The 288,358-nt window shown below is 43.7% G+C and overlaps 2 protein-coding genes across 4 annotated transcripts; both read left to right on the top strand.

Moving 5' to 3' along the window:
* Positions 1–59,344: 59,344 nt before the first annotated feature.
* Slc22a15 (solute carrier family 22 member 15) lies at positions 59,345–198,774 on the top strand. Of its 2 annotated transcripts, none has more exons than XM_051198730.1 (13): positions 59,345–59,502; positions 69,824–70,036; positions 79,139–79,271; positions 79,950–80,114; positions 86,245–86,374; positions 90,016–90,231; positions 92,081–92,221; positions 94,506–94,591; positions 104,460–104,580; positions 109,055–109,127; positions 110,990–111,178; positions 111,721–112,055; positions 198,765–198,774. In XM_051198730.1, the coding sequence occupies exons 1-12, from the start codon at positions 59,416–59,418 to the stop codon at positions 111,808–111,810; spliced, it is 1,644 nt and encodes a 547-aa protein (XP_051054687.1). In that variant the 5' UTR covers positions 59,345–59,415; the 3' UTR covers positions 111,811–112,055; positions 198,765–198,774. The 2 variants fall into 2 exon arrangements, with proteins under 2 accessions (XP_051054687.1, XP_051054688.1); XM_051198731.1 differs by lacking the exon at positions 59,345–59,502 and adding an exon at positions 60,101–60,172.
* On the top strand, positions 143,919–165,615 carry Mab21l3 (mab-21 like 3). Of its 2 annotated transcripts, none has more exons than XM_051198734.1 (7): positions 143,919–144,110; positions 144,735–144,983; positions 153,548–153,688; positions 156,635–156,926; positions 160,152–160,330; positions 160,920–161,114; positions 165,036–165,615. In XM_051198734.1, the coding sequence occupies exons 2-7, from the start codon at positions 144,735–144,737 to the stop codon at positions 165,267–165,269; spliced, it is 1,290 nt and encodes a 429-aa protein (XP_051054691.1). In that variant the 5' UTR covers positions 143,919–144,110; the 3' UTR covers positions 165,270–165,615. The 2 variants fall into 2 exon arrangements, with proteins under 2 accessions (XP_051054691.1, XP_051054689.1); XM_051198732.1 differs by lacking the exon at positions 143,919–144,110 and adding an exon at positions 144,446–144,466.
* Positions 198,775–288,358: the final 89,584 nt, after the last annotated feature.

Below are 288,358 nucleotides of genomic sequence, written 5' to 3'. Positions count from 1 at the left end.
TAGCTGGCCTGAAACTTTGTGTAGACTAGATAGAACCTGAGCTAGAAGAGAGCCACTAATCTCTGTCTCCCAAGTTCCTGTGTTACCAGGCTCTGATTTTTAACCTTTATTCTCAGGGATGTATATGTATGAGCTACTCTTTGCTGGAATAACAAAAGCCCTAAGTGGCTGCTTTAGACCACCCACATGCACAGAGGGATGGAAGGAACTCATAAGGACCTAACAAGCAAGTCTCTACCTCCCTGTGATCTGTCCTCTCACTTCCTGTCACCTTACTAGATACCTCTTGTCACAAGAATTTCATATGCTTGTGACAGCCTTTCAATCCAGCGCCCTCATCCCATGGCTGCTGTGTTATTTCCACTGATAGAGAGAATTGCAACAAATAACTGTAAGTTGAATAAATGAATAAATAGGTCCAGCATTGGGGCCGAAGACATATTACATGGCACATCACATGATCTATATACACGGATATTGGTTCATCCATTCCATTTTGATTGGTTAGGACCTCCTTTCCCATCCAAAATCCTCAAATGGTTTCTTTTTTGTTTTGCTTTATTCTTCGTTGTGTGGATAATTGAGATTTGTGGATTTATGGCTTCAAATAAAATGTAGTTTGAAATTATAGCCTTTTTCCCTTTGTAAGGGAAGAAACACTGAATGCCAGCAAGGTGGTCATTTTCATTATCCACCCAATCCCCAAAGCCACCTGAACAGCTCCCATCTCTCACCCAGTGTTGGAGAAAGCTGGCTCTGCCCAGCGTAATGAGACAGCACCAGGCATTGTAAGTAAATATTCTCGGGACAGCACATGACAGTCTCAGGCGGCTGGCACGCTTTGCAAAGAACCCCACACCATCTTAATCATGACTGCCAGAGAAGAAATTCTCTTTTTCCCTTTTTTCTCCCCCCAGGACACATTTTGCTCCATATCATTTAAACATGTTAAATCACTGTTGGTACGCAGAGTGGGCATCATGTTAGCATAAGATCTAATCAGAGCGCATCTGCAGGTCTCCCAAGGCTTTATTCTTTTTGTCTCTTTCCTCTGTCTTCTTGTTAGACTGAAGAGCCTCTTTTGACATCCTCATTTGTTCTGCTGTGTAATAGCACAAGATCTTTCAGAGCTGTCGACATCTGCTCCACTCTGGAGAGCTGCAGAACCAAGCCAGCAGTGCAATCATAATTATGCCCAAACGGACTGAAAGGAAACAAGAGCTGAGAAGGAAAACAAGAGAAAATACGGCATGGTGTGTGTGTGTGTGTGTGTGTGTGTGTGTGTGTGTGTGTGTGTGTGTGGCCATCCTCTGTGAACATGCACACACATTAAGGTCATGACTCAGGGGTCCTTGTGGGCACATCATTTTTTTCCTGAGAGTACTAAGCCAACTACTACCAAATCTCAGAATTTTAGGTTCCTCACTCTGCCTTCCTTGCCCAGGTATATGAAACCATGCAAGCGGTGGTGCATTTCTGTGCACCGTGGAGGAGAGGCCTTTCACCTTCAGTGCCTTACCTTTGTGCACAGCTGGGGAGAAAGCCTGTAGAAGTCTTCTCCCCCAGACCCCTAGACACTGCTTTCTGTGGAGAGAGAACACACTTGTTAGAAAGATGCTATGAATCTTCCTTGATTGTCAAGATAGTTGTTATGAACTAACTGGTCTGACAACTTTCTACCAAGATTAAAAAGAACAGCTGGCATCCACTGGATGCTGAGCGATTGCCAGGCATTCAGCAAGTACTTTAAGCGCATTACCATTTGTCCTTCAAGAGCTCTACAAGGCCGGAGAGATGGCTTGGTGCTTAAGAGGGTACACTGCTCTTGCAGAGGGTTCCAAGTTCAGTCCCCAGCACCAACAGCTCATATCACCTGAAACTTCAGTTTCTGGCAGCCCTCTGCTCCCACAAGGGCACCTGTACTCATGTGCACACTTAAGCACTCTTTAATAGGCCTGAGAATGGAAAACATAGCATCAATAGGTTTTGCCCTTTACCCTTCTCTCTCCCTTGCTAAAAACTGTTAGATTACATTTCTAAAGCTAGCCCCCTAGGTCTATTCCCTTATTTAGCCATTGACTCATTCCTGAGACTGGTCGCCAAGTTCCAACTATCAAAACACTAAGGTCCAGCAATCAAAATTCATTATTTGGCTATACTGGCTAACATATCCAATCAGGACTTTCCAACCCACCTTAGCACAGACTCCTCCTTTGTCGCCTTAAAATCCAGCTCCTGCACAAAACACCTGCTGCTGCTTGCTGCCTGCCTTTGCCCCACCCAGAGGCAGCCCCTCCCACAGTGCTTGCCTCTCCAGGCTAATACATCTCCTTTGTGCTGAGAATTTGGCATCTAGGTGTGCCAACATTTCAGAGCCCAACTCTACAAGCTAGAAGTTTCTATTACCCCTATTTGCAGATAAAATACTTGGTCCTTTTCCCAGGGAGAGAGATCAGTCCATAAAGCCTCACAACCAGGAAGACAGGAGATCCTGCTTTCTGAAGGCCGTGGCTACACATCAACAATGGCCCTGCCATTTCTTTTGTGTCTCCAGCAAGCAGAAGAATTATCAGAGGCACACCACTCCACCCCCAAGAAGCCACCTTTCAGTGAAGAGAACAGAAAAAAGGAAGAGTTACACAGAGGCCAGAATTTTTCATTGGGTTAACAGACAGTTTTGCAGAATCCAAGAATCCTACTGAGGTCTGTTGGAGTCTGGGGCATATTGTGACCCTGTCCGAGTCTTGGGAAGCCTGATTTTCAGCAAAAGGTGAGACTCCACTCAGAGAATACACCCTTCTTGCCTCTGCCTCCCACATCCCTCAACCTGATTCCTGCCCAGAACTTAAAATATAGCCTTGATTTCCATAGTTCAGACCACCCTCACCTCCAAACGACTGGCTTCAGAAAGTCATGACTCACTGCTTTTAAAGGAGCCATTTTTGAACTATTCATTCGAGCTTATGAGGCCAAAGGGACTGCCATTACCAGTGGTAGCATCTCAGGTGTCCCAGAGCTAGTAAGGCAGCTGGGGTTTAAAGGAAAATTTCAGTTGGGGTCTGGTAGTATATACCTTTAATTGCAGCACTAGGGAGGAAGAGGCAGGGAGATCTCTGTGGGTTCAGAGTCAGTCTGGTCTACATGGTGAGTTCCAGGCCAGGCAAAGATACATGGTGAAGCCCTGTCTCAAAACAAGCAAGCAAGCAAACAAACAAACAATAAATAAAAGGGAAGTTTCTGTTAGTCAGCTTTGTATCCTTGTGGATAAAATGTCTTCGGTAAAGCACCGTGAAAGAAGCACTCACCTGGACTTCTTGTTCCAGAAGTTACAGGTCATGATGGCTTAGCTTGTTGCCATGGGCCTGTGGCAGCTTAGATTATCATGGTGGGAACATGTAGCAGAGTGACACTGTGACCTCTGTGGCAATCAAGGAAGCAAAGACAGAGACAAGAAGGGCCCTGTCCCAATACTCCCTTCACAAGCCCACCCTCAATGACCATTACTATTTTCATTCAGGCTCTGCCCCCTAAAGGTTCTATCAGCTGCCAATGGTACCAATAGTCTGGCCACCAAGCCTTCAGCACTTGGGCCTTTGGAAGCATTCAAGATCCACACACTAGCGGTCGCCATGACATTTTGATTATTGCTCTCAGTGGAAGGGAGATGGAGGAGGCCTTTGGAATCTGTGTACATGGCCAAATGAGGCTGGGATCATTAGAAGAGACTTTGCTTGCTAGCCCTGCTCGAGGTTTTAAAGTCAGGCTTTTTATTTTATTTTATTTTATTTTGCATAGGAATGCACTTTGCAAAGTGTTTGCAACAGCCAGTGATGTTTTAGGAAAGAAAGGGAAAATTGTAGGATGAAAGAAGAAGGGGGGAAGGGGACTAAAAAAATAGGCAAACACTCTTGGGAGAGAGAAACAAATCCTAGAGCCAGAGAAGGGGAAACATGCACAGCATTCAGTCAGCAGCTGCGTTACTGAAAGTCGCCCAACGGGGAGAGCAAGCAGCCAGTGAGGTGGAGACTGCCAGGGCAATAAAGCATCAAGACAGAGCCAGGGCCAGTCTGAGCTGAGGATGAAAGTGGAGCACACCTGGGACCAAGAGCCACAGTCCCTCACAGGGGATGAGCATTGATTAACGCTAACTGCTAGGCACCCTTATGCTCACAGGGCTTCAAATCAGCTACCTAGGAGAGACACCCGGCCAGCCGAGCTCAGGCTGAAGCACACCCCCCACTCTTTGTGGGCTTTGATTTCTTCATACAGGGAAGCTGCTCCATCTTTGTAAGAAATGCACCCAGATACGCCACCCAAGAACTCTAATGACAAAGCATTTAGAGAATCTTCGTAAAATTAAAATTCTACAAAACACTGAGGAGTTCTGCATTAGTCACACGGGCCCTCACTCCATCTTTCTAGAAAGTTCAAGTAGTGCACCAGGGATTTCCCCTGGCTCCTTCCCTGAGGTGGTGAGGTCTCTAAGATCTCCCAGGGCGGAACAGACAGACTTCACTGTCAATGCCTGTGAGGCACACAGAGGCACACGGGACCCACTCCTCCTGCTGTCCCTTGCAGCCAAAGGCTCAAGTCCATTCAGATCTCACATTTGCATATGGTAGCCCTGCGGGATGATGCTCTTGATTTAATTAATAGTTTGTTTGTTTGCATAATTTCCCTCAGAAAGGACTATTAGCACATGCAAAGGATGTTAACAGGACCCTCTGTGATGATGAGTAAATACAACTCTAGCTTACCACTTTTACCAGTTTGAAAAGACTCAGACGTGAACTTTCCCTGGGGAGGAAAGTGGAGGCAGGTCCATGCTGTTGCTAGTAGGTTGTGAAAAGAAAAGGCAAAGTAATTTTTAGAATGGATTGCTGGTTTCTTTTCTTTTTCTTTTTGTTTTTAACTCAAAACTACCTGTAGGTCACGGAGGGGCGGGGGTGAGGGAGTAGGGCTTTGCTGATTTTCCTTCCCTCCCTTCTTCCAACTTAAAGATCTTAAAGAAACTTGTTGGGCTGGATGTCTTTCCTTTTGTCTTCATGTGAATAATATTTTTGGAGCTGGAGAGATCACTGGGTTTGCACAGCACTCACAAGTGTCAGGCCCTGGGTTCAATACCAAGGACCAACAACAGGGAAGAATGTTTTCAGAACACTGATTTTCATAATACTGCAGGGAAAGAAAGGACCCTAGGGAGGGTGGGAGGAAGGGCTGGAGGACTGGAGGGAGGGAGGGGAAAGAAAGAAGAGGGGAGGAGGGTTGTTTTACCTAGCCTAAACTCTATTAACACCCTCTCAAGCTGTGGAAAAATTAGTCTCTTTGAGCCCCACATGAGATTCATGAGTCTTTTTTTTTTTTTTTTCCTTTCATTTTTCATTTTGAAACAAGCAGATTTAGGCTGGGCAGTGATAGTTGACACCTTTAATCCCAGCAGAGGCAGGCAGATCTTGGTAAGTTGGAGGTCAGCCTGGTCTACAAAGCTACATAGAGAAATCCTGCCTCAAAAAATATTTCAAGACAGGGTTTCCCTGTGCAGCTTTGGAGCCTGTCCTGGAACTAGCTCTACTTTTAAATAGGAAAAAAGGAGGGCAATATTTAGGTTACAAACCCCTACCCCCCAAACACTTTTTTGTTCTATTTATTTTGTTTTGTTTTGTTTTTATATTCTAATCAAAGTTTTCACTCTCTCCTTTCCTCCCACTTAAAGAACAAAATTCTTAAGTTATTTTTTCTAAGTGGGTCAATGTGTGACAAACATATACTGTGACTAATCTTATCTAATACTTGTTGCCACTGATGGCTGATGAAATTGAAGCAAGCTCAACTCTTCGTCCTGCCTCGAAGGACAGCATAGGTTGTGTTCTTTTGGAAGGCAGAAATTGGTTCTTGCTACTTCAGTACTCAGAAATCTGGGTTCACAAAGCCACTGTGAAGAAAAGAAAAAAAAAAGTTTTATATCTTCTTTCATTCCACCCTTCCTCATCGCCTAACACTACCCTTTCTTGATCTTCTTTCTAAGCTGTAAACCATGCCTGAGGTTCAACTCAAAGAAAATGCCCCCATAGCAAGAAACAGGGTGAACTGGCCAAGCACACCCCCCACCCCCACCCCGGGGGGTGCAGGGTGCTCAAGACTCAGGTAAAACCAAATCTGATCTGGGGCTTTAGCTCAGTATAGACCTGAGCTGAAAGCCTGGAATCCCTCCCCAGAACTAAAAACCCCCAACTCAAGATCCAGAGAGGTGGAACCTCACAGCATTGCATCATGTTGGACTACAGTAGGAGCAGGCTCCTTAAAGTCAGTCCTTCCTGCCTCTTTGAGGACAGGTTGCCAGCTAAAACTTTTTAAATGTAGGTTTTACTCATTTAAGTAGTGTATTCGAACCTTGGTTTCTTTGCCCAGCCCCGTGCATGCATGAACTTGTGTACAGGTATCCATGCATACCTATGTGTGAGCAAGTGAAAGACAACAGATACCCTCCTCTATCCCTCTGCACTTTTTTGTTTGTTTGTTTGTTTGTTTTGATACAGTGCCAAAAGGCTGGCTGGTTGGCAAGTTCTTGAGATCTTCCTGTCTCTACTCACAGTGCTGGGATTGCAGGCAAGTGAGGTCATGTCCTACTTTTGTGTGGGTGCTAGGGATTCAAACTCAAGTCATCTGGCTTTCATGGCAAGAGCTCTTATCCACTGAGCCATCTCCCCAGCCCCCAAGTTTTCTGAGGTAGAAGATCCATCCAAGGCACAATGACAGGTTCTTATGGTCATCAGTTGGTGTAGAGGAGTGCTTATGACCTGGACACTGGCAAAGTAAGTTCAGATATCAAGGAAATGTCACCAAGGTAAATGTACTGTCTCTTTCCTTTCTTCCCATGAGGCCCCTGATTAGTAGTTATTTTGCCTCTCCCAGGAAGCTCCAGGCTCCTCTAGGGAATCTGCCCCCAACCTACTTCCTACCTGACTACCCAGGGGATGGACTGTATTAGTTACCTCAGCTGGCTCAGGCCAGTAAGGATACAGGAAATGTACCCTAACTACCTCTGGAGGAAATGTGCCTCTTCAGACACTGCCAGGAGAAGTCTTTCTGGACAACTGCTGTTTCTGGGTGTGAGGCAGCTGCCCCAAAGCTACTCTGCTCCAAGCTGGGGACGAAGACTCAAGAGGAAGAGGGCAGAAGGAAGGGATGTGCAGGATCATGGGGCCAGGGGTGTGGGCTTCCATCCACTGGAAGCTGGATATACCACTGGATTTCAGTTTGGTGAGCCATTTGCCATCTTAGCTTACAAGCCTGTTTGAGTTTTCTGTTGCTCGCACATAAAACAAACACAAAGAAAATGTTGTTAATAACTGAAAACTTCTAAGTCATATTAATAAGGAAGGCAACAGAAGATTGCCTGCATGAAATGGAGTATAGCACTGAATAATGGGAGAAACGGTGAGGAAAAGATCATTCTGTAGCCTGGAGAATTTCTGCAGTGCAAATATCTAAGTTGTGATTTAGCACTAAATCTAAGACACTGCCGTCATTTCAGGTATTTAGAGAATGATTGAGTAAAATAACCTAAAGTGTCATCATGAACAGCTGTACTCAACCTTGGTACATATGATGCTCTGTTGCCAGCTTGATGGGGTTCAGAACTACTTAGGAGACTTACTTCTGGGCATGTTTGTGAGTGCATTTCCAGGGTGGTCCTACTGAGGAGGGGAGATTCATCTTGAATGCAAGTAGTACCATCCCATGGGCCAGGGCCTTGAAAGAGATAAAAAGGAGGGAAAGAGCCTGGCATCAGCATTCAAGTTTCTCTGCTTTCTCACTTCAGATGCCACGTGACTGACTAGCCACTTCATGGACTTACCCCCATGCCTTCCCATTGTGAGGGACATGTGCTTTTGTCTTGTGTCTTGTCATAGAAATGAGAAAACTAACACAGCACAAGTCTGTTTGCCATGGATAAAGTAGGCACGGCATAGCACGTAGGGTAAGATAATCCTCAATACACCTGGATAATATACCAAAGACTTCTAAAAGTCCTAACAAGAATAGTTTATTTTCAAGGAGAGAAATACAGAGAGGACAGTAGTCAGCCTAAGTTGTTAACATAAATACCAATTTAGTATCTGAATATAAATGGAGGGCCCATTCTCTGTCTGGAATATCTTCCCAGTACCTGGTGTTTGGAAGTAGATCAACAATAGGATTAAGAAGACTGCCTTAGCACAAGGTGAAAGACCAAACATGCAAATTTCCCTTGGAGCATTAACTTGATACTAAAGCGGCATTAGCTTTCTTTCTGTCTCACCAGCACCCCATCATAACCTTCTGTAGCCCTAGTAACTAAAGAGGTGCCTAATCTGTACCATGTGCAAACAGGCATGAATGAAAGAACAAAGGCTAGGTACCTGAGTCCTCCCCATTAGTAAACTCAACAGGAAAGAAGAAAGCATCAAAGGAAAGCAGGAAGGGGCTAGAAATGGAAAGAGTTGGAAAAGGAAATTACCCACCCCACCCCATCTCCAACCCCTATGCCCCTCCCCATGTTTCTTTGTTCAGTTCAGGCCAGACCCTGACTGACTTCTCATAGATGTTACATCTGGAAGCTGGGCAGCTTTGACTTCCTTCCCAGTCATGACAGAGACATGACCGTGTAGAGACATGGAACAGCCACACTGCCCTCTGCCTACCCCGTTTTAGCATGCTTTCTAGCACCAGCCCCTCCTGCCTTCAGAGCTGGAGTTCTTTTTGAAAGGAGATGAATTAGTGTTACGTTCACTATATTTTGTTTTTTCAAAATTTGTCAAAGTTGGCCATTTTGGTGACAGAAGAACACTCTGTAGTCCTTTTCTATTCCAGCTTCTTGTATCAGGTGACATCAGAATGCTGGCAGGCATTTTGAGGGGCTAGCAAGCAGGTGGAAAGGAGATACTTGGAGATAGCTTAGTATGGTAGATGTACTTATGGGATTGCCAGTCACTCCCATGTATAAGGGTTGTGTGTGTGTGTGCATGTGTGCGTGTGTGTGCGTGCACAGATTCGTGTTCCAGTGGGCCAGTGCACTGTTTTGCTGATACATGTGGGTGTGTGTATTCGCATGTAGTAGTTAGAAGACTGACAGTCTTGGGTTTTGTCCTTGTTCCTCACTCACTGTCCACCATGGTTTTGTTTGTTTGCTTTTTAATGACATCTCTCACTGCTCTGGGACTAGCTGAGTAGGCTAGGCTGGCCTGCCAGTGAACCCCAGGAACCCACCTGTCTCTGTCGCCCACCCCCAGCAGTGGCATTACACTAAGAAGCCTGCTTGGCCATTTGTTGTTGTTTGCTTGTTTCTTTGAAATATGGATATTGGGGGTGGAATTCCTGTTCTTGTACTTGCAAGGCAAGCACTTTACCAAATGAGCTATCTCCCAGCCCATGTGTGTAAATATTTCTTTTCCCTGTCATAGGAATGGCACATATAAAGATTCACTTTGGAAACTCACCTGGTATTATATAACACAGACAGGGAGATCTTGAGGTTATACTACAATCAGAATATTTCAAGACTTTGGTAGAAAAGAATCAAGGTTGGAGAAGGAAGGAGCCAGCAGGTAGGCTGTGGAAGATTCTCTCCAATGAGTTACAACCATGGATTTAATTACTTTTTCTTTATTATGTGGTCCTGGGGCTGAACTCCAGGCCTTGTCCTTCTGAGGCACACATTCTACCACCCAGCTTTACCCCAGCTCTAGAGGATTACATTTGATTGATGCATAATCCAAGCAAAGTTTCCCCCCTTTGGGGATACATGTGAAGGTGCACTGGTACACTATTATGTCATTTAATAAAAGTATTTTTCATGGAGTTGTATACAAAGTCAACAGAAATTATTGTAACATTCAGATGTAAACCATAACAAAAAAAAAATAGATTCTTGCAAAAGCTGGAAATCATCAGGAGAGAAAATTAAATTGCTAATAGACATAATAAATATGTTCTTCTTGGGTACTTGTCTTAGGGTTTCTATTGCTATTAAGAAACACCATGACTAAAAGCAACTTGGGGGGAAGAGCTTATTTGGCTTACCTTGCCATAGCACTGTTCATCATCAAAGAAAATCAGTACAGGAACTCAAATAGGGCAGGTGCTGATACAGAGGTCATGGAGGGGTGCTGCTTACTGGCTTGCTCCTTTTTGTTAAAGATCTGCATAAGAGCAGGCACTGATAACTAAGCAACACAGTCAATACTAGGCTGTCTGGGAATCTCCTCTATCAAAGCTGCTAATCCATAATTTTCAATTTATTTCAGGGAGATTTTTAGGATGAGGACAGAAAGCAGCTACATTCTTCACCAAAGTATCACAAGAATAGTCTCTAGGCCACATGCTAATATTCTTCTCCTGTGAAACCTCTTGAACCAGGTCATCATAGTCTACATTGCACCACGTCTTCCATGCTGTTCCTAGTATGGCTCATTAAGCCCCACATAAAATGTTCAACTGCTCTCCTAATCCAAAGTCGTAAAGCATACATTCCTCCAAACAAAAGCACTATGAGGCCTCAATCCCCAGTCCCTGGTACCAAAATTTGTATTAGTCAGGGTTCTCTAGAGTAACAGAAATTGTGGAAATCTCTCTCTCTCTCTCTCTCTCTCTCTCTCTCTCTCTCTCTCTCTCTCTCTCTCTCTCTCTCCCTACCCACTTACCTACCTATCTCCAGCCTGTTGGATTACAACAATGGCTGGCTGTGAACAGAAAGTCTAAGAATCTAGTAGTTGCTCAGTCCACAGGTCTTTAGTGCATGCTAGAATCCCAAAGAAGTAGGCTCTAAGCTCTAATGCCAGTGAAGGAGTGGACTTGCTAGGAAGGCAAAGCGCAAAAGCTTCCTTCTTCTATTTCATTATGCAAACTTCAAGCAGAAAGTGCCTCCCATCTCAAGATCCAGATCAAAGGTATGTGTCCTTCTATCTCAAAAATCTGGACTAGAGGTGGATTCATCCACTTCAAACCAAGCAAAAACACTCAGAGGTGTCCCCTCCATTTCTGGATTGTAGTTCATACCAGATGTAGTCAAGTTGACAACCAAGAATAGCCATCATAGTTATTGAATGATTTAATAAATCAAGAAGAATGAGCTATATGAATGTATTTTAAAATATTTAAATTTGTCATATGGAAATTACATTCATATTGAGGAGCAGTAGAAGGTCTGTGGATATGAAGGCTTAGCTCAATAATACTGAGCATTTAGGGTGCATGGGGACCTGGTTTAGTCACCAGTGCCCATCCCCTAAAACAATTAAAGGGGCTAGGAAGATGGTTCAGTGGGTAAGAGTGCTTGCTGTTCAAACATGAGCACCTGAGCCCAGAAATACCTATTAGGAAGCTGAGCTTGGAGAAGTGGAGGGGGCAGAGACAGGAGTATTGCTAGGGTTTGCTGACTGCCACTCACTGAGAGACTATCTCAAGAGAATTAAGTAGAGTGTAATAGAACAGAACACCTAATGCCCTCTTCTACACACACACACACACACACACACACACACACACACACACACACACAATTTCAATCCATCACTCCAAGGACACTGAAAACAAGGAAACTAACAGTGAATGTCAATAATTAAGAGTCAGGAAGGCCTAAATGATAATAAACCAGAAATACTCTGAAATTTTTAGCTTGTTTATTACAAAAATTCTTTAGAAATTTCTCAAAGCTGATGATCATCTCAATCATGTATGTGATGATACCATCAATGAGTTTTGAAGTTTATAGACACTCTTCTAAACCATTAGTAAAAAAACAGATTTGATCAATCAGTTGTAGGAAAGACTGACTCATTTTTATATGCTCTTAGCAGGATTTATCATAGAATGCTTATCATGTGAAGAGATGGTTTCCCCTTGGCCCAAAAGGAAAAATTACAGGGCTATCAGGGAAGTTAAACAACAACAACAACAACAAAATACTGTTAATTTTTTGTGTTGCTTGGGATTTTGTGATGTTTGTGGTTAAAATATTTTCAAATGCATGCACAATTTTACATAAATAATCTTGTTCCCTTCTCCTCCCCCTCCCCATTTCTCTTCTCTTGGGTGTTTGAGACAGGGTCTTCTATATCCCAAGTAAGCCCTGAATTCCTACCACCTGCCTTCATCCACATGTACCAAATGTACTGGGATTGCAGGCAAGCACAATCACATCAGATTGTGTTTTTATCTTCTTTTATTTAAACCTCTAAAATTATATGTATGTCAGATGCCAAAAGCAATGACTTAAGAGGGAAAGCTCCCAGCTCCACCTCCTTGTTTTCTCATGACAATCTGGATTAAGTAATTTTTCCATTGGGGGTGGGGGAGCCCAACAACCCACATTGAACACACTGAAACACAAAACTAATATTTCTAAAGAAAATGAAGTGAATTGCATGGAATTTTGTTTTGATGACACAGATTGTGACCTCATTCTGGGTCTTGGTGCTGGAACAGTGGGGTATGGGTATGTTGGGGACAGAAGGTGGTTAAGGATAGGGTTCTGGATGAAGAAGCCCTCTTAGGGTTTATAAAGGGGAAATACCGGTGACAACAACCTTGGTCTTAGTGTGTTTGGGCTTTGATAACAAAATACCATTAAGCCAGGTGGATTATAAACAGCAGGAAATTGTGGCTTTCAGTTCTGGGGATTGAGAAGGCCAAGACTAAGTGACCATCATATTCAGTGTCTGAGGAGGATAGGACTCCTTACTGACAGGCACATTTGTTATGGGAGGTTCTTTGTCACAGCTAGGACCCACCACCACTGCAGCCCCAAATGAACACACAGAGACTATATTAAATACAAAGCTTGGGCTTCTTATTGGCTAGCTCTGTTTTAATTATAAACCTATAACTACTAATCTATGTTTTTCCATGTGCTCTTGACTTACTGGAGAATGCTGGACCTGCAACTCGTTTGCCTGCTACATCATGACTGCTCAGTATCTCTGCAGAGAAGAAAAGTGTTTTCCTGTTTGTCCCTGCTTATATCCTGTTACTGTCCAACTGTGTCACTTCCACCTGTCTGTACATACCTCCAGACCTGTATGGTTAGCTAGTGGCAAGCTTCATTTTCTGACCCCCAGACAGGCTTTATTTGTGCAAGAATGATATCACCACACTCTTTATCAGTGGAGGAAGGGAGAGGGAAGTTTTCACAAGGGTGTTAACCCCATCCCATGAGCAGAGATATCGCCTTTCAATGCCTTCCCATCATGCCATCAACTTGAAGGTTTCAACATCCAAATCATGAAAAGGGAAAGTATTAAAACCCTGGCATAGCTGTCTAAAGACCAGAGATAACCTTTACTTTGGATAGGTCCAATTCCAGCCATGGTACTAGAATAGTTTTGTGTTCATGAGTCACAGCTTCTAAAGCTGCAAGAATAGACAGAATATTAGTTGGTTGTTTAAAGTTGTGTGAAGTTGAAATGGAGCTACAACAACTGTGGATGGCTGTTTAAATAGATGTCATGATCATAATATGTATTCATGAATGTTACTTCCTTTGGAAATATATGACACAGGATACCAACTAACACAATGTAAATCTGTTCTGATCATAAATGTCAATGAATCTTTCCTCCTCACAATGCTAGTGAATTTAAATTGATTGTTTGGATTGTGTTTCATCTTCCTGTCTTATCCTTAAGCAATTACTAAGCATGACAATGATGACATGTATGTGCAATTTACAAAATAAATGTTTGGCGACAAGGCAAGACTTGCCCTTCAAACCAGTGTAAACATGCAGATGCCATTTCATCTTGTAGACTAATAATTGGAATGTCCATTTGATGTTGGCAAGAGAGAAAAGGAAGGACACACTCAAAGTATTAGATAGTTGGCGCTAAACAAAGGGCCACTTGTTGATAAGTAGTTGCACTCTTAGCTACATAAGAAAAGGAAAAACCTGTCCAGGCATAGTGATGTACATCTTTACTTTAAAAATTAATAATTGTTTTTATTTTTTGAAATTAAAATTACATCATTTCCTTCTTCCTTTTCCTCCCATCCACCCCTTCCATGTAGGACTCAGCCTTGCTCTCTCTCAAATTCATGGCTTATTTTCTTTTAAAACACAACCTGTTCAGTCCATTTAATGTTACCTACATGTATATTATTTTAGGACTGAACACTTTAATAACCAACTTGGATGGGGGGGGCTCTTTCCTAAGGAAAACTATTTTCCCTAATCTCACATTCCTTAATTGCCTATAGTTCTTGGTCTAGATTTGAAGGCCCTTGAGATGTCCCACCTCCATGTTAGACTGTCGCTTGTCATCCATGCTCTTGGGTCTTGTTTGGGCAGCCACACTGATGAGACTTCATGGCTGGAGTGGGCCAGCATGTCTAGGGGATGCTGTCTACAGCATATTTCAGGTTCCTCTGGCTCTTCCCATCTTTGCCCCCACCCAAGGGGCTTCCTGAGCCTTGGGTGCAGGAGCTGTGCTGTAGGTGTATCTATCCATGGGGCTGGGTACCACATGTTGTCTTGTTCTCTGCATTGTGATCTGTGTGTCTTCCTGTATGGTCTCCATCTCTTGCAGGAAAGTGAGAGTGACACCAATCTGTGAGTATGAGGGTGAATATTCAGAATGAAGTTAGGAATTATACTTTGTTAGTAAAGACGTTAGAGTGACCCCAACATTCAGAAGGCTGCTCTATGTAAATTTGTAGGCCACCTGGTCTACATAGTAAGCTCCAGGCCACCCAGAGCTGCATAGTGGGAAAACAAACACACAAACTCACTCCTCTGGAAGACATAAAAGAATGTTCATGGCAAGTTTATTCATAATGGCCTAAATGTCTACCAAAATAAAATGAACCAATAACTTGTGTTTAAAAAAAATAGGACAAAGAGCTGGGTGTTGGTGGGGTATGCCTTTAATCCCAGCACTCGGGAGACAGAGGCAGGCAGATCTCTGTGAGTTCAAGCCCAGCCTGGTCTACAGAGCTAGTTCCAGGACAGGCTCCAAAGCAATTCAGAGAAACCCTGTCTCAAGGGAAAAAAAAAAAAAAAAGGACAAAGGGCTGTAGAGATAGGTCAGCTATTAAATGCACTGCTGCTCTTCTAGAAGACCTGGGTTTCATTCCTGGCACCCACATGATGGAGGCTCACAACATTCTATAACTCCAGTCCTAGGGAACCTAACCTAGTGTCCTTTTTTGGCCTCTGTGGGCTTTTTTTTTTTTTTTTCTTTTTTTGCTGTACAGAGGTATGTGCAGGAAAACACTCACACAAATAAAATATAATACAAATGTAAACATTTAAAGATCTAAAAGCAGAATGAAAAGAATAAGCCACTGTTGGACAATACAGCTATGTAACTAATGTAACAAACATTGTATTGAGGGAATAAAACCAGGAACAAAATCACATTCTGATTCCATTTATACCAAGTTCAATAACATAGGGTATATTGACTGGAAAGGGCATAAATATCCTAGGGTACTGCATGTTTGCTGCATTGACCTGGGTGGTAGTTATGTAGTTGTGTGTCTCGATGTGTATGCAAGTGTGTGTGTGTGTGTGTGTGTGTGTGTGTGTGATGTGTATAATTATTCCATCTGTCTTGAGATTTATTCACTTTATTGTCTATATTATATCTCAATTAAAGAAATGTCAAGGAAAACAAAACTCTTTGACTTGATAACAGTGCTTTCAGCCCAAGGAAAAAGTGAAAAGACTACAAAGATGTTTACAGTGACCATAAGATCATCACTTCTCCTGTCAATAACAATCTGGATATGAAGACATGAGGATGCCACTTAATAAATTGTGATACATTGAAGAAAATGACAAAGCCTTCAATTAACTTTAACTGTCACATTACTTCAGGATGAGGCTGAGACTCCTCGTTAGCAACACTGACGTAATTAATGGTTCTCATCTTTTCACCTTGGGTTTCTGATGAACTGGCTATCACGTGTCCCTTGAAGGGACTATAACACTGCTGGGTTGGGGTGACAGAACACAACCAGCCTCGGCACACCCATTTTCCTGAAAGGTATCATCTGGTCTGACCAGTGACTCATTCTGAGGGCCATGTCTGTAAACACAATGGATGCATCACCTTCCAGCTGTCACCGAGAGCCACAAGGTCAAGCTTGTGAGGGTCTCTCAGAGAAGCCTGGAGACCCAGGGTCCATGCTGTTCTTTGTCACTATTGAGGCGGACATAGCAGCAGAAAGTCAGGTGATGGCTGATGTTTCCCCCTTAGAGTATTTTCCCTCTGTAGCTTACTCCAGAGCTTTGTTGCACAGTTGGGTTTTAATTTCATCTCCCTGCTTGCATCTCCTCTGCCCTTGCTCCCCTCTCCTGGCTTTCTTTGTGTATCTCCACTCTTCTCCCTTTCTGTCTGCCTCTGTGTCCTTCTCCCTGTGTGAGCCCCTGCTCCCACCCCTCTCCCCCTTCTCTCTCCTTCCTTCCCTTTTCTCTTCCTCTTCGTCTCTCTTGAGACAGGTCTAGTGGCCTGGTTGCCATCTGCTGCCTTTTTTTATGAGGTTGAGATCAGATGGCATCTAATCGATCGTCGCGGTCTCCATGGTTACCAGGGTGACAGAGTACTTGGGAGAGACACATTCTCCAGCCTGGGGCTGTCAGACCATTCCTGAGAGGGGAAAGAAAAGAAAATCTCTCCCGTCATATTTACACATTTATGTCTTCTTCAGAAGCGATAGAACACAGGTCCTGGGTGTGGTTTTACATAGCTACCCAGTGGCTTGAGGCTGGGGGGGGGGCATGTTTAGAGAAGCTTTTTCCTGTTTAAAACACATACACACACACACACACACACACACTCACTCACACACACATGAGACGGGTATTTTTTTTTTTTAAACCACAGAGTCCACCATTCAGATACATAGACAGTCACCTTTCTGTCTCACCTTTTAATGTTTGGGAATTAACTTATTCATTCTAATGAGTTGTAGAGCACAGTGACACTTAACAACCATTTACTTCATGAAAAGGAACAACTATGCAGAAAATTGCCAACACTTTAGTCTTTAATTGAGATCAAAGGTCATGTTAAAGTTAGTTGCTCTTTGGCCAAGAACTGGTTATAATTCAGAAAGTCATATGATGAGATATAACCAAAAGGACCTTTATTCTGGTTTGAAACTTGTTCTCCTGTAGCCTAGGCTGGCCCCAGGCTTCTTTGTTGTTGAGTATGGCCTTGAACTCCTAATTCCCCAGCCTCTAACTCCATGCTGGGGCTTCACGTGTGCACCACCACTGACTCAGAACCATCAGGGTACCTGGGTGTGGTTGTGCTCTGCCAGGCTTTAAGACCCTGGGCTTCCCAATTCACAGAAACACACACAGGCCAGATTATGCCGTGTGGCTCACAGCCCAGATATGATGGACACAGGCCTGAGAAAGGCCTTGGTACTGAGGACAGAAAGCTAAGTGAAACAGGAGTTAGATATTTGAAGTAACACTGAGACAGGAAGCCAGACTGCATTGGAAGTAGTGTCCCTGACTTAGTCCCGTGTTATCAGCAATAGACACAGATGATGGCGGCCACAACCTGCCTTTCTCTCTTTCCTTTCAATTGTTCATGTTTTGGAACACCTATCCAAGATTTGGTTCTTTTCCAGCTTCCTGGAGAAAACCAGGAAAAAATAGAGCTGTATTCCAGAAATGGGCCTCCAATAAGTAACATCTGTCCGTTTAAAGAACAGATATAACATCACACATGGGCAGTGCTTCCCACTTCCTTCCTGTCTCTGATTCCTCCAGGCTTCCTGCCTCTCCTCCTGCACAGTATCTTAGCAAGATTTAGATAGATTCATCTGCAGCGCCTTTGGCTGTTAAGCAAATATCACACTGATATTTGAAATAGAAATGATCCCATCAATTGAAGGAGAGACTTTAATATAAAAGGGAAGTAATTTGTCACGGTCCTGAACCTTCTATTCATTTCTCATCTCTGCATCTTAGTTAGTGCTGGCCTCTCTGCACTTCCTCCTACTGCCCCCACTTGTTGCTGCTCTCCATTGTGGAATGGCCTGGAAAAGCATTTTATTGGAGTCTTGTCATCTTTCCAGTGCATCTTCCCTCTAACCTCCATCCCAGAGAGCTGAACGCCCAGCATTCTGCCTATGCTTATCACTCAGAGCAGCCGTCGCAGGTGTACATCCTTACATGATTGTTAGTATGTATCTTTTGTACACCCTTATGTGATTGTTAGGTGTTCTTCTTCTGTCTCGAAATCATGAGCTCCCAGGGGTGGAGACCATGTCGCTTATTTGTGGGATCTCCCTTTACTTTGTATTGAGATACCACTCACTATAAATTTGCTGAAGACAATAGCAGCTTGTGAAACCTGTAAGGAAACACACACCTGGCTTTCAGAGTTTTTGTTTGTTTGAATGCATTCATTTATGTGTTTTTCATCTTTGTGTGTGTGGGGGGGGGTGAGAGAGAGAGAGAGAGAGAGAGAGAGAGAGAGAGAGAGAGAGAGAAAGAGAGAAAGAGAGAGGTCCACAGAGTGACACTGTCTTCCTCAGTTACTCTCTACCTTATTTTTTGAGACAGGGTCTCTCTCTAAACCAACAGTCCTTCATTCTTTTAGACTGGTTGGCCATCGAGTTCCACAGGCCATCCTGTCTCTGCTTCTCTAGCACCAGAGATTACAGGATTACAGGCACTGAACACCATAGTCAGCTTCTTATGTGCGTGTTGGAGATCTGAACTCGGGTTCTCATGCCTGGGCTACATGTACTCTGTAGACTGAGCCATCTCCCCAACCCCTGTTTTGTTTTGTTGAGACCAGGCACCTCTCTGTGTAATCAAGACTGGCCTCAAACCAATAATCCTCCTGCCTCAGCCTGTTGAGAGGCGTTTCTTTTTAAAACCCTGGCCCACATTCATTTCTGAGCATTCCTTTGGCTTCAGTTCTTGACTCTGTGTCTGCCAAAGCCTTTTTCTCCCCTTCCTGTCCACTTGATGCTCACTCACAAGCATGCTTCTCCGAGAAAGCAGGTTCTACCTTGGGATGAAATGAGTCATTTGCTCCCTCTAGGGCAACTGCCACAGCATGGTGTCAACTCTGGATCACTTCTGAAAATTGAGTTTGTCAGTGCTCAGGTCCACAGCTGAGTGAAACATTGTGTGATGAGGGATGTCTCCTGGGAGAGAGAAACTGGTGTAAACCACATCCTAATGGGATCCAGAAACAAAGAATTGTGAATGAAGTGTTAATTGCGTTTATAAAGACATTAACAAAGGAGTTAAAATGGCAGCTTTTGTCCCCCACTCAGGATTCACAGGGAAGACTTTGCCCAAGTGGATTTTCACAACAACCATCAGGGTTTATTGCTCACCCACTGCAGAGAGGACTCTCAGTGAACATTAACTGTTTAATAATAATTTATTTTTATTTTGTGTGCATTGGTGTTTTGCCTATATGCTTGACTGTGTGATGGTGTCAGATCTTGGAGTTGCAGATGCTTTAATCCATCTCACCTCACTTTTTCCTTGCTTTTGAATGACTTAAGTTTCCAGGGACTCAAGAGGCCTTGCCAGGTCGCTTCACTAACTACGGGGATGGTGGCGAACAATCTAAATCTAATCAACCCTGAAGTTATTATTGGGATAGGATGCTTGTTGTCTGGAAGAGTATTTGAAGTAAAATGACAAGACTAGGGACTTTTCCTAATTCTTCTTGAATATTCTAAAGATAATCTGTAATGAGGGTGACATGGGGCTCCCTGGCCTGCCCAGGCTGGGTCTCCAGATGCTGATAGCAGGGCTAAGTGGGCAAAAGGTCAGAAGGCTGCCCTGACTGACTGAAGGTAGATCAGTAGGTGAACTGCCCTGCTCAGTGAAGTCAAGGGCATGGGCTCGAGGCCTTTTATGGCTCCTCTTGTTGCATTCAATTTCACCTTCACAGATCATGCCATTAATCCCAGACAATCACTTGGTTCTCTATAATGCAATGGTGACCAAGGAATTAGAGTGGCCCATGAATCCCAGCCAGTCCAGTGACTGGAAATCTCTGTGCCTGATGGAATTGTAGCCAAGGGCTATGTTAACAGTGGGTGTGTCCTGTGACCTTCGTGGGCATTCTGAGCTACAAGGAGCAGATGACAGGACATGCTACACCATTAAGGAAAGCCTAAAGTTAGAATTCAAGTACTCTGACAGTTCTCTGCTCATCCTACAGTGTGCAGGAATGTAACTCTCCCAGGATCTCATTTGGTTCAAGAAGAACCCTGTGAAGGAAGACAAGCTGTATAAACAAGCAGGTCAATTTTTCCTGGAGTTGCATCAACTCACCCAGAGGAGAGGTCCTCTCTATTCACTACCAGACTCTGGCTGGCCTGTCTAGCTCCCTAAACCATCACCAAACCAAACCATTGGTTTAAAAGCATCAGTACTCTTGGATGTTGGGTGCCTCTGGATGCTGGGTGTAGGGCAGTCTGTGGGGTGAGGGAACAGAATTGGGGACCTCAGGAGATCCTACTCTGCTACCTTCCACACTGGGAACTCTGCTGAAGACACTGTGGACATTTCCTTCCAGACATGATCTCAGTACTAATTTTGGAGATACCACAAGTCCTAAAATGAAATCTCTGTGTGATTTATGGCTTCGAATTTGTTTTGTTTCATTTTTTACATGTACATATATACATGTGTGTGTATAAATAACCATTGTTGTTTTCTTAGTTGTGCTTCATCATGTCTATAAATAACCATGTGCTCAAGACCAGATTGTTTTCCCATTAGAACATATTGTTTATAGCACTTGAATTCCTAATTTTCAAAAATGGCAAATTTAATCCATTGCAGAACAGGATCTAAAATTATCTAGAGGTCATTCATATTTTTATTTATATTAAGAGTCTCAGGTAGCCCCAGCTGGCATGAACTAGATATACAGCCTAGGATGACTTTGAACCTTGAACTTCTGATCTTCCTGCCAGCACCTCTAGAGGGCTGGGATTCTACTGAGGCAGGGTCTCCCCTACTAAAGCTGGCCTAGTGTAGCTGATGATGGCCCAAAACTCCTGGTCCTCTTGGTCCTCCTCAGTGCCAGGATTACAGGCGTGTGTCACCTGTGTGTCACCATGCCCAACTCTGTAATTTGAAACTTGAGAGTCTTTTGTATTGCTTTTAACATTGAAAACTAGTGAAATAAAAGTTTGGGCATACTTGTCTAAGGCTAAGAATAAGACACATAAGTGTAAATGGGGGAAAAGTCAGATTGAGCAATCGGCAACTTACATACTAAGTCAAGACCCCTGAGTTTCAAGCCTTGCTCTATTGGTAGCAGGATTACTGAATGTTTCCTCTCTTTCCTGGCCTGGTTTTGTCATTCCTCTTTGCCTAAAGTCAGCATACTGATTGGGGACAGGGAGAAATGTGACTGTAATTATCTGCTGATGTTCCAAGAACTTGCTAAAAGCTAGAGTTTTCAACTGCCTTGCTTTCATGTTGATACTAGGATGTTGTAGACATACAGCCTGAGGTGCCACCTAACCCTGGGAATAAAAAATTTCAGACATATATTCATTCTGCCTATGTCAGAATTATGAGAATTAGTTCCTGTTTCTGAGTTATTTTCATATGGTGTTCATGGATGCTTTTCCATTCACAGAAATCCTCATGGGTGGAGGCGGTTTCTATGATAATAGGTGCCAGTTGTATGTGACAGTTTAAGTTAAACTGAACTAAAGTTAAATTTAAAAATAACCAAACAGCCCATTTTAAGTACTTCATAGCCACATCTGGTTAGTAGCTACTGCAGTAAGCAGTGCGGATAGATTTTTCAGGATATTTTTGTCTCAGGCAGAACCTGCTATAGGGCAGAGCCGTTCTTGTACAAAAGAAACACCCATATATGTCACAGAAGTACATCCTACCTAGTGGTTTGTAAAGCAATATGAAAGGTTTCACTGACAATGACTGTGCCAGTCTACTGGGGCCTGGCATAGGGGGGTGGCCTGGAGCCTACTTTGTCAGAGTGTGAACTAGTCCTGTGTGTCATAGCAGAAGAGCCAAAATCTCTGGAGAAAGGGCAGGTGCAGACGAGCCATTTCCATTTTCCACTCCTGCAGCTCCCCGAACCTCCATCCAGACCGCCGCCAAGACATGCTTGTACAGGAGCCCAAAGTGAAGCACATTTTGGATTAATTTTCTGGCCGATGTTTCTTTGCAAAATCCAGCCTGTGCTTCTGATTAAGGGCTTTCTTTCTGTCTGTCATGAATTTCAATGACTCTGGACTTTAACAGCATTTTCTATCAGCCGTGACATTTAGTATCAGAGCTGACCAAAAGAAGTGAGGCTTCAGACAAGGGTATCCAAGACCTGAAGATAAGTGCAGGGCGCTGGAGTGGACATGGCTAGATGAATGCCACTAGTTCACGGTGGCTGGGCTGACAGTCAGCAATCGAAAACATCCTGCAGAGTAAAAGGTCTCTCCGTACAAGGAAAAGATGGGGGTTTACCCGCTTTCAACTTGTAAAAACTATTAATAAAAGCAAATATCAGCAAGCCTACACCCCTCTCCAGTGTACCTCATTTCTGAGAGCATCTTCCCCATAAGGACAATGGACCTGAATGTTTCTACAAGACAGTTCAAAGCCATTTCTAGTGAGCTCAAGAGATATGCAGCTCTCTTGATTCTTACCATTTTATTCTTCAGAGTGGGCTTCCTGGGCCTGTTTTTTTGTTTTGTTTTGTTTTGTTTTGTTTTGTTGTTTGTTTGTTTGTAGATAGTTTGTAAGTCCTTGTGCATTTCACCCCTATTTGACATGGTGGAAGGTGCTGAGGTCTTTGGCTCAACTCCATCAATTAATATTTATTTACTTTCATTTGGTGTGTGTGTGTATGTGTGTGTGTGTGTGTGTGTGTGTGTGTGTGTTTGAGTGAAATTGCCAAGGCAAAAGTATGGAGCTCAGAGGAGAATTTGGGGAACCAGTGGTTCTCTCCATGGGTTCTAGAATAGAATTCAGGTCCTCAAGTTTGCAAAGCAAAGGCCATTAGCTACTGAGCAATCTTGCTGGCCCCTCAATAAATATTTATTAAATAAATGAATGATCAGGAGAACATCACTGGCAAATGTGCGAAGGCAGAACTGTGTCAACTTTCAGCCGATGTCTACAGAAAAGACGAAGGGGGAATGGTATAGTCTGAGGTTTCTTTGTCCCACCCTGTCCCAAGGCCAATTCTGAATAACCATTCAGAGGATTAATGTTAATTATAAAATTCTTGGCTAATGTCAGGCTTATTGCTAGCTAACTCCCACATTTAAATTAATCTATAGTTCTGCGTTTTGCCATGTGGATCACAACTTGTTACCTCATCGTCTACAGGTTTTGCGCTTGTTCTACAGCTGGCTGCTATCTCCCTTGGCTCCTCCCTCCTTCTCCCCATCATTCTCAGTTTGGCTTTTCTGCCTAAACTTATCCTGCCCAGCTAATGGTCAGTCAGCTTCTTTATTAAACCAATGAGAGCATAATTTACACAGAGCACAGGGATATTCCTTCCCAAGCTTCTTTGAACCTTCAGGGGTTAGGATGCTTTAAGAACAGCTGTGTGGGCTGGAGAGATGGCTGGTCAGATAAAAGCATCGACTTCTCTTCCAGAAGACCTGGATTCAATTTCCAGCACTCATGACAGCCTGTAACCCCAATCCCAGGAGATCCAATACCTCTTTCTGGCTTCTAATGGCACCAGACACTCTGATCCCAGTAGGCACACAGGAGGCAAAGGCAGGCAGATCTCTGAGTTTGAATCCAGCCTGTTTAACATAGTATTCCAGGTCAGTTAGGGCAACATAACGAGATCCTGTCACAAAGAAACAAACAAATAAACCAAAATACCAAAAAGTAAGGAAAGGCTGTACTGTGTGGGAGGAAACGAAACAGAACAACTTTGTGTTTCGGTTACTAAATCCAAAGTTCTGAGAAGGCCAAGCCTCTTGTCTCTTCTGGGTGAAGGTCCCCCTGACATTCTTGTAGGATGTAGGCACTCAAGGTGGTGTATTTATTTGTGTTGTTTTGTACTAATGGCCAGCTGGAGTGGTGATGGAGTTGACTGACACTGAGCATGATTGAAATAACTGAATTCAAGCCTGTGCACCTTTCCAGACAGAACGAAAACCAGTCCTGAAGATACACTGGCCACTGAACGGCCTGCTAGTCCATCCTACTCCTAAAAGTCATTCCTGGCAGATCAAGATCCAACCATCTCCATCAAGAAAACATGATGTTAAGGATGCGTAAAAGGCCATAAAGGGGCATTCAAAGCACACTTCACTTGTAACCTCTTTGGGGTCTTAACATGGCAGCCATCATCCTTCCCTGTGAATTTTGTGATGCAACTTTCCAGTTCGTGTGTCTTTAAATCCCTGCAGCTCCTATTTGTCCCCATTCCAATTGTTTTCTGGTGTCTCTCTTGCCGAAATGGTTTCAATTAGAGCCTGGAAAGGGTTGATACAGAACTCTCACACCATGCTTGCCAACATGGGAATTGGTTTTTCAACACTGCTGTTTTTCATCCAAAAAAGAAAAAACTCCCCCTTCCAACCCTTGAGTTAGAAGAGATTATTCTCAGACAAGCATTTAGCTGATTTTTAATGTCAAAGAAACTTAATTTGCAAACTCGTTAGAAACTCTTTAGTAAAAAGCAGCCTAGTAAAACAGATGATTAATATTGGTAAGCTCCTCATTTGCATATTAATTAGTCTCCATACTCAACTAATTAAAACCATGCTTTAAGGACTCTAGATGGCTCCCCTTGTTTCTACATACATTCATGTACTTTAACTCAAATAGGATTTAGTGAGTGAGTCGTGCTTCATACACTAATTTTTCCATCTGTGTCACCTGGGACGTGGCTAGGTGTCTAAGCAGCCATTTCACTGGCCCACATTGCTTTTGTCTCAGGTATCAGATGGATGGGAGGAAAACAGTTGGCTTGTGATTATTAAAATCATTAAATGTGCAAGAAAAGTACCTTTAAGTCTCATTCTGTGAATTCGATTTCTAGCTGCATATATACACATGCATATATTTATATGCTGGGGAGGTGGCCTGGGGATCAGGGCTTCAAGACCAGTGTGTTTTAAAAAAATATTTAAACTAGTGGGGCGGTGGTGGCACACGCCTTTCATCTCAGCACTCCAGAGGCAGAGACAGGTGGGTCTCTGTAAGTTCGAAGCCAGCCTGGTCTACAGAGCTAGTTCCAGGACAGGCTCCAAAGCTACACAGAGAAACCCTGACTTGAAAAACAAACAAACAAGAAACAAAGAAAGAAAAAAGAAAGATTTAAACTTAGCTAATGTAATTACTTACTCCACTTTTTCATCTTTTGAAAAGCACTAGTGTGTTAGGAAATAGACTGACCTGTCCTAGGAAATTAGACCTGCATAAGCCTAGCTGTTCAGGACTGCAAGAATTTAGTTCATAGAGGTTGAAGGATTTAATTAATAGAGGCTCACTTGTTGTAAATACTTGTCTGCAATGTTCAAGAACTTGGGTTCAGTTCCCAGTACCAAACAAACAAAAATGCCTAATAATATAGCTCTTATTGGTGAGAATGCATTTCCCTGTAGGCAAAACAAAATGAAATAAATAAATTAACAAATCTCCAGAATATTTATGGAATCAACTTTTGAATGTACAGTCTTCAACTGAGATTCAGGAGCAATTATGTTAGTGCAGTAACAGAGTGCCTTTATCCAAACTGCTGAATTCCTACAGTAACCAAAACCAAGAATCTGTGCGAGAGTTGTGTAGGGATCAATAAGAGACCAGAAAAGAGGACTGGTCCCAAGTAGGGAATTTTCACAAATGTGGTTCGGAAATCCCAAATGGAAAAACTTCACCTTCAGGCAGTAGTGGAGCAGGGGGCAGGGAGTGCCTCAACTTGTTGAGTCACTCAGAGCTTCAGGTCTGTGCCTGTGACCCGAGACTCTGCTCTGGGAATGAACTCTGATCAACCAGGACTACCCTTATTGGAATCACCCTTCCATGAATGTCAGGGATTGCTTAAGTGGAAATCAAGCACACAGCAGCTCAGGCTAATGTCCCCAAACTACTGACCAATATAGAACACACCTTCACATGATGTGAATTACAAACCAGGCAAGCACATGTGGAAAATAGGTAAAGCCTGCTTTTTTTAATAGCTGCTTACACTATTACTTACATACAGCCTCCAAATTTAGGAAGACCAAAGACAAACATTTAATGGTTCCAGTGACTCTGTGCGGTTTTTGAACAGTTCTGCTGTCTCACCTGGTGTCCTGCTTAGTTTTATTGTCAACTTGACACACCTGGGCAGTGTGGGACATTTGAGTAAAAAATTGCCCTGATGGACCTAGTCTGCCAGATGTGCCCATGGGGTGTTTTCTTGATTGCTAATTGGCACAGGAGGTTGTTGTGAGATATTTGCACACTATGTGCAGATGTATTGCTATGATTGATATAATAAAAAGCTGAATGGCCAATAGCTAGGCAGGAGGTAGAGGCAGGATTTCCAAGCAGGGAGAGAACTCTGGGAAGAAGAAAGGCAGAGTCACCAACCACATACAGAAGAATCAGTGATCAGATAATGAACCACGTGGCAGAACATAGATTGTAAAGTATGGGTTAATTTAAGTTATAACAACTAGTTAGGAACAAGCCTAAGCTAAGGCCGAGCATTCATAATTAACAATAAGCCTCCATGTCATTATTTGTGAGCTGGCGGTCCTGATGAGAAAGTACTACTACAGGAGGTCCCAGTCTAATGTTAGCAGTGCCATCTCTAGGCAGGTAGGACTAGGCTGTCTATGAAAGACAGCTGAGCAAGCCAGAGGAAGAAGCCAATCAGCAGTGTTCTTCAACCATCTCAGAATTAGAATTCCTGTCTCGGTATCCCTTGAGGATAGGCTATAACCTGTAAGCCAAATAAATCCTTTTCCCTACAAGTTGCTTTTGGTCAGAATGTTCTAGAACAGCAACAGGAAAGCAGAGTAGGACACCTGGGCTTGCTCCTTGTTCTATGCTGGCATGGGGCCTTCCAGGGGTCTGAGCAGGGTCAAGACTGCTGAGAATCTGATACTTTCTATTATGTCTTCTACCCTTAAATCAGCTGGGAAGACTTCCTGACATGGACGACACAAAAGCATGACTATGTGGGAGATCCTGAGGACAATGAACTGCATTTCTCAACCTTAAGGAACTTCCTTAAGGAAGTTGTTATTCAAGGCAAACAAGTGAATATACATGCAACCTACAACGGCATAGGACAGCCAGCCCCTGGAAGTGCCAATGTCTACAATCCCAACCATGGGTTAAAATGACCCTTATTTTTCTCCAACAGCCAAAGTTTTCCATTCTAATCTATGCTGAGAAAACTGTTTTAAACAAAATTCAGAATACTATATAGATATAAGTTTCAAGTATATAGGCTTTGTTTGGTTTTATTTAAAAAAAAAAAAAAGACCATAGCCATTTAAAAATCCAAATCAACCTGGTAAGTGAATTAGATGCCAGCTAGGATTCATCAGAAGAAAAGAATCACAAATCTGAGCAATTAATTATTAAGCACCCAACCACCAAATATAGTACCTGTGGGCACAAAGGCCTCTCCTGTGAGATGGTGGAAGCTAATTGCAAAGCTGAGTCTCAGGGAAGTCACACTGGGAAGCATGGGGTGCAAAGAGAGGTCTGTTTGCTTAGCCCCATTAAAAGGAAAAGTGGAAATCTAAGAAGAAAAGTACTTAAGCCCCCATGGGAAATCTATTCACTAGGCAAGCATGAAAAAAAAAAAAAAAAAAAAAAAAAGCCCTAGGTGATAATGAGAGCCAGTGAGAAAGAGGGACAGTGGTGAAGGTGTTTAACTTGGGCCTCAGGAGCTGGGATCCTGAGGACTTCAGATCCTGAGAGAACACAGACTTGACACACAGCAGGTGCTCAAAGTAGGCACACAGTAGATGGACAGATGGGTGGGTGTTCATCCTTAACTTGGGAAAGCAGGATCTTTTGGTATTTATGCATATTATTGAAAATAATACGTAGTATGAACTGAATGTTAGTGATTTCCCCCATCACCCCAAAATTCGGTGGTAGAGATTGTGGCCATTGTGATTACACACTGGAGTGGGGCCCATTGAGGCAATTAGGGTCAGATGAGTTCATGAGGGCCAGGAATTAGTGCCGCTGAAGAGGGAACAGCAGAACATGGTCTGTGTAACTGTCTGAGCACCTAAGCACAAACATGGAGGGAGGCCACATGAGGTCACTTGTCCACAAGCTGGGAACAGAGCCCCTACCTGACTTAACAGTTAGCATCTTGACCATGGATTTCGCAATCTGAGCTGTGTGAAATACATTCCTTTGTATGGCTTAAGCCACCATCTATGGAATTTTGTTATGATACTATGCTATGCTTGCTTAGCCCCATTAAAAGGAAAAGTGGAAACCTAGATGCAATGTTTTTATATAACTAAATTTGGCTCTATTTCATACACACATGATTATATAACAGTACATAGACAACAGAATATATAAATTTATATGTAACTTTTATTCTGACTTTGGGAAACTAAAATGGTAGAACATATACTTACCATGAATGGGATCTTAGATTCAACCCTGAGCACCTAAATAAAATAAAATGACAAAAATGAAGTTATCATTGAAGGTAAAATTATTTCCCACTTGAATAAAAATTGGTATTCATGAGGACTTGGATTCTGATCCCTTGCCAGGACCCAAGTATCAGTGTGGTCATGTTAGACCTAATAGGTAAGGGGTGTGCCAAGGAAGTATTGGGCTTTAGCACAAGTGAGGTATAAGATCTATGCTTTGTTTTCTCTTACTTTTTGTCTTTCTCCCTAGACTAGAGCAGCAATATTCCCTCCAAGAGCACACCTCCAGTGGCCTAACTTCATTAGGCTACATCTCCTAAATAGTTCTAGGGACCAACCTTTGAATACCAGATAGAGCCAACTGAAACAAAAGTAGATCAGTGTGCCCTGGGTTCAAGTGAAACTGTGGCAATATATTAAACATGAAGGCGATGTTCTCTTTAGTTGAGTGGTTCAGTGCTTCTAAAGCATGTATGAGAGCTGGGATTCGATCCTTAGCAACACACACACACACTGAGGGCTAGAATGATGTCACAGAAATCAAAGCTCTGGCTGCTGCTCCAGAGGACCCATGTTTAATTCCCAGCACCTGTGTGGCAACTCAGAAACACCTGTAATTCCAGTTCCATAGTATCTGATGCCCTCTCCTGGCCTCCATGGGCACTGCATGTACATGGGGGCACAGATATACATGCAGACAAAGCACCCATACACATCTTTAAAAAAAAAAAAAATCTCAAAAAATTAAAATGACTTAAATCCTCGAAGTTTAAATCATAGGAATGGGAAGAAAGCCATCTATAGGCTCTTTCTAGCCACCCCTGCCTTCTGCTGCTGGGTTGGGTCTTCCTTCACGGTGCCAAGATGGCTGCCACAAGGTGGAATCCGTGAGCAAGGAAAAGAAGCAAGGACAGACAGTAAGACTCTGTTTGGACTCCAGCAATTTTGAGGGCAGCAGATCCCTGTGGCAGTGCCATGTGCCATGCTGGGCCAGTGCTGGCCAGATATGAGCCTCTGGGATGAGCAGCAATAGCCGTAGCCACTGACATCATCTGGGCTATGGCTCCCACTGTCTGGAAAGTGAGAGAGGACCAGGAGGGTCCCAAGGGTCTTGCTAAAGTTTGAAGAACCCCAGATCTCTACTAGTTCGTTTTAATATCAATCTCTCAGTTCAATTCAGGCCAATAAATCCTATGGTGTGAACAGGGACATCAGCACAGAGACTTCCAAATAACATTTTTGGAGTTGTTTTTTGTGATGGTGATGGTTTTAGTATTTTTGTTGTTGTTGTTGTTGTTGGTGGTGGTGGTGGTGGTGGTGGTGGTGGTGTGTGTGTGTGTGTGTGTGTGAGAGAGAGAGAGAGAGAGAGAGGAAGGGAGAGAGAGAGAGAGAGCATGTGGGTGTTCAGTACACACATATGAAGGCCAGAGCAGGACACCAGCTGTCCTCTGTGACCCTTCACACCTTAGCTCTTGGATTGGCTTTGCACTGTTCCCCAGTGCTGGTGTCACACACACACTTAACCACAACCACCTTTTTATATGGGTGCTGGGGATTCAAACTCAGGTCCCCACACTTGCAGAGCAAGTGCTTTTTCCCACTCAGCCATCTCCCTGGAGATGTATTGAGTTTTTAATGTGAGCCAGGTACTAGAGCAAGTCCTTTAGTGTGACTTGTCTGTGCTTTAAAGGTGAGCATGCCTGTGCCGAGAACACCAGCCTCTTGTAAAGGCCTGGGCTGTTCCAGGAAACCAGCTTAACTTTCCCCCTACTTCTGCTAGCATAAATTAAGGTCATGGATTGTTCTATAAAGTCTGCACACCACTGTTCACTACTGTAGAAGTTGGTATCAAAGTCATTGATCTTGGAGTCTATCCAGAGGATTCTGCTTTGGAAGGGCCATAAAGATAATGATCATTTTTTTTAAATGTACAATAAAGTCACAGGCCAGAGAGCTGAGGTTACCTTTCAAGTATGGCTCCAGGCAACAGACTCATTTTTTAGCCAAGTTGCCCTTGGGTTGCACAGGACTCATTTATTGGGCTCATCTACCTCCAAGCCTCCCTGAAATCAGTGCCCACCTCTATCTAGATCTTATACGTGGGGCATACATGTTTTATACTAATTGCCATAATGGAAATGCAATGGACAACTTGCCTGAGGCCATCAAATTTGAGTGACCCTTGAGTAGCCTCTCTTGGAAAGCTGGGCATAGAGATAGCTCTTACCGACATTGGGAAAGGAGAAACTGAAGATGTTCCCAATGAAGTTGAAGGTAAGGGGATGGCTGCTGTGATATCAAACACTAGAGCATCCCAGAAAAGCTCGTGTGAGCTCTGTAGAATCGAGGCGGGGATACAGATACCCTCTGGACAGACCATCAATGCAGGCACTGAAGAGCAAGTCTGACAATTTCATGTTTAAACCCAGGCTTTTATAACCTCTTTGCTCCCCTCTGTGGAGTAAGACAGAACTGAGAGTCGTTTTCACTCTGTAAATGCCAAAGTAGAAGCAGCCACCTTTTTTTTTTTCTTTTACAATTTTGTTAGTATACTCCAAACATCTTATGTGCTTCCTTGTAGAAAATACATATTTGCCAATCCAAAACCTGATCAACTTAAGTCTAAGGTGTTCCAAATGCACACTGGACCCTTCCTGTAAAATCTCAGTCAAGGTCTCAGGTGAAAAGTAGAGCAGGCAGCCATCTTACTATTACTTAGCTAATTACCACGGTCTTCTGCATGAGAATCTCCCACAAAGGCTAGCCAGCCAAGTGGTGTGGGAACAGGAGGTTTCAGTAAGGATGAAGTGTTCATTAGGGGTGTCTCTCTTTGCCCGATGACAATGACCCTGAGTGGAGGCTCTATAGATGGGTTCAAGTTAAGCTGTTTCATGCCTAGCTGTTCGTAACACAGAGAAAGTTCCCTTTGCTGTCTCTTGCACCCCCATTTCTAAGAGCACTTTACTATGCCTGGCATAACACAGATAGTAGGTTAGTAAAGAAGGAACTGTGGCACAGAGTTTCAGCCCCAGAACGGCAGAGACAAACCTATCAGGTTCGAATCTTGCCTGTGCAGCTCACCAATACCTTGAGTTCTAAGAACTTCATTTTTCTGTCACCTGTAACCCTGGGTGACATTATTCATTTCTACCTGAAAGACAACATGAATGGATTCACTTAGCAAAGTACCATCCGTGAAGCGTCCAGGAAGGTGCTTAGTGCACAATGCCCTATAGAAGGGTGTTCGCTAAGTCAGAAAATCAACTCCCCCCATAGAGACAGCATCTTCCATGAGAGGCAGCCACTGCCCACGGACAGGAATGTGTTTCCCTTGCAGAAAATTTCCATTTTCTAATTAGTCTCTCCCAGGCAACTGAATGGTCTAAAGTAAGAGAGTATTTCAAATTATAGGTAACTTGCTTTGGGGGAGGGATTAAACATGCACCGTTTAAATAGAGGTTAATTAACTGGCAATTTAGAACATGGAAATCAGTGAAAAAGGAAAAGGATGATTTTGAGGTAGTCAAGCTGAAAGACTTGGGGATGAATCCCAGATCTGCAACACTTAACCATTTCATCCCTGGAAGTCTCCACCCTCCTGGAGTTCAGTGTTTGCAAAAGACACACGTGCCTCTCAGAGAAGCCATGCCAGTGAACTAAGATAACCTAGCACACCAAGGTCACAGAGTGTTTGGTAATAACTCTACAGATGTTTGCATTTAAAATTGGAAACAGATCCGCCAAGCCTGTACACAGAGCCCTTCAGTATTTGGCCTAGGACCTGGTGGCTTCTGTTGGTTACAATTCTATCTAGCTGGGTATTTACCTGAATCCCATGGTTGGGGACCTCCTGCCTTCTGTACGATGGTGCCTGCAGCACGCCGGTCCCATGGTGTGTCCATTCTCTCCTTCTCTGACAGTCTAGTGTTGCCGACCTTCTCAGTATCCCACCTCGTCCTTCAGTACACAGGAGCATACTTTCACCCAACACCCGCCTCCTCTGTGCAAGGCTGTTCTCATGGTCTCTGCTGGTGCCAAATGAGCTGGGCCTCTTTCCTAGTCTGCTAACCTCTTTCCTAATCTACCTGTTTTCCCAGGTAGCAGGCTGCTCCAGAGCACCGCATGAGAAAATAAATACATAAGAAGGCTGGATCGTTTCTGATTCTTCTGTTGGAGAAAAGTGCTCTACAGGTGTAAATGGTCTCTGGCAGACTATATCATAGTCTGTTACAATGGTCGACATTTGTGTGATTGTCTTTGAAAGATGCAGATAGGGCAGAATGTAGTTATATGATGTTTTTACTCTTTTGGCTATTTGAGGGACCCTGCTACCCAGTAAATGACATGGAAGCATATTATTTATTACTTACAAATCCCTGACCTTAGCTTGGATTGTTTCTAGCCTGCTTTTCTTTTTTTAAATTATCCCATCTACCTTTTTCCTCTGGACTTTTATTTTTCTTCTGTATATCTTACTTTCCTTCTTACCCTGTGGCTGGCTGAGTGTCTGGGTATCTGTGTGTCTGGGTGTCTGTGTGTCTGGGTGTCTGTGTGTCTGGGTGTCTGTGTGTCTGGGTATCTGGGGTGTCTGTGTGTCTGGGTGTCTGTGTGTCTGGGTGTCTGTCTGGGTGTCTGGGTATCTGGGGTGTCTGTGTGTCTGGGTATCTGTGTATCTGTGTGTCTGGGTGTCTGGGTCGCTGACCCTTGATATCTTCCTCTCCTTGTTCTCTCCTTGCTCCTTCCTCGTTTCTCCTATTTATCCTCTCTGCCTGCCAGCCCTGCCCATCCTTGCTCCTGCCTTACTATGTCTATTCAGCTCTTTATTAGACATCAGGTGTTTTAGACAGGCACAGTCACACAGCTTCATAGAGTTAAACAAATGCAGCATAAACAAAAGTCACACACTTTGAAATAATTCCCCAATAACAGAATGTGTCTGTGGCCCAGAGGAAAGGGTTTTGAGCAGGGCATCATAGCATCACTCCAAAATATTTGAAAATGTGTCTTAAGTGGACTAGGAAAGAGGCTCAGCTCCTCATGGCAGAGACCATGAGAAGAGTATTGCACAGAAGAGGAGGGCGCTGGGTGGAAGTATGCTCCCGTGCATTGGAGGACAAGGTGGGATGCAGACCTCTGAGAGGAGAAGGTCAGCCACACCAGACTGCCAGAGGAGAGAATGGACACACCATAGGACTGGTGTGCTGCAGGCACCATAGTGTGGAAGACAGGTGGTCCCCAACCATGGGGTTCAGTGATTGGCTGCAGCAGCCATATGCCTGGGTTCAAACCCAGCTCTGACTCTCCAGCTTAACCTGTCAGTATCTTCTGGGTGAAATAGATGCCACATCAATCTAAAGATAACTGTATTAACACATAGGAGGTTCTTGACAACTGCTGAGCACACTGTGATACTTTGATGTCTGGCATCATCAAATAGATCCCTTGAAAACAACTTCCTTCCTGCAGTCCTAGTAATGGAGGGCTTAGTCATCCCAACTCTATTCATTACAATCATTGATAGGATCGGTTCCTTTATATTTTCATTAAATATGCATTTACTGGGAGACTGATATGTGATTGGCAGGGCTCCTTTTCAATACTATTCAAGACTTTAACCAGAGACACTTGTAGTAATCTCACCAAACACCAGCACCCTGCTTACGGATTCACTCTGGGCCAATGTTCTTGTGCCCCCACCGTCAATCCTCCACATATTCAGATGTTTTAACTAGCACTAACTAAATGTGTTCTGACCCTGGCCTTGCTTACATTCGTTTCTTATATTTGCTTCCAGCACAGACATACTCTACCTCAAGACTGAGAATCTAATACAGAAAGTGGAGAGATATAACTTGACTGGCAGAAAGTCATTCTAAAGGAACACTTGAGTCTCTCCATCTGACTATCAAACTATTAAAAACAAAGGACCCCCCACACACACACACAAACTGGCATTTCCCCCAGGAATCTCATCCTGGGAGAAAGAAAAGGCACCAGCAATAGGAAACCCAGATACTGGTAGGTCAGTGGTGGGTGGGACCACACCTCCACTGGAACTGCTGAGATGTGTATATCTTTGACCATATTTAAAATTTGACCTCACTTCGGGACCTGCAAGGGGGACTTGGGGTGGTGGGGGTGGGGGGATTGCTGAATCCCTTTGTCCCCTTTCCCATTGTGATGACATTGAATAAATCTCCTTTTTACACTTTCTACTAAAGTGGCGGGGGTGGGGGCTTCACTCAGATGTATTCAGGCTGGGGTTATGCAGTGTGGCAAAAACGGTTATCTAGGCCTATGGGATATTTGCTTCCCCGTACTGGGGAGGGGATGCTATACATTCTGTTTTCATTCTTCTGGTGTGTAGCAGTTGCTTTTCTATTGCTGTGAATAACACCATGACCAAGACAACTTATAAAAGAAAGAATTTTATTGGGCTTACAGTTCCAGAGGGTTAGAGAGTCCACAATGGAGGAGGGAAAGCATGGCAGCAGGAATAGCTGAGATCACATCTCTTAACACATGCAGGCCGCAGAGAGCACTGGGGATGATCAGAGGGTTTTGGAGCTCCAAAGCCTGCCCCTGCCATAGCTATTCCACCAAGGCCACACCTCCTAATCCTCTCAAACAGTTCCATCAACTGGTATTCAAATGTGTGAGCCTACGGGGCCATTCTCATTCAAACCACCCCACTATGGTTTCTCTGAGTCACTAAAATCCTTCTTTATTGTTCCTGTTTTCTGTCTTGACTTTGTCACTGATTATTTTGATGGTTTGGCCAATAGCTCAACCTCTTAGTTACCCCTGGGAGGAACCTGAAGGAATAAATGAGGTTTACTGTCTTATCAGGAATGGGAAACCTTGTCTTTCATGCCTTAGCTATGATCTTCAGGCAGTAAATGCTCTGAGGGAAGTAGCCTTCAGGAGGATCCTGGAGCTTGCTAGACAGCCTAGTCTTCTTGAACAGACAGAGTAGCCTACTTGGTGGACTCTAAGCCAGAGACCTTGTCACCAGGACGAGTGGGTGGCACCTGAAGGACACCTAAAGTTGTCCTCTGGGTTCTGCATACAAGAACAAAGACATGTATACACACCAGCACAAATGTGCACCTACATACACATGAACACACAAGCACATGTACACACATACACATGAGTGTATATACATACACTCATGAGTGTACACACAACACAAAGGAAAGCATCATAAGAGTAGTTAAACGGAGAGAACCGAAGTGTTCTATGAAACAAATAGAAATATTTCATTCTAGAGTACTACCATAAAATGAAACTTTGTCAAAATTTATGATTATAATATCATCAAGTACATTGTAAAAACAAAAGTTTAATCCAGTATCCTTATCACTTACCCCATAATTAGGCATGCATATTTTTTTCATAGTAAATTAAGATAGCTGAGGGGGAACTACATTTCTCTGGGGGCACTGTCAAACATTGTTAACATCTGTAAAAATCACTGTTAGTATGGGCGATAATTTCCTTACATTCTTATTGTAAACACTTTCTGATGTTCCTTTTCCTGTAAATAAGCAGAGATGTTAGGAGACACAGCGATGTGACCCCATAACTGCTGGACTCTTCCCTGGCTGCCTTGAACAAAAGGACTGTGGGCCAAACAATTGGCCAGATTCTTCTTATGCCAGCGCCAGCAGCTTCTAACACTCCCCCAGTGCCTTGAGGAAACCACACAAAGCTCACAGCTGATCTCTCCAGTTATGAAGGCACCACCTCAGCCGGGACTGTTTCAAACTGTTTGTGCCAGACAATTTGATTTCACAAGTCTTGATGAAGTCTAGATGACCCTGCAACCACTTCCATCTGTGCCAGAGGTAGAGTACTTCCCTTCATGACCTAGCAGAGCTAGTGCTAATGAAACAATGCTGTGAACCAACCTGGAATTCCACTGGAGGTTTGCTGTGATCAAGGCAACCCTTATGTCTCTGATTGTGCAAGCAAGCTGTTTGGCTCACATAGCCAGCTGCAACACCCTCCAATGCTGCCTCCCTGATGCGGCAATACTAAACCACACAAAGGGTCAGGTGGTCTTTCTGTCTGTCTGTTTTCGGTAGTGTGGGGTGAGTTGAGACTGTGCAGGAAAAAGAAGCAGACAGCCAGTGTAAGGAGTAGGGTTTTTTTGCCTGCCGCCTGGTCTGGTCCCGCTGCTGCGCCAACCCCAAATAACACACAGAGACTCTGTATTTGATATAATGTTGTTGGCCCATTATTTGTTTCTTATCGGCTAGCTCTGTCTTAAGTATTAACCCATTTCTATGTATTTCCACGTGGTCTCCTTACCGGGGAGTGAGGCAGGCGTCTGGTCTCCCCGGTCTCTCCATGTTGACTCCTCCTCCCTACTTCCTATTTCCTCCTTGTCTCCTAGTCCCTCCTATCTTGCTTTCCTATTGGCCAACAGTGCTTTATTCATTAACCAGTATGAGGAACATATATTGGCATCTCCCATCACAGCCAGAGTGGGAGAGGCAGCAGAGCAGCAGCCATAGCTCAGCAGGTTCCTGTTGAGAGGTAGGAATGGCAGAGGTGGCCAGATGCTCGACAGTTGAAGAGGCTGAGCCACAAAAGGTGCAGAACAGCCAGCCACTGGAAAGACAGCTGCAAGCTTGATGAGCTGAGAGCCACAGAAACTGCAGCAGCAGAGAACGAGTGACATGAACGGCCTCCCAAGGAGATCCTACTGTAACAATGGCTGGAACAAGAGGCAGATGAGCAGGCCTAGACAGTGGTCAGGGCAGGAACCAGGATGGTGAAGCCAAAGAGACAGTGGAGCCAGAGAAGAGAGACCACAGGTCCTGGGAACTGGAAGAGTTGCAGAACTGTCAAGCTTTTAGAGTCAAAGGTCTCAGACAGGCCAGGCCCAGGAGCTGTAACATTGACAGCTGACCAGCGCTAAAGAATCTTGGTACCTGGACTTGCTACAATGCCAGCTACTGCCAAGGGCTAAGGCATCTTGACTCCCTGTCTACAAGAGCCACAGAGCTAAGGGTCCATGTACCTGAGGTCCATATGAAAGCCCTAACTCTAAGTGCCGCTTGCTACTGATCTCACCTATCTGATGCTACTGCTCATTGTTGTGAGTTCCAAAGGATACACCACCAAATACCAGCACTTGAAGAGCTTCTCTTTGCCTACTTACTGCTTCTCTCCAGGTAGAGCAAAGACCCAACCAGTCAGTTGGTGAGAGTACCAGTGTCAAACATGACCATCTCAGGTCTGCATCAAGCATTTTAATGGTTTTTTTTTTTTTTTTTTTTTTTTTTGATGTATTAACTACTTTCTTCTTGCTGTGACAAAATACTTGACAAAAGCAGCATCAGGGAGAAAGGGTTTGTTTTGGGTCAAGGTTTTAGGGAATGGCAAAGAGGTCATGAGGATAGGAGTATGAGGGAGCTGCTAGGTTACATTGTGTCCAGGAAGCGGAGAGAGATGAATGCTCGGCTTGGTTCCCCTCACCCCTTCTCTCTCTCTCTCTCTCTCTCTCTCTCTCTCTCTCTCTCTCTCTCTCTCTCTCTCTCTCTCAGTTTTTTTGAGACAGGGTTTCTCTGTTCTGTGTAGCTCTGGCTATCTTAGAACTAGCTCTGGAGACCAGGCTGGCCTCTAACTTACAGAGATCATTCTGGCTCTGACTCCCAAGTGCTGAGATTAAAGGTGTGCACCACCTTTTTTATAAAAATTTATTCTGGGACCCATCAGGGATGGTTCTTCCAGGATGGTTCTTCCTCTCCTCAGTTATACCTCTCTGGAAATGCCCTCCCAGACACCTTCATGGTGATTCAGAATGTATTCAATTTGACAATGGAGATACCAGACTGAGCCCCAGCACTACTGAAAATTTCACACGGCTCATGCTTCCCTTCTTCTGTTACTCAGTGTTAGCCTCTTCACCTAGCTTTTTTTTTTGTGTGTCCTAGCTGCTGGATGGTGGCTGTTTGAGATTAAAGAGAAGCTGCAGTAAGGGAATGGAGGACTTCACACTAGCGGGTTGTGCTGTGTCACGTTTAATCTCTGGAATGTGCAGAGCTGGGGCCGTGGTGGCATCACATTGAAGAACCTTTCCCAGCCTACCTATCCCTCTACCTCAGTACGGTAGCCTAGAAGGGTTTAAAGGACTTTCACAAATATCTGAGACCTGAAAATAGCTTCTCCCAAAATAACAAAAGTAAAGTATGATTTGGGTATGGAGGAGGAATTTGGAGTGCCAAAGGAAATATGCTTAAAGTCCATGATGGCGAGTGTTGTCAAACGTGACAGAATCCAGAGTCACCTGGGGCATGGGCCTTTGGACATGTCTGTAGGGGACTATTTTGATTGTATTGAGCTGGGAAGGCCCACCTACTGTGGACGGCACCATTCCCTCTCAGAGGATTCTGGATCAGTTGTATGAATGGTGCATTCCTCCCCCCAGGCTTACTGACACTGGATGTGATGTGAGCAGCTGATTCTAGCCCCTGCTGCCTGATGAGCTGGACCTTGAACAAACTGTGAGCCAAAGTAAACCCTGTCTTCCTCAGGTCGATTTGTCAGATATTTTATCACAGGAAAGGGACAACGAGCCTATTGAGTCCTGAGCCAGCCTCCAGGCCCTCTGGGAAAGATCCCCATGTGAGCAGTGACCAACAGAGACTGAAAACGAATTGAGATGTTTAATCTCAAAGCTTAGAAGGGCACTAAGTTTTCACATTTTCCTCAGGTGAGAGGACAGTGACCCCTGGGCTCCTCCGTAACCTGTCCTCCCTGTATGAAGGCAGCTCCTTTTGGTCAGTTAGATATACTTGGATTCTCCGTTAAGAAAGACACCCAGGAGACTGAAGCAGGAGGACTGCTACAAGTTAAAGCCCAGCCCAGCTTATGAAGTAAGTTCCAGGCCCACGTGGGCCACTGAATGAGACCCTGTCATTTCACACAGGTTCAAAGATTGTGACCATTTATCCTAGACTGGAAACTGAGCCAAAATAGCCCTTTTCTATTTATAATACTTCCCATATTATATTACTGAGACAGGAAGCTGACAATATGAAGTGGGGATACCAAAAGTGAGGTTATTGATTGTAGATAGTCTTGATGACAAGGAAGAACCTTTAACATGGGTTTTGAGGAAGATTTTGAAAAAGTGTTGAAGAGCAAGCTAGAGGAAGGCTAAAATGGGATGAACACAACTTAATGAGTAATCCTGGGACTACCTTAGCAAACCAATGTTCTAACAGGAATATGGACTTTCAGAAAAGGCTGATGAAATCTTGAGTGAAGATAATGTCTCTACTGAGAATCAGAGCTGTGGGCATCCTTACACTGCTGGGGGAAAACTATGCAGGGCTGGCAAGATGGCTCAGTGGTTAAGAGTACTTGCTGCTCCTGCAGAGGACCTAGATTTGGTTTCCAGCGCCCACATGGTATTTCACAACCATTTGTAACTCCAGTTCCATGGAATTTGACACCTTCTTCTAGCTTCCAAATAGGCAAAACTCTCATGTACATAAAATAAAAACCATTTTTAAAAAATAGATGTGCATGTTTTCTTCATGCCTTGACTCTTAATGACTTTTTCATTGCTGTTATTAAAAGACTTGCACTGGCTAGTTTGACATCAATTTGACACAAGCTCTAGTCACCTGTGGGGAGGAACCCTCAACTGAGAAAATGCTTCCATAGATCAGGCTGTAGGCAAGCACGTAGGGCATTTTTTAAAATTAGTAGTTGATGTGGGAGGGCCCTGCCCGTGTTGGGTGGAGCCACCCCTGGATTGATGGCCCTGGGTGCTATAAGAAATCAGGCTGAGCAAGCCTTGGGGAGCAAGCCAGTGAGCAGCAGTTCTCTGTGGTGTCTCTATGGTGTCTGGGTCAGTTTCTGTCTCCAGGTGGCTGCCCTGGCTTCCTTCAGTGAAGGACTGTACCCAGGAAGTGTAAGCAGAATAAACCCTGCCTCCCCAACTTGCTTTTGGTCATCATGTTTCATCAGAGCAACGGTAGCCCTAACTAAGAGAACATCACATAGAAACAACCTAGAGGGAGGAAGGTTTGTGTGGCTCATGGTTCAAGTGATTTGCCCCATACTGTTGAGCAGAACATCGCAGCAGTGGGAGCCTGTGTGACAGGGCAGCTTTTAACATCATGAAAGATAGGAAACAGGAAGACGACAGAGTGGTCAGGGATAATGTATCCCTGAGGACTCGTCCCCAGTGAATTATTTTTCTCTAAGTAGACATTTTCCAGAACTTTCCAAAATAGCACTACCAGTGGGGGACCAAGTTTCCAAAATATGAGTCTGTGAGGGGAAACATGGAATTCAAACCACAATACCTTGATACTCTGTTACTCTGTGGGAGACTGAGGCTAAAGGCACCGGCTAGTTTTGCTGATGGAGAAAAATTCAAGATGGCAGTGCATTTGGGCTACAGCAGAGCCATACTGGCTACTTTTCAGCAAATTTCACAGTGAAAATTTGGATCAAAGAAGAGCCAAGAGGAAAGAAATTTTCAAACTTGACATATAAAGATGTGTCCAAGAAGGAGGCAAGTGCTAGAAGAGATAAAAAGCAGGCAAGTGATTGATCCATTGTGGAAACAGCAGGAAAGATGTGGGAAGTCCATCACAAAACTCCCCAAGGCCATCCCACTCAAGCAGACTCAAAGGGACAACAATGCTAATTGGTTTCAAAGCATTCCCTCCTGCCCCCCCCCCCAGAGTCTCACACATGCTGGGACTCATCCCCAGCCCTTGTTTCAAAGACTTGCTAGGACAGAACCTTTCATAAAGGAGCCCCAGGATGCCCTGCATGCCAGCACCACCCCGGGAATCATTTCTCTGGATATTTTATTGTCCAGGCTGATACTCAGAAGCCACTGTAGCAGTGGCTCAGCCAGGCCCCGAAACAGCAGCACCAGTGGCAAACCTTAGCTTCACACACTGGATGCTGGTCTTGTAGGCGTGCAATATGCAACAATTGCCCAGTCCCAGAGGATCTCCAGAGATTTCAAAGGAAAGAGGAGAGACCAGGTAGTATACTGCAGGCTCAGCACCCCTGACACAGACCCTGCCTGAGTGATGCATAGGACCACAGACATGAAGGCAAAGCTCAACAGAGACCCCAGGATGGTGGGAAAGTGTGTTGCTTTCCTTGCACCCTAACAAAATACCAGAGATAATTGCCTTATAAAAGGTTTGTTTGGTTACGGTTTTAGGGACTCATGACCATGATCAAGTAGACTCTGTCTTGGGTTCTCTACTTGGGGTACCAGATGCCATGGTAGAGACACATGGGGAAGTAATGCTATTCACCTCTTAGTCAGAAAGTAAAAGAGAAAGTGGGAGGGTGGGTGTCTCATAATTCCCTTTGAAAGGCATTCCCGCAGCTCTACCTCCTGAATGTTCCACTACCTCCCCATTGCTCCACTGAGCGGATCCAGTCTTTAACACGAATCTCTGGGACACATTCTACATTCCAAGTATAGCATTCTGCCCCTGGTCTCCAGGGCTCCTGTCTAACATCTCACACTGCAAGTCTCCAAGAGTCTCCAAAGTCTTAAACTTTCCAGCATCGCTCACAGGACAAACTGAGCCATGAGTTCCCATGGAAAGTCAACAGGCTAGACGCCTCCAAGATGCAATGGTGGGATGGGCACAGAGTGTGCATTCATATCCACAAAGGAAAGTGGAAGACAGTGAAGAGGGATGAGTCAAAGTAAGACCACACCCCAGCAGGGCAGCAACCATGTCCCTTGTCTGGCACCTGCTGCATAATTTGCAGGTGAGCTCCCAGAGGCCCCAGCAGCCCTACCCTGCATCTTAGCTGGTTGTTGCTGTATGAAGGTTCTTGCAGGCAGAGTTTGCACGTTGCTGGGGCCTTGGTAGCATTTGTATGTTGACTGTCCCCCTCAGGGACTGTGTGTTAAAGGGTAGGTCCCCAGGTGTCAGCAATAAGAAACTGATATGGGGCCCCAGTGACTTGGTTAAATTCACTTTGAAATATAATAGATTTTTTTTTGCCTCAAACATAAAATTTTCTAGGTTTAAAACAGAATATAAAGATGTCCACCTTCTCCAGAGAATGCAGGTGAAAGGGTTAAAATCCTGCTTGGCATTGGCTCCCTCACGTTCTTTTACCTCTTACTCCAATCTCTAACCCTGCCCTCTCTTCTTCCCCTCTCTCAAAGCCTATGCCTTCTGTAGTGAACTCTAACCATGTTCAACTTCAGATTTACTTCTATGATTCATGTGCCAAATCACTATCACACCTAAAACATTCCAGTTTATTTTTCTAGCTATGTTTGGTATAACAAATAATTAGTAAATCGGTCAGCAAATATTAAAAGATTTCAATATTAAAAATTTAAACATTAAAAATTTATCACAAATATTTATTTATTCAGTAAATTCACAATGAGTTCCAAATGTGCCTTAGACACCATGTTACATACGACAGTGAACATAGTAGATTCGGTCCTTGTCTTATTTACTGATTAGTAAAGGGGATAGGTATAAAATGACCAAGTGTGGGAGGTGCCAGGAAAGAGAGAAAGAGGCTCCTTGGAAGAGGCACTTTTATTTCCAGAGCAAGACCAATAAAAAATGGCAAGTTACATGAACACTTAGCAGCAGAAGAAATACAAATAGCCAACATATGAACAAATGCTCAATATATTTAGCCATCATGAAGCTGTTCCCAGCACTCAGAAGACTCAAGTAGGAATATTGCTAGTTCAAGGCTAGCTTGCCTACAGAACAAAATTCTATCTCAAAGAAACATACCCATTGGAATTTCATCTCATCCCAGTTAGAATGACTATTTCAAAAATAAATAAATAAATAAAGGCTTGGAAAAATGTGAAGAAAAAGAAATCTTATACATTGTTGATGGCATCGTATTAGTCTAGCCACTATGGGAATCAGTGTGGAGGTTCTTCAAAACACTGAGAACAGATCTGCCAAATGACACATCCACCCCATTCCTGGCTACAAGAAAGACATGTGCATATCCATGTTTACTGACACTGTTCATAATCAGCCTAGGTGCCAAGCAGTAGATGAGTGGATAAAGATATGCTGTATTAGTTATCATATAAAAAGAGTGTAGTCATCTCTTTACAGGAAAGGAATTCTATTAAGTGATATGAGCTAGATATAGAAAAATCGGACATGCTTTCCCTAGTATGTAGAAATATAAAGAAAACAAAGTGTTGTGGAATATTATTTTAAGATGTGTTACATTTGTTTATGCCTGGAACATTTGTTTTAATGATGCAAAGATATGCTGTATTCTCTTATGCTGCACCTGTTTAACTCTGTGAAGCTGTGCTGCTTTGCCTGTCTAAAACACCTGATTGATCTAATAAAGAGCTGAATGGTCAATAGCGAGGCAGGAGAAAGGATAGGCAGGACTGGCAGACAGAGAGAATAAATAGGAGGAGAAATCTGAGAGGATCAAGGAGCAAGAGGAAGATTGAGGAAAGAAAGGGACAGCCACCAAGCTGCACAGCCAGCCATAGAGTAAGAAGTAAAGAACGGTACACAGATATAGAGAAAGGTAAAAGCCCAGGGATAAAAGATAAATGGGATAAATTAAGAAAAACTGGCTAAGCCAGGTGGTGATGCCGCTCGCCTTTAATCCTAGCACTCGGGAGGCAGAGGCAGGCTGATCTCTGAGTTTGAGGCCAGCCTAGTCTACAGAACTACTTAGAGAAACTCTGTCTAGAAAAACAAACAAAACAACAAGAAAAGTTGGCTAGAAACAAGCCAGGCTAATGTTAGGCATTCATAAGTAAGAACAAGATTCTGTGTATTTATGTGGGATCTGGGTGGTGGCCCCCTCAAAGAGCTAAAGAGAAAAAACAACACAACACAAAACAAAACTGTAACAATGAAGAGACTGGTGAGGGTACCACATGCCTTTAAACTTAGCACTTGCAGACAGACGTATGCAGACCTCTGTGAGTTCCAGGACAGCCAAGTCTACAAACTTAGAACCTGTCAAAACTAACAAACAAACAAACACCAAAACAAACAAACAAAAAAAAAAACCAACCAACCAGGCAACCAACCAACCAAACAAACAAACAGAAAACCAAAACCCTAACCTATCAACCAACCAACCAACAAACAAACAAAACACACACAAAAGGCCTGAAAGTAAAAGAGGGACTGTTAGGGAGCAGAAAGGTGACTAGGAAAAGGAGACAGTGAGAGAGGTGAAAGATGGAAGATGGGAAGATGATGGGATGATTAAGACACAATATATGTGCATGGAAACGCCACAGTTTGAGCAATTAATAATGCACATTAGCTTTAAAAGTTGCATTTGCATTGTAATGTGAGGTGGGAGGAACTCTTCATATATGGGGCAGATAAGAATGAACTACCTATGTTCAAGGAACAGAAACAAAACTATCTGGGTGGAGCGCGGTAGGAGGCATGGGACCACCATAGAATGAGATGAAGTGAGAGGTAGGCAGGGGTAGAACTTGTGACTAAAGAGCAATAGCAGACACCTCTGCTCCCTTTCCCCTATTAAACATCTTGCATACTGAGAGCTAGAGCCCCAGTAACTAAGAAAAACATCAGTAATGGAGGTTTAACCAGCAGAGGCATGAACTTTACATATGAACATTTCATCTGGCTGTCCTCTACCCTTTGCAATGCACTTGAAGCCATCCTCAGTAAAAGCTTTGGTGGGAATGGCTTTCTGGATTCCTTCCATTCACTCGAGTTTATTACATGTCCTCTTGTCACCAGACAGCTTTGTCTGAGGTACTGCATGTGCTCTGAGAGCAGGAGCAGATGCAGGACAGGGGACCAGAGGCACAAGGCCGGTTCTCATGTGTGATATCCAAGAAGAAAGGGAGAGTGAGGAAGTAAGCGGGTAAATGGGTGATTGTGGTGGGAGAGGAGCCTGTGAGAGAAGCCCGAGACTGAAGGGTACATGTGCACTCACAAGACACTGATGACATACATCATTATCCCCACACACAACACACACACATTCACAATACACAGACTCACAATATGCATAGAGTTGTTTGTTTGTTTGTTTCCAGCGGATAGTGAGTGTTGGAAGAAACCACGAACATTAGCTCCATGGGGAAAACAGTCAAACGAGAAGTAGGCTTGAAATGAAATCTCTGAGTAGTATCTAAAGATGGGATGTAAGGATGAAATATGAAATACGAAGAAGGAAAGAGGAAGATAAAGAAAGTGCCACAAATTAACAGCACAGGAAAAGAATGTGAACAACATCAAATGCTACCACTAAGATGTCACATAACACGAAGCCTGCAATAGTTTGGATTGAGTCACTATGATCTCAGAAAATGCAATTCAAAGGAGAGCTGACTGGCCATCTGGGGGCCACATGCATCCCAGGAGCGTATGTGGCCCGGTACATTTGTAGATGACAGTGTCATGTTGCAATGTCCAAAGACTGTACAGCCTGACTGAACACCAGGCTGTTCTCCAGAAATTCCAGTAGAGTTATGCTTTTGTAGGTGGGCAATTAGTAATGGGTTAGATTTCAAAAGTGAGCTTCACAAGGCTCAGGCTCATAGATTAGTAAATTACCTGCCAAATGAACAAAATCTACCCTCCTCCTAAGAAGATGACAAAAAGGAAAATATATTTCACTTTTACAATAAAAAATCATGAAACAAATCCAGAAATAAAAAGATGGTAGAATGAGCAGTGAGCACAATAGCAAAGAAAAACATCAAACCAGTTATGAACAAAGTGTATATTTAAAGGAAAACATAAATATGATAAGAAGAGGTAGGCAAAAAAAGGAAGCTAGAAGCAGTAATTTTGAAGTTCTCTTTCAGTAACACACACACACAGAAAGAGAGAGAGAAAGAGAGAGAGAGAGGGAGAAGAAAGAGGAGAGAGATGCTAGTCCTATACTATTTTCTGTAGGATATTTTACTGCAGGTAATTTTGAGATTGTTTTGATTTATAAATGTCTTTTAAAATTACTGTGAGGGACATATCATATACATGTTTAAAATGACCTGACACATGTGATAGCAGGTGCTAATATGAGAGATGCGTAGATACACTTTCTCAGAGCTTGTAGACTTCTGCACCCCAGGGCCATGGCCTGGGTTATAGGTAGCCTCTTTCCAGTGTTCTCCACAGCAGCAAGGCAATTAAGGCGTACCTGCCTCATTAGTCCATCTTACCTGAGCCACCCACACTAGTGTAGGTTCCGTTGACTGCTCATCACAGCCCCTCCCCCATTTAAGTTGCATGTATTTATATGTTTGTTTGTTGAAGTGGCTGTGTAGAGAAAGCTGTCCTGGAACTCTCAGAGACCTGTCCCTGACTCCTGGGTGCTGAGATTAAAGGTATACACCACCACAATCGGCCCTAGTTTTTATTTTCTTTATCGTGCTCATGCAAGCACCATGGTGCATGTGTGAAGGTCAGAGGGAAATTTTGTGGAGGTGGGTTTCTCCTTTCATCTTTGTGTGGGTTCTGGGGATCAAATTCAGGCTGTCAGGTCTGTGCTGCAAGCACCTTTACCCTCTGAGTCACCTCATCAGCTCCCTTTCCTGTGTTAAATGATCTTCTGGGAGCTTGATGGGTTATAAGAGATGCTTCAAGTAAAAAGAGAAACATCACATACAAAGGCTCATTTGAATTATCTGTGAGCCTATGGCAGCAATGCTGGGTTCAGGTCAAATTAAACACATTAGAGTTCACACAGAAGGGCCAAGTCTTCTCTCAGTTGTGAATGCATTGCATCCCGGTGATGGGAGATGTCATTCTGTAAATATGTTTCTCTTATTGGTTAATGAATGAAGCATTGTTGGCCAATGGGGAAGCCAGGTAGGTGGGACTAGGAGAGGTGGAGGATTCTGGGAAATGTAGGGTGGAGTCACCATGTGATGGGAGATGCCATTCTGTAAATATGTTTCTCTTATTGGTTAATGAATAAAGCGCTGTTGGCCAATAGGAAAGCAAGATAGGCAGGATGAGGAGACTAGGAGAAGAGAGGAAATGGTAGGGAGGAGATTCAAGATGAAGGACCTACAAGGTAGTATGCTGGGCTCTCTCTCCAGTAAGATAAGACCACATGGAAATGGGTTAATATTTAAGACAGAGCCAGCTGATAAGAAACTAGCAACCGGCCTACAGCTTTATATCTAATACAGAGTCTCAGTGTGTTATTTGGGGCTGGTGTGGCTCTGGGTCCAGGCCAGCAGGAAAAACATACTCATAACAACCACGTGATCTTGGGAAGAGAGGACACTGAGTCTGGCATTCTCGGTAAGATAAGACCATGTAAAAATATATATATATTAGTAATTATGGGTTAATAATTTAGACAGAGCTAGCCAATGGCCAACACTTTCATGATTAATACAGTGTCTCTGTGTATTATTTGGGGCTGATGGAGCTGTGGGACCAGGATGGCGGGAAAGTGCTCGTAACATTCCAGAGCACAGGACTCATTTAAAGATACATAAACTCTCACCTTAATCCAAAAATTAAATTTCCAAATTTGAAATCTCCAAGACTGTCAGCTTTCCTTAGTTTGTTCACATGGTGAAAGACTCAGGATCTAAGAGTCACTTTAGTTTACAAGGTGCCACCAGGTGGGACATCTCCAATTGCTCCAGAATCCAGAACTTTCTCAGCATGGATGTAAAATCACTAATAATAATAATAATAATCCTATACTTGACCTTATGAGGCAGGCTGGTCAAAAAAACAATAAACATATTATAAAATAACCACCAGGCTGTGTGTATGGTGTATATGAAATACAAATAAACTTCAGGTTCAGTTTTGGGTCCCATCCCAAAATATTCCCTCATATATGCATATATCCCTGATTCTGAAAAAAACAAACAAACAAACAAAAAACAAACAAACAAAAAACCTCAGAGATCTTGAAATACTTATAGTCCCAAGTATTTCACATTAGGGACTCTCAACCTATTCTATGGTTAAACTTTAAAATTCAAAATTACTGGAATATTCCTATTTAGAACCTCTAACTGGAAACTCATTAGTTCTGTATGTCCTCCGTGCAGTAAGGGGATTGGAGGTCATGTTTTTTAGCTGCTCCCTGGTTGAAGGGAAATGGAAACATGAGTCTCAGTTGAATGCGTCAAGCTGTCATGCTTATATCCAGTGCCAGCTGGGCACCTGTTGGCAGGGCCAGTAGAGAACTCTAGGGATAAATTCATCTTGCCTTTCCACACTTGACAATAAACAGACTGTGTCTTTCAGACTGTGTCCTCCCCCTGTGCAAGCCACTTCATTACATGAAAAACCTCTCTGCTTAAGTGATGCATCTTAATATCTAACCAATTAAAAACAAAATTAACACGGAGCCAATATCTTTCGATTATATGTTGTTTTAAGGCACAACCATCTTGCAACTGACCACATTTTTTGTTTGTTTGTTTTGACCTTAGAAATACAGCTGAAAAGAGCCAAGAGAAAAATAAAGCATAAAAACAAATGACTTACTTCAACTACCTCTAATTATCATTGCTACAATTTTGTTTTATGCCACAATCATTTCATTGCTAAAATATCACCTTCCTTATTGCACCCACCCCCCAGCTTAGTTGTCATTTCATCCTCAACAGACAACATATCCACCATGGGAGGATGATAGAGAGGAAGAGAAATATAGTCACCAGGACACCGACAGTGGAAACACCATATTATTAGTAGCATGTCCTGGAATAGAGATGCTATGAATGCATCATTAACATCCCAGCCCCAAGTTCATCATCCATCTCATCTGATGGTAACATGAGTCTCCTGGAAACACTTAGCCTGCAAAAAGTGCTACACCACAGTAAGCCAAAGGTAGTGAATATCATTTAGTGTGGATTGTAGAGCATTTAGGGAGGTGGGAATTGTAACTAGCCATACATTGGACTTATAAGCAGTCGGTGTAGTACCTTTCTAGGATGGAGGTAAAAGGGCCATTACATAAGGAATAACCTTCCATAGACACTGACAAACACAATTCCATTCTATGGCTTCAAATACAATAGACAAGAACTTTGCCTGTGCTTGTGTCTGTAGTTGCGTTATTGAGTGCCCAGCTAGGGCTTCTGGCTTAGGAGACATGTCAAAGTCCTTATTTTGCCTAAGTCAGAACCCTAAAATCATTGTGGAATTTGGGGCACAAAACATTAACACAAGGACACCAAGCTAACATGTACTAAGAGAAAGTGGTCTACAGATAGCAGAGAATGGTCAGTGGTAGTATGCATGGGCCAGGGACACATACTTTTGAAAAGTTAGTTTCATTCACTGCTCTGTTGTGTGACTTTCTATATGTTCACTAGTCATTCTGAGCATCTTATTTAATCTCAATTGGCCTTACTACTATGTGTATGTATGTTTATACAAAGGTGCTCATGCTGTGTGCCCCTCTTCCCTACAGGTGTTAAACTGTTATACATGGCTTTTGCGTGGGTTCTGAGTATCCAGACTCAGGCCCTTTATGTCTGCAGGGAAGGGATTTTAATGACTAAGCCATCTTCCAGACCCCAGACTTATATTTATACATAATGGGGGCTAGATCAGCAATTGATTAAAAATATACTCATCCAGGCCAATAAGCCTCAGCTGGTAAAGGTGCTTGCCTCCAAGCCTGACCAACTGAGTTTGATCCCAGGAATCCATGTGTGGAAGGAGAGAACTGATGCTTACAAGTTACCTATGACCTCCACACGTGTGCTATGCATGCACATACATGATAAGAAATGCCAAGAGGTTGAAAATGGTATTCAAATTATTTTGGTATGTCCGAGAGCACTCTGTCCTGTGTCCTTGTCTTTTATGAAAAAGCCTACTACTTTCATAGATTTGCAGAATGTCTGGAGGAATAGAGAAAGTCACCTTTCTTCACAGTATCTTGGCCATCTGCTGCTAAAGACAACACATATGTCATCAACTATGAAGAAGTCCAGTTGGTGCCAACTAGAAGCTTCAAGCCTATGGACTAGTATTCATGGTACTAGAAGGTACTATACATGCCATCAAAGGAGAAATAATCAGTATCCCAGCTATAAGCCCTTTGCCCTACAACCATGACTTGCCTACAAGATATATTAGTACAATGGTGGCACAAACGTTATGAGAATGATCAAGCACTTTCTGGTGATCTTAAGGCCCACCCCATGACATGGTAGTCACATCTCACACTGCTAAAGTGGCCACAAACCTGAGACTACATAGGTGGTAGGCGTAGGGGAAAACCCAATACTCTATTCTGTTATAGGAACGTAATAGCGGAATGATTCCTAATGACATGCCCATAGAGCGGTGCCTGGCTCAGACCTTATTAGAGAAGCTTCTTGCAGTACTCACTGAGCTCACAACTGGACAGTGTGTGTGAAGTGAGAGACTGAAACACTCAATCCTAAATGTGATGTCTTCACCAAAGCCCTACCTTCAAGACTCAGGAATCTATGCAGAAGAGGCAGCAGAAAGATTTTAAGAGCCAAAGCTGATAGATGACTCCAAAATAGTGCATTCTTGACATAACACATGAACTCACAGAGACTGGTGATCCCCACAAGGCCTGTTTAGGCTCAAGACAGAAGGGAGGGGTCCCAGCACTGAGAGGGGTGTGGAGTCTCACTGGGTATATTTACCACACTCCAGGGCAGGCCTCATGCCTAGGAGAAGTTGGTCAACCAAAACAAACTCAATGGTATTTTTGTAGGTTTGTTTGTCTCATTTTCCTTTGTTTGAACATTTTTTTTTGTCTTATTGGTCTTTTGCTTGTTTGATTTCTATTTTTGTGGGGTCTGTGTATGATGTGCTTCTTGTTTGTTTGTTTTAAAGAGAGAGGAAAAAAGTTTGTTGGGTAGGAAGGTGGGGAAGATCTGGGAGGAATTTGGGAAAGGGAAAAGCATAATTAAAATATACTGTGTGGAAAAAAAATCAGTAAAAATAATCTTGGCTATGCCAGATTATCTGTAGGACTGGAAAATGACACTGAGAATATTCAAAGTTGTTGGTTGGAAGAGAGAAGTTATAGGATGATATGATTTGCTCCATTTGGCAGAGAGCAAATTTCCCTTCTTATGTAAATGAAGACTGAGAAAGAAGATGAGTTTATATTGTTTCAAATGCAATATGATCTTTTGGCTCAAATAGCTGTTTGGCAGTAAATTAAGAATTAATTTGGTTGTGGAAGTCATGTAAATTCTCTTTGTGAATGTGTGCATTAATGTAACTTTGTAGTCTGACTTTCACCACAGGGAGACCCTTCATTCTTCCTTGGCAGATAACCCTAGGGGAAAAGAGCATTGGACTGAATAGGACTTAACGGGTGTGATCCTCTATAATCTGCTTGGGTCTCTGATTTGATCTGTGGCTAATTTCATGTTCAGATAACAGGGCAAGACTGTAGCCCTCCTCTTCCCCCTCCTTGCTCTTACCCCGCCATCCCATTCAGCAGTGCCAGGAAGAAGAGGTCTTCCTCAGGAGTCTAAGCTCAACAAGGAAAGGACTTTACCTGGTTTGCTGGTGCCAGAGCAGACCAGCTCTTTCCTGAGTGGGCGATCAGCAGTGCTGCAATGATGGGAAAAAGTGGGAGATCTTCAGAATCATGCACCTTGTATTTGAGCCTGAGTAAACCAAGCACGTTAAACTCCATCCTCTGAAATCTAACAGAACACCCTGCTTCCCAAAAGCAATACATATTGCTGTTCTCGACTGAAAAACCAATGTCATTCAGCCCAGCAATATGGGGGTTATTTTCACCCTTGTGCAATACTCCACCAGCTGTGCTGGTTTGGGGCAATCCCAGTAACTCTCCATATTTGAATACCGGGAAACAGTGAAGCATTTGTTTCTATACAGGGCAAATTTTCATCCATCCAATTGAATCATAACTTCAATTTATTGAGCCCATGAGTATAGCAAATTCATCATTTCAGTCTCTTTCCCCTAGTTATAGAACTTTTTGATGCAAGAAACAGCAGCAGCAGCAGAAGCAATAATAGAAACAGCAGCACCACTGACGTTTTCATTAAAGACAGGCACTCAGGGATGAATCTGTTGAATTAAATGAATGCCCTATTATCTAGGCTCCGTGCCTCTTGGACAACATGTAAAATTAGACTCTTAGCAAGCAAAACACTCTACTATCTAAATTTAAGCATAATTAATGGCTAATTTCCCTCATATTTCATCTCTTTCCTTTAACCTCCTGAATCCCAGTATAGTTCTGTTTATACTCTGATTTTACTGCTAAGGCTAGAGACCCAGAGATGGCCAGTTTCTCCATATTACCTGGGAGTCTGTTTTAACATCTTTTCACTCACTTAATAGTGGTTTGTGAATGAAAGTTGAGGTTTCAAGAGCCTAGAAGACAGAGGCATCTATCCCACTGTGAATCCTGTTTCCTTTTTTTTTTTTTTTTTTTTTTTTTTTCTCTTTTTGTCTTTCATCCTAGACATCTATCTGGAAATGCTATTGGCTCCCTTGTGACCTGATCATTCCTATTATTTATGCTATATTTTTTTTCTGTCAATTTACTGTTGACACAGATATGTGTAAACTGGCTGTATATCAAGGTAAGTTGTTATGGCACACTCACAATACAGTGTTATTTCAGTGTGAATAAAGGGTTTTCTGCAGAGGAAAATGTTCTTCAGATGAAAGACAGACAGTTGTACCCCTGGGTATATGTAGCTGGCTTAAAATACTTATCTTAGAATACTCATCTCATGCACCAAATTTTAGTAGTCATCTGGGACACCAAATTACCAAAGAAACAAAAGGCAGGACACAGGTTTACAACTAAGGAAGAAAATGATGGATGGCATTTGCCTCAAAGTTGATCTTTTTTCTCTCACGGACCAAAGGGTATTTGATATATTCCAAACATTGTTCTAATGTTTTAATCGTTAAAAATATGTATTGTTCTTGGTTTATGAACAGCAGATACAGGCACTGTAAAATTATGATAGAAAAGGACTTAAGGAAAAACAAAATGGGGTGGGGGACCGAAGGTCAGATGGGGGAAATTTATGCTCAAAATGGAACTCATTGCTGAGAGCCACAGATGCAATACCTTGAACCTCAGGAGAGCTTTAATTAGCCTGGCTCTTCCTGAGCATGCTCAGAAGCTCTGCTGCTAACAGTAAATTAGGGCATAGAAACCCAGCAGGGGCCTGACTGGGTTAAGGGGGGAGGGCAGGATCTTAAAGGAACAACAGCCATTTAAAAGAGCAATGGCCCCATCATTCCTGACACAGACCTTTTGCCAGGAACCTACTCCCCAGTTTGGGCTCCTGCCTCAGTTGACAGCACCCCTACCTTTGACTCTGGCTTTCAAGAAAGAGTGTGGAGGTGATGCCGGTTGCACCCTGACTGCCTTTGCAAATGCAATCTCTATCAGTTTTGGCTGACTGTAGTTTAGGTTTGACTTTGTTTCTCCGTTGTCATTCTTCAATGTCAAGCTCTCTCAATGGGTCTTGCTTTCATTTCCCCACTAGTCTTACACGTATTGTCCAGCTCACGGCTGCCAAATTTAGACTGTCTAAATCAGATCTCTATGGCAATCCCTTCATCTGTAGGATAGTGCCCAGTTATGACTGTTGGCCCTTCATCAGCCCAGGAAGCCTTGCTTCACACACTCCTCAGGCTACCTTGTCTGGCATGTGTGTCTCAATATATTTGATGAAAAACAGGGACTATACAGAACAGGCTTCCATTAACTTCAAATATTTCAGCTTTTGGGTATAGGATTAAGAACCCATCTTCTATATAGCAATATATTAATTTAACTATATGTCATATATAATGTTTATTTATTTATTAAATGTTTCATGATGTCAAAGAAAAAAAGGTTTAAAGGTAAATGCACATTGCTGGGCTTGGTGGCCCACACCTTCTAGATCTCTGAGTTTGAGGCCAGTCTGGTTTACAGATCAAGTTCCAGGACAGACTACACAGAGAAATCCTGCCTTGAAAATCCCCTTTGCCCCTCCCCCCCCCCCAAAAAAAGGAAAGAAGGAAGAAGAAAGAGGGAAAAAGGATTTAAATACATGTCTCTTTATCCAAAATGGAATGAAGCCTTGCCATGGTTTTGTGCCACTTGAGCACTATGAGAGAGCTGGAGGGAGACAAAGCTGGCCCCACAGCATCTGAGTGAATGGTTGCATGCAAAACCTGTATGTCAGACCGGTACTGCTAGATTAGGCACCAAGTGAATTAATATCCCACAGGGCAACACAATCACAGATCATTTTTCCTGTTAAGTGTAATCATTCTCCTCTTTCCACACACACAAAATCTGTAAGCTGACCCATAGCTTCCCAGTTTGTTATTAAAAGAGTGTGGGCTAGATCTGCCAAATAATACATCATCACTACAGTGAAAAAACACAGTGGTGTTTTTTTTTTTTTTTTGCCTTATTATTTCTATGTTAAAGATTATTAGCAATAAAGAGTTCCTATTTTTCTAATCAAAACCCTCCACATGAACCTTGAGTGACTAGGTTAGAGATTCAGGAAGCAGAGAGACAGAGGCTGGTACCTTACTGCTTTCTCTTTTTCCCTCATCCTGAGATGGCAGCCCACATTAACTAACACATGAGGTTTCACCTCTGTTAAGCCTCCCTAGAAGCATTCTCACAGATATATCCAGAAGGTTATCTCCTAGGTAATTAAAAAACTTGTCAGGTTAACAATCATTTAATAGACATTTCCAGACCCAAAATGTTCTCGGATGCGGTGTTCCTGAAACCTTGTATAGGTTTTTAGGCACCTTGAAAAGAGGATATAGAGATTCTATCTATATAGAATGTATAGATATAAATACTGTGAAAAGTACAGTTATGTAGGTGTTAAAAATGTAATTCAAAACACTAATAATGATGTGATCCATAGTCCCCAGAGTAGCAAAAGGGAGATGGATTACAAAAGTAGATATAATCCCAGCACTTCAGAGGTAGAGGCAGGTACATCTTGAGTTGAAGTCCACCCTGGTTTACAAAGTGAGATTCAGGCCAGCCAGGGCTACATAGTGAGACTTATCTTTTAAAATACATATAATAATCCAAAAGAACACAGAACAGGATGTCAGAAATAATTTTGACTATATAATTCACAATAAATATACAAAGATTTATTCTCCTACTAAAAGGCCTACTGTAGTGGTGTATGTCTTTAATCCCAGCACTCAGGAGGCAGAGGCAGGTAGATCCCTGTGAGTTCAAGGCCAACATGGTCTACTTATAAAGTTTCCGGCCAATAAGAGCTAATTAGAAAATCCTATCTCAAAAACAAACAAACGAAAACCTCAAAACAACACAAAACAAACCAAGCACAAAGAAACCAATAACCAATAAACTATCAAGTTGAATGGAAAGATAGAGACTAGCAAGGTGAATGGAAGAAGGAAGTCCTTGCATAAACATCTGAAAGAAAAAACACTAAACCAGAAGAAGAAAATAAGATGTAAGAACAAGAGACTATAAGGGAAGTATTTAATGCATGGGAATCAATATTCACTGGATTCAGTACAAGTGAAGTGAGGTTTATTTAGGGAGAATTCACTTACACAGGAAACAGATGACAGCCGCGGGTTCCTGCTCCACAGATGCCACCTGGATGGTGTCTGCAACCTGAGCAGGAAGCAAGAGCTAGCTGGGGTCTGGGACCGCAGACCTAGCCTTCCCCATCATGTCCACACCTGTGACTACGCCCAGGGTGTGGTTAATGCAACAGGTGCAGGCTTGGTGAATATCTCACTATAGTTAATAATGACAAACGGGTGACTTGAATTATCCTTTTGTGAACTAATAAAGATTTTAAAAAAGAACCTAAAAATAAAAAATGTTAATTCTGGAAGATGTTGATACATTTAATAAAAACTAATATAAGTCCTTGAAAGATGTTAGTATGACTGCTGGTGATGTTAGTAAGATAACAAGTGTGCTGCACTAACTTAAAGAATGTCTTGAACTCAACAAATGGAAACCATATGTTATTTCCAACACATATGATTCAGTTTTGCTTTTTTATAATGACTACATTCTATGTCACAGGAAAAGTTAAGACAGTTCCAGGATTTAATATTGTCTTTGTCCATGAAACATTCAAATAAATAATAAATAAAAAGTGTTAAAAATAGCACAACTTTTAACTGGAAAGATAAAAAGAATGCTCTAAAACATAACTTACTAGTTAAAAAATAAATTGTAATGTCATGAAATATTTTAAAACAAAACATTGCTTAGAAAAACTTCTAAATAAGGGCAAAATGGTACTTACAGAATTATATGCCCTTTGTTGTAATTACTCTTTACAAAGGAGAACTATTATAGCAAGGTGTAGTACTGGAGTCTTATTGTCTTAACAATCTGGAAGACAGAGGCAGGAAGATCAGGAGTTTAAGGGTAGCCCTGTTACATAACAAATTTGAAGCCAACCGAAGCTACAGGGAGACCTTTTCTCAAATAAAACAAAGATGGGTAGGAAGAAGTTTGAAAGCAAACAAGCGAAATGCTGGTGCTAAGTAGCTAGTAAAAGAATTACAGAGTAACAAAGCTAAACAAAGTACAGGAAGAATTCAAAGTTCACCAACTACATCTTTTTTTTTTGTTTGTTTGTTTCAAAATTTCCATTGTAAGAAAATTACAAAACAAATAATGAATTATTTAAAAGATAACAAATGTAACAAACACTAAATAAATAAGTTGTAATAAAAATAGTAAAAAGTGGAGTATAAATATACAGCCAGATCATGATTTGAGAACAAAATAAACAAGTTTATTCCCTAAACAATTTTTTTAAGGAAAAAAAATACAGTAAATGTGCTTTAAGAGGAAACAAAACTATGCAATCTCCCCTTTCTTTCCCTCTTCCTCTTCCCAGAGAGAACATTGCCCCCCAAGAAAGCTAGATCCAAATGGTTAAAGGAAAGTTTTACCAAGCACTTCCAAGTTGTTTGGTGTACTATGTGTCAACTTGACACAAGCTAGTCAACAGAGGAAGGATCCTTGGTTAAGAATGCCTTATAAGATTGGGTTAAGACATTTTCTCATTTAGTGATCAACAGGGGAGGGCTCAGCCCATGGTGGGTGGTGCCATCCCTGGGTTGTGGTCCTGGGTTCTACAAGAACCATGGGAAGCAAACCAGCAAGCAGCTCCCTTCTATGGTCTCTGCATCAGCTCTTATGTCGGGGATCCTGTCTGTTTGAGTTTCTATCCTGACTTCCTTCAGGGATGAACAGCAATGCAAAAGTGTAAGCCAAATAACCCCGCCCCCTACTTGCTTTTTGGCCATGGTGTTTCATTGCAGCAATAGAAACCCTAATGAAGGCATGTGGCTACTAGACTCACTACCTTCAAACCTCCCATATTCAACTATCTTGAGTATCCCTTTCTAAAAATAATCAGGTAGGTGACCAATAAACAATAGATATCATAATTACTGGGAAATTGTAGAAGCACAGCAAGGATAATGCCAAGAGGAGGGGACCTTCTAGCCATCTGTTATACTCTGCATTATATTTGGGGGTAGTTAGTTTTAATTATCAAAAGCTAGCTTCAACTGGGGAGTCTCAGCGAGTAACAGCCTAAATTAGGTTGGCCTTGGACACTTTTCTAGGGTACTTTTTAAACTGGTTTGGTTGAGTTAGGAAGGTCCTCTCTGAATATGGGTGTGGCCATTTGATGGGTCGGGCTCTGGACTGAAGGAAAGAAAAGGAGAGAGCTATGCGTATATTCATTCATTCATCTCTCTCTGCTCCCAACTGTGGCTATCATGTTACTAGCTGCTAAAGTTCCAGGTGCCCTGACATCCCAGCAATAACGGACTGGAACTGGAACCGTGAGTTAAAACAAAATTTTCTCCCCTAAGTTGCTTCTGTTAATGGTATTTTATCTCCCCAACAGAAAAACAAAGGCAAGCTGCGTGACGGTGGTTTAGATCCGTGGTTGTCACCCTTCCTGATGCTGCCACCCTTTTAATATAGCTCCTCCTGCTGTGGTGACCCACAAGCATATGATTCCTTCATTGCTACTTCACAACTGTATTTTGCTACTGTTATGAACTGTAATGAAAACATCTGGTATGTGACCCTTGTGCACCACGGCCTTTCAATCCTTGAAGGGTCGCGACCCACAGGTTGAGAACGGCTTGTTTAGCTACTTGGAATAGTAAGCAAGTGTTAAAAACAGAATAGGATTAGGAGTAGAGGAGACTAACACTGGTAATCTGTCCCCACACCTCTCCAGCCAAACTCCACTGACAGGCCCTGGCAACCATGAGCCCCTGCCCTGTCTCTTGCTGGGGGGCCTTGAGGGCACTTCTCTAAGGCCCTGCATACATCTGACCTAGTGCCTAAAACACGTCAGCGGGGAGGGGAACGGATGCCTCCCGGCCAGCGCCCCTGCATTCCTCTGCTTCGTGCAAAGGGACGAACCCGGGGGGACGTGGCGTGGAGCTCCCGGCCCCTCCCGTGAATCCCCGTGGCCGCCCGCGCCGCACCCACTTCCTCTTTCCCTTCCGCGCGCCAGCCAACCGCTTGCCAAAAAATTCCTGTCACTTCTGACAGGAAGCGGGGAGGCCGCGCGCCCGAGCGACCAGCCACGCATCTCCGCCGCGCCCGGGACGTGGTGGGCCGCAGGGTCCAGCCCGGGCCTGGGCCTGGGTCTCAGCCCGCCCCGCCGGGTCCTCCATCCCCATCGGTCTGCTCCTCTCCGGGCCCTGTCCCTGTCCCTGTCCTCGGTCCCCTCCCAGCCGACCGGTCCTCCTGCGCGGTGGCGGCCGGGTCCTCAGCCGCGAGTCCGCCATGGAGGTGGAGGAGGCGTTCCAGGCGGTGGGCGAGATGGGCCTCTACCAGATGTACTTGTGCTTCCTGCTGGCCGTGCTGCTGCAGGTGAGTCCCCGGCTCCCCGTGGCCCACGCCCGCGGCGGCGCGCTCGGCTCCGGCCCCTGCTATGGCCTGAGAGCGGGCGGCAGGAGGGGTCAGGCGCCGCGCGGTGGCGGGCCAGCCACTGAGCTCTCCCAGGCTGTCACCCGAGCCTGGCACTGACACTTGCCAGAGCTGGTTAAGAGATGAAAACCATTATCTGGCGTCTGCAAAAAAAAAAAAAAAAAAAAAAAAAAAAAAAAAAAAGAAAGAAAGGGAGTAGGTACACTACTAACCCGTGGCTCTGTCACCTTGCAGTCTAAGATAGAGATATTGCAGGTCCACAAAAGGTTGTATCTCCCAGGCCGTCTCTGAGCTCCAGGGGACTCCCTATGAAGGTGGCTTTCTATGAACGGGATTTTATTTCTCTGTGGTTTAAAGTTCTGCTGGGTTATTCAGCACCGAGGCCAGCTTTATTCTGATGGTATAGGGAAATAATACCACCTACATAGTGTGGTTTATTGTACAGAATTGTCAGACCTCATTTGCACACCCCAACCTAAAACTCTTGATTCTAGGGGGCCTTAGAGGTTCACTCTTGTAATCACAGCACTAAAGAAACAGAGGCAGGAGAGGGATGCCTTTCCTTTCAAGCATATTCAAGGCCAGCCTGAGCTACTTTGTCCCTGGGATGCAGGTCAGTGATAAAGTCCTGATGCATGTAAGGCTCTGGGTTTGATCCCTAGCACCAGGGCTGGAAGGTGAAGCTAGCTCCTTGCCCAGGAGGCTTGCATTCCTGGGATGAAGTGGGGTGTGATGAGGCAGGCTGACAGCTAAACTGGTAGTTAAGGTGTGATGGTGTTATTCCAAGGGAAGTACTGGCTGGATGCGGATATAAACAGAGCATACAAGTTGCTTCAATGTTGCAAAGATGCTGTGGCAGGAAGTGGGGGCAATGATGTAAAAGTTGACTTAATGATTCTCTTTTCCCATTAAAACTTCAAAAATTCAGTTGATTTCACCACCAGCCAGAAAAAGTGGTTCCAGTGATGATATATGGGAAAAAATCTTCTCTTAGCAGGATAAAAATTAGTTAATATAGAGAACTAGAATTGTAACTGTGATGTCTGATCTTTGTATAATAGTTTCTTTGACTATAGTCTGTCTAACAAGGGATTCCAAGTATATACTCCCTCTCCCTGTAATCCTTTCCAGCCACCTCTCTATCCACTCTCTGTTTTCTATGCTAGCATCTTCCTACTTGCTTAGCCAGGTATCCACCAGCTTAGAATGAAATTTTCTTGACTGTGGTACTGAAAAGACAGTGTTCTGGGTCAGGACCTATTAACATTCCTGTAATTTTTACTCCCCCGCTGCCAGCTAGAGATCCAACCCAAGAGCCTTGTGCTTTTTATACAAGAGCTTATGATCCACCTAGTTCATTGTAGTTTGTTGAGGAAGAGTTCCAAGCCCATTATCTTGATTGCTCACTAACCCCTTATTGACATATAGTGTGTATTTGCAAGGTTTTAGAGTGCTATTGGCAGTGGGTGGTTGTGTGTCTTGTAGGTGTGGACTGTCTCTGTCCCCATGTTCCTTCCTCCAGCTGAGATGATGGCTGGTTCCTCTGAAGTCCCTGCTATAAGCAAGTGATGAGGGCCACTGAAGACCTTACCGTATCATACTCTAAGCCCAGCCATCAGCAACACAGGGGTTCAGCCATGAAGAGAATCTGTTCATATCTATATGAGTCAGCCATGAAGAGAACCTATTTGTATCTAGTAATAGCTTTTAAACAGTGACTCCAAAACATAATGGTTTGCCGTCAGGGTTCTCTGAGTTGGAGTAAGTTTTATGCTGCTCCTGGGCTTAGAGTTTGGTTGAACCTTGTATTAGTCTGGGTTCTCTAGAGGAACAAAACTTAAAGGATATATGATCTCTTAGAATGACTAGTCCAACAATGGCTCTCTACAAATGGAAGGTCCAAGAATTTAGTTGTTGATCATCAGAATCTCAAAGAAATAGACTCTAATGCCAGTGAAGGAATGGGCTTGCCAGTAAAAGCAAGAGCAAGCAGGCAAAGAGCAAAAGCTTGCTTCTTCCATGACCTTTATATAGTCTGCCAACAGGAGGTGTGGCCCAGATTAAAGGTGGATCTTCCCACTTCAAAATGTCTGGGTTAAAAGAGGCTCTTCCTACTTCAAATGACTTAATTAAGATAAAAATATCTCACTGGTGTACCCAACCACTTGGGTTTTAGTTAATTCCAGATGTAGTCAAGTTGACAACCAAGGACAACCATCACAGGCCTCCTGAGGCTTATGATGAACTGGGAACTTGTAGCCTATTGCTTTACTAGTTTAAGTGGGTGAGGCCCTGAGCCACACTTGCCTGTTATATTCTCAGGAACAATGGTTGCTTTGGAGTGCACACATGTGCACAGAGATACAGTTGCAAGTCCTTTCTGGTACTTTCCTCCTGGGGAAGCTGTGGAGCTACAAAAGGCTCCAGGCAGTAGAAAGGGCTTCTTAGGGTTTGGGATATTTCAGGAAGTGAAACATCATTTGAAAAGCATCTAGTTTGATGCTTCCACAGCATGTAGATCCTGATGACTGCTCTTTGAAGAGCAGGAGTCACCTTCCAAAGACACACAAAAGAAATCATTACAAATGTGAAAGCAGATGATGTGATTGGAGTAGAAAGAGCTCCAGCACTGACAAACTGCTGCAAAATGGTCAAGTGAGCTTATGCAAATGACCCCGAAGTCCTCACCATGACTTTGGAGGTGACGGGTCATGAAAGTTTGTTTTGCAAATTTAGAGGGTTTTCTTTCTTTTCTTTTCTCTTCTTTTCTTTTCTTTTCTTTTCTTTTCTTTTCTTTCTTCCTTTCTTTCTTTCTTTCTTTTCTAGTCTTTAACATTCAATGCTTTATTTGATCAACATAACTGTGAATCCAGCATAGACTGAATGAATTAGAGAAGTATTTATAGCTACCCTTCTGTTTGAAGGTTTTCTTTAAGTTGCCCCACACCTAGTAATAATAATTAGCATAGTTCTCAGATATGGAGGCTTTGAGAACGTTAGATTGCATCCTCACCACAGTTGGAAGATATTTTATGACCAATAGGTGATCAAACTGAAAGGCACACAGGTTGGTAAAATTCTCTCTGGCTTCCTTGACCAAAGCTTAAACAAACCAATGTCTGCATTGGTCTGAATTATGGGCATGCCATAGAGAGTATTTGATGATTATAAGGGAAAAAAGAGAGCTTGAAGGGGAAAAAAAAGAAGAAAGGAAAACAAAACAGTTCTTCAGAATGTCTACCACGGTCACATTTCAGTGTACATACTTCTAGAATTTTTAAGTAAATATGCACATAGCCCCTGTTTTGCAGAAAATCACCAACTTTTGTCTCTTGGCAATTGTAGATGTTTAGCTAATGTTGAGAGGTAACTCCACCATAGAACACACAGAGACACTCTTAAAGCCCAATAGAAAGCCTGTATTGCCAGCCAGTAGCCATGCTGCACAGGGAACTTGCCCAAATCATGAAGCCTCACTGTCCTTTGACTTTTATGCACAAATATCAATCCTAGTTGACATACTTTGGTTACCAAGAACAGTTAGCAAGACTCAAACTACAGAAGCCAGAAGGCAAGGTTAGTATATTTAGAGACTTTACTGGGTCCAGGAACCATGGAGTATGTCTTTGATGGACTTGGTCTTCAGTCTGATTTTGACAGGTGTTGGGGCCTATTCTATATGCTGGGTCAGACTGGTGCTTTCAACGTGGCATCAGTTGAGCTAAGGTTGGGGAACCTCTTACAACAGTCACAAATCAACAGCTTCACAAGCAGCATAAGATCCTTGATATATGACCATACCTTCTCTTGCTTGTCAGTTCCTCGTTTTCAGTTCAGAACCACACACTTTGTGGTGCTGGGCCCTTTGTTCTGGACTTCACCACTTGCTTGTTGATTGACATTCCCCTTCACAAACAGGGAGAAAACATTATCTAATAACACTCTTTTATTTCACTGTATTTGTTATGCATTCTATTTAAAAATTTTAAAATAATTTAAAGCATTTCAAATAATGTAGAGAATAATTCACAAATGTGCATGTACTTACTTTCAGGTTGAATAATACTAATATTTTTCCTTATTTGTTTAAGATTGTGTTACAGTTTGTCTTGTAAGGCAGGACAAATAACACCTAGGGTGTGAGATTATGTATATACTAATGAAGAGCTGCACTGTTGAGATCTGACCATGCATTGTTACATGAGCCGGTATGTGTGATATTGGAGCTGAAATTTGGCAGGGAAGGAAGGATATGGTCAGAAGCCTATCAGAACAGACTGGAGTCTGTGCCATTCTCACTGCCTGCATCCTCAGTGAAAAAGATGCCTCTGATCATAGACTTTAGCATTGTCTGGACAAGAAATCAGAGCAGGTACAGGCAGATCCAGGTGAAGGAGTGGTTGCAGGTCCAGATGCTGACCATGTGAATTGAACCAGAAAATACACAGCAGTAAATGTGAAGCACAGAAGCACCAACCCCAACATTTTGAGCACAAAACCAAAAACAGCTGCCCTTTGCTTTCACACCTCCTCCCTAGACCTTGCCTGTAGTATATTTCTGGGGTCATCTTAGACAAGAACATCCTAGACAACACTTGACTTTGTAATATCATATGTATCTTTGGTAGTTCCATCTGTCAAATGATAGCTGTATTGATAACAAATTGTACTTTTCTGTTGATTTGCTTGCAAAATAAGTTTTAACTGAGGGCTGGTAAGGTAGCTCAGCCAGATAAGGTGCCCAGTGACAAGCCTGAAGACCTGAGTTTGATTCCTTGGACCCACACAGTAGAAGGAAGTAACTAAGTTGTCCCACAACTTGTCTTCAGACCCCTACACTCCCCATAATAAATATAAATGTAATTAAGGTATTGAATTGATTTAGGAGAAACTCATTAATAAATTACATAGAAAACATACCTAGGGCACTTGCACGGACATCACATGACAAGGTTTGGAAGAAATGGAGTTGGCTCTAGGGTGTTTCCATGCAAACCTAAGAAGTGTGCTGTCTGCTCCCCCTCCTCTGACTGCCTAAACCTTAACTCACCCTGCAGTGCTTACACAGCATGACATAAACTTTGCCCTGAACACCCCCTCTGCGCTCTTATGAAAGAAATAGGTAACTATAATGAGAATTTCCCCCAGAATTTTAGTAAGTAGTAGGAAACAAACAACAAAAACGATGCTAGAACCATTTTTTATTTGCTTGTTTTTGTTGTTTTAACCTATTTGTTTGCTTGTACACTTATTTGTGACTTTTTTTTTTTTTTTTTTTTTTTTTTTTTTTTGGTTTTTCGAGACAGGTTTCTCTGTAGCTTTGGAGCCTGTCCTGGAACTAGCTCTGTTGACCAGGCTGGCCTCAAACTCACAGAGATTCACCTGCCTCTGCCTCCTGAGTGCTGGGATTAAATGCATGCACCACCAACACCCAGCTTGTATACTTATCTTTGAGACAAGGTCTCACTATGTAGCTTTGGCCGACCCCAAACTTGCAGAGATTCTCCTGCCTCTGCCCCACATGTGTTGTGATTAAAGGCATGCACAACCATGCCTGACTCAGAGTCACTGAGTTCAATTAACTTTCTGCCAAACTATTCTGTAAAGAATTAGTTTGAACATCCATACATATGATATGCTGTCATAACAGTGGCACACAGAGGGTTTGGAGGAATACAGATGTGCACAAATATTACTTTCTTTACAGGCCTTTAGGATGTTAGAGTTAACTCTAACTACACACATAGTTACACAGAGCACCATTTCCCTGGTAAGTAATGCACACAGCCATTGGACAGTCAGGGAGGAGACTGGGGTTTACTACATCATTCAGGAGGAAGAAGCTTAGGTGTAGAGAGAAACTTGAAGGTCATTTTAGATGGGAAAACACCATTGCAGAAGTGGATAATACCTCATACCTGTGCTACAGTGTATACTGGAGGGGGTTGGAGAGGTGACTTTTCCAGGGGAAAAGGTATGTATGTCACACTGGAATAAGTTCAGGGAGGCTGCTGGGGAGTTAGTTAAAGCTTAGGGGAAGGGATTCTTGGAAAAAGTAATTGTCCAGTCAGAAGAGGGAGAGCAAATAGGATACTTCTTAGGGTTCCATGAAAATATCCTAGAGCTAACTCAGTTTCTTTCCAACTCCATCATGCAAGTGCTGGACCTGAGTTTGGTTTCCAGCACCCATATCAGGCAGCTTACAACTACCTGTAGCAGCTTCAGGGGATCCCACACCCTTTTCTGGTCACCACTGACAGCTACACACACACACACACACACACACACACACACACACACACACACCATGTGCCATACATTCACAAAGACACATGCACACATACAGTCCATTAAAACAAATAAACAAGTGGCAAATAATCTGTTTGGAGCTGATAAGAAACAGTCTCTTCATCCTGATCCAGGAAAGTTTGGAAAGTCCTGGAGCACAGTGCTCAATAGTACAATACAACTTTTGTGTTCAGTAGAGAAGTATCCCATTGGATGCCCCTAGAGAGCTGAGTTAGATAGGAATGCATAAGCAAAGACATGCCATTAAGATCCAGTTGTACTGCAAGAAGACAGGAGGTTTTGAGAGTGTGACTACAGCTGAGCCTCAGACTCAGGTTAAGACCTCTGTGCTCTCACAGCTGGTGTTGAGTCACACCTGGGAGTGAGTAGGTTAGTGTAGACAGCTTGTGTGGACTAGTTAGCGACTGGGTTATAGGAAAATAATCCTGCACCCATTAACATGATTTGACTGTGTCCCCTTGTTAAAGAGTTTGCTGAGGAGTTTCAGGAAACTGAGCTGGTGATACAGTGTAGATGGATTAGAGAGGAGAGGCACCAGTGATTTAGAATTCATGAATTCCACACTTAAAACCCTCAAATATATCCTCCTGAGCAAGTCACTCAGTCAGCATCAAAGAATGGTCTCTGCTGCAGACACCGGGTCATGTGATCTTGCTTTCATGATTAGGGACTTGTTCACACAGTGTTTCTGGTTGACCAGTTAAACAACTGAGTCCTAAGTGCATAAAAAGCTAGTAGTAGTGATGGCAATGAAATCAACTTTGATTTTTGTCCTTGATGTCCCCTGAAAAAGATCTGTCCCTAAAGTTAGGTGAACACATGCTCATCTGCTCATCTCTGTTTTATGGTTAGAGGAAACCTTGGATGGTTTTTAATTGCCCTGTGTCTTGCTCCGACTCACAAAGAAAACATCAGGCATAACCATGACTTCACGGTGCAGGGTTATGATGGTTTCCTGAGAAGTATTATGAAAGCCCAGAACAGTGTTACTACTAGATTAAAGATGTTCAAAGATGCTTGGACACCACAAGAGCCACCAGATCTCATTACAGATGGTTGTGAGCCACCATGTGGTTGCTGGGAATTGAACTCAGGATATCTGGAAGAGCCGCCAGTGCTCTTAACCTCTGAGCCATCTCTCCAGCCCCATTACTATGGGTTTTGAAACTCATCTCTCTGACCTAATCTTACGGTGCCTTGGTTAAGGACGTTATGTGTGTGTGTGTGTGTGTGTGTGTGTTGTGTGTGAGAATGTGGATTCATGCTTGTTCATAAAGGGGGCCAAGAAGAAATTATGAAGAGGATGAGGATAGAAAATTCTTATTCTGCTTCCAGATAGCTAGGAAATGAAGTGGGCTCTCACTTCTTAAGACATACAATGCTGATTAACTGGTTTCCATTGTTCCCTATGAATCAAGCAATATAATATCACCCCTTCATTTTGAACTGCTTTCCCCAAATTGTAGTATACCCAGAGCAGTGGCCTTCATAATGAGGCACAACTCAGATGAGAGGAGCCTCTTGAACATGTCCTCTTTTATCTAGACTATTGCTTATCCTAGAACAATCAAGATTATGTGCTAATATTTATTCAGCAGAAACCTAGACTAGGAATGGCACATGACTAGCATTATAGAAGCACGTGCTGGTGTCCTTCCTGGTCATTTATACATCCTCCTGTTGAGTGTGGGGACCCTGAGTTATTTACTTTGGAAGCCAAAAGAGGAATCAGACATAACACATACGCAGGAGCATAACTTCTGGGCCATTGGAGAGGAAGCTGCATTGGTGAGGAAACTGGTGATTGAGGCTGGCTTTCAGAGAATGAGACCCATGTTAACCTTGCCGACAGACAGGAGGTGGTCCCTCCAGGGAAAGGAGTGGAGTGCACAGAAGTGGAAGGGGGCTCAGTCAGAGAGGGAGCGTGGCTAGTTTGTTTTGCCTGATGAAAGGCTGTGCTGTGAGTCATCCCCTGCATTCCCTTGGCCCATGTTTTTCATTTCTTTATACCCATCAATTAAATTTCAGCAGATTGTAATCAGAGGGGCAGTTACTAAATGGATGAAAGTGGCTTTGTAATTATAGCTACCGCTAGATGTGTAATCTATTTGTTCTTGTGATTATTAAGGGTTTTATTTTTATAAGCTGATTGCCTCCTCTTCTGAATGTCCTTAATAGTATGCAAATAAGGTCCAGGAAGCATGGAAGCCCAGGACCATATTTTCCTTTGCACCTTATAATAATATCACAGCATACGGGCCCATGGTAGCTCAAGTCTGTCCACTCAAAATAGTTTGGGACTACTTTGTGTCCCCTCAGCCTTACCAAGAGGGGAGAAGTCATAGCCCATGTTTTGCATTAGTTTCTGATAAATGCCTACAATGTCATGACTCCTTTTCTTTCTTTGACCAATTCCATTGTCTGCCATGGATAAGTGACTCAGTGGTTGGTTCTTCTGTTTGTCTACTGGGCCGACCATGACCCTGCAGAATGGTGTGCAAAGAGCCCCTGGCTAGAGTTCTCAGTGAACTGAACAGGACTCCTCTGACAGACTACCTGTCTCTATGTGTCTTAGCGCTTATAGTAAGTGGGCTCATGGCCATATACGATAGGAATCTCACATGCTTAGTATTTTTTAGACACTTTGTTTAGTGGTACTTTAAGAGCAAGTTCAAAGTTAAAAGGGATCATAATTTCTTAAAATAAGATTATCTTAGCTTGTAGACTAATTATGTATTTTCTTAGTGAATTTCAAATCTGAAATAATCATCCAATAGTGAGAGTTAACATAAACAGATATTTGTATCAGTAAAGTCAGAGAGGGTTCAACACCCCAGAAACTCAACTTGGAGAAGTTACCAGATCTAAAGCAATTGGCAGATGACATATGTATTCAGTAAATACTTCTTGAATGAATTGGTGCTGTATTTTATTTCTTTGCTAGTGGACAGTTAGGGTGAGATTAAACCAAGATTAAATAAAGCTACAAGTTGCAATCTGAATATGCCTGAGATTTTGTATCTTTTGAAGTCTTACGAGTTGCATGCCACACTTTAGAACAATGTCCTGCTTAGATTATGAGTACAAACCCAAGAACCTCCTGTCTCCTGGTACCTGATTCCTTGAGCTGAAAATGCTGTGTTGAAAAGAAAAATAACTGGAATATCAGTCTTTTAAACCAGAGCCAGGGATATGGGCTTTTCTGCCAGTGTTATACAGTGTCACATAGAGCCGCAGCATTAGACACATCCCAGAGGTAGAGGGCAACTGTCTAAAGAAGCACAAGGGGACAGCTGATGGCCCTGTCATAGCATAGGACCCTGCTTCTTCATGGTTTCCTTCCTGGCTTCTGATATGGCTCATTTCTAGCTAAACAAAACAAAACACAGAAGAAGGCCTCCTCTTGTTCCTCTTCCTCCTCATCTTCTTCAGTTATTTCTTTTTACTTTATGTTTGTGTATGTTTTGCCTGCATTTATGTTTGTGTACTACATGTGTGCCTGTTGTCTGTGGAAGTCAGAAAAGGGCATAGGATTCCCTGGAACTGGGGTTGTGGATGGTTCTCAGCTGCCATGTGGGTGCTGGGAATGAAATCTGGGTCCTCAGGAAGAGGAACCAGGGCTCCTAAGTGCCGAGCCATCTCTCCAGCCATTTCCCCCTCTTCCTCCATCTTCCTTTACTTTTTGTCTGCCTGAGTTAGGGTATCATGTATTTCAAACTTTCTTAACCTCACTGTGTAACTGAGGATGAACTTAGGCTTAGGATCCTTCTGCTTCCACCCCGCAAGTACTGGAAGTGATGTATTAGGCATGGTTTATGCAGTGATAGACAAGCACTCAGCCAACTGAGCTGCATCTCTGGCCTAATCACTGCATCTTTCAAAGTTTGCAGGCTTCCAAAGTTTTCTACACACATACCCATGTCTGCTGCATGTGATTCTCTGTGTTTCCTTTCAGCTTTATGTGGCCACAGAAGCCATCCTCATTGCACTAATTGGAGCTACACCATCATATCACTGGGACATGGCCGAGCTCCTGCCAAACCAGAGTCACAACAATCAGTCAGATAGCAAAGACCAGGCCTTTGGGGCCTGGCTTCTGACGGCCAATGGCAGTGAGATACATAAGCACGTGCATTTCAGCAACAGCTTCACCTCTATCGCCTCTGAGGTAAGCAGATCACCAACCTAGCCAAGTGACATTGGTATACATTCTAACGGAGCCTATTTTGACTATGGAGTCCTTTTTTTTTGCATATCGATCCCAGTTCCCTCTCCCTCCCTCCCTTCCTCCCTCTTTCCCTCTCTCCCCCCTCACATGCACCCTGACCCCCTCCCACTCCACATGTAGGGTGATGCCATCCATGAGAGGTCATCTAAATCTGTCAAGTCATTTGAAGTAGGGACTAGGACTTCTCTCCTGTCTCTAGGTTAAGGCAGTATCCCCCCATGGGGGATGTGCCCACAAGGTCCTTTTGTGCACCAGGAATACATCCTGGTTCCACTGTCTGAGGTCCCTTAGACTGTTTCGGTCCTTCTAGCTGAGACCCATGTTCAGGGGGTCTGAGTCAGTCCCATGCTGGATTCCCAGCTATCAGTCTGGGGACCGTTAGCTCCTCCTCATTCAGGTCTGCTATCTCTATGTGTTTCTGCAGCATGGTCTTGTCCTCCCTATAGAGTCCTTTTTAAAGGTGAATTAAAACCCACATCTCTCATACTACAAATGTTAGCAAAATAAAGCAAGAGGACTGCGCATGGCCTAGCTGTACCTCCCAGAGCTCTTGTTTCAGTCCCGTGCTGCATGCAGACACAGGAAACCTTGGTGCACAGGTTAAAGTACATGATGCCCCGAGTATATGCAGGGGACCCTGCTCAAGGGGCCACTGCTGATCCAGAGACCAGTGCAGCAGAACCAACCAGGGAGGAAACAGCTGAGAACAGTCTGCTGAGGTAGCATTAGCAAGTCATGTTTTGATCATCTTTGTATCTCCATGGCCCAGTAGCAACAGTGCTAACTCTGCCCCACCACTAGCCTCTTAAAAAGATAAGCAGCATCATTGATTGTTTACTGTAGATCAGGCACTGTGACATTTTATAGGTTTGTCTTATTTACTCGGAATAATTTTATGGTGTAGACTGTCTTCTCCATTTGGCAGATGAAGAAACCAGGAGTGAGGTCAAGCCTGACTCATAAGGACACTACTGGTATTTGATTGTAGATTTGTCTTAACTCAGAAGCCTGTACTCTTCATTCTGTTCCCAAGAAGGAACATACAGTCTGAATCCAGACTGGGGTGTCCATCTCTTAGGTTCTCTTTGACTGCAACAGTAGCCAAGTATTTTTTGTACTTACTTGTGAATGATTTTAGACTGACAGCTGAGAATGTAGCTCAGTAGCAATATGCTTGCCTCTCATATATGAAGCCATGGGTTATATTCTTACAACTCTTCTCTTCTTGGGGAGATTCAGGAAGACATAACAGCCTCATCTGCCTTACATTTTTAACATGGATTTGTCTATTTTCCTCAAAGTCTTACTCTATTGGAAGGGTCAAGCACTGTGTCTACCCTGTGTTCGTTGTCTCTTCTTCCAGAGTGTGTGAGTCACATGTGAGCTCTCCAGCTGCTCCTGCCTGGCACCTTAGAGGTCTGTTGGGGTTGGGACGGGTGGCTCCCAGCCTCCCTGTTCCCCAAACCATCATTCAGCCGAGAACTGGCAGCAGAGCAGATTAACGGCTGGTGAGCAAGGATGGGAGCATGGGTGGGAGCCCCGGCTGATGGTGCGCTGGCCACTCACAGGTCTATGCACCAAGTTGGGTTCCTCTTAATTGCAGTTGAAATGCAGCTCCACCTCTAAGTACTGACTCGATTTCAGTTCCCCCTCCAGTTTCCACAGTCTTCGTGTTGGCAGGATTGACACAGTCTGTGGTATATGCATCGTTCAAGACATGGCTCTTATTGAAATTATTTATTCTAAAAAAAAAATAAAAGTTTAAAAGCAAATTCTTTGGCTAGCATGATAGTGACTCAGAGGGTAAAGGTATTTGTTGTTAAGCCTGATGGCCTGAGTTTGATACCTTCATGGTAGAATGAGAAAACCAACTCCTGCAAATTGTCCCCTGACTTTGACAAATACACTGTGGCATACATGTCCCCCAGCCCACTAAAGAAATGCAAATAAAATAAAATAAGGACTTCCATTTGCCTGTGTAGAGAGACACTACGATAGTGTTTACAGAACTCTACAGTCTAGGATATTGTGTAAAAATCCACAGTTTATAGCTTCTAACAACATCTTATTGTACTTGATCTTGAAGAACTGAGAGCTTGGGAAGGGTGAATAAAGTGTTATGTGATTAACATGGTATTTAATTTTTTAAAAATCCTCTAATCTAGGAGCCTTGACTATTCTCAAATGAGCTAATAGCCATTGGGGTGGATTTATGTAGCAAATTGCTATCTGCTGTATTCAAATTATTCCCTGAGCTCTGACTCCTACAGAAAACGCCAAATATCATGGAGACACACAATTATCATGCTTAATTAATGTTTGCAACCAAAAAGCGCAAGGTTGGAATCTTTAATGTCATTGTGGATATTGAAGAGCTGAAGTTGACTGACTATTATCTTGAGATTAATATATTTTTCCTCAAGCCAGACCCTGGGGTCAAAAGACAGAGTATTAAAACTATTTGAAAAATTCGCTGCAATTAATTGCTGCAGGGGCTTTTTTTTTTTTTTTTTTTTTTTTTTTTTTTTTTAATGTCTTGCTTCCTTACGCCTGTGCTAGTGATTGTTATCGCCTGCACACTTCACCCATTAAGTGGTAATTCAGAGTGACAACTACATGGAAATGAAGCAAGTTAGTTAATCACCATGAAACTGCTCTGGAAATGCCCTGTCCAAGTACTCTCCACTCACGGGAGCCCTCATTACCTGATCTGCTCCCGGAGTGAGGTTGCCTGCACAGAGCCGTTTATAATTTTTATGGAGAAGACAAGGGCAAAAGGGTTGGTGATGATGTTTGTGTGGTGTTGTTATCAGTAACCACTCAAGATCCTGTAGAGCCCTCAGGGTCATTCTTTGGGGTGTTGGAAGGCTGCTGTTTGTTCCAGCATGGCAGTCTTGAAATACCCACAAGCTGGGAGTGTGGGCTGCAGAAGTGGTTGTTATAACTCGATTTCCCCAAAGTGTGACTTCAAGCCGCAGGGAGCTGGATCAGTGGGCACAGACCAGTCTTGTTTGCCCATGTTTAGGTGGCCTGCCATAGCAACAGGGAGCTAGCTATCTTTGTCTTACTTTGCATTTTGACCTGGTGGACTGGACAGCCATGGTTCTATCCCCATTTCTTGGAATACTGAAGTGGTACGTGTGAAGTACACCGGGCCCCAGTAAATCCACCTTTTAGAGAAGACTCAGCATCAGGTGAAGGGTGATGTGGCTCTCTGGCCTGCTGAAGTCACGGCCTGTCTCACAGAGTCATTGATTTAGCACTCACAGCATTGCACTGATGAACATGCTTTCCTGACAGGTTGGCTATTGAAAGGATACCCCCACAAATTCCAAATGTCTACCTTACTTCATTTGACAAGAATGCCACTCAGTGACTCTGAGGTAAAGATGGTCAGTTATGTGGTCTCTGGCTACTCCTAAACTCTAGTGTAAGGCTCAAAGTAATGATACCACAAAGCTGTTGGTGTCAAGCAGGGTAGCACATATTGGCATCCCAGCAAGTCAGAGGGCAGAGGCAGGAGGAGCACCGCTGGTTCAAGGTCAGCCAGAAACAAACAAGAATCCACTGTTTGTGAAGATGCCTATAAGACTATAGCATTCACTCATTACATGCATAATTCAGTGAGTGTTTAATTAGTGTTGGCAGGCACTGTAAGATTCATACATGGGTTACAAATGTGCCCTTAGGAAGCACAGGGCATCATTTGGGAGACACAAGGAAACACATGGCTGACTATGCATCATGCCAAAGAAAATATGGGATGATATAGCAGGGAGATGAGAGGGTCAGCTCCACTGAGGAGTGTCAGACCAAGCTGAGTGTGGGCATGTGTTTCAGAGAATCAACACAAGTTCAGTGGGAGGGGGCTGGCTGGGGAGAGGGAGACAGGGCCCTACCCAAGTAGAAAGAAGATCAGTTCCCAACAGGAGTCAGGCTTCCTGGCAAAAATAAAAAAGTTTGTTTTCCTTTGGATGGCCATGCCCTCACCTGGGCTCCTGCAAGGCAGGTGGTGCATCACTCTGTGAGTGATACAGTCATCACCTGCCCTGGGCTAAAACAAGGAGAGCAAGTGAGAGCCAGACCTCCCTGGAGGAGGGAAATGACCCAATGCTTGTAAAAGCCTGTTGTGCATAGCTTTTAGTTAGTGCATACAGCTGCTTTTGAAAAGAGGGGTCTGTGTTGAGACCATGTTTCTCAATTACTGTTCCCATGAAATGTCACCTTGAAGTAGGAGGAGAAGCATGAGTAGAAGAGAGTAGGTCATTTAGGCCACAAGGGGACATAAAGCAGGCAGGTCTGTGGCATTCCTGAGTGGCTGAGAGTCAGGCTGCAAATATTGCAGTTCTAGAAGCCTGCAGAGAGGTCCTTGTGCTCCTCCAGACCTCTAGTAGTTATGCTCATCTAAGGAGCATGTGCTTCAGTGTCCTGGCTCTGAGGCAGTCAGGGAGGAGGGGGTGGCTCAGCAATATGCAGTGTGGAAGGAAAAGAATGACATCTGGAGCTGATGCCATGTGGGGACCTGAGAATGGCACAGACTGCAAGTCAGTGATGCCAACCCAGTTTAAAACCAGAAACTTTATTGGGCATTTGTATTTAAGACACACACCCCATGGAATGAGGCACACCATGGGGCATGAGTCTAGCCAAATATGAAAGATTACAATAAAACGCCGTGGAAGGTGACTTTAAAACATTGTCATCTTTTCCCTCCCACCAGCCTTCTGTTTTTAAGCACAGAAGTCACAGAGCATCCACTTCCTTTCTCTCTGTCTTACTTTCCAGTAATACTTTACTCTGTTCCTCTAAGTCAGTGGTTTTCAACTTGTAGGTCGTGAAACTGGACCCTTTCACAGGGGTTGCCTAAGACCATCAGAAAACACAGATATTCTTGTTGTGATTGGTAACAGTAGCAAAATTACAGTTATGAAGTAGCAACAAAAATAAGTTTATGGTTGGGGTCACCACAACATGAGGATCTGTATGCAAGGGTCACAGCATTAGGAAGGTTGAGAACTTCTGCTCCAAGTTACAAGATCTACATATTCTTCTTTTCCTTCCTGATAGCTGATTTTCCTGCATGTTTCCTGAATGGAACAAATGCAGAAGGCTAAAAATAGAAAGTCTTTCCCCAGTATATTGTCATTTCTGTACGAAGGGTGGCTGTGGGGACAGGAGGAGAATAATGTGTAAAAGTCGGTTGGTTAATTATCTAGCTGTAAAGTGTGCTGCTTGCCTGTTTGACAGCTCTTTGATGTCTGTATTTTTCATTACTTGGCTGCTAACTTTGCTCTTAGAAATATGCTTTAGCATGGAGTCCATTTTAGGGAAGTACATTTTTTTTTTTCAGATGATCATATTACTGCCATGTCAGAGAAATCATTAATTCAACTTGGCATCTCCATAAAGCTGAAGGTTTGATGAATTCAAGATGTGTTGAAGATACATCTTATGAGTTCCTTTAAAACTCATCTCCGAGCTTTTCTCCGTGTTTGGTTGGTGTAATCCATTCCAGTAGGCATCATTAATTCCTATTTTGAGATGATTCAGCCTCTCTGAACACCAGGTCTCCATGCCTATCTTGAGTCTGTTCTCTTCTAGAGGCCCCCATTCTGCCCAGCCCCAGCCTGGCTCACTGGTGACCTTTGATTAGCCTTCCCACTGTCAGCTTGCCATCTCCATCCCACACTTTGTATTGCAGCCCAGGCTCGTTTGCCTCCATGTACCTATACTTCAGTCCCGTATTCGGACATCCCATTTATTCTCAGCTTTTTAATAAGTAAGGCTGAAGTCTGCACAAAACCCTCACCCAAATATGTCACTGATACCCAGCCAAGAGTCAGTCTGTGTTCATTCTCATCACCTCTGCTCTCTTACCTTCTATCCTCTGAGAGCTGGAAGGCTCTGCTGAGCACCTGCGCTGGGCTCGCACCTGTGCTGGCCGTATTTATATTCCTTTCATCTTTTATGGTAGAGGCACCTGCTCCTGGTTCTGCCCTGCATTGTACCTGATTTCCTCTCAGGCCCATTTAGTGTAGAGGAGTGAATGATGATATCTGTTTTTAACCAGTCCATTTTGAAATAGAATACAATAAATACTCATAGATTTTCTTTAGTGTAGAGAGAACATATGTATAAAATTAATTGTTGGTTGTTTCGCCAAATCAACATGAGAGGCTAAAAATAGTTGTCTTTATAGGAAGTGGGATTTTGTATTTGCAAGTGATTTTTCAATTTGAAATGAATTAGTATAAAAAGAACATTCATTCTAATTGCTTTAGAATTTGGTCTGCAATTAACAAAAACCAACAGAGTCACCATTTTAGTAATTGCTAGCCAATAAGGATTTTAATGACTCCCACAGTTTGATTTTTAAAATGTAAAGATTCATGAAATGTTTCTTGAGACTGTCAGAGTAGTCTTTATATTTTGATTTGTTATAGTTTCATTTCTTATGTCCTGGCAATTTCCTGGTTTGGATTTTACCTTGACACTAAATAACAACCACAGGGTAAGAAAATGAGCTAGAAACTGATCTAGTTTTTCAAGCTACTCCACACCTTTTTTTAAAGATACAGGGATCTGTATTTAAGATACAACTTACTATAACTTAGTTGAGTTTGGATCAATCAAAAACCTCTTGACCACATGGTAGCTAAATAATAAGAATTTAAATGATGCTTTAGAAGAGTTGAGAACAAAAAAATGTAAAAGAGAGTCAGGATAGAGTTGCGGAAATCTTTATGTCAGCTGACTTTGCTAAATACTTTTCACCCATGCCTCAACACTCTCAATTCATGGAGCTCTGCTAAGGGAGAGACTCCAGATTCTAGTTAGCTATTCTCTAATTAGTTTTGCAAAAATCTGCCTTTCAAAATTTTGTCTGTTCTTGAATATATTCCAGGAGAAATGGGAGGGTGCATTATCCTAACCAGCATTGACTTGAAGAAATATTAGTAGAAATTACTTTGACACTTGGAACTGGCAGCCCAAGAATCAGGATTTGGAATTTGCTGGTTAACCATCCCTTGGGCCATTTCTTCCTAAAATCATTGTCCAAGTTGACAGCTAGTCAGATGCTGAGGGATGGCACTGTAACCTTTTTAGTAGATATGATAAATTTGGTAAATACAGCCAACAGACTAGTCATTTCCTCCTGACCAAGCTCACTGCCCACCTGAGTATCTTGACCATATAAACACAGAAATTAAGGCTAAAGTTGCAAGCCAGCCTTTAAGAGCATGTAAACATGAGCATTAAGAACATAATGAATATAACAACTGTTTGAATGAAGATGTTAATTGTAGTTAATAACAATTCCACCTGGCCCTGTTAGGTCTATCACAGGAACAGGGCTGCCCTGTGATGGATGCTGAGCTGGCTCCTCTAGGACCTGACATCTCATTTTTCCATTTCAGAATATGTCACCATAGTCATTCCTCCTGAATTGAACATTATTCTACAGGACTACTAGTGTCTCCAAAACAAATTAGCTTTCACAAAACAAAATTCTTTTTCAAATGCCAAAAGTCTCTTCATCTCTCTTCTATGAAATTCTAACACATATTATAATCCTGTCTGTCATGATCCTTAGAACTGACTTGTCAAGACCTTCTTTAATCCAGGTTTATAGGAGACACAGAGCAATGAGAGAAATTAGATGTGCTTCTGAGCCCCAACGAGTTAAAGCATGGGGAAAGGGTAACACAAAACATAGAGACAGGCAACCCACTGCCTTGAGCGTTCTCAGAAAGAAAGGCTCTTGGTTGTCTCTCCAGGGGACTGGGAAGAGGAGTGATGTGTCTGTGGTCTCTGAGGTTATACCTCTGTGATATTCTTTACTGCTCTTCACCGATAACCATCACTAGATAGGATGTCAGAAGATGATGCTGAACAGAATGAAATTGCCTTCTGTTTACATCCATAATGGTCCTGAAGTAGACCGTATAACTCTAGGAAGTTTTTATCATGCTAAATATGCATGGCACAAAGGTTACCATCTTGGTGCTTAAGTGTATAATTCTGAGGCATTAGTATGTTTATATTCTGCCACCATCACCACAGTCCATCTCCAAAATGTTTTCATCATTCTACAAGGAAATTCTGTTCTCATGAAACATTGACTCCCTTGCCCTTCCTCCCCTCATCCCTGAAATCGCTGTTCTTTCTGTCTGTGAAACTAACTCTTGAAGGTACCTACTATGACGAGAGTGCAATATTTGTTCCTTCTTGCCTGGCTTGTTTCTATAATATCTGAAGTTCATCTGGGATGTAGCATGAATCAAGCTGCATTAGCTTTAAAGGCTGAGTAATATTCCATTGTACATGAGTATGACATTCTACTTCTCTATTGGTGTGTTGATTGACACTGATTACTTTGACTTTGATTATTGGGATTAACCTGGGTGTTGACAGAGAACCTGAATTTGGAATTTGCTGCTCATGGATATATACACCCAGAAGAGAAATTGCAGGATCACATGATATTCTATTTTAATTTTGTATTTTTTTTTTTTTTTTATGTCCTGAGTGTTTTTGCCTGCTTGTATGTCTATGCAATGCCCTCAAAAGCAAAAGACAGCATTGGCTCCCCTGTAACTGGAGCCACCATGTGGTTGCTGGGAATCAAACCTCCATCCTCTGGAAGAGGAACCAAGTGCTCCCCTAACCTCTGAGTCATCTCTCCAGCCCCCCTCCCAACAAGAAAGCCCCCCTCCCAACAAGACTTCTCCTCTCCAGAAACTTCCAAGAACTCAGGATAAGGCCATAGTCAGCAATTGCATATGTAATTAGCACTTGCATGCTGTGTTCAGTTCTGCTAGGAGTATATGAAGAACACTCTGAAAGTATATTGTAGCAGCCGTGATTCCCAGTGTCTCTGAAGCTAGCTGTCTGAAGCTAGCAGATGCTGGCTAATGGCGATTGATGCAGTGAAGTGCCAGTGTCCAAGTCTGTGTTGTACGCTAGGCTTCGTTAAGTTCAGTGTATATAATGCTCTCTGTGACCTAAACTTGTCCCTCTCGTGTTTTTCTTTTCTTCTAGTGGTTTTTAATTGCCAACCGATCTTACAAAGTCAGTGCAGCCAGCTCCTTTTTCTTCAGCGGTGTGTTTGTTGGCGTTATCTCCTTTGGTCAGCTTTCAGATCGCTTCGGGAGGAAAAAGGTCTATCTCACAGGTACTCTGTCACCATGCTCATACACTGAATAAGAGGCTTTATTTCCCCAAGACTCTTAAGGAAATAATAAGGGGGGTATTTCCTTAAAGTTCTCTGAGTCCATAGGTGGACAGAGCATCTGTTTATTACTCTGATAGGAGGCCACACTGAGGCTAGCCCAGACTCTGGCTGGGTGGCTTTCCTGTACGAGCTCACCCTGCTAAGGCTAGCTATTTCTGCTAAAAACGGTTTTGTTTTTTGTTTTTTGTTTTTTCCTGACAGTGCTTTCTACAACCCCCCAAATTGTAATCACTGCCCTGCTTCTAAATAGAAGATTGCCACAGCCTTCCCATCCTTTTCCCTGTATCTCCTGTGTTGATTTATTTCGAATGAGCTCTCTAGGACTTGGCGTAGCTGTCTTGACAGGCCGACTATGAGTGAGGATTTTCAATTTCTAACATTATTATGAATAACTGAAAATGGTATGTGATTGACAGAAATTGTAAAACAAAGAAAGCAAGCCTTGGCTTTTTCTTTTTATAGTTTTCAGGGCAAATTATTAGGGAAAAAAATGAAAACCATAGCTCAGGACATTTAAGTTTACAAAGGTTTATTTCACAAACTGATGAATATAATTTATTATTTTCTTCAAATGCTGTTTTGCTGCTGGGTCATTGAATATTGTTCCTCTCTTCCCAGGTTTTGCTCTTGACATCTTATTTGCTATCGCAAATGGGTTTTCCCCCTCATATGAATTCTTTGCAGTAACTCGATTCTTGGTGGGCGTGATGAATGGAGGAATGTCCCTGGTGGCCTTTGTCCTGCTAAACGAATGCGTGGGCACCGCCTACTGGGCACTTGCAGGTACTGCTTCACTTTGTGCAGCCCTGGATGTGAGTGGAAAGCCTTGCTGGGTCCCAGCTTCAACCCTAGTCTGAAAACACACTGGGACTTGAGGCATGTCATATCTGCAGGCCAAGTATTCCTTACCCTAATGCTGGGGGCCAGGAATGTTCCAGATTCCAAATTTTTATGCATAATGAGATACCTTGGAGATGCCACCCAATTCTAAACACAAACTGCATTTACATTTCATAGCTCCTTTATGCGCATAGCCCGAAGGTGATGTTATGCAGTAGTTTCAGTGCCTCTATTTTGGGTCCAAACCATCACAGCCAAGGTAAAGTATGGGCTTTTCATTTGAGAGATGTGCTGGCTCTCGCAGCGTTTCGGAGTTTGGGACAGTTGGGATTTGGGGTTTTGTATTAGGGGTTTTGTATTAGGGATGCTCAGTCCGCTCAGCCTTGCTTTCTCCAGTGCATTCTTCAGGATGTCAGACATCATGTTGTGCATATTGCCTGGTAGAACTCTTCCCTGGGCCTGCCTCACAGAGAGTGACGTGGCCACCCACCTCACGGCCTGTGTGCAGATGACTGCGGTGAGTGTTCCATTTGCTCAGAACAGCATCCATCTCTTTCTCCCTGATCCTGGGAATAGTGTAAGGCCAGAAACTTAAGGCCTTTCCTGTGTCCTTTTGACTTGTGTTTCAGGGATTTCCTCATTTTTACTGTTCTCTCCAGTCACTAGAGGGCATTGTTGTAGCATTTCTTATTGATGCAATTGAGGCCGCATTCTGTATTATCTCTAATAATTCTAGCATATTCTCAACACCACAGTACAGTAAAAGAATTATTTAAAATTTTTACATTAATTTATTTAGCATGTGTGTGTTCTCTCTCTCTCTCACACACACACACAATACACACACACACACACATGCTCACATGCACAGGGTCAGAGAAAACCTTCAGGAGTGAGTTCTTTCCTTCCACCATGTGGGACCTGAGGATTGAGCAGAAATCACCAGTCTTGACAGCAAGCACCTTTACCCACTGAACCATCTCACGGGCCCAGTGATTATTTTTAAAGTTTGTTTTAGGTAGGGTTTCTATTGCTATGATAAAACACGATGGCCAAAATCAACTTGGGGAGGAAAGGGTTTATTTCTCCTTACTCTTTGTAGTCTATCATCCAGGGAAGTCAGGGCAGGAACTGGTGCATAGAGCTTGGAAGAGTGCTGCTTACTGGCTTGCTTTACATGACTTACTAAATTACTTGTTTACAGGCACCCAAGACCACCAGCCTGGGGAGGGGTGTTACTTACTACAATGAGCTTGGACTCCTCACATCAATCATCAGTCGAGAAAACACACTACAGGCTTGCCCATAGGCCAGTCTTACGGAGATATTTTCTTAGTTGAGCTTCCCTCTTTCAAAATGACTCAAACTTAAGTCAAGTTGATGTAAAACTAGGCAGCATAAAGGTTGGGAACTGGGGAGATGGCTCAGTGAATAACACGTTTGCTGATTTCAGATTTCCCCAGCACTCATATTGGAAGCTAGGCATGACAGTTTGTCTGTCACCTCAGCTGGGGAAGTGGGAACACTTAGATCCCTAAGCCTGCTGACCAGCTGGATTAACTGAAATGCCAAAGTTCTTGTTCAGTAAGAGATCTTGTTTCAAACTGTACTGTGATGAGCAATAGAAGAAGACATATATCAATCTCTGGCCTCCACATGCCCAGGTACATGCATCCCCCCCCACACACACTTATACATACAGGCACACACACACACATGCACGTGCGCGCACACACACGTTATATAACTTCAAATATTGTTTTAGGAGAGTGTTTGTCTGAACCTCTACATTTTAGATTACAGATTTGTACTAATAACTTTTTGAGATTTTTTTTAAAAACTTTCATTAACTTGACAATTATTGGCACAAACAAATATTTTGTACCAATAAGGGAATAAAATTGGCCTTATGATTGATAAAAATGTATCTAAATGACAATATTATGAGAGAATGTCATTGTTACTCTTTAGAACTAATTCACTAATTTAAAAAATTGTATATATTGAATATGTTACCTCCTGCATAGATTTGAAGAATGCTTTCCTCCATGGTTCAGTTTATTAGATGCTGTATTATTCCAGAGAATGAGTTGTGTCTGGTTGTTGCTGTAATAAACTACCACTAACATTAAAAAAAAAAAAATTGAACCAGGTGGTAGTGTAGCATGTCTTAATCGTAGCATTAGGGAAGCAGAGGCAGGCAGATCTCTGAGTTCAAGGCCAGCCTGGTCTACAGAATGAATTCCAGGACAGCCAGAGCAACTACACAGAGAAACCTTGTCTTGAAAAACAGACAAACAAAATTGAGATTATGATTATGCTCCTCCTTCCCTTGCCTCCCTCCAAACCTCTCATGTGCCCCTCCCTACCCTTCTTCAAATTCATGCCCTCTTTTTTATTAATTATTATTATATGCACATATGTATACATATATGCATATATACATATATGTGTTGGATTTTAAATCAAAATGCAGAGGAAGGTCTTGGGCTTATGTTACATAGAGGAAAGACCTCATACAGAAAAGTTGTTCTTATGGATATAGGACAACAGAGAAGAGAGATAAACACTGAGAAGTCTGTCTGTGTGGGCCCAGTGGTTCTGACTAGGTGGGAGCTGTAGGAGAGAAGAAGTTGGAAAATTGAGTTTGAGAGATGGACAGAGGGGCCTAAGGGACACTTCAGACTTGGGTCAGTCTTTACAAAATAAAGTCAGAACTAAACAGTATTTTTTAATCTGCCAACTGAGCAGGGACAGGAGACTTTGATGTGTAAGAAATAGGTGGAAAGCAAGTGTGAATGAAAGCATAAAGACCTTGGGGTAGATAGACATTAAGTAAACCACACATGGTGGTCCAGGACTACAATGATAAAGGGACTTGAAACAAAGTTTTAATGGTTTCATCCAAACATCACAGGAGGCAGGCACATCACATCGTATGTGCAGCTCTTTGCCTAGTGCCTGCTCTCGTTGCCAGCATGGGTGTATGGCTTCTTGCTGGACTTTAGTTGTGACTGTCTATTAGCCCATCGGATTCAACACCACTTTCTATCTACAATTGACATCATCATCTTGACCCCTGCCTTCTATTGTCATCCCATCTTTGAGTCATCCTCCTCTTGTTCACCATGTCCATTTGGTACCGTCTTTTGTTAGCTATGACAGAGCTCAACTCCCAGTAGTGTAGACAAAGAGGGAAATCATTTGCTCAACATCTAGAGGCAGCACAGCTGGGCCTCAGAGATTTCTGAAACCTGGAAAACAGGTGTTTCTCATCTCTGCTCTCCACCCTCTCTGGAAACTTTCTCAGCCAGAGATGAGATGCACCAGCTCCAAAAGCAGGTTTTAGAATTATAAGTTCTGATTGGTCAAGCTAAGGCTACTCTTTCAGCTAAGGGAACTGTGATTGGTTCCCTTCAGCTGCACAACCAGTTCTCCAGGATAGTGTGGTTGAGAGGTTCTTGAAATTAGACAGGAAAGTATGGCAAATATATATATATCCTGAAGTGCATACTCATAACCAGAGGCTTCCAGATGTCCTCTCTGTCCCTCCCTGCCCTGATTAATGGATGAGAGCGTGTAAACCCAAACCCAGATTGTAATAGGATGCTGTGGTAGCTAATTGCAATTGTTAACTTGTGTGTGCTAAGAAATACTTCAGTGAGCACACTTTGGGGCACAGCTGTCATAGAGTTTCCAGAGACTGAGGAGGGAAGATGTACCCTGGGAGGAGGTACCATCCCAGGGGCTGAGGGTGAGGAAAGCGAAAGAGAAATGGGTGCTTCCTGTGCTGTCCAGATGTGAACAAGTAGCATCACACTCCCACTGCCATGCTTCTCCACATAACAGACTCCAACCTTCTCAGAGTTTCAGCCAAAATAAACCCTTCCACCCTTAGCGCTTCCTGTCAGACATTTCACTGCAGTGAGGAGGGCTATACAAATATAACCTTTGTATAGCAAGCATTATTTGGGGGGAAGCATTAATAATGAAAACTACCTTTTGAGACCAGTATTGTTTCTATTTCAATGGTGAGAAGATGGAAGTTCATGAAGACAGTGTCTTGTTCATAATCACACTATAGCATGGTGGTTCTCAGCCTTCCTAATGCTTTGACCTTTTTATACAGTTCGTCATATTGTGGTGACCCCCAATCATAAACTTATTTTCATTGCGCTTCATGACTATAATTTTGCTACTCTTAAGAGTTGTAAATATCTGATAATACAGGATATCTGATATATGGCCCTGTGAAAGGGTCATTTGACCCCAAAGGGGTGGTGACCTATAGGTTGAGAACTACTGTGGTAGTATTTGGTAAAACTCAGTTTAAACTTGATCCTTCTCAAACTAGCCTATCCTGTCCCCTGACTGTGTTCTTTTTGTGTGTCACCATAGGTGAATACTGCATGGCAGGGAAGTCTTATCCTTGGAAGCTAGCCACGTGCTCTTTGATGCAGCATAATGAATCCAAATAGTTATTGATTATCTTACATTTCCAGGGGACTCCATACAGTCTCTATTCCCTTACTTGCTGAATCATGCTCTCAGAATGTGGAACACGCACACACGCACCCATGCGGGCACACACACACACACACACACACACACACACACCTTTGGCTCCTTCTTTCCATAGATAGGGCAAATGTATATTAGTCATCATGTCTTGTCATAAAGTGATAAGCTCTAAACAGTGATCAAAGAAAGCACTTGTTTATAAGATTATAAGATTATCAGAAATATGAAGACTAAGACAAACAAAGCCCATCTAAAAGCTGCCTTTCCATAGAAATGAGAGATGGCAGTGGCTCAGAATGCCAGTGAACTTTGTCCAGGGCCAGGCTTTGCTATATACAGCACACTTCCCCTAACCCTCAAGCTGTTTTATTGCTTCAGTGTGTGGTTAGTAATGGTACCTGTTTCATAAAACAGTGCACACAATATGTTATTCTCTACAGATATCTCAATAACCCGCCCACAGTGATAATAGTTGTTACAAAAAGTGTGTCAGAGGTATAGAGTTTGCAAGAACGTCAGGCAAGCTGGTGTATTTAATCGCCATCTCAACACTTATTTTTTAAACAATAGGTTTCTTTCCAGTTCTATGGTTGATATTTTTCCATCAGTGTTTTGATAAAAATACATGCTTCAAAAGGCTTATGTTCTACTTGGGAGAGTCAGGTGAGAAACAAGAAAATGTAAAGTGTCTTACATCTGATGGAGATAAATTAAGTAGAGAAAGATGATGGGAGGAATTGGGAGTGGCCTAAGATATTATTTTATGTGAGTAGCCTCCAAAATAAAGATTAAGATCCAGGAACTTACAAGATGGCTCAGTGGATTAACACACTTTCTGGAAAGAAAAAAAAATAAGATAAGCAAAACCCATCTAAAACTGCCTTTCCATAGAAAGGGGAAAGGAGATGGGAGTGGCTCAGAATGCCAGTGGACCTTGTACAGGTTGGGCTTGGCCATATCCATTACACTGTTCTAGATATCTTCCCCTAAACTGCAAGCTACTCTATTGCTTGCTCCGATGATCGAGTTTGAGCTGTGGAACTCACATAATGGAAGGAGGGAGCCAGCTACCACAAGTTGTATTCTGACTTTAAGTGCACCATGGCACACACATGGAAACACACACACACACAAAATAAAAGTAGAAGGGAACCTTAAAAAAAAAAAAAAGATTAAGACCAGCATTGCCAGGAATGCATGACTTGAAATTAACATCGCCCACATTGAAAAATATCTTCAGCCTCAGCCACAGATGCAGGCAGAAGTCAGTGCAGCAAGCAGTACAGATGGCATCTGACAGAAGCTCTGAACTTTATCTTGTCCACATGTGCTGCATGATTCCAGCTGCCTTTTTCCAAGCCACAGGTTTCTGGCCCTCCTTGCTGTTATACATTTGAAGCTGGGTGCTTGCATAGTCTTTCCCTGTGTTCTGCCACTCACACTTAGTAGCACAGAGCTGATGTCTCACAAGGAGGACCTGTACACCGATGAGGACTTCAAAGGGTGCTGTGGGTGGTCTTCGGCAACGACAATTCTCTTTCCCCTGCATTAGGATCCATCGGTGGTCTGTTCTTTGCTGTTGGCATCGCGCAATATGCCCTGTTAGGATACTTCATCCGCTCCTGGAGGACCCTAGCTGTTCTGGTCAACCTTCAAGGAACAGTAGTCTTTCTCTTATCTTTGTAAGTAGACTTTTCTCCTTGGAATTTTTGTTCCATAAACAGGAGTATCTTAGAAGAATGTGAGTGAGTGGGTGAGTGAGTGAGTGAGTGAGTGAGTGAGTGAGTGAGTGAGTGAGTGAGTGAGCATTGTCACTCCTTTCAAGGACTTGCTTGCAGTCAGTTCTGGGAAAAGCTAAACTGCAAACACTCAATTCTTGTCAGCTCCTTGGAAGAGAGAGATGTTAGCTGATTAACTCAGAATGAAGGTATCTCATGTTTAGAGTAAATTGCATTTGCAAAGCCTTCAGGTGTTTGGAAACTCCTTCCTTCCTTTCTCCCTTCCTTCCTTCCTTTTCTCCTTCCCTTCATCCCTCCCTCCCATTCTTTTTTGTTTTTTAACCCAGTGCCTTAATCTTAAAGATCTTCAAGCTGGATCTGGCCATGGACTAGGTGTGCAGCTGAGGTCTGATCCTGTGGAGCCAAGTGTAAGTGCTGAACATTAGTGGCAGCTGTTCCCCTTGCATGGGAGTCTCAGTTCAAGTCCTCTAAGCATAAAGTCCATATGAGATATCTTGTCTACAGGAATGCTCACAGTAGTACAAGAATAATTCCCGAGCCAGATGGGCTCCATAAACAATCACCCAAGTTTTCACATCATGGTGGCTAGCCAACAACTTCAGCCCACTTAACCAACTTCAGTGTGGCCAGTGAAAGCTATTTCTTCCCGAAGGTATCAGATGAAAATCTTTGTGTAAACAAGAATTTCATCTGGTGGTACCAGGTTTCCTTTGTGACATACAGTAAGATAGACCCGTGGCAGTGTCTTAATTACAGTTGCTCTTCATTTAGTAGTTCTTTGTTCAGTTTCTAAGTTGAGACTTGGTGGGATCTGAAATGAAATTCGCTTCCACGGTGTCTATGAAAACAAGAGCGTTGTTTAATGCAGAATAGTTAACCTGCATTAAAAAAAAAAAAAAAAAAAAAACTTAAAAGGATTGAGCTGTGTGAAGCATGGTGAGGTAATTTTATTATTATAAAGGGAAATAATATTTTAGTAGCTTGCACATTTTACATTTTTTAAAGTAATAAAATCATGCTTCATGTAGTACATGGAGTTAATAAGCAGTCATGTAAATATTGGTGAATAAATGGGTTTTCTTTTCAAATACTTAACGAAGCTCATATTTCTGTACCCAGTCTGGCTCTCCTTCAGTTCAGGTAAATTCAATGAATGATGTGAGTCATTGCGCCTTTCTTTTTCTGAGTCTTCAGGCTGAGTTAGTTACTATTTAATGCTAAATGATGAAATGTTCTCACTGGGAGATGAATTCAGGACATGAGCAATAGAAAGCAGAGGGGAAAGGACTCCTGGTTTCTACAAGTATTCTCAGTCTCAAATATCCTCTTCAATATGATGGATGAAGTCTTGGGGTTTTATTGTTAATTTACAATCCTGAAAACACAAAGGCCAGGGAGTATACAACCACTGTTAACCATGACAATCATGTCAAGATTTTGATATGCTTCCTGCTGGTTCTTTTTCATTCCTTCTAACTCTACCCTATTTAAATTTATTTTCATATGTTTTCTGTATATAGGCAGGTCAGCTGTCGTCTTCAAATTCTTTTTATTTATATTAAGACTCAATCAAATCATCTCACACAATAGCTTTATATTGTGAACACTAACTCTATATTGTACACAGTAGCTCTGTATTGAACACAGTAGCCCTATGTTGTACACAGTAGTTGTATCTTGTATACTGTAGCTCTGTGTTGTACACAATAGCTTTGTGTTGTACACAGTAGCCCTTGTTGTACACAGTAGCCCTACATTGTACACAGTAGCTCTATATTGTACACATAGCTTTATATTGTAAGATGTATCTTGTACATAGTAGTTCTATGTTGTACACAGTAGCTTCCAACAGAACAATGTTGACTTGGTTGTTTACTGACTAGTCAATAACAATGATTAATGGCAACAAGGAGGTGCCTAGAAGATTTTATAAGACATAGATGACTTTGATTGACAGTCCAATGTTGTGCATGAGTGAGTGTCCTTGTCCCCAGTGGGTAAATTCTGTGGAAGCTCCTTTTTTTTGTCCCAGCTTCTTTCCTCTCAGCACCCATTATACTTCTCTGTGAAAATGGAATGCTCACTGAGTAGTTGTTGACAGAACCACTGTCTACTAAGCTTCTGGAATCTGGAGTGCTTATTGCTTACTATCCTGCCTGCGAAGTATCAGAAGGCCAAGAGTGTCAGATTAGACTTTTAAAAATAAAGTACTTTGATTTTGTGTTTAGTGAAGAAGAAAGACTTCGAGGCTGGAGAGATGGGTCAGTGGATAAGAGTGCTTGCTTTGCAGATTTAAAGATGAGTTCCCATCCTAGTACCCACACAAAAAGCTGAATATGGCTACGTGCCCCAGTACTCCAGCACTGTGGAAAGCAGAGAAAGGAGAAACTGCTCTAGTTCCTGGTTCAACGGGACACTCTGCCTTAAAGAAATAAGGCAAAGAGTGAACAGATTAGAGGGCCTGACATCCTCCTCTGATCTGTAAGAATACAGCATATTAACTTGCACACTTGAGCACACACACACACACACACACACACACACACACACACACACACTGAATTTTTTAAAAAGGCTTCCATTCTCTCATGGTTTTGTCTTTGGGACAAAACCTCTTTAAACGTAGGCAGAATGGTGAAGCAAAAATCTATGTAGTATCTAAGTTTTGAAACTGTAGAGACTCTAGTGGCAGACCACAAAGTAGTTCGACACTTTGTGGCTGTATTAGGAAACACCTGTTGTTCTGTAGCTAGAAGTTTCCCTGCCAATAACTTTATTCTTTACAGTCTTGATGAAACAGGAAGGACCCTCAGGACACTGAAGTTGGCACATTGGATGGCTGGAGTATTGAGAAGCAGAAGCAGTGAACAACAAGGGTCAAAGATGTATTATACTGTTCCATGCTTCTGTGTAGTCTTAAAATAACATCTCCATCCCAAATAACATGTCATTATATTAAAAATACCTTTGAAATGCTTCGTTTGATTAGATATAAAGATTTCTATCTCAATGTGAGACTTTTCCAGAGTTTCAGAACACAGTTGATTAGGCATGGTGTTGCATGTCCGATCCCAGCACTCTGGAATGTTAAGTTCAGGGCTATCCTGGGCTATGTACCAAGTTTAAGGTAAACCTGTTCTACATAGTGAGACTCTGTCTCAGAGAAAGAAAAAGACAAAAATGTAAAGTGAGACTGTGCCCACCGCTATGTTGTCTTCCAACCTCTAGTGGAGATTCAGAACTGTGCCTAACTTGTGCTGTGTGAGCAATATGCTTGCTTCAGTATGGTAGATTTGCCATTCACTTACCGAAACTTCTTTTAAAAGAGATGGAAACTATTTACTTTTATCAAAACAATATTTGAAATGTAGGTTCTCAGTTCCAACTAATAAGGCACCACTTACCACTGCCGCAGTGTAGCCCTCTTTGTCCTTTATCCTGTCTCCTGTGTCACTGGGAAGGTCATACTTAAGGCTTGTGCATGGAGTCATGATGAGGGAAGCCTCCTACAGAGGGGGTGACTGTCTCCTTCCTCTGCACGTGCACCTGTATGAATATCCAGCCTTTAATGACGTCTCTTTCAGATTCATTCCTGAATCACCTCGTTGGTTATACTCCCAGGGTCGACTGAGTGAGGCAGAAGAGGCTCTGTACCTCATTGCCAAGAGGAACCGCAAGCTCAAGTGCACATTCTCACTCACACATCCGGCCAACAGGAGCTGCAGGGAAACGGGAAGCTTCCTGGATCTGTTCCGTTACCGCGTCCTCCTAGGACACACTCTGACCCTGATGTTCATCTGGTAACTCTGAGAGGTGTTGGGGATCTTCAGTTTGAGGGCTAACGGTCTCTTGATAGCTTGCTCCTACTGTGTGGCTACAGAGAGACTGACCTCATGTCAGCTTGAGGTTGTCCTGTTAAAAACAGAATCGCACAAGTCCCCCGCCCTGTCCCTCAGGGATTTCTGTGTATAATCCCATGCTCTCTTGGAAATGTTCTCTCTGGTGCTAATAGGTTCCCAGGAGCTAGAAGGAATGATCAAAATCACACATCAAGTCAGTGAGTGAAGGTTTAGCACTCTGAGCCTGATATTCAGTTACTTAGTGTATTCCAGCCTGCCTCTCAGAATGGTCCTGAGTTATATAAGCTGCATCCAGAGTTCTAGGTGACTCAGTTTGAAGAATGAGGTTTCAGGGAGATGGTTGATGAGGCTCACATCCTAGAGTGTGATAAGTGCATATGAATGTCAAACATGGAGACAAGGAGAACCTCTGAAAACCAAAGCCACAGTGTAGTGCAGATCTGCCTCTTAGAATTTCTTAGTAGTTAGAAGCAAATCCCTAGTGTATAGGAACCCAGAGCTCTAGCCACTTCTGAGTTTTCTCATTACATGGTCTATCAGCTGCTTTGGAGGAAGTAGCTACTTGTAAAGCTACGTTTTGTGGTATAAGGAAGTAAGCCTAAGGCATTATATATCATCAGCCAAATGTTTCTCTGCTTGTCTCTGGGCTGTATCCGAAACCCGCTATAGCCTGTCCTTCACAGCCTAGGACACTTGGCCCACTGCTATGTTTTTTGGTAGAGGGGACCCCAGTGCAGCTATAACATGCCAGGCATTTTCTATGGAAAACAAAATAGAAACAAATGAGGAACCTCTTTAGAAAGCACTAGCCGTAGTCAACAGCAAAAGATGAACTATTGGCATTGGAAAGCCCAGGTAATCTATTGCTTGGGTAGGAACTTGTGGTTTATCAGCTGTCTTCATATACTAGTATAGGCCAGTCTGATGGTTCTTGGAACCATCTGTGCTGTGTCATGATTTTAATGCAGCAGCTTTCCAGACACTAATGTTCCTCTTACCACTTCACTGTGCTTTGGAGCTCCAGGTTGGCACTCAGTTGATCTGAGCTCCTTGGTGCATCATTCCCCACTGCAAGAGACAGGCATGTGTCTGGTCCAATACCAGAGCTGCAGGTACTCCCTAAGTGTGAATTTCAGTGATGCTGTGCAGAAATTAATTAATGTCTCTCAAGAGCCTCCATCCCTGTTGATCTTTCCAGATGTTCCTGCTCTACTGTGACCCTGGCCTTTTCTTCCCTAATCTTGTCTCTGCAGTATGTGTGCCTGCTGAAGACCTGGGACAGGAAGTGACTAGGGTTCTAGGGAGATGGAGAGCCTGGCATTTGTGGCCTGCAGATGACCAACCTGAGGATACAGCCCATTCTCTAGCCATCCCTTATTGGCTTTCCCCATAGGAAGCTTAATCCAGCCCTTCTGATAATATCAAAAAGGCCACAGGCCAGTGTTCCCTAGATTGTGGTACCCAATAAAGTATGAATAGGGCCATTGTTTTCACTTCAGTGCAAAAATGCTTGAGGAGGCAAGAACAATGTCTTTCCTCAAGCAGGACTATCCATTCATTTGCTTTATATAACACATAGACATAAATCACTCCCAAAGCCACATTATGCCTTTGTTTCTTAATAGTATGAAAGTTTAGATTAAGATAGAAAGCTTAGTGGGAGAGTAAAACTCATTACTTGGAGCAAAGGGTTTTATGTTGAACTGCTACTGTTTAATCTGTGCTGGAAATCTGGGCCCTGCCCTATGGACTTTTCTCTTACCTCTCGGGCCTTTGATCCCTGATGCAGGTTTGTGTGCAGCTTGGTGTACTACGGCCTCACCCTGAGTGCGGGTGACCTAGGGGGCAGTATTTATGCCAACCTGGCCTTATCTGGCCTCATAGAGATTCCATCCTACCCTCTCTGCATCTACCTGATTAACCAAAGATGGTGAGTATGGACAACAACGAGGCATACTATAGAGGCCGTGTATTGGAGCACACATACATTCTTCCCATATGCACATACCTAATTGTTAGGCTCTTTGGTCATAGACAGTATATGGTCAGCACTGTCCATCAGAGTTTCTCTCAGGCTAAATGCAGCTAAGTTTACTTTTTATTAACATAGCTCATGAGTTTTGTGTATGTGAATGCTTTTGTAGGTTTTAACTCAGTGTAAAAGGTACTACCTACTGTCTGAGGTCTGTGCAAATTAAGAGGCCTGAACAATGGTTGTTAGCTCCACATAGATAGAATACCATCAACTCAGAGTTCAGAGGTTTTATAAGCAGGAAGACAAAACCAGACAGAACTAGAAAGACTTCCTACTGCCTAAGAACTACTTAGAAGGGGCAGAGTATACCCTGCCTTTGCTGCTTTTGAAAGGAAGTGAAATTTCAAGTGTTATATTCTAGAGATCTGCATCCTGGTCTGATTATCCCTTCTGTTATTTAGTGAGCTAGGAACCAGTTGAATTATGACATTTCTTACTGTCTAGACATTGTCATTTCAACCCAAACTATAACACCGAGCATCCTGATACTGTTAATAAGGAAACCAAGATTCCTTTGGGGTTATTTAGGCTCATTAATAAAAGAATTTAGGGACAGGCTTGGAAGGAAGCTTAAAGATAATTTTATTAGAGTTTGAAAGAAAACAACAGGGCAAGCAGGCTGGAAATCCAGGCAGAGGGGAATGTAGAGAATGTAATAGAAACAATGCTATCCAGAATGCCAAGGAAAATGTGCTTAGTCTTTGGCCAGTGTCTGAAGGAGAGATGAAGAGAAGTATCAAGAAATAAATGCTAAGTGCCAGGCCAACCTGTTCCAGGTTCTTGTTTATTTGTATTAAAAAAAAAAAAAAAAAAAAAAAAGAGGAAAGCATTACTGAGCATAGAAGTGGGCTAGTGACCAGAAGGAAAAAGCCAGAAAAGCATTGAACTGTAATATCCCAACTCTCCTGCCACACCTGCCAGCATGCTTTGGCTGAGAGTCCTGCAGCCCAAATACAGGACTCTGTTCTGTTGGAGGTTTTTCTCCTGGGCAGCTTCGCAGTTGCCTTGTCTGAGTCTTCTATCATTGGCCGTCACTTACTCTCATCATGGTCCCAGCAGCAGGCCAGCCATTACACTCAACATCCCTGGAAGAGTACATCCACTTCTTTGCAGCTACAGGTTCCTGTGTATACTTTTGATGGGCACTTTTAACATCACCAAGAAATTATTCACAGGAGTAGCCTTTGCCTAGGGCCTTCCTATCATGGTCAGTGTCGCCCAAAAGCCATTCCAAGCTAGATGTTAAAAAAAATAACCCAGAAATAGCTGTCAAAAAGACAACAGACCTTTCCTGCTTTCTAGCAGCTACTGCCTCAAGGCTGGGTTAGAATCTGAAGGGAAGAAGGTTGGTGCCTGTTGGGTCAAAGAGACCTGGGTTTCGTTCTAGTCTAAGCCATGTGTTAGCTTTCTGACTTTATTAAGTTCCCCCACTAAGCTTCCATTTGTAATTATTCTATAACCGACAATTATAACATTATCCTGACAATTTAGTTAGTTATCAGAATTACAAGTAAATACTAAAGTTCTTCGTAGAGGACCTGGCCTGTTGCTGTCCCTTAGAGAATGGAGATTAATGTAGCATCTTTCTTCTAAGCCTGGACCACTTATTTGGAAATAAAAGTGTGTAGCACATTTTTGTCAAATAGAAACCACTAATAATTATTTTTTTCTGTTAATATTTCTAAAAGATTGAGACAAAGAAACAAAAAGGCCTACCAAGCCCTGTATTTAATAAAACTTCCAACCCCTTTAAGAGTCAGGCGAACAGAGAATAAAACAACCTAGGGGATTCCATTCTCTCTGCTAGATTTGGTCTCTGAAAGCTGGAGAGTGAAATAGCACATGCTACATGTTTATCATTAGGTGATAAACCGAGTGAGGTAATGGATGGCAAGCATTTAAGAAAGTCCTCCCTCAGTACACATTCTGGGAAATACCTGATTCCCCATCCGTGTACATGATCTGATCCTGCCATCTGGTGGATTCCCTTTTTATGCTTACATATATCCTGACCTGTCTCCTGACCAGCTACATTTTCCACCTACTCAAAAAAAAAAAAAAAAAAAAAAAAAAAAAAAAAAGAGATTAAATCCGGAACACTTAAGTAGGAAAATCAGAGGAAAGGAAAGATGGCTTGCTAAGCTTCTTTAGAGAAACATAATTTCCTTCTGTTGTTTAGGTTTGGTCGGAAGCGAACACTAGCAGCGTTTCTGTGCCTTGGAGGACTGGCCTGTCTTATTGTGATGTTTCTTCCAGAAAAAAAAGGTATGCTTTTTAAATTTCCACGAGGAATCTGAAAAGCACTTTTGTTACAATGAATCCCAATATAGTAAAGGGATTACCATATGCTGTGCTTCATTTCTGTGATTGCATATTATTTAGCAATTGTGTGGACTATAATGGGCCAGATTCTTTGCATTGCCTGTACCATTCTCTGGGTGAATAATGTGCTCGGAGGTGTACTATTAATTCTTTCAGGCTATTAAGCTACCATCTGGGGTGTCTGGGATGCAGTGCTGGTGATGTTAGAGTTGCTTCCTTGATGATGGGGAAGGCCAAGGCCTTTTGTGCCCTGAAAGAAACTCCTTCCCAGCTGCAAATGAAACTGCACACACTAGCCAATCTCGAGACTGGGGATTGGACACTGGTTTGCAAAGGTAGCTTTGGAACCCCTAAATGCCTCCATCTGGTTCCCCAGAGTTAATAATAGTAACAGCAACCCCATAAGCGTAGCATTCATTGTCCATCACAGTGGTCGTGCTCTTGGCCATTTTAAAGTGTGAATAAGGGCTGCTGAGTTGACCTAGCTGGTGAAGACCCTTGCCACAAGCCTTCCTTATGACCACTAGTGCCTATATAATGGAGGTGAGAACAATGCCCACAAGTTTTTCTCTGACTTCTACACATATGCTGTGGCACACACACACACAGAGAAAGAGAGAGAGAGAGAGAGAGAGAGAGAGAGAGAGAGAGATATGGATAGATATAATTTTAAAAATAACATGCACATAAAGTATATTTGTAGGAAGCTTTGGTAGTTTTATAATTCTTTAGCTTTACTACACAACACATCTTCAGAAGATGCTCCTTTGTGTGGTAATGTAGTTTTAGTTGGTAAGGTGCTTGTCTAGACTGCATGAAGCCCTAGGTTCAATCTTCAGGACCATATAAAATTTAGGCATGGTAGCAAATCTGTGATTTTGGAACTCAGGAGATGAAGGCAGGAGGGTCAGAAGTACAAGGCCATCCTTGGCCATATAACAAGTTTGAGGTCAGCCTGAGATACATGAGACCCTATCTAAAAATAAATATCTCTTTGTCATCCAGTTAACACTGTTGCCCCTATATAGGAATTCTGTAAAGCCAGATATGGCAGTGTGCGCTGGCAGTTCCAGCACTCGAGACCAAAGCAGCAGGATCCCAAGTTTAAGGCCAACGTGGGCTATATAGCAAATTAAGGGCAGGCTTGGGATGCATAGCAAGGTATTTTCTCAACAATAAAAAAGAAAGAGTCAGTAGATACATAGGTACTTGCAAGTTTCCAAGCCTCTTTTGCTTCATGTTCCGTTTTTGGTACTTGCACATTGGCAGCATGACAGTTCCTGCACAGGGAGATGTGGTTCGGTGAGGAGGGTCCTAACAGCTTTGCTACAAAGACACATGGGCAAATAACACCCTGCGATTTGTTTTAGAATTTTGATTGCTGTCAAGTGGCTCTTGTGCTCTGGGTGAGAATCATGGAGATAGACATAAAGTTTGGTAACTTCCAGAAAGCATGAACTGTTCATTTCCCATCAGATTAGCCTGCATGTTAATTGCCCCTCAGCAAGTCGCTACTTGTTGAGGTTCAGTTGTTCTAGGCCCTTCTTCCTGATCCTCCAGTGTGCATTTTCCACCATCAGTCGCCACCTGAAGTTCTGTGTTATGCAACACAAACTGCTCTTCAGCTTGATTCAGGCCACCATTGCACCACAGCTGCACAGGCAGCTTTATCAACTCATGGAAACTAGAGAATTCAGAATATTTGCCCATTTCTTATGCTCCATCAGGACCAGAACCCTCATGTTGTTTGTCCAGGGCAAAAAGATAAATTGTGGTAGCCTTATGTTCAGCAGACCTTGCTTGTATAGACAACTTGGGAAACTAGTTTTCTACCAAAACAGTCATAGTCTATAGTCTATGCATCATCTCAGAGAGCAAAGCTTTGGTCTGTTACCACAAACTTTGCTGTGTCTCATTCCACCTCTGGAAGCCAGGCCAGTGACCATCCCCCCTCCCCCGTACTTCTTTGTACATTCAGGTAGCCCACCTCTAGGACTCTGCTCATGACCCTTCCTAACACACTTGAGCATTCTATCCAGATCAGCCATCCCTCTTCATCTCCATCTGTCCTGACTGCTGGACCCCTCTGTGGCTTGTGCCCTTGATGGACACAGCTTTAGACACAGTGAAGCGGTGTTTTCCACAGGCACAGGGAAGATAACATTGCTGTTATGCTTAGAAAAAGTGGACAGCATGTCAATTTTTCAAGACTTCCTCAGAAAGAAATTCTATAATGTCCCTTAGTTAGTGATTTCTGTTTTCAACAGCCATGACTGCTAGAAGGAACCTCTCCCACGATGGCTAAACCCATTTCCTTTCATTTGATTCATCACAAGAAACCGAGAACAGATGGCCAACTTTTGTGTGCATAATCCTTTCTGTTCTTTCTAGAATCCACTTGAACACACACACACACACACACACACACACAAATATTGTTGAAACTATTCACATTTACCCTTTAAAATGTTTTGTTAGGTTTTTAAAATCTGTTTTTCAGAGTTTTACACTATAGGTTATAAAGTTCTGACAAGTATGTATTAAGAGGAGGACCTGGGAGTGTCTGTCTCTTAGCAGCTCGTCTGAGCTTGAAGACCACTCTCTTCCCACTGTGCTCCTGTTCATTCCCTGAGTGTCCCCAATAAGGACTTCACACCTGCATTCTCCCCTTAGTGCCAGCTCTGGCATCCATCACCCACTGGCTTCTTTTTAGCTTCTGCCTATGACTGTGGCTTTTAGTTTCTGGGGCATTTGTGGTTACTGTGATTTCTCTAGGAGACACAGAAAATAAGCTAAAGACCAAATGTTTAGTATCTTGCAGCCCAAGCTTTATAATTATAAGTTGAATACCTCTAATCCAAAAAGCTGAAATCTAAAATGTTTCATAATCCAAAAACTTTCAACACTGAGAATTTTGAGCACTAACGACACAATGTCCCACATGGAAGATTCCATTCCACACTTGACCTCATGCGATGGATGAGTCACGGTACAAGTAAACCAAAAGTATTGTATGAATTTGCCTCCTGGTTATGTGTGTACAGAATTTGTAAATTACTAATAAATCTCCTGCGTATGCTTGGGTCCTCAAGATATTTCACTATGGATTTGCAAATAATCTCAACTCTCCCCAAACCAGAAACACATCTGGACCAAGTGCTTGATCACAAGACCCCTCAGGCTGAGTTCCTATCCAAACAACTGCTATAACTATGTTCCATGTGGTTAAAGTCCAAGCAACTACTAGAACTAAGTTAAGTAGACAAAAGTATACTTGGAATGAGCAGAAAAGTGGGACCATAAAGAAGGCATGCGCAGAAAATCTAAAGAGGAAGTATGCAGTATGCAAAAGACTGGATACCATGGAAGAAGAGATCCATGAATCGCAGACATAGCAAAAGAAATAGCTCACCATGAAATGTAATGCAAATTCAAACAAAGCCAATAAAAGCTAGCACAGCACCAGTACAGTGGCCTGACATGTGACTATGGTCGTGTATTTCACATGTGTGTGTCTTACATAAAACATTCAGAGTACCCAAAGCAAAACTGTGCTGAATTAGACCTAATCCTTTAATAGCTGATGCAGTGGTTGATGGAAAAAGTAGAAAATCGAGACACAACCAGCATGACCCAGCTGATTTGTCCACACCTTACCCTATCACAAGGGAATGTGACTTCTGAGCAAAGAGCCACAGAACATCTATGGTATGATGCTGCAGTATAAGCCATTACACATTAAAAAAAATAGAATTAAAAGGATTGAAGACTCATAAAAGTATTACTTCATCAGAATGTAATTAAATCAAAAAATAACAAAAAGATATCTGGAAAATCCTCAAACATTTGAATACTAAACAATACTCTTTTTAAAACACACAGGTCAAATAAAATAACCAAGGAAGTTTGAAGATATTTTAGTTAAACCATAAATTAAATATGTAACATTAAAACTCATGACATAGAGAAAAAGCAAGGCTTAGGTATCAACATTTGTATAATTATCAATGATCAACAGAACAGGTTAGTAATCTCAACTTCTGTCTCTAGAAGATAAACTTTAAAAAGGAAAGCTAAGTTAATGCAATCAGAAGAAGGAAAATTATAAATATAAGAGAAAAAAAACAAGGAATGAAAGCAGAAAAACATAAAATCAAGGAAATCAAAAGCCTGTTGTTTAGGACCAATTAAAACTAATAAATCTCCCAACTAATGAAAACCAAGAAGACATGAATCACAAATATCAGAAATGAGAATGGGACCATCACTAAAGAAATTTTAGGCATTAATGAGAAAATGTTATGAATATACTTACACTAGTAAATCCAATTTAGGTGCAGTCTTTAGAAAAACAAACTAAGAAATCTTATATGAAAGCAGGCAGATGACCTTTGCATCCCTTTGTCTGCTAGAGAAATTGAATGTGTGGTCAGCAACATTCCCACAGAGAACGGCAAGCCCTGGTGGCTTTGCTCCTGGGTTCTATAAAATGTAAAATATAAGAGTAGAAATTCCAATTTATAGCAATTCAGACTAGGCCAACAATTACCCTGAGGCTTAATCCAAACAAAAAGCAAGCTTTACCCCTCAAATACAAGCACCCCAAACAAAAGACAGAAAGAGAAATACAAGTTGCATGATAATCCAGTATAAGCTAAGCAGAAAGGGCACGTTTAAGAGTTCAGCACCCATCCACTATAAAACATATTAGCAGCTGAAAGCAGAAGGGAATTTCTTTAACTTGGCAAGCAGGATCAAGGGAAAATCTGTAGCCAATGCTTCCTTTGTCACTAAAGAGTGAATAATACTCGCTATGACCAGGGTGCTTATTCTCCACAAATATACCAGTAAGTGCAGTAAGACAATGGGAAGAAAGGAAAGGGACCCAAGCTGAGACAGAGTGAAACAATAGAGAATTCTGAGCAATACACAAAATATCTACTAGAATTAATATATGAGGGCTGGCAAGAAGGCTCAACATGCAAAGGTGCTTGCTGCCAAGCCTGGTGGCTTGAGTTCAATCCCTGGAATCCACATGGTGAAAGGAGAAACCAAATCCGCAGCGATATCCTCTGACTACCACACACATGCCATGTTACACAAACAAGTAAAAAAAAAAAAATTAAATTTTAAAAATAGAATTAATAAATGAGCTTGTTAGAATAATGTGACACAGAGTTTTATTTCTACATATCATTAGCAAATAACCTAACAAATAATTAAATAGTGGTACTGGTAATAAAATCTAAGAATTTTTAGAGATAAAAATTTTATATAGCACATATAACATAGAAACCATGAAAGGTTGTGAGGAGGAACTAAAGAGGACTAAATAGTTGAGTTGGTGGTAGTAATGTTCACAGATAAGGATATCATCATACTCAAAGGTCACCAAACTGATTTATCTTTAGCACAATACCAAATGTCCAGGAAGATTTAAGCAGATACTTATCCATAAAGCTGTTAGAATGGCAAATGAGTATGGAAAAAGATGTTTAAACCATCAAACATTAGGAAAATGACAAATCTGTGCTGAGACACCAATACACACATCAGAAAAGAAAAAGAAAGAAAGAAAGAAAGAAAGAAAGAAAGAAAGAAAGAAAGAAAGACCTGACGCCAGTGACAGATCACGCTGCCTTGGACAGTGCCACAGACACTTGCTTAAAGGGAAGCATGGGAAAATGAAGGCTGCTACAAGTGCTCACAATGAGACTGACACTAGAGCCAAGTAGGAGGGAACCCAAATGCCTGTCAGCTGATGGCCAGATCAACAACTGTAATCCATCCGCACAGCATATTACTCAATGTGACCTGCGACCTACACAGCATGAGTTGCTCTCATTACGCTAAGTGAAAGAAGTTAGACGTGAAAGTTAAAAAATGAATGGGCTTGCTGTGTGACTTTGTAGCAGAGCACATTCCTGAGATCCTGGGTTCACTGTTCAGGACCAGAAAAAGCAAAGGATCTGTGTCTGCCTGCTGTTTTATACTATAGGACATATAGCCATCTTACTGTTTATAAACATGAACAGCCAAAAATCTGCTGGTAGAGAGCTGGGTGTATTGGTGCACACCTGCAATCCCAGGACTCAGGAGGAAGTGGGCAGACCACCAGGAGTTCAAAGTCAACTTTGGCTACACAGCTAGTTCAAGGACAGCCTAGACTACCGGTAGCCACTGCTGTCTTACAACACAGCCAAACAAAACTAATTTGCTTACAGTCTTCCAGTGATAAAGGAGAATGACCCAGCTGATGGTTTGTATTTGGAACCGACAGACTACCACTTGAGCCAGGAGTTCAGGGCCAGCCTGGGCAACTGAGGGAACATGAGTCTAAAACAAAACACACTTAAAGAAAACAAGGAAGCCACACACTAGAAGAAAATATTCATAAAGTATCTGCAAGATGAATACATATATATGATGAAAGATTAAATAAAAAAATAGAGAATGGGATCTTACAACTCAATAATAAATGGACGGAAGAGACATTTATTCTGATGGCACCAAAATGGCTTCTGAAAGTCCTGTAAATGCAGTCCTTCAAAGCTGCATAGCTGTAAATAAGTTATGACCTCGTGGAGTTCAGTACATAGGAAGATACAAGTGTTATGTAAATCCATTTTTAAAATGCTATAATTTCAATTTAATTTTCCCTTTAAATCGCTCAATTTTTTCCACAAACAGCACTTTGACCACTCATTGGAAATGACTGGTAACGTAGGTCAGGAAGGCAGAGGGAACCAGCTCAGTGGCTGCAGAGCCTTCGGGAACAAAGCCAGCAGCCCAGCAGCTGCACAAGCAGGAATCTTAACAAAGAAAGCTGTCTGCTGTTGACACAAACTGTCTTGGGGGAGATGTGAACTTCCCCCCAAGAGGTGACTGCAGGTGTGTTGGCAGGAGCAGAGGAGAGAAGGTTCAAGCAGCAGATGGAGTTGCTTTGGACTGTGGCCAGAGCCAGTCTGTCCAGATGAGCTATGGCTGGAGGTGTCTTCCACCTCACATGGGAATCGCTTGCAGCTTTGGACCCTGTGGGGGTTAGATGACAGCCTCTGTGTCCTCCCTGTGAATTTAAATTTCCAGATGGCAATCTTTGGTCCTGTTAGTAAAGATGTAGGGTGCCTCCATGTGGTTTTGAAAGATGCCACTGTGCATAGGGCAAGGTGTGAGAGAAATCCATCCCTACCAAAAGCCATTTATGGTTAAAAGTCAGCACATTTCAAGCGAAGTAAGAGATACTTTGTTCTTGAGCCAAATATAAATGATCATGGTCCAGGAACCTATATAGGTTCAGGGTGCCCAGGGTAACGCGTTCCATTAAGGAAACGGGTACATAGGCTTTTACCCTATGTACCCTATGAAAGAAGTAATAAATACATTTACCATTTGCATTTGTGGGGACCACAGGGAAATGGGTTATAACAAGGTGATTAAAGCAACAACAACAATTCTGTTACAGGTGTCACATACTCTCTGGTGACATTCTTGTCCTTTGAGTTGGTAGAAGATATTGGTCCACTAGAGTCCATTTCAAAGGCTTTTCTTTATAGTCAAGAGATATTAGATTAAACACGGGTTGGGAATGAGTGACTGGTAAGGGCACCAAAGAAAGCCTGATAATTGGACTGTGTATCTGTACCATTCTAACTCTCCATAATTACAAAGTTCTAGCCTATTGTTCCCAGTGTGAAGAGTGTTCAGCATGGGTCTCTTATTTGTTTGTTTTCTGGGAACTTCAGTTTACACAAACACCTAAACATTGTTTTCATTGGTGCTATCAGTATCTTTTTCTGACTCAGTTTTCTAGAAAATAGTGATGAGGCTCATGTATTCTCATTATTGATTTAAATGGAGACATGAATAATTTCATTAAATTGTTACCAGAAGCGAAATCTAGTAATCTCAGAATACTAGAAACATACCTTGGAGCAAATGCTGGGAGGCATGGCTTATCTTTCTAGAAAGACCTTGTAGCTTAAATATATACTGTCTACACTAGCAAAGATCTCCCCAAATATCATGGCAGCATTGAATGCAGCCCACATGGTTAAGAAGCCTGGCCATGGTCTGATGACATCATCCATGTTAAAGTAGACGAAGCTTGATCCCATGTGGTTTTAGACAAGGTGTGTGATATGTCCTTCTTGCTGCCAGCTGAAGCAGCATGAACACAAACTATTCCCACCATGTTCATGCCAATTGGAGTCTCAGGGCCTTTTAGCTCAACAGATATGTGTTAACCAATCATGTGCGCTATTCTACAGGGAATTCCATGAGAGGTATAAATAAGACAGCAACCTTAGCATGAAATACTGTGAAGTATCTTTTTGGCAAACAAGATGGAAAGTGAGTAACAAGAAAGTGCCTGAAGCATGCCCGTCTATGGTGGAAAGTAGAGGCAGTGGCAGGCCCAGGAGGAGTCGCCATTTCATTTAATGAAGTATGAAGGGAAGAAGGGGCCACGTGAACCATATAGTCCTCAAGAAGGGACAAGGTCTTCTATTTGGCAGAAATGTCAAACAAGAAGAGAGAGGCAATTGCATTGGTGGTTAGGACAATGCTGCTGACGTTCAAGAGTGTGACTTTGGGGAGAGGACAGGAATGTTGGAAGTTAGGAAAGAAGTATAGCAGCAACTTTGACAGTGATGGGAAGAGGCACAAAGAATATGAGAATTGCTTTCTTCTTACAGGGAGGAAATTGCTATTTTGAAGAAGGCAGAGGTGTGTGGGTTTTTGAAGGGGAGACATTCGATATATTTTACAGGCAACAACTATAGAGTCCCAGCTAGTAAAGGACAGAATCACAGGATAATGGATAATATTTTTTAGTAAGGAAGTGAAACTGGAATATTTTTGCTTTTCATGTAAATATATTAAGAAATTCAAATCTAATTACCAATAATAACTCAAGGAGGAAATCAAGGAGATAAAAAGCTTAGAATTTTTTACCAAATTTCTTTCATCCTTTGTTCTCTACAGAACACTACTGTGTCTTCTCTTAAAAATTTAATGATGTTACTCCTCACCTCAATGGAATTCTTCTTTATTTTAGATTTTAAATATCCCACAAAACCCATATGCTTACAGTTTGATCTCTAAGTATAGGGTACTGTTCAGGAGGTGAGGACTGATGGGAGGAAGTGAGGTCCTTGGGAAACGTACCCCTGGAGGGAATATTAAGACCCCACCTCCTTTTCCTCTCTTGCTTCCTGGCCATGATGAGGTGAACAAGTTGTCCCATCATGCATTTTCACTATAATGCTTTCACCTTACCTCAGGGTTAAAGTGACAAGGCCAACCAGCCATGGAGAAAGCCCTAGAATCTTAAGCCCAAATAACTGCTCCCCCAAAGTTGATTATCATGGCTTTTTAGTGCAATGAAAGAAAGCTAGCAAACACAAATAACTAGGTATATGGATAAAGGTTCTCAGTTTTCCCTTCCTGAATAAGAGATCAGGAAGAATAGAGACAATGGCACCTGTGACAAGCATGCTTACTTCCTGTCTGCACAGAAGTATTCATGGCTTCTTGTGAATGAATAAAAGTCATGTACTCCTGAATGACAGGCAGTGTGTCAAATCACTGGGGGAGCCAACATTGAGAAAGCGCTGTGTGTGTGTGTGTGTGTGTGTGTGTGTGTGTGTGTGTGTGTGTGCGCGCGCGCGCGCGCGCGCGTGCATGTGTGCTGGGTGAAATCTGAGTGTGGTGGAGATGAAGATGAATGCTTCTTGCTCCTTCACAGTGGAATGTGTCATTTGAAAGACATGTTATTACTGTCATCCTCATAAGTGTTATCTGTCCTCTTCAGACACAGGTGTGTTTGCAGTGGTCAATAGCCATTCCTTGTCCTTGCTGGGGAAGCTGACAATCAGTGCTGCCTTCAACATTGTTTACATCTACACCTCTGAGCTGTACCCCACTGTCATCAGGTATGGGGCTCATGGTGCTGTGTCCCATTCATGCCATCTGAACTCTGTTGACTGTGCTTCTGTGGGTGGAGATGGCCTTCCCTACCTTTGCATGGTCATATGTCAGTCATAAGAGCATTTAATCACCCATTGTTGTAGTCACTGTTCAGTCACTGTGAGAGACACCATGACCAAGCAACCTTATAAAAGAAAGCATTTATTTGGGGGCTCACTTACAGTCTCAGAGTTTCATTTGTTTTAGATGGGAAGTGCATGCTTATATAGAAAGAATATCTGCTATCCCAATGTCCCAGATTCAAGACGAGGCTGCAGCCTCAGCTCTGCTCCCTGTGCCCTGGACCCAGTCTTCCCTATGCCAGCCCTCTGCCAGTCTCCTAAGTAAGGTTTTCCCCGCCGGTCTGGCCCCACTGCCACGCCAGCCCCAAATAACACTGAGATACTGTATTAGATATAATCCTTTTGGCCTGTTTCTAATGTTTCTTATTAACTAGCTCTGTCTTAAATATTAACCCATTTCTACTAATCTAAGTACTTCCACATGGTCTCATCTTACCGGAGAGAGGGGCTGGCATTCTGCTCTCTCTAGTCTCTCCAGGCTGACTCCTCCCTACTACTTCCTCTCTACACCTTGTCTCCTAGTCCCGCCTATCTTGCTTTCCTATTGGCCAATGGTGCTTTATTCATTAACCAATAAGAGAAACATATTTATAGTATGACATCTCCCATCGTCTCCTCTTTTCTGTCTAAAATATAAAGAAAGGTTTTAACCTTAACATAGCAAAATATATAACAAAACCACTCATAACAAAATGGCGCCGAACACAGACCGAAGAACTTCCACTTAAAACTTAACAAAAGCTTTAAAAATAGGGTTTTAGAAACAAAAGATCAGAGACAAGCAAGGCTTCTTGGTAGCAGCATTTTTCTGTGTTGGACTCTGTTTTGCGAGAGACAAGCAGAGATTTGCGCAACTCCTTTAAGGGAGGCTTTTTGACTGAGCATAAGCCGTAAAAAACCACACAGGCTTTTAAGAAGCGCTGCTAACAACTTATTGGTGTGTACGAGAGCTGGCAATGGCAGTGACCACATCTCTAAGCCAGCAGCATGCTGCTGGATAGCAGCGTAGACCAAGGCGGTGAGCACGGCTCTCAGTTCTGGCGGTAAAGGTACCGGCTGCCACCTTGGATCAACCACGGCAGAAACAACTATGACTTTCATTTTAGCAATGTTGTTGTTTACCAGATAAAAGACTCATGGACAGAAAAAAAATAAAGATTTACAGTAAAGACAGATTCACATTAAGAAAAACCTCTAAAGGTTTACAGTGTGTTTTAAAATATACATAGGCTTGGGAGAAAATATACATAGGCTTGGGAGAGAAAAAGAAACAGGATAAAATGGTTTAAAAAGACAGAGAACAGCTGGGTGTGGTGGCACACGCCTTTAATCCCAGCACTCTGGAGACAGAGACAAGCAGATCTCTGTGATTACAAAGTAAACCTGGTATACAGAGTGAATTCCAGGACAGATGAAAGTTACACAGAGATACCCTGTCTCAAAATATGAAAAAATAGAAGTAAAAGAAATAGAGTAATAAAAAAAGCCACGTAAAGATGGAAAGCACAGAGAAACTTTGGATACTATACGCTAGTCTGTTGTTTGACTGCTGAGGAAATAACAACAACTGTTAAAAGAAATACTTCTGGATTAATTCAATTTATATATTTTAAAAATGCTTTGACTCAAAAATTAAAGTGCGAGGACAGATTACTGGGGAAAAGGATTTCTATTTTTCTTTCCACAGAAAATGAAAAGCTGTGGATTCCTTCCAGACTAACATGGTTTGATCAAGCAAGACCCCCTGAAACAGAGTCCCAGGTGATCCAACATTCAAAACAGTTGGGACAAAGCAGCCTTGCAGAATACAGCCAGGATTTCTGTCTTCTTAGGATCCCCATGACAGCGCCCCCTACCAGCAGGAAGCAGTTTGGAAAGAACAACGCCCAAACTCCCAAATACTGTTTATGTTTGTTTTCATTTAAGTGGGCTTGGTTATAAATGGTTAATGACCACAACCAAACTTTTTAAAGATAAAAAGGGAATTAGATGGTATAGATATGAATACTTTGTTTTGGAATGGATTTTCATTTATTGATACAATTTAATGTCAATTTTGTGATATGTATATGTCTCCTCTTGTTTAGGTATTGTGTTTGCATAGCTCATTTAGAAATGTAATGTATAATTTAGTACAGATTTTAGATAGTTACCTATAACAGTCAAAACTTTAGTTAGGTTTCACCTATAATAATCAAAACTTATAGTTAAGTTACTAAGGATTTCTAGATATACAGAGATGTATGAGATAAATAGGCATTTTTCAAACCTTTCAAAGACCTATAGAATATGGCATTTAAAATGGTTTAGGGTTTTCTTGACAGTGAGACATAACTGCTTCTGGCAACACCACCTGAGTCAAAAAGGAAAATGGACAGCAAAGAAACTCGTTATGGAGTTTGCTTCCAATATGGCAAGACTAGCCATTTGGGCAAGATACTGCTCTTGTCTGGACTGTTTGACTTTATTCTGTATAAACTGGACATGCAGGACCCACAGGAAAGTGACTGCTGATACAAGATGGACGTTGCTACAAGATTCCTGCTTCATGTAAGAGTCTGCCAGACAGTCTGCAGAATGCAGAGAAAAGTGACTGACAAACTGCCAATACAGGTGGACAGTTTAAAGTTTTCTGCTTTACTGAGGAGTCTGCCAGACACACTATGGCCTATGGGATGAAGATGGAACATTACAGAAGAACTTTGGGTGACTGACCAGGCAAAATGTCTGTCATTTCTAGAGTTTATATATTATCCATCTGTGGTCTTTGATGGAGTTGAAGACAAGTGGTTATGGTTATAGTTTTCCTTAGTTAGGATTAAAGATAAGTTACATATAAGACTTTAGACTCACAAAGATAGGATAGATGATAGAATATTTTCTTTAAATCTTGCTAAATGTTAATGGACTGAACATTGTTAATTATGATTCTTATTTGATAACTGTTTTGTTATATATTTTGCTATGTTAAGGTTAAAACATTTCTTTATATTTTAGACAGAAAAGAGGAGATGATGGGAGATGTCATTCTGTAAATATATTTCTCTTATTGATTAATGAATAAAGCACTGTTGGCCAATAGGAAAGCAAGATAGGCGGGACTAGGAGACAAGGTGTAGAGAGGAAGTAGTAGGGAGGAGTCAGCCTGGAGAGACTGGAGAGAGCGGAGTGTGAGCCCCTCTCTCCGGTAAGATGAGACCATGTGGAAATACTTAGATGAATAGAAATGGCTTAATCATTAAGACAGAGCCAGCCAATAAGTGGGGCCAGACCGGCGGGGGGGAAACATACTCTTAACAGTCTCCTAAAAGATCCTTTGAATTATCCCCTTCTGATTGCTCATGTGACAGTTCTAGTTGTGCTTTCCACCTGTTGGCTTGAAGTCTCTTGCCAAAAACAGCTGTGCCTACAATTGTCTGCTCATCCTTTGTTGTTTCTGCAACCTGTTCTGTAACTTGGATGCCATGCCATCCACACAGGGACACTTCATGCTAACAGTAGGGCTGAGAGGGAACTGGATGGGCATTCTGTCTGGAAACAGTTCCAGTCTCTGCTCCCTCTCTACCGTCTCTGTATAGACTGCTCATGGTATTACCTGACAGAGTGCCCAATTTATTACATGTTTACATACCTGGCTTTGAATAGTTAAAAGCTGTGTAACTGGTAGAACTAAAGTCACTAGTTTCCAGGAGACATGCTCAGATGCTCATTCTGTGTCTTCGTCTGTCTAGTATGACTGTCATTACTCTCATGTGACTATTTAAATTCAGTAAAATTGAAGAAATCATAGGCAGCTCTATGTATGGTTAAGAGCACTGGCTGCTCTTGCAGAGGACCCAGGTTCAATCCTCATCACCCACATGGAAGCTCACCACTATCTATAAGTCCAGTTCCAGGGGACCCAACACCTTCTAACTGCCAAGGATATCAGGCATGCACATGGTGCACATATGTACAGTCAAACATTCATGCACACAAACATAAATATAAATCTTTAAAAATCAATTAGTTTCTGCGGACCATGTGGCTCATATCTTGAATTCCAAGAGACAAGAGAATTGCCACAGTTCAAGACCAGCCAGGGTCACCATAACAATAAAAGTTCACTTCCTTCTCCTCATGAATCACATTCCAAGGACTGAGAAGCCTCATATGTCTAGTGACTTCATATATGGTGGTGATTTCAGACCTCTTTGAACTTATAGAAAGGTCTAGTAGGCAGCACTGTACCATCTACTTAGGAACTATTTACCATTTTCAGCTCATTGTATTCTTCCAATCCAGAATATTTAAATTTCTACCTGAAGCTTAAAGATTTTATTTAATTAGTGAACTTGTTTTTCCTTATACCTTCCAGGAATGTTGGCCTTGGAGCATGTTCCATGTTCTCCCGAGTTGGCGGGATCATTGCCCCCTTCATACCCTCACTGGTTGGTTTGTACCTCCTGGTTCTGTTCTTCCTGATTCAGCTTTGGAACTCATGGGTGCTTTTGTGTAGAAAGAGGTAACAAACAGGTTCAACCAAGAGCAGCTGCACAAATGTGAATCTTGGGCCTTTCTGATGAAGAGCCCAGCATTCTGTAAGGTGCATGAACTGGGGATTTTCCCCGGCTTTTTTTTTTTTTTTTTTTTTTCATCATGACTCACTTTAGGGTCTGATGATACTAGCAAGCCCCTTCCAATAGGCATTCAGAAGTCAATTAATTGATATTTATGATCTTCTGTGGTAGGCTTGGTTCTGTGCTAAATACTTTGCATAAGTTACTGCATGTACCCTTCACGGCAGCTGTACAAGGCAGGCATTGTCATCTGCTCTGAAGAGAAGTGCTCTAGGAGCAGGTTGAACATGTGCTCACCACTGGGAAAGGAAATTGGAGGAGAACACACCTACCAGCATGCATGCCCCTGTCTTCTTTGGCATTTTGGGATCAGGAGAACTTTAAAATCCTTGCAGCCTTAAAATGTTCAGGTTCTGTGAAAGACCATGAGGGTCTCTTCTTGATTTTGCTGGGTAGAGGATAGACATGAGCAGTGGAGTTGGAGAAAGGGTTCTACAGATAGCCCAGGCCCTGTTTGTGAAGCCTGACAAGCTATTATAGAAGCCAGCTTTTGTGATAAAATAACCAACTTTCTTAACCCTGGGACAATAAATGTCTTAAATGATAGACAGTCATGAGATCAATCACGGGAAGGAGTCAGACATGTGGTAACTAAGAACACTACAGCTGCATCATGGTATTATGTCTTCTGAGGGTCAGAATGCCCCTTTCTTATTAAATGTCCTTGAGGCTGCTACATTATAACTAAGGGTTCAGGGAATTTTCCCATTTACACTAACAAAGACTCTGAATTCTAAAACCTTTATAAAAGAGACTGAGAGATGGCTCAATGATTTAAAGCATGTCTGCTATTGTACAGAACCCTGGTTTGATCCCTGCATCAGTGTCAGGCAGCTCCCAACCTCCTATAACTTCAGGGAATCCAACACTGCCATGGGTACCAGCACATCCATGAACTCCCCCACATACACATAATTAAAGGCCCTGAAATAGTCTTTGACTATTATATCGCATTATGTTTTTATGTAATAAAATATCATTAGAATATTACACTGGGGTTTTGGCACCACCTTTGAGGGCTTTTCTGGAGGATCTTGAGAAGAAATAGTCTAAAATGTAGAGCCAGCCTATTGTTGGGAGCCTGTGCATTGAAGGAAAACATTGACTTGCCCTAAGAATACTTTTGAATCTCTGAAGCAATTGCTGGTTGCACCGTATTCAACTCAAATAGCTTACAACTCTGTGTATCATAGGACTTTTTCTTTCCATTTCTACTGCTTTAATCTTGGGCCTGTCAGTGGTAATAGTTTAACACATTTGACAACTTCCAAGTTTATTAGCAGCAAACAGTCCAGGGTCTCCTTTCTATAAAGAGAATGTGGAGCTCACTGTGGAACAGACTTGTCCTTCAGGTGGAAGCTGGGCTCGAAGTTTCTGTGAACTCTGCCTGTGTGGGCCTCCCGAGCTCACAGATAGCCATGGCTGGTCCATATTCTCATACAGCCCTTTGAGTCACTTAGATCCGTCTCTTCATGCCTGAGGAAACAGTCTGTGACTTCCCAGGATAATTGTCTTAGAGCAGAAATAAACAAAAACTTGGTGTATGTTGTGGTCCAGTGGGAAGGTGCTGACTAGACTGTAAACATGGCAGTTCTTGGTCACAAGACCGCTGATGTCACCTGCTAGGAAACTGATAGGTTTGTTTGTTTTCATCCCACTCCCTGTGCCCACAGAAGGACGTGCAGTGGTCTTTGCCCTTCATCGTATTTGGAGCCACCGGCCTGGCCTCAGGCCTCCTGAGCCTGCTATTGCCAGAGACTCTGAACAGCCCTTTGCTGGAGACATTTTCTGACCTTCAGATGTACTCCTATCGGAGGTTAGGGGAGGAAGCCTTGTCTCTGCAGACCTTGGATCCTCCACAGGTATAGAGATACTTGCTATGACCATCCAGGTCTTCTCCTTGGGCAAAAAAGAGTTTTTGAAAACAAAACATAATGTTCAGATTGAAAATAGAGTGGAAAACAAAGGTGAATTGAACAGCAGATGGTTTACAGCAAAATAAAGATGGTAATGGATTCATTAGATTTCTTAGAATACTCTATGGACAATTCATTAGGAAAAAAGATGTCATGAAGATACATTTGTTGGGCCTGGGGTATAGTACAGTTTGCAGTTTTTTGTGTTAAATACATGAGGTGCTTTGGGGTTTGATCCTCACAACAACCTAAAACTGGGAGTGATAGTACACCCCTATAAACCCAGCACTTGGGAGGTAGAGCCAAAAAGATCAGGATTTGATCTCAGCTACATAGCAAACTAGAGGCTAACTTGATCTATGTGAGACCCTGTCCCCAAACAACAACAATAACAAAATTGTCATGTGGTAATGGATGGCAATTCTCACTTAGGTAGGCCTGTCATGACATCATTTTGCTGACTCTACAAGTCTCCTTTGCCGTTTCAGTCCCTGGACAAGGCCAGTACCTTGGGGAGCGAGAGTGAGGAGGAGGAGGAATTCTATGATGCAGATGAAGAAACCCAGATGATCAAGTGAAGAGCCACCCATCCCTGCCCAGAAGCACATCATCATTATAATGAGTGCCCCAGGTTCACTTAAACACCAGTGATGGACTCAGCCCGCTGACACTTTCCAGACACAGAGGAGGTTGTGGGAGAGTTTCCAAGAGGGAGAGCCTTGGCACATTGAGGGAATCATTGCTAGTTGGTTCAGAATTGAGGCTGAGTTCAGCACCATGCCTCTGGCCACACAGTTCAGCTCCACTGTCTAGGTGGCTGACTGTGTCTCATGCAGCTATCCCTTCCTTGGAACTGAAGAGCAGATGTGTGAACCTGCTCACAGTTTTACTAGAATTAGCCACACCTTCCCCAGATTTCATCTTTCTAGTAAAGCTGACATCTGCCCCTGCCACTTTCTGCTCCCCACCAGGAATCTTCTGGTGCAGGGTGATGTGTCCAGAGCCCCCAGCTTTCCCTCAGCTGGTTCCCACCCACTGATTGGCAATGCAGCTTGTGCCTTTAGTGTGAGATCATTCACCAGTAAAAGCCAGAATCAACAGAGCCGTTTGCTGTGGCTTGCTAGATCCCTTTGACAATTGTGCTGTGCAGTGTTCCCAGTTCTTACGTGGAAACACTTGGAAAAGTTTTCTTTGTGAGATTCGAGTGTCAGCAATAACTTCAAAATCATGCACAGTCAATAATGAGACTCTATAAACTGGGGAAAGTCAGCAAGTGATGTGCTGGGCACTTTTTAAAATGTGACTTAAATAAGAGTGAGGATTTTCTTTCACAGTGTTTGCTATCTTCAGTGTGCAACGAGGGATTTGGACAGCAGCACATCAGGGCTTGAACTCTGCCCTACATGAGCCTCTACTTGTTTACTCAAAAGGCATGGTGATTTTTAAAGAAAACGTTGAGTTTTTATTAAGTGCTTCCACTGATTTCCAAATAAATCAAAATCACACTAAATATCTGTTTCTCACAAAACTTGAACACTCTCAAAGAGGCATATAAGCCAGCAGTCCACATGTGGGCAATTGATTACTTCCCCAACCAGGGAAATTGCTGTGTGTCTACAATGTCTGCTTATGCTAATCTCTTGAGAACAAAAAACACACAAATATGAAGGAAAGGTGCCCTATGGATGCTTCTGGAAATCACGGGGACCTGCATCCCATTGCCTCCTCCATGTTGTCTGTACCCACCTGTTCCTTTGTTAAAACATTGTTTTCCTGTAAGTCCTTGATGATGAGGGAGCATTTCTGCCACTGTATAGAACGGTGCTGTGATGCAGTGAAGACCTTACAGGCGTGTAGCTGTCAGGAAGCTCATGGAATTCCCTGCAGCATCTATCTGCAGATCTCAGCAAGTGTGCCATACAACCCCAAACTGTGGAGCTCTGCTTCTCTCCTCTCTGGGAAATGGAGGTCAGCTCTACTTAGGAAAGGAAGAACTTCCAGAAACATTTGGTTCTTGTCAAATAAAATGTTTAAAATAAAACAGTAAATTAATATATATAATATTATGGCTTTATCTCTCTTTATAAGAATAATTGATGGGAGATGTCATTCTGTAAAAATGTTTCTCATACTGGTTAATGAATAAAGCACTGTTGGCCAATAGGAAAGCAAGATAGGAGGGAGACAAGGAGGAAAGAGGAAGTAGTAAGGAGGAGTCAACATGGAGAGTCTGGAGAGAACAGAACCCCCATTCCTCCTCTCTCGGTAAGACCACGGTAATACATAGAAATGGGTTAATACTTAAGACAGAGCTAGCTGATAAGAAAAAAGTAACTGGCCAACAGCATTATATCAAATACAGAGTCTCTGTGCGTTATTTGGGGCTGGCGCAGCAGCGGGACAAGACTGGCGGCAGGAGAAAAAAACCTTACTCCTTACAAATAATATAGCCCATTTTAGAAAATTTGATATGAGAAGTTAGAAAATGTATCCATTGTCCAGGCCCCAGAGAAAGTCATGCCTTGCTTTGCTTGCCATTTAGATTTTCCCACTCTCTGTTGCCACTGAGATCCCTGATGCTTCTGGCTAAGTAACTGGAGGTCTGGTAATTCTGATGCTGTGTTTGGTTTAGGAGGTAGAAGGAGAGACCCCAGTTTGAATTAGGTGTTGCATAATAAGGCTGGGTTAGCTGTAGGCTGCTCTTGTTAGATATATTATTCTTTCTTCTCCCTGGATAGTCCTCTAGCATAGTTTACAATTATTTCCCTTGCCTTTATAAAGATGGATTTCATTCCCTATTAGCTGTTAATAAATATTGATGGAACAGAATGTGCACACATACATATGTGTATTGATTAAATTACTGGAAATCTTGCTTGGTAGGTAACATGTTTTTTTTTGTAAAGGTAGTCCATTAAAATCATCTTTAAAATAACAGTGAAGGTGTCTGAAAAAGTCATAAAGAGTCATACTATTAACTACCTACTTAAAATGCCTATAATACATGTACGTTAGTATAAAAATATACACAAATAGTCCTTGTATGTAGTGCAGCTTGGGCCTGAGTATCACCATGGCCCAGGCTGGCAGCACAGGTGAATTTGGCCCCAGTGCAGCATGGCCCTCTGATGCCAACATGATCTCAGGTGACTAACCAGACCCCAGGCATCCACATGGCTCTCAGTGGCAACAGGAGCCACAAACATCAACTCAGACCCTGGCTATTATAGGGCTACGGAGGGGAGGCATTAGTGTCTGCCTCTTGTGAATTTAATAAATGATCATAGAATACAGGCCTTTTGTTCATATAGAGTGTATTAGGAATACAGTAGCAACTTTGACAAACAGAACTTACTAGAAACCATGAGTGCTGTATGAGATGGATTGTAAGAAACAAGTCGGGGACTTAAAAGAGAGCCCCAAGAGAACAGCGTTAAAGAATGCAAAGATGATGCATTGTGGGAAGTCCGTGGGTGTAGTGCATCAAGGGGAAAGACCCGTGACCACTTCCAAATCAGAGCAATTAACAGACTAATAATACAGGAAACACTATCAAGAAGCTAGTGTCTGAGCTTCAGTTCAATGCTTGGGACCCATCTAAAGGAAGCTCAGAACTGATTTGTGCAGGCTGTCTTAGGACATCCACACATGCACAGCGATACACATAGACACACAAAGTAAAAATGCAAGGTTTTAAAAGTACAGAAATCTCCCTTAGCAAAATAAGGGGTATTTTAATAGATATAGTGAATGGCACACAACATCTGCATCTCCTGGGTACCTACCTCAGTATTCAGACTTTCTTGATCCCAAGACACAATAAAAATGTATGGGGCCAACAGGATGGCTCAGTAAGTAAAGGCATTTGCAGTGCAAGTCTAGTGCCTTACTTAGGTCCCCAGAACCCACATAAAAGTGGAAGGAAAGAACTGACTCCACGAAGTCGTCATGTTCCGATCTCCACACAAACATTGTTGTATTTTCTCTCTCTCTCTCTCTCTCTCTCTCTCTCTCTCTCTCTCTCTCTCTCTCTCTCTCTCACCACATACACAATTTAAAAAAAATATGCAGGTGCTTGTGTGTCAAATGTGCACACATTTGTGTGTTTCTTTGTGTGGAGACCAGAGCTTGAGGTTGAGAATCTTCCTCTATCATTCTCCACATAACTTTTTGAGACAAAGTCTCTCACTGAATTTGGAGCTCACCATTCTGGCTAGACTGGCTGGCTGGTGAGGCTCCCGGACCCACCTGTTTCCACCTCTGAGCACTAGGGCTGCAGGTGCACGCTGCTACACTCTGTGGATGCTTGGGATCCAAATTCAGCTCCTCATATTTTTGCATAGTGGGCACTTTACACATTGAGCTATCGGCTCAGACCAAGAAATACTTCCATATATTCTCTCCTCTCTCCTTGAAGATATATAAATGTGCATAAAATAGAAAATAAATGTGTGTATACCTTTTATAAAAGATAATAATTTTGTTTCATTGTTTTGTCATTGGTGACATAAGTCAATTTCCTGATGCATTAATAAGTTGTAACCCTATTTGAAATACACTGTTGTCCTTGTATTGCAGAAGCTGTAATACTAAAAACATACACTGCCTTGGTTCACTTGCAGCCATGCTTCTTGATGCATTTTAGATTTAGCCAATCAAATGCAGAATTTAAAATATGGAAGTGAGGCAAAGATCTGGTTTTTATTTTCTGGGCTTCAGAGGGTGCAACCCCTCTTTCAAGCAGTATTAACAGAGATGTTGATAGTCAGTGGCAATGATAATTAAAATATTTTTATATGGACCTGAAATACTGTCAGAATTCACAATAAAGATAAAAAAAAATCTTTAAAAAAGAAACAGTAAATGGCCAGACTTCCCAGTTGTCAAACTATGAATGGTAATCTTGGTCAAAGAAGGCTAGTAGCAACACACGCGCATACGCGCATGCACACACACACACACACACACACACACACACACACACGATTCCAGAAAAAGTTAGCCAAATATTGAAACTGAAGAAAAACGAATTTACTAACACCATGATACAGCATAAATTTTTTCAACTGGAATTCTAGAAAGTTAGGTTGAAAGTGTGTACACTCTTAATTTCTGGGCAGTGGTGACACACATCTTTAATCCCAGCACTCGGAAGCAGGCAGATTTCTGTGAGTTTGAGGCCAGCCTGATTTACAAAGCGAGTTCCAGGACTGCTAGGGCTGTTACACAGAGAAAAAAAAGTGTGAATATTCTATAATTATGGGACAACTTTTTCCTTCAGCTTCTTAACATAAGTCATTGTAAGAAATATAATTTTTGCACATTGCATGTTTGAGCACACATACAGACATAATTTTATAAAAATAGCTACCCTCCATATCTACACTGTTCTGTACTTTCTGTCTCACCTTAAAGAGAAGAAAACACCGGTGATGAGTCTGAAATGACTGACAATACATGAAGTCAGAGCACACAGCTGTGGATAGTAAGACATGCCGTACTTCTCTGCTGCGGATCAATCTTTGGACACTGTAAATATGCATTGCTCTCATTGTTAATAAAGAACCCGACTGGCCAAGAGCTGAACGGAATAAGGTTAGGCAGGAAAGCCAGATCAGGAGACTGCTGGGAGGAAGAGTCTAGAGTTGCCAGCCAGATGCAGAGGGTGCAGGAGATGAATGTGCCATGTTAATAAGGAGACTGCCATGTGGCAGAGTGTAAATAAGGAATATGGGTTAAGTGAAAATGGAAGAGCTAGTTAGTAATAAGCCCGAGCTATTGGCATGGCATTTGTAATTAATATATGCCTCAGTGTTTATTTGAGAGCAGTTGCAGGACAGGAAAACTCTGCCTACACTTTTCTACTGAAGTTTGTGCCTAGTGCACATACATGCAAGGAGATGCATTTAAAGAAGTCCCATTGTGCTATTATTAGTTGTTGTAAAATAATGAATTTATAAATATATATATATATACATATATGTATATATATATAATCACACACACACACATATATATGTACATGGACTGTTGAGAGAATGCATATACTCAATTTTATATGCACATGATAGAATAATAACAGAAGTTTAAATACTGAGGTGGGAAGATCTTAAGAGTGAGTGACACCGGGGGAGGGAGCATCAGTTTTCTTTAAGGCTGTGGCTCCTGTAAGTCAACCATGTTCCAGTGGATGCCCCCACCCCCAAGTGTATGGATAGCACAAATTTTAGTGAATGGGCTATTAAGTTTTTTTAAAGGGGGGCATGAAGTTGGAGAGCTACAGAGAATCTGGGAGGAGTGGGAGGTAAATATGATCAACACACATTGTATGAAATTCTCAAAGAATGAAGTTATTTCTTTATAGGAGAGTGTGTGACTGGGGTGCTTCATAAAGAAATTCCTTTTTGTGCCATACTTTCCAATCAGGATAATTACTGTCATGTTGCATAAATATAGAAGGCATGCGGTTATTTCCAGTAGATGAAGAGGTATCCCTCTCCATGGAGAAGACTGCCCACATGAAAGCCTAACTTTCTCCTAAGAGGGAGCCTTACATCTGTAAAAACATCTGGACAATTCTAGCACTTATGAGTATTGCTAAAAGAGCTTAGAGAAGCTTATGTATTAGAAATAGGGCAGATTTAGTCAAAGGGTCTCAGTCTGGACCATGTGAAATAATTGGTTTTGAATGAAACTGGTGCTTCAGGAGCGTAAGATGAAGAAATGGAAGTAAATGATTGTGTATGATGTGCAAGCACACATATATGCTCAGCTTAGAGACGAGTTTAATGAAAGAGTTTCCAGTCAAAGAGCAGAGGAGTGGGCAGATACCATGGAGGCCCTATGAGGCTCACCTCAGGGAGCAGCACCCAGACTGACAAGTGCAAAGATACCTCTCCAGACACTCAGAAGTCAGTGAGTTGCTGTCCCCTCAGAAGAGGGGGTATTCAGAAGGGCTGAGGCTGTGCCCGTTATTGGTGATTCTATTCACACCAGATTCCCATTGCTTCTTTGGGCCACTTTCATTGTTACAGTTATATTTTAGAATGGGTGTGGATGCTCACATGCCCCCACTGTGCGGCAGATACGAGTCCCATGTACCTGAATCTACAAATAGAGATGCTCAACACCGCCTACAACTGGTGGGCCATCTGCCAGACAACCTCCCCACCCCTTCCACAACGTCCTAATGTCCTGAGGTTATCATCAAGATCTCATTGCACCACCCTGAGGTTGCTTCTGGAAGGAAAAAACAAAAGACAAAAAAGTTTAAACTTGGTCAGCAAATGCTTTAAACCCTCACATGCCACCCCACTTCCTTGAGAATACAAAATGGCAAGAAAGTGACCTAAAATGGATTGGTATGTCTTCAACATGCTTGTTCTGATGTGGCAGTTAGAACAGGAAATTCACTTCTGGTGTTCCCAGGGAAGAACAGTGGCAGAGCAGCAGCAGCTTGCCTTCAAACGGTCTCATTATTCAGGAAATCAGCACTCCCATTTGAATTTACTGGGGTGGAGATTATGGTCAAGGAGGAGAAAAAGACAATGGTTGGGCAGCGCCCATCAAGCCAACTTCTCCATGAAGATTGCATCCAAAGACCTTACTAGTCTTCAGGAGCGATGTGGAGGTGTGTGTGCAGGGGCCAGGGGGTGGTGTCCATTTCCCATCGCTACTGGAACTAATTACCACATACACACTCTCTCTCTCTCTCTCTCTCTCTCTCTCTCTCTCTCTCTCACACACACACACACACACACACTTACACATGCACTCATACACACACGCTCAAGCACACACTCATACACACACAGATATCACGGTTAAATAAGGATCAGGATAAACAAATAGGCCGAAAAGATGTTTATCCAGGGAGAAATAACTTACAACCTAGACAGATGAACACCAGGAAATTCAACCCCATCATCTCCTGTCCGAGTCACGCCAGCAAGAGAACTTTTCCCGGCTCCCCTCCGACTTCCTTCCACAGGTCACTTCCGCCCATGACTCCACCCCCCAATGGGCGTGGTCAGTGCCACAGAAGGACTATCTCACTACAATTCCCCTTTTAGTCTAAAGAAAAGATTTAGGCTTAATATAAAACTATATACAAAACAGTAAATAACAAGTGTGCTCTAAGAAAAGAAAAATCGAGAACAAAATGACCTACATATCTAGTCCTAGGGTGAAGGCATAATGGAGTTTACAATAGAGTTGTCCTAAACTGGAAAACATAAGTCTAGTAACTAATATATCTAACTAGGAAGAGAGAATAATAGTTGTGATAGTTTAATCTTCAACCTCATCAAGACCTGAGAAGGAAAATAATGATACTAGAGTAGACAGGAAGTGTGGATGGACAACTTCCAAAAGGTGCAGCAAGGACAGAAACAGCAAGCCACCTGAACAGTCACCCTAGGTCTCACAGCAACGTTGGTACACCCAGTTTTGGCTAAGGCCAAGAGAACTTGACAGACCACAACAACAGCAGGGAGGTAGAATGGCTGTCTTACCCTGACTTGGCAAGGTCAAGCAGTCTTCTATATTTGTCTCCTGCAAGCACATAGGACTGCATGTCCAAATCAGTGGTCAAGGTGGGGGCAATTCTATGCCCAACAGGCCATTAGCTGAGGCGAGAATGAACTCCAGCAGGAGCAACAACAGTGTCCAACATATTTTCGGGAAAGTGCACAGTGCTGTCAGGAGCAACAGTGTCTCATGTCAATGGAGTACTAATATTAAAACATTTAAATGCCATGTTCTGCATGTCTATGAAGTGATTGAAGATTAAGCATCTATATCTGACTAATCTCATAGGTACAGGAAACATGAGTGAAGATAATCTGTAATACTCGGGAATTTAGCTAAAAGACTGATTAAAACTTCCCTGAGTAAAGCAGGAACAAATACTTAAACAATATAACTATATACATACATGTAAATCCCTAAAATAGAGGTAGAGTATAAGTGTCAAGACAAGAGGTAGAACTATAAAGGGCAGCAAGATTGTAAGGAGTATGGTTTTTCTGCCCGCCGCCTGGTCTTGTCCTGCCGCCATGCCGCCAGCCCCAAATAATGCACAGGGACTCTGTATTTGATACAATGCTATTGGCCAGGTGCTAGTTTCTAATCAGCTAGCTCTGTCTTAATTATTAACCCATTTCTATGTATTTCCACGTGGTCTTACTGAGAGCTGAGGAATGGCAGTTCTGTTCTTTCCAGGCTCTCCATCCTGACTCCTCCTTACTACTTCCTCTTTCCTCCTTGTCTCCTAGTCCCTCCTATCTTCCTTTCCTATTGGCCAACAGTGCTTTATTTATTAACCAGTATGAGAAACATATACAGAATGACATCTCCCATCATCTCCTCTTTTCTGTCTAAGTAAAAAAGAAGGGTTTTAACCTTAACATAGCAAAATATATCACATAACAGTTATCAAATAAGAATCACAGTTAACACTATTTAGTCCATTAACATTTAGCAAGATTTGAAGAAAATATTCTATCATCTATTTTATCTTTGTGAGTTAAAGTCCTATATGTCTTTAAGCTTAACTAAGGAAAACTATAACCATAACTATCTGTCTTCAACTCCATCAAAGACCACAGAAGGATAATATATAAACTCTACAAATGACAGAGACAACTCACTGCCTGGTCACCCGAAATTCATTTGTAATCTTCCATCTTCAACCCATAGGCCATAGTGTGTTTGGCAGACTCTTCAGCAAAGCAGGAAACTTTAAACTGTCTTCTTTATTAGCAGTTTGTCAGTCACTTTTCTCTGTGTCCTGCAGACTGTCTGGCAGACTCTTCCATGAAGCAGGAACTCTGTAGCAATGTCCATCTTGAATCAGCAGTCACTTTTCTGTGGGTCCTGCATGTCCAGTTTATACAGCATAAAGTCAAACAGTCCAGACAAGAGCAATATCTTGTCCAAATGGCTAGTCTTGCCATATTGAAAGCAAACTTCATAACACGTCTCTTCAATGTCCGTCTTCCTTTCTGACACAGATGTTGTTGCCAGGAGCATTTATGTCTCACTGTCAAGAAAAACCCTAAACCATTTTAAATGCCATATTCTATAGGTCTTTGAAAAGTTTGAAGAATTCCTATCTATCTCAAATACATCTCTATATATCTAGAAAACCTAACTCACATAGCTATAAGTTTTTACTATTATAGGTAACTATCTAAAATCTGTACTAAATTATACATTACATTTTTAAATGAGCTATATAAACACAATACCCAAACAAGAGGAGAAATATACATCTCACAAAATTGACATTAAATTGTATCAATAAATGAAAATCCATTCCAAAACAAAGTATTCATATCTATATCATAATCCCCTTTTTACTTTTAAAAAGAGATTGGTTATGGTCATTAACCATTTATAACCAAGCCCAGTTAAATGAAAACAAACATTTATAAACAATATTTGGGAATTTAGGCGTCGTTCTTTCCAAACTACTTCAAAGCTGCGGTAAGTCCACCTGGTTAAACCCTGCCTATTGGGGAAGGTGGGGGAGGGGAGCAGCGTCTGCTGCCTGGGTGAAACCCAGGTCCCGTGAAAATCCTAATCCCGCTTCTGACACCAGATATTGCGGTTAAATAAGGATCAGGATAAACAAATAGGTCGAATAGATGTTTATTCAGGGAGAAATAACTTACAACCTAGACAGCTGAACACCAGGAAATTCAACCCGATCCTCTCCTGTCCGAGTCACGCCAGCCAGCAAGAGAGCTTATCCCAGCTCTCCCTCCTACTTCCTTCCACAGGTCACTTCCGCCCATGGCTCCACCCCCCAATGGGCGTGGTCAGTGCCACAGAAGGACTATCTCACTAAACACACACACACACACACACACACACACACACACCCTGAGTTTGGACATGATAGTTTTGGAGGTAAAAATACAAAATGAGTCTTAAAACTCCTTTAAAATGAAGGTCTGTCCTCAGGACTTTGTTACATTCTCCAGAGAAAAATTTGTTCCTTCCCTCTGCTCTGACTACTCCCTCAGCCTGATGTCATCACTCCTATTCAATGAAGTGCCCTTTCTCCCTCTGATCTCCTGCCTCCCTCAAAGATGGGCTCCTGCATATCATTATCAGTCCACCAGGAATTCAATCTAATCTGCCCATATGAAGGCCTTAACCCCAATCACACCCCAGGAGTATAAAAGATAGCATTCTGGAGTTCTGGAGACTGGAATGTGAATGACTAAGCCGTTCATCCAGCCTATCAGCTCTTGAGATGTCTTTAAGACATCAAGCAGACAGAATCTGTGGATCAAATAACATTGATCTCGTAGCTCAATATATCGCGAATTCAATGGAATGATTGATTGACCAGGCAAGACATACAAAGACCCTGAATGACAGCCCTAAGTCTGTGTATTGATTTTCTCTACCTCTGTGGCTTAGCCAGGGTCCCCTTTGAGAACTACTGTGGCCATTGTTTGAGAGAATAAGCTGAGTTGTTTATAGAAACCTTTGTAGCTAAAAAGTCTTGACTACTGAGTTTCATTTGCTGTACTTTTTGTTGTGTCGGTGCTGGGACTTGAACCTGATGCCTCCTACATGCCAAGCATACACTCTACCACTGAACAAACAGCCCCTTCCCAGCCCCCGGCTGTGTTGTGTGTCTCTTAATGCCCAGCAGTTGCCTTAACAGGGTCAGTTTTGTTGTTCATTGTGTTTTCTTTTTTATTATTATTATTATTATTATTATTATTATTATTATTATTATTATTATATAATCAAGTCCATTTAAATGAAAACAAACATTTAAAGACAATATTTGGGAATTTGGGTGTCGTTCTTTCCAAACTACTTCCTGCTGGTAAGGGGCGCTATCATGCAGGATTCTAGGAAGATGCAGAAATCCTGGCTGTAGTCTGTAAGGCTGCTTTATCCAGCTGTTTTGAATGTAGGATCACCTGGTACTCTGTTTCAGGCGGTCTGGCTTGATCAAACCACATTAGTCTGGAAGGAATCCACAGCTTTTCATTTTCTGTGGAAACAAAAATAGAAATCCTTTTCCCCAGTAACTTGTCCTTGAATTTAAATTTTGGAGTTAAAGCATTTTTTTATTTAATTTATTATTTTACATGTCAATTTCAGTTCCTTCTCCCTCCCTTCCTCCTTCCCTCCTACATGACCTGTCAGATCTACATGACCCCAACTGGATGGCATTCCCCTACATATGGAATTGGGGTGGGGGAATGGGAGGGGAGGGTGGTTAGGGTTCATTGTGTTTTCTTAAAGCAGCATGCTAGTATTAACTTGGTAATAAAGGATGTGTCTTCATGACTAAGTCACAGACTCTGTGGAGATGGAGTATGTATCTTCCTCTTTCCCACCATAGCCTAGTCCAGAGACCCCGATCCAGTGTTGGACAGATGTGCAAATAGTTTTGAAGGAATGAACCAGTCTCTCACCACTCTTTCCTAAAGTTCTATTGTCACACTGAACTTAAGGGCAGGAACAAACTATTTTAGTCACCTTAGTAACGCTGTAGACATTTACTTGATTTGGGGGTGAATGGCTGTAGAGATACCAGTTGGTTAACTGGTTTATCTAGTCAGTACTCAAGAGTACTCTTCACCCAAATAAATTTGAGAAAATGTCTGTGGATAATTTATCTCTTGAAATGCTACTCATAGGTAACTGCAAACACTCCCATTTCACCTTGACCTTGCCACACAACCCTGGCATTATGTGCAAGGTAGTAGGACTTTGAAAACAGAAGTAAGTAAAAGATTTGCCACTCAATTATTTTGTGTATGTAGTCTCAGACTTATTACCAAGAAACCATGTGGCCTACTGAGTGCAGAATGAATGAATTTGTGGTGGGCGGGGTATGTATGTATGCCTATATGTGATCTATGTGGTGTATTTGTGTTTCTGTATGTGGTGTGTGTGTTATATCTGTGTATTATATGTGTGTCTGTGGTCTGTGGTGAATGTGTGATGTGGGAGTGTGGTATATATGTAAGTATAAGAGTATGGTGTATATGATGTGTGTATGGGGATTTGTATCGTATGTATGTATGTTTGTCTACATATGGTGTCTGTGGATTGTGTGGGACTGTAGTATATGTATGTGTTATATGTGTATGGGGTATGTGTGTAGTGAATATGTCTGTATATGTGTGGCGTGTGTGGGTATAGTATGTGTGTGAATATATATGTGTGTAATATATGTGTATGGGGCTTATGTAGTCTATGTATGATGTTTGGGAAGTGGGAGTATGGTATGTGTGGTTGTGTGTATGGTATATGTGATGTGTGCATGCACATGTGCGCGTGCACCGCAAGTTCATCCTCTATCCTCAGAGGCCATCGCTGCACTATGAAGGTGTTCTTGGGAGGAATTTTGGGTCTCAGTGTCAATGTTGAAATGTTCCTGTCTCTTAAATAAAAAAGGGCACATGGGAAGCTCTAGGATGCTGTCAGTTTGGGCCCAGAGATTTGAAGATCAAAACAATAAAAAAAAAAAACAATCACCAGTTAAATCAGTGTCTAGATTTCTTTGTTAGGTCTCAAATGCTGGCTTTCACAGGTTAATTTAAATATGAATAACCGTACAGTAGTGGGAGGAATGAACGAATACCTGAAAACAGCTGGAACTGACGCCTGGGAGAACAATTGACAAACTCCTTGCATTTATTTCTCCATCTAGATAGACTCCAGGGGCCCCACTGTGCTGTGGGATTCTACCCTGCAGACATGGCCAGATCCTAGTAGAGAAGGAATGTGTGGTCTCAGCCATTCTACAGGGCAGGGAGGGGCTGGTCTTAGAGTCAGCTGATTAGGAGAAAGCAAAGTGAGGCCTGAGGCAACAGCCACCCAAGGGCTTACAGGAGGACAAAACTAGAGGGAGGGAGGGGCAAGGGTCATCATTTGGGTCACGTGGAATAAGTAGAACAGGTTACTCAGAGAAGGGACTGGATAGTAAATGCAGCAGGCAAAGGCATCCCATGATGCTTTCATGTGAGCAGTAAAGGGGCCAATCCAGGGGTGTATATCCCCTTTCAAAGCATTCCAACCTGCCTCATGGAGCTGGAATCTTCTTCCTGTATGGGGATGTGTGTAAATGATCAGAAGATCCAAGTTGCTCCTAGAACATAAGCGCTTTCAGGAAGAATCACATTTACTCGGTGGCTTAGGGAGCAGCCCCTACACCCCTGGTCTCCTTAGGAGAGGTGATGGACTTGCCAGATAATACGTACTTGAGTTTCCCTTGAACTCGTTTTTTCCTTGGACTTTGCTTAACTAAGAGGCCAGACACATTGTCACTATTGTTCAGAGGGTCCCAAGCTCCATGCCACCATGTCAAGAATATTCAGGGTTCTGCCATATTGTTCTCAGAACTGTTAAGTGGGTGGGAACAGGGAGACTAGGGAGAGTGGCCCTCCCACTGATTGCTACAAGTGGCAGTGCAGAGTCTGGACCTATTTGGGGGATGACAGAGCTCAGACATGCTTGCCTCTCCTGCTTCTCCAGGAAGGGAGAGATTTAAAAAGGGAGCCATGCTATTTGAAAGACTGTTAGCATTATTTCTATCTTGCCCCTGGCTCTTAGAGCTGGAGGCAGCTGAGCAGCGCAGGCACATAGGATAAAGATTAGTTAAAGATTCCCATGTTTGTGGGAAGCATGGAGATTTTTTTTTCTCTGCAATATTAAATCAGTGGAGGGAGATACTCATCATTCAATAATCCGGGCCATCAGGATCTGTGCCTTCATGGCAGGTTAGAAATCGAAACAATAATGGCAGATTTTTGGGGTTAATTGCTTTGGGGACACTGTTAACTTGCATTGCATTGGAGTCCATTCAAGAAATCTAAAGACGAGGCCATTGTTTTGGGCTTGGGACAGTCAAATATCAGTGAGCCAGGTGTCTCAGGCTGTGAGCCTTCCCAAGCTTTGATCTGGCTGGGATAAGTGTGGTTACGAGGGGGGAAGACTGCAGAAGAATTTTCAGTATTTCAAGAAGGCTAAAGTGAAATTCCAGGGAGACCTCAGAGAGCCAAGTCTGGACAATGGGCTAATAACAGCAATATTTGCTTTCTCAGGAGGATGAATATCTTAAGAAATGAGATCTTGGAAATTTTGGCTAGACTTTGGAAAGAAAAAAATCTGTAACTCCTAATCACTCCTCCCCCCCACCCCACCCCAGTACAGTTTCCTAACAAAAACCCCTACTATGGAGAAGAAAGGGATAGAAACATTTCCTCTTAGAAATGTCTCTCCTCTCACCAGGGCAGACGATCAGGCCTGCCAAATACAATCAATTTTTTTTTTTTCTATTCCACAGGAAATCCATTTATTTTGTGGTCAGTATTAGTCTTGGAATCACTGAAATATTTTCTAAAGACACTTTAGTGCCTCCAGAAGTCTTTGTAACTCATCTGGTATAAACAGTGGTATCTCCTTTCCCTCATCTGCAGCATGAAATGTTAGTAGCCTATGTTGCAAGCCTGCTTTTATGGTGACTAATTGCTAATTAAAACCTTACAATAAGGTATGTGGTTCCGCCCTGTCGAAGAGCTTTTTCAAAAGGGTTTGACACACACTTTTTTTTTAAGTGATAGCTTTTGAATATGTTTTTCATTTTAACCAGCAGTTCAAGCCTACAGTGGCAGCTGAAACTGAATGTCAGTTGTATCTAACAGCTGAGCCATCCTCAGTAAAATAAAATAGAATAAAATTTAAAAGACTCAGGGTGTGGCTGGGTGACAGATTCTGTGCTTAGCATATGAGAGAGACCTTGGAGTTGATCCTCAGAACTCCTAAAAGAAAGCTTCTGTGGTTCTAATAACGATTGCTTCCTAAAGTGGCCTTTTACTGGGATTAGAGACCCTTCATTTGCCAACTAATAACGTAACTGAAAAAAATGTGGTAGTTATGAGGCTTTCCCTTTTCTTTATGATCCTAGAAGACCTGTCATTTTACAGGAAGGAATGTCTGTAAAACCACCTTCCCCTGGGGCAAGCTGACTTCTCCCACTTTTCTGAGGAACCCTGGGCCTGGGGCGGAGGCTGCAGTCTCCTGTGGGAGGAGTGGAGGTTACACAAAAAAAAAAACACTTCCTCAGGCAATGGACAGCAGATCTCTCTCTGCCTTTGGACGCTGGTTGAAGGGGTAAGTGTGGATGAGAGGGCACTGAGGGTTCCTGTGTGAGTGTGTGTGTGTGTGTGTGTGTGTGTGTGTGTGTGTGTGTTAATGTTCGTGCACCCATTCGTCTGTGTATCCATGCTTGTGAGCACATGATCAGTGGAGGAGACTGGGCACGCTGGCTGAGCCCTGCTCTACAGAGGGAATGAATGGTAGCAAAGTTTCTCTCTGCCTACATGTGGCAGGGAAGAATATTGCCCTTGTTCAAATTATGGGAACCAAGGGAGCCTTAGGTGATTAGCAGGAGACAAATGTTCTTGCATGCTATGATAACACTTTTAGGGTAGATGGGCAGACCACATCAAGTTTATTAGTGGGCTGCCACAGCTAGTTCATATATACTATCTCTCCTTGTATCTCTCCTATGTGCTCTTTCTACTTTATATACTCTCTGTGAGCAAGCTGGATGCCACCATCTTGGACTATTGAGTTCTCTGATTTGTAATATTCTTTTTTTCTTAAAATGATTAATTATTGGTTATAAAAATATGGTGTACAATACAAGAAAAGCTAACATTGAAAACACTAGCAAGGCATGGTTGTATAAACCACTAATCTATCTCTGGAGAGACAGAGGCATGCAAGGGGCAAGTTCAAGCCCAGCCTGGGATACTTAAGAGTTTCAGACAGTGGTTCTCAACCTTCCTAATGCATTGACCCTTTAATACAGTTTCTCATGTTGTGGTGGCCACAACCATAAAATTATTTTGTTGCTACTTCATGACTGTAATTTTGCTACTGTTATGAATTGTAATATAAACAGATGATATGCAAGATATCTAATGTGTGACTTCTGTGGGGGTTGTAAACCACAGGTTGAGAATCACTAGCTTAAGGCCATTCATCATTCAACTAAAAGGGAGACCCCATCCCAACATAACAGAAAAATTAAGTACCACCTTACCAGCTAGAGATACCATTCCCAAGCTTTTGTGCATGTGTGGGTAATGTTTGTGATGTTTCTCATGAACACCTTCTGATATTGCAGTGTCTTTTTCTTAGGCTGCAAAGTTTTATGTTATATTGTAGTTTACTTCGCTAATGTCCAGTTGTTACTTATTCAGCTCCTATCTAATTGTCTTTTGTATAAAAGAGGCATGAGCAGCACCCTTCTTGTTTTTCCTTCTGATAACTTACTGGGTCAATGGGCACAATTTAAAAAGTTTTAATGAAAACATTTTACATAAGATTATACTGATATGTGTAATATATGAGAGCCAGATTCTCACAGTCCCGTGAACACTGGGACTTTTTCCCTGTCTTTGTCCAATTATCAACTGTGGCGAGGATCTCTGTTGGGCGGGCAAACGGCTGTCTTATTATCAGGGCTCACTCTGCACATTATTGGTGGGCTGGAGACATAGCCCTCTCTGTGCTTATTAAGCATTTCTATTCCTTCCTTTGAGGCTTGCTTCTTCAAGTCTATGGTTTCTAATTTTGAAGTTTTAAGTTTTTAACAAAAGTTTCCAGTATCTTCCACAGTAGTTCCTTGTGCAAGTGAGTTCAATTTTTTTTCTCTAGTTCCATTATTACGTTTAACTACTTAGTTATTGGAATTTATTTTTATATACAGAGCAGGGTGACACAGTGGTCTGGCATAACATATTTCTAAATAGTCTGAGCATCTTTCTTTCTCCCAGTTGCTTGTCATTCATTTTGTCTCCATCAATTAAGTAAGGCACCCAGGGCTGGGGCTTAGAGTTCAGTAGGGCATCTAAGTCCTGTGTTTGGTCACAAAAGAGAACAAGCATCGCCAAACTCAGGCCTTAGGGATGCAGAACTCTTGGATGCTTATAGTAGCTTAGGCAAGAGGGTAGGGGTAAAAGGAAATGGATTGCAAGAGAGAGGAGGCAGGAAACTTTAGCCTTATAAGGACCTGTTTTTCTGTCATGCTTTCTAGGGGGAAAAAAAGGTCAACAGCAAAAATTATAGATGCTTCCATGTAAGCGTCTGGATATGATATAGCCTGGGCATATTACCTGTGTTTCTCTGGTGTTTTGTTAAAGACCACATACATGTGTACATGAACCATTAGTAAAAAGAACCATCCCATCATTTCACCATTTTCTGAAGAGACAAAACTAACAACAGTGAAGTTTGGGATGGTTCCCTTTACAGATGTTCTTGCTGCCTTTCTTTCTTTCTTTCTTTCTTTCTTTCTTTCTTTCTTTCTTCCTTTCTTCCTCTCTCTCTCTCTCTCTCTCTCCCCCTTCCTTCTTTCCTTCCTTCCTTCCTTCCTTCCTTCCTTTCTTTCTTTTCTTCCTTTCTTTGTTTTTTGAGAGACGGGGTTTCTCTGTGTAGCCTTAGCTGTCCTGTAATTCACTTTGTAGAACAGGCTTAGCATGCACCACCACAGCCTGGCATTCTTGGGGCTTTTGAGCCAGTTTCCTTAATTATCTTCTGGGACATCACCCATTTAACTCTGGTTTTAAGTCGATTGCTGGAAGGTTTTACAGGTAACCCTCCACAACTGTCTCTTGTTCTTACTCCTGTGTGCATAGCGCCATTTTCTCCTTTTTTACTTGTTTCTATCAGTGTATTCTCTTATTTTATTTTAGGGTTCTTGTAGATCCTTTGCATATCATGTAAAGAGTTTCTTAGACATCCCTAATTAAGGATATCCTCTTCTGCTTATGTGGCTGGTGCATGCTTCTTCGTTCCATAGAGCCGGGCCTTTGTCCTGTTGATTGTGTTCCATTCATTACATCAGTTTTGTGCTTTATAGTTCCCATTATCAAAATGTTAATATTTGGGCCTTGTTCCTTTGTCTTCCACATGACTTCGGCTGTGTGCATTCTCTAATTGTTTTTAATTCTAAGTCACTTTTTAGCATTCTTACCTTTCTCATAGAATGCCGTCCTCCTCCTCTCATGTTATCAATTCTGTGTTTTCTTCATTACATATGCTGTACAAATTAGAAGCTCCTAAATATCCATAGAGAAAATTCTTTGGACACACCCTCATGCGCACTTCTTTCTTTCCGTGTGGTGACAGGAGTGGGGGGTGGGGTTTACTGATTGTCTTTAGTTTTCAAGCAGTTTACTTAGCAAAGTCACTGAGTCAGCTCTGGAAGGTGAGAGCTAAGACCCTTACTTTCCTTAAGGACATTGTGGGAGCCACCCTGCAAACACCCACCCCCATACACAAAAGGAGTCTATTTTACCTCTTGAGTAAAGTTTGTCCTCAATGTTTCAAGTCATACATTAAGTTTCCACTCATCTATAATTGTAAAAAGACAGGTTTGGTTCTAATGCTTTCCAAATGCTTGCCTTACCTGAGGTTTAGAATTTTACTCCCTGCTATTTAACTCAGGGAGGCAGCTAATAAAAATGTTCTTGCCCAAGCCGGCTCTCTAAGACTTGAGGGGACTGTTTCCACAGGGCCATTTGTTGCCTTTGGGCTTGGAGAAGCATTGGAACCAAGTGCAGTGTGCCAAGTTTACTTTCTTATTTGGTCTGGCTGTCTTGCCAGGGTTTGGTGAGCAATGTCAGAGTCTTAACAAACTATGATTGCTGTCTGGCTTCTTCCCCTTTAGCTGTTGCTTCTGAGAAACTGCCACAACTGTGTGTGGAGAAGAGTGAGTGCCCCACTGGCTCCCTCCCTGTCTTATCGATATCTCTGGCAGAAGATGATGGGGAAGGTGCTCAGGCATTTGGTGACATCACCCCTTGGTTGAATAAAAAACAAACTGTACATATTTTCCATTGGTCATTCCAGGTGGCCCCGGGGGGCAAGAAAAGAAAGATTCTAATGCCTACATAGATTGTCCTTTTAATCATAAACCTCTGGCCTCTCTCCTTTATGTCTCTATTCTTTTGATTTTTTTCCCTACCATAAGATTAATTTCTTTCTAGACACACATGTTGATAATTTTGCCATCCAACTTTAAAAAACACTGTGTGGGGAGTATTGTTATTTGTTACCAGTAGTTTTTCCCCCGCCGCTGACTTGGTCCCACCGCCACGCCAGTCCCAATTACCACACTGAGACTCTGTATTTGGTATAATGCTATTGGCCAGTTACTTGTTTCTTATCACACACACACACACACACACACACACACACACACACACACACACGACAATATAATACATATATGAGTACAATTCATATATACATATGATGGGAGATGTCATTCTGTAAATATGTTTCTCTTACTGGTTAATGAATAAAGCACTGTTGGCCAATAGGAAAGCAAGGTAGGAGGGATTAAAAGACAAGGAGTATTTTGGAAGGAGTAGGGAGGAGATTCAAGATGGAGAGAGCAGAATGCCAGCCCCTTTCTCTGGTAAGATAAGACCACGTGGAAATACTTAGATTAATAGAAATGGGTTAATAATTAAGACAGAGCAAGCCGATAAGAAACAAGAATCTGGCCAATAGCTTTATATCTAATACAGAGTCTGTGTGTGTTATTTGGGGCTGGCGTGGAGATGGGACCATACTGGCCAGCAGGAAAAACTACTCCTAACATACATATGTATGAATATATGTATGTATGTGGATAACAATATAAAGCGAATTTTACAGTCCATAAACATAGGATACGTTTGCATTTATTTATGTTTTAATTTCTGCCAGTAATATTTTGTAATTAAATCTGTTCTATTTTATTCCCCTGGATACTATTACAAATGGAATTGTTTCCTTAATTTCATCTTCAGATTGCTCATTGTTAGTATACACTAACAAAACTTGCTTTCTTTTGATAGTTATATCCATCAATTCAGCTGCTGGATGTGTTTATTGAAACTAATAGGGTTTTTTTTTTTTTTTTTTTTTTTTTTTTGTGTGTGTGTGTGTGTGTGTGTGTGTGTATGTGTGTAGATTCCTTAAGATTGTCTATATGTCAGATAATGGAAGTAAAAATAGTGTTGCCCTTCCTTCACAATCCAGGTGTCATTCATTTGCTAACTTGTCTAGTTACCATGGACAGACAGACGAATGACCTAGTTACCATGGTAGACTAGAGAATAGTTTGTAGTAGAAGTGGTGAAAGTGGACATGCCAGTCCTGTCCCTGATCATAGGCCAGAGGTTCCAGCTTTTCATTAACAAACTCTTAGCTGGCTTTTTTAATAGTCACCATCATTTGTTTTTATTTGTTTGGTTGGGTTTTTTGTTTTGTTTTTGTTTTGTTTTTTTGAAATGAGGTCTCACTGTGTAGCTTTCTGTCTGTCCTGGAACTAATTATGTAGATCAGGTTGTCTTTGACCTCACAGTGATCTGCCTGTCTCTGCCTCTCAAATGCTGAGATTAAAGGTATGAACCACTAAGCCTGGCTTTATATATGTGTGTGTGTATGTGTGTGTGTGTGTGTGTGTCTTTTGTTGTTGTTGCTGCTGCTTTAGTTGTTTATTGACTTATATAATTAGTTATTGAGACACAGTCTCAATATACATCCCAGGCTAACCTAGAACTTGAGTTATATATATATCCCAAACTAGTTTCAAACTTCTGATCCTCTTGTCTCAGACTACTGAGTGCTGAGATTACAGGAATGTACAACCTGTTTGTTAGATGTTACACCTTTGTCAAATTCCTTTTCTGTGTTTACTGAGATGATTGTGTAGGTTTTATTCACTGTTATTCTAGTGTGTTGTGTTATATTGGTGTATTTTTCACATTGGAGCAAGCTTGGGCTCCTGAACTAAATCCCGTTTGAATAGGATATATGGACTATGCTATATATTGTTACTGGATTGGGTTTGTTCCTATTTTAGGGATTTTTTTTGTTTTATTTTGTTTTTTTTTTTTTTTTTTTTTTTTTTTTTTTTAGACAGGGTTTCTCTGTATAACAGCCCTGGCTGTCCTGGAACTCACTCTAGAGACCAGTCTGGCCTAGAACTCAGAGATCTGCCTGCTTCTACCTCCCTAGTGCTGGGATTAAAGGTGTACTCCACCACACCCGGTTATTTCAAGGGTTTTAAAATCCATAATCATAAGAGAAACTGGCATATAGGAGTTTCACGATGTGTTATTCTTATTTATCTTGCTTGTGACTTTTATTTGGCTTTGGAATCAGATTAATACTTATCTCAGAAAATACAGTGAAAAATGTTCCTTTCTTGTTGTTTTGTTTTGTGAGGCATGGTCTCTCTTCGTAGTCCTGACTGTCCTACAAGTTGCTATATAGAGCAGGCTGGCCTCGAACTCACAGAGATCCACTTGTGAGCCTCAGCCTCCCCAGTGCTATGTACCACCACCTCATCTCCTTTCTGTCTTTTTAAAGGAAGACCCTGTGAATGACTGGTGGCCTGTTTGGTGGCGGTGGACTTCCTCTGTGGTAGCCTCTGACCCCAAGGCTTTCTGGGAAGTTGGACCAGTGAGGTGGTCTCTACTTGTCCCTTCAGATGTTGATATCCTGAACTGGAAGTCTGTTTTATCTAGGTTATCTAATTTGTTGACATACAATACTTCTAGCATTTTCTTACAGCATTTGACACCTCTCTTTTTGTCATCTTAGATGACTGTCAATTTTGTAACTCACTCCTTTTCAGCACTTTGTGTGTGTGAGTCCCATTGCCTCTCCCTTCATGGCCTCTAATTAAAGGTGTTGATTTTATTGAGTGCTCTTTGCAAGAGACATGATGAGTCACCTCTTTTAAGATTTTTAAGATTCTCTTTGCATTTCAACAGTTTTATCTGTGGCTGAGTGTGAGTGTCTCTGAGTGTTTTCTACTTGGAGTCCAATGAGTTTCTTATACATTGTTTTTGATCAAATAGAAGAATTTTTTAAGTATTTATGGCCCTGTTTTCTTCTAGATTCCAGTATGAATGTGTTTACAAGCTTGATTGAGTCACAGATATGTGAGGTTCTGTTAATGAGAAAAATTAGAGATTTATTTTACTTTGTGTCTAAGAGTGCGTTGTCCAGATGTATGTGTGTGTACTGTGTGTGTGTGTGTTGACCTTTGTTTATATTTTCCCCCATTAGCCAGACTGAATAATCTCATTGACTTATTCTAAACTTGTCTGTTCCTTTTTGTGTCTTGTTTGGATCTAATGATGATGCTTTTAGTGAAGTTTGTATTTTACTTACACAGTTTAATACCAGGATCTCTATTTGGTTCCTTTTCAGAAATTCTGTCTCTTTAATGATCATTGGTATTTTGTTAGGCATTGTTCTCATATTTTCCTTTAAGTCTTAGCTTATGGTTTGCCTTAGCTCTTTGATATCTTTAAGAGATTTGAAGTCTGGGCTTAATAAATCCAGTGTCTGGGCATCTGGGAACAATTTATACTGATTACTCTTTCTTATGAACCTCTCATAATTTTTGGTTGAGAAATGTAACTTGGAGATTCTAGAAATCAAATTCCTCTTTTCCATTGTTTGTTTTTGTTGTTGTTTGCTATGAAGATTGTTTCTTGATTGTTTAGTGACTTTTCTGAACTAATCCTATAAAATTGTTCTTTCCTGTGTATGACCACTGATGTCTATGTTTGTGCAGCCAGCCTGTTTATCCATTAACAATAATTGGACAGCTTCTCTATATCAATAGGAATCAGTAAATTCCCCAAGAAACTCTGCTGTGGTTTGGCGCATGTCTTTTAAGAGCATCTAGGATGCTGACAGTTCTGACTCCTGCCAGTGTTAGAGCCCCTGTTCAACAGAACTGAGTGCTTGGGGCCTCCTTGGATCTCTACAGTCTTGGACCTGGGTTTGACTCAAACAGGCATGGTCTCTTAAGTTCAGAAATAGGTAGCTGTTCACTAGAGTCTTTGTGGACATTCCACTCTCTAACCTTTTCATTTGAGTTCCTTGTTAATGTGTCATCTGACTTATTGTCCATTTGTTTGGGCTGCTATGAAATTAAAAAATTGCTTGTAATTTGTTTAGAAAAATCCCCTCAAGAAGAAGCTTTTGGGGGGCATCAAATAATGACAAGTCTATGACACTTTTTTGTTTGGTTGGTTTGGGGGTTTATTTGTTTTTAATTATTTTTTGAGAAATTCATACGTATTTCACCCCTCCCCCTTCCCCTCATGTACCCCTACTCAATCTCCAACTCATGACCTCATCTTCAGTTATTATTGTTACATACATGTACATGTGAAGAAGTGGGGGGGCACACGCATGCACGTGAGCATTCCTACAGACATACATCCTGCGGAATCCTGTTAGAGTCATTCATATGCATGTGTTTAGGGTGATCACTGCGGATGATGTAATCTATCATTGCCTTGACCTTAGAGAAGATTGAGTCTCTTTCTTTCATCAGGCATTGGTTGTCTGTAGCTCTTCATCTAGGGATGGGGCCTTATGAGATTACACACACACACACACACACACACACACACACACACACACACGCACGCACACACACACACACACACACACACACACTGGCATGCCAGTTGGTGTTGTCATTTGGTCTTGTTTAGGTGACCATATTGTTCAGATTTCATGGCACAGCTTCTCTGTCATGCCCAGAAGACACTGTCTCACAGCAGTCATCCAGGTCTTCTTGCTCTTACAATTCTCACACCCTCTTCTGCAATGCTCCCTGAGCCTTAGGTATAGGGATTGGGTTGGAGATGCCTGTCTACCCCATTGACAATTGTTGTCTGCATTTTTGACCAGTTGTGGATTTCTGTGATGTTCTCCATCTACTGCAAAAATAAATTTTAATAGGGGTAAGATCTACACTCTCAGGCAAGGCTGCATATCCAGGCCTAAGGAATGTGGAGATGGTGTGGGATGGCTTGGTTCTGGAATAACTCATCAGGCAAGGCAATGCTGCTGCGGGAGGAGCTGAGTGGCAGCAGCCAGGCCTGGGAGCGTGGGAATGGTGCAGCAAGGAGGTTCTGACAGATGACACTGTGAAGAAACTAAAATCCCCTTTGTTTCCCCTGGGGCCCACCAAGATTGCAATGTTACAGAAGGGCTGAATAATGAAATATGAATGAAATTAATGAATAAACAAAAAACAAAACAGAACTCATTCTCCTCACCCAGAGTGGGCTATTTTTCTTGAATAATCCCTCAGATTGCCAAAAAGTCTTTAAGTTTCCTACTTTTAAAAAAATGCATTCTGTCGATGTTTATCCATTTTTCATTATGTTTTAATAATATATATTCCTTGTACATGGTAGTAGCTTGGATAAGGACATTTCTATACAGGTATATACTGTACTTTGAGCGTAGCCCCTTCCCCATATCCATCAGCCCCCTCATCAGTCCTTTTTGTCCCCTAGACAGTTTTGCTCCTATTGCCATTCCATGTGCTCATATATAATTTGATGTATCTATGTAAAATCTAAGAAGCACAGAAGAAAGGAAACAGGTGATGTTTGTCTGGGTCTGGGAACTTTGAAGGTCTTTGCGGTCCCCCTGATGTCACTGGCTGTTGTGTTTCAACCTGCTTTGATGTTTGTCTGAGTCTGGGAACTTTGAAGGAGCTTGTCAGTCCCCCTGATGTCACTGGCTGTTGTGTTTCAACCTGCTTTTATCTGTAGCATCTTTTTTTCTAAAATGTCCCACCCATTTCCTACCTCTCATGACTAATGTCGATTCTTCTTCTTCAGTGACTTCCTAGTTAATTTCCCAGCAAATTTGCATTTTTACTTACTGTCACTCTGCCTGTGGCTGAGTGTCTCAGCCTTGAGCAGACCTTTTCTGTCTTACATATTGACATCATTGCTGTGTGCCACCATGTTCAGTAGAGAGTGTCTGCGATGTCCCCCAGCTACACACAGATGACCTCTATTGCCCTAAGAGACTTAACTTAAGGCTTTAAAGGGGGAAAATGTGAAACCTACTTACCAGGAGCTGGTACTGTGGACCTGTGAGTACAGTCAGCAGTGTTATTTATGTATTTTGTCTACCTTAGCTATAGTCTTTTCAGGATAGTTGGGCTTTTCCTTAACTTTGAATTATAAAATATATGAAGAATTAGTACATCTTTAGCTCATGGTGGAAAGTTATTATAACTCCTTAGTAATTTCAGCCATGCCTCAGTGTATCTTTAGCTGGGTCATTCCTATTAACCTGAAGAAGTTATAATAGATATTTTGGTTGTGGAAGTTTCTAGAAGTAGTTAATCAAAAGGAGTTATAGAGCAGCCTGACCACAGAGCTGCAGGTTTGGCTGAGTTATATCCTGTTTCATGCTTTCCTTTTTGAGGGACTTTTTGTTTCCCTGTGTCATTTAGCATTGTCTCCTATTTGTGACCATTTTAGTCTCATTTAATGACTATGGCAGAGACTGGTCTGGGAAGTTAAGGCTTTATGTAATCTTGCTCTTAATTGGACATTAAAGAGGAAACAAAAACCTGAGCAGTCCTTGATGCCAAGAGCCCAGAACCCTTGGAGACCTCCAGTGTCAGCGAATGACTATCCAGTGTTATAATATGACCAGAATTCACCAAGAGACAGGTCATTATTTGAAACAAAACCACACGAATTGGAGATAAGGGCCTCCTTTTTCCTTCTGATGGGTACCATTATACTAGTTGTTTATGATTGATGGGTGTTGCCATAGTGGTAAGGGTAATACATTGAGAAGTTACTGTGCTGGATAATGCATTAGAGAAGAGGAAAATGGCCTACACATCATTTGTTAATAGGAAGTTATTGATACCCTTCATTGACTAGGGTTTGAAGCATCATGTTGTCCTTCCAGACATAAGAGCTATATGAACACATGTTATACAAAAATAATGCAAGAATACTACAGTTCTGTGGATGGGCTTTGTCCCTGTCTACTCCATTCACCTATGACCCCAAGAAGCTTAGGCACCAAGACAGAGACCTGGTCCAAGAAAAATTTTGTGTCTTTTTTACAGTAAGTTTAGGAGCTAAAGTCAACTGGTATCAGTCATTAGATACTGTGTCCTGGTTATTTTTATAAGCTGTTCAATAATGAAGACTGACTGGGTGTTGGGCATCATGATTCCCCTCTGTTCTTCCTGCCATTGTCTTCTCTGTGGATGGGTTGGCCTTGATCACTTTTATTGAAAGGGTACTTGACCTTCAGGCAAATTTTATTTTCTCAGCATCAGCTGTAGAGTATATGCTCCGATAAACCTGTGTGGGAATAGGCACGCTTTCCTTGGCAGTTGAGTTTCTCAACGGTGTGACAACAACAAACACTGTGGTCTCTTGGTGGTGGAAGGAGGATCTGGTGAGGCCTCCAGCACTACTTTGTGAGGGTGTTATCTCCACCAGGAAGAACACAGTCTATTCCAGCGTAGCCTTTGTGGGCCTTAATTGCCAAGGAAAAGTGTTGGGATACTTGAATAGCTCGTTTTAAATCACTCTCACAAAATACTTGAAGCTGAATAATTTCTAAAGAAAGTAGTTTGTCAAATTCCAGTTCTGGAGTTTCAAGAACATAACATTCCCTTATTTGGGCCTTATGCTTTGATTGAGGACTCTATGGCAGATGCCATCATAACAGTCATAAAACTCGTTCTTTTGTAAAGACCTACTCTTGTAAACCAACCCAAGATGCCAGGAGAATGTCATAAATCCATCCAGTGGCAGTGGTCCCTGAGACTGAATGACCTTCCAGTAGTGTCTACCTCTCTGGGGGTCCCACACTTCCCCTTAGCACCACCAGCACACTGGAGACCATGCTGCTAATACATGAACTTCAATATATCAGTCCTAGGTGATGCAATCGCCCTTCCTGTGCTATGGCTGATGTCTATATCAGGAACTCTGAGCACGGTGAGTCTCAAAAGTCTTATTTGCAGAGTACTTACTAAGTCTTCTGAAGAGAGATAATGGGAAGGAGTCTTCTGGGGGAGGGGTAACAGCCACTTGCCAAAGAGGGAATATAAAGTTCCCCTCAGATGCTTGTGGGGATGAGGAAAGAAGCAGAAACTCCTTGTGGGATGGAGTTACAGCTCAGTGATAGAGGTCTTACCTAGGGTTAAGGGAACAGAGTAAGACACAAAGTCTCCAAAGATGATGACTGAAAGGTTGAGGTTTGTGAATGGGGCGACTGGTGATGGGTTGGTTGGTGGCAGCGATGAAGGAAAGGGTGGGACCACTAAGATGCTTTTGCTTAGCTCTGGCAAACACGTGAATACTTCCACAGAGGGGCACCCCTCTTCTTGGGTAGTCATAGAACACCATAGGCTGGGTTGGCTAAACAACAGAAGTAATTCTCACACTCCCAGAGGGTAGAAGGCCAAGGTCAGGGTACTGTTACACTTGGTTTCCCCCAGAGACTTCTTTCCTGTGTATGCACACCTGTTGGACGTCATGTCCCTTTTACAATGAATTATAACAGGGCTATTGGACGGTCACTTCTAAGAACTCTTTGTTTAACCCGAAGTCACAAGGCTTACCCCGCCTTTCCTTCTATAAGCTTTAGGTTTTATGCTTTTCAGTGAGATCTATGAGCCATGTCCAATTGGTCTTTTAAAGAAGTCTGCCTTCCTTTCCTATGGTGGGTCCATTGCTCATACCACCTGTTGCATATCTTTTCTTCACTGGGTTTTGCATATTCTTTGCCAAAGATCAAGTGACCATATTTGCATAAACCTGTGGTGGGAAATGTTTATCTCCATGTACACCCTCGTGTTGGTCTCCTTTGAGTAAGCAGTCAGACAGATTCGTCATGGTTGGTGAACAATGGATACAGCGGTTGACGGGGCCTTTCCTTTGAATGTCCAAGAGCTAAAACTGTGGATTCCACCAACCAGGTATTTCCTTTTGACTCAGACATCCCAGAAACTGAGGTGAGCAGTTCAGCAGTTACCAGACAGTATATATATAAAAAAAAAAAAAAATTGAGTGAAAAGCCATCTACTTCCTGAAATGGTTCCCTCGTCCTCTCACTTTCTCTGGTGATAGCAACTTAAAAATAGCTCAGCCTCACATGACTGGGGTGGCATCCTGGCTGGGCACAGGAAGAGTTTTTAGTGGAGATACAATGCTCTTTTTCTTTCTCTTTTTTTCTTTTCTTTTTTTCTTTCTTTCTTTTTTTTTTTTTTTCTTTTTGAAATAGGCAGAGAGATTTGATATGAAAATAAAGTGTTATCCAAGCCATAACAAGAGCTTCACAGCCCTGATGACTGTTCTCTGTTAAAACACTGAGTCCCCAGACTGGTTTCTGGGCTTAGTTCACTGAAGAAGGACGATCCAGAAAAGTGTGATAGTGATCTTGTGCTCTTAGACAGACACACAAACCCACGGGCACAGGCTTGTGAAATATCCCTGCCCCAGGCCACACTGAATCATTTCTCATACTTCTCTCCTTTTAAGCATTTCATCTTTGTAAATTACGTGTGTGTGTGTGTTCATGTGAGTGTGGAGGTCAGAGAACAGCCTGAGGCCTGGAGCTCTCTGAGTAGGCTAGACTGGCTTGCCAGCAAGCCCCAGGGATCCTCCTTTCTCCATCTCCCCAGTACTAGCATGAGACACTACACCTGGCATTTTACATGGGTTCAGGGAATCAAACTCAGGTCCTCATCCTTGGACAAGTACCTTACTGACTGAGCCATCTCTCCTGAAATCACACCAGTCTCACCTTATTCCATTTCTACACTGCCCAGGTTTATTTTAGATTCAGCCTTGACCACATACATGTGTGAGCCTGGGAACCCTTGCCTCTGAACCTAGACAAAAGGTCAAATGACCTCCGTACAAGAGGAACGGAGACAGATCTTGGAAACGGTGGTGAATGACCCTCATGATCTGACCCAACAGAGGGAAGAGAGGATGCCCACATACCTTACAAGAGGACCCTTTGTCTTCAGTGAATAAAGTGAATCATGAAGATAAATATTCACTAAGATCCTATCTTGTACCACATCCAATACTAAGTTCCTTTATGTCAGGCTTTTCATAAAAAGAATGATAATTGAAGTGATCACAGGATCACATATGTAATTAAATTTAAAATACATAAAGTAAATGTGTTGTACATTACAGTATTTTAGTAATTATAGATAGACGGGATGCATGGATATCCATAGAAACACAGGTTTCCCCTTCCTCCTGCCCCAACTAGGATCATTTTTTGTGTGTTTGTTTGTATGGTATTGGGGGTGAGGGAAGCAGGAGTTGGGAAAGGGTCTCACATTCAGCCTAAGCTGGCCTTGAGCTCAAAGCAATCCTCCTGCCTTGGCCTCCCTAGTGCTAAGCTATGAGGTATGAATTACCGTGCCTTGCTTACCATTTATTCTGTATAGTTTTTGTGATACAATGCCATTAATTTTAAGGAGGTCAAATAAATATGTAATAATCTTTACTGATGAACCTTGTGTACAATAGAGGCTTTGCTGGACCTGAAGAGCAGGCTTGACATCTGTTACAGATTCACTGTTGTGGGCTTCATTCATGTCCACTCTCCTGAGGTCACTGTTGTGGGCTTCATTCATGTCCACTCTCCTGAGGTCACTATTGTGGGCTTCATTCATGTCCACTCTCCTGAGGTCACTGTTGTGTGCTTCATTCATGTCCACTCTCCTGAGGTCACTGTTGTGGGTTCTGTCCATCTTCTACTCTCCTGAGCTGCTGGATTTGACTCTTCCTGGATTAAATTGAATCCATAAAGGAGTAAGTTAGAGTTTGTGACCCTGACATTCTTGAGCAAATCTGCACCTGTAAGATTGATTTGAGTCAGGCTAATCTTTCCCCTTCTTGCCATGAAATAGTCAGCTACTTGATAAACCATTAAAAACACAGCATGAGCCTGGATAGGCATTGTCTTCCCAGGATGCCTCACTGAATATTAGTTTTGATTTAAGGTTTTTGAAAGCCTTGAGCTGGCTCACTCAGTAAGTTTCTTGACTTGAAAGCATGAGGACATAAGTTCAGCCCCCCCAGAGCTCATGTGAAAAAAAAAAAAAAAAAAAAACACAAAAAACTGTCTGCAATGGCACATTCCTGTGATTCAGCAATGGTGAAAGGCCTGGAAGTTTGTGGCAAGCTCCTGACCTATAGGGCAAGTTTCCTAGACAACAAAAGACTGTGTCTCAAGGAAAAGGTAGAAGACACCTGAGAACAGACACTGAGCTTGCCCTCTGACCTCTGTGTGCACACCACACTACTGGACCCCAATCCAAAAGTATGAATACACAAACTATGTTGACTACTTTGTTAAACAGACATTAAATATGTTATTGGTCCTCATGATCTACTACATTTATTTATCTATTATTTGTGTGTGTGTGTGGAGGGGTGCATGAGGCAGATGGCTCTCTCCTTTACCATGTGGGTCCTGGGAGGTAGGGAGAGTTAGAACTCAGGTCTTCGGGTTTGGTGGCAGACATATCCGCTGAGACATCTCAACTCTCCTGTCCTCACAGTCTAAACTGAGTTAGCACTGGCTTCCATTTTCAATTGCCTTGCTTATGAATCATGAAAAATGAAGATGTTTTCCCCCAAGGAAACTTGTATTAACTGGGTCCCACTTGGTGGCCCTAGCCACAATATTGCTAACCTATTGTCAAATGCACTAGAGATCTATATCTGGCAGGCAAGCTTGTTTCCCTCTGCTTTTCTGATAGGACCTGTGTCTGTGCTCAGCCCTGTGCTGTGCTGTGCTGTGGAACCGTACCCACAGAGCTGAGCCATGCAGCAGGTCTATGCTGTGTTCACATACCACACCGATTTTCTGATGTACTTCTAGTGGGACCGTGACTGCAGGCAGCTGTTCTGGGCTCACGGTGCTGTTCCTCCCGGAGAAGTGCAATTATCTGGTTTCCCTCTTCAGACCTGGCAAAAATCTTCCCAACTTGGAGCAAGAGAAGTTTCCGGATACAACATTTTAATCTGCAGTACCGAAGTAACTGAGATGGGTGGGCATCAGAGTGACAATGATGCTGTTTGAGTGTTTGATTCCAGAAACCCAGGGCAGCTTTGATGTTATCAGGAAAGGCTGTGAGGTAACAATTCCAGCAAAAGCAGAAGCCAAGGGCAAAACCAAAAGTATGTGGGCGAAATGTGGACTTCAGTGCCTCTCAGAGTGACGTGGAGAGAGAATTCCAAAAGGCAGTTCATGGGGAAGAGGCTTTTGTTTCATTTGTGAAAAACTCATGTGGTCAATTGGAGTGTTGAGCAGGGGAACAGAAGCCAAGGGGAAGAAGATTCTGGACCATCTGAGAGCAGGTGCTCTAAAAAGAAGGGGATTTCCATAACACAGTACAGCGGGTGGAAAAATCAAGGAAGTTTGGAGGGGATTCTGAGGTTCCTCGAGGAAGCTCTAGTTGTTCAGGACTGGTATAAAAGTCCTGGATTGGCAGATGGAGCCTAGACAAGACAGCTGAACACCTAGGAGAAGGAGGTGGGTGGGGTCTGATGTGGCTCACCTGGAGCTGTCTGGGAGGATATGCAAATTCGGGGCCACCAGAGAGAGTGGAAAGGCTGGATTGGCTGCTAGCTGCATTGAAGAGGTTGGTTTGGGGAGCTGTCTGCCTGGAGCCTTGCTCAGATGTGAGCTGGGCTGTCAGTCCTTCGGATCACAGAGAGGAGACCGGGATACTTAACCAGCTTTCTCAGGCTGCTGTTTTTTTTTTTTTTTTTTTTTTTTTTTTTGTTTTGTTTTGTTTTGTTTTTCCCCTCTACTAAAACTATCCCCAGCCAGTCAGACTGGGAACTTTCTCTCTGAGCTGCTGTCTAGGATGAGTTTTACTGGTAAAATTAGATGTGTCCTAGACTCTTAAGGGGCCTGTTTATACTGATTTTATTTTGATTGTCGGCCATCAAGTGGGACAAGGAAATCACATTCTAAGGTCAGCAGGCAAGAGGCAGGACTCTGCCCTACTTCTCTCTGCATGTATGTGCCTGTTTGTAAGTCTCTCTCTCTCTCTCTCTCTCTCTCTCTCTCTCTCTCTGTGTGTGTGTGTGTGTGTATGTGTGTGTGCCTGTGTCTCTCTGTCTCTGTGTGTCAGCCTGTCTCTGTGTCCGCTTCTCTCTCTCTCTCTCTCTCTCTCTCTCTCTCTCTCTCTCTCTGTGTGTGTGTGTGTGTGTGTGTGTGTGTGTGTGTTTAAGCTTGCCTCTGAATTCACGAGTATATTGTGAGCTCATGCCTTTCCAAAGGCTGATTCTGGCCCTCATCTGACTGATAAGGCTTGTGCTGGGCATGATGGTGAGAAACCAAGGGGCTTGTTTGCAATTTCTTGTTTACTGGTAAGGAAGTAAATGAATTGTAGAATTTTCTGGATGGAAGGGCTAGGGATATTTACTGTCAACAGAATAAGGACAAAGAGATGTAAAGATACGAGGCACCAAGGTGCACCTGGAGTCAGGACAAGAGAATAAAAAAGACAGGATAAACCAACATCAGGTAACATCAGGTGGGCTGCAATGCATTTCCATCAAGTCTCCTTTTGAATCTTTCTGTATTTCCCTGAAAGATGGCAGACGGATTCTCTCAAGTTGGAAAGGAAAACTGCAGTGAGCAGGTGAGAAGAGGCCAAGTCTCTGGTCCCTGCTCACAATTCCAGAGAAGTTTCATCCAGAGAGTAACACTGCTGGGAAAGCTACCCACCAGCTTTGTCCTCCATCGTGAAAAGAAACAGAAGGTTGCTGCTATCCTGGGGATTGACCAAGAAGCCATGAGGTCTCTTCCAGAGGGAGACTTACAAGATTGCTTGCTGAGTAAGGTGAGCCAGGCCCACCTTTCCTGGGCACGCCCTCTTCCCTTTACCCCACTAACATTGGCCTAGAAGGATTCCCCTGCTTCGGGAGATTGTAAGATGGTTCTCAGGAGCACAGCATGTTGAGGAAGTTTACACAGCCAGGTCTTTTCTCTGAGGTTCCAGTGCACAGAAGAATGCTGGGCACAAAATCCAGAACAGACCTCTGGCCCATCCATTGCTGCCACTCATGTGGCCAGTTAGTCTACCCTAGCCTCAGACTTTTTTTTCCATAAAATGAGGGTCTGAATGGGGTTACTGGGAAATGACCATCCAGGCACAGGCACAGTGACACATACCTGTGATGCCAACTTTTGAGAGGTGGAGGAAGTGGGGGGGGGGGTCAGAAGTTGAAGGTATCCTGGGCTACATGAGACCTTGCCTCAAAAAAATAAAAAAAAGAAGCAAATGAACGTAAGACAAAGGTTTTTACAGACTGCAGAACTGATAGTTTTAAAAGATATTATTTGGGAACTGGAGAGATACTTCAGTGTGTAAGAACATTAGCTGCAGTCCCAGTCCCAGGGGACCCAGGTTTGATTTCCAGCATCCACAGCTGTCTCCCAACCATCTGTGCCATCTCTTCTAGGGGAATCTAACAACCTCTTTTGTTCTCCATGGGTACCAAGCACACATGTGGTGCACAGACATGCATGCAGACAAAACACCCATACACATAAAATAAAACATGCATCTTTAAAAGATATCATTTCTTTTATGAGCTGGGCATGGTGGTACACACTTTTAATCCCAGTACTCAGGAGACAGAGGCAAGCAGACCTCTGTGAGTTTGAGGCCAGCCAGGACTACAGAGTAGGTTCCTGGCCAGTTTGGACTTCATAGAGAGACCTTGTCTCAAGGAAAAGGGGGAAAGAAAGAAAGGAAGGAAGGGAGGAAGGAAGGAAGGAGAGAGAGAGGGAAAGAGAGAGAAAGGAAGGGAGGAAGAGAAAGGGGCTAATTTTAATCTTAGGCTCTTTAGATGTTAGACTTTGTAGGGACCTTAACTATTATTCAGTTTAAGATGTTCCATTGTTGGACTTACTTGTGAGGTTTCTAAGGCATGCAGTTAATGTTTAAACGAAAAGATTTAAGCTGAGAGGTGGGGACTGGTCTCTGGCTTTCATGCCTTTATGTGTAAACAGAGTAAAGATTGTTATCACAATGAGACAGGAGTGTGCTTTTTAGACAAAACCATCAAGGGAAAATCTACATATATAAAAAACAATGTGAACACAGTGACTTCCTATCACTCCCCTACACGCAGGCAATTGACTGACACCTTCCTGGGGTCCTGTGTTTTCTGGAAAAACAGTATTCCAATTTTCTTAGCTTGGCATTCAAATGATTTCACCTGTCTGTGGGCATTTCCACCAGCAAAAATGGTAAATGGTATTCCTGATGTTGTACAGCCTGGGCTCGAGCATAGTCTGTTTGGTCTACAGAGCATTTTCTAAAGTTTTCTTTCACAGACATTTCAAAATATGGACACTTTGCATAAGACTCTGGATTTCTGTGTCCTGTGGGGATGAAAAGAATCAGGATACATGGCAAGAACAGGTCCGGTGTCTGGCCTGGAGATCCCGGGCTGAGTGTTTGTTAGAATGTGTGCCAGCCAGTTCCCAGAGGCTGGAGTACCATGCCCCCAGTCTGGCAGAGCCCTCCTCGATCTGTCTCTTGTCCCTGAAGGTGGGCCAATGTCCATATCTGTCCTGTAAAAGCTATGTCTTAAACAGACTTCAGGCCTAGGGTTTTTGTTGTTGTTTTAATCCTTCTCACGAAGCTCAGGGTTGGCTTAAAGGTTCCCCTAACACCTGGGCAGAGAACACTTTTGTCACCCTGGGAACTCTGGAGCTGATACTGTTAACTGATTGTTCCCTGGCTCCTCCTAGCACGGCTTTGGGTGCTGACTTAACAGCCTGTGAAGGTTTAATTCCTTCCACCTTCTTAGAGGTAACAACTGTGTCCTGGATGCATTCCTTTCCTTTCTTAGTCCCAGAGTATCTTGCACAGATGTGGTCTGAATCCCTAAAGATAAGGAAACACACTGTGAAAGGTGCTGACAGGTATTTAATGTAGCCATCAGCCAACCTCCATTTCTTTTGTTTTTTGTTTGTTTGGTTTTGGTTTTCTGTTGTTGTTATTTTTGGGGGTTTGTTGTTTTGTTTGTTTGTTTTTGTTTTGTTTTTTTTTCAGACAGGGTTTCTCTGTGTGGCTTTGGAGCCTGCCCTGGAACTTGCTCTGTAGACCAGGCTGGACTTGAACTCACAGAGCTCCACCTGCCTCTGCCTCCCGACTGCTGGGATTAAAGGCGTGTGCAACCAACGCCCTGAGTTCCATTTTTTTTTTTAATTAACTTGTTTTTATTGAGTTACATTTTTTCCCACTCCTTTTCTATCCTCCCCTCTCCACTTCTATAGAGGAAGAAGTTTGTAGAGATGAAAAGACTTAGCTGGAGTCCAGTGGCTTTTACGGTGAAGGTACTGAGGTTTCAGCATAGCTGGTTGGGCTCAGAGGTCATATCTCCTCTCCTAAATTCCTCTGTCTCATACATACACACAAAGCCCCCACTTTATGTCAAATCCTGCTCTGTGGTTTGGGGGAGCTGAAGACTTGAGACGTGGTCTGCTAAATGGGAAAGAAATGCCATACATGTCCGAGGGATGGCTGGCCACACCTGCAGATTGTTCTTAACTCCTCAGGAAGAAGGGGACATCCTGTGTACAGTCACGGAGTACTAGCAGCAATGCACAACAGACCCCAGGGCTGCAATGGAAAGCCTTGCAGAGTGAAAGGAAGGGCCTTGGCTCTGATGTGAGAAGTGGTCCACAGAAAGAGGAATGGAGATGAGAGCTTGGAGGATGTGTATGGTTTCCATAAATGAAGAAAAAAAGAACAGGAGGAAACCCAGTTTCTCCACCCACCCCATTTGACTGGAGTTTTGTATTCAGCTACCCTTTCTTTTAGGGAAGCAGGATCTGAGGTAGAAAATATGGCCTGTCTGTAACTCAGTAACTCTGGTGCAAGTTGCCTCCTGAGCCTCAAATTCTCCATCTATAAAATGGGAGCCATCAACAAATATGATGGTAAAAGAGACTCGGGTAGCCCTGTTCATACAGAGTACCTGGTACCCTGGAGGACTGAGTAACTCCAGCTCCACAGTATGGCTGCTGCTGCTGCAGCATTTGGAACTGCTGCAAATACCAGGTGGTCCAGGCACTCCTCATAGAATTGAGCAGAGAAGGCCCACTGTTTCCCCTGTGTCTGTTTCTGGGAAGGTATGTGTTATGTTTTCATTCATTATTGGACTTAAAGCAATTCTAAGATTAGCAGCCCAACTTTCTGTTGTCTGGAAGGAGGTTCTTAGCCACTTTTTCCACCCTGTCCTCCACCTGGGTGATGCTCATGTATGTAAGCACCCTATTCTAGGTGCAGCCAGGCCCGTACAACTTTTCCCGAATGCTGCTCAATTGCCCCTCCAAGGAGTTTGAGGAAGAAGATTGCGACACCCGTGAGTCAGCATAGTGTTGTTACAGGGAACAATCTTGGATTCCCAATAATTTATATTTGAAACAGTAAATTATTCACAAACCTGAACTATTAATAGCAGCAAATGACTTGTGGGTCAACAATAACCCAGAGGCTCTGGCTGGGAAAGAGGGGAGGGAGCCTTGGATGAGACAGGGACATGTGTGCAGGCACGTAGACACACCAGGAGAGAGGGAGGCCCTGGGCAAAGCTATGGCATGAAGGCGTCATCTGCTGCCCCATGTGACCTTGGAGCATCCGGCCTTGTTTACCTGGTTGATTCAATGTGGCTTAGTTCAGCCTGGGCTCTGCTACACCCGATAATGCAGCATGCAGCCCCTGAAAAAGAGAATGGAATGGACCTTTTTTTTTTTTTTTTTTTTTTTTTTTTTGTTTTTTTGTTGGGTTTATCAGCAGAGGAGGTAGGAGAAACTTGGTTAGGCCCCAAGATCAAGCTCTCGGATTAGGTTTTGTTTTGAGTCTATTTTCTTCAATTATCCCATTTCCCCTTTCAAGCTTTTCTTTGCCTGAAATTCATTTGGTGATGAGACTGTATTGCTGCCCTGTTGACATTTGAGAGACTATAAAGGAAAGGGATTCTGGGATTGGGCTTGGAGGGGACTGCACTTGTGGAAAAGCATGCATCTCTTACCAAAATCACTCTGCAATCCACCACAGGCCACAGCTCTGCATTTCCTCACCCAGAGGTTGAATCATCTTGTTCTGTTTCTCTGGGTTCAGTCACGATAAGTGGAGGGCAGTAGTCAAGGGGGGCATGAAGGTCTAGGTTGGGATATGAGACCAGGCCTGGGAACTCCAGCATAGAACATTTGGAGGCTGTAGATCCCTTGGTGTTGCTGTAGTTGTAAAAGCCTGTCACACATGGTCAGTAATGTGGTGGTAGTGGGCAGATGTCACCTGACAAAAGTTGTACCCAACTTCAGCAACCTAGGCCCTATGGGGACAGACCTGCCTGGGGCTCTGCTCTACACCTGCATCAGTGTCCTGCTTTTACCTAGTAAGCTTGTAAGATGCAAGAACAGTCAGTAGCAGCTCTAGACTCACTGTTTCATGGGCCCTGACTCCAGACTGAAAGGCTTTTCTAGGTCCAGGAAGAAGATAAGGGGCAGGGGCAGGGAATGCTGGAAAACACGGGAAACCCCCGTGCATGTGGTCTACTTCTAATTGCCAGTGTGACAGAAGAGAGCCACCTGCTGCTCTGCTATTCTGTTCAGTAACACCAGATAAGATAATTTCTGAAGCAGGAATAATTCTAAGATGCTGAGTTTAAGGCACCCAAGAGTAAGAAGTGACAGAGAAAAGACTTTGTAGTCTTAGCTTCCAGGCAGCCATGTCTGCAGATCAGATCACACAAGGACGATGAGCTAAGCACCCGGATAATGAGAGTGATTATGGGTACCTTCCAGGGTGTGCACAGTCTTGTTCTGCTCAGTCACTGTCCAGCCTGTGGTCAAGTTCACTCGCAATGAAGAATTTTTGTTCTCAAGAAGGCTGTTCCCTACACCGCACCCCAGTGCCAATACTAATGGATCTTGGTGTCCGGGTTAGTTTTTGTCAACTTGACAGAAGTTTGAGTCTTGTTGCTATTGTTTGATTTTTCCAGACAAGATGTCTCTGCATAGCCCTGGCTGCTCTGGAACTCACTCTGTACACCAGGCTGGCCTCGAATTCAGAGATCTTCCTGCCTCTGCCTCCTAAGTGCTGGGATTAAAGGCATGTGCCACAATGCCTGGCAAGTTAGAGTCATTTTGAAGAGGGGACATCGATTGAGAAAATGCCTCCATCAGATTGGCTTGTAGGCAAGTCTTGATTGGTGATTGCTGTGGGAGGGTGCAGCCCACAGCGGCTGGGGTTGTATAAGAAAGAAAGCTGAGCAAGCAGAGGAGAACAAGGCAGTAAGCAGCATTACTCCTTGGCCTCTGCTTGAGTTCCTGCTTGCAGGTTCCTGTCATGTCTTCCCTGGTGTGTGAACATGATTGAAATGTATACGCCTCCAAGTTTTTCACCCGTATTTTATCATAGCAATAGAAAGCAAATTAGGACGCAGCTTATTAATGTGAGTGAGCCTATGTGTCCATTGGGGTTTTCACATTCAATGTCTGTGGAATCATATCCATAAACGTAAATATTTGAGGAGTTTGGGATGACTAGCCCCAACCCTCCATGCCTTCTGAAAACTTAGCTACTCAATGGCACCTCCTCCTAGCCACTCTGACGACAGTGTCCAACCTAGTCAGAACATCCTGCGTGGCTTCTTTAATGCAGTACTTGTAATGATGCTACATAATTTCCCTCACTACATTCATTTAGCAGATTCATCTCCGTTCAATGCCCTGTAGTCTACCAGGCTGGCTATATGCCTGCTATCCTAGGCTGGAAAATCCAACTCAATGACAAAACCCCACCTAGCTTCCACCCCTCTGTCTCTTGCCTAGCACATCCCAGACCAAACACCTCGGCCTGACCTGGGAGGCTAAGTGGTGCTTCAGACTCTCTCACAACTGAACCCACTCATACCCCACAGCCCCATGGGCCTCACCATAGCTACAACTCCATCCTCCCATCTTTACACAAGTACCCAAGCCATCCCTCATCCCTCATCCCTCATCCCTTAGGAAGCTGGTCTAGCCTGTTACCTGGAGTCTGGCACCTGCCACCTCTCAGGCTTTATGTTGCATATTGCCTTATCTCCTACCCTGTGTAGAGAATAGACTCCAAGCAGGAAATCTCTCCAATTCCCACTGCCCCCTCCCTTCCCCCTCTCCCTCCTGCTCTTCTTTCCCTCTGAGGCAATGTGGTGCTGGGTTCTTGAGGGTTTGCATGACACTTTCCTTCTGGGAAATCCCCCTCAGTGCACGAGCCCCATGGTCCAGCACTGACTGACACTTCCCTCCATGTTTAAACACGCCTAAGCCCGTGTGTCAGTCTCAGAGAGCCTGCTGCCGGCCCTGCTGGTTTCGCCTAATCTGTTTGCTTCCATGGTCAAGCTTCTTGAGAAGTGGGGACCTTTTGTCCTCACGATTCTGCCCCATCTACTCCCCTGCTCTGGCTGGGAAACTCTGCAGACACTTGGGGGGGCCCTGGCCTCAACCTTTGTTTTCAGGACCTGCCACCTCACATACACACATTGAGACAAGGTCCCACGTGTCCCAGGACTTGCTGAGAAACCACAAATGATCTTCCTGCATCTCCCTCTGAGGCACCAAGACTTTGGCATGCACAACGTGCTCAGTTTCTGTACTGGTGGAGGTGGAAGCCAGGGCTTCTTCATGCATGTTAAGCAAGCATCCACTCTGCCGGAGCCACATCCCTAGCTCCTGGCTGACTCCCTCTAGCCTGGCCTTCTGCCTCCAGGAAGGACCCTTGCCCTCCAGTTTAGACAGTTGTCCTTTTGCTAGGCATCCGCAGCATCCAATGTATGTCTTTCCCAAGCACTGAACTGTGACAATTTTAACCCATCTTATTTTGTCCATCTGTCTGTAAATCTTTGGCCATGAAGTACACAGTCCAGCAAGAAGTAGACATTCAGTAACGGGCCAAATGGAGTTGACTCAAACACAGCGGAAGTCCTATCTGTGGGCACCTTTAACCAAAGGTTTCCAAAAGCACTGCTCTTTATTTTTGGCATCTTGAACTTCCTGCTTTTCTGAGATCACCTTCTTCCTTTCACACAGCCATTCAAAGAGGGTCCCTCAGCCCCGTGACCCATGGCTTAACCATGGCGAATATACTAGGTTGAGCATTACAGGGATAGAAATGAAGGAGTGGCTAAGCAAACTGTTACACTTCAGATACCACTGCTATATTCACGGTCAAGCAGGATACATGGGCTTCAAAAAGACTGCTTTGTATATTTGATGTTTTCAATGAGATTCTCGGGTCCGTAGCATTAGGGGCCTCATTTTTGTTTCTTGCTACTCAGTATAGTGTTGGGCATTTGGATAGGACAAGGCTGTTTTCCAAAGCAGTACTTGGTATATGGAATTGTACATATCAAAGACATCTCTGCATGCAGATAGGGATGCCTTCTCTACTGTATCCAGCAGCACCCCACACTTCCTGCATTGGAGTCCCAAAGTGTGTGTTCTCTTTCTTTCATATGGTTTTCCCAGTGCTGTAAGTGCAGAGTCAATGTCTATCTGCTTTGTTCCTGTGACCCAGCATGAAGCTGTACTCTGCATACAATGAATGCTAAACAAATACTTATCACTGAGCTGATGGGCGATGAAACCTGTGCAGATAGGTGTGTTCTGAGCCTTGCATTCTGTCTCTGTACAGAATGATTATGTAGGAGTCTTCAGGTGCCTGGAGTTAAGGTTGACTTAGCATCGTTTGAATGGCTTTGACTTGGGATTGTCTTATCTGGCTGTTTTGAGTAGTTTTGGAATGTGCTTTTCAGAGCTCTCTCTGTGACTTAACTCAAACGTCACCTTCTCTGACTTTCCTATCTGAAATAGCCACACCTTATCCACTGGCCTTATCCTAACCTAGTATCCCTTATGGCACTTTTCAAAACTGGTATGTATGGCATTACAGTCTGCATGCACAGCCAGGTGTTTTCAACCAGAGGGACTGTATATCTGTCTGATCTGTTGATACATTTTTTGAGATAGGGACTTGTGTGGCCCATGCTGGCCTTGAACTCACTGTAGAGCTAGGGCTGGTCCTGAACTTCAGATCCTCCTGCCTTTACCTCCAGCACGCTGGGATTACAGGTGTCTGTCACAGTGCCCTCCACCTTGCTGTTGCTTTGATTGCTGTTATGTCCCCAGCCTCTGATCAGGTTAAGTCCTAGATAAAAACTGGGCAACTCTACCTTTCTCAGAGAAAGCAAGTGTCAATTTGTTCAGTCAGACCTAAGCAGCTCATCTTCCTTGGAGTCCTGGGAAGCAAGATTTTTGCCTTGAACTTGGGTCAGCCTCCACTGTGCCTTGTCACCTGTGCAGGCGCCTCAGGCCCTGATTTGCTGATCCCCTCACACCCAGGTGGACCTGAGGCGCCAGCAGATTTCTCAGAGAGTGGAGGAGGTGCAGAAAGTCATTCACCATTTGACCACAGAGATCAGCCTCCAGGACAGTCGATTCCAAGCCGTGCCTGCCTCTGACACGCACAATGACAGCATTAAGGTAAGCAGGTCTCTCTGGAGTGCTCCATGGAGCATCCAACCCCTTGGATGGGAGGAACTCCATGTGTGAGAGGTGTTTGTTCCACTGAGAACATAGAACAGGCCCATAGTACAGCAGCTCTTCCAGGCGGCAGTCTCTGGGGTACAGGCCTGGGGAAGCAAGAGGGACCGTAGGAGTGCAGTGTAGCCCCTCTCTGCTGAGGGATCCCACTGAGTATAACCACCAGGGCCAATGCATGGTGGTAGTCAGCAGTGATCTCCCTCAGACCCCCTGTGAGCCTGTAGGCAGGACTGCACACTCATCTCCACTGAAACGGGAACTTAACCCTCACCTTTCTGTTTTCCTGTAGACAAACCTCCTTCACTTTGCATTAGTTTCACATGGTCTCTTTTCCTACCAGTCTTAAAGAGCCTTGATTTTAGGGACCATGAGTACTGGTCACTTCATTCCCAGTATCTAGTGTGTGTGTGCACATTCAGACTATGAAGAATGAGCATGGGCTCTCAGAACCAGCCCAGCGCATCCCAGGCTGGTGGATACAGGGTCCACTCACAAGGTTCAAAGACTTGTGGGTTTTGAGGCAGAGAAATTTATTCTAGGATAAAGATCGTAAAACTTACTTTGATCCTGTCATTTTAGAACGCTTGCCCACCTCTTCCTCTCCCGACCAGCCTCAACAAGGCAGATACAGCCCCAGGACTAGAGAGAGAAACACCACATCATTGAACCAAAAAAAATTCCCTGCTATGGTCCCAGCTAGAGTGATAGCTCAAAATATGTCCTGTGTTGTTCTGTATATTAAGCTTTAAAATAGGGTTGGAGATGTGGCTCAATTGGTAAAGTGCTTGCCTTGCATGCACCAAGCCCTGGGTTTGATCCCCAGCACAGCTGTGATCTTGGCACTTGGGAAGTGGAGGCAGGAGGATGACATGAGCATGGTCACCTTTGGTTTCTGTGTTAGTTTGCTGTTTTAGTTTACTGTTGCTATGATAAAATACTGTAACCAAAGCAAACCATGGAAATAATAATTCTTTTGAGCTTATTATCATGGCGGGAATGTGGCAGCAAGCTGTGTGTGTGGCGCAGCAGGAGCAGGGATCATCTTCAACCACAAACATGAATCAGTGAACTGGAGGTGGAGTCGGCTCCCATTGGCATCCTTCCTCCACACTACCCTCCACACTACCTCCCCGAACAGCGCCACCAACTGGAACCAGGCGTAAATACATGAGCCTAAGGGGGAATTCTTTTATGCAAACCTCAGAGCCACATCAAGTCTGAGACCAGTCTGGGATACAGGAAACCCTGTGAAGGAAGGAAAGAAAGAGGGAGGAAGGGATGGAGGGAGAGAGGGAGGGAAGAAGAGAGAGGGAAGGAATGCGGAGAGGGAGGGAGGAAGGGGGGAGGGAGCGGGAAGAGGGGGAAGAACACATAAAATGGCTTTAGTTTTTATTTTGAACTAAACTTGGTAAGTATTTATTGACCACCATTTGTGGTTTTAGGTTTTACTTGATGCTGTTGGGGGATGCAGGCTTTCAGGAGTGTGGCTGTGCTAACGGAAGCCGGAAGTCAACATTGGCTTCTTCCTCAGTGGCTCCCACCTTATGTTTTGAGACAGGGCCTCTCCCTGACCTAGAGCTCATGGATTCCATAATACTGGATAGTCAACAAGTCCTGGGGATCCTCCTGCCTCTGCCTCCGCTGTGCTGTGATTACTGGCATGAGTTTTGTGGGTGCTAGTGATCAGAACTCAGGGTCTTGTGTGTGTATAACCAGAGCCATATGATCAGAGCTATCTGCCCAGCTCCACCATTGCACCCTTGAACTCATGTGCAAGTGGATTCACTTGTAGTTCAGGTGTCTGTCCCCCACTATTTAATCCAACCTCCAGACACTAATCATCATATGGTACCATCATCTCAACCACCAAATGTTCTCTGAAAGTGAGGCAGAGTCAGCTGAATCGATCACTGCCCACCCCAGGGACAAAAGTTCACTATGGTTGGACTTCCCATAACTTTCTCCAGAGAAGATGTGGCTGAATGAACAAAGAGGGTGCAGTAAGTTGCTTCAGCACAGCCAGAGTTCAGGGTCCCTCTGGCAGATTTGCATTGCCAATGGGTTTATTGTGTCCTTTGCATTGTAAGTCTGCTGTGTATGCTTTCTTCCTGGCCACTGCTTAACTGGTTCCCAGAGAGTGGATGTGGGTGGATTCAGGTCCATTTTTCTATTAAAGCCAGAATCAACTCAATGGCTCACATTGTCCAGACAGACAGGCTTTCATTTCACCTTTGATTCTGCAAGGGTTAGTCATTCACACTGACCCTGGGTCATTGGGACAGGCAAGCAGAAAGGGTGGCACTTCAAAGTTCTGTCACCTCCTCCTGCACATCATAGCACTCAGCTGTCCCAGGACGGCCACTCTTGATGCAGAATGAGTCCAGGGTAGAGAAGAAGCTACCAATTCCAATGAAAATTTCCATTCTTCCGCTTGATGGCACTGTTCCTGGGGTGATCTGCAAGCCCCCCTGAGCCTTGGGTTGCTTACTGGGGAAGTGCTGTCAAAGGGAAGGAAGAGGTACATCCAGAGACCGGTGTGTGTGTGTGTGTGTGTGTGTGTGTGTGTGTGTGTGTGTGAGTGAATATATTCCCTTCCCTTTCTTCTCCCCTAGACTTCAAGTTCATTCAGGGCTCTGGGTTTTCTTCATACTTAACTTGCGGCCTCACAAAACCCAGAACTCTTGAGTCACTCTGTCTGCCACAGCCTCAAATGGGTTAGTGGCAAATCAAAAAAATTGACTTCTCAGCAACCTCTTGGTCTCCTTTCTGCACACCTCATCACATTGCTGAGGGTTGAGTGGTCACTGGCTGGACAGATCAGCACCCCTCTACCTGTCACCTCCCCGTGTGTGAACTAAGCTTCTCTCTCTCCTCTTCTAACCCCAGGTTTTGGCCCCCAGCCTGTTCCACATCACCATCCCACTGAAAGGCCTTGCGGGATACAAGGGGGCCAGGACACAGCGCTGGCGGTACTACAACCTGCAGGGTACCAAGCTCACCTGCCCTTTGCGGGACCCTGAGGGCTTGCAGCAGTGGCTGGAGACTGAGCAGTTCATGAAGACCCTGTGGCAGTGGCACCAAGCAGATGTGAACATAGAGGGGGACATCGTGCCTGCCAAAGTCCTCCAGGTGTTCCGGGCGCTGGTAGAAAGTGCAGTGAGAACCTGCCACCTCTCAGGTGAGCTGATCAAAGGAAGGCACAGGGGCGTGGTACCCAGTCACCTTTTGCATTGCGGCAGGGGTTCATCCTCAGGACACCCTTCTGAGACTTAGAAATTACACGCCTGACACACACACCTCAGGCTGTGGGTTTTGTGCCCTTCCCAAACCTCAACTGCAAATCTGTCTCCCACACCCCTGTCCAAGACCTTGATTATCAGCACATTTCTGTGCAGCATGGAGATCTGGTTGAACACAGGATGTAGAGACCACATGCTTGAAAAGCACCAACCCACTACAGCAGAAGCCCCACAGTGTTCAGACCCGCTGACCTCCATAACTGCATACACAAGAAGCCACAGTACAGGGTGACATATGTACATGCATAAATGCACACATGTGCACATGTGGAAAAACCGACTAAATCTCTTAATTACAGAAGTGGTTATAAACCAGGAAGGAAAAAAAGATGAGCTGTTCAACAGAAATAATGATACACAAAGCAAAACAGAAAAGAAAGACCAACAACAGAAACAGAAATCTTGGGGGGAAGAATATACAAGATTTTGAAAAGGAAAATGTAGATTTTTAAAATGTTAAAAATTCTAGCAGATTGCCACGCATGGTAGCTCCTGCATACTTGTAATTCCAGCACTGAAAAAGCAGAGGCAGGAGGATTACTTCATTTTTGAGGAGAGCCTGGGTTACAGAGTGAAAGCCTGTCTTGTCAAATGAAACAGTCAACAGTCGGGACCAGGGAAGTGCACAGTGGTTAAGAGCGATGGCTGTGCTTGCAAAGGACCTGAGTTCGTTTCCTAGAATCCACCTCAGGAAACTCACAAGCCCTTGTAACTCCAGCTCCAGGGGAATCTGACACCTACTGCTGACCTCCCTGGGTACCTGCATGCCTGTGTGACATATAGTCACACACACCTTATAATTAAAGTAAGTCTAAAACCACAATGACAAAGAATCCCAATGACAATAAAAACGTGTTAAAAGGCCTAGCAGATTAGCAGCTATATGACACGTGAGAAATATGCTCCTGCCAGGTGTAGAGGGTGGGTCATGTTGTTCTTGGGAGCAAAACTCAGTGTTTCATTTTTAAAGGGGCCATTTTTCCACTATTTTTTATGATGTGCTTACTTGGCAATTTGACAAAGAAACTTTTGCAAACACACAAAGAAATACGGCCAAGAATATCCTCTGTTCTGGGTTTGAAAATAGTAATAACCAACTAGAGGGAAAGAAATCTAAATGATGTGCAAGAAAAATGGCCCAGTAAATGATGGGACCTTTGTCCAGCACACTGCACAGCCTTGGCTGAGTGAGGCATACACAGGCACACAGGTGTTAAGAAAATCACACAGACTGCAGAACTCAGTGTCGAGTGATACATTTGTAAATGTTTGCTTGTCTGGACAGAACAGCTCCTTAAGTCTCCATCCTGGTCATAGCTCAAAGATGTTTACTTTATAGGAAGTACTTGTGTGGATATTCAATTCTTGTGAGCATTTGAGGCTGGGGTAGCATGCAGATTAGTTGGTAGAATATTTGTCTGGCATGTATAACACCCTGGATCTGATCCTCAGCACTGCATATATCAGACATGTTGGTGCACACCTCTAATCCCTGTACTCTGCCAGGTAGAGATGGGAGGATCAGAAATTCAAGGTCATCTTCTGCTGGTTGGAAAGTTCAAGGCCAGCCTGGGGTATAGGAGACCTTGTCAAAAATAAAATCTTTTCTGAGACAGATTAAGTCACTGAGGGTCACACACCAGAGCCACCAGCTTCTGCAGAAGCAGGTGTGGGCCAGTCAGATGAGCTTCAAGTGCAATCACTCCTAACACTTGGAGATGGTCTGCTAGGGAAAGGAGGTGTGGGTGAGTCAAGCTGGGCCAGACCTGGGAGGAGGTTTCATTAAAGAAAACTGAAGCAATACTCCGCATTCTAGCCTTGTCAAGGCCGCTCTGGTACAATATAGTTAGCCGTCAGCTGTTCTTTCTAGCTCAGAATAGCATGCATTCCTCTGGGCAGCCAAACACAGTGGAAAGCTCCCATTTTCTCCTAAGAAAGGACAAGTGAAATGACAGATCCTCCTTATCTGGAGGGGTTGCTCAGTGGCTAGGGACACTTGCTGATCTTGTAGAGGACCTGGGTTCAGTTCCCAGCATCCTGTCTGTTACTCCAGTTCCAGGGGCTCTGCTGCTCTCTTCGTGTCCCTGCAGGCTGCTGCATTCATGGGATGAACATGAAATCACACAGGTGCACAAATACATACATACAAGTGTATATGTTGCTTTTAAAAGAGGTGCCCTTTGTCAACGAGGGCAGGCTGGCTTGTGAACCAGAAACCTCACCACACACACTTATTTCCTGCATGGAAAATGAAGTAATGGGAAATCTCTCATTCTTACCTGACCATTTCCAGCTCAGCTGTAACATGCTCTGGGGGGGGGGCGGGGTTTCATGATCAGATGAATTTAGGATGATAACTGGGTGAATCTGGCTCCCAATATGGATGGTAGAAGCAAGCGCCATTCACGAGACAGATTCAGATGAAAAACAGGTTAGTAGGACTCCCCTGGAAGGGACCTGAGTGAGAGTGAGGTCAGGGCCACCCTTGGGCAAAATTCTGACACCAGAGTGAAATGCTCTGTCCTTACTGTCCTTATTCTTGCCCGCCTTCCCTCCCAAACCAGAGTGAAGGTGCTCAGGAGGAACAAAGCCGGACAAAGAAGTGTTAGTTCCATCTCACAACAGCCAACGGCGTTCTTTCCCCCTTTGGCGTGTCTTCCCTTCCTTTGAACCTATCTTTTAAAATGGAAACCCTCTAGCCTGGGATTATAGCCCAGAGGTATTGTGATGTGTATCTCCTGCAACACACACACACACATACACACACACACACACACACACACACACACACACAGAGTGAGAGAGAGAGAGGGACAGAGAGAGAGAGAGAGAGAGAGAGAGAGAGAGAGAGAGAGAGAGAACACGTGTGCTGAAAAGCTTTGGAGGAGTGGAGAGAAAAAAGAAAGACCCACTGACCATGAGCTTTCCTGGCAAGGCTGTAACAGTGGCTGATTGTCCTGTCTGGTGTCAATAGAGCTGACACTGTGTGACAGTTCACTGACAGTTGCCCAGAGCATCTGCTCGATGATTCCTGCCCTCACCCTGATGCTATGGGAAGCAAAGGCGTTCTCTTACCAAATGTCTCTCTGGTTGTTTCCCATTAGATAAGGTCACTGTGCTAGCAAACCGAGCTGCTGTTTGGGTTGCCATAGAAACGTCCACTGGCCCGGTGGAACTGGAGCTGGCCCCCACTGTGGAGATCCCCACGGCCTGGTCCGAGAAAGCCCAGTGGCCTAGGTGCTTGAAGCGGTGGCCTTCCGCAGAGAGAGTGGAGTGCATCAAGGTATGGGTGATCAGGTGGGGGCTCATTCTGTACAGTGCTAACAGTTTTGCTAGTCTCACTACTGACCATGTAACAGCTTACTGGGGAAACAGGGTTCCTTAGAGCCGCTGTCCCAATGTGCATGCCCCTCATGCCCCCAGTGGCAGCATCACCTACAAGCTTGTCAGAAATGCAGCTTTCTTATCAGAACCCCTGGGCCTGCGGAATGAGTGTGGGGCAGTTCCCAGGGACCTAGGTGAAGCCTAGGTCCTCCGGGGCTCCGACAGCTGAGCCCTGAGCCACCCCTGCTCTCTGCCTGTACTCAAGATGCTTATGTCTTACCACACTGCCCTTCAGGCTTCCACGTTCTGCCATCCGCATGCGAGTGAGAATATTCAGTACGCGTTTGGCTTTTTCTGCCTTGCAGCTCTTTACACACGATACTCTAATTCCATTCATATTCCTGTGAATGGCTGGATTTGACCCTTTTCGTTGGCTGAATAATATTCCATCAACTAGACATACCATGTGCTGCAGTCTCTATGTGGACTGCTCTCTACTTTAGCCAGCATCGTGTTTCTCATTTTTCCATTCCTTTCTTCTTTTTCAGTCATTTGGGTTCAGCTTGGTGGCCCGGTCCAGCTATCACTGGCAGCTGAGTTTCCCCCAGGCGGAAAAGGTGCTTTTTGAGCAGTTGGATGAGGATGGGGGCTGCCGCAGGCGGTGCTTTCAGGTCCTGAGGCAGCTGAAGGAGGATGTGTGGTGTCCAGGGAAGAGGCCAGTCATCACCACCCACCACCTGCAGGTGAGTGTGGGGTGTGGCCAGAGGAGTCAGGGCAACCGTCTCTAGGTGGGTCCCCATGTGTGATGGGATCAGGATGGGGCCGTGGGAACTGTTTTCAACCCCACAGCATGAAACCCACACAGCATGCATTTCTGCTTAGGGCGACATAAAAAACCCCAGCTGTATGTCATACACCTGCCAGGGGTGACAGTGACTCTGCTTTCTTCCCTCCCCTCCCCCACTCTCTCCTCCCTTTTTTTTTAATGCAACATTAACACCTTGTATTGCATACATGTGTGAGGTGCAGAATAATGATTTGAGACACACAGAGCATTTGCCACGTAAAGCCAGGGTGACGACATGTCCCCTCAAATGTTTATCCCATCTTCATCTTCGTGTTGGGAGCCTTTGAGCTGCTTTAGTTATTTCAAAACAGAAAGAATCGCTGTCAGTTGCACCCTGCTGTACTGACTGGTGCTTAACCGCGTCCCTGCAGTGGTTTTCTGTATTACCTCACAAGCTTCCTCTGCCCCTCCCCCTTCCCTTCCTGACTCCTGCTTCTGTGGACCCCACCGTATCAGGGCACATGTGACTGGGAGCCCGAAGTGTTTGTCTTCCACCCTCTTCCTTCTCTCACTCAGCATAAGCTCCCCCACATCATTGCCCATGGCAGGATCCCAGTTCACCGTGTAGGCATACCACATTTTCTCTCCTCTTTTCTTGATGGACACCTAGGTTGATCACTTTTTTCTTGGCTATTGTGAATAATACTGCAATAACCAGAGTGTCTTATCTCTTTAATATTCTAATTTCATTCCCTTGGTGTGCATACCCAAATTTTAAATTTTGTAGGAACCTCCCATCTACTTTCCATAAAGCTTTACTAATTTATGAGTGCCCCCATCCTTACTGTCTTCTTATTTTGGTCCATTTTTGTCTTTTTTTTTTTTTTTTTTTTTTTTTTTTTTTTTTTTTTTGAGACAGGGTTTCTCTGTGTAGCCCTAGTTGTCCTGGAACTCACCCTTGTAGACCCTGCTGGCCTCCAGCTCAGAGATCCACCTGCTTCTGCCTCCCGAGTGCTGGGATTAAAGGCATGGCCACCAACAACTGGCTTATTTTTGCCTTCTTAACAACAGCCTGGGTGTGGTGTCTCACTGTGGTCTTGCCCAGCATTTCCCTGAAGACTGTGACTTATATACTCACTGTGGTCTTGCCCAGCATTTCCCTGAAGACTGTGACTTATATACTCACTGTGGTCTTGCCCAGCATTTCCCTGAAGACTGTGACTTATATACTCACTGTGGTCTTGCCCAGCATTTCCCTGAAGACTGTGACTTATATACTTGTTGTCTGTGCGGTTTCTTTGGAGAAATGGCATTCTCTCCCATTTATCCATTTTTCATGGTGGTTCTTGTTCTTTTGCTGTTGAGTTCTGTTTGTATTCTGAATATTAACACCATTAGGAATACAGCTTGCGAGCAACCCCTCATACTCTACCTCACCCTGGCGACCAATCTGCGGTATAGACAGATGCCTCTGAGTTCAATGTGTTCACACGCATATATTTTCCCCTTGTGTTGCCTGTGCTCTTAGGTCTTCTCTGAAAAATCCGCCTGTTATTGATAACAACATGAAGCCTTGTCTCTGCTTTCTCTAGTTGCATAATTTCATGCCTTACATTTTAACTCCATGATCCATTTTGAAGTGATTTTGTATCTGGTGAGATATGTGGTCAGTTTCATTCTCTCTCTCTCTCTCTCTCTCTCTCTCTCTCTCTCTCTGTTCATTCTCTCTCTCTCTCTCTCTCTCTCTCTCTCTCTCTCTCTCTCTGTGTTCCTTCTTCCCTTCTCTACCTACCTCCCTCCTTCCTCTCTACCCCCTCCCCCAGTTTTCCTAGGTCCACTTTAGTTGGAGAGATTATCCACTTTTTACCATCTCAAAGGGTATTATTATTTTTTATTTCTGTGTGTGTGTGTATGTGTGTGTCTATGTGAGTATATGCCATGTATGTGCAGGTACCTGAGAAGGCCAGAAGAGGGCATAAGATCCTCTTGAGCTGGAGTTACAGGCCATTGTGAGCTGCCTAAAAGGGTACTGGGAATTGAACTCAAGACGTCTGAATGAGCAGCAAGTGTTCTTCATTCATCCAGGACTTCAAATATACATTCCTTCAAATTTGATAATCTTATTTTTGATTGCTGTGGGTAATTGCATATACTAATTAGGTTTGGTGTGACATTTTTATATATGTGTAGACGGTGGACCAATCATGTCCAACCTACCTCCCTTTGCCCTACCCCGCTTTACCCCACCCCTTTCCCAATTCCCAGTCGTCACACACCATGTTCAGATCAACTTCATCTTTTAGTTACCATGAGTGAGAAGGAACATGCAGAGTCTGTCTTCTGTGCCTGGCTCATTTTACTTAACACATGTCCTTCCATTTTGCTTCCAGCCATTTTACTGTAGAAGACAGGGTTTTATTCTTTCTGGATGAACGGTCTCCATTGAGTATTTATGCCCCATGTACCCTGGCCATCCATTGTTGGTACCTGAGGTAGTTCCGTACTGTTCTTGACACCTGTGTCTGTAGGTCAAAAGGCTGGCAAACAAGGCAGGGACCAAACCGCACAGAAATGTTAAGAATTATATCCTTAGCCAGGTGTGGTAGCATTCATCTTGAAGCCCAGCACTCATGAGGCAAATACAGGAGGATATCTGTGGCTATGAGGCCAGCCAGGGCTACATAGTGAGACTCTGTTTTGTATCTTAGCTAACCAAGAGTGAGAGAAACTGTTACTTAGATTTAAAAAATAATAATGAAGATTTATACTTTAAAAGCAAACAAACAAAACAAAGAAAACAAAAATCCCAACCCTACGGAGTGGCTGGTAGTCGGAATAGGCACAGGCAGGTTAGACAGTTGGGTTGTGAGCGACAGAGCGAATGCTGCCCCAGGTTGTATCTGGCACAGCTAGCCGGCTAAGCAGGTCTAGAGGCAGAGCAGGTTTGTGGGAAAGGCCAGGAGTTCAGTCTGGGCATGTTGGAACGGAGGTTAACTTTCCAATACTCCCCACTAAGCAGGTCAGTAGCATTGTCTGGGCTGGAGAAGGTGCTGTGTGAGTCCTGTGAAGGAAGCTGTGCACTGAGCACCAGGCAGGGGAGGGGCAAGAGCAGAAGCGGGGTGGGAGGGGCGGGAGGGGGCGGGGGTGTCCTTCGAATCTGCAAGGCAAAGCAGACACTGCTGGGTGTAGAACAGAGGAGTAGCTGGGATTGAGGAGAAAGCTTGGAGGAGCAGTTGTCTAGAGGCCAGAAGAGCAATAGTTAGAGAGGCAGGGTGTGGCCAACTGTGTGATCCATGGAAAGGTGAGGAGATGAGAGGCTGAAAAAGGCTGGCCCTGCCATTTGATGCTTGGAGATCTTGAGCCTAGGAGAGCAGCATTCAGAATTAATGGCAGAAGGCTCACTGGAGTGGATGGAGGCAGGGAATGAGTGAGAGGAGAGGAATTTAGCAGGGTGCCTGGGCTTGGGGGAAAAGGGGTGGCTGCCAAGGGAGAGCCCATCCACCTTCAGCGATCCTATAGGGAGGTAGAAGCAGAGGCCTGTGAGAGAGGGGTGGATGCAGAGAGGAAATGAGGGGACTGCCATGTTGGCAGATCTCTCTGGTCCAGGAGATGAGAGCTTCCCTGTTCCCTGTGTGCTAGGAGGCAGAAGGCCCCTACTTGGAGCAGGGTATGACTCACCGGGAGTGTTGATGGTGTTGATGGTCAAGGTGGCAGAGGAAGAGAGAATAACTGGGGGTGTGAGTCAGCTAGGCAAGCCCCAGGCCCGGGTGAGGCAATGGATCATGAGTTCCTAATGAATCCAGTTTTCCCAGGGTGCCTTGCTCCTCCTCCCAGAGCCATGAAAACTCATTTTGTTCCCACCGTCTTTCATCCACAGACCGTGCTCTTCTGGACTTGTGAGAAATACCCGCACCTCAAGGATTGGCAGGTCTTCCATCAGGCTCTCTTGCGCCTGGTCAGGAAGCTGCACAGATGTGTGAGCCAGCACTTCCTGAAGCATTATTTTGTTCCAAAGAGCAACCTCCTTCAGTCAGCCAACCCAAATGAGCTGGATGCCGTAGCCCAGAAAGTGGCCTTCTTCCTAAAGAACCCACAGGTCACACTGCCTTGAGGTGGCCCAGGGAGCCCTTGCTCCATTCCTGTCTACTGACCTCCTTCTCAGGGTGGTTCCTCTGCCAGCTGCCAGGACCCTATGCTAACAGAGAAGCCACCAAAGCAGGCCAGCAGCTCCCTCATCAAAGGCAAATGCTCCTGCCCCAGGCCATGTGAGCATTTCACCTTCCCTACCTCTCCTGGGGACAGCTGTCCTGTAGCTTCCCCAAGTGACTGATGTTCCTTGCTCAGATTCTTACTGTCTGCCAAGGGGAATGGAGATGGGCTCTGGACAGGCCAGATACTAGCCTGCCATTGGAGACTACTCAGGCTGGCTGGACCAGGACCCACATACTGACAGACAGCCTACCCAGTGCCTGGGCTTTCCCCACTACTCTCTGTCCTTCAGCTCCAAGCAGTGGCCAGCAATCCCCGCTCATGAGCTGTTCTGATGTTCTCTCAACTGTATAGAGTCACCGTGAGGGTTTAGTGCAAATCCAAGAGAAGGGTGCAGCTGGGGCTCTGCCTGTCACCCGACTCTAGTCACAGTCCTCTCTGCCACGGTCAAGGCTAGAACTTGGCTTCCACTTCAGGAACAAGCTCCATTCTTGGTCTTGCATGGACTCACATCCGTGTCTGGATGTCTTCCTTAGCTCAGTCCGTTCACTCACTTGCAGACACATAAGCACTCGCTAGGTATTGAGAATACAGGAGAGAACAAGATGTGCTCCATGGAGAAGACCAGAAGTGGCCAGCAGATCGGTGGACTCCATCACTACACAAAGAAGGAAGTCTGTTAGAATAAGGTCACCAAGAGATCCCAAAGGGGAACATTCAGCTATAAGGGGCCAGAATGGTGACCTCAGGCAGGCTGGGCTGGATAGGCATGGGTCTCTGGCTGTGGAAAGCTGGGAGGAATAGGTATTACTGTGTTCTGGGACCAAAGGTGCATAATTTACCTCCAATAAGCACATGTCAGATGATGCTCTGGTGACATCACCAGGAGGGACTCAGTGGCTTCTGCACCTCTCCATTCTGAAGGGTACTGAGGCCCAGAGCATCACATATCTGCATGCTGTCTGGGTTCCAGGTGCTCTTAGAATGGCTTCTCTTGTCATTTTCGTAATGCTTCTTAACTCTGGGATATCCTTTGTGACCTTTGAACATTCTCCAATAACAAATACACTCAACAAGGCGATATGTCTACAAACACAACCACTGGTTTGGGGGGCTTTGGAGAAGCCTGTGTGCCAAGGATTGAACCTGAGGCCTTTGGCATGCAGAGCATGCACCCTGCCAATGAGCTAGATTGACTTTATTTTGAGGCTGGATCTCACTAAGTTGCCCAGGCTGGCTCTATTTTTTATTAGTATATATGAATTATACATAATGATTGGTTCCTTGTGATTTTTGATGCATGTATGAAATTTTGAGTGTGAATGTGCATAAACCAATGACTTTAGTAAGGGTTCCATCCAGGAACGTGGGGAAGGGACTAGTTGCAGGAGGATGGGCTCCTTTAGTGGTTACACCACTGAAAATGCTCCTCTAGACCCCCAACAACCACTACCTGCCTATAAATCCTCATGAGGAGAGGGGACCTTTGAGAATTTACTGTCCATAACGGAGTACCCATGAGCCCAATCTAGGGTACAATTGTCATGTTGTAGCTGAAGTAGCAGTTCACAACGCTCCATCACTAACATCAGCTCTTGTTTTTTTTCCCCATCCCATGACACTTCTCAAGCCTTGCAAGGGGTGACAAAGACGTCCCATTTAAGGCTGAGCATTCAGTAGCCACTGCTTCCCAGCACGATGGGCAGTTATGAGTCTATGCAGTCACTGATGACCACTGCAAACAGAAACTTCTCCAGCTACTGCTGACATCAGAACAATCCATAGACATCAACATGAACATTTTGAAGGCATTTTGACAGACATATAATGTCTGATTCACAAAAACCAGCAGAAGCTTCCCCACTAGGTCATATGTCGCCAGTCACAGTCAAAGATGTGGATCCAATCCTAAGAAGCAGTTCTCAAGTCTATAAAGCTACTGCTTACCGCCCCCCCCCCCCGTCATGCCACTATTACACCAGTGGGTATATCTTGCCCGGAAGGTAGCTCACAGGGTCTATAGTTGAGGAAAACCGTTTGTGACAATTGTCTCCAGCAGCCTACAGAACACTCTGGCCCATTATAAAACTGCCATAAGGGAAAAGCTTTTGGCCAAGGCCCAGCTTGAGTCTCTATGTCCTGTAGATGGATTGTTGTATCTTCGGCAACAGGGTCTTTCCATCTAGTTCTAGTGGGCATCCAAACAGCAATGGCAGTAGGCTAGGCTGACTTTGAATGCTGTAATTCATGTAAGCTTTGAACTTACAACCCTCCTGCTTTGGCTTCCCAAATAGCTAGAATTATAATAGTCCTGTCTACCACTTCTGATTTTGTTTTGGTGAAGATCAGTTTTATTTTTTTCAAAAGTACTACAACCAAATGGTAGGATCCACAGTAAATCACAGTTTTAAAGAGTTGAAAGCCTGCCTTGTTGAACTAACTATAGTTTTTTGTTTTTATTTTTGAAGCATGAAGTGATACGCAAACCAGTGCTTTGTTTTACTCACTAAGACTTGCCTTCTAGTCATGACGTTCTCTGATGGCAGGAAACTTTTTTTACTTTTTTATTTTGAGAAGGCAGCAAGTAATAAGGAGGTTTTGTTTCTGTTTCTCTTTCTAAGATGCAAATGTCTTAAGAAAGTACTAAAACAGCTATGCAAGCCGAGCATTGGTGGTGCACGCCTTTAGTCCCAGCACTTGGGAGGCAGAGGCAGGTGGATCTCTGTGAGTTCAAGGCCAGCCTGGTGGTCTACAGAGCTAGTTCCAGGACAATCTCCAAAGCAATACAGAGAAAACCTGTCTTGAAAAACCAAAAACCAAACCCAAAACCAACCAACCAACCAACCAACCAACAAAAAACCCAAACAAAAAACAGCCATGCAGTCATAGCATGCAAAAAAAAAAAATGAAGCTGGAAGAGCTGTTATTTAAAAACAGTGTGGAGTTTACGGAGGGTGGACCCTCTCTAAACTGACCAAGTGTTTGCCCTTTGAAAGTAGCCTTCTGGGTAGATTCTTGGTGGTTCCCACATCTGGCCAGCAGAGGGTAGCAGGCACTAACAAATGAGAGGAGTCAGTGCCTGTGGGTCCCTCATTTGCTACTGTCTGGGTCTAAAAGCCACACCCTTCTCCCTCTTTCTGGTGATGCTCAATTGCTGGCCTTTTAGCAAGCTTTAGCTAAAGCTCCAGTCTTTGCTCAAAGCTGAGTTCTGAAGGGGAGCCTGCAGGATGACCCAGCCTGGACACTGCTGGTGTTTAGTTCTGGCATTTCCCAGGATGAGTGGCCAGTACAACGTGAAGTTTGCTCTCTGTGCTTCTTGGCTTTGGTCAGTTTCTGGGTTTGTTTTCCTTAAAGCAAGTAAATGAAGTCATGTTTGTGTGTCTCTGTGTGCACATGCTGTATGTGTGCAGGTGCCCAAGGATTCCAGAAGGGAGCATTGGATTCCCTAGACTTGGAGCCACAGGCAGTCATGAGTCACTTGGCATAGGTGCTGGGAACTGAACTGAATTTGGGTCCTCTAAAATCCTCTTAATTGCTGATTCACCTCTCCCTATTTCCTTCCCTCCTTCTTTTCTATCTCCCATAACATCTCCCTGCTTTCTTAGGGAATGACAGGTATCCAGCCATTCAGATGAACTTGGTTGTGTGTGTCCCTCGCTTGCGAAGCTGGGAGAGCACATGCCTTCACCAGTGTTTCAAGCACTTTCCCACCAGCCTGGTCCCAGAGTCTCATCAGTCCCAAAATAACACACAGAGACACTATATTAATTATGAAACTGTTGGCCAATTGCTAGCATTTCTTATTGGCTAGCTCTGTCTAAATATTAACTAATTTCTATCAATCTAAGTGTTTCCTCATGGTCTTATCTTATCAGAGAGAGGGTCCGGATCTCTTCTATCACGTCCTACATCTTGACTCCTCTCTACTATTTCTCCCAGAATCCTCATTGTCTCCTAGTCCCACCTATCTTTCTTTTCTATTGGCCAACAGGGCTTTATTCATTAACCAATAAGAGAAACATATTTACAGAATGGCATCTCCCATCACACCAGTTGCTTGACTTCTATGACTGCAACTTTCCCAAAGCAGCTGTTGGTGCCTAAGTGGTGTGCCTCCCCTAGTTCACTGACTGAAACCCTAATCCCCAACATCTCACAAGACAGCTGTGAAAGAGACAAGTTAAAATGCTCTTGCCTGTGGGTAGGTCCTCACAAAGACACTGGGATTCACAGAGGGGGCACTAGAGATGTGCCTGGAGAAATGGACTAACCAACCTATGAAACAGCACCAAAGGACAGCTGGACTAGCTCCACAGAGATCACAGAATTTAGCCCTGTCCACATCCTGGCTTTGAACTTGTGACTTCCCAACCCTTGAGAAAATAAATGGCTTTTGAAAATTATCCCTAGCACATTGAAAGCAATAAGGGGACAAACGAATGTGAGAACCTGGTCCTTGGTACAGGATGACTGCTAAGGGACCACTTGTCATGTCAGTGCCTACTCCTTCATGGCCCGACATGCCTCATGGCCACACCATCCCAAACCAAACACTTCTATAAAAATGGAAACCAGCCATGGAATGGCTAGGGATATAGCTCATGGGGAAAGCACTTGTCTCAAATGTGGGAGCCGCTCTGAAGTTTTTACTTTTTTTTAACATTAAAATCTGGAGGGTTTGCTTTGGAGAATATAAGTTAAGTCTATTAAAGATAAATGTAAACAATCAAAACTTCCACTACAGAAAAGCCTTTCTGCTACAGGACCCCTGTGGCAGCCACCAGAATGGGCAATTCACAGAAGTTAAGGACACGGTGTGTTAGCTGTGTCCAGAAGTCACACAAACAGACCTAATGACAGTAGATGCCCAATAGGGCCCCATGGGTTTTGAAGTTTTAAAAATGTTTTTGTTTACAAACACACTGGATTGTGAAGAGGTTTGAATGAGAAAGGGCTCCATGGGCTTATATGTTTGAAGTCCTTGGTCCCTGTTTGGTGGAGCTGTTTGCAAAGGATCAGGAGCTGTAGTCTAGCTGGAGGAGGTGTGTCATTGGGACAGCTTTAAGGTTCCAAACCCACCCCTTCCTCCTACTTGCAGAGAAGGATCTAAGCTCTCAGGTGCTGCTCCAGTACCACATCTGCCTGCCTGCTGCCAGGCTCCCTGTCATGATGGTCGTGGACTCTAGCCCTCTACAACTCTGCCCCCCAACTTAAACACCTTCTTTTATAAGTTGCCCAGGTCATGGTGCTTTGTCATCAAAATTAAAAAGTAACTCAGACAGGTGGTTTGGTTATTATATTTGCATTCTTAACCACAGAGGTGGTCTGAAAAACCTCAATCCCTTCACATTCTAGGTAACTAACTTTTAGGCCAGCATTTCCTCATTATCCTATGTGCATGTCAAGAAGGCATGCAAATAGAATGTCAGATCGCCTGGTCACATGCTGCTTGACTTCTCTATATTTCCCACTGCTTTTTTTTTTTCCTCTGCATTTCCCCAACATTTACTGAACAAATTGTTTCTAAGTCTCCCATGGTGTCACAAGTTTCTCAGTTTCCTTTGGTTTTCATTGAACTGTTGCTTAATCTTGACGCTATGTGATTAGGGACATATAGGCTCAGTAGTGCTACTATCTGCCCAGGTAACAGAAGCCTTTAGCATTATAAAGTGAACTTTTCTAACCCTGTAAACACTTTACCTGTAAAGGATTTTGTTGGAGCGTCTCCATCTTATTTTAGTTAGCCTCTCTCAGTGTAGCTTTACCTTTGGGTCAGCATCCTTTTGCTATTGAACCTGTTGTTCCAATAGCAAACTTTATAAGCATGCAATCAATAGCTGAGTTCTTTCACCTGCGTTTGAGGCCATGTGTTTATGTGTCATGATTAATGTACATGTGGCTTCATTCCTCTGTTGTCTCTTGGATTACAGCTGACTCATCTTATCCTCTTCCTGTGCCTCCTGACCAACCTTCTTGCCTCTGCTAAAATTAAGATGATTGTCTTTCCTTTTCTTTTCCTTTCTTTTCTTGTGTTACTTGCTTGGGATTTCCTTGCTCTGTCTAGTTTCACTTAATGGTTATCAGGGAGATGGACTGAAATCTAGAGCTCCAACTTCTTCACTCTCATCTGACAAGAATCTCAGCAGGCTTGGGTTCCCATCACCCCCTCCCTGTCTGCTGCTGTTAATCAGGATGTTGGTTTAATCCCATCTGACACTCCATACAAATAAGTACATAGGCAAAAATGGATATTTTTCTTATCATTACTTCATAAAGTTCTATTTTAACATTATCTTTACTGTCTGGAATTTCTGACTTTGTGTCATTCCTTTTCTCCCAGAATACACATGCTAGCATTTTCTGTACTGAGAGTATACACACTGCAGGGGCAGCCGCTGGGAGTTTTGTTCTTCAGAGAAGTTTGGTACTGTCAGTTCACAGAATTGTTTTAGCACATTAAAAACACATCTTCTGCTATCTTCTGGCTTGCATTATGACTATTGACAAGTCATCCAGCTGACCATTTGTCGTAGGGTATGTGCCTATTCTTTCTGAATGTTCTTAATGTTTTCTCCTCTCTCTCTCTCTCTCCCTGTCTCTCTCTCCCTGTCTCTCCCCCCCTCTCTCTCTCTCTGTGTGTGTGTGTGTGTGTTTGCACCCATCTTTAAAATGACTAATTCTCTTCAGCTGCATCTAATCTGATGTTGGTCGTGCCCTTTTAGTTATTGTGCCCTTTTAGTTATTATTTTTAAGGATTTCTTTAGTCATTTCTCAAACGCTCATGGTTACACTTTATGGTCTCTTGTTCCTGTTTATGTCCTACGCTCCTCTTTAAATATAACAAATGATTTTATTCCATGTAATAGCATCCTAATATCTGAAATGACCAGACAGTCATTTCTGGGGTCTTCCTTCCTTCCTCCCTTTCTTTCTTTCTTTCTTTCTTTCTTTCTTTTCGCTATCAATGCTAGTGTTTGTTTCTTTGTGTGCTTTGTTAATTTTTAATGTGAATATTTTAGTTTTCCTTTAAACATCTGTGGAAATTGTTTAAGGTATGGATTGAAGCTGAACTATATAAAAGAATTTATTTTCAAACCTCCCAGTTATCCAAAAATACAACCAAGGTCATTTAAAACACATGTCATATCTGTGGGTTTTTAAGCCAACAAACAGACAAGTCCAGAAAGAAAACATTCAAAGTCACTTGTGATAACAGATCATTAGGGTGTGTCTACATGATTTTCCACCATCCAGTGCTAATATCAAGGTTACAAATCTCCTTCATAGGGAGGGGGGTCAGTGAATGGAGAGAGAAGTAGGAGAAAGAGAAGGGGAGGAGAGGAAAGCACGTGCGACTAGGAAGTGTAGGAATAGAAGACAGGAGAGAGAGAGAGAACATAAAAGAGGGAGCCATTATTGGTTTGAAGAGAAAACTGAACCTAAAGAAAGCTCTAGAGACCTACAAGATTGCCGCCAACTAACAATTTGAGCAACCGTGGAAAGGCTACCATAAATGCCCTTCCCGGAGAGTGAGATCAACAACTAACTTATCCATGGAGCCCTCATCTAGTACCTGTTGGAAACAGAAGCAAACACCCATACCTAAACACTGAGTTGAACTAGAACCCAGATGCAGATGGAGAGGACAAGACCGGGTTGCAGAAACACATAGAGACAGCTGACCTGAACAAGGAGGAGCTAAGGGTCCCCCAGACTGATAGCTGGGAATCCAGCATGGGACTGACTCAGGCCCCCCTGAATATGGGTCTCAGCCAGAAGGATTGAGCATTCTAAGGGACCTCAGACAGTGGAGCCAGCATGTATTCCTGGTACACAAAAGGACCTTGCGAACACATCCCCCATGGAGGGATAACTGCCTTAACCTAGAGACAGGAGAGAAACCCTAGTCCCTACTTCACATGACCTGTCAGATCTACATGACCCCAACTGGATGACATTCCCCTACATATGGAATTGGGGTGGGGGATGGGAGGGGAGGGTGGTTAGAGTGCATGTGAGAGGGCAGAGAGGGTAAAAAGGAGGGAAGGAGGGAGGGAGGGAGGAAGGGAGGGAAGGAAGGAGGGAGGAAGGGAGGAATAGGGAACTGAGATCGACATGTAAAATAAAAAATAAATAAATAAATAAAAACAAATCTCCTTCATAGCAGGTTTGTTCTCCTAAACCCTATTCTGGAAATGTTGCCTTTTCTACTCAGACTTAATCCCTCCCAGGCAAGGCACAGACATTCTTCCCTGTTTCCTAGATAACTACAACCCTTGATGTAAGGCTCCAGAACTCTAAGACTCCATCTAGCCCCAAGGTTCAATGCCAGCTCTGCTGCCTACCTGTCTGCCAGGTTCTTGGATTTGTTGTATCTTGGGAGCTAGTGGAATGGAGCTCCTTTCTATGTCGGAGTTCATTTTGGAAGGTTTTACAGGCCATCTATTTAACCCAGTCAGTTGAGAAGGTGATGTACTGAGGGCCTATCACGATGAGTTACTGTCTGCAATAGCCTGGTCCAAGCCAACTGGACCCCGTGTTTTTTCTTGCTTTCCAAGTCATAATTCCTCACATATCTGAACTAAGTCATCACCTCACCCCTCTAGGCTGCTGCAGATCCAGTCTTGCCTCAGTCCCATCTCACCAGTCCCACCCCACGCAACCCCCACCGAGGGAGCTAAGATGCTCTTAAATACTTTGCATATTGAATCATGCTCTTTCACCACTCTAATCCTTCCTGTGGCCTTTCATCACTTCATTTAAAACTCCCTACCGTGGCCTGCAAGGCCCACACGGTCTGGCTACTGCCACCAGTCTCCTTTGAACTATTCTACCACACTGGCTCCCTTGCTCTTCGTTGGAAATACCAAGTGCATTCTTGCACATCTTGTACCTAGTTGTCCCTTGGCTCATAAACCTTCGATCCCATATGCTGACATAGCTTACTCCTTAGCTTACTCCTCCCAGCTTAACACAGCAAGCTCCCCACTCCCCTGTCACCTTGCCATACTGCTTGACTTGTTCTCCTTTGGAAAACAACTCTACACGGATGGAGCTTGTTTTATTTTGTTTACTCTGTGTTCTGCATCCAGAATGACTCCTTGTGCTGAGCTGTTGCTCTGTGGATACTTGCTTACTAAATGCAGACTCGAATGCAAGGTGGATTTTGCTCCATAATATGCATTTTCTGGGGGTTGGGGGTAGGGCTGGACTTGATCTCAACTGCTCTGATGCTCAGGTGAGACTCTTCCTAAAGTAATTTTGAGATGTTGAAGATCACAATCAGAAAGAAAAATGGCCTCTGGCTCCTAAAGGCGTCTTCTGTTGAGAGCCTGGCTCCTCCCTCTGTGCTGGGCACAGACCCATGCAGCTTACTGTAGAAGGCACCCTGATGATACTGCATGGAAGCTCCCTTCAGCTGGTGTCTGCTGCACTCACCTGTCCTAACTGGGGCCCCAGGTGCACTGCGTGGACAAAACGCATAGTCTCGCATGTATACAATGCATGTCAGAAATGTATACAATGCATGTCAGAAAGGAGTTCAGGCTGTCTCCCTTCCTGCCAAGCCTGGGAACAAATAGCAGTGGTCTCAGAAGACGCTCTCCCTCCCCATCTCTTTGTTTCTGGTCTAGACCATTCATTTCCTCTCATTCAACAGTATTGCTTGGGAAGGAGTGGCTTTCCTTTGCCAGCTTTATATTTTAAGTTCTCAGACCATACCTCATACTGTCCCGTCAGGATCCACCCCATGGGAGGGAGCTTGGACACAAAGGAGCAGGGGACTGGTGCTCAGTGTGAGGCAACTGAGCAAATCACCTCAGCCAACGACAGCTCCAACTTGCTCAAAGTGTAGAATGGAGCCTTCTTCTCCCCACCTGGAGGGGGATGAGAATAGTCTACCAGGCACCCAACACTAGTCTTCTCAGCAAACCTAGCCCATGTTTCAGGCCCTAGACAACCACGGATGGGGAACTCACTTGGTGAGCCATGGCCCAAAGGGGGTTGGGCTCCTTTCTCCTTCACGCAAGTTCACACACCTCTCACTTTTCTCTTTCCTCTTCCTCCCCTTTCTGGAATATCTTCTTTTGACCCCATGGCGAGGGTCATCAAGAATGCCCTCTGCCCTTGGTTTTCTCCACGCAGGATCCATGTGTGACCAGAACATGTATTCCAATTAGAGTAAGGACCAATAACAGAGGGGTGAGCAATGGGCAGGGGACCTTGGCCCTGGCTGCTGGCTGATAGAGACCCTCTGGCTGTGGAGGCCTCACCTGCGCCTGCGCCACGGAGAAATCAAGGAGTGTTAGGCTCCTCTCTGCCTGGCTGCTGGCTGCAGTCAGTGGCTATAGCAGAGAACAGCCAGCCACACTGTGTCCCTCACACAAGCAGACAGGCTATCCTGACCCACAGCCTCCCCACAGCCACTCCAGATTCAGGGGCAGGCAAAGGGGAATGTTGATTACAAGGAATCAGTCACAGTTCAGTCCATCTTGTAGGAACAAGGGAAAATGCCCCCCGCTCCCCCCCCCCACAGAACAGATAGGTGGAGTGTTCCAGAAAAGAATGGGACAGGCCCCTAAGATTCAGAGACACAGTCCTGTACATTTCCAGGATTCTTTATGCTTTATCTCATTTGATCCCTTCAGCCATCCTTTGAGATAGAGTGGGCATTATCAATTTAACAATAAACATTTGAAAAATCACTGACAAAAAAGAATCCAAGGTCATCGCCTGGACATTCCTGTATGTCATTATTGGTCATTCACAGTGCAGGTGACAGAAGAGGCACGTGGAGAGGCAGACCAGGATAGTTTTCCAAGTGAAAGCCTCCAGCTCCTGGCCTGGTCTGAGGGTAGGGGGTGGGGCAGGTGCCTGCCCTTGACAAACCTCCAAGAAGAGCAGTGGGTGGAGTCCCTGAGGTGACCGACTGGGGTAGGATTTGCCCTGGACTGATTTCCAGGTGGCACCTTTGAACCCTGTAAATCTCCTCAGAGCCTTCTGTTGCAGAAGCTAATCATTCACTCACTCTCTCCACAGGGCCAATGACCTTTGCAATGCAGTTGAAGTTTGTTTGCTTTTTTTTAAAGTCCTGTAGTTTATGATTGGAGCAATGTCCCTTAGGCCAGGAAGAAAGGAATCTGAGGGTTCAGTAAAAGACTTGGTTCTATTCCAGCCCTTCACCTTTAGGGCCATATTTCCTCAATAACATTAAGATTGGGAGTAGCAGGCAGGGAATCGATCTTCTGTAGCTGTGTGCCTCACAGCTATAGAACAGCAGCCAAACATGTTCCAAGAACAGCAACAATAAAATCCAGTCTATCACCATGGTGCTCCGAGGAGAAGGGTTTGTATTTGGGGGTACAATTTCTTAACCAGCTGTGCACATGGAGAGGGGTGTCAATTAGGAGCTTTCTGTTAAAACAGAAGGTCTGATAAAAGCATTGAAATTCAAATCACCCAAAGTTCACTGGCCTCTTACTAGCATCACAGAAACAAAATGAGGCCTCAGATCCACTGAGTCATCCATGAAGGAATGAGCCTCACCGTCCCTTGCCAGGCCAGCATGCTACAGATTGGCATCCTACAGACTGCCTCAAAGAGCTCCCTAGCTGGGAACAATGGTGCACACCATCAAACTGAGGTAGCTGAGGTAGCCGGATATTTGAATTCAAGGGCAGCCTGGTCTATACACTGAGACCCCTATCTACAACAACAACAACAAAACAAGTTTTTAAAAAACCAGTTGCCCAGTTGTGTTACCCTGACTATAAATGGCTCAGGGGTCCAGAAAAGGCAGACTTTACTACACCCATACACATCTGACATTCTGGTAACTAGGTGGCCATTTTCACTAGGCAGTTCCCATGAGACACTCAAACCCAAGATGCACAGGAAAACACACCACATCGATACTGCAGCTAGACTTCACCCACTTCCATTTTCTCCTCCTAGCACCTGGCCTAAGAACTCAGGTGTCATCTTGGAAGTCTCACAGTCTTTCAGCCTCCTTGTTCCTGATACTCAAACATATTATCTGTGATGTGCCTTCCTTTTAATGGTAACAGCATCTCTGCCCTACACATCCTTGTCACCTGTAACCTGGGCTCCTGCTACCATCACACCCCGCCCCCAGCAGCAGCCCAACAACTACTCCACTCTTATCCCCCTACCCCAGCCCCTCAGCCAGCCATTGATCCATAGGTCTGGCTTGCCTCTTTTCTTTGAAAGGAATTGGGATGGTTTCCTGCTGCCAACTGAACAAGCAATTGCCTCTTAGGGCCCTCCATGGAGTAGCACACTCTTACACAGCAGCCCGACTCCCTGATGCTCACACAGCCCTGCTTTCCTGCCCTCTCCTCCATTTCAGTCTGGCAAATGAGTGGCTCTCCTCTCAGCCTGTAAAATCTCCAACCATCTCAGGAAAGCCCAGCTCTAAGGCTCCATTTTCTCAAAGTGTTCTAAGAGGCCAATGCAAGGTCCTGGGTTCACTATCTGAGGACAATGAAATAAACTTTCCAGGAGGTACCCACTAAGGATCCTATTCCCATTTGTTTATTTAGCCAAAAATAGGTATTGTGCATGGATATCATGCCAGATTCTCTTCCAGGCACCAGGAACTCAGTGGCAAATGAGGGTGATGAGTTCTGTCTGCCCTTGGGGAGCTTGTTGTTGCTAGGTGACAGAACAAAACAGGTCAACAAACAAAACCCTGTAGGCTGCAGGTGGGCAGTGGATGAAGCACTTGTGTGGCTTGGAGGTCATCACAGTCTACTTGTACCATGCCTGTTGCCACTAAGTTCTCCCTTGGAGCGTCACTGATGAGTCTCACTTCCCAGACACCCAGCCTCATCTCATCTGTGTCTCCATGCTGGGTAATTCTAATTGTCAACTGGACAGGGGTTGGAACTACCTACGAGACATGCCTCTGAGCATGTCTGTGAGGGAGCTTCCAGAAAGGTTCCCTCCAGGGAGGAATGCCAACCCTGAATGGAGGTGGTGCTAGCTATGCCATGCATCCAGAAGAGAGAGAGAGACAGACAGAGAGAGAGAGAGAAAGAGAGAGAGCAAGCCACATGTCTCTGTCTCTGCTTCCTGATCGACGCAGGAGTGAATGAGCCTCCCCCCACCATGCCTTCCCTGCCATGATGGACTGTACCTCCAAACCACAGGCACCAAATAGATCCTTCCTCCTGTAAGTTGCTTTCCCAGCAGGTATTGAAACATAGCAGAGGAAAAAGCAACTTAGCCTGTGTGCCATGCAATTGTTGGGAGGTTTTAAACAAGTCCCTTCATCTCTGAGGCGTTGAGGTCCTCATCTGTAAAATGAGGATCATAGTGTGTGTGTTTGTGTGTGTGCATGTGTGTGTGTGTGTGTGTGATCACAGGACAATTTTTGGGGTAGTCAAGTACCTCCTTCCACACAGTGGGTCCTAGGGATTAAACTCAGGGCATCAGGTTTAGCAGCAAGTACCTTTACGAGCCCAGTCATTTTGCTGGCCCTGAAATGCCTCTCATAAAGCTGGCCTTACTGACCTGGAGCTCCCAGTGAGACAGGGAGAGGGAAAGCGCTAAGCTAACTGGGAAAGACCTGCCTGCTGGTCAGCTGTGAAATCAGATGACCCTGGTTCCCTGGACAGACTGCTCTCTGGGAACAAGAAAGTAAGCGAGTCACCCCAAATGCCGAAACTCTTTGGACTCAAGGATCTTTAAAATCTTACATCTAAATCTACTCTTCTAGATTACGAAGGAAGGGGAAATCTGATATTCTCAGGCTACCCTTGGGCTGCCCAAGAGGCATGTGTTTCTTTCTTACCCTTCTGCATCTGTCTCCCAGAGCTCTGCCTCTTCTAGTCTTTAGGGTTTGTTTCTTTACACACAGGAGACTCATGATTACCCTGTCTGGAAGGCAAGCCCTCTGCCTTGTGCTCCAGAAAATAGGACACAATATGATTGCTGGTGGCAGCATGTGAATGGCTCACACCAAACTGCCACTCACCCAGCACAGATCACAAAGACCCTGGAGTTCCTATTTTCTTCCAGCACTATAACAGCCTCAATCTTGCAACTTTCATTATTCCTGCAAACCCTGCCAGTTCCATTCCGTGGGCCAGAGTGGCAGGGAACAGCTTAGCCTCAGGAAGGGTCAGGGCCATGCTGGGGACCACCAGGAAGCAGACACATCTCTTGGTTGACTGGAGTTTCCAGGGCTGTGGTAAAAGTTCCTGCAGCATTTTGAGTTATTTTAAAATTAAGTCACCCCTTCCACCACACGACTCCTGGATGCTGAGATCTGTAGCTCTGATAAAAACGGGCTATTAGCAGTTGCTCAGACACTTACCTGGGTTTGATGAACGTTAACTGGCTTGAAATTTGCATCAGTCAGTATTTTAGTACATCTTCCTCTCTGCAAGTGAGGGATGGACGTGCTGACTTTGGACACAGCTGCTGTCGTGTTTGCTTCCTCCTGGGTGACAAAGGATTTTACTTCCAACACCACCTGGGGGAGAAGCATGGAACAAGGGCCAGTTAACAGGCAGCTCTTTGGCAGTGGCCTGGGTACATCAGTGCTTGTGTTCATTTCGTTTCCTGTTGCTGTGATAAAATACTCCAACAGGCTCAGTGAAGGGAGTGGGTTTATTTGACTCACAATTCCAGGTGACAGCACATTGCTGTAGGGAAGTCGAGGTAACAGGAGCTTGAAGCAGCTGGTGGAATCCAAAGTCAAGAGCATGTGAGGTATCATGATACTACACGTGGTGATTGCTAGTCGGGACTGCCAACTTGACAGAACCTAGAATCACTGGAGAAATGAGTTTCCAAGAGCAGTTGTCTAAAGAGCCTGGCCTATGGGCACACCTGTAGGGATTGTCTTGACTACACTAATTTCTATATGAGAAGACCTGCCTGAACGTGGGTAGCTTGGTAAGGCTGGGGCCTGGACTGTCTGAGGAAGGAGGTAAGCTGAGCACAAGCAAGCAAGCATATGTCTCCTTTCTTTCTCTCTTCTCTCCTTGTTGCCTAAACTATTGGACTTGAGAAGAAAGTAGTTCCCTAACCTTATTTCTTTCACAGAAAGTTTAAGGCAGTTTTAGCACTACCAACTAACTATCATGGGCATTGTTGACCACTCAATACCCCTGAACTGTTAAGTGGTGGATCCCACCCCTGACCTATCACTGTGACCATCAGAAAACACGTTATCTATGGCTGTCTCCTCTGTTTAAAAGATTGCAGGAGGTCAGGACCAGGAGCTCCTCACAACACCCTTGGCCTTTGCTCAGGACAGATGTGGCCCTGACACTCAGCTGTGTGGCTTCAAGTAAAATAGCTAACCGTTCTGTACTCCGCTTCTTTACTGCCTTCTTCGCCATAACGTTTGGCTAGGAGACCGTGCCTCTCGGGCTCTCTGACAACACTAAATGAGCTCCTGTGGATGGAATGTGAGGACTGTTCAGGCCTATAGTTCAGGAGGCCACTGCCACTTTAGCTAGTGCCACCGTGATATCAGCAACCGGACGTCACAGAAGTCTGAGCACCCTTACCCCACCTCTGTGTGCAGGAGGCACCTTGGACATTGTGGTCCTCCTTGCCCTGTGACATTCAAGTGAGACCTACACTCTGTGGGAACACAGATAAAATGTGTGACCACGGGCTTCCTACATGCTAGAGCTGTGGGACCCTGGGCACAGTGAAGGCATGCCATAGTCAGCAAGTCCTGAGCTCTGGAATGACATCATTAGGGACACTTCCCTTTTCATCTGAAAGCAAAATACCAAACACGGCCCCACAATAGAACAAAGCAATGAGTCTCCTCATTGCACTTGGCCTGGGGAAATCTGTCACTCCCAGCATTTGAGTTCCAATCCCAGAGCAGAAGCCACCCTGGAAACTGAATCCACCATACAGGAAAGCTCACACACTCCTTGCCTGCTCTCCCACCTTCTAGCAGATCTACTTAATTGCTTGTGACCTTCTCTGACTCAGCCCTCAAAGGAGGTTGGGAGAAAGCACCCATTTGGAGCAGACAGGCTTACAAAGTCCTCCCAGCCCTCCCTGTTTCCTGTTGAGTGCAATGGGCAGACAAGGCCCCACTCCCTGGTGTCTTTTCAAACTGGCTTTTGTAAGTGGCTTCAAGGCAAGTGGCCTTTCTGAGGGGGTCCCAAGAGCACTGAAGATGCTGAGTGCAGTGAATGTCTGTGACACCCTTGGCTTCTGTTTTCTCTACTGCAGTGGAAGCCTGGGTAGCTGGCAGCCTCAGCCACCAGTCCAAGGCCTGAGAGTTGGGCACTGAGTATGCAATCTCTAAGTGCTCTGGGCTCCTTTGAGAAGGAGGACATTAGCGCTGATGTTATTATATAGTAATGAGAAAATGTTCTTGTGGCAGGCCTTTCTGGCAGAGCACACTGTACTCTGCAAAGAAATATAGTTACAGGAATTATGCTCTTATGTATCTCCCCTCCAGGATATCAAAGTTGACAGCCCAGTCTCAGGCCTGTGGTCATTTCCAGGTTACTTATCTGGTCCTGCCTCAACCTCCTCTGGCCTTGGCCACTGGCTGCTCGGGCCAGGTACCTTCCCACATGTCTTTCCTCCACTCCTGAGAGCTGGTGGAGGTGGGGGGGGGGTGGCAGATGGGCAGCAACTGTGCAAACACTTGGTTCAAATTTCCTCATTCAGTTTAGGTGACCAAGCCAGAGGTTAAGCAAAGTTTTGCTTTAATTTTACACATAAGGAAACCCAAGCCTGGAGTGGTTGGAATCAGTTGGCCAGTGGCACCATGGGGAATGAGAATCCAGGTAATTTGGCTCCATAAATAGGTGATCTGACTCCATGCTTCGCAGCCCTGGAGTCTGGGGTCTCTTCTGTGCAGGTCTAGATACTGAACAAATTGTAGGCATTATGGAGCTTTTCATACTAAGCATAGGGTATGTGGAGCTAAGAAGTGCCGTGTAAGAGGGGAGTCCCCAACAAGCTCCAGGTCCCACAGAGTGGACAGAGCTCCTCAGGTCTCAGCCATCTCATCCTTTACATTTCTATCATGTATGGTCCTAAGGGAAGGCCTGCCCACTCTACAGTTTAATGCCACCCTAACACTGAGAAATTTCATTAGCTTTTTGCATACAGCCATTAACAGAGCTACTGGAGAGGGAACGCCCTTCGAATACTACTTTGGAATAACTTTGAGATGACTAACTTTAAGCTTGAGATCCTAGGGCTGATAAAAGGGGCAGCCATTGAGAAGGGAGATTGAATTAGCAGATATTATTTTTAAGCAAAAAATTATTTATGTTGCTGAATTTTTGCAACATAGCATGGCCTTGTATGAATGCCATTCTGAATAACAATTTTATTAAAATAACATGTTCCCACAAACAGAAAAAGGAGATAGCCAAAGTCTACTTTTGATTGTCTATATAGAATGTAGATGGTCAGGGAGGGGGGCAGTTTTCAGTCCATTATTATATATATTCTGGCTGAAGCATAATCTCCTGGATGGTATAACCAGCACAATGTGTCTTAAGCTTTCCCTGCTTTTAATGTATAAAGTTTTGTACCTTTGGATCGACTTTGCATTTCTTTTGCTTTCCTTTTGAACTTCATGAATTTAATCCATGAAATAAATAAAAAAAAATCCAGAGGAGTTATCTGGGTTACCAGGGCCCCCCAGAAGCAGCCTTGTGTAGTGCCAGCTGCTGCACACAGGCTCCAGGCCAGCTCTCTGAGCATGGCCATTGGCCAAGGAGACCATTCTGGTTTCATTCTGGAGCTTTGATAAAGCACTGACCAAAGGCAACTCTGGAGAGGAAAGGGCTTATTCAGCCTATACTTCCAGGTCACTTTCTGTCACTGTGGGAAGTCAGGACAGGAAGCTGAAGGCAGACACCCTTGCTGTTCCACACAGCATTTTCTCCAGCCAGGAAACTCACTCCTAGCCAAGGAAGTCCAGCAGGAATCACAGAGGGTGCTGGCTGCTGCCTGGCTCACCCATAGGCGTGTGCTTAGCTAGCTGGCTTTCTTATAGGCCCAGGACCACCTATCCAGGGAATGGTATATCCACAATGGGCTGAGCCTTCCTCCATTACTAAGACAATGAAGAAAATTCCCCACAAACTCGTCTACAGATCATCTCAATAAAGACAATTAGGATTTTTTTCCTCCAGGAGAGTCTAGGTTGTGTCAAATTGACAGTCAGTATTAATGAGGATAAGGACCTCCCAGGAACACTAGACAAAAACTGCTTGAGTGTGTCCCTGCAAACAGATTCTGTATCCGTGCCCTCAGTGTGCCCGTCTGGTGATCTGAAAGGACATATGTATATCTCGCCAGGGTGCCCTCACCATGTTGTCACATTGTGTCTTCACATCTGCCCACTAGAAAGAATGTGTGTGGGAGTTGTGCAAATAGGGCTGTGCACTAATAGGGATCTACAGAGTGTGCGAAAGTAAGTGTGTGGGGGGGGGCAGGGTAAGCTGTGTGCCTGCATGTGTAAGGAGGTTATGTATCGCTGTGGGTATGGCTTTGTTCTGGAAGTTTTGACAGTGGTGACACATATTGCTCCATGCCTCTGCTCTGAGGTCCCAGCAGTGTTTTGTTCTGCTCTGTTCCTGGAGGACACAGCCTCCCAGCTCTCCCTGTCTTCACACTGGTTTCCTCTCTCCCCACTGCTCCGCCCTGGCTTTGCAGGCAACCCCAATCTACACCAGGATGCAACTGAAAACCATGCTGTTTGTTGGAGAGCAGTCATTCCTGAACAGAGGAAAGGACTAGTACTCAGCATCCCTGGAGCCTGGAGGCTGTGGCTACAGATTTCCACATCTTACCATTCCCTTGTGACCCAGGCAGGAGCAACCTATGAGAGGGTCCTTCTCCCTGCGTTCCCCCATCATCCAGCATCTGGGTGGTTACTGGGGGAAGCTCCTCACTAGATGCTGCTGGTAGCTTCACCAGAGCTCAAGGCTGCCAAACCATCCTGTGCTGTACTAAGAGAGCTGGGGACTCTGGGCTACTAAGCTGTGAGAGACATGCTCTGAGGTCTGTCAGGAGAACAGCCCTTGGCACCCATGCTGAGGAACCATGCCATTCCATCTGTAGCTATACTTCCTTCTCCCAGGCCTCAGCACCCTGGGCCCAGGCCTTTCCTGACTGGGCAAGATCACCCTCGGGCTTCTCTTTGCAGAGGGCTGGGCAGCGTGCCTCCGTGTGGGGCTGCTGTTTGGTGAGGAAACCACCAGAAGCTTGGTTATATTGCCAGAGCCCTCTGCAACTTCTTCTGTCTGTCTGTAAAATGGGAAGAGTGGTGATTAAAGAGGCCACTCTATGCCAAACAGTTGGAACACTATCGGGTAGGTGGGAGGCATCCATGTCTACTGTTGAGAGGTGGTCTCTGCCAGCCACGCTGACTTTTGTCTGGGTTTGCCAGAAGAAAGAAAGGACAAGTATCTTTGCTGAGATGGAAAGAAAGGGAGGGCAGGACTCTGCCACTTCTGAGAAGAGCCCACTATTGTCAGGAGGTCCTCCTGGAGCTGCCTCTCTGACAAAGACAATGAGGACACACCCATCTCCCCAGGACGCATGCCTTGCCTGTGCCTGTCATCTCTGAAATCTTCCCTTACAAGGGCTCTCTCTAAAATGTGCCTCTTGATAAGGCCAGCAGACACATGGGCTCTAAAATTAGACTTCAGTAAGATTTTAAGTAAATGCTTTGTCAACAATTCCGATCACAATTCTTTTCTCTCTTGCAGCAGCTTGACCTATAGGAAGCTTGACCCATAGGGAGAAGGAAATGTCAAAGGCTTCAGAGCATGGGGTGAACCCTTGGCAGAAGGCCAGTCTGGGTGCTAGCCTGGCTTGGAGGATCTGCTGCAAGGACCATTGGCCACACCCTGGGAAGCCCCTGCAGCCCACCACACCCAAGGCACAACTGAGCCTGCCCAGCTGTTCTGCCTGGCCCAGCCCGGCAGGGGAAGGCCAGGTGGTCATCTTCTCCTTTCACTTTCCAGAGGGAGGAAGAACACAAAGAACGTGTGTGTGTGTGTGTGTGTGTGTGTGTGTGTGTGTGTGTGTGTCTGCTGTTCCCTCACCGGGGCCCCTCTGGATGGAACACCAGAGCAATGGGTAATGCCACCTGCGGGGCAGAGCTGGTCTGGGTGGGATGGCATCTCTTAGCCAGAGGGTGATGCACTGTGGAAAGCAGGGTGACCCCTGCATAGTATCAGGGGCAGTGGCCTGACTCAGTGGCGCCCCCTGTCAGATTGAGGGGCGGCTAGCTCCCTCCAGATTCTCTGGGCCTCTCCTTGAATGGATTGAGTTCACTGTTTCCTTAAGCGGTGCCTGTTTCTGGTTAGGAATCCAAGGATAGAAAAGAAAGAAAGGAAAGAAGGGGAGGAAGGAGGGAGGGAGGAAGGAAGGAAGGAATAATTAAATCAGATGGCTGTTCCTGTGGCCACAGCAGCCGCCAGGCAAAGAACACACTGCTTGAGATATGGATGGAGGTGAGGGAAAGGAAACAAAAGCCACCGCCTAGATTGAGCACAGGCAAACCTGGCTCAGACTGACGCTGAGTGTGAAGTCACACAGTGACACAGCCTCAAACTGGCTTTGCATGGGTATCTTCTGTTTCTTGACTTACAGTCCCTGAAGGTTGTTTGTGCATATGTGCAGGAGGGGTTATTCGTGTGGATGAGTTCATGTGTGTCTTCCTGTCCAGGTGTGTGTGGAAGCCAGGGGCACTTAGTTTTGGAGACAGGGTTGCTCCGGGAACCCTGAACGGTGTCCCCCTCCCACCTCCTGTTTCCCCACCACCCCAGCACTGACATCAAGGCGTGTCTCCATTATCTGCTTTCTGTGCCGGTCCTGTGCCTCTGAACTCCAGTTCTCCCACAGCACCTTGCTGATGGGGCCCCCTCCCCAGAGGCAACCAAGCCCCACATAAGATTCCTTTCTTTGGAGAGTCTCCACTTTCTCCTTAGCCTAGCCCTTCCTCTGCATCCATTCTCCCTCTGCCTTGCTGCTTTATTATAATGTGTTCAATGAGAAGGGTCTGGAGGCTATGCATATTAAGCCTTATAAGACCTTGATGCATTATCTCCCCTCTAAGATTTGTCTTTATGCAGCCAATAAGTGCCTGAGTTGGGATTCAAGCCCATTCATTCAAGCACTTGTCGGTGCAGCACACACATTTATTCTTTTATCTAAATACTATTTTGGCCTCACTGGGTTCCCAAGGCCAGGCAAACAGACCTGTAAACAAACCACTGTACTAACAAGTGGGAAGACAGAGAAGAGGGCCCAAAGGAAACCGTGAAGGCCAACTGTGGACCCAGACAGCCCTCCTGGGGAGGAGTGTCCTGGGAAGATAGACACCCGGGCTTCTGATAGAGCCTTACAAAGTCCCTTCACTGAGCCCTGCTGTGGGCCCCCTGATGTCACTTCAGTTTTCCAGGGATTAGTAGATTGTTACAAAGGGCTGCACGCTCAGTGCCTTTGGACCGAACAAACACAGAGAAACCACCATTTTCTTTGTTCTTCCATTTCAATACAAGATGATTTAAAATTAATCTTAACTTGAAGAATAAAGGGTTTTTTTTTTTTTTTGGTAGGAGCCTTAGGTAAAAATGGAAAGCAGATGAAACTCAATGCATTTTCAAGGTGTCTTTTTCTGTTTCTATTTTGCAGGTTTTCAAAGTGGGATTGAAGTGTAAAGCAGAGGGAAGTTTCTCTGCTATAGCATTTACATAAGAAACACTCGGAAAAAAGGGCTGTGATTCGGAGAGTGTCCTTATTATACATACAGTTCTAAAAATTTCCCTTGGGCTGGGGGAGGTTTAAATGAGTTGGAGAGAGGAGGAAATAAAATCCCCTTCTTCAAAAAGAAAATGGCTTTCAAACTCAAAACTCCACCTTGAGAAACAGCCTTGTTGTGCTCCAGAGTGGACAGAGCCCTCCTTGTGTAAGGGTTCCACCTTCTCCAGCCTTCATCACCATTGGCCAGCCCTTCCTGCATCCTCTTGACAAGCCCCAACCTTGAGCTTGATGCTAACACAAGCCTCTCTCTGCACAATTCACAAGGAGGCCTTGTTTCTAGTGGTGGCGTATTTGGCTGCAGAGGTGTATCTATGGGACATTTAATTGGCTGCAGGAATCAAAGTTAGTGGGAATAGTACAAAATGTCACATAGCTTCACAAGCCCATACTATCCTCAAGTGTATCTGAGTCTATTCCTCTGACATCGGTCAAATGTATGGTAAAGTGCACAAATGTCTACACATAAGGAAATCCTATTGGCAGCATGGCTCTATTTGCCTATCAAAGCAGAACAAAGCACCCCAAATTCAGTGGCTTTAACAGCAACCCCTGCAATATGCAATGTGATTTTGTCAGGAGTTAGGGCAGGTCTCAGCTGGGTGATTCTGCTCAAGGTTGGCTTTATCTGGAGTCATCTGATGGTATTCAGTGTTGAGGCTGCTCTAGAGGATCCCAAACAAATTTACTCACATGGCTGGTACCTCGGCCAGGAAGGCTATGAGGCTGAACTCCATGGACTCTTCTTTCTCCATGAAGCCCCTGTGCCCCCACACACAGTCTCTCTGGCAAAGGGTTTAGAGTTCATACATGGACATTTAGGGATCCAAGACCAAAGATCAGGGTGCACAAAGCTCATACTGAAAGTCTCCACTGAAGAACTTACTTTGGAACCTCAATGTGGCCACCTTGTCTGTATGGTCCCCTTTATACCATGTGTTTGTTCATAGCAGGGCTCATGTGACAAGCTGGCTATGAAAGTGTTGCCAGGGTCTATGTGGAATGGGCATTGCCTGGGAACTTGTTAGAATTCTTAATTTGGAGTTTCCAGAAATTCTAGGGATGGGGCCCAGTAAGCTGAGTTTTGATAAGGCCTCCAGGTACAGATTTAGATGTATATTGCAGTTTGAAAACACCTGTTCCAACACAATGAAATCCATTACAAAAATCAAATCAGCCTCTGAACCCCACTCAGAGAATCCATGGTCACTGTGATACTCCCTGGTCAGGATATTTTCAAGTCAGGCATCCATGACAATGCTAACATGCAGTCAGTGTGGTGAGGCAGCTGGAATGGGTCAGAAAGCTGATACCAGTCATTTAGACCAGAAGCGCTCAGTGAATTAGAAAGATGATCAGAACAACAGGGATCCAGGACTCTGACGTAACTGGGTCACAGAAAGTGGATGTGTCAGTTAAGGTTTCTATTGCTTGAGTGAAACACTTTAACCACAAGCAAGCAGAGGAGGAAAGGGTTAATTTGGCTTACACTTCTACATCATAGTCCATCCTTGAAGGAAGTCAGGACAGGGACTCAAATAGGTAGGGTATCTGGAGGCAGGGGCTGGTGCAGAGGCCATAAAGGAGTGCTGCTTACTGGCTTGCTCCCCCAAGGCTTGCTTAGCCTGCTTTCTTAGAACCCAGGAACAGCAGTCCGGCGATGACACCATCCACAATGGGCTTTGGGGCCTCCTCCATCAATCACTAATCGAAAAATGTTTTAAAGCTCCATCTTATGGAGGCATTTTTTCCAACTGAGGCTCCCTCTCTGATGACTCTAGCTTGTGTCAAGTTGACATAGAACTAGCCAGTACAGTGAACCACAGAGAAGTCTGTCCTCATCCCCCTCCCCAACATCAAGTAACTTATGGAAGGAAAGGTTTCTGTTGGCTCCCATAGAGTCTATATGGTGGGGAAGGCATGGTGTCAGGAGCCTCTCACATCTGGGTGGATCAGTAAACCCAAAGAGGGGGATTCTGATACTCAGATGGCTAGCTCCTTTTCCTGATTTTCATTCAGCCCTAGCCCCCTCTCATTCATGGGGTGGTGCTTGTCACACTCAAGTTAGATCTTAGTCCTTCAGTTAATCCTCTATGGGAAAACCATCATAGGCATGCCCAAAGGTGTTCCTTATTAATGCACCAGGTGTTTATTAATTCAATGAAGATGATAATTAAAAGTGGGCATCACATTGGATCAGCACCAGTGGCATCAAATGGAAGCTTGTTACACATGAGAAATCCCAGGCTATGGCAAGATGTGCCAACTGCTGCAATAAAGGCATGATCATTACGGAGTAATCGATAACTTCTCGATGGATCTGGTACTGCAAACCTGGTCAAAAGCCCATGACTTGGGAGACCCTAGATCCCAGAAGGAACCTACTACTGCTATTCATGGTGCCAAGGGACCTTCTAAACAATCTATTTATGCCCGTAGATTTGTATTGTTCTCAACTTTTGTCAGGGAAGCTTTTCATACCCACTTCATTGAAGTGGGTAAGTAGTTAGTGTAGAGATTCAGAACTGGTCAAAATGCTGAGTATAAGTAACAGACAGCACGTGCTCAAGAATGCTTAGTTGTGGATGAATCATCTATACCACTCCTGTCTTCATCTAAGACTCAGGGGACATTGTGGAAGATGGGATGGGAAGAATGTAAGAGCTGGTAGATGGGAGCAATGCTATTTTCTGGGCATGGCAGGGCTGATGCATCAACACAAAGCAGCTGTAGCTATCTGCATGATACCTGCACAAGATCAAGCCAGTCAAAGTCCAACATGGAGGGGGGCTCTTCTATTGGTTCAATTCCAGCCAGGGTGAAGCTGCTATTTTGAATTCAGATTTTTATTATCTTCATCACATTGCTCTGCTCCTAAATGCCCTACCTACATTGCAGTGCCTTTCTATGGAGATTTTTCTTCCACTTTTCCATATGGAGAACTAATGGTCAATTCCACTAAGATTTTACAGCCACATTTGGAATCTGTGGCTTGCTGAAAACTAACTAAACTCCTGTATGAGTGAAAGCATTGTGATCAACTATGGTAAGATAACGAGAGCCGTTCCAACCCTTCTGGTTCTGGGCTCAGCTGTGGACTGTTCACTGCCAAAACGCTAGCATTCAGGAGAGGGGAGTCTGGAGGAAGGAGTCCAGTTTATTCAAAGATCATTACCTCAGGAGATGGGGTGGGAGTATTGTCCTCTAAGCTCCATCTTGGAGGAGTAAGGGGTCAAAAGGCTTCAGTAGAGAGGAGGAAAGCTAGACAAGGGAGGTATAGAGAGGCAATGGGCACAAAGGCCATATCTGCAGTGTCTTCATGCTTCCCCCTACCCCCACTCTTATGACAAGAACATCACAAGCTGCCTTGACCTTTTTGTCCTGAAAGTTAAATTTTTAACAATGACATGCTTTGCATTCCTTGATGTATTAGGCCAAGGTCTAAGGAATCACATTGCAAAGGTCATCATATACTCTGGGTTCTGAAATCTGATGAAAGATTATTTCACAGTTAACATTTCAATCTCAGGTCTGGATTTTCCTTTGAATTTACAATGCTGGGGGGGAGGGGTCTCTATTGTTTACAAAAGGATCATAGAGCGGAAACAGTCTTATAGAAGGATAAAGGGAGAGGAGGAAGCCAAAAGAACTCTGCCTAGGACCACTGCCCCCAAAGGAATGTCTCATTCACCCTTTTAACACAAGAGAATCCTTCTTAGCTTTTTGACCAGTTAGTCCAGTATCATCCCAGTAGGTTGCAGCAGATGCTTCTGTTTGAGTCCCTTTGCCAACCTCAGCATCTCAACCTGAAGGTCATCCCTCCACTTGAAGTGCAGTCATCTCAGAAGGGGCCCTCATTTGGAGATGCCCCCCAGATCCCCAGCATCGTAGGACTCTATTCAATGCCTGGCTGGCTGGGCTCCAAGCAAGTCAGTTCCTAATGGAAGTGTTTGCCATTTTCACAGGATGCTGTGTTTTTCTATTTTTAACAAAGAACATTGTCTGGGGGATGAGAAAAGGTTTTGGCTTTTATGAAAGAAGAAAGTCACATCAATGTCAGTGGAAGAGTGATTTGTCCTGATAGAATAATCCATTTCCTTGTTAAGGTACAGGTGGCTATGCTGTGACTAGCCACAGCCATCAGAATGACACTTCCCTAGCTGGCGGGACTGCTTTAATCAGGTATATTGTCATGTAGGGGGACAGGAGAGGAAGAACTATGCTAGGTAGGATGTGTTTTCCAGTGTGAACACAAGTGACCAGCTTTGGGAAGGTGTGAAAAAAAGTTTTGGTGAACTAGGTCAATCAGGAGAACTGCTGGCTTGGAGTGATGGATCAATGCTCATGACAAAAGAATAAGGACCCTGGTTCAATGCCCAGAGCCCAGAAAAAAAAATAAAGTAAAAGCCAGGTTCAGTAGAACATGCTTATAATCCCAGTACCAAGGAGACAAAGACAGGTAGATCCCTCAGGCTCACCAGTCAACTAGCCTACCTACTGATGAGCCCCAGGTAAATTAGAGACTTTATCCCCAAATACAAGGGTGGTAGCTAAGAAATGATGCTTTAAGATTGCCACCTGGGCACTACACTAAACACACATACATGTGAATCTATACACACACCAGGAAGAGTTTTCTACGGGGCTTCTTTGGAGCTCAGAATCTCTAGTCTGAGAAAAGTCAAAAAGGCTTTCAGGGAAGTTGGCTGGCCAGGCTTCTCAGTAAGGATGTACTAGATACATGGTCTATTTATTTGTATGGATATAGCTGACCAGACTCTATGGGACTGACTGCTACTGACCTGACTCATGTCCAAGGTATGACTTAGACACCACTTTCTTGATTTATGTGGAACTCCCATTTCCATTAATTAATTCAGTGTGTTTGTTCGAAGGTTAACACAGTCTCAGATTTTCTATTGCGATGTTCTCTATTCCCAGCAGTGGTGGAGACAGTAAAAAACAAGTTTGTGTTTGATAATGCTCAGGAAATAGCCATGAGGTTACCATAGTGAAGTTGGGATGGAGCCTTGTCAATTCCTTGCAGGCCATTAGGAGGTCTTCTGACTTTTGCTCTGGGTAGGATTCTGTGTTGTGGAGTTCTAGAACCTGACTGGCATTTAAATGCAAACTTGGGTTGACTGGGAAATGAGGCGGTAGGTAAGGAAAGAAGTGGAAAGGCTGGTCCACATGCTTCCATAACATGGGGCCAGAAGACAAGAGTGGTGCCATGAAAGGGTCAGGTCCCAGATACATTCTGAACATGAAGCCAGAGGTTTGCCCTTGTATTTAGATGTGGGGAGTGAGAGGAGACAGATATGGCCTTAAGGAACTGAGGAATGGAGTTTCTATTGCTCAGCTCAGAGTAAGAGGGAAGAAACTGTGTGTGTGTGTTGTGTGTGTGTGTGTGTGTGTGTGTGTGTGTATGTGTGTGTGTGTGTGTGTGTGTCTGTCTGTCTGTCTGTCTGTCTGTCTGTCTGTGTCCTTACACATTGCTGGGGAAGAGTAAGGAAGTCAGTCTGGAGGTGCTCATCGTGCCAAGCCCACTGTGAAAGTAGTAGAAGATGGGAGTGTTGGGAAGTCAGTGGAGATGCCTGCGCTGAAGATACAAAATGGCAGTCATGGCATAGGGGTGATATTGCAAATTGAGATACTAGATAAAACTCCCTAAACAGAGAGTGTAGGTAGATACAGGTGCTAACAGTTCTATAAGATAGATGACTAAACTTCATGCTATGAAATTAAAATGCTGTAGACCATGACCAAATTATCTTAGGTTATTTTTAGTCCCTTTGGAAGCCACTCATTTCCTGCCTTAATGTCAGACCTGACAATACCCAGTCTTAGGCATCTTGTTACAGAAACAACAACCAAAAGTTATGATAATAACTTTGACAAGAACAATGTCAGTGCAGAAGTAAGAACAAAGCTCTAATTGGACTGGACCCAAGACAGAATGGCAGGAAAGGATGTATGGATAGATCCCTGGAGTTTTGCTGTAGAGAAGGCAGAGTGACCATAATAGTTTTGTTGTTTGGCTGTGTGTTGATTTTGTGTGCAGTGATAATAACCCATAGACAGGCTCTTGTCTAGGAGTGACATCCTTGGGCAGGAGAAGGCAGGATCATCCACAGCATCAGAAAGGGAATCACCATGCAGGGTAAGTGGAGATGTGATGGGGGCAGTTGTTATGAAACATTTGATTGCACGGTGTAAAGCTATGTCACTGTGATTGGTTTAATGAAAAGCTAAATGGCCAGTAGCTAGGCAGAAGTTATAGGTGGGACTTCTGGACAGAGAGAGCTCTGGGAAGAAGAAAGGGGGAGTCTCCAGCCGGACACAGAGGAAGCAGGATGTGCAAGAGCTGAGATCAAAACCACAAACCTCATGGTGGCATGTAGATGAATAGAAATGGGTTAACTTAAGTACTTAAGTTATAAGAACCAGTTAAAAATAAGCCTACGCCAAGGCTGAGCTTTCATAATTATTAAGAAGCCTCTGTTATTTGGGAAGTGGCTGGAGGGACAGAAAAAGACTCATTACCTGTGGCTGTGTTTCCTGCCTGCTTATCTCTGCTCCCAGTGAAATGGGTGACAGGGTCATCTTGAAATGGAAGGACCAGTTGCAGAGAGGTGTTAGCTTAAAGGAATAGTGGTTGTCTTGAACAGTAGGAGAGTCAGTGTCCTCAAGGATTAGTTCCCCAAGTGGAGTTCTGGGACTCATGGGATCAGCTTCTGCTGAGGATAGGCTGGCAATGAAGAATCCCAGAGTCCACTCCCAACCTCGAAAGTTAGGCCTACAGCTTAGACCTGCAGCTAAGCCCACTGTTTAGGGCCTCAATAAATCGCCTGGGTGAGTGTAATGCACATTTAAGTGCAAGAGCCACTACTCTTAAAAAAAAAAAAAATGTGGTATAGCACAGTGTAAATGAAAAGTGGTATGAAGAGCCTTGCTGGCATCAGTGACCATACATTTTGCAGAGTGCATAGTCATGACCTCCATCCAAGCCAGTCCTGCATCCTCATCTGCCCATCCAGAGATTGAACCGAGAATGGATATCAAACCCCGTTTAACATAATGTAGCCAGGAGAAGAGTCTGCAGGGAGAATGTTCAGTGAAGGTTTCTCCTTTGGTTGTTTGCTTTTTGAGGTGGGGGCGGGGACACCACCCAGCTGCCAAATAATCACACACATGGAGGCATATTCTTTCTTATGAATACTTGGACTTACCTTGGGTTGTTCAAAGCCAGCTTTTCTTAATGTAAATTCCATCCCATCTGTCTTTTAACTCTGGGCTTTTACCTTTCTCTTTTTCTGCATATCTTACTTTATTTCTTACTACATGGCTTACTGTGTAACTGGGTGGCTAGCCCCTGGAATTGTCCTCTTCTCCTTTTCTCGCTCCTTGGTTCCCAGATTTCTTTCTGCCTGCCAGCCCTGCCTAACCTTTCTCCTGCCTTGCTATTGACTGTCAGCTTTTTATTAGACCAATCAGTTGTTTTAGGCAGGCAAAATTACACAGCTTCACAGAGTTAAGCAAATGCAACATAAAAGAATGCAACATATCTTTGCATTATTAAACAAATGTTCCACAGCATAAACAAATGAAACACATCTTAAAATACTATTCCACAACAGGTCTTCTATCTCAAAAATGAGGCCAATACATTGGGTCTGGTGGTGGTTGCCTGGAATCCTAGCACTGGAAGGGCTGAAGTGGAAGGATGGAGTTTGAGGCCAGCCTGGGCTACAGAGTTAGATGCTGTCTAAAGCAAGCAAGCAAGCAAGCAAGCAAGCAAGCAAGCAAGCAAGGAAGGAAGCTAACTAACTAACTAACCAACCTGACTAACTAGTGAACTAGGAACTAACTAATAAAAGAAGATCCGTTTTCATTCCCCACCAAAGTAGTCTAACACTGTGCACCCACCTACCATGGAAGGGGGCAGCCCTGGACCATTGTCTGTCTCACCATCCTTATGTGTAAGACAGTGGTGATAAATAGCTGCCTCCCATTGGTGTCAAAACTATGCCTTTGAAAGTTTTTGTAACATAGAGCTCTGCACTGTTGTAATTTCCAATAATACAAGTACACTTAAATTAAAATGTATACATTTTGTTCATACACACTTTTCCAGTGTCCACACAAAACATACAGCTTTCACCTCAAAAGGAGTAAGAAATAGTTCATTCTGGATCCAAAGATAAATGGCCATGGCCCAGGAACATGAACCGAGGGTGTTCCTAAAGACATGTTCCACCGTGGAAGTGGTTCTATGAGAAAGTCATAAATCAAGGCACTTACCAAATGCATTGGTGAGGGCCATAGATGGGTAGTTAAAGCAAAGTAAGGGCAAATCTGCTACAGGTCTCAGATGCCATCCAAAACATTTTTAGCTTTCATATAGGTGGAATACTTTTTAAAGGTTTTAATAAGAATACCTTTTAAAGGTTTTAATAGTTACAAGGACATTAGGTCGGCACAGGGGTGAAACGTGAACAGCTTTCAAAGGGCCTAAAAGTAGCCAAGGTTGATTTGGCTCTTGCTTAAGGAGCTTTTTCTGAAGCCTTCACTTTCCCTTTACACCAGGAAGTGAAGTGTTCGGAGGGCATGGGAACAATGTAGAGACTTTGGTAGGAGGTTCTCCTATCAAATCATCTGTTATTGTGCAAACCCTTCAGACACACCCTTCCACTCCAGCCTTGGCCCTCTGCTGGAGAGAACTGGAGTGAGTCTGGCCCACTGGATCAGCATGGGAAGGAAGCCTGAATCCCAGAGAAGGCAAGCAGAACCCAAGAGCAGGCACAGAGGAGCAGGTCCCCCCCCCCCCCCAGAACAACACACCTTTCAATCCAAGTCTTTTACCTGTGTGTGGACTTTACAGCCTTTTCCACCCTTCCATAACATACTGGCTAGTTTTTGCCACCTTGACACAAACTAGAGAACTCTGGCAAAAGGGAACCTCATGCCTTCACAGACATGCCTACAGTGTGACTGGGGGTGGGGGCCATTTTCTTGATTGCTCCTTGATGGGAGACGGCTAGCCTACTGTGGGCCATACCACCTCCAGGCAGGTGGTCCTGGAAGACACGAGAAAGGTAGCTAAATGTGAGCCCGCAGAGCAAGCCAGTAGGCAGTACTTCTCCACGGTCTCGGCTTTACTTCCTGCCTTGGCTTCCTCTACAGAACGTGATCTGGAGGTATAACCCCAATAAACTCTTCCTCCCCAAGTTGCTTTTGGTCACAGCAACAGAAAGCAAGCTTGGGTCCCTAAAATCAGAGTTTATCTTGCCCAAATGCGTTTTCTGCAGCTTGCAGAACCCCATTTGTCATCTGTGATAGTTAATTTGATTGCAGACTTGATGGGATTTAGGATCACTGTAGAAACAAACCTCTGGGCGGTGAAGGATTCTCTTGATTGTATTAATTGACACAGGAAGGTCTACCCCGAGGATGGGTGGCACCATTCCATGAGCTGGGGTCCTGAACTAAATACAAAGGGGAGAGGGAGCTGAGCAGAGCTGCCCCTCCTTCTCTCTCTGCTGCTGACTGAAGACAGTGATGTGATCAGCTACCTTCTGTCCCTGCTATGATGCCTTCCTCAGCATGATGGACTGGGCCATCCAACCACAAGCAGGAGAAACCCTTCCTTCCTTGAGCTGCTCTTTAAAGGCATTTTGTTACAGCAAAGAGAAAAGCAATGAATGCATACGTCATCCACTATGGCCTTCTTTGGGGCCTGAGTGCATCCTTTGCCCTACTGAGTCTGCATGCACCCCAACTGGAGTTTGCTTCTCCATAGCATCATGTCACATGACTCTTCTCTTCTTCCTGCAAGTTGCTTCCCCTGGATCAGGTCAAATCCCTGCCTAGTCAACAGTCAATCCAACTTCTATAGTTATTAATTTCAAAAACCCAGTTAGATTCCCCAGTGTCCCCTAGCAGCTCACAAATGCCTTTGTATAAACACTGGATATTCACCAGGTCTGGGCAGAAGCAATGCCTAGTGTCACTGGGCCTGGGAGACCTTGAACTACACTTGGCCAGGTCTGACACACTGCTAGTGTGTTGAACCTCAGTTTGCTAATTCAATAGTTTATTGGTGTCGAATGGGCTTGAATCTGACCTGTGTCTCCTATGAGAAACCTTCCTAAACGTGACACCAGGAAAGGTTCAGTGAGGACTCCAGGGAAGGAGACATAAGTCTGTGGGAGGCAGGCTGAGTGTAGGAGGGAGAGAGCTGATTGCAGGCAGTAACTGCAATAAAAGGGCGACAGGGAAGCCATAAAGCTATCCACCAGAGGAGCAGGGACACAGCTATCCACAGAGGGCAAGTGACCAATGTACTGTTGAAGTTGTGGTCCAAGGGCCTTCAGCATATCAAGGTTGGATATACCTGGACCTATTTGCAAAATTCCAGTTGGAACAGGTTGGCACAGGGAGCCAACTGGATGTGAGAACCGCCCATATCCAGGCACCCACAGGGATTGCCACTCAGTAGACTTTCCTTAGATCAGAAGGCTCTGCTGAAGGACTGAGATCTCCTGGAAGCAGAATGGTCTAGACCTTGGCAAGGCCCATATCTTCTAGAATCTCTTTGTATAAAGCAGCACATAGGGCTCTTTACAAAGACCTGGCTTCTCTAGAAGAATCCTGTGCTAGCACTTAAACCCTGGCCATGGCCTTTTGGAGGTCACACTTGGTCTTCAGTGACTCTAGAGCCCTCAGTGAGTCCATTCCCAGTGAAGTTTACTGAGTTGAACACTAAGACCAGGGGTGGGCAGGCTCTTCCTGACAAGGGCCCAAGTAAATATTCAGGGCTTGGTGGGCCATACAATCTAAGTGTTCCAATTGTAGAAGAGGTCTGAGACAACATAAATAACGAGGGACACTGTGGGCTGTGTTCGAGGACATGAAATGGACAGAGACATTTCACTGTCACAAACCATTGTTCTGAGCTTTCAAACAGTTAAAATTGTGAAAAGCATTCTTAGCTCACAGGCTGTGCTGCAAAACCATGCAGCATTCTAGAGACTGGAGTGTACTATCCCTGCTCTAAAGTATCAGTGATTGCTTATTAGGGAAGGTAAATAAAAGTCTTCCTTGTGGCTACTTCCTGGTCTCTTAATGACCACTGAGTGCACAATGTCCTAATATTAGATCATTCCCACTCCCTCAAGGAACACACACACACACAGAGACACATTCTCAGAGGATTAAGATGGGGTTCATGTTCTGGACACAGGGATGTGCAGTGGGAAGGATCTTGGTTGCCGTGGTAACTGCAGGTGCTCTTTTAAAGGAGGTTGCTGCTGCTATAAGAAAGGAGATTGTCAGCAACTTGATTCTGAATTCTCTTCCCAGCCTCCATCCATCATCTATCTCTTCAATGTGTATTAGACTGGGGTACTTGATTCTGAATTCTCTTCCCAGCCTCCATCCATCATCTATCTCTTCAATGTGTATTAGACTGGGGTACTTGATTCTGAATTCTCTTCCCAGCCTCCATCCATCATCTATCTCTTCAATGTGTATTAGCCTGGGGTGGAGATGGGAATCTAGCATGCGACCTGTAAGGCCAGGCAAACAGCAAGGAAAGTGTGTCTCACCTCAGCCTCATTCCTCTTCTGCTTTTTCATTGGTAGCAAGCTTAAAAAACAAAAAATGATTTGTTGGTTTATGTGTGTGCTGCCTTAATCTAAGTGCACCATGTGTGTGCAGTGCCCAAAGAGGCCAGAAGAGGGCATCAGAGTCCCTGGAGTGGGAGTTACAGAACCCTGGTCCCTAGCCAGCTCAACAAGTGCCCTTAACTGCTGACATCTCTCCAGCCCCTCTAGTATATTTTAGCTGATCAACTTCTTATGGGTTTCAGTTCCCTGGCTCCCAACACTGCCACAAGGGATAGAACCCCTTGCCAAGGGAAGGAGAATTGAGAGAGCTTTCGGGGTTTGTTTATGTGGCCGAGTAGATTCGCTCATTTATTCAGTAAGCCTGCTTTGAGTGCAGCAAATCTTAGGCAGTGACATAAAGGTAAAGAAGAAATGGTTGCATCCTTCCAGGTGCTACCACTGTCTGGTTCCCCAGTTGCTCTTGGCTTGACTTCCCCAGGAGAGATCTGTCAGGAAGATTCTCAGACTCCAGTTTCCAGATGGATCAAATACCCTGTTAGCCTTGGACCAACAGCCCCGACCCAGCTGGAGGCTAGGGTAAGACCAACTCCCCAGTGCAGAGAAATCTCCTGTCTGGTAGGGGAGATCTCTCTCTCCTCTCTCTCCCTCCTTTCCTCTCTCTCTCTTCATATTTATTTTCTATTTTTTATTTTCTTATTTGAGATAGGATCTTGCTATATAACTCAACCTGGCCTGGAACTCACTATTTATCAGTATATACGATCTGGGCTCAACACCTGGTGATCACCCTGTCCCAGCTTGAGAATCAAGCATGAGGATCACAGGCCTTTACCACCATGCCTGGTTCTGTTGAGAATACTCATGTAACTAACTTCTAACTGATGTTTGCACTATATAATACATCTCCAGAATGATGCTTTGCCTCTTGTCTAACAGAATTTAATACTGTCGGTCCATTGAGACTCCTACCCCTCCAGTCTCTGGTCACCTCATTCTTTTTCATTTGACCTCTTAGTTTTGAGATAGCCTATTGTCTTTTGGATTCTTTGTTACTAATTTTTTTTTTTTTCAAAGAGGGCTTCTTGTAGTCTAGGCTGGCCTCCAGTTCTCTAGGTAGTTAAGATAACCCTAAATTCCTGATCCCCCTGCCTCTATCTTACTGTAAGTGAGCACTATGCCCCAGGTTTATGCAGTGCTGGGGATCAAGCCCAGGGCTTCGTGCCTGCTAGGCGAGCACTCTCCCAACTGAGCTACATTCTCATAGGATTTAGTGTCAAGGTCCACTGGGAAACCCCGGAAGCTCCAGGCCCACTGCACACAGTTTGGGGACCGAGTGAGCAGGCACAAGAAGCTGTGTAAGTGCCACCACATTCTGTGGTCCTGCCACCTCCCCAGGCAGGGTGACCCTTAGCCAAGGCTATCGGTGCTGTAGGCCTGGCACCAGAGTCTCCCCAGATGCTGGCCTCCCCTTTGGGAAAACATGCTGGGAAAAATCAAGTGCCACAACAGTATGAAGGTGAAAGCCACCTCTGCCCCTCCTTGGTTGGACTTGAAGCAACTGGCTCGGCAGAGGGAGGCCATGTCAACTTGACTTCAACTACTTAAAACATCCTAGGTGGCATTTTCCCATACATCCACAGATTATAGCTGGGAGACACCTTGCTGGTTGCCACCTGCCCTTTTTTATGTGTCTTCCAGGTGAAACCTGATTGTCTAAACTTCAGAGTCCTTGGACCCTCTGGTGACTTCTGTCAGGAATGACCAAAATTGTGACCTCCTAGATCTCCCCAGGGAAAGTGACCTTCCCTCTCTCCTTGCCCCCCCCCCAACATCCATATAGCCCCCTTTCTGTCATGGCTCTAGAAATGAGTGGTGCCCTGGCCTTTTTTCCTGGAGGGGAGCTCTACCTGGTTTCTACAGTTTCCTCCCTCAGTTGTTGTTTGATAATTCCACTTAGGAGCTGATACTTTCGAGTGGGTTTCAAATGACATCTTTGGCTACTACATGTCCTGTCTTCACATCTGATACACGAGACCCTTTGCTATTTGAGGATTTGCAGCGTGGCTGCCCCTAGTCTACACAGCTCTTCCATTTAAAAGTCTCTGCCAATATTTACTGCTACAGCTACTGTTTGCCCAGAAGCTACAGTCTGCTGCATCTTCTGGGAAATGAAATTTATGCCTCCTGGCAGCAGAGTGGGTGATGTCACCAAAGCCCTGTGCTCACCACTATAAGGCTCAGCAGCTGGGGTGAGGGCTAAGGCTAAGGTAGGATGGAACAGGACAGGTTTGCATAAACAAATCCTGCTCTGAGGGCCTCTTCTGTCCCTCCTCTTCCTGCACCATGCCATCCCCATCCATGCCAAATCTCTGAAAATTAGCACCCTCCAATCGGTATTGAGGGCCTGGGGTCAATGGTGGGAAGATAGCTAGGCAGGGGGTGGGTGGTGTCCATGCAGAAGGGAACAATGATGCCTTTTCTCTGGACAGAGTTCTCCTCAGATGAACCCTGTGATACATATTGCTAGCTTACATTGCGGGTGACCTGCCTAAGGCACCTTGGGGCTGAGTCTGGTAAATGCCTAGCAAAGCTTGGGCAACACCCAACTGGCTACTTCCTGTGAAGGGCTATGTTCCCCCACACACCACACACACACACACACACACACACACACACACACACACACACACACACACACTGAGGGGTATGCTGGGTGAATACAGCACCCACCCATAGCTCTTCTCCTATCTGCTCTATGAAAGTCACCCCTAGGCTCAACCCAAGCTGCTCAAGGCAGAGACAGAAAGTGCTGCATGCACTCAGCACCCACCTAATGTCTTCTATGACCCCTATTTTGCTAGTTTTCTTCTAGCTATTTCCTCTGAGGAGCACTGGGATCCTCTCTCTGCACCTCCCCCATCTTCCCCATGCCTCCACAGTCACACAGGGTCCACAGTTACTTGGACTCTGATGGTTTGAAACTTTCAATTATTGAGCATAGAATTTTGCATTCTCAGTTTGCCCTTGGCCTTGCAAACAATGTGGTTGATACTAGTCGAATCCTTCTGACACAGGATTTCTGCTAACACACACCACCCAACATCTGCCCCTCCTCTTCATCAGATTTCCAGTCTCTCTAGTTACCCTTTGGGGACCTCTAGTAACAAGGAGAGGCTCAGAGGAAGGTTAAACTGCCTGGTCAAAACAACAACCAACACTCAAGAGTTTGCTAGGCAATTGATCCAGAGATGACCTAAGACACGTCAAAGGAAGACACTACAAGCATATATTCGGGGAAAGCTTTGCATTTCTACAGAAAGTGGTCAGACCTAGCTAGCTTGACCTTGTCCTCTTGTCCCTCTCCACTTTTCCTGCTGTGGCTATGTGCACAATTTTCTGCCTTTTCCTGTTCACAAGCTAGTTCCTTCATTGTCTTCCCAAACCAAATACTTAGATCCCAGGAGGAAGCTGCCCTGTAGAGCCTTTCTCTATGGAAGAACTTTCCATGATTTCCTGTAAAACAGGTGGAAAGATCTCTTGAGGCCCAGCTATTGAATGGCAGTCCTAGTCATGCCTCCCTCATCATGGGATTTCAAAGTTTTATGCCATTCCCAGTTTGCTGTTTCCTGCTTGCAGTTCAAGACGTGAGTTCTCAATTTCCCCCTCCAGCTGCCAAGCTTGCCTGTTCCATGCTTCCCCAATAAGGCAGATCTATCTATCCCTCTAGAATGTCAAGCCAAATAAACCCTTCCTTCTATGAGTAGGAGTAGTGCTACACACCTGTGTGATAGATAGTCAACCTTAATTCTCCATGAATGGAATTTAGAATCACCATGGAAACAAACCTCTGGGAATGTGTAATGAGGAGTTTCTCTGTTAATTGGGGTGGACAGACTACCTTAACATGGGTGGCAGCATTCTGTGGGCTGAGGTCCTAAGCCGAATGAAAAAGAGACCGTGAACCAAGCACCGGCTTTCACCTCTCTGCTTCCTGGCTCTGTGGACTCAGTGTGACCAGCTGCCCTGAGTTCCTGCTACCACGCCTCCCGCTCCATGATGGACTATCCTCAGAGTGCAAGCCAAAATAAACTCTTCCTCCCTTGCATTGCTCTTGTGAGGAGTTTTCTTGATGCATCAGGGCAAGTAACTATTACACACCTGTAATCCCAGAATTCAGGAAGCTGTGGCAGGGAGCTAATGAGTTTCAGGCCAGCCTTGGGTTACATAGTGAAACCCTACCTCCAAAAACCAGGAGGATGAAGTTCAGGGGTAGAGCTCTTGCCTAGCATGCACAAGGTCCTAGGGTAGAGTCCAGCCATCATAAAGAGAACAAGTTAAAAAACAAACAAACAAACAAAAAACAACTGGCAACCCACTAATACAATGCATGAGATCTTCAGATATGTATTGCTTATTTAGGATAACAAAACACTGGGAGACAATTGCTGATACCTGTGAAATTCAGTTCCACTTGATCATTTTGCTGAATATTAAAAAAAAAAATGCCAGGTTTGATGACACACACCTTTTTTTTCCTTTTTTTACTTTTATTGTATATATCTATCCCAGTTCCCTCTCCCTCCCTCTTCCCCTCCCTCCCTCTTCCCCTCCCTCCCTCTTTTCCTCTCTCCCACCCTCTCATGCCCCCTTACTACCCTCCCATTCCACCCCCCCACTCCACATGTAGGGTGATGGCTTCCAGGAGGGATAATCTAAATCTGTCAAGTCATTTGGAGTAGGGACTAGGCCTTCTCTCCTGTCTCTAGGTTAAGGGAGTATCCCTCCATGGGGGATGTGCTCCCAAAGTCCTTTTGTGTACCAGGGATACAACCTGGTTCCACTGTCAGAGGTCCCTTAGACTGTTCAGGCCTTCTAACTGAGACCCATGTTCAGAAGGTCTGAGTCAGTCCCATGCTGGATTCCCAGCTATCAGTCTGGGGATCCATTAGCTCCTCCTTGTTCAGGTCTGCTGTCTATGTGTCTCTGTAGCTTGGTCTTGTCCTCCCTCTCTACATCTGGATTCCAGTTTGGCTCAGTGTTTAGTTGTGGGTGTCTGCTTCTGTTTCCATCAGCTACTAGATGAGGGCTCCATGATGGTGGATAAGTTAGTCGTTGATCTCATTATGAGGGAAGGGCATTTATGGTAGCCTTTCCACTGTTGCTCAAATTGTTAGTTGGGGTCAGTCATGTAGGTCTCTGGACATTGTTCTAGGTTCAGTTTTCTCTTCAAACCTGTAATGGTTCCCTCTTTTATGGTCTCTCTCTCTCTCTCTCTCTCTCTCTCTCTCTCTCTCTCCCCTCTTCTCTCATCTGTTCCTCCTCAGTACAGCCGTCTACCTACATGTGCCAAGAGAAATAACTGAAAAGAAGTAATAGAATCAGCTAGCTGGGGTGGCTCATGCCTGTTATCTCAGCACTCAGGGAACTGAAGCAGGGGGATTGCCAAAAGTTCCAGGTCAGCCTAAGTAACTGAGACCCACTTCCAAGAAAGGAATCAGTTAATTAAATTCCAGCACTTATAAGGCAGAGTGGGGGTGATTTCTACAAATTCAAGTCCAACCTGATCTACATAGCAAGTTCCAAGCTAGACAAAGTTACAAAGTGAGTCCTTGTCTCAAAGTGAAAAAGAAAGTTAGTAATTTAAAATGGTTTTGGGGTGTACTCAGTTAAAGCATTCATGAGGCTCCAGCACAAAATAAACAAACAGAAAAGAAGAAACATTTCAGAAGAGGTAATAGTTTTCTTATATGCCAGCAACGTCCAATTAATAAGTATAATGCAACACAAGCTGTTTTTACATAATATGCTCACTTGATTCTATTGCTGTGATAAATACCATGATCAAAAGCAACTTGAAAAGGAAAGGATTTATTCCACTTTATATCTTACAGTTTATAGTCCACCATGAAGGGAAGTCAAGGTAGGAATTGAAAGTAGGAACTGGAGACCATGGAGGAGTGATGCTTACTGGCTTGCTTGCCATGGCTTGTTCATCCTACTTTTTTGTCCAACTCAAGACAACCTGCCCAGGGGCGGCACCACCCACAGTGAGGTGGGCTCTCCCACATCAATCATTAATCAAGAAAATGTTCCACTTGCTTATAGGCCAATCAGATAGAATCATTCTCTCAGTTGAGCTTCCCTAGCTTGTATCAAGCTGACCAGGAATCAGGGCACCTAGCAATTAATATCACTTTTTGGAGGATCAAGACAGAGGCTTAAACATCCTAGGTAGAGCCTCCATGATTGAACTACCCTCTATCCTCAAACTGAAGTATGTCTAGAACCATCCATGCAAGATTCATGTGAAAAAAACTGTATTCTTCTTGAGTAGAAAGAAAAAAAGACCAAACCAAATGGCATAGATGCTTTCCATGGAAACAGAACTACAGAGAGAACATGGGTCACCTCCATGTTATCCATGTCCCAAATAATTCTGTCAAAATGACAATAGAAGTGTGAAATCATTTTGGGTTGGTTCTCAAAATTCATTTATTGGGTATGGATAGTTAAGGAAATCTTGTGCTGCCTGGTATCAAGTATATTACAAATTTATGGTAATTAAAACAGCGTGGTGCAGGCTCAGCAGCAAAGCAGCTAAAAACAAACCCAAGACCATTCATTTATGGAAATCAGCTGTCAGCCATGGAGCTTGCATTCACTGGTTGTCTTCTAGTCAAGTCCAGGCTCTGGGGAAGCTAGCTCTCCTTTATATACCATCCCTGGAAATAAATCCCTAATGAATTAATAGCATCTTTGTAGAACAACAACAATGATAGACTTACTAAGAGAAATACAGGAAAATCTAGTTTTCACCAGTGTATAGAACAGTTTCCTGCATATAATTACTTCATTAATATACGCTAAGTAAGTAAATAAATCCAGAAGTGATAAGGTCTTTCTAAATAAGTGTCAAATCCTTCAAAGACATAGCAAGGCCAGCAAGAAGGCTCAGAGAGGAAAGGCCCTTGAGGCCAAACCTGATGACCTAAGTCTGAGACCTAGAAGTCATACACACATGATGTTGAAAGAAAGAAATATTCAACAAGGGGCAAGGTTGGGAGAAAACCCTTTTGACATTATCCTGTAAGGAGTAAGGTTTTTCCACCCGCCGCCGGTCTTGTCCCGCCACCGCACCAGCCCCAAATAATACAATGAGACTCTGTATTTGATATAATGCTGTTGGCCAGGTGCTAGTTTCTTATTGGCTAGCTCTGCCTTAATTATTAACCCATTTCTATGATTTTCATGTGGTCTTACCAGCAAGAGGCGGCTGGCAGTTCTGCCTTCTCCAGACTATCCATCTTAACTCCTCCTCCCTACTTCCTCTTTCCTCCTTGTCTCCTAGTCCCACCTATCTTGCTTTCCTATTGGCCAACAGTGCTTTATTCATTAACCAGTATGAGAAACATTTTTACAGAATGACATCTCCCATCATCTCCTCTTTTCTGTCTAAATTAAAAAAAAAAAAAGGTTTTTAACCTTAGCATAGCAAAATATATCACACAACAGTTATCATGTAACAATTACAGTTAATATTTAGTCCATTAACATTTACCAAGATTTAAGAAAATATCCCATCATCCATTTTATCTTTGTGAGTCTAAATACCTATATGTAACTTATCTTTAAGCTTAACTAAGGAAAACTATAACCATAACTATCTGTCTTTAACTCCTTCAAAAACCCAGGAGGATAGTATATAAACTCTAGAAATGACAGAGATATCTTGCCTTGTCAGTCACCTGAAGTTCTTCTGTAATCTTCCATCTTCAGCCCATAGGCCATAGTGTGTCTGGCAGACTCCTCAGTAAAGCAGGAAATTTCAAACTGTCTACCTGTATTGGCAGTTTGTCAGTAATTTTTCTGTGTCCTGCAGAATGTCTGGCAGACTCTTCCATGAAGCAGGAACCCTATAGTACTGTCTATCTTGTTTCAGCAGTCACTTTTCTGTGGGTCCTGCATGTCCAGTTTATACAGCATAAAGTCAAACAGTCCAGACAAGAGCAGTATCTTGTCCAAATGGCTAGTCTTGCCGTATTGGGAGCAAACTTCATTACTCCTTTCTTCAATGTCCATCTTCCTTTTTGATGCAGTGGTGTTGCCAGGAACAGTTATGTCTCACTGTCAAGAAAAACCCTAAACCATTTTAAATGTCATATTCTGTAGGTCTTTGAAAGGTTTGACGAATTTCTATCGATCTCAAACACATCTCTGTGTATCTTGAAAACCTAACTCTAAGCTTTGACTACCATAGGTAATTATCTATAATCTGTACCAAATTATACATTATATTTTTAAATAAGCTATATAAACAAAATACCTAAACGAGGAGAAATATACACATCACAAAATTGACCTTAAACTTGTATCAATAAATGAAAATCCATTCCAAAACAAAGTATTCATTCTATACCATAATTCATATCTATACCATAATTCCCTTTTTACCTTTAAAAATATTGGTTGTGGTCATTAACCATTTATAACCAATCCCATTTAAATGAAAACAAACATTTTTAAACACTATTTGGGAATTTGGGTGTTGTTCTTTCCAAAATACTTCCTGTTGATAGGGGGCGCTGTCATGGGGGAACCTAAGAAGATGAAATCCTGGCTGTAGTCTACATTATCCTGTACTCAAACACCTGATACACCAACTTAGGTATTCCTATAGAATGATAAGGAAGAAGAAGCAACCGAGGGGAAAAAAAGAGAAAATGATGTAAATAAGCATATGAAAAGACCTCCAGCAGCAGCAATCAGAGATATGTAAATGTCAAAGGCAACCTTAGTGACCCAAGATGATCAACAGGTTGGTTTGTTTGGACATTTTTATTTATATTTATTTATTTGTTGGTTGGTTTTTCTAGACAGGGTTTCTCTGTGTAGCATTGACTGTCCTGGAACTAGCTCTGTAGATCAGGCTGGCCTCGAACTCACTGAGATCTGCCTGCCTCTGCTTCCAGCGTGCTGTGATTAAAGGTGTGCACCACCACCACTCAACTGGTCTCACTTTGTATCTCAGGCTATCCTGAAAGTCACTACCCCAGAACAAGCTGACCTTGAATTCCAGCTAATCCTCCTATCTCGGCCTTTCAATACTGAGATTCCAGGTGTGCACCTCCACACCTGGCTGGAAGGTTCATTTTGATTGAGGGAAAAGGGAGACAACCCTCTCCAGTGTGGCCAGGAGTTCAACAACTTGCTGAAGCCCAAGAGACAGGAGCAAGGGATTAGCTTGTACCCGTCCAGATGAAAAAGTGCAGAACCTTTCACCTGAATAGCTTTCCTAACAGGAGGTGACAGCTGGATAAACACGTGTATGTACACAAACAAATGGCTTGACCAAAAAATTGCTTGAGACATTAGGAAATTGAAATCCATCCAAATACCCATCAACAGAACGGATATGCAACTAATTCTCCCACCCTAACAAATAAATGTGTTTTTAAAGATGATGAAGCCATATGTATGCCAACATGGAAAACCAAGAATAAAAACAACTGTAGAGAAATGACTCTTGTTCCTATTTGCTCTGCTTTTGCTTAGTGTTTTCTCAGTTCTTAAAATGGTGTTGACACACAGGATGACTTGAAAGACCTTGTTAAATGAATATGGGTAAGATGACCCATTTATTGCATAGACTCACAACAAACTATAAAATCTTTCGCATAAACACCCCTCCTGTTTTTGTGTCATGTTTGGAAACAGTAACATTGAGTTGGAAGCTGGCTTTGACTAAAAGCACAACCCTCTTACACATAGAAATTTATAGCATTTGAGATAGTATTCACAAGACCTGTATAAGCACAAGCCAGGCCAGCATGGAGAGGGGAAGTGAACACAAACTCCCACCCTGGATATGGAGATATTGGTGATTGATAGCTGCTAGGAGAAGGGGGGGAGGGAGAGAGAGAAAGAGTTGGCTTTCCTTAGGGTGTGGCTCCTGGTGGGCTAACCACACTCAAATGGAAGGCCACACACCCAAAAGAATATAGTCAGTGCCGATTGTGCCTGATTTCTTTTAAATAAGGACACAAACCTAGATGGGTAGGGGAGTAGAGGTGATTCTGGAGCAGTAGGGGAGGTAGTGATATTATCAAAAAACATTGTACAAAATTCTCAAAGAACTAATTTTAAAATTCATAAAAAAAAAAGGGTATGGCTCATCAACAACGAAGGATAATAAGCTACCCCACTCATGCGAGTTACTGGGGAAGTAGAGAGACACTGTGTCACCTCTCAGGAACATCTGAGTCATCCCATGTTCATGACACATTCGGGCAGATCTGTGTTGTTATTCTTGGGGTCCCTATTCTTTTCCTGTAAGCCCAGGCCTCCTAAACGCTCTCTGCTCTGAAGTTAGGATAGCAAGTCTGTAGTTGTTGGTGATGTAGTTGAACTGGACTCCTCTATGGTGGCTCTTGTATGGCAGGGACCCATGGGTAGACCCTTGGCTGTTAGAGCACAGCCTATATCTTTTTCCCAAGCCCTATTTTGAAGCTACTATCTGAGAAAGGCATAGAAGGGAATTATTATTCATACATATTTAATAAGCACCCACCAGGTCTGAGCACTAAAAAACACAACGAGGTGCTCTCGGCCTTTGTGGACTTTGTGGAGCATACAGCTGGCTGGTGGTGAATGAAGATTAACAGGCAATTCCATAAAGTGTGTTCAGTGCACAAGGAGGCAGAGGAAGCTGTAGTGAGATATCCACCCCACTGAACCTGTTGCACTGACCACGCCCATTAGGGCTTGGGGACAGGTGGGGGCCACACCAAGGGGGACTAGGTCTGGGGTCTCCGACCCCAGCTGCTCTCTTATTTCCTGATCAGAGACAGAGAGCATCGGGAGGCATCCTTGGAATGGGCACCTGTGGGTGGTCATCTGTTTCTGGTGTAAGTGATTTCTCCTTGAATAATATCCATCAGCCTATCGTTTCCCAGATTCTTATTTATCCACGTTATAGGAGGCAGAAAGCAGAAAGTGCACCCAGCACAGCTTCTCACATAGCTTGGGAAGTTGAAGGAAACAAGGGCCAACCTCAAGCTTAAGAGTGGATGGTAAGTTAAAGAGGAAGAGGCTGGAGAGATGGACCTGAGGTTAAGAGCACTACTGCTCTTACATGGGACTCAGGTTCACTCTTCATCGCCCACACAGCAGCTCACAACATCTGTAGTTCTAGCATGTATAGCCCTAGTTCCAAGGAATATGATACCCTCTTCTGGCCTCCTCAGGTGCCAAACACGCACATGGTGGGTGCACATACATGTTGACAGACAAAACACTCATGAAAAAAAAATCATTTAAAAAAAGGGAAAGAACTGAAGAGGCAGGGGAGGTAAAGGAGAGGATGCTCCAGGTAGAGACAGTGCCCTGGAACGGTCATTTAAGAATGTGAATACACCCAGGATGGCGGGAGTTCTCAAGTAGCAAGTGTAGGATAACAAGAAGGATGGGAAGGTAGGCACAGGCAGGCAGTGAAGGGCCTCATGGACCTAAGGAGCTGAGAATTCTTCTCAAGAGCAATAAGAAGCCTTTAAAGTAGGCGAATGGCTTAGAAAGAATTTCGGCTATTCTTTGAGGGATGCATGTGGTAGAAATGCATTCAGAAAGTCCAGTTAGAAAGTTTCTAGCATAGATTAGAGATGACAGTGCCTGGCTTAGGGAGATGGTAGGGGGATGTTGCTGCATTTTGTAATACACACACACACACACACACACACACACACACACACACACACATTCAACTGGATTAAGTACCTCATTAGATTTGGAGGTGAGAGAGCAGAATCATGGATGGTATTCATATTCATGACTTGCTCATTGGCTTTTCTCAATGTATTAATCTTATATCCAGCAGCCTGCTGAATATTCTGGCATTTCTAATGCCTGACTGTACATGTACTTGGTTTCTGAATGCATATAATTATACTGACTATAAATAAGGATGGTTGAGATTCTCCTGTTTAGTTTTCTTGTTGGATGTGTGTGTGTGTGAGAGAGAGAGAGAAAATGCATGTGTGTGGGTGCACATGTTGCATGTGCACATGTTGCATGCTCATGTGAAGGCCAGAGGTCAACATGAGGTATCTTCCTCGATCACTCTCAATCTTACTCTTCAGTGTCTCTCACTGAGCCTGGAGCTCACCAGTCCAGCACCAGGCATCCTCCAGTCTCCATCTTCCCAGGTCCTGGGATTACAGGTGGTCAACCCCATACCTGGCTTTTTACGTGGAGTTCTAGAGTGCACTTAAACCACTAAGCCATGTCTCCAGTCCTCCTGTTTGGTTTGACTGATGCACAATCAGGCGATATCTGGCAGAGAAAAAATAAAAACAACTGCTCTTGGCAGAGAAGTGGTGTAGAAGGCGCCAGGGCTTACAAAGCTATTAGGAGGACGAGAGTGGTGAGAGTTGGGGGGCTGCTGCTTGCCTTTAGATGCTCTCCCTCCCACACCTGTGCTCAGGAACTGCCACCCAAGTACCCATCTGCCCTATAGCAGACAAGGGGCGGGAGGGGCTGCTGTAGAATGCTGTAAATTCTCCTGCCAGAGGCAGGGTGGGGACACAGGTTGCTTCCCTTCCCCTATGTTTCCACACAGGAAGCAGGTTCCATCTCATTAGTGAATGTTAATTATGTCCAGAAGCATGAAAGTAACGGGCTATGTGGTTCCCAGGCTTCTAGAGAATCCCGAGATGAAAGGCCAAGATGATAGGAACAAAACATGATTGCAAAATGAGACTGGAGATGTGACTCAGCAGTCAAGTGCCTGTGATACTTCCAAGGACCCACGGTTGGTCCCCTGCACTTCTGTCTGGGTGGCTCACTCCACTTCCAAAGGGATCCGATGCCCTCTGGCTCCATGGGCATCTTCATGCACTTAGTATATATAAATTCACATGGGCACACAAGCATATGCATAATAAATAAATATGTAACCAAGAAACTAAATAAATAAGCCTCTTTTTAAAAGAAAAGCCATCCAGTGAAAAGCTATGGATTTTTCCTTTAATTTCCCCTTTTATGTTTTGGTGCTGAGGATAAGGGCCCAGGGACTTGTGCATGCTAGTACTCCACCACTGTGGCCACGCCCCCACACCTTGCCCTTGTTTCTTATGCTTGTGACAGTAACAGCCTTTAAAAATAAAATTCACAGGCCATATTCCAATTGCCTCCCTCATATCAACAACCCAAAGGTCACTTCCATTGCCAGGAAAATACACTGTATTGCTGACGATGGCATTGAATAGGGGAGGCAGAGAAGTTTCACTCATAATTATTTATATGGAACTAGAGAACTATAGAGTTTAAAATGTCCTTAGACATCTTATATGGACATACCCACAACCAGCGGAAAAGTTCCCATGATTCCTTAACACTGAAAAAGCTGGTTAGCGAGCTCATCTAAGCAAATGCTTCATTTTGGGAACACCTGAACAGCCGAGCTTAGCAGGGTACCCAGTGCACAGCACACACTTAAGCACTGCTATTATACTGGAGCAAGCCCCAGTGGCAAGAAGAGCCTTTGTTTTCTTCCTGCTGGCTCAGCATCCGGCCCTGACTTGTTTACATGCACCCCTGTACAAAGCTGGGGACTTGCATACCCTTCCCTGCTCTCCTGCTTGCCTATAGGCCAGTCTGACCTGTGAAAAGAAAACAGAAGCCTCTAAAGGTTTCTGTGGCAGGCTAGAAGGGCAGGTGCTCCCTCCTTTTCTTGCCCGGAGTGGGGGCAGAAGGTGGCCTTGGCTGCACCAATGTTGGCCTTCTGTCAAAGGCTAGGAGCTGCACAGAGCTGTTGGCTCTCATCCTGCTGAGTTGCCAGCCATCGCCAGCACCATCCACCTCCTGCCTTCTGGTGATGCCAGACAGACAGACTCCTGTTTGTTTGGGCACTGAATGCCTCTGCCTGCTCTTAAGTGCTTTTTAATATTTGTTTTTATTCTGACTGTAGTTTTCTAAGGTCATCGCCCAGATCAGGAAAGACAACTCTACAGCCATCAGATACGACTGTGAACATCAGTACAGAATAGTTCTCTTGTCACTAAGTCAATCTGCAATTGGATCAATACAAGCATTTAATAATAATAGATGCCAACAGTTGCAGAAGGCTGCTGCCACCTCACAGGACACCGTGCTTAGTGACTTGGTTCTGTGTCACACAGGAAGGGCCATAGCTGGAGGTTTGTTCACCCTGCAGTTTCAGGTCTGCAAGGGAGCACAGCGCCAGTGCACAGAGCCTGCTCTCCACAACTGTGGAAGATCTCAACACTCGGTCAGGATGGTCAGGATGCTGCCTTCACAGCAAGAGTGAAATACACAGTGAAACTCTTGTCTCAAAAACAAAAACAAAGGGGCCTGGAGAAGTGGCTCCGGGATTCAGAGCACTGGCTGCTCCCTTCTAGGACTGGAGTTGGGTTGGCAGCACCAAGCCAGGCAGCTAACAGCTTCTTTAACTCACTCTTCTACCCATCTCTGGCTCCTGCACACTTGCCCACAAACCTACACACAAATGTACATGTACATATATTTTTTTTCTTTTTTAAAAAATTTAAATGTGAAACAAGCTTGTTTTACATGTCAATTCCAGTTCCCACTCCCTCCCCTCCTCCTGTCAGCCCCAACCCCCATCCCATCCCCTTTCTGCTCCCCAGGGAGGGGATCTTCAAAGTCTGTCAGATCATTTGGAGCAGGGCCTAGGTCCTACCCCATGTGTCTAGGCTGAAAGAGCATTCCTCTATGTGGAATGGACTCCCAAAGTCCATTTGAATAGGGATAAATACTGATTCACTACCAGAGGCCCCATGGACTGCCCAGTCCTCCTAACTGACACCCACATTCAGGGGGTATGGATTGGCCCTATGTTAGTTTCCCAGCTATCAGACTGGGGTCCATGAGCTCCCCCTTGTTTAAGTCAGCTGTTTCTGTGGATTTCTCCAGCCTGGTCTTGATCCCTTTGCTCATCACTCCTCCTTCTCTGCAACTAGATTCTAGGAGTTTGGTTCAGTGTTTAGCTGTGGGTGTCTACTTCTGCTTTCATCAGCTACTGGATGAAGGCTCTAGGATGATATATAAGGTAGTCATCATCTCATTATCGGGGAAGGGCATTTAAGGTAGCCTCTCCACTATTGCTTAAATTGTTAGTTGGGTGTCATCCTTGTAGATTTCTGGACATTTCTCTAGTGCCAGATTTCTCATTAAACCTATAATAGCTCCCTCTATTGTGGTATCTCTTTTCTTGCTCTCCTCTATTCTTTCCCTGACTCAATCTTTCTGACCCCTCATGTCCTCCTCTCCCCTCCTTTATTCCTTTTTTTTCTCCTAACTCCCTCTCACTACCACCCCCCCCCCAGGCTCCCAATTTGCTCAGGAAATCTTGTCCCTTTCCCCTTCACCTGGGGACCATGTATGTCTCTCTTAGGGTCCTCCTTATTTCCTAGCTTTTCTGGCACTGTGGATTGTAGATTGGTAATCCTTTGCTCTATGTCTAAAATCCATATGTGAGTGAGTCATATCATGTTTGTCTTTTTGTGACTGGGTTACCTCACTCAGGATGGTTTCTTCTAATTCCATCCATTTGCTGGTGAATTTCAAGATTCCATTGGAAATGTACCACATTTTCTCCATCCATTCTTCAGTTGAGGGGCATTTATGTTGTTACCAGGTTCTGGCTATTACAAACAATGCTGCCATGAAAATAGTTGGACAGATGTTCTTGTTTGAATGTGTATCTTTTGGGTATATGCCTAAGAATGGAATTGCTGGGTCTTGTGGTAGACTGATTCTTATTTTCCTGAGGAACCCCCATACTGATTTCCAAAGTGGCTGTGCAAGTTTGCACTCCCACCAGCAATGGAGGAGTGTACCCCTTTCTCCACATCCTCTTCAGCATAAACTGTCATTGGTGGCTTTGATTTTAGTTCTGACTGGAGTAAGATGATCTCTCAGAGTTGTTTTGATTTGCATTTCCCTGATAGCACTTTCTTAAGTGTCTTTCAGCCATTTTAGATTCCTCTATTAAGAATTCACTGTACCCCACTTTTAAATTGGATTATTTGATGTTTTGGTAACAAGCTTCTTGAGTTCTTTATATATTTTGGAAATCAGCCCTCTGTCAGATGTGGGGTTGGTGAAGATCTTTTCCCATTCTGTGTGCTACCATTTTGTCTTGTTGACTGTCTTTTGCCTTATAGAAGATTTTCAGTTTCAGGAGGTCCCATTTATTAATTGTTAATCTCAGTGTCTGTGCTACTGGAGTTATTATGTTCAGGAAGCAGTTCCTGTATCAATTTTTTCAAGGGTACCTCCCACTTTCTCTTTTAAGAGGTTCAGTGTGGCTGGATTTATGTTGAGGTCTTTGATCCATTTTGACTTAAATTTTGTGCATGGTGATAGATATGGATCTATCTACAGTCTTCTACACCCCAGCATCCAGTTATGCCAGCACCATTTGTTGAAGATGCTTTCTTTTTTCCATTGTATACTTTTAGCTTTTTTTTTTTTTTTTTTTTTTTTTTTTTTTATTAAAAGTCAGGTGTGCATAGGTGTGTGGGTTAATATCAGGGTTTTCAATTCTATTCCATTGGTTTTCCTGTCTATTTTTGTGCCAATACCAAGCTGTTTTCAGGACTATAGCTCTATAATAGAGCTTGAAGTCAGGGATTGTGATGCCTCCAAAAGTTCCTTTATTGAACAGGGTTGTTTTGGCTATCCTGGGTCTTTTGTTTTCCATATAAAGTTGAGTATTGTCCTTTCAAGGTCTGTGAAGAAATGTGCTGGGATTTTGATGGGGATTGCATTGAATGTGTAGATTGCTTTTGGCAAGATTGGCAGTTTTACTATGTTGATCCTACCTATCCAAGAGCATGGGAGATCTTTCCATTTTCTGTTATTTTCTTTAATTTCTTTCTTTAAAGACTCAAAGTTCTTATTATAGAGGTCTTTCATTTGTTTGCTTACTATTACCCCAAGATATTTTATGTTGTTTGTGGCTATTGTAAAGGGTGATGTTTCTCTGATTTCTTTCTCAACCCCTTTATCATCTGTATATAGCAGGGCTACTGATTTGTTTGAGTTAATCTTGTATCATGCCACTTTGCTCAAGGTGTTTATCAGCCCTAAAAGTTCCCTGGTAGAGTTTTTCAGGTCACTTATGTAAACTATCATATCATCTGGAAAGAGTGAACATTTGACTTTTTCCTTTCCAATTTATATCCCCCTGATCTCCTTTTGTTTTCTTATTGCTCTAGTTAGAACTTCAAGTACAATATTGAAGAGATACGGAGAGAGTGGACAGCCTTGTCTTGTTCCTGATTTTAGAGGAATCACATTGAGTTTCTCTCTATTTAGTTTGATGTTGGTTTGCTGTATATTGCTTTTATTATGTTTAGGTATGTTCCTGTTATTCCTGATCTCTCCAAGACCTTTATCAAGAAGGGGTGTTGGATTTTTGTCAAAGGCTTTTTTAGCATCTAGTGAGATGACCATGTCATTTTTGTTTTTCAGTTTGTTTATATGGTGGGGTACGTTGATGGATTTTTGTATGTTGAACCATCCCTACATCCCTAGAATGACATCTACTTGGTAATGGTTGATGATTTCTCTGACATATTCTTGGATTTGATTTTCCAGTATTTTATTGAGTATTTTTGCATCAGTGTTCATGAGGGATATTGGCCTGTATGCTCTTTCTTAGTTGTGTCTTTATGTGGCTTGGGTGTCAAGATAATTGTAGCCTGGTAAAAAAGAGTTTGACAAAGACCCTTCTGCTTTTATTGTGTAGAACACTTTGAGGAGTATTGGTATTAGCGCTTCTTTGAATTTCTGGTAGAATTCTGCACAGAGACCATCTGGCCCTGGGCTTTTTTTGGTTGGGAGACTTTTGATGACTGCTTCTATTTCATTAGGGGTTTTAGATCTATTTAAATTGCTTATTTGTTCTTGATTTAATTTTGGTAAGTGATATCTATCCAGAAATTTGTCCATTTCTGTTAAATTTTCAAATTTTGTGGAGTACAGGTTTTCAAAGTATGGCTTGAAGATTCTCTGGATACCCTCAGTATCCATCGTTATGTCCCCCTTTTAATTTCTAATTTTGTTAGTTTACGTGTTCTCTCTCTGCTTTTTGGTTAGTTTGGATAAAGGTTTGTCTATTTTGTTGATTTTCTTTAAGAATCAACTCTTGGTTGTTTTGATTCTTTGTATTGTTTTTCTAGTTTCTATTTTATTGATTTCAGCTCTCAGTTTGATTATTTCCTGTTGTCTACTCCTCCAGGGTGATTTTGCTTCTTTTTGTTCTACGGCTTTCAGTTGTGCTATTACTTCTCTAATGTTACTATTCTCCAGTTTCTTCATGTGGGCACTTAGTGCTATGAACTTTCCTCTTAGCACTGCTTTCAAAGTGTCCCATAAGTTTTTGTATGTTGTGTTCTTATTCTCATTGTATTCTAGGAAGTCTTAATTTCTTTCTTTATTTCTTTCTTGACCCAGGAATGGTGCAATTGCGCATTATTTGATTTCCATGAGTTTGTAGGGTTTCTGCAATTTGTGTTGTTATTGAATTCTAACTTTAAAGCATGGTGGTCTAATAAGATACAGGGGGGTTATTCCAATTTTTTTGTACCTATTGAGGCTTTTGCTATATTGCTGAGTATGTGGTTGATTTTAGAGAAGGTTCCATGTGGAGCTGAGATGAAGGCATATTCGTTTGTGTTTGGATGGAATGTTCTGCAGAGGTCTCTTTAACCCAATTGGGACATAACTTCTGTTAGTTCCTTTGTTTCTCTGTTAAGTTTCTGTCTGGTGGTCCTATCTAGTGTTGAGAGTAGGGTGTTGAAATTTCCCACTATAAGTGTGTGAGGTTTTATGTGAGATTTGAGTTTTAGTAATGTTTCTTTTACGAATGTGGGTGCCTTTGTATTTGGAATATAGATGTTCAGAATTGAGACTTCGTCATGATGGATTTCTCCTGTGATGAATAAGAAATGATCTTCTTCATCTCTTTTGGTTGATTTCAGTTTAAATTCTAATTTGTTACATATTAAGATTGTTATACCAACTTGCTTCTTGGGTCCATTTGATTGAAAAATCTTTTCCCAACCCTTAACTCTGACATAATGTCTGTCTTTGAAGTTGAGGTATGTTTCTTGTTTGCAGCAAAAGGATGGATTGTGTCTTTGTATCCATTCTGCTACCCTGTGTCTTTTTATAGGCAAGTTAAGACCAATAATATTGAAGGATGTTAATGACCATTGAATATTAATTCTTATTTGTTTTGGATTTGTGGTGGTGGTAATGTGTGTGGATTTCCCTTCTTTTTGGCTCTCAATAAAGAGGGATTATCTATTGGCTATGTTTTGTTTTTTGGTTTTTTTGGGGGGGGGGTGTAGTTAACTTCATTAGGTTGGAGTTTTCCTTCCAGAACTTCCTGTATGGTGGGATTAGTTGATATTTATTGATTTAATCTGGTTTTGTCATGGAATATCTTGGTTTCTTCATCTGTAGTGATTGAAAGCTTTCCTGGGTATAGTAGTCTAGGCTGGCATCCATGGTCTCTTAGTGTTGCTGAAATATCTATCCAAGAGTTTCCATGGAGAAGTCAGGTGTCATTCTAGTAGGTTTGCCTTTATATGTTACTTGGTCTTTTTCCTTTGTTGTTCTTAATAGTCTTTCTTTATTCTGTATGTTTGGTGTTTTGATTATTATGTGGCTAGGGGGCTTTTTTGTGGTCCACTCTATTTGGTGTTCTCTACTTGTACTTTCATTGGCATGTCATTCTTTAGATTGTGAAAGTTTTCTTCCATGATTTTTGTTGAATATGTTTTCTGCACCTTTAAGGTAGGCTTCTTCACCTTCTTCTATACTTCTTCTTCTCTTTTTTTTATACAATGGTTTACATTTTCTTTTTATTTATTCCTAGAGACTGCCTGTATTGCAGGTTTTTCATGGATGAAATATTAAATTGAGTAGACTATTTTTTTTTCTACAAAATTATGGTATAAACTTGCTCAATTTTCTATCTTATTGCTAATAACCCTTCCAGGCACATAGTTTGTAAAGTAACCCATTGAGGACTGAATGTGTAGAGCATGGTGTACGGTACAAGAAATAAGCTCATTGAGCTTTTACATAAACCTACATTGGGACCAACACAGTACTGAATGCTGGCAAATATCACAGCACAGCTCAGTCCTGAAAGGGTTAAGTAGAAACCCCAAAATATTATTGTTTCTAACCATCCATCCCAAGTTACAGTGCTTGAAAAATAAATCAAGTGACACAGAAAATCACATGTTTGTTCAGTACTTACCAGAAACACAGCTGCTTTGGAAAATGATGTCCATTAACTTGGTTAATAATGAAATAGCATTTTCTTTCAAATAGGAATGCCCCCGCCAACAGATTTTCTGATAAAATAACTATTTGGGTTATTAAAAATCACATTGGAATTTCTCTATACTTTTCATGATGTCCCATATTTCCTGGATATTTTGTGTTAGGGATTTGTTGGGCTTAAGATTTTCTTTGGTTGATGAATCTATTTCTCCTAGTGTGTCTTCAATGCCTGAAATTCTCTCTTCCATCTCTTGTATTCTATTGGTTATGCTCGCATTTGTAGTTCTTGATCATTTATCTAGCTTTTCTGTTTCCAGCATTCCCTCAGACTGTTTTTTTTTTTTTTGTTGTTGTTGTTGTTGTTGTTTTGTTTTTTTAATTGTTTCTTATGATTTTGGGTTTGTCTTTCCCTCCATTTCTTAAATTTTTTCTTCCATTTCATTTAAGGGACTTTTCATTACCTCTTTGAGGGTCTCTGTCATCGTCATGATGTTGTTTTTAGGGGGTGTTCTCTTCTGCTTTATCTGTGTTGGAATGTTCAGGTCTTGCTGGTGTGGATTCCCTAGACTCTGGTGGTGTCATATTGATCTTTCTGTTGTTGACTGTGTTCTTACACTGCAGTCTACTTATCCCTTCTTCCAGTGTGTACTTGTAGCATCTCTTTCTCTTCCGGTGGGTACAGGGACCAAGGTTCTCTTCATTTAGGTGCAAGCAGGTCCAGTGGGTAGAGGTGGGATTAGGATGTTGGCAGACTCTGGATGAGCTGGTCTGCTGGGATGGGTCCCCCCCACCCCCCCCCGTGCACAATCCCACATAAACATAATTTAAAATAAAAGACAAAAACCTTAAGCAAAATTTCATTCTTGTTATTTGTATGGAGTGTGTCTAGCTTGAAGACAGCAAATCATTGAAGAGCTTCTTCAACACCATGAATGTTCACTGTTCAGAAGAGAATATAGCATGGTAAGCATCTGGATCCTAGAGGTCAACTCTGTGAACTCAAATCCCAGGATGCTGGCATGCCAGCTGAGCACCTGTCATCCATGAAATGGGCCCATGAGTGATATCCACTGTATCAGGTCTGTGAAATCTGTCAGCACAGATTGTAGGATTCAGGCATTATGCTGGCCTGCCCCTGTCATCTGGCAGAATGCACTCAGGTAGTACCCTGGTCACTCCAGGGTTCCATGGCTACTACCCTGCACACAGGTGCAAAGGACCCCTTTAAAAGACTTACAATTTCTTTCCCTCTTTTCCTGCTATTTGGAGCAGACAGGACTTTTCTTCTCTCCTTTTTTCTTCTGTGTCTCTATATCTCTTTACCTTATTTTCTTACTTGCACCTCAATAAAACTTTCAATATGAGTCACATCTACAGGTCCCTGTTTCCCCCTCCTCCTGCTATCTATCACATACCCCATGATTAATCAGGACCGGGGACCTGACATCTGTAGCTCCAACCCAGGCTGCATTATTACTAACACAGATGAGGGACAAGGATGCTGCTGGCCACATTATAACTACTGTTAGGAGTCATGACATGAGTGATGTTCTTCGTCCCCCATGACTGGTCTCTGTTCAGGTACATAGTCAAAATTTAAAAACAAATACAAATTAATTTCCTTAAAGCATTGAATCCAGATTTTATATTTAATTCTTTGCTGATCAATTCCATAGAATTATCCCAGATGTGATTGATGCTCTACCAAGTTGAACTTACCTAACCTCCAAGAGGAAGAGTGAAGCACCCAGATCTGAAAAGGTATAAAAACATCCCCAGTGCAATGTTTTGAAGATTGGCTCTCTTGCTTTTAAAAACTGATTATTGTATTTTCATGACACAAAATGTTTAACAAAAGCCAATTTTATCTGGCTTTTTATTTCATCGGGCTTGTGCATCCTATATTTAAATTATATGCATGATCTTATATAAATAACTATGGGAGATCTTCATTAAAAGCAAAAACAACTGCCCATGGTGGCACATGCTTCTAATCCTAGCACTTGAGAGGCAGAAGTATGTGGATCTCTGTGAGTTTGAGACCGGTCTCATCTACATAGTGAATTCCAGGCAAACCAGGGCTACATAACAAGGTTACATCTCAAAACAGAAATAAATAAATAAACAAACAAATAAAACAATAGAGGAAAGACCAGTACAGAAGAGAAACATTCTGAATCAACATTTACAAATCAGTTGGGACAATAGCTATGCATACATAAGCATTTACTGTCTTTGGTTTTAGCATGTAAACACTGGTCACAAAAAATTAATTGTGATATTATATTTGATGTTATTTTTGAGACAAGGTCTTTTGATGTATCTCGGGTTGTCCTTGAATTCACAACTTCTTGTCTCAACCCCCACATGTCAGACCTGCAGGGTTACTTCATGGTGCCCAGCCAAATTATTTTTGAAGCATTTTAGATTACAAAGCATACTGAATTTAAATAAAATATTCATAGGTTTGTGAAGTAACTACAGAAGTCTATTGACTTAAGCTTAAACATTTTCTGAGCAAATATCCCACTGTAGTTTGGGGTGAGTCGGCTGAGCTGTGAGACAAGCTGGCTGCCTTCTATGTTGATCATCCACCCAGTTGGAGTGGTTCTTTGTGTGCTAGGTGGGCTCACCTCAAGAACCTCAAGAACAGTAAAACTGGGATTGGAGAGAAGGCTCAGCAGTGAAAAGCACTGGCTGCTCTTCCAGAGGTCTTGGATTCAATTTCCAGCTCCCACATGGTTGCTCAGAACCATCTGTAACTCCCATGATGCCTTCTTTTGACCTCTGTGGTTAACAGTAGCTCCCTTGGTGCGCATATATACATGCAGGCAAAATACTTGTATAAATAAATAACTTTAAAAAGAACAGTAAAACCATTTTCCTTCAAGGTGGTTCATGGAAGGTGGTCTTATGACACAGTGCTAATTAATATATGTTTGCTAACAACTCTCAACTTCATTCAAAATGATGCAAGCAATAGTAAACATAAAATGTCTGGTGTGGTAGCACACACCTTTAATTCTAGCCCTTGGGAGGCAGGGCCATATGAATCACTGTTAATTCAAGGCCAGCCTAATCTGTGTAGTGAGTTCCAGGTCATCCAGAGTTACACAGTTAGACCCAGTCTCAAAAAACAAACAATGACAATAATAAATGACCCCAGTGGTATATTATAAATATCATTATGTCTAGAAAGAAGGGAACTCCAAAGTTAAATAATTTACCATTTTAAGAAATACTGTCCCATAGTAAAAATCCTGGCTGTTTCTAACCTTTTTCCCAGTCATTTTCATTCTGCCAGGCATTTCCCCTAACAACCACAAAATGGCTGCCAGACCTCTGGTGACAATTTCTCTGGGCAAGCATGTTCAAAGCCAGAAAAGAATTCCATGCTCTTTGTAGTTCTTTAAGAATCCTAAAAAGTCTTTTCCAGAAGCATCCACATAAGAGATTTTTAATTCCATTATGCAGAATTGAGTTTTGTGTTTCTTTATAAATCAAGCCCCAGCAAAGAGAATCAAATTACCATGATTGGTCAAATATCGATGTATTAGGGTTGGGAACAGGGCCAGTTCAGCAAAGTCCATGTCCTCATTAAGAAGTGCGCTTGATGGGAAGAACAGGGTTTTGGTGAGTTGGAACTGACAATTTGACACAGTCTAGAATTATCCATGTGACCTTATTTAAGTCTCTTTGAAGTTCTGAATTTTGTCTCTGTAAAATGGAGCTACTAGGATGATGCATAAGACTGTCAAAAATTACACAGCACTACAATGTTGGCTGAGAAATCTAATTGCCAATAAATCCAAACAGCAGGATGGCTCTTGCTTCTTAATTGAGTTTATTTGTTTGAATTTAAGACAGTACACCCAGTGAGAATATGTTAGAAGTGTTCTGAGGATTCAAGGATAGAAAACTCCACTGTGCATAAACAAATACCATTCTCAAACTCATACACCGAGTCTTCTCAGTGACTCATTAAAAAAAAAATAATTGCCAACTGGTTGACAAGAGTCACTGTTTCTGATATATTTTAATCATGCTCTTCCCCCAACTCCTCCTAAACCAACCTCTCTTTCCCAGCCCCTACAACTTTATATTTTTAATAGCTCGCCATTCCCAATGTATGTTGTCCATATGCTTATGGGCATGTAAGCATCTACCAGAGAATGGAGCCACAGCCCTTACAGAAAACTGAGTGTCCCTCTCTTAATAGTGATCAACTATCAATTTCTCCTCAGCTGGGAGTAGGAGCTAATGGAGTCCTCTCCACTCCATACGATATAAGAGTGATATGTGTTATATGAGTGATATAAGGGATGTAAGAGTCACTTCTAGTGATGCTATACCTAGTAGGTGATATCATAACAAACCAATGGCTGGGAGATAAGGAGACTGACATCTTCTAGATGCTCCCTCCCCCTTCCCGTCCCCACCTTAAGGCCTTTCAGTACTCTCTCTCACTGGCCCTGTCTCAGCCCTTTGACCCTTGGTCCTTTCCATATATCCACTCTAAGTCTCTCAAAACCATCAAGATGAGTATGCCAGTTCCAGCTCCTGGTCGCCATCACTCAGTCTTCCCTCAAAATTGTGTGTGTGTGTGTGTGTGTGTGTGTGTGTGTGTGTGGTGTGTGGTGTGTATGTGTGTGTGTGTGTATGGTGTGTGTGTGAAGAAGTAGGAGAGGCCTACTTCTTCGCCATGGAATTGCAAATACCCATTGGGTTTCCCAGAGATCAGTGAATAGAATCACCAGGAGTGGTAGAATGTCTGAGGCAATGGATAGTATGTGAGTCTGCAGGGCAAGTGATCCCACTTTCTCAGCATATGGGACAGCTGACATGGAGAATTAGATTTCACTGGGATAAAATCAGAAGGCTTTGTTGGATAATGGCATGTATATGCCAATAATTTTTACAATGTTGTAAGGAAAGAGACAGGGGCAGGGGACTACTGACTCCCAACTCTTTGGATATGCCAAAGATATAAGGATGGTACTGAGAGCAGAGTTGTCCCCTGGATCTGGGCCTCATGATTTCGGCAAGGGGTTTAGCCTGCTGGAAAGGCCAGCTATTCAGCATTCTAAATGTTCAGGAAAATATCACTCTCCATTATGAATGGAGCATGTTGGCCACAGGAATGTGGGAGAGGGACCCAATCCTGGTCCCTTCCATAGTCATAGTCCTCTACCCTAATCATGTCAAAATCGGTCCTGAAAAGTACCCCCTCTAATTCAGCATCCTTCCTGTGCCTCAAACTCCCAAGTCCCAGTGTAATTCTCCAACAAGAACAGGAAAAACTAATGTCAATGACCTTTCCTGTGTCACCACCCATCCAGGGGGGGCTAATTTCTTCAAAGGTTTGGGAAAGGGGAAAACCACCTGCACTATTTGCTATTTGGCTCTTGTTAACTTGTCATAAACTAGAGTCACTCAGGAATTTTCTGCATCATTTGACTTTGTGGATGGCTATGGGGGGCATTTTCTTGATAAATACTTGATGGGGGAGGGTGTATCCTATTGTGGGTGATGCCACGCCTGGTCTGGTCCTAGGATGTATAAGAGTAAGCCATAGGGAGTAAGCCATTGAGTAGCGCTCCTCCATGGTCTCTGCTTCAGTTCCTTCCTCTAGGTACGCCTTGGGTGCCTACCTTCCATTTCCTCCATGTTGAACTGTGAAGTACATAATGAAATAAATCCTTTCCTCCCAAGTTGCTTGTAGTGATTTGAACCAGCCTGATGCCCATGGGTCTTTGAGTTTATCACAGCAATAGAAAGCAAATTAGGATACCATAAAACCATGCAAGGTGTGGAGTCAGGGCATCTGCTAGGTCTAGCCATCCCTTAAGCCCAGTGTTCCTTCAAACAAAACTTGCTGTATTCTAGTAAGAACTGCTCAGGACCTCCTTTCAATTCATAGATGTCTAGTAGGTGTAGGGAAGGAAAGAGTTCCAGCAATTAGGACATCCTATCTCCCTCCACCAATTCCTTCCAACTTCTCAACAGTTCCCTGTGAATGCATGGGCTCCAAGGATTATGGTACCCAAAGACACACTATGATCCTAGCAACCATCTTCATCTTCAAAACCATCTTCCTGGAACCCAGATGAAACAATTTTTTTGAAAATGACAGGACCGCTGTAGTCAAGAACTCACAGCAGCTGTTGTTGTCTGCACAAGACCTGTGTAAAGTTGAGCATTCAAGCATGGGGTGGAGAGGGCCCCCCTAACTCCTACTCCCAGCTGAGGAGAAACTGATAGTTGGTGACTGTTAAGTGAGACTCGGTTTTCTTTAAGGGTTGTGGCTCCATGCTCTGGTGGATAGCTGCACACTCCTAAGCATATGGACAGCACACATTGGAAATAGTGAGCTATTAAAAAATAAAAAGTTGGGGGGGGGATGGGGAAGGTGGTTGGTCTGGGAAGAGTTGGAGGAAGAACAGGAGAATGATGAAAATACATTGTATGCATGTATGAAAATTAATTTTAAAAAGTTACATCGTACAAGCCACTCTCCTGACACAGCATGGGGTTCTCTTTGATCCCTGCTCTGACCTCTACTTGGCTCTCTCCTTACATCTTTGCTTTGGCCTTAGATCTGGGATAAGTGGACAATATCAGATAGCCTGCATGATTAGCCTGCATGATTCTCTGGCCTCTGATCTATCAGTTATTACCTTGCTTGTGATTTTCTGTGCACATGAGTTTTATATTTGTTGCTTTGGCTTTTTGTGGGCTGCAGAATGCTCTCTTCCCTTCACATTTGCATCTTGGGTGAACATTTGGATTTCATGTGCCTAGCTCATGAGCATCAGTGCAACTTGCACAGGACCTTAAGCCTTACTCTATATTTATTCTTCTGTATCAATCCCCCCACACAACACAGTCCACACACACACACTGTGTGTGTGTGTGTGTGTGTGTGTGTGTGTGTGTGTGTGTGTGTATGCGTGTGCATGCTCATGCACCACAGTGAAATATGTGGAGGTTACAGGACAGCCTTCCAGTGTTGGATGCTTTCCCATCTTGTTTGAGACAGGGTCTCATCACCCCTGCTTATATCAGGCTAGCTGGCCTGTGAGCTTCAGATGAGCCTTCTATTTCTGCCTCTCATCTCTTGGTAGGGTGTGCTGGGATTGCAGGTGATTGTGCTACTACTGTAAGGGTTCTGGGGACACAAACTCAGGCCATCAGGCTGCACAGCAAGTGCTTTTACCCACAGAACTATTTCTCAAGCCTCTAGTTCCCCCCTATTTCATTTGTAACATTTTGGGATTTATTCAGTTCTGGGAAGACCAATGTGGTTTATAAGTAACAAAGCCTTCTGGATTTGTGCCCCAGAATTGCCCCTTATGTGACAGTATAATCAGTTGATCTCTGATTTATCTCTTCTCCCAGCATTGGATAGGCTGTGAGGTATGTATGAAGGTAAAATGAGGTCATGGATAAATAAAGCCTTGGAAATAAGAATTGCCTGTGGATGTTGTGTTCTTCTGTAGCAGACACCAGCTGGACTCTACAAATGATTTCATTTCACCTTGTGATGGGTTATACAAGTGCCTGGGACAAGAGTCTGGGACAGGCTAACTGGCTGGCCTGAGACCATACAACTTGGAAAAGCTGGAGAACCCAGACTTGAACCAAGTCTCTCTGGCTCCAGACTTATAGGCTCCTCACTCCAGTGCCATTCTGACACTACCCAAACCAAAGGAGCCATCCTCTTCGAGAAGCTGACCACACATCAGGAAGTCCAGGGATTAGAAACAATAACATTCCCAGCAGATTCAAGGAAGGTGTGCCAAAAGTTTGCGGAAGATTTTAGGATCAACTTCATGCCCTTGACCAAGGCTGGAGAATGGCATCCAGGCAGCAAACATCTTTGTCTGCAGTAGAAGGAACCAGATTGACTTTGAGCAGGGACCTCGGAGCTCAGGACACTAGCAGTCATGGGGCTCAGTGAGTGCCTACAAAGCACATTTCCCCCAAGTGCTTCATGTCAAGTTTTCTGTTTATACTTAGTCCTGAATGATCCCACAGCAACCTGAGGGGTGGAAGCCTCTGTTCTCATTCCCTTTTTATAAGTAAGGACACCGAGGCACAAGGAAGTTTATCTAAAGCAGTAGAAAGGCAAGAATGTAGTCATGTAACCACACGTGTAACCACCTGGCTTCCCTCCCACTGCAGTTTATAGGAATGATGCGATGGGCAAATACGAGTGAACAGATAAGCACATGTGAACACTTGTCCATTAGCCTGCCTTAGTTTTCTTTTCATATTCTAGATGAAAAGAACACTGTAGTTTTAAAGACCCCCAATCCCAATGCCTGGGTTATAATAAATGTTTGGGAAATATTGTTAACCTAGACCAGCAAGATGGCTCTGTGGGTAAAGGTGTTTGCTGCAAAGCCTGATGATCTGAGTTTGATCCCTGGAACCCACACAGTGGAAGGAAACGATTCCCACAAGGCACCCCCTGACTTCCACATGGGCTCTGTGGCAGCACCCCTTTCAACATAAATAAAAATAAAAAGAAATGCTCACCCAGTTTTTAACCTTAAAACAGTGGCGTGGAAAGGGCAGAGGAAAGAAACAAGAATAAAGCAAGAAGCAATAGAAAGTGGTGAACTGCCGAACAAGGGGGAGAGATTCCATCTCACCGCTCCTAATGTGGGCTGTCCTATCTGAGAACAGACTGAAAGCAGGACACAGCACACCCCAGAGAGTTCTCGGTGCAGAAACACCAAAACCAAAATCATCCTTGGTGGCAGGAACTTGGTTATTGGCTTTGGCAATACTTGCTCCCACCTTTGTGCCAACAAAGTTATTAGAATTAAATTGAAAGAGGCAGATGCATAAGGAGAGATGAGACCAAGATGCTGAACCATTGAAATCAATGACCTGCAGTGCTGAGTCCCTGCCAAAGGCTACATCAGCTCTGGGGAGAATACTTCAGTCTGGCGAGTGACAAGACTCCGGGGAAGCTGCTCACCATTAGAGACACTTACAGGTAGCTGGGCTCTGACTGATGTGGGGAAAGGAAAAGGATACTGTCCTAGTGAGGATTTTGTCAACTTGACACAATTTAGAGTCATTTGGGAAGAGAGAACCCAGTTGAGAAAATGCTTCCTTAAGATCTGCCTGTGGGCAAGCCTGTGGGCCATTCTCTTGATTAATAATTGATGTGGGAGGGCCCGGCTCACTGTGGGCAGTGCCACCCCTGGGCTGGTGGTCTTGGGTGTATAAGAGAACAAACCGATGAAGCCATGGGAAGCAAGCCAATAGGTATCGCTCTTCCATGACTTTTGCCTCCAGGTTTCCACCTTGAATTCATTCCTTGGCTTCTGTCAGTGGACTATGACTCAGGATAAACCCCTTCCTTCCCAAGCTGCTTTTGATCAGAGTGACTTATCCCCACAATGGAAACTCTAAAACAAGCACCTCTCCCACTACTGAGAACACACAGCCAGGTCCATTATGGTTGGGGACAAAAAGCCTTTGATCGGCTTGTCACCTCCCGTAGGTGGCTTAAGGGAAGAGGAGGCAGAGAGGACAGGTGGCAAACAACACAGTGTGACTCACACCCTGTGTGACTTAACCCAAGATGAGATTGGTGGGTGTTACCTTCTCTTCCCTGGGAGCTGCCCCCTGGCTCCATTACCCCCAGAATGGAAGGCAACTAGAGAAGCTGTGTCACTAGACTACAAAGCTGCCCCATGTGTGCCAAACCCCATTCCATGTGGGGTTCAGGACAGCTGCCTAGAGAGGATGTGCAGAAAGCATCCCAACCAGCTGCCTCCCACCTTCCCCTGATCTCTGTCACCCACCCACCACCTCAGAAGCAGCAAAGCCACCATTCAAATTTTGTGCCCAAACTGTAGTGAGAATAACGGACAGCTGTACAGACCTGAAGAGCCTGGCAAGGGGAGAGCTGTGTTGTATGTATCTGTGTTCTTTCTGGGATTTTGGACACACAAGTACTGAGGTAATCTAGGAGCTGCAAGCTCAGGAATATAGGGAGTTTTCCAGCAAGCCTACATTGTAACACAAAGTTCAAAGATCTGTCACTCACCCTGAGTTTTCAATTGATGTAAAATTTTCCAATCAAACCATAGTCCTGTAGTCTTCATCATAATCGGACTTTTAAAGAACTAATCCTTTGATGTCCACCTTCATGCTATGGAGATTGTATCCACACATGTGTGTGCACACAATAATAAACAAATACATGATATTTAATGTACAATGAAACAGAAAATTAAAGATAAAATCAGAGCAGTCGTCCTATGACACCAAATGTGTAAATGATTCAAGTTTGTAGAAAATAGATCTTCATTAATGAATTATTCCACAATATTTCCCAGAAATTAAAGACAAACATTTTGACTCTAAAGAATACATCAAACATTCAATATAACAAATGAAAATAGATCCACATTAAGATCCTCACTGGAAGGTTTCAAAAGGCAGAGTGGGGGAGGATCAAGAGAATACAGAGAGCAAAAAGAGTCATATAGAGAGGATCAGAAATTAGGATGCTTCTAATCTCTCCCATAGCATCCATGGAGGCAAAGGAAAAATGGGGGCTCTGTGTTCAAAGTTCTGGAAGGAAATGTTCTCCATTCTAGAATTCTGTGCCTAATAAGAATGACCCCTATAGGCTCATACATTTTAATGCTTAGTCACCAGAGAGTAAAAATTAAAAAAAAAAAAAAAAAAAAAAAGAATTAGAAGAATTAGGAGGTGTGGCTAAATTGGAATAAGTGTGACCTTATTGGAGGAAGTATGTCACTGGAGGTAGGCTTTGAGGTTTCAAAAGCCCTTGCCAGACACAGTTAGTCTCTCTCTCTCTTCTCTCTCTCTCTCTCTCTCTCTCTCTCTCTCTCTCTCTCTCTCTCTCTCCATTCCCATGGAGGCACTATGCTGTGACTTAGTGCTAAGAACAAAAGCAAGCCCAAGTGACCTTTGAGGCTGAACATACAAGGCAGTGTCGTTCCCATGTCAGAATGCTACAGAAGCCAGCATATGCACATAGTGAAGGAGGGGCTGGCGAGTTGACCCAGGGGTTAAGAGCACATATTGCTCCAACAGATAGCACCAGAGTTCAGTTCCCAGCACCCACGCCATTAGCTCACAACCACCTGCAACTCCAGCTCTAGAGGACCCTCTGGCCTCTGTGGGCAATTAATTTCATGTACATACATCAATACATGGAGATACATAATCGAAAATAGTGAAGACAGATCTAACAATCTTGAAGGAAAGAAAAATGAAAAGTCTGCTATAATAACTAACAATATCTGTTATAAGCTGGGTATGACCATTCATTCAATTATGACTAGGAACTGGCTAGTTCATGCCCCACTTCTGCTCCCTCCCTATTTATAACTCAACTAAGGATGCTCTATGGATGCCATGGTCATAGCCACATACTCAGGGGCTACCCCTCATTCTGGGTGTCCAGAGAGATCATTGTCACAATTGCCACTTACAGATCTAACACTGAGCTCAGTGGGTTCCTCTTGGAGGTCCTTGTTTTATTTTGCCTAGCCAATATCATTCTAGACCATTGCAATAATTAAAATTATCTGTATAGGGTCTAGAGTCACCTTTGGGACAGATCTCTTGGCATGTCTGTGAGGCAGTTTGTATGTTGGGTTAAGTGGCATGGAAAAGCCCATATGGGTGTCATCACTCAATGGACTGGAGTCCTGGATTATATCAAAAAGGGGAAAGGAACTGATCAGTGGCCTTTATCACTCTTCTCTTCCTAATTGCAGACACAATGTGAGCAGCTGGCTCATACTGCCACCACCACACCTTCCCTGCCATGATCGCCTGTGTCCCCTCCAACTGTAAGCCAAAAATAAATAGGTAACAAGTAAATAAACAAACCTCGGCTGTCTTAAATGGCTTCTGCTAGGTAGCTTGTCACAGCAGTCAGAAAAGAAAATAATTCAGGTGGCATCACTCCAGACTGTGCACCCTTTCCTTGGTTGGGCATCGCCTGTCACATCCCTGATAAAGTTAACGAATACAACCACATGCTATGGTTTTATAATCAGGACGATTACAGGTAGGTCCTAGTCAAGAATTCCTAATTCCCCAAAGATTCTTTGACTTTAAACAATTCTAGTTCATTTTCTCCCCAGAACTCTCTGGAAGAGCAAGTTTCAATAAGTCGTGTGTGTGTGTGTGTGTGTGTGTGTGTGTGTGTGTGTGTGTGTGTGTGTGTGTGTTGGTGGTGGTGGTGGTAGTAGTGGTGGTGTGGCTAGGCTGGCCAGACAGCAAGGCCTGTCTGCCTCTGTGAGCTGGGATTAGATGTGCTGCTACCTGGCATTGGAACCCAGGCTCTCCTTGCATAGCAAGCACTTTACTGAGTACACCATCTCTCCAGCCACCTCCTATCACCTTGTTTGACCTCTAGGTAATGGCAGCAGGTACCTATAAGACTTATAGGAACCCTCAAGGGGTTTTAGAAGAACAACCCGCCATTGTGTAGCCTGCTATCCTGGCGGGGGGGGGGAGCTTTTAAAGACAGTTCCATATGATGAAGTGCCACATACCTGGCTAGCAAAGACACTTGCAGTGCTGTGTGAGATTCCTTAACATTCTCCTAGGCAGTTGGGTTCTTCCCATCCATGCCTTCTGAATTATGGTCTCAGAGAGCAGATGCCATGTCTATTATTATGCCTATGCTTACTATGTACTTGGAGAAGGAACATATGAGTGGTAATGAGTTTCTGTCACTTCCTAAGACAGACAAGGCACATGTATTGTATTGTTAGTGTGGCAGGTTGCACTAGTTCTCAGGAAAAATCATGTTTACAGTCTACATAGTAAAATTTCATGGATCTGTGTGAGCAGATGAAGTCTTTTGTAATAAATGATGATCATAAATTGGGCAATTAGTTTTAAGGAAGTGTGCTTGTTTTGTGTTTATGAGAACTTAACCATAGGCAAAACTAGACCAACATGTGTGTTCACGTAGTAATGGTTAGCATGTTAACTGGCGTTGCTGAAGTGTACAGGGCCCCTGAAAGCAGTTGCTCTCCTTGGAGCTTAAAACACGCTTCTTAAATTTTATTTTATTGAAACAGCTGAGCTGGAATGTTTAATCTCATATTCTGCAAGCATCTGCCTTGGTACAGAAATTTTGTCAGCATTCATTAAAATTGAGTAAATGTCTACCCCATGACCTTCAATAATGCTCCAAGACACATGCCCAACAGAGTGAGTGTTATGATCCTCAGTTCACACATACAAGGATATCCCTTCACTGTTCATAATAGCCCCACACTAGGAAAAAGTCCTTTTATGTATTAATAGGTAGAAACACTGGCATATTTACACTATGGAATAGTTCATATCAATAAAAATAGAACTTAGCTAACTATTGCATGCTCCACAGAGCAACAAGAGAAGAATGTAAGTCAGAATATTTTCAAGTGTCCCATGATCCCACTTCTTAAAAGGCTAATAGTGATAGAGAGTGGACTGTGTGGGATACTGACTAGGTGTGAATATGAGAGAGGCAGGTAATGTGTGGCAATCTGTCTGGACAGTAAAGTTCACTGATGCTGCAAGCATGGACTCGTAAAATTCAAGCTGCTTGATTTGATTTTTTTATGTTCCTGGCCTCAATAGTTGAACTTCAGTTAAATGATTGTTACACTACAACACTCAGTTCTGTTAAAGCAGAAGAGCCAAGGATTGTAACAAAAAATATTAAAACTGGTCCTGGGAGAGACTTCAGATACATTATAGACTACAAGACACACAGTCTGTAATGGCTAATCTTAGCTGGCAACTTGAATACATATGGAATCAACTAAAACCCAAGTTTCTGGGCCCTCGTGTGGGCCCTTGATTGGATTACTGGAGGCAGAAAGCACCCCCTAAATCCGTGCCACACCTGGTGGCAGCCTACGGGAAAGGACATAGAAGAGGAAGCTTTTGCTTTTTGCCTGCTTGCCCTCTCTCACATTTATCGGAACAAATTTTTTCAGGATTCCAACTTAGACTGAAGACAAGCAGCTCTCCAGGAATCCTCCAGGACTCTAGAGCCAGATTTGAACTGCTGAGACATCCAGCATCTGGGACCAAACAGCCAGATTCTTGAAGGCATTTCTGTAGGTAGACAGCCACTATTGGACTTGCTAGACCACTTGCCTGAAACCACTGTAATAAATCCCATGTATCTATATATGGAGAGCCCTGGACAATACACACTTCAAGGAGTATTATATAAAGCATGGTGTAATGATGGGAGGCGAGCCACATGTATGGTCCAAGTCAATAGGATGGGAGGAAGGACAATGGGACATGAGGGGAAGAACCTGAGCCAAGCATCGTGGGCATGTGTGATGTCTTTATTGCCTGGTTTCCTACACATCCTCCATAACTCAGGTACCCTCTTCTAAACCTTCGCCTTGGTACAGCCTCCCTCCTTAACGGAAGAGGCTTTCTGCTGTTGATCCCTTCCTACACCTCCCCACCGCTCTTTCCCATGGCCACTATAAGGATTTAGGTCGGAGCTCTGGTGATCTCTTTCCTGTCCTTACGTTCCTGGCCACTACACCATATTCTTTGGTTCAAAACTCAACCTCCCATTATTTTCTGGTAGGTCTATCTCCTTCCATATTTTTGTTGTTCTCCTTCATGGGTTCATCTCTGCCTTTGGCATTCTCTGGAGTGCCACCCTCCCTGCCCCCATGTCACCTACAGTATTGGAGCTCTTTTCTTGTTGTCTCCAGTAGTCTGAACTCTCAGGAGGCAACCATCTTGTTTTATTCATTCTCATCGTCTGAACCTGCAGCTCAGAGTTAGTGCTCAAGAACTGTATTGCATTATCGCGTGAACCTGCAGCTGTGGACTTCTTTGCCTTAAAGATAGATAGCTCAGGAACTGGGAGTGGAGCTCAGTGGTAGAGTGCTTGTTTAGCTTGTGGAAGACCCTGGCTTCAATTCTCAGCACAGCCAAAATTTTAGAAGGAAGAATAAACACACGTGGCCCAGTCACTGAGTTTCTAACACTGTTATTGCTTCTGTTCCCAAGGCTCATCAGGAAAGAACAAAGCTGTTCAGAGTAGAAATCACAGTTCATGGTTCATGGAGTAGCCTAGCAACTTCCTTCATTGGTAATGTTTCCTCTGCATTTGCTGCTAAAGCTGCAGAAGGAGGGTGGTACAGATGTTTAGGGGTTGGGATAGGTAAAACCCAACTGCCCGAGAGACCATTTCCCTACTGCGAAGCCCTTTCCCCTGGGAATGCTTCCCCCAGTTCAGATTAACAACCCTGGAAAACCACAAATGTGAGAATGGAGCAAGGGCAAACATTGGCACATGACAAACCAGTCATGGGGCCAGAACCAATGCCTGAGGACACAAGGTTCTCCTTCTTTGAGACCGGCAAAATGCCATGTGACCCTCCTCGAGGCAATCTCGGGGGGGGGGGGCATAGTGCCCCTCCCAGCGGTCAGCCAACCATGAACTTACTTGAAACTTTTCCTGCATTCTTTCTGTGGTCACGTTCAGCTGGGAGACAAAATAACATTTCCCTTCATTGAACATAAAAGTCCTCACGCTCTAAATGTCATTGCTCTCTTCCTAAACCTAGTGCTCAGGGCTTGTGTGGGCAAAGACTTGCTCTCCTTGATGGAGCTGTCCCTTGGGAGGTTGGAGTCACTGTCAGTAGCCTCTCCCAGCCTTCAGCTTTCCAGACTGAAGTAGATCTATGGTGTCTGGAAGCGGGCCCTGGCTGATAAATATTGATGATGATTGTGGAGCTGAATCATGACAAGAGCTGCCTTTAAGTGGGATTTAAATTCTTGCCTTGAGTATGAGATGTGAAATTAATAAATCATTGCAAGCATGGTGTTGAGTGAAATAGATGAGTGTGCTGGGCCCACTCAGTCAAGGTGATCACTTGTCTCCCAACGTCTCTCCCCTTTGTCCCCGTTCCCCTCTGGGAGCATGGTGGTAGCATGGTGGCACTTTGCCCAGCCTGTCTGAGGACACACGCTTATTTAGGCACATTCTCCTTTTAGAAGAAGCAGGATGGTTAGTCTTCATTGTCAATTGACTGGACTTAGAATCACCATGGAAACACATCTCCAATATGCCTGTGAAATGTTTCCAGAAAGATGTAAGAGAAAGATGGCATTATCCCATGAGGTGGGGTCCCAGACTGAGTAAAAAGGAGAAAGGGAATTGAGCAGTGGCACCCATCTGTCCTGCCTCCTGTCTGCAGATGCTGTATGAGCAAGCAACCGTCCCGCTGCCATGCCTTCCTCACTATTCTGTGACCCTTCAAACTATGAGCCGGAAGCCCTGGTTCCCTTAAACTGATTTTGTTGGGTGACTGCCATAGCATCAAGAAAAGTGATGACTACAAGGAGGAAGAAGAGAAGAAAGAGGCGGGCGGGTGTGGGGAACCTACCCCACTATGCCAGGCACTGCCAGCAGCTTTACAATGGGATCATTTTCTTTACTCTTTCAAAGAGCCATGCAAAGGACACTGCAGGCTGTTACACCACAGAGCTGGGGAACCTCTCCAGAATGCTAGGAGCAGCAATCTCTTCACTCTTGCTCTAAAGAGTCATGATACCTTCCCCTGCTCCCCTGTCTTGTGACTGTCCTGCCCTGGGTCCCTAGCCACACAAGATGCCACACAAGATGCCACATGAGCCTCCCATACTCCTCTGCTCCTCTTTTATCTCCCAGCAGGAAGATGCCAGGCACGAAGGTAGCGGTGACTCATGGCTAGAAGAATAAAATCTTAAGGGGACAGCCTAAGTTGGTGTGACTGTGACACTCTGACAAAGGAAGAGTGTCCCTGGAGCTTTTGGAAGGTGTTGCTACACAATGCTGTCAGACAAAGGCTGCAGCCACAGCAGACAGGGTGGGCCAGGAGGGAGAGCAAGAATGGAGACTCTGGAGCTTTCTAGGTGAGAGGGAGGAAGAAAGGGGATAAGGGAGTTGCCTGTGGCTGTCCATGGGCCTTCTGGAAATGCTGGCCAAGTTTTTTGCTGCTCTCTATTTTTGCTTAGGAGATGATCTGGGCCTTTATATATAAGACAGACATGTCTGCATCATTGGTTGGGCATGCTGAGCTATCCACTCAGATCCTAAATGGTTAAGCCTGTGTTAAGTGTGGGGGAGTCAAGCACATGGCTTTGTGAGCCCATCTGCCCTAGGTGGGCTCTAACTTATGCTAAGTAAAAGAGGTCTTGTATCACCCTGGTTCAGCTTGCTCCTCTCTCAGGCTCTCCTTCTCCAGGACATGGCCAATAGACAAGCGAGACTGGGATAAACACGTCATCTGGGTGTTGGCATGCTGACTAGACAATACCACCAAGAGAGCAGTCATCCCTTTCTCCTTTCTTTATTTTTTGTGCATCAATTCTTTTATGACTAGTCACTTAAACAAAAGGCTGTGAGGTAGGACACCAGACAATGGAGAAAAGACACAGCCACCATCTGAGTTATAACAAAAACCAAATGTGCTTCCCATCTCTGTGTGTTCACTTTTCCTAGTACGCCATCCTGGTCAAGAGTAAAGTGTGCCTTGTCCACACTCTTCAGTTGGAACGGTGGTCTCTTTCTTTGTGATGCCAAACTTACCGCTAACGTATTAGACCTTGACCTCCATATGACATATCTGGAGATGGGGTCCTTGCAGGGTACATGAGGCTGGCATGGTGTGGCCCTATAGAATCAGATGGAGGACTTTGTGGTAGCAGACAGAGAGCTGGCTTCCTCCTTTCTGTCTGGGAGGATATGGGCTGCTGTCTATGAGCCTGGAAATAAGCCCCAGTCAGGAAACAGATTAGCCTGAACCTTGAACTTGCACTTCCCAGACTTCAGAAGTGTGAGAATAAATGCTTGATGTTGAAGACACACAGTCTGTAGTCTATTTGGCCCTCTATATCTGCAGGTTCCAGTCAGTGAGTTTAACCAACCCCAAACCAAGACTATTTGGGAAAAAAAATTTCTTATATATTGAACATTTACAAACATTTCTCTTACCATGATTCCCTAAACAATATATAACAACTATTTACACAGCATTTGCAAGTTTGAGGTATTAGAAATAACCTAAAATATATTTAGATTATACAGAACATGCACAGACAACACATAAATATGATGCTGACTTTTTTTACAATTTTTTTATATAAATGAGTATTTTGATTGCATGTGTATATTTGCACCACATGTGTGCAGTGCCCAGAAGGTCAGAAGAGGGCATTGGATACCCTGGAACTGGAGGTACAGACAGATGTTAGCTACCGTGTGGATGCTGGGAATTGTACCTGGGTCCTCTGGAAGAATAAGAGCTATTAACTGAGCCATCTCTCTAGCCCAATGCTGAGGTTTAAATACATTGATTGTGTGTGTGTGTGTGTGTGTGTGTGTGTGTGTGTGTGTGTGTGTGAGTGAGTGTATGAGAGTATATGCATGCAGGTGCCCATGGAGAATAGAGGTGTCAGATTCCCCTGAAGCAGGAGTTACAGGTAGCTGTGAGATGCTTGATGTGGGAAAAGGAAACAGAACTTGGTCTTCTGCAAGGACACCAAGCACTTTTAACCACTGAGCTATCTCTCCAGCCACCATGCTGTGTGATATAAAATATCCAAGCACCATGATATCTGAGGGCGGCCTGGAACCAATACCTAACAGATCCTGAAGGACAATGATTTTGTTATGGAGACTGAGTGGACCAAGGTGAGCCCATACTGGCTAGTTTTGTGTGTCAACTTGACACAAGCTAGAGTCAATAGAGGAAGGAGCCTCATCTGAGGAAATGTCTCCTTGAGATCCAGCTGTAAGGCATTTTCTAACTTAATGATCAATGGTGGGGGGATCCAACCCATGGTGAGTGGTGCCATCCCTGGGTTGGTGGTCCTGGGTTCTATAAGAAGGTGGGTTGAGCAAGTCATGGGATGCAAGCCAGTAAGCACCCCCTCCCATGGCCTCTGCACCAGCGCCTGCTTCTGGGAGCCTGCCCTATTTGAGTTCCTGTCTAGATTTCCTTTAGTGATGAACTGCAATAATGAAGTGTAAGCCTTTCTTCCCCTTTCTTCCCCAACTTGCTTTTCCATCATGGTGTTTTATGACAGCAGTAAAAACCCTAACTAAGATAACTCCTTTAGTGTCAGTGGCTAGAACTGACCACCAGGATCCTCACCTCTCTCTGCCTCTAATAAAGGAGTTCCAATCACCATGTCACAAAGAATTGTTACAAAGTGGCCACTCCTAAAGGACCTGCTACCCTGTAAAATCCCTGCAAGATGAGACAACTCACAGGGAATCCACTTTTGACATAAAACCCCTAGAAAAATGCAGTTTTATCCAGGTCTAAGGAACTCAATGTAGAAAAGCCTGCTTTACAGACCAGATGTGATTTATAAAAACCGCAACTGATATCTTCCCACCAGGCTTACGCTAAACAAAAGGAGGAAGATTTTGTCTGTGCTCCTATGAACAACTGTAATAAAACTCATTGCATCACAAAAGAAGAGGAGGAGGAGGAAGACAAAGGAAGGAAATCATTAGGAGTGGAAGGGAGACAAAAGTGGATAATGGGGGTGAATATGATCAAAACACATTATATACATGTATACACACACACACACACACACACACATATATATATATATATATATATATATATATAAAACAGACAGATAGATATATAGATAGAGATGGATAGATAGATGGATAGATAGATAGATGGATGGGTAGATAGATATACACCTTAGGGAATAGAAAGGTGGCTCCATGGTTAAAAGTACTGGCTGCTCTTCCAGAGGACCCAGGTTCAACTTCCTGTACTACATGGCAGCTCACAACCATCTGTAATTCCTGTTCTAGGATCCAATGTCTCTTCTGGCCTCTGTGGCCACCAGACATTATTTGGTGCACAGACAGGCATGCAGACAAAACACTCATATACATAAAATAAAAATTTTATTTCAAAGAAAAATATTTAAAATATGGAAATTTAAAACTCTATATATTATAAATAATTATGGGTATGAGTGTTTGCATATGAGTGCAGTTCCCTCAGAGGTAGAAGAGGGTGTTGGGTCTCCTAGAGTTGGAGTTGTGAACACCTATGTGGGTGCTGGAAACCAAATTCAGAACCTCTGGAAGAGCAGCCAGGCTCATATCCACTGAGCCATCTCTCCAACGCCATCCCCCAAAAGAAATTGTATTTGTTACTTGAATTCGGCATAGATATTTGCACTCTGACATAAAGGTATGAGTGGATTCAAAGCAGGTGTCAGAATTTCTTTCTTAGACAGGGTCTCACTAGGTAGAGCAGGCTGACCTTGAACTCACAGAATTCCACTTCTGCCTTCCGAGTGCCAGGATTAAAGGTGTGGACCACCAGTCCCTACTTGTTTGATTTCTTGAGAGCAAGTTGGGCTGAGGCCTCAGGGATGTTTGGATGGGGCTCAAAGAGTCAGCTCAAGGAGTTGAAGGGTAGGGAAGTAGGGTGGTGTGTGTGAGGAAGCTTAGTGACTGCTGTACATGTTTCCAGCGAGATAACCTCTTGGCATCATTTGAACTCAGGATGTACCCAATTTCATCAACAGCCACAAATGTTTTTAACCATAGTCCATTATGTGTCCAAGGAGGCTCCACCCACTTGCTCCGGCCTCACCCCTGCCTCTGCTTTAGGCAATTAATGAACTCAGATGTGCACTGGTGTCACAGTCACACATAGACTGACCCCACAGTCTCATGCACTGAGGGTCCCACAAAGGTGTGTTCTCATCCTGGAAAGGCCTTTGTGGAGATGCTTCTCTCTGCTCCATGAGAGAGCTGTGTAATTTGGTCTGCAAAGCTCTCATTTTCTTCCTGGGTCCTAGACATAAATAAGACTAATGCTCGCTTTCATGCCCAGGATGTTTCTAAGCTCCAGTGCCCACAATCATGCCTAGTATTGAGAATTCAAGTCTGTCATTATGGTATTTGCAGGGCCAAAGACTGTATTTAAGGCTTCAGATTGATGATTATTATAACCCTTTTCTGGATGCTTGTGCCAAAAAAACACTGCAGAGAGTCGTTTCCAGGGAAATATGCCAGGGAAAGTGGAGTGCATCTTATCAGCCTCAAAGTCTTGGGGGGGGTGTTTCCACCTGGGAGAGGAGGAAGCTTTCCAGAGGACTGCCCTGGGGAGGACCATGTGGGGCTAGATACTGCATAGCTCACAGGCTGCCAGCCTCAGGGATGGTCATGGAATAATGCCCTGCAATGATTAATCCTCACTGTCAATCTGATGAGTTAGAATCACCTAGAAGATGCATCTCAGTATCTGTGAGGGGAATCATCCTGAACGTAGGTGCCACCAACCCACAGGCTGTGGTTCTGCTTCCTGACTCAGATGCAATGCGACAAGATGCCTCTGGCTCCTATTACTGTGACTTCTCTAGCTAATGAACTATGTCCCAAATCCTGAGTCTGAATAACCTCTTCCTTCCTTGTGTTGTCTTTGTTGTGATAAAAAGTAACATATTCCTTTTGCTTTGGAGTGGAGCATGGTAGTAACTGGTGGCACCATCAGGAGTGGGCAACCATGAAGACATTAAATAGTGAGCCAAGGAAATGTCACAGTGGATACTACACAGCCGTGAAGAATGTTCTAGGGGGCAGACGATGAGGGAAATGAGCAGACACAGCAGATAATGCACACAGGCTGTCTTAGATACTTATTGCTTTGATAAGATCCATGATCGAGACAACTTATATAAGAAAGGGTTTATTTGGGGTTTACAGTTCCAGAGAGATAAGAGCCCACCATCATCATGGAAGGGTAATGTGGCAGAAGGCAGACATGGTGGCTGGAGCTGGAAGCTGAGAGCTAGAGGCTCATTATCTTGAACCACAAACAGGAAGCAAGAAAAACAAACTGGGAATGGTGTGTGGCTTTCAAACCCTCAAAGCCTGCCCTGCATGACATGCTCCCTCCAGCAAAGCCTTATCTTCTAAGTCTACTCTAACAGTTCCACAAACTGGGACCAAGTTTTCAAACCACCATATAGGCCCCCAAAGGGAAGGATGCCAGGCCAGAAGGAATGGAGTCACCTTCACTCTGGTCAAGCTCCAGTTTTCTGAAACTATTTTCAAATCCATTTCCAGTACCCAGTGGTCAGAAATAAGCATTCTATTTGGAGTTTATCATAATGCAATTGCAAAGATCATATCCTGCATTATTAATACTGCATAGCCAATATTTAAAAGGGGATTGTGTTTTCTTGGGATCCTTCTGTTTGTTTGTTTGTTTGTTTGTTTGAGACAGAGTGTCAAGTAGTCCAGGTTGCTTTTGAACCCCCTATGTAGCTCAGCATGGCCTTGAACTTCTGATCTACCTGCTTCTACCTCCTAAGTGAAGGCAATTACAAATGTGCACTATTGTGACTCATGTATGTGATGGTGGGGGATCAAACCAGGGCCTCATGTGTGCCAGGAAAGCAACTCTACCAAGTGAACCAACTCCACCCCTCCTTTTGATTATTAAAAAAAATCTTTAATGACCTTACCCATGAGTGTGGGTGGGTGGGTGAGCCAACAGCACAAAGTCAGGTACCAGAGATCTTGATCTGGAAGTTGGTATAGGAAACAGCAATGGTGTGGGAGATGCCACGCCCTCAGCCATTCAACAAGCATGCACTGGAACTTCATTGGTTCAGCAAGCATATAAAGGTCATAGATGGAGGCTGTCAGTCCACCACATTCCCTGAGCCAGGTGATGAGAATGAGATCTGAGCAGAGCATTTCCAGGCTCACACCATCTTCCTGGCATTCTCAGTTTACAGAGACACACACAGCGCATCTGCATCCCCAGTCTGTGTAGTAGCCCTTTGGGATTAGCTGTCCTTTCCTTGTTCAGTCAGTCACAGCCTGCGCTGATGGGCAGTGACCACACAAGGCTGCCTCACTGGGAGACTGATGCATGGTTTGGCACTGTCCTCCAGTCTTGTGCAGCAGAGGAATGATGGATATAATAAAATGACCTGCAAGTTACAGACACAAAGAGGAGGGAGTTAACTGCTTATGCAAAGGGTATGGGGAGGGTTAGAACATAAAGGAAGGTGGCTACTGAGTTAGAGTTGACAGCTTAGTATGTGCATAGGAGGAGGGACATAAGAATGCACCTCATTAGAACCATGAATTCACATCCCAGCTCTCTGTCGTCAGCATGAAATCTGGAATAGGTCTTAAACCCTCAAGTACCCTCTTCCTCCCTCCATCCCCCCTCCCTCCCTCCCTCCCTCCCTTATTCCCATCCACCCCACACTTTCTTAGGGTCTTTCTACATTGGCCAGGCTGGCTTTGAACATTCTCATTTCCTTTCTGTTGCTTTAAGAAATATCATGACCAAAAGTGATACTGCTGGGTCTTGTGGTAGATTTATTCTCATTTTTCTGAGATTTGGTACCAATTTCCAAATGACTTCTCAACTGAAGAATGAATAAAGAAAATGTGGTACATTTACACAATGGAATATTACTCAGTGATTAAAAAAAACAATGACATCTTGAAATGTATAGGCAAATAGATGGAACTAGATAAAAACCATCCTGAGTGAGGTGACCCAGACCCAGAAAGGTACATATAATATGTACTCACTCATAAGTGGATATTAGACATAAAGCAAAGTATAACCAGCATACAGGTCACAACCCCAGAGAACCTAGACAACAGAAAGGACCCTAAGAGGGACACACATGGATACTCCTAGAAATGGGGGGAAAGGACACGCTCTCCTGAGTAAATTTGGAGCATGTCATGGAGAAGGGTGGAAGGAAAGAGGGGAGGAGGGGAATGGGGAAAACACAGCTCAATAAAAACAAGGTTAAAAGAAAAAGAAAGTACCACGACCAAAAGCAACATAAAATAGAAAAGAATTTATTTGCTTTACATTTCTGGCTTATAGTTCATCTTCGAGGGAAGTCCAGACAACAACTAGAACAGAAACCATGGAGGAACTCTACTCACTAGCTCAGTCCCAGGCTTAGGCTCAGCTAGCTTTCTTGTGCAGCCCAGGACCACCTGTCAAGGGATGTTGCTGCCCATGGTGAACTGGACACTCCTGTTCTACCATCTAGGCAATTCCTCCACAGATATGCCACAGACCAAGGCAACTCCTCAGTTGAATAGTAAGTTTCAGTTGAGACTTTCCTTTTCAGATGCCTCTCTACTGTGCCAAGTTGGCAAAGCTCAGCAGGACAAACTCCTGGGTTCAAGCGATTCTGTGCCTTAGCCTCCCTAGTGACTAGAGTGCTATCTTAGTTAAGTTTTCTATTGCTATGATGAAACACCATGACCTTAACAAGTAGGGGAAGAAAGGCCTACTTATTTGGCTTACACTTCCTCCATATCTGTTCATCATTGAAGGAACTCAAACAAGGTAGGAACTTGGAGGCAGGAGCTGTTGCAAAGGCCATGGAGAGGTGCTGCTTACTGGCTTGCTCTTTGTGTCTCACTCAGCCTGATATAGAACCCAGAACCTCCAACCCAGGGTTAGCATCAACCAAATGAGACGGGCCTTCCGCATCAATTACTAATTAAGAAAATTCCCTATAGGCTTGCCTACAGCCTCATCTTATGACAGCATTTTCTTAACTGAGGGTCCCTTCTCTTGGATGACTTTAGCTTGTGTCCAGTTGACATAAAACTATCCAGCACAAGTTCAATGTAAGCTCCAATCCCAACTTCTTAATCTAGAAAATAATGATAACAATAGTTCCTATTTCACAGAACTGGTCCAACAAAACACATGAGTTAATTAGCAGAGAGCCTAACTCACTGTGAGTGATCAGCAAGTGATCACCGTATTCTTGACCTTAATACTCCAGGCATCCCAGGTAGTGAAGACACCTACACATAGGTATGAGAAGAGAAAGCAACCAGTGCAGCGAGCCTCCATGGCACAGGGAAAGTGTAGTAGAGGGAAGACAAGGCTCTCCTGCCAGGTGAAAAGCTTGCATGGTACACAGTTACTCAGAACTGGTAAATGATCCTAATTAGGGAGGTAGAGAGCGAGACGGAATAAGGAACAAGGAGATTGGAGGTGGCGAGTTACATTCAAGAGCTTTTACACTAATGCAGCTCCCCCCAAAAAAGACCCACGAGGGAGAGGGAAAGCAGGCTGGAAAGTCATCGTGGAGGCCTGCCAAACTGTGCTAACCAGCTGGGCATAGCAGTGAGGGAGAGGCCTTGGTTGAAGAAGATGCATGGTGTGGCCTGACATGCATAACTGGGTCGGAGAAGCTGGAGGTCCCTGTGCCTGTTTCTGCTGCGACTCTGGGGCAGGAACGAGTGGTCAAGGGCCAGTAGTACAGACAAGGGAGCGAGTGCTGGAGTGCCTGGTTGGCCAGAGAGACCCACTGGAGAGTGGATGAGGCCTATGGAGCTCAGATGTGAGGCTCAGAGCCTCTGGAGAACTGGGGCTGCAGACACGGCAGGTCTGAATGAGGGTGACAGTCATATGAGTGAGAGGCCATGCACATCTGTGGTATACATGTGGGTACTTCCTCTGAAGTCCCTTTGTGAAGACAGGGTAGGGAGATGCTCACCCTAGCACATATGCCAAGCCCCTGGATTCCAAAAGGATAAACTGCCATCCATGGCTAATCAAGGGACCCAAACTGAAAATCAGCCTGAAGCAAAATATGGAATCAAGTTAATCAGGCTTGGGGACAGACATTCATAGAAAACTCCCAAATCCCACAAGTACCTTGTTTCTCCAGAGGTATCTCATGGGATAGCTATGAAATAAACAACTTCCATTTCCTTCCAGCAACAGCCTTGATCTACTTTGTCAAACCCTTCTATTATGGCAGACACTGCCATGACAGTTCCATGCCCTTCCCGGACTCCTGGATCCTACATCTGGAAGCAACCTGTAGGACTGATCCCTACTCCCCTGTGCCTCTCTCCTTGGCCTGTAGCAGAAACAGAATTTTGGGGCTGAGGACGCTGCTCAGTTGGTAGAACACTTGCCTAACATACACGAAGTCCTGGGTTCAATCCCATATAAACCAAGTTTAGTGGCGCATACCTGTCATCTGGCACTGGAGAGGTAGAGTCAGGGGAATCAGAGGTTCAAGGTCATCCTCTGTGTCTTAGTCAGGGTTAATATTGTTGCAATGAAACACCATGCCCAAAGAGCAGGTTGGGGAAGAAAGGGTTTATTGGGCTTATACTTCCACATTGTAGTCTATCATGGAAGGAAGTCAGGACAGGAACTCAGGGCAGAAACCTGGAGGCAGGACTTGACACAGAAGCCATGGAAGAATGCGACTTACTAATTTACTCCCAATGGCTTGCTCGGCCTGTTTTCTTACAGCATTCAATACTACCAGCCCAGGGATGGTGTCGCCCACAATGGGCTAGACCCTCTCCCATCAATCACTAATGAAGAAAATACCCTATGGGTTTTCCTACAGCCAGATCTTATGGGGTATTTTCTTAATTGAAGCTCCCTTCTCTCAGATGACTTTAACTTGTATCAAGTTGATAAAGAACTAGCCAACACACTCTGCTACATATGAGTTTGAGACAGCTTGGAAGACATGAGACCCTGTCTCAAACACACACACACACACACACACACACACACACACCATAAAAAGTACACAGTCCCTCTGTCTTATCTAACAGCACTCCTCATTTCCTCTGGGGTATTTTCCCTTGCTAGGTCAAGTCAGTCAATCTGTAAGTGTGTGAGTGTGTGTGTGTGTGTGTGTGTGTGTGTGTGTGTGTGTGTGTGTGTGTGTGTGTGTTTATCCTGGGCTGCCTTTGGATGACTTAGTTTTAGCAATAGGAACACTGATGCAAAAGCATTGCTGATGGCAGTGTGTTAACCAGTTACATCACCGGGGGCTGCAACCCCTGCTTGGAATAAAGTATGAGGAATGAATAACTTTAATTGGAACTCTGAGAGCAGCCTCCCCACACTTGGCTAGGTACTTGTTAGCCCACATCTAGAGAACAGCTTCCTCTTCTGGGCTATATCTTAAAAGAAACATAGGCAAATGGGACCACATTCCAGGAAGAATGGTCAGGGTGCTAAAATAGCTCAAAAATAAGTCATATGAGGAATGTTTTCAGGAACTCTGGTATGTAGTTCTTACAGAGAAGATGCAAAAGTTTTTTTCTATTATTTAACAAGGCATAACTGGAGAGTGAGCCTAGGGCCTCTCACTTATCACCAAGTCATCTCCTCAGCACCAGGCATCACATTTAAAAGGCACTGGAACTTGCCCTTTAGGTCTTAGAAGGATGGAATAGGAGCAGGGAGGAAGCTCCAGGCAGTCACCTCCAATGGAGGGTTTCTACAGTCAGTATGGAACACATTGACTTAACTGCCCCAGGAGACAGAAGGCCAGGCTTGGAAAGAGGCCACCTAAATCCTTGGGGGAATTTGATAGGCCCCTTACAAGTCCCTTCTACTCAGACTCTAAATGGTGAAAGAGGCAATGACTGGTCCTCTAATGTCATGTCATCAATATTTAGAGATTCCTCTTTGGCAAAGTGTGGGGGAGATGAAACCAGCTCACAACCACTGCATCCCCCAAAGGACCTGTGAGACGTGCAATCCGGCCATCTTGTAGGCCACTGAAGCAGCAGCTGAGCCATCAATATTGCAAAACAGCTGTGGTGAGACAGGAATTTGAAGTGATTATATAGAAAGGGCTGGAAGGCTTGGAATTAGGAAAAGAAGCTGAAAAGAAAATTTCCCAGAAAGTAAGGCTGTGTTAGTCAGTCACTGATCCCCGTGACCAAATGCCTGGAAAAGGAGGATCTGCTGTGGCTCACAGAAAGCTGTAGTTTCAGAGGATTCCATCCGTAGTCACCTGGTGCCATGTTTCCGAGCCTGTGGTGAGGCAGAAGAGTGGAGGAAGGTGCTCACTCCATAGCAGCCATGAAACAGAGCATTAAGGTGGAAAGGGGTGGGGCTGAGGCATACCCTTCAAAAGTACTTTCCTCAGCAACACACTTCCTCTGAGGAGGTTCCACCTCCAGAAGTTCCCTGTCTCCCAGTGGCTTATTCAAAGTTTGAATCTGTTGTGGATTAGGTCAGTATCCCAGAGTCTAGTCATCTCAAGAAGCACCTTTCCAGCACACTCCCAGGGGACATTGGTAATCTCCTAGGGTATCTTCATCCAAGCTGAACCACTACAGTGGGCTACCAGAACCGTGTAGCAAGGGTGCTGGTCAATAGAAGTTGGAGTCAGTATAATCCTATTGGTGTCGCCAAGGGCAACATAAGGAGATGAGGAGAAAAAGAAGGGAGAATAGGAAGTAAGAAGGAGGAAAGAGTTTCCCTATTGTGTGAGACAGCAAAACTCCTGGGACTTTGATGGTGGTGAAAGGTAGTGAGTGCATTGGTCCCTGGTTCTTGTTTGACTTCTTTTCTGCCCTAGAGGAGCCAAGCGTTCAGCTGCCTTAGCTTCCCATGAAAGCAGTTGTCTTTACAGCCAAACATTCTGGTGGGTACCACCCTGAGAGAGACCCTGTCCCTGGTGGTATGAATGAGAATGCCCTCCATAGACTCATATATTTGAATGTTGAGTCATCCGGGAGTGGCATTATTTGAAAGGATTAGAAGGACTAGGAGGTCTGATCTTGTTGAAAGAAGCGTGTCCTGGGGGTAAGGGATAGACGTTCCCAGTATTTCCTCACTGTGTTCCCCTTCTTTCCTTTTGGAATGGTAATGTATGTTCTGTGCCATTGTATGTTGAAGCCCTAGGAGAGCCTGGGGCTGCTGAGATGTCTGACAGCCTTGCACCAGGACTTCTCTCCTCTGACAGATTTTCTCCCTCTCCAACATGATGGCAGTGCCATCAACAGAGGCCTTATGTGTCACTAGAATATATTTATCTGTCCCTTTTGATCCTCCTTTGCTCCTGCTGTGCAGTATCCAGTATACTCTCAAACAGTAGCTGTGGGTACCAATGGCTACATCACCATGGCTGCTCTCTGTCCAGGCTTTAGTAGTAGCATGATTTGGATGTTGTTGTTGTTTTTTTTTTTTTTTTTTTTCAACAAGTCATTTCCCACGAGGCTCTCTTTTCCTTATCCAGCCTATCTGGCATAGGTAGTGGTTGAATGAGTATTGAGTGGCTGACCTAAAGATAAAACTGCCCCATTTAATCATCACCAAGTATTAGGCTGGCTCTGAAATTACCCCAAATGTGGTGTCCAGCTCTGCTAACAACATTCCTAGCACAACATATCTACCTTGATATGCAGGGTGGAGATGTCCACTTTGATTTACAAGAGGTCCTCAGCTATTGTCACTCTTCCCTCCAAGCTTCAATCCCAAGAAGACACAGACACTGGTATCAAGGTTTCTTATTGTCTTTAAGGAAGACAGTTGGAAGACATGTCCTCATCTTCTGAATTGTCAGGATATACATTAGTAAAAATGTAAAAACTAAATGTGATGGTTTGAATCAAAATGACCCTCCTAGGCTCATAGCAGGTGGCATTATTAGGAGGTCTGTCCTTGTTGGAGGAAGTGTGACACTGGGGATGGGCTTTCAGATTTCAAATGCTCAAGCCAGGCTCAGTGTCATTCTCTCTTCCTGCTTTCCACCCATCCATATGTAGCTCCTTCTCTAGCATCATATCTGCCTGCACGCCACCATGTTTCCCATGATGATAATGAACCAAACCTCTGAACCTATAAGCCATCTCCAATTAAATGTTTTCCTTTATAAGAGTTGCCATGGTTATGATGACTCTTCACAACAATAGAAACCTCAATTAAAATACAAAGCTATTAAATTACATCTTTCTAAACAGAAAATATTAATACCAAGGTGTGGTGTGTAAGGAAGATGACTATAAAAGCAAGCACATATGGGCTAGAGAGAAAGGCTTGGTGGTTAAGAACACAGAATGCTGTTTCAGAGGATCCAGCACCTACATGGAAGCTTACAGCCATCTGTAACTCTAGTTCTGTGAATTTGACACCTTCTTCTGACCAATAAGGGTACCACATATGTGCATGGTACCCTGACATACAGGCAAAAAAAAAAAAAAAAAAAAATCCCATGCATATTTTTTTAAAGCATGCACATGGGAACTGGGTTATAGAATATTTTCTTGTATTTGCTTGACATGTTGTAAAGCCTTGGGTCATATCCTCAGGATGGCAAAGATCATACATGCATACATGCATGCATGCATACATACATGCATACACAGACAAACCAACAACCGAAGACATGTAACAAAGAAAGACATATACTTGGAAGGGGGAACATGTATTTGCTTCATATCTGCAACTCAGGCATCTTAAAATCACATACTTAACACAGAATACATCTCAAAAAGGTACCATGAGGTTCCTCATAGGAGTCCAAGAGATTCTGCACACTCGAGTTCAGTGAGTTCTTTGGTGCCAGGCCAGGTGAGAGGTAAGAAAGGAATCAGGCAGACACACCCAAATGTCACCAGAACCCTGGTACATTTATCTGGTTCACTGAGCTTTGAGGTAGATTTTAGGGGACCAGAAAGGGAAGGGTTTTCAATGATAAAATGAGTTCACTATTCAACTTGATACCAGATCTGCCTCATCTCCACCATCTGGGCAAATGGTAGTCCAGTGTGTAGTCTTAAGCATGTGAACTCTATGAGGCCCCAACCTATTTGCTTAGCAATTTCTTGCTCTTTAGAATACTCCAAAGCTCAAATAAGTAACTAACAAAAATGGTATCTCTTTGTAGAAGTCCTGGCAGATGTGCTGGAATAAAAAGAGCTTTGTTCAAAATTAACCAAAGTCTGATGCTCCTTGCAGGATGATACAGTTGTCAGTGAATGTCCCTGTATATCCTGAGTTCTTCATGTCTCCTGGCAGTTTTGACCACTGTTAATTTGCTCCTTGAATCCTTCCAGCTATCAAGCATAAGACAATTTTCAGCCTAGACTCTTGCACAAGTTCCTCCACACGGTGAGCTAATGGGTTTGAAACAGTGAAAATGCTGCCATAATGGTGTTTTCCATTTTGCAGCACTTCAAATTTGCAAGCCATTTCTGTATCTGGTGTTGTACTTTTGCCTGCTGATGTGACTTGAAGTGAGATTAGAGTCTAGTGAAGCCCTATAGGCCAGCAAGCTCTGTGAGCTGGGAAGCTCAGGAGTGGTGAGTATTAAGAAGCTGTTAGCCTAGGCTTTCCCTACTCTGTCTCATAGCTTGGTCTGCTTTCCTAGACTATGTGGTCTTTGGCTCTGGAGGCATGATGGATCCTGGAGCAGGAGGACACAGAAGTTTGGTGGCTGGTAGATGTTAAAGTAGATGGGTACAGAAATTCAGGGGTATGAAGGACTCTCAGGAAAAGTAACTAAAGAAACCTGCATGTATCTCTGAAGCCTGAAATTTTATTTACAGTTATCCCTGTTCTTGTTGACCCCATTCCATGCCCATTCTCAGTCATGGCCATATTTTAAGCCCGGGTAACCCATATCAGATGCTGCCTTCTTCAAGAACCCTTTTGGTCATCTCAAATTTCCTCCTGTCTCAAGCTCCTGAGATGTTTGCGTCATTCTCTTATCTCTTCTATCTCACCTTATATTATTGCTAGGGAGTAAAGAATGCCTTTTGTATCATTTGAAGCAACCTCCAAGCAGGACCCTTGCAGTGTCTCTCTTCTTAGACACTGTGTTGTGTATAACTATGTAGGCAGACATTGCTGTTGTCCCATCTGCCATTCGGCCCTTCTTTTGTGGTAAGTTGCTATTGAACACATAATGACCTAGCTAGAACTACATTTACTGGATTCCTTTGCAGCTCGACATGACCCTGAGGGTTTGTCCATCATATAAAGGTGGAGGAAAGGTGAACACTCACTTGAGCATTTTGTTTTATTCTCTTTTGTTTTGTTTGTTTTTTGAGACATGTTCTCTCTATGGAGTCCTGATTGTCCTGGAACTTCCTATGTAGACCAGGCTGGCCTCAGACTCACAGAGATTCTCCTGCCTCTGCCTCCTGAGTACCAGGGTTAAAGTTGTGTACCACCATGCCTGGCTCTACTTAAGATTCTTTTTTTTTTTTTTTTTCCTACCATAAAGTGCATCCTAACTCCCTCTGCTCCTCCCATCCCCCCTTCCCAGATCCACACTGCTCCTCCATTTTCCCTCATTAAAGGATATAATTAAATATATAAATAATATATAGTAATATAAACAGAACATGGAAGATGCAATAGGATCAGTCACAAACCCTCATATCAAGATTGGATGATTGGATGAGACAACCCAGTAGGAGAAAAAGGGTCCTATGAGGAGGAAAAAGAGCACTGTTAGGAGTCTCCCGGTGGTGGGACTGGGACACCAACCTAGCCACAAAACTTTTAACCCACAACCTGTCCTGCCTGCAAGATGTGCTGGAGCAATGGTGGCTCAGAGTAACAAGATGGAAAGAGCCTGGGCTCACAGGCAAAGTTTTCTGCCACCCATTACTATGTTGTCCAACCTGGCCTGGCATTTGCTATGTAGCCCATGATAGACTTACTTGTGCTCTCCCTGCCCCTCAAGTACCGAGATTACTGACAGCATCCCACACCTGGCCTTGCAGTGATCCTGTCTGATTTTCCTAATGGTGTCTCTGGTTTTCCTGAAAGACTAAGAATCAGGGAAAATGCACCTGTTTGAGAGGGCGACTCCTTCAGAGTGTAGTGACTGATTCACTTTTTTGTATGATGTTCCTCCCCAGTAATATACTATCAGAAGACTCTGGAGGGAGCTTCCTGTCATCAGGAACTAAGTAAAAACATCTGCTGTGGGGCAGAGTTCCACAACAACAGGCACTGTGCAATTAGGGACAAAGACCCTCTTCCGAGCTCGTCCGTGGCTTGGCTAAAGTACAGCCATCTGCCTCTATATGGTGAAGTGACACCACAGAAGTAAATGATGTGCTCTTCATCCCATCACAGGTTCTAGGAGAAGTCAATGAGAACACAAAGGGAGCATGTTCTGTGAATGGTGAGGTGAGCCTTGTAATAGATGCCCGTGGTCATATCTCTGAGGTGCCATCCTACCATTACAGATCCATGTAGTGTACTGGTTTGGCTGGTAATCATAGCCCTTTCTCGGGACCAAAATAACTAGAAACTGACCTAGGTCTGGCCAGTGGAAGCCCCCATTTTCTTGACCATGGTGGTTTGTTCAAGGAACAACCACAGGCTGGGCCAGTGGGAGCTCTTCCTTGGGAAGAATTCTAGGCCTCTTCTTGCCTGCTTTGCCAATCAGAATAAAGTCAGCCAAGAGCTCCTTACCACCACGGGCTGTGAATGGAGGAAGAAGAATCCTGATGAAGAGGGTGCCTCTGACTTCTGTGGCTGAGACCTACTCAACCTCTGTCCTCCAGACACATGAGTGTGTTGTGTTTGCTACGTGTTGTGTTTCCTCTTTACAAAGTAATCTGAGTTAGACATTTGCCACCTTAAACAAAATATTTTCTAGTTAAATAATGTAACTAACACACCATCATCCAAGAGTTGCCTTCCATATGGGGTTTGAAAGCCAGGGATGATACTACTTGAACCCATTTAATGGAGAATGGACTTTCTGGCCTGAGGACACGGCTCAGTGCATAGAGTGCTGGCTGGGTAAACCTGAAGATCAGATCCCATGTGAAAAGCCCATTGCTGGGGGGAAAATGGAGCTGAATAGACAGATCCTAAGACTGTGGGGCAGGCAATCGAGTTGAAATGGTGAGTTCTAGGTTCAATGAGACTCTGACTAGAAAATAAAGGGGGAAGTGATGGGAAAAGATACCTGACATCAAACTCTGGCCACTACATCTACACACATGGGCATGCAAACCTCCCCCTACACACATGGGCATGCAAACCTCCCCCTACACACATGGGCATGCAAACCTCCCCTCCCCCATGTGGGCATGCAAACCTCCCCCATGTGGGCATGCAAACCTCCCCCTACACATATGGGCATGCACACCCCCACACATGGGCATGCTCACCTGCCCCCACCCCCACATGGGCGTGTTCACCCCATACATGAGCATGCACCATACACACACACACACACACACACCACAGAGACACACATTTGCACACAAAGAAACTAAGGAGAAAGGAAGTCTTTCTTGGTGAGGAAAAATTGTTCTTTTTGATCAGCCATATGGTTTCTAGGAAACACACACAGTAGTGAAGAAAAGTCAAATGAAATCAACTAGCTAGTGAGTCTAGCCTCAGCCACCCGGGAAGACCCAACACGAGAGGCTACCAACGCCACCGCCGCCAAGGGCCCCCGAGCGGGAGTGGACCCCGACACGCGCCGGGGCGCGACCAACCGTCTTTCCCCAAAGGCCATGCACCCGAGAGAGAAGGTCAATCGATCCTGCCCAGACCCGGATCCCCAAAAGTCCCCGGGTCGAGGGCGCAGGGTCACCGGTAGTCCCCAACCGTGGGAACGCTGCCGGGGGGGGGGGGGGGGGAGGAGAGCTAGGCGGCAAGCACATCAGGAGCCATTGCAGTTTTTCCCAGAATGCAAGCGCCCCTCCTCCTAGAGCAGGCCCTCCGCTGGATACCTCTACTTCTTAGAAATGTGCATTAACTTGATCTCTGTAACCATTTCCTTGGTACTTGCTTTTTCACTTTGTGAAAACATAGGACTCTGCCTCACACCTCCACCACACACACACCACTTTTAAACAGATCATTCTTTGGACATGGCCCAAGTCTTTTCTTCTCTTTGTCAAGGTGACAGGGCTACTAAAACATCACCTGACCGCTCCCTGGGTACCCGCCAATGAGGACATGTCTCTTGTTAACCATGAACCACATTGCAACCACAGTTTTTTTCTACCAGGAAGGAACATGCCAGGCTTGCCAGCAAGCTCAGTCCAGACTGCACCTGGCATAGATGCCACTTAAGCATCCTTCTTTTGCAGGGAGATGAAAATAAAACAACAATGGCCATGAAGGGCTGCTAACATTCCTTTATCCATGTGGCTAATCATTATTGATCTGGGTTGTTTTATTTAACCTTATACATCCAGAATACCATTTCAACGTGTAGTCAACACAGAACTGAGAACAGTTTGCACATGTGTTTTTGGTACCAAGTTTGGGGGCCCTACACGGTGCTTTTTCAATGCAGATGTACCATTTGGAACTCAGGGAACCTCTGCCTCTGTCACTCACTCAGACAACTCACCATGGTCCCACAGGGCAGATAAGATGGGACAGTTGTGATTTCTCATCAGGCAATGTGGCTTACTTTTTGAAACCAGTGGTGATTGTCCTATTGATCTTGCCTTGTTTATTATGGTCCATTATCTTGTGGTTTTTAAGATACTGAGTCTATCAATAAATGCACTTGTTCACAAATCAGAAAGGCTTGTCTCTCTGACTTTACTAACTTATTGGTTAAAACACTGGGCAGACCAAGGCTATATAAGAGGAAGGCCAAGGGCTTTTCACTGGGTGAGAACTTGCCACTGAACTGTGAATCCACCCATAGAGCCTCGCTTTGAATGACATTTGTTCATTGGGTTCTATGATAAATTTGTTGACCTCTAGAGCTGACCTGATTAAGTACCAGTTGCTATAGCCCTTGCACTGGAGAAAGCACTGGACTGATGGGTATGTTAGTTCAATGGGTGTTGATGAAAGTTTCATGTCTTGCTTCATCCCCAAATGAACACACAGAGACTTACATTAATTATAAAACTATTGGCTGATGACTAGGGATTCTTACTGGCTACCTCTGTTTTGATTATTAACCCATTTCTATTAATCAATGTATTTCCATGTGGTCTTGGCTTACCGGAGAATGTTTAGACCGTCTACTCCTTTGTCAACTACATGGCAACTGTCCTTGGCAGGCTCTCTCTGCCTACCTTTCCCAGAATTCTCCTAGTCCTAGTCCCACCTATCTTCATGCCTTATTGGACAGTGTTTTGTTCATCAACCAATAAGAGAAACATATATACAGAAGGACATCCCCCATCAAATGAGTATGTGGTAGGCTCATTTTGTGGATGTCAGAGTTGCACAAGGTCAAAGGGCATAGTATCCCTGGGTGGCTGGACTCATGGGGGCTTTAGGAGGCTGCAGGAGGTAGTCAGCAGACAATCCACTCTGAATTTGCCCCCCAGAAGTCCTCACAAGCCATCTTTGCTAGATCTATTCACTGTGCATGCATGTATACACTACTTACTCCTAGTGAGACACTAATACAAGCATAGAACTGCAAAGACAGCCCTCTGCTCCAGGAACCAGGATCAACATGAGACAAGACTCTTACAGTCATCTCCGGACCTTCCTAGAGATGTAGAACTCCTAAGCCTGGGCAAGTGAGAAACTGGAAAGCTAGAGTATGTTGGGCTCTACTTATCTAGAAAGGATAGAGGCTGCCCTGATAGCTTTATCTATCTAAGGAATTACCCAGATCAAATTGTGCTGTGAACATGTGGTTTGGATTCTTCTCAGAAGCCTTTCACATTAAACACCTGCACCCAGAATCATACACCTCTCAGAGATGCTGTAAGGAGTTACTGCCAACTCAATGACTTAAAATATTAGAAACTCACCTGCCATCATTTCATATTTTCAGAGCCACCATCCTAGGTCCTGGGAGGAATCTATTCCATGTTCCTGCCTCCTGTCTGCTGGTGCCTGCTGCCCATTCTTGGCATTCTTTGGCTTGTAGACCCATCTATCCAATCTCTGTTTATGTCTTCACATTGCCTTCTCCCTACCTGTCCTCCCCCCCTCCACACTTTTCTGTTGGAAGGACATGCCTCCTGCCTTTATATGATATGGCTCTTGAATAACCCAGAATTATTTCAATTAAGAAGAGTCTTAGTTTAATTGCACCACTAAAATCCCTTTCTTCAATAAAGCTCATTCACAAATGTTGGGATGTGTACCTCTCTGTCTCGGAATTGTGATTTAACCCATTCTAAGAATCCTCTCCAGCTTTCTTCGGGGCTACTACCAAATCTTCTCATCTTGACACCATTCTAGCAGGAATGAGGGAGGGAAATTACAGGGATCACCCCTGCCTCCAAAACATTACAAGTCATCTCCTAAGAGCCCGCCTTTCATATTGTGAATGTAGAATTCAAGACTCCCATCATTATATCCACCATTTGGAATATTACAAATGCCTTGCTGGCTTAGTTCTGTCTACATACACTGCTGCATTGATGTGCGCTTATACCTCAAAACTAATATTGTCACCTTACTGAGGAGGAAACTGAGGCTGGTTTGACCAAGATTCCCAGTCCATGGGCTGCAGAGTTGGAGCCCAAGTCCAGGTTTCCTCCAGGAAGCCTGAGCTCTTCCCGACAAGCTGTGAAAGGAGGGGTGCTGGACTGAGGATGTAGCGTAGATGCTTACTTCGCATCCAGGGGCTTGACCCTTACCCAGAGAAACAACAACAAAAGGAAAAGAGAGAGATGGTGCTTGCCTTTGCTCCTTCCTGCCATGACCTCTAAGTCATTTTTCAGTCCTCAACTGTAGGAGCTCATGCCCTTCAGTGCCTCTGCCTGACCCCACACCTGACACTGTGTAAGCTGAACCCTCTTCACTTTCATTATTTCCTAATTTCCTAACTCAATAAGTTATGCTAATGGGACCAAAATACTCCAAACACAGCAATTCCCAATTCTATTTTAAACTTGGGGGGAGGTGAAGCTTTAATGGAAAATGAATACAAAGTCCATTTAGTGAACAGGCTGACCGAAAGACAAGCCGCTTTTATCATTATGGAATGTTAATGGAGCAAGCACTGTCTTGGAGGCACTAAGCTAGGAAACCTACAGGACGGGACCATTTAATGGCTTTCCTGGTGCCATGGTGCCATGGTGCAGAGTTTGTAGCTGAGAGCTACTGGAGTACTGCTCAAGTTCCTGCTGACAGACTCTAGATGGACAGCTAGGGGGCCTGCACGAGACCTACCTAGGCCCTCTACATAAGTGTGACAGTCGTGTAACTTGGTCTATTTGTGGGACTCCTAGAGAGGGTGGGGGATGGGTAGAGGGAGGGAATGTACCTCTTCTTTCTGGGTGGCCTCCCAACTGTTCTGCATTCTCTCAAAACATAGGTATTTTGAGGTTGCTTAATTCTTAGAGACAGGGTCTCTCTCTGCAGCCCACACTGGGCCTCCTACTCCATGTGTCAACATGCTTGGCTTTCACATGTGTTGTCAATTACAAAAATGATTTACCAATGAACCAATGAAAAGAGTTTCTTTGTAAAATCTGGATCTGTGGCAGGAGATGGCTCAGTAGTTTAGGGGACTGGACTTTGCTTCCCAGCACCACATCGGTGGCTTACAACCATCTGTAACCCCAGCTCCAAGGGATCTGATGCCACTAGTCTCTGCAGGCACCTGCCATCACCTGTACATATATGTGCATGAAGACACATGTCCCTACACATAATGTTTAAAAACAATAAAAACAAGCCTTTATGATTCTTAATAAAATACAATTAACTTGTGAGTCACCAGGCCTGACTGACTATCCTTTTCTCCAAGTCCTCACTGTGACAACCAATTACCAAAAGTTGAGTGACTTAATATGAATGTACCCTCACAGTTCTAAAAGCCATCTGTGTAAACTGAGGTCACTCTTCGGTCTAACACCTTCAGGGAGGATGATCCCTTGCCTCCGGGAAGGGAAATGCTGTAACTGTTCTTGCTTCTAGTTTCTGCTATCATGGTTTCTGCCCTGGTTGGTTTATGTCAACTTGACATAAACCTAGACATATCTAGGGAGAAGAAATGTTAATTGAGAGAATTCCTCCAATCGATTGCCAACAAGGAAGCATGGAGGGAATTTTCTTGTCCGATGATTGATGTGAGAGGGCCCAGTCCAGTGTGAGCAGTGCCATCCCTTGGCAGGTGGTCCTGGATGGTAAGAAAGCAGGCTGAGCAAGCCATGGAGAACAAGCCAGTAAGCGGTGCTCCTCCAAGGCCTCTGCTTCAGTTTCTGCCTCCAGGATTATGCTTTGAGTTCCTGCCCTGACTTCCTCTGTTCATGGACTGTGATGATGGAAATGTAAGGCAAATAAACCCTTTCCTCTCCAAGTTGCTTTTGGTCATGGTGTTTTACCACAATAGAAACCAAAGACAGCGTCAACTCTAAATTCAGGCTGATATATTCTTGAGGTCTTTAATTTAATTACAGCTTGAAGGTCCTTTTTCCAAAGAAGATCATGGTCTCGGGTCCTGAGGGTTAGAAGGCGGGCACATCTTTTGGAGGGACCACTCGCCTTTGTAAACCCTGGACTGATGACAGATACCATCATATAAAGGGCTGCTGATGCAGGGGATTTCTACATGCTGAAGTGGGTGGAAGCAAGATCTCAAAGGCCTATAAGCCCAACTTCATAGTTACAAGTCAGATCACCCAGAGGATATTCTGGATGCCCACATTCCAGATTCCTGAGTATTGTCCAGACCTCCTTCATCAGTTTTCCCAGGAAGATGGGTTAAAGACTTCAGTACCCAACAAGTCCACCACCCCCTCATGCCCCATTGGTGCAATGTCACAAGTAATACTCAGTGATGTTGCTAGGGAGGGTATGAAATGCTGCAGCCATCATAGTAACTTTTTAAAAATTTAAGCCCACACCGAGTAACTAGCGACATGCCTGTCTGCATGCTGCATGTTTCCTATCATGATGATAATGGACTGAATCTCTGAAACTGTAAGTGAGGCACCCCAATTAAATATTTTTTTTTACAAGATTTGCCATGGCCATGGTGTCTCTTCACAGCAATGAAAACCCTAACTAAGATACTATACTATACTATACTATACTATACTATACTATACTATTCTATACTATACTATACTATACTATACTATACTATACTATTCTATACTATACTATACTATACTATACTATTCTATACTATACTATACTATACTATACTATACACTATACTATACTATTCTATACTATACTATACTATACTATACTATACTATTCTATACTATACTATACTATACTATACTATACTATACTATTCTATACTATACTATACTATACTATACTATACTATACACTATACTATACTATTCTATACTATACTATACTATACTATACTATACTATTCTATACTATACTATACTATACTATACTATACTATTCTATACTATACTATACTATACTATACTATACTATACACTATACTATACTATTCTATACTATACTATACTATACTATACTATTCTATACTATACTATACTATACTATACTATACTATACTATTCTATACTATACTATACTATACTATACTATACTATACACTATACTATACTATTCTATACTATTCTATACTATACTATACTATACTATACTATACTATACTATACTATTCTATACTATACTATACTATACTATACTATACTATACACTATACTATACTATTCTATACTATACTATACTATACTATACTATACTATTCTATACTATACTATACTATACTATACTATACTATTCTATACTATACTATACTATACTATACTATACTATACTATTCTATACTATACTATACTATACTATACTATACTATTCTATACTATACTATACTATACTATTCTATACTATACTATACTATACTATACTATACTATACTATACTATTCTATACTATACTATACTATACTATTCTATACTATACTATACTATACTATACTATACTATTCTATACTATACTATACTATACTATACTATACTATACTATTCTATACTATACTATACTATACTATACTATACTATACACTATACTATACTATTCTATACTATACTATACTATACTATACTATACTATTCTATACTATACTATACTATACTATACTATTCTATACTATACTATACTATACTATACTATACTATACTATACTATACACTATACTATACTATACTATACTATTCTATTCTATACTATACTATACTATACTATTCTATACTATACTATACTATACTATACTATACTATACTATACTATTCTATACTATACTATACTATACTATACTATTCTATACTATACTATACTATACTATACTATACTATACTATACTATTCTATACTATACTCCTGGTGGCCAGAGGCCCAAAATGATTCACTGGGCAGCATCAGGGAGTTGACAGAGCCTGTTCCTTCTAGGAATGAATCAATTTCCCTAATGTCTACCTCTTTCCTCTATGTATCTCTGTCTCTCTTTGTCTCTCTCTGTCTCTGTGTGTGTGTGTGTGTATGTGTGTGTGCACATGTATGTATGTATGCAGTCTCATGTAGCTCAGACCTACCCCAAACTCAATAAATAGCTAAGGCTGGCTTTGAACTCCCAATACCTCAGTCTCCCAGATGTTGGGATTACAAGGACAAAACATCACATTCAGCTGCAGTTTTTCAGCTTTTAAGTAGTGGTCCTGAACCTGTGGGTCGCAACCCCTCTAGGGGGTCAAATGACTCTCTCACAGGGGTCGCATATCAAATATCCTGCATATCAGATATTTACATTGCAATTAATAACAGTAGCAGAATTACATTTATGAAGTAGCAATGAAAATAATTTTATGGTTAATGTTGACCACAACGTGAGGAATTGTATTAAAGGGTTGCAGCATTAAGAAGGCTGAGAACCACTTTCTAAAGGATACATGCCTATGTTCTTTGGTTTCTGGTCTCTCCCCCATCTTCAAAGCTTTCTGTCTTACATTCCTGCCTCCTTACAAGAACATTATACTAGCACAATTTCTCATAGACCCTACTTTCCCTGCTAACCTGCCATGCATCCTTAATTAGGAAGCTTTCCTAGGTATATGAGCCCTTTTCTAGGATCTCTACTCTTTTCTTTTAATTATTTACTGCCTCTAAGTGTGTTGCATGGAGCAGCCTTGCCAGCATCAGATCATTAGAAATGCAGCCTCAAGCCCTAACCAAACTTTCTTAGTCAGGATCTGTGATTAATAAGATTCCCATGGGATTCAGATGAACATGAAGTCTGAGAAGCCTAGCTTACCCAATCCTTTTGAACACTGACTACTGTATCTTTCTATCCAGGATGGAGCTACCCTGAGTTAAGCCTCCTCTTGTTCTTCATATTTAGAATTCACAGCTTCATCTGGGAAAAGCTGTAACTTTTATAAGAATCTAAGTCAATACATGGCCTTCTTTTACTTCTTCATTTAGTTTTGTCTTTATGTTTTTCAATAAGTTCTGTTTTTTTTTCTTTCCTAAAAGTGTAATATATGTCTCTCTTGTGGATTTAATTCCAGGAAGCTCACAGATTTTGTTGCTGCTAAAGGCAGTGTTTTATTATTATTCTAATTATTGCAAATATACTGGAATGCAACATGTGTTTACATATTGATCTAGCAACCAGGAAGAATTTTTTTATTAGTGTTGTTTGTTTGTGTGTGTGTGTGTGTGTGTGTGCATATATATACTCTGCATTTTGTATAGGTAATAATATTTTCTATGGATAATAATAGCTTTCTTTCTTGTTTTCTTAATCCTTTCTTGTATTAATGTACCACATAAGCTTTTTATCACACAATGGGTAAAGAGATAGTCATGGTCTTGATCCTAAATGAAAGACAGAACAAATTTAAATTCCTCAACGCTAAATTAGGTATTTGCAGTTGATTTTTGACAGATATACTTTACAGGATTAAGGAACTGGTTTGTCCCCTCTAGCTTGCCAAGTTTTGTAAGAAGACAGGGCTATCAAATTTTACGATGTGCCTTTTATTATGTCACTTACTTTTCTCACTACAGTGACAAAACACCTGACAGAGATAACTAGATGGGGGAAGGACAGCTTGTTTTGGCTCATGGTTTGAGGGTGTGCTCCATGATGACAGAGAAGGCATGACAGCAGGTCACACTGTGCAGTCAGGAAGCAGAGGGGCAGGGGACGTTGGTGCTCAGCTCACTGTGTGGGACCCCAGTCCATGGGACAGTGCTGCTCACATTCAAGTGGATCTTCCTTCTTCAGTTAAGGCTTACTGGAAACACCCTCGTAGGAACATCCAGAGGGGTTTCCATGGTGATTATAAAACCCCTTCACTGTGACAATGAAGATTAACAACCCAATCTCAGCCTTGTCAGCTTGACATCCAAACACATAAGCTTGGCAGAGCATTCCATCCCTTGCCTCAAAGTCCTATTTTCACCTCCTATCTGTCCATCTCTAAAAGTTTCCATAGCTTTTAGAAGTCCAAGTACTTTTGAAGCTCAAGACAAATTCTTAACTTTGAGAGTCTGCAAAATTTGGAAAAACAAACAACAAAACATGTCATATACTTCCAGTGAAAAATGACAGAGTTCACATTTCCATTGCAAAAGAAGGGAATGCAGGCATAGCCAGTAAAGACTGGACAAAATAAAACCAAAACACAGCAAGGCAAATAGCAAATCCTGCAGATCCATGTCTAGTATCTGTGGTGTATTGTGGATCACCTGAGCTCCAAAGGACTTGAATAGCCTTGGTCCTTAAGCTCTGCTACCTATAAAACACAGCTCTCCTGCGCAGCCTGTAGCTTTTCCTGGAAAATATCACATTGTTCTGGCATTTCCAAACTCATGGGGTGCTCACTCCAATTTATATTCCTCTTTTCAATATCGTCTTAAGGATTCCTTGCAGGGACACCACCCCTGCCGACACATTGCCTGATCTGAACAGTTCTCTGGATCCTTGGAATAAGACTCCAGGTCCCTTTCACCTCTGCAACTTTAAAGTCTGAAAAAAGTTACCATGCTGATGATGTGTCAAGTTCTACTGCCAGCTAAGGAACACAGCCTGGCCCCCTTGGACCACAGCTCTAGTAGTTTCGGTATGACTTCCTGGCTGAATCTGGGGAACCTGTTCTGAACCATTTCAGCTCTGGGCTCTCCAGTGACTTTGGGTATTCACAGCTGAAGCTCGTGTTTTAAAGGCATGTGCACAGCTGATGTAGAGTTTGGAAGCGATTGGACCAAGAGGGCTGTTACTTCATCACAGCCCATTGATCAGGTTGTAGCTTGATGACATCCCAGAGACATGGTAGATACGTAGAAGGCGGAGGCAGGGTGGAAGGGGCAATGCTTCAGATTGAAATCATAAAAGTTCACAGGAAGTTCTGACTTCACGTAACTGCTGTCTCCTGAGCCTATTCGTTGGACATTAATTACACTCCAGATACTGTGCTAGAAATAAGGACTTAAAAAACAAGTAAAGGCTAAACATGACAACACGAAACTATAAGCATTTGGGAAGCTGAGGCAAGACAATGGTCTGGTCTACAGAGCAAGCTTCAGATTAGCCTAGGTTAAAGAATAAGACTTTTGTGGGCCCAGAATCTGGTATTGTTATTTTGTCAAAAGGTCATGTTGTCAAACTGACTCCTAAATATTTATGTTTATACCCATGGATTTGCATCTTCTCAACCTTGGTCAGAGAAACACCCCCATCCACAGTGGGCAACTGTCAACAGAAAGAGATCCATAACTGGTCAGATGGCTGAGAATAAGAGACTGAGCACTCAACCGTAAACAGTATATACAAGGTTCAGGACATGTGGAAGAGGAGGTCTGAGGAACATACGAACCAGAGGATGGGGAGGTGTGCCATGAAATGCTTTCTTCTGGGCATGGCGTGGCTACTGAATTCATGGACTCAGAGTAGCTGTGGTCACCTGCACAAGATGAAGTCAGCCAAACTCCCAACATAGAAGGAATAGATGATCTCCAGGCTCTGCCCCTTACTGAAGAGCTATTGGCTGTGGACAGTTGCCAGGAAGGATCATTCTTTAATGGATGTGGCTACTGGTTGGTTTCTAGTGTTCCAGTAGATGCCCACACTCATGCTCACATGGGCAGCACTAATTGGACTCGGTCAGTTATCAAAAAACAAAACAACCCTCTGCCACTGCCACCAGAGCATGGAACCTGTGTCCCAGGAGGGACCACAGTGTGAAGCTTGTCTTGCAGGGGCTGTGGCCATAAAGGCTGAACTGAATTAGCTGGTGTCTGTAGAGGACTGAGACATTGAAAAAGAAATGTCAGTCTGAGCAGGCAGCTGGCTCTGTCTCCAAGAACAAACAGTTTGAGTATGCATGGTACCTGGTATGATGCAAATACAGGGATGACATCAGTAGAGGCAATGTACTATTGGAGGAGCTGTTGTCCAATGCGGAGAGAGGAGCAGGGATTGTTTTCTGTTGTGGGTTACCCTGCTCAGACACCCCTTGCTGGAGGGGATGAAAATACAGCACCAATGACTCAGGCACCAGGGGTCAGTGAGTAGCAGAGCTTGCTGCTGACTCGTTTATTAAGGAAGTCAGGCCTCTCTTTATACCCCATCCCATGGTCCTATTGGCTCAGGCAGCTGGCTCTGCCGTATGTCCTTTTCTCATTGGTGTATATGGGCATTGAAGCAGGCTTGGTGGCTTGGCTCAGGAAGGATGTGCCTGCTGTGCTTATGGGCTGGCCTGGGCACAGGGTGACTGCTGCTTGGATAGGCTGGCCCCAGTTTCTCCTACACCTTCTACCTGTCCACCCTAGACAACCAGGAGAACTGGAATGCCTCATTGACAAGACCATGAAGACACATGGGCTGTAGACATGGCCACTGTTGGTGGCATGGCCCTCAGCATGACTGGATGGCTGGATTCATTGGACTAGCTGTATCCAAGTTCAAACCCTGAAGTCAGCCTCACTTTATCTCTGCCTGAGGGCACCTGGGAATCCATGGGAAACACTGGAAGAGGGTCCCGTGCATCCTCGCCAGCCTTTCCCCTTTTTTTCCCCAACCTGTCACCATCCTCTACATCCCCTATGACCTCCAACCTCCGTCCCTTGAGACCTGTTGTTTAGTCCTAAGTCCTGTGCTTTAAGATGATTGTAGATCTAGTTGGGTTAAGCCTTTGGGTGGGATGTGAATTTGGTGGGATGTTAGAGGGACTATAGGGACAATTGGCAGGGGAGGGGAATAGTGTGGATCTTTTCTCATTGGGTGCGTGTAAGTGATTCTCAAATGTAAAGAAAAAAAAAGTAAAACCTTGCCTCAAAACAAAACCAACAAATAATAGCAGTAATTATAAAAACTGTGTAAGACTGACTGAGTCCCTCTCTGAGAGTATGAGCACTATGAAATATGTAAAAGTCCTGGGGCAAAATTAGCTTTTCACAGGCAATTGAATCTGGGTAAATTACTTAAATCTGATGAACTTCAATTGCCTCAAATGCAAAATTAATATAAAATAGTCTAATGGATTTTGCAGTGATTAAGAGGCCACTAGCTATTTCTACTTGAAAAATAAAGAAAATATGTCTCCCCATATAAAAAGAACTGGTAGGCCTTGGCAGGTTACCTTAGTAATCAATGGACTCAAGGACTCAATTACTTTTCATTTCTTGCTCCTGACGTTTTCTTTATGCATCTTTGCTCTCAGGCTAGTTGCCTCTGTTATGGATGCTAAGCATCCCCAGTGCCTGTCTGCGTTGGAACACTTGGGCCTCAGGTGCTGGCATTGTTTTGAGAGGTTGTTGAAGTGGGTCACTGAAGGCAGGTCTGGAAGGAATATCTGCCTGAGTACTCTGGCCTCTGCCAATGCCATGGATAGAGCCGTTCTTACAATGTCTTCCCCTCTGTGACATACCCAACCCTCAGTCAACATGCACTCTTCTTCTTCCCTTCATTTGTCTCTGTCAGCTGGTTTGTCAGCAATGAGCAAATAACTAGTACACCCTTCCAGCTGCCCAATGATTACCAAAGTGGCTGTCATCCAGACACTTGCAAGAAGTACCACCCCTCACCACCCATTAGGCTTCCCTTCCACATTGGCCAGAATTGTATTACATGTCCAAGTCTAAACTAATCATTCCAAGAGAAATGTGATTACAGTAACTGGTTTCCATCCCTTCATAGTGTTCCCAGAGCCTCAGAGGAAGACGGTCATATAGCTGTCCCATTTAGGGCTGAAACCAATCATTCTGAGAAATGGAATTAGAGTAATTGTTTTAGTTTGAGTGGGACAGAGCTTCCCATGGGTTCCTAGGAAAAAGCAATCAACAGTCACACAAAATTAGAGCTCTTCCAGTCACAGAGAGGAAATAGATAGCTTGGGAGGGAACAGCCGCATCTGCACAGGGCCACTGTCAAACCTAAAAGGGATAATTTATAGATGAGACTCAGAAAGGTATCGGTGCATAGCAAGCCCTCAAGTAAATATCAGCTATAAATATTTCACAATGAAATTACAAAGGCAGGCAGTTTTTAACATACATTTTTTTCTTATGATGTACAATGATAGATGCTACCATTCTAAGACAGTCATGGGAGCTTCAAGGAGAAGCCAGCCCCTAGCTTGTATGAAGAAAGGAATGGAAGGGGTACAGGTAAGGGATGCTTCTATAAGTGACACAGTCTTCATTTGAGTGTTGAAAGATAAACAGGGGTCACCTAAGGTAAAAAGTATGGGTATGGCACTAGATGCTGACTAATACCAATCCTCTGGGCACTTGAAATTTTAGAAAAAAGACTGGAGATGAAGAGAAAAACCTCACATTTGGGTGGCCCAAGCCCCTGAGAGTAGTGAAGTATCAGAATCCCACACCTTAGGAACATCTATGATTTCTCTTAAGCACATGCTTCATTGACTTGCTGGGAAGAAATCAGCAAGGTGGCAAAACAGTATGCTGGCTCAGAGAAAGACAATACAATAAGAGTCGGGAAGTGGGTGTGAGACTATTGATTGGGCATGCTGGCACATGCCTGTAATCTCATCATTTGGAAGACAGAGGTAGGAGGATTGGAAGCTTCATAGAGAATTTGGAGATAGTCTAGCTTACACAAGACCTTGTCTCAAAACAAAAGTTCTCTCCTATGTAGCTAGCATTTCCTGTGGCGAGTGATATGGGTGTATCCAGGGCCTTTGCACACCAGTTAGTCAAGGGTTCTACCACCAAGCTACCTGTCCCAGCCCCAACTTCATGTAGCCCGTTTTTAAAAGTGAAGGAAGACTGAGAGGTTATTTTACAATGGTGTAACTGGAAGTTCCTGTTGATTGTACCAAAGGAAGATAGGATGAAGGTAAAATTGAGGTAGAATGGTATAAGCTGTCAAACACAGTGACCATCAGTGAAACAGAGGGGAAAAGAAACAAGAGAAAATTGAGTCAGGCATGGTGGCACACAACTACAGTCCCAGCTCTTGGGGGAGGGGGGGGCAGGAGGATCTTAAGTTTGAGATAGCTTGGGCCACATGGTACATTTTTCACTCCAAAAACATATGTGAGAGAAATAGCCATGTAGCGCTGGGACCTGAGTTGGATCCCCAGCACAGAAGTTAAAAATAAATAAATATTAATGGTTGTGGGGCATGTGCATATAATCCCAAAGCTGAGGAGGCTTTCTGTTAGCTGGCTGAGCCTAATAGGTAAGCTCCAGGTCTCAGTGAGCTATCCTGTCTCAGAACAAGCAAAAATAATAAGGTATGGACTAGTAAGAGACTGGATAGGCAAAGGTGCTTTCTGCAGGAGCCTGACACAAGAGTTTGATCCCCAGGAGCCAAGATGGAAGAAGAAAGCCAACCCCACAAAGTGGTCCTTGGACCTCCATACATATGCATGACACATACACACCCATATGCACATACATTTTACACACACACATACACACACACACACACACACACACACACACACACACACACCAGGAGAGGAGGAAGAAAAGGAAGACATATTGAGTGATGAGAAGAACTCATTAACTCATTTCTGCTTGGGTTTAGAGAACCAGGGTGCATCTCCAGTAGTTGTGGGACCAGCCTGTGGATGTGTGGGAGAGAGTCACCTGTCCAGGGTACCAGAAGAAGCATTGCTGTGAGGGACAGTCACTTTAAGGAAGCCATTTCTCCTGTTTTGTTCTGTTCAAGCCATGAGATTGGAAATGGCCTCTCTGTGGGGTTTTGACTTATACTTGCCCACAGAACCTAAAGGCAGGTTACAGTGAGCCTCTAGGTAGAGGAAGGGAGGAAGAGAAAAAATTATTTTAAAAATTGAAGGGTATCATGGTATATCCTAGGTCTGGAAAAATCCTCTAACTCTGAGGTTCTCAACAAATGTGTTGTGACCCCTTTGGGGGTTCAACAACCCTTTCACAGGGTTTACATATCAGACATTTACATTATGATTCAAAGCAGTAAACCAGGATATGGTGGTGCACGGTCTTAATCTCAGTGCTCAGAAGGCAGAGGCAGGCGGATCTCTTTGAGTTCAAGCCCAGCTTGGTCTACAAAGCAAGTTCCAGGACAGCCAAGGCTATACAAAGAAACAGTGTATCAGGAAAACAAACAAATAAAACAAACAATTCATAACAGTACCAAATACTGATGGAGAAGAATGCATCTTTTAAGTCCAATACACTGTAAACTTTATGTTCTAGTGGTGATAAATTGAGCAAAGTATAGGGATTTGAAGCAATTGGGTACCTTCCTCAAGTCTTGAACTGGTCTATAGTCTTGAGTTCCAGGCTTTTGGACATGTAACAAGAGGGTATTTCAGGTTTACTGGCAAGGAATATGTATGCCTGCTCCAAGGAGGTGCCTGATATGAATCTTAATCCCTTCCCTGGTTTCTGAACTGATGGCTACTGCTTGACTGGAATGGGTACTGCCCTAGATGTTATTGCACTATGATAGGTGGCACATGTTTCACCAAGCCAGGTTTATCCTATGCCCAAACTGTTGGAATTTCCTGAATCAGCAGCTTTTTCCATTCCCCTTCCAAGGAATGGGTTGGATTTTGGAGGAGCAGATATTCCTAACTTATTGGGCAAGTTATAGTTAAGAACCTAGCAGGGCCTCCCAATTGCAATCTAGGAGAGTCTACTGAGAACAATATTGTTGCCTGGAGCTTGTTCAAGAGGTCCTAACCCAGTAAAGGGTAGGGACATTCAGGAATAACAATAAAGGAATGAGTAACAGCCCCTTGTGCTAGGTTAACAGTCCAGACAGTGATCCATTTGTATTCTTTGACTTCCCCTGTTACTCCCTGTATTCCCATTGTTTGATTGGGAAAGGGTCCCAGGTGCTCCTATAATACCAAATGAGTAGCTCTGTGTCCACCAGAAACTTTACAGGTTGCCCCCCTAGGGTAAATGTTATCACAGGCTCTTGGGGACATAGTTTTAAAGAGCTTTGGCCTTGCTAATCCTCCATAGCTTGGAAAGTCTTGGGTTGGGGGGGCTACATGTTTCTGGCATAGACATTCCCTTTCCAATGACTGGTTTCTTCACAGTAGGCACATTGGTTCTTTTGTAAAGGTCTCTTCTTCTTATCATAGTGTGCATGGGCAGAGTTAAGAGTGGCTGGAGCATATAGGGCAGCCATGGTGGCCCACCCATCTTCTTTATCGAAAGATCTTTGCTGTCTCTGCTGTTAAACACTTCTGGGCTATCTCTAATAGTTCTGACCTGTTCTTTTCTGAAAGACCATCTGTCTTTTGTATCTTTATATGTATGCCAGAAGTCAACTGAGTAGCAAAGGCCAGGTTAATTGCGTTGAGATTTGCCAGGTTCTCTGGGTCTATGGGGGTATATAACCTACAGGTATCCAGGAGGTACTTCAACAAAGCTGAAGACAATTCATCTGGGCCCTGTTTCACATCTGCTACATTAGATAGGTCAGTGGGCTTTCAGGTTGCCCATTCATCCCTTCTAACAGATCCTGGTGGTATTCACAGAGTGACCCCCTACCTCTCTGTGTGTTGTAGTCCCATTGTGATCTCCTTCTTAGCAGAGTACAGTCAACCACCTCTGTCCTCTGACCATCAGCCACTGAGGCTGGGGAGTGTTTCAGTTGTTTTCATGAGAATCCATTCCCTTTCTTTGGTAGTGAAGAGGGTATGGAGAATCTGCTGACAGTTGCCCCACATGGGGAAATGTCTGAAAAAGATAGAATCAATTAGAGAAATTAAGGAATCAGGGCTAGGGCTGAAATGAGTTCTTCCAGTTGTAGAGATCTGTGGTGAAGAAAAGGACATACAGATTACAATTATCAAAAAACAGCCATAGGTAAGTAAGTACTGAAGCAGGTACCATCCCAGAACCTGAATCGAATGGGAAATCAGGAGGGCCATATGGGCCCACCTTGCCCATTGAGGACCATACAGAGCTTCATTCAGAGGGGTGGGTTGAAAGATGCTTCAATCCAAGGCATAATGTATCCAATCTGATCTGGGTGGCTGGGCTTATTGAGGGTGACATTAACCACTGTCCAAGATATCTAAGAATTAAAAGCATCCTTGGAGGGCCAGTCAACCCTCAATGTGGGCCATTCAGTTTCAGAGAATATTGGAAGGTGATTCCAGGTGATAGGATAATCATAATCCTCTTTAACTATGGGGTGGGGTAAAGTTTATCAAAATTCTTCAGGACACAGGTTAGAGGTCTGTTAGGCTTGCTAGACTTATTATCCATGCCTTCCATTAGTTCAGTTCAAAATAAACCAACTAATATAGAAAGTACAAAAGGCAGAAAGAGGATAGTAAAAACGAAGCCCAAGACAAGACAAGATGTACAAAGACAAGACAAACAGGACATAAAAGCAGACCAAGAACCTCAGGTGGGTGGTGCAATGTCTCAGTTCAGTTTTTGCCCTGGATATGAGAATACTGGGGTCCTCTTGATACCCCTCCATGTCACAGATAGGGATCTTACAAAACGGAACAAGACTATAACTCACCAAGAGACCTTGGTAGATGCATGCTGCTTTTCTCAGCATAAAAGTTCACCCTGATAGTCCACAAACTGGAAGCAGCCCTAGACCTTTGGAACATCTCATGGCACATGACTCCTGAGGCAGCCCCTCCCCCTTGGAGTACTGGATTGAAGGTCAGGGTCTAAATCTTGCTGGGGCCTTCAGAAAATGTTAATCCCAATGGTGAGAATAGGAATACTACCACAATTTGAGCCAAATTGAAACAAGCTTGATTTTTCATTGGGGTGCACCCAAAAGCTGGCCAGTCACTGCTTCTTAAGTTGAGTTAAAGAGAGTATCCCCAAATCCATTTATTGAGGCCTTTTAAAGAATAAAATCATAAGTAATTTTACAGAAGGGAGACAATGGAGCAATAAGAAATATATATATATATATATATATATATATATATATATATATTTAAACAAACTTAAAAAAATCATGTGTGGTTCACCCACCATGTGATTAGGGAGAAGTCAAGGAGGGTCATGTAGGGTCAGGAAGGGTAAGGGTATTCTCAAAAGCAAATCAAAGTCATGGGTTTGGGAAGGTCAGATTCCAGGAAACAGAGAGCAACTCAACTCTTACAGTAAATAGAAACTTATTTTTAAAAATACAGCATAATGATGGAGAGGATGTTGAGAAAGGGGTTCATTCCTACACTGCTGGTGGGAGTGCAAACTTGTACAGCCATTTTGGAGATCAGTATGGCATTTCCTCAGGAAAATGGGAATCAGTCTACCACAGGACCCGGCAATCCCACTCTTAGGCATAAACCCAAATGATCCACATCCATGCAACAAAGACATCTCTTCAACTATGTTTGTAGCAGCATTATTTGTAGTAGCAAGAACCTGGAAGCAACCTAGATGCCCCTCAACTGAAGAATGGATAAAGAAGATGTGGCACATTTACACAATGGAATACTACTCAGACAAAAGAAGAAGAAAAAATGGAATCTTGAAATTTGCAGGCAAATAGATGGAACTTGACGAAACCATCCTGAATGAGCAAAGGATCACCAGCCTATAATTCACACCACCAGAGAAACTAGGATACAAGGAGGATTCTAAAAGATTCATACAAGGTCCTTTCACAGAAGGGGAAAGGAATAAGATCTCCTGAGCACATTGGGGGAGGGGGGCAGTGAGTCGAGAGGGAGCTAGGAGAAAGAGAATGAGAGAAGAAAGCACATGGGACTAGGAAGATTGAGTCAGGGGAGGAAGAGAGAGAGAGAGAGAGAGACCATAAAAGAAGGAGCCATTATAGGTTTCAAGAGAAAACTGACTCTAGAGAAATGTCCAGAGACCTACAAGACTGACCCCAACTAACAATTTGAGCAACAATGGAAAGGCTGCCATAAATGTCCTTCCCTGATAATGAGATTGATGACTAACTTATCCACCATCATAGGGCTCTCATCTAGTAGCTGATGGAAGCAGAAGCAGACACCCACAGCTAAACACTGAGCCAAACTGGAATCCAAATGCAGAGAGGGAGGACAAGACCAGGCTACAGAAAACCACAGAGACAGCTGACCTGAACAAGGAGGAGCTAATGGACCCCCAGACTGATAGCTTGGAATCTAGCATGGGACTGACTCAGACTCCCTGAACATGGGTCTCAGCTAGAAGGCCTGGGCAGTCTAAGGGACTTCTGACTGTGGAACCAGGATATATCCCTGGTGCACAAAAGGACTTTGGGAGCACATTCCCCATGGAGGGATACTCCCTTAACCGAGAGGCAGGAGGGAGGGCCTAGTCCCTACTCCAAATGATTTGACAGATTTAGATGACCCCTCCAGGAAGGCATCACCCTACATGTGGAATGGGGGGAGGGGATGGGAAGGGAGGGTGGTGGGGGGCATGGGAGAGTGGAAGAGAGGGAAGGAGGGACGGAGAGGGAACTGGGATCATATATAAAATAAGAAAAATAAATAAATGAATACATTTTTAAAAAATACAGCATAATGTCTCCTGCCTTCAAAATGGAGTCAGAGAGGTTCCCCAGAGGAACTGCATTAAAGAGTTGCAGCATTAGGAAGGTTGAGAACCACTACTCTAACTTGTAGAAAGAAGGCAAACTAAGGCAAGTGTCATGCTTCATGGCACAAGCAATATATCCATGCTTTTATATTTTATGCATATGGGTGATTTGCCTACATGTATTTCTGTGTATAGAAAGCATAAGATCCCATTATAGACAGTTGTGAGCCCCCATATGAGTGCTAGGAATTGAGCTCAGGACCTCTGGTAAAGCAGCCAGTGACCTTAACCACTATACCATCTCTCCAGCCCTTCATCTGTGCTTTTAAACACCTGAATGAAGAAGACTGATGTGCAAACACTCATGTTAGTAAAACCTTTGCTAATATTTTCTATTTATTTAGTTACAGACATGTTCTCAATAATCCAGGCTGCCTCTGGCTGCTTATAATGACCTTGAACTCCTGATCCTCCTCCCTCAACTTCTGGAGTACTGGGATTTACAGGTATGCATTCTAAACATCTGGGATCAACAGATGGCAATTGTACCTGCCCTTGTTTTATCACGTCCAAAGCAGGACTTTGCATGTCCCTATCAGGACCAGTGACTACCACCTACCCCTGTGCATCTCAGCTCCAGCCTCCCTCTAAGTGCAGTAACCACCAGAAAGAGCCTGGGTTTCAACAGTATCCACCTCATGTGCTCTGTACTCTATACAGCACAGGCAGCACCTTTTGAACTCTCTCCAAAAGGAGGTATCCTGCCAAGACAGAATGTTCTGACCTGCTCCACCCAGAAGATAAAACCACCAGCATGTTTGCGAGAAACAAGCAAGAGAGAGGGAGGGTAAATAAGTTTGCACAGGGGCTGGCTACAAGTTGTGAAGGAAATACAGATGCCTCCTGCCCTGTGTGAGGCTGTGTGCCTCTGTTCCCGCCTTGAGGACATGTCTTTTGTAGTGTCAGCCCCTGGTTGCTCCTGAAGGACACCTTCCTCCATATGCAGCACTCACATGGCAGGAACTCCATCAAACAGGCCTTAATGCCTAACCAAAGGTCACAGAACACAATCTAGGCTATCTTAAATGCCCTTCCCCTACAATGAAATTGATGACTACCTTATATGCCATTCTAGAGCCTTCATCCAGTAGCTGACGGAAGCAGCTAAACACTGAGCCGAACTCCTAGAATCCAGTTGCAGAGAGGGAGGAGTGATGAGCAAAGGGGTCAAGACCAAGCTGGAGAAACCCACAGAGACAGCTGACCTGAACAAGGGGGAGCTCATGGACCCCAGTCTGATAGCTGGGGAACCAGCATAGGAACTACCCAGACCCCCTGAACATGGGTATTAGTTAGGAGGACTGGGCAGTCTATGGGGCCTCTGGCAGTGGATCAGTATATATCCTTAGTATACTAATGGACTTTGGGAGCCCATTCCACATAGAGGGATGCTCTCTCAGCCTAGATACATGGGGGAGGACCTAGGCCCTGCGCCAAATGATATGACAGATTTTGAAGATCCCCCATGGAAGGCTTCACCCTTCCTGGGGAGCAGAAAGGGCATAGGATGGAGGTGGGGGGGCAGAGGAGGAAGGGAGGGTGAGGGAACTTGGATTGAATGTAAAACAAGCTTGTTTCACATTTAAATTAAAAATATCATAAAATATATAAAACTATATAAATATATACAAATATATAAAAAAGAGAGAGAATGGACTGTTGGGAGTCAGAAGGTACTAACAACGTGTCCTAAGAACATCCTACCCCTGCTGTGCCCTTCTTCCCATCTCACCCCCAGCCCACTCATAGCATGATGTTTCTCTCTTGGGCACTATCCATGCACTGCTTGGAAGCTGTACAATACACGCTGGGACCAGAGCTCTTCCAGAGCACCATAGTGTTCCCAGAAAACACTGTCATCATGGAGGGGCTATTGAGCATCTGCCACCCTCGCCTCCACTATCTTCTGAGCATCTCAAAGACAAGGACCCAGACTCATTGTGTTTGTGTTTGTCCAGAAGTTCCACTCCTAGATATTTCCTACACACACACACACACACACACACACACACACACACATACACACACACACACACACACTAAACAATAACATCATACATAAAATCTGTATACAAACGTTAATGGCATTTTGTTCACAGCGGTAATCCAAATGGATGCTACAACATCAGAATGAAATACTACTTAGCATCGAAAAAGAAGGCTTCCTGAATGTGCCTGATAACCTTGATAGGTCTCCCTGAATTATGCTAAGTGGAGGGGTGGACTGAAATAGCTCCATGACTCTTTCATGAGTCTTCTGGAACAAGTACTGCTCATGGGATAGAAGACAGACAAAGGTTACTGTTGTGACAGTATCTATCTGCCTATGCTTTGTCAAAACTCTAAAAGAGAAAAACTTACCTACCAGAAAAAAACTTAACCAAGGGGAGAGAGAGAGAGAGAGAGAGAGAGAGAGAGAGAGAAGGTGAAAGTATCATTCAGCTGATTACTAATCAAAACATGAATTAACTCACAGTGGTGGGAGCTGATGAGGTCATTCACAACACCCAGTGCTTGCCTCAAATGGCTGCACACAGCCCTGGGAGGCAAAGGGAGCCCATCCTTCTGCCCTGTCACTAGATGAAGCTCAGGGTAATTAAATGACTTGCTGACATTGTGGAGCTTGTGGGTGACATAGCATGTCTGATTTCTGCTCTTTTCTTTCTTGGTGTCATTACGCTGTCTGGGATTTTTCAGCCTGTGGATAAAGACAAACAACAAAACATTCGGGTCTGGCTTTCTTCAGTGCCTCAGGCAGAAAGGCTGCCCATCTCCTCCCTGGAGACTACAACGTGACTCAAGCTGCAGGAGGGGGCCAGTTTGGCTGTGGGAAAAGAAAAGCAAACAGATTCAAAGGCTTCCAGAAATCAGCCCCATGTGGCTCAGCAACAGCACCTTGCCTAGGGGCCAAGGCCATAGGGAGGAACCAGTATGGAGAGTCCCAGGCCTGAATACACAGCAGAGAAGATAGGATAGAAACCTTTCTCAAAAAAAAAAAAAAAAAAAAAAAGTACCGGAAGTGGATACGAATACTAAATGCCTCCATCCTTACTTATCCTCATGTGAGGCTCTGCTTCTGTTAGCAGAACCAAATATTTAAATTGCAAGGCAGCCAGCACAAAGTGTCTTCTGTCAGGCTAGGTTGTTGTTCCTCACTCCAATGCTGAGACAAAGCTATCCCAGCATCCTTATTTGTAGGGAAAAGATAAACCCCTATGTCCCCAGGTTATTTTGGCAAGGACACCCCGTGGAAGAGTGGTAAAGCAACATTTCAGGGTTCCTGCCATCTTTAGCCAAGGTCGCCACCATCTACATCCAGGGTCCATAGGTGTCTTTGAATCCTCCCTTCACTTTGGCTCTTTTTTCCCCAACCTGCCTGGCCCTTGCAAGCACACAGCCCAGAGGGAGGAGTCCTGAGCCTGCTGCCCAGCACACCCAGGGATGGATGCTTCGGGATGTGCTTGCTCCCATCATTCCTTCATTAGTAATACATCTTGTCCTTTTGTGAATCTCACACCCGTTTACAGCCATCTATTGAAAGGGATTGTACCTTTTGGAAGAGGCCAGGGCTTAGAGTGTACACCTAGCTCTGGATAAAATAAACAAAACACCCACTTCCCTTGAACTAGCTCCTGGAACTTGCCATTGCAACCCCTTAGTTTTACTCTTTCAGGCTACTAGTCACAGGTCTCAAGAATCAGTCACACATTCTCTGCTCTAGCTTACTGGGGTTATGCCCTGGTCCTCTCCAAAGTAGACTGTGAAGGAGACTTCATTTCCAAACAGCCCCCAGGTGTGGAAGGGGGCATCTGTATTGGGGAACAGGAACAACTTTCAAAGGGGCTCGGTGTGGCTGAGCAGAGCAGAATAAAACTCTTTAGATGAAGGATTTTACCTTCTCAAAGAAAGTCTGTTAACCACGAACAATACTAACTGCTCTGCTCCTCAGGCTGCTTCCTGGGTGGTGTACTTCCTCTAGTTCACTATTTTCCACCTCACCTTACCCCAAATAACCCTGTCACTAACCCCCCTGAAGGCTGGGGTGGGGCCTCCCTGCTCCTCCAGGCACTAGAGATACTGTGGCCTAATTGCCAGTCAGGAGGCTGCATCCCCAGCTGGAGGCCAGCTGCTGGAGAGAGGAATATTAAGACATTTCCCTTTCTTCGGAGCGCTTGTTAGTTCTTCCTGGTGGTGATTAGCCATTTATTTTTAGCTCCATCTAAGCTCCCTGGTTAGTATTCAGGGCTGCTTTAGACAGGTCTGGGGCACACTCCTCACATTGTTAATGCTTCACTTCAGTTCTGTTTGATCCCTGCAGAAGAGGATAAATTAACTGGAGGCTTATCCTGCTGCTCCCCAGGTACTTGCTTCTCCTGCTGTCCTCAAAGCATTGGCTTGGATCCAAAAGCCCCGAGGCCAGCGACAAAGAGTTATTGGAGAGATCTGATAAATGAGCAATTTGAAGGCCCATTTGAGAAGGAGGGACAGAGCACCATGGAGGGAGGAAGTTAAGGTTTCCATCAGGTTGTGACTGGCTGGTTCTGAGACACCAGGCAAGTGATTTAAGTTCACTGAGATGAGAATGGTGAGTCTGGGCCATTTGGCCCATTAATCCCTCCCAGGACCAAGATGCTGTAGAATTTGTGAGTCTAAAACACAAGCCGAGCATGAGGGAATCAGATCAGCCTGTGGGAGACCATCTTGAAAGATGAGGCACCTTTTCATCTCCTTCTTGAATTCATGTGGCTTCATTTTTCTCTCCCAAAGTTACCCAGAAATGAACCCTTGTGTGTTTACACTCCAATCCTGTTCTTGCTTCCCACTTCTTACCTCCCCTCCCCTAACTACCTAACTAACTGTCTCTAGTTGGACTCCTACAGGTGCTGGACATGGAGAAGCAGCCCCAGAGCATGCTGGGAGATAGAGCTACCACAGAACAGTCTGGGGAAGGTGAAGGAAACCGGGGCAGTGAGAAAGTCTAATTCCATCCCATTTAATCACAAAAAGTGATGACTTTTGAATTGTGGCTCTTCCTTTACCTCTATAAAGTGACACAGACCATAGGCCAGCTCAGAGGAATGTGTAGATTGTCATTTAGCTTTACTTTGGGCACTGAGTCTATCTGGCCAGCCATCCTCCCGAGTATTTCATTTCTTCTTGTCTTGACTTGCAACATGAGCAAGCTAGCAGCTGTGTAACCATGCACATTAACTAGTATATTTGCATACATATAATTTGGTTCAGTGTCCTGCACTTAGTAGTTACATTTTCTTACCTTTTTTTTTAAAATCCATTAAAAATGGCTAATAATTACTGAAGTCTCATTCTGGGGCAAATGGAGTGCTGTATGCAAGCATGCACAGTACTTTGCAGAAACATTACTATATTCTCCCTTTAGAAATTAGTATTTAAGCCTACATGAAGGAGCTTTCATGAGTTCACACTGCTGAGTGTGAATCTGAGCATAGAACCCAAGGAACAGCTCTCTGAGGCCAGCATTTGAGCTTTCAACCATTTCATGTACAACCTCTGGTATAGTACAGAGATGTAATATATGTGTCCTGAGAGTTGTCTTGCTTTTGTTTTGTTCTTTGTTTTTGAGACAGGGTCTATGTAGCTATGTAGCCCTAGCTGGCCTGGAACTCACTAGATAGACCAGATTGGCCTTGGACCCACAGAGATCTGCTTGCCTCTGCCTCCTGAGTGATAGGATTAAATGTGCCAATCATCATGCCTAGCTAAACCTTGGTTTTATTTTCATATTTTATTTATTTATTTATTTATTTATTTATTTATTTATTTATTTATTTTACGTGTGTGTGTGTATGCCTGGCCAGAGGAAGGCATCATATCCCATTGGAGCTGGCATTTGTGAGCTGTTCATGGGTGTGCTGGGATCTGAACTCAGGTCCTTACAATTGAGTAGCAAGTACACTTAACTAGTGGGTCCTTTCTCCAGCTCCAAGAGACTTGCCTCACTTTGTAAAATCCCATAAGGCATGCAAAAGAACTGGTATATGTTAGTGATGAGTCAAAATTCTGGCCACTTTTCTCATGTCCTCTTTCTCTATTGTCCCTCACTCACTGAAGCCTGTGATGGGTCTTCCCATGTCACCAGCTGCCCACACAGCTCTGTTTTATTTCATGTCATTTTCAAGCTCCTGGATTCGAGACCTACACAGTTCTCCCCTACTCCGAGTCAGCTCTGGCCTTCACAGGTAATGCTCCCTTCAGCACCAAGACCCCAGCAGAAGCTGCCTCCAGTATAAGCTTCCCTGTTGTTTGCTCTGGGTTGCTGTCAAGAGGTAGGGCCATGCTTGGTGCCCTAGCCTGTTGAGGGCACAGTTCTAACAGGGCCTTACGTGACTGAGTCACAGTGTGACGTTACTTTTGAAGCAGGACAAGCACGTGACAGACAAGTATGTGACCGCAGGCACATATAAGAGTCAATGTGTGGGCGTCTCTGATAGGTTCCCAAGGCTTGCATAATGGCTGCATGATCACTGATCAACGGTGTCCCAAGGTGCAATTAAGATAACCAGACCTGGGACAAAGCCTTTCCAGTAAAATAGGCAGCTGATTCTGCAAGCTAAGTGGATGGGACCAGTCCTGTCCCTCTGGGATCCTGCCAGCCTGACCCTGCCTTATCTCCCCCAGTACAAAAGGTGGAGTGTAGCAGTATCCCTGCCCAGCTGCTGCCAGGAGAAACTTCAAACGGCTGCTGTTTGTCAAAGTTCAGGCAAAAATCCAACCCACCCTGTGCATTTCTTTTTCTTTCTCTCCCTACTCCTCCCTGCTTTCTCAGCAAGCAGGCTAGACTTGAAAAGACTTTAGCTGTAGGTAGTGGCCCCTCCCTCCCAGAGTTTAGGAGTTGAGGTAAACCTTCTACTGCTGGGACTGTATTTTATTGTAACCATAAACAGTACTCAGTGCCACAACAGATGCACCTGGGGACTTAGTCAAATAATAAATGAAATCTGCTTTGTTTCCTATTCGGACAGCTGGCAGCTACTGGGCAGCTGGAGTGAGGGCGAGGCTGCTGGGCAGAGCCTCAGGGTGGGATGACTTCTAGAGGAGCAAGAGGAGTGCTTTCACCTTGGTCCTCTGTACCGTATAGATGCTGGAGGGCAAATTTCAGCTCTTATATGGCCTCGGATCCAATTCAAATGCCACTTCTCTAGCTGTGTGTCTGCTGGCAAGGCTGCCCTATACCACATTGCTTTTTGCCCGTGAAATGAAGGCACCAGAATTTGAGGAAATTTGGGTGAGTGAATTAGGGAGCATATTTAGAATATCTGTACTGGAAGCTTGTCTTTGGTCAGAAAGAGCTGTGGATCACCTTGGGCCCACCAAGATAATTGCTGCCAAAACAAACGAGCACCAATAAAAACATAAAAAACAATGTTGACATGAATGGAGAGCCTCAAACACTGCTGACGGAAATATAAAATGTTGCCGTCACCATGGAATATTCTCCAGAGAATTTAAAGCAGGGTCCCAGGTAAGTATGCCTTGTATTTGTAGCAGCTTCATCCACAGTAGCTAAAATGAGGAAGCAAGCCATGTGACCACTGGTGACATACAGACTATGTGACACACAAAAAAAGTAGAACAATGTTAAGCTTAACGGGGAAGGGGATCCTGAAGCATGCTACAAGATGAACTTGGAGAGCATTATGCTAAGTGAAAAAAGCCAATGGCAAAGAGAAATACTGAATACTGTAGGAGCTCATTAATAGGAAACACCTAGAGTAGTCACACACTCATAGAAACAGATCTGGAGGAATGGATCATGTCTATAATCACAGTCCAGGGCAGGTTGAGGCAGGGAGGTTTAAGGCCAGCATGGGCAGACTAGCCTGAACTACATAATGAGTACCCAAACTGACCTAAGTCACTTAGCTGGGGTGAGGGCATTCGTAGAAACAGACTCACAGAACAATGGTTACCAGGATCTAAGGCCAGGCAGGGAGGAAGCAGGAGTCATTGTTTAATGATACTCAGTTCCAGTTGAACAAGGTGGAGACTGGCTATTCCATATTGAATGAGCCTGAGAAGCAGATGGTTGCACCAGGTTTTGGATTCCGTGCAGACGGGAACTGTCATTGGTTCTCTTTTCTATGCAGACAGACAACCACAGGACAGCAGTAGTAAGTGCCCCTGAGCACCAAGCAGGCTTTGCACAGATCAGCTTCAATTTCTGTAGCATTCTAATTGAGTGACGTTGTCCTCACTGTAGAAGGAAGGTCACCAAAGTTTGTGAAGTGAGTGAGAACCAAATGAGTTTTACCCTTAGCTAACCAGTGCTCACTCCAGGGACTCTGTGGTAGTGACGTCATGGATGAGGCTCTGGGGTACTGGTACTTCTAAATCAGCAATTCTCAACCTGGGGGTGGCCTAAGGTCTTGTAAAACACAGATACTTACATTACAGTTCATCACAGTAGCAAATTACAGTTATGAAGTAGCCATGAAAATAATTTTAGGGTTGGGAATCACTACAGCACAAGGAACTGCATTAAAAGGTCACAGCGTTAGGAAGGATGAGAACCGCTGCTCTAAAGCTAATTTGTATTTGTCTCTGGGGCAGTGGAGTCTTACAGAAGAGGTTCACAGTGGAAGAGGCTCACACTAGAGGGGGTGTGGGTGGGACAGGGTATATGGGTGGCGGAAAAGAATCAGAAAGTCAGAAATTACTGAATTGGCAGGAAAGGGGGTGTGTTTGGGAGCAACATGTTCTCCGGGAGCAGGCAGTAGACTTTGATGGTAAACAGTGCTCATTAGCAGAAGAGAAGGGTCAGGCAGTTATGATTCCCTACATGGGGAAAGGTCATTAGGCTGGGGAAAACCTGTGGAGGGCTGGTTATTAAAAAGGCACTCAGCGCCGGGTGTCAGTGGTGGTGCCTGCCTTTAGTCCCAGCACTCAGGAGGCAGAGGCAGGCGGATCTTTGTGAGTTTGAGGCCAGCCTGGTCTATAGAGTGAGTTCCAGGACAAGACAGGCTCCAAAGCAATACAGAGAAACCCTGTCTTGAAAAACCAAAAAAAAAAAAAAAAGACACTTAGCTCCTTACAATCCCTGTTGAGAATCCCTATTTTCTAGGCCCTGTTTCAGGCTGTTTATATAAATGTACACCTAACCCTCATGGCAGTCCTATGAGGAATTATTCGGGTACACATGAGGATGCTGAGGCTCAGAGAAGTATACTGATGATGTTCTGTCATAGAGCAGATTAGCAGAAAAGCCTGGACTAAACCAAGATGCTCACAGAACCCAACCACTCAAGCCCTTCTCTGTGACTCAGTAACTGTGGGATTTTGTAACCATGATCTTTGTTACCCAACCCAAACTATCTGTGTTTGGTTGAACACGTTTCCCAGGTAAGTTTTGCAAGTGCCAGAGTAAGAGCCCTGCCTAGGTTACAGCCACATGATCTGCTGTTCTGTTGCCCACTGTCTCATGAAGCTGTGTCCCTTTCGCTCTGAACCACTGCAGATGCTTGTGTCTAAAGCCTTTCACAAGAAAACACCCTCCACAGTCTCTCCATTGCCCAAGTCTGTGTCTGCCACACAGAGAGTAGTACGCAGTAAAAATTTACTCATGCAGAGTTGTAGTGATGCTTGCTGCAACACAGGGCCATGCTTCTCATCCAGGTTACACACCAGCTCCTAATGGTTTAGGAAGGCTAGAAAATGAAAAGCCAGAAAGAGGCTGGCTGGCTCTCAGTGTACACAGAACTTAGTTAGGGACCCCAGCCCTAGTGGTCCCTGGTGATATAGCATGTTCCTTTGAACAAGGTGGTGTGAGGTGGGGGTGGGGGGAGGCAACTTCTGGGTCATTCAGAAAGTCCTCAGGCAACAAGAGGTGGCACATGAGGTCACAACCCTGAATGATTGATCCATTCCCAGGCCTCTCCTCCCTGGACTTTCCTTTCTTATCTCTTCCTAGATCAGTCCCCTAGCTGTTTCCTGTTGACCTTCTTCCAGGTCAAGTGAAGAAATCAAAGAAAGAGCAAGGAGAAGAGTCCAGACATGCAGAGACCTACAGGCAAGGTGCAATCTATAGACAAAGAACTATACACTGCACCCAAGTATCCCCGCCCTGGTTTGCTGTGTGTGCCTGTGATGGGAACCCCACGCATGCCGAGAAGGAGGGGCAGAAGATAGCAATCAAGTGCAAAGACTAGACAACTTCTGAGTGGCTTGTCATTCATAGCACTGATATTTACCTATTGAGCATTTGCATGTCCCTAACAGTCCACTGGGTACAAGAAAGTAGCATTGAAAAGGACATGCTCCATAGAGCTTTCACGCCGCACCCCTCAAGCTGGGAAGAACGAATGACAGAAATCAAGGAATGCAGCTACTGCAGACTCCAGTGCTGTGGGAGGTCAGGACCGAGCTGTTTGGGCCAGAGGGTGAAGACATGGTCATGGAAAATGTGACAGGGAGTGATAATTTTAAAAAGCTGAGACCAGTGGGGGCATTCTGGAGAAAGCAAGAATCGGCATGGCCTGAGGGCAGCATGTGGTGGGTGGAGGTGACATCTGTAGGCTGGGAGGCCAGGCTGCCTCATCCTGCACACCAGCCTGTGCCTTCATTTCCTCTCCAATAAAATGGGGTGCCGCGATGGTAGGAATACAGATTTTAAAAACAGGCATAAGCTTCTATTTCTGTTTATACCACCAATCCTTATAAGGTTAAACTAGCTAATATATGGAGAGAGAGAGAGAGAGAGAGAGAGAGAGAGAGAGAGAGAGAGAGAGAGAGAGAGAGAGAGAGAAGAGCACCCTGTAGCTGTTTTCAAAGATTCCCCCAGGAAGAAGAGGGACCAAGCTAAGTACCACAGAGGAAAGCTCCAAGAGCCAATACCTGCCCAAGGCTGTTGAGAGGCATTCCTGGAAGACTCTTCGGAGGAGGTGGTAGCTGTCAAAGGAAGTTTTTCAGAGAGGAAGTTACAGGCAGTGAATGACCTCAGCATTATACAGTGTCAAATCCAGTAGTAGGGGTTGGGAACTGAGTTTGGAGATTTAGGAGGGGAATGCAGGGACCTGGCAGGATGGCCTGGGAACCAACCCTGAGGCGGTTCTAGTCTTTCCTGCAACAACAAGCTAGCACAAAAGCTTGCTGCAACAACAAACTGCTGCATTTTGTAGAGGTTTCCAAGCCCCCAAAACAAGATAACAAAATCCCACTCCATAAATGTTTTGAGGCCCACTTGCTGGGCCTTGTCCCTGGAAAGGAATGTGTTCTTTGTTAATTCATCTAATCCCATTGTCTCCTATCCACACCTCCAGAGTTCCCACAGTTTCCCAGGGTGTTCTCTCTCTGTGTTGTTGTCATTTGTACAAGTAGGTAGATCCTAGTGGCAGAAGGCCCAGGGTCTGGGGACAGATGTTCCACATGGGCTAGGCTGTTCCTGAGGCTGCTGAGGACACACAGCCCCAATCATCAGTAGTTTGTGGGCTTTGTTCTTCTATAAGATGACTACCTCCTGGATGTCCCCAAAGGTGATCATTGTCTCAAGCTAACACCCTATAGTCTCCTCACCCTGTTGCCTAGGAATCCCAGCCTCAGCATTCACCAGTGGTGTAGTCTGGGACTGTGTGGAAGGCAGAGATAACATCTACTTCATAGAATTATTCTGAAGTTCACCTTAGGTATTATACAGAAAGTGAATAATAGATACTCAGCCTACCTTCTGCTGAGTAGTCACTCAATCAAAGTTGGCACAGGCATCTAAAATGTGCCCAGCATTATGTTAAGTGCCATGAGATGTACAATGAGGATGATGGTTCCCATCCTACAAAATAATAGACCAATGAGAGAATGGGTATTACCAGTTTTATGTGTACCCAATATCATACCAGGCTAGTGATAAATAAAATAGCAACAAAGCATGACAGAGACCTTTATGTACAACTTATCTGCTAAAGACATTAAACACATATGTACAAAAGAAGTCAAGGTTTATACAAGATGTAACAATGCCAACGGAACAGATCCCAGAGAAACCTGATAAACACAGGTTGCTGCTGGGCGGGGTGGATGGTCCAGTGGAGTCCAGGAGACCTTGGGAGTCAAGACACATGGAGAAGACAGGAAGGAGTATGGGGATTCTGGGTCTCCTTACTGGGGTCTTGCTGGTAGTAGTGGTGATGGTACCTGAGTCAACAGAAGATTACCCTAGAGGAAATGGGGATCAATATAGTAGATCTAGGACCACAGCTCTGTCAACTGTTGTCAAATGCTAGACAATGTATTCTCCTTACCCTGACCAACCTGAAGCACATCACTTTCCTAAGTTGCATTTTGCCTTTCTGCCTAAAGAGTTGGGGTAAATGTGAAATAAAATAGTTTGTAAATCACCCAGGTGCTAGTAGTGCATGCCTTTAATACCAGCACACAAGAGGCAGAGGCAGGTGGATCTCTCTGAGTTTGAGGCCAGGCAGGCTGGTCTACAAAGCTAGCTCCAGGAAAGCCAGAGCTGATACACAGAAAAACCCTGTCTCAAAAAAAACATAGTTTGTAAATGACAAATACAGCACCTGACACATATCATTATTAATTTTATTTCTGTTCATGATAATAAAAAGTGACAATATCATTTAAAGAAATCTTTCTTTGACAATACAACCTGTCCTTAGCCTTGAACTGATACAGCATGTAAATGTACTTTCTTGCAATTCCAGGACTCAAACCCTGAGCATCCCTAGGTATTCTGAAAAGAAGTCTTAGTGTGTAATCTGAGCTGGTTTTCATTAGACAGCCAGGCTGACTTTGAACTCTCCAGTATCCTGCATAGGATGTGTGCATCCACTCCTGCTTGTGGTTTAGTCTATTTTGAAAATGAGTTTTTATGTGTTATTTGCTCTTTAGTTGATTTTGAAATATAAAACTCCAACCAATCTAGAGAGGAAAATCTGAGTGTTCTGTATATCTCAAAACCCATCTTCTAGTTCCATTAAAGACAATTCTTTAGAGACCCTAGGTAAATACACATAGGCATCGTGGTTTTCTTCCAAGTCCTCTAGCCTTAGCCTGGGCTTCCACTTGCTCTGGCTGTTTGGATTTCAGCTTCTGTTCCTCCTAAGAAGATTTAGCAAGCCAGGAGAATTGAAAACACTCAAGGAAGTTGTCTTCAGCCATGCTAAATGGGAATGAGATTAGCAAGAATATGCAAAAATATTCACCCTCCACCCAACCTGCTTTTAAAACAAACCCTCTACTGTAATCACTTAACAGGCCCTAACATTGACTGATTCTCTGTCCCCTCCCTATTCCTCCTCTGGTGGGTGGATTAAGGAGGAGAGCCAAAGGCAGCTGACAAAGAGAGAGGAATAAAAGGGAATGAACCAGTAGAGGATCTACAAATTGAGCCATTAGTCCATGAATAATTGAGAGTTGCTTCTGTGCAAAAATTGATGCTTTATCAAAGTCTGGCCAGAGCCAAGGCCCTGGGGGCTCTATTCTAGCCTTGTCATGGTAACCACGGGCCCAAAGCCAGACCTTGCAAGGTGCTTCTGTAAACACAGCAGTTATTGTTACCAAGAAAAAAGTGGCTAGGTGAGTTGGTAGCCCCCCACACAATCCTCCAGCCAGAGAAAGAAAGGCCTGGAGATCAGGACCCTGGAGCCTGGAAAGATAGTACTTTCCACCAGATCAATCTTCCCATGCCAGGAGAGAGACAAGTGACCAGGGCCTGTAGTTTACAGGCCCTGAAATTTGGAATGGTTGGGCAACCTCATTTGGTTTTCTTTCAGTGTAATGATATAGAATTTCATGGGAATTAAGACCAGGGCAAGGATTGTATCTGCCCAGCGTCAAGTAGAGACTTGCCATTTCTGCCTTGTTGGCACAGAGCCCCCATTGTGAGCCACAGTGAGGCTGGGTCACACTGCTGGCACCAAAAGGGTAGAATCTATCTTAACAGTCACTAACCAAGGAGGTATTTGTTTCTTTAGACTGTGAGGTCCCTCATCTGTCCAGGGACAGGCATCAAGGATGCTGGAGACAGGCTTGGACATCAGGCTGTTTGACCTTAAAACAAATCCTGGGATTCCCTGACCTTTAGTTCTACCCTCTAGGAAAACAAGATTGTCCACCACTTTGATTTGCTCCAGGTTCTAGCATCACAGAGGACAGACAGACAGACAACTGCCTTCTCCTTCACATGCCTGATCACCCCAGCACCTACAGTCCTTACCCTGTGATGATGAGGGCTGGGGACCCCCTTTTCTGCAGACAAGAATGCCCAGACAGAAGTTGCTGGGTGGAGAATGTTAGTGTGTTGTGGACTATGGTGTTCCTCATTGTTCTCTGTTAAAGATTTTGCTTCAGAGGACAACACAGATGTGCCTGCCTCCAAGGAACAGCTCAAGTTCAAGGCAAGTAAAATCAAAGAGCACAACAGTCTCCCAAGGGCAGCAACTCCTGCCCCCAGAAGAGGAATGGCACTTCCAGCTCGAGGTTAGGTCTAGTTCGCAAGAAGCTACTATACCTGGTATGAGAGGTGTGAGTCCCTGGTCTGACGTGGCCTGGGGGAGCAACGCTGAAGATGGTGAGGGCATCTGGGGAACCAGCTGACTGGAGTGGCTGGCTCACTCTTTCCTGCTTTGGGCTTTTGGAAGTTGTAGACCCCAGGCAAAACAAAGCAGAGCGACTACAGTGCAAGGGATTCTCTAAGAATCCAAGGTGGAGGGGAGGAGGGGATGGGAGAGTCAGGACTCCTCAGGCTTCATGTCAAGGCCTCTTTACTCACTGGTGCCAGGCCCTCAGTTCAGAGTCCCCAAATCTGCTCCCTTGGCAGGGCCATCTGCCTCCCCAGGGCAGCCAAAGGAGATGACTCATTTCCAGACCCCGGAGGTGGCTCTGACCCCTCTTCCCAGGTACTGCTTAAGAAGGCCAGTTGAAGCCAGGCAGAGCTGGTGCTGGTGTCCGGCCAACTTTGCCTTAGGCAAATCTGCTGACTCATAGCCCTCTTCTAAAGCAGCCCCCGAGAGCTGGCACGCTGGAAGCCACGCAGAGGATCTGATGACAGAGGCCACCTGGTAGGGACTGATTGAAGGGAAATAGGAACACAACCACCTGCCACCCCCATCCCGTGTTCTACTAACCTCACTGGAGGCCAAAAGTATGTGTTCACATACACACACAGACACACACACACACACACACACACACACAGACACACACACACACACACACACACACACACACACACACACACGAGGATGTCAGGACCACAAGCGGAGACATGCACATCGTAGGGAAGTGTTGCAGCTGGAGAGAGGCAGTGCTTCTCATGAGAAAGTAGGACCTTGACTTAAAGAAGCTTACAAATGTAGGTTTGTGTGTGGTTATGCTCCGGGGCCTCTGGAAGAAAACAAACAAACAATTTAAAGGTGTGCATTAGTGATTAGAAAGGAAGAACCG

The sequence above is a fragment of the Phodopus roborovskii genome, unplaced genomic scaffold (assembly GCF_943737965.1).
Source record: "Phodopus roborovskii unplaced genomic scaffold, PHOROB, whole genome shotgun sequence".
NCBI classification, from domain to species: domain Eukaryota; kingdom Metazoa; phylum Chordata; class Mammalia; order Rodentia; family Cricetidae; genus Phodopus; species Phodopus roborovskii.
Note: the sequence above shows the minus strand (reverse complement) of the source record. Positions and strands in the feature narration are given on the sequence as shown.

Bases quoted from the DNA above. Each gene is read 5' to 3' on its own strand.
- Slc22a15 (XM_051198730.1), top strand. From the start codon at position 59,416: ATGGAGGTGGAGGAGGCGTTCCAGGCGGTGGGCGAGATGGGCCTCTAC. The intron at 90,232-92,080 runs GTAACTCTGAGA...TCCCTGATGCAG, and splicing joins CTGACCCTGATGTTCATCTG to GTTTGTGTGCAGCTTGGTGT. The intron at 94,592-104,459 runs GTATGCTTTTTA...TGTCCTCTTCAG, and splicing joins GTTTCTTCCAGAAAAAAAAG to ACACAGGTGTGTTTGCAGTG.
- Mab21l3 (XM_051198732.1), top strand. The intron at 144,984-153,547 runs GTGAGCCAGGCC...CCTCACACCCAG, and splicing joins AAGATTGCTTGCTGAGTAAG to GTGGACCTGAGGCGCCAGCA. The intron at 153,689-156,634 runs GTAAGCAGGTCT...TTCTAACCCCAG, and splicing joins CGCACAATGACAGCATTAAG to GTTTTGGCCCCCAGCCTGTT.